The 288,358-nt window shown below is 40.4% G+C and overlaps 1 protein-coding gene across 1 annotated transcript; it reads right to left on the bottom strand.

Annotated features, from left to right (window-relative positions):
- Positions 1-60,663: 60,663 nt before the first annotated feature.
- On the bottom strand, positions 60,664-176,436 carry LOC126174839 (polyadenylate-binding protein 2). Its single transcript, XM_049921222.1, has 7 exons — positions 176,339-176,436; positions 175,608-175,758; positions 147,534-147,648; positions 105,900-105,967; positions 88,145-88,339; positions 69,259-69,386; positions 60,664-63,441 (listed from the first exon to the last, which is right to left on the bottom strand). Exons 2-7 carry the CDS (start codon positions 175,749-175,751, stop codon positions 63,402-63,404), a joined length of 690 nt encoding a protein of 229 aa, XP_049777179.1. The 5' UTR covers positions 175,752-175,758; positions 176,339-176,436; the 3' UTR covers positions 60,664-63,401.
- Positions 176,437-288,358: the final 111,922 nt, after the last annotated feature.

Raw genomic sequence — 288,358 nt, 5'->3', positions numbered from 1 at the left:
ACAGATGACACATCAAGCTTTGCAGAATTACTGAGCAACATGTCCAAGCACATGTATTTGATCAGTGATGTCATAAGTGCACTGCAAATTACCAGCAGATACGACGCACCTAAAGCTGCACTCTCTTACAGTGTTTCATTAAAACACGCAAACAACTTCTATGTGAAATTTTGTATGAAAAGAAGATTGGCCCATAACACCTTTGCAATTTTGGAGACATCTGCAAGCAACAACGGCCCTCATAGCACATCAGATGTTACACTGTGGTCCATTTGGATGCTACGATTAACTCCCTTACTTCAGTCCTTTTGAAGGAACAGGACATGATTGATATTAAGCTAAATTTGGCAGACAGACATTAGACAGTCGAACTGAGACAACTAGAAGCAATTGCAAGACACAACAATGCCTACACTTTGAATTTCAAATGAGCTGCAGAGATGCATCACCCTGCTCTTCCACTGTAATCAGTAACAGCATGATTGCTGACATGGGTGCAGCCTTATCTTTGCTGGTTTCATATATAGTTCAGCAGCAGAGAGCACAATTGTTAAACTCCTTGTGGGTTCCAAAACTCCAACGGTGGACCACAATAGGTGCACTGGACCGCCAAACGAAATCAAGGTGCCTACACAATGAGAAAAAAATGCCAAACCAGTTTGGCTATTCCTACACGAAATACCCAACTCCTTGTCTCGATCAAATTTCAAAGAAGCAGTTCTTGGCAGATACAGGACAAGCAGTCAGTATTACCCTGGGGAGAGCACCATCAGCAACAGCAGGATCTTCACACACACAAAGGACAGCAGCTAATGACATGCCAGTGCAACAATTGAGAACTATCAAATTAACAGAAGATCTCAGACTGACAACAAAGTGCACATAGTAGTTCATATGGCAGACAAGTGTGAATTGATATTAGGAGCAAATTTCCTTCAGCATTTCCACCTTGTGCCAGACCTAGTGACAAAAGTTCTTAGGCAAACCAATTAAGGTGAAATTGTACTTAGGTATGTCAATTTGAAGGAAGAACTTCACACATGAATCTCCAAACTTTTCCTACAGCAGGCAAGCAAGCCACCTACTATCAGAGCATGAGATATAAAGGAGTCAAGTGTGAAAGAATTCAACTGTCCGAGTAGAATGCAGCACTTAAAACTTCAATACGGACAGCAGAAGAAGAACTATGCAAGGCGCAAGCAGACCTCATGAAACTGAAATGTGAACAGCAATGGCACCACGTACTTCAGCACCAGATGAAATCAAGATGCCTACACAATGAGAAAAAATGCCAAACCAGCCCCATTGTGTGATGCTCATATCAAACAGTCAGTGCAGCATTCAAAGTGTGCAAGGGCCCCCACTGTGTGATGCTCGTATTAAACAAATATTACATGGACAGGGTCTACAGCAGGCAGTCAAACACAATACTGTGCATTATATACACACTACATCTGGAGTGCTGGAGCATTTTAAAATATGGTGCCTAACACCAGATAGACTGTGTGCATCTAAAACTGGACAATGAGCTACTGCATGTGGAAATAGAGCAGACACTGGACAGTTCATGGGTGTCACTCACATTTTTAGTAACGAAAAAGGATGGTTCACACAGACTTTATGGGGCCTATTGGGCTCTAAATGCATGGACAATAAGTGGTAGATATCCAATCACGAATATTCAAGACTTTTCCTATGTGTTGACAGGTATCACCTTTTTGAGTGTAATAGACTGCAAGAAAGCATATTTGTAAGTTCTTATGGTAAGTGGAAATGTGCAAAAATGGCTCCCATCACCTCTTTGAACTCGTAAGAGTTTTTGCTTATGCCGTACAGTTTAAAAAATGGAGCACAAACTTGGCAGTATTTCATTGACAAGTTATTACTCCAATTTACATTTTTATTTTCTTATCTAGATGACATTCTAGTTTTGTCAGCTTCCCCAGATGAATATGAGGAACATCTCTGCAAGGTGTTTAATGTGCTAGAGCAGTGCAACATGATAATAAATTAAGACAATTGTCAGCTACGAAAGCATGAAGTCATTTTCCTAGCCCATCTAGTAAATCAGGCATGTGTGCCTCTCCAAGAATGTACAAAACTTTCGCAAGCTCCACCTAGTTACCAGGAACTGAGGAAATTACAAAGGGCAGCGATCTTCCAAAGGCATTATTTACCTCAGGTAGCAGCACTACTAGTACTGCTCACTGATGCTCTCACAGCAGAAAACAAACTGGGGAAACAACTGCTCAAGTGAACTCAAGCAATGCAAAGCATGTTTAATGACATTAAGCTATGTTTAAATAGGCTGTTACATTAGAACATACCTTACCTGATGCTCATCTCTCATCAAAACTGATTTGAGTGATACAGCTACCGTGCAGTGCTGCAGCAATGCAGAGACAGCAAGCAACAACCACTAATTTTGTTCCTCACAGAATTCATTCACTTTCTGACTATCCACATCCTCTTTTTGCCCAAGGTTAGTTTATCAATGTTTGGAGTAAGTTAGTAACTTGGGTGGCTGATCACTTTTTCACAGTACTTGCCATGCTGAAATAGTGACACACTGCAAGTGACAGGGACAGTCAAATTTAAATAACCAGTTCTGTTAATAATAAAAATGCTCATCTTATTTATCGCTCTTCTTTGTTGTACATTGATGGCTCATTGTGCATTTCCTTTTTGCGGTTTATCTTTCTATAATCATCTAGGAGATGATCGGGTTGATGTTTCAACAATAATATGAATTCTGGTGGACTTTCTTTAGAATTACACATATATTTTCAGTCATTTCCCTTCACGATACAAATAAATAAAATACACATAACTCATTCTCCATCCTCGCACTCCAAACTCATACAACCAACTGCACAAAAGAACAACAAATATACCTCTAACAATATGCAGCAAATATACTGCTATCATATATCAATCTATAAAAGCAAAGCAATCTTTGGAACATACATTTCATAAATAAAATACAGTTAATTGTCTATCTTCTTTTAGGAGACCATGATCATCATTGTAATAACATTATATATTTATAAATGTTGACATTTAAACATTTTTGCAAAGTATGTAGTAGTGGATTTTTGATTTCTATGTCTTCAATGCAGTACCATTCACTTCATATGATCCAAGATTGGTTAGTACATAGCCCTCCAAAATTTTGAAAGCATAAAATGCAAGAAAAATTTTGATACAACATAATAAAATAAAACTGGTTATGCCAACAAATTGTGGAGTATAACAAATCAATATTCAACGGTTATTCATTACACGATATACAGCATTTTGACTCCCTTAGCATCACCACTTCATTCAAATGAGGTCAAGAACAAAATTTAGCTTTACTGAGCTCTTTCCTCACAAATTTTCAAAAACAGTTTTAAAGTATGACCTTTTACCTATCCTGTAGCTCTCAAATTATTACCAAATATCATACATATTCATATCCATATGTTGTTGTTGTAGTCTTCAGTCCTGAGACTGGTTTGATGCAGCTCTCCATGCTACTCTATCCTGTGCAAGTTTCTTCATCTCCCAGTACTTACTGCAACCTACATCCTGAATCTGCTTAGTGTATTCATCTCTTGGTCTCCCTCTACAATTTTTACCCTCCACACTGCCCTCCAAAGCTAAATTTGTGATCCCTTGATGCCTCAGAACATGTCCTACCAACCGGTCCCTTCTTCTTGTCAAGGTGTGCCACAAACTCCTCCCCAATTCTATTCAATACCTCCTCATTAGTTACGTGATCTACCCATCCAAATTTCAGCATTCTTCTGTAGCACCACATTTTGAAAGCTTCTATTCTCTTCTTGTCCAAACTCTTTTTCGTCCATGTTTTACTTCCATACATAGCTACACTCCATACAAATACTTTAAGAAACGACTTCCTGACACTTAAATCTATACTCGATGTTAACAAATTTCTCTTCTTCAGAAACGCTTTCCTTGCCATTGCCAGTCTACATTTTATATCCTCTCTACTTCGACCATCATCAGTTATTTTGCTCCCCAAATAGCAAAACTCCTTTACTACTTTCAGTGTCTCATTTCCTAATCTAATTCCCTCAGAATCACCTGACTTAATTCGACTACATTCCATTATCCTCGTTTTGCTTTTGTTGATGTTCCTCTTATACCCTCCTTTCAAGACACTGTCCACTCTGTTCAACTGCTCTTCCAAGTCCTTTGCTGTCTCTGACAGAATAACAATGTCATCGGCGAACCTCAAAGTTTTTATTTCTTCTCCATGGATTTTAATATCTACTCCGAATTTTTCTTTTGTTTCCTTTACTGCTTGCTCAATATACAGATTGAATAGCATCGGGGAGAGGCTACCACCCTGTCTCACACCCTTCCCAACCACTGCTTCCCTTTCATGTCCCTCGACTCTTATAACTGCCATCTGGTTTCTGTACAAATTGTAAATAGCCTTTCGCTCCCTGTATTTTACCCCTGCCACTTTTAGAATTTGAAAGAGAGTATTACAGTCAACATTGTAAAAAGCTTTCTCTAAGTCTACAAATGCTAGAAATGTAGGTTTGCCTCTCCTTAATCTTTCTTCTAAGATAAGTCATAAGGTCAGTATTGTCTCACGTGTTCCAATATTTCTATGGAATCCAAACTGATCTTCCCCGAGGTTGGCTTCTACGAGTTTTTCCATTCGTCTGTAAAGAATTCGCATTAGTATTTTGCAACTGTGACTTAATAAACTGATAGTTCGGTAATTTTCACATCTGTCAACACCTGCTTTCTTTGGGATTTGAATTATTATATTCTTCTTGAAGTCTGAGGGTATTTCGACTGTCTCATACATCTTGCTCACCAGATGGAAGAGTTTTGTCATTGCTGGCTCTCCGAAGGCCGTCAGTAGTTCTAATGGAATGTTGTCTACTCCCAGGGCCTTGTTTCGACTCGGGTCTTTCAGTGCTCTGTCAAACTCTTCACGCAGTATCATATCTCCCATTTCATCTTCATCTATATCCTCTTCCATTTCCAAAATACTGTCCTCAAGTACCTCGCCCTTATATAGACCCTCTATATACTCCTTCCACCTTTCTGCTTTCTCTTCTTTGCTTAGAACTGGGTTTCCATCTGAGCTCTTGATATTCATTCAAGTGATTCTCTTTTCTCCAAAGGTCTCTTTAATTCTCCTGTAGGCAGTATCTATCTTACCCCTAGTGAGATAAGCCTCTACATCCTTACATTTGTCCTCTAGCCATCCCTGCTTAGCCATTTTGCACTTCTTGTCGATCTCATTTTTGAGACATTTGTATTCCTTTTTGCCTGCTTCATTTACTGCATTTTTATATTTTCTCCTTTGATCAATTAAATCAATATTTCTTCTGTTACCCAAGGATTTTTACTAGCCCTCGTCTTTTTACCTACTTGATCCTCTGCTGCCTTCACTACTACCTCATCCCTCAGAGCTACCCATTCTTCTTCTAATGTATTCCTTTCCCCCATTCCTGTCAATTGTTCCCTTATGCTCTCCCTGAAACTCTGTACAACCCCTGGTTTAGTCTGTTTATCCAGGTCCCATCTCCTCAAATTCCCGCCTGTTTGCAGTTTCTTCAGTTTTAATCTACAGTTCATAACCAATAGATTGTGGTCAGAGTCCACATCTGCCCCTGGAAATGTCTTACAATTTAAAACCTTGTTCCTAAATCTCTGTCTTACCATTATATAATCTATCTGATACCTTCTAGTATCTCCAGGATTCTTCCATGTATACAACCTCCTTTTATGATTTTTGAACCAAGTGTTAACTATGATTAAGTTATGCTCTGTGCAAAATTCTACCAGATGGCTTCCTCTTTTATTTCTTCCCCCCAATCCATATTCACCTACTATGTTTCCTTCTCTCCCTTTTCCTTGTCTCGAATTCCAGTCACCCATGACTATTAAATTTTCATCTCCCTTCACTACCTGAAGAAGGTTAGCATGCTTGTATTTAGTGACTGTCTACCCCAATTTTGGGAGAGATGGACTAATGTCTGGTTTGATAATTGAATCTCCTATTTCTTTCACTGAATTAATAAAAAACTCATTTAGTGTTTGAGGTGGGATATTAATTTTGTCTTTTTTAGTATCTGTGGCAGCACTGTTAATTACTTTCCAAGTGGTTTTGCATTTATTGGTGGAATTATGTATGCTGTTGGCATTGTAGGTTTTTTTGGCTTGCAGGATGGCTTTTTTGTATTCATTCCTGCATTCCACATAGCCTGATTTGGCATAGTCAGACTTCATACTATTGTATATGTTGTACAGTAACAAAACTTGTTTCTTTAGATCTGTCAGCTGTTTAGTGTACCATATATTTTGTCTGTATTGAGATCTGGATTTGTGGCTGCTGTCCATTATTTTGATTTTCTTTATGGGAATACTATGTTTAAATAGGGTCAAGAATTCATTAAAAAATCTATCAAATATTATTTTGGCTGGCAGGTCATTACTTGATGTGTAATGTCCATCGACACTACAATGGCCAAACCAGTCTCTGTCAGCAAGGGAATTATGAAATGTGTTAATTTTATCCTCAGTTACGGGTCTGGTAATCACAACTGTTGGGACAGCTGTTTGCATTGCTCCTATTGAGGGGAATTTTACTTGCATAATTTAGAGATATGGAGTCATGGTCAGAGAATGGGAACACTACAACTTCGCATGTGTTTTCAGTGGTCTTGAAGTTTACAAAGATGTTAGCTAAACATGCTTTGTTTCTTGTGGGCCTGTTATTGACATGATGTAAATTGTATTGTCTTAGTAAGTTTTCCAGATCTGCAACACTACCTTTACATTTAGTAACATCAAAATCAGCATTCAAATCACCTCCTATTGCAATATCATAGTGTAGCCATTTAATATTACTTAATTCACTCAATAGCATGTCCATTTTTTTCTAAAAATATGTTAATGCTTCGCTTTGGTGATCTGTACATGGATACTACTATTAGCTTATGACTATTTATGATTATACCCGTAACTTCAAAGTGCTGTTCATCACACAAGGAATTTAGGTCTAGTTTGGTTATTGTACAATTGAGTGACTGGTTGGAATAAATTGCCACACCACCTCTAATGTGCTCTTTCCTACAGTAGCTATTTACTATACTAAAATTGTCAAATTTGGTAACTGCAAGTTCATTCTCATTAGCCCAGTGTTCACTCAGACAAAAAATATCAAACTGGTTATCAAGACCAAACTCATTTATGATAAGTTCTTTATCTTTCAGTCCTTGAATGTTAAAGTAACATATTTTAAGATCCATACTCTTATTGCTTAAATACTGAACACTATAGTGATTGGTTCTCAAACCTTTTACAAGGCTTACCTTTTGGATTTCTGCCTCTTGTTGCCTTTTACTAAAAAATTGTTCACTTGGAGTGGTAGAACATCTACTGTTGTATGTCTACTCTTCCCTCCTTGTGTCAATATTGTAGATGAGGCTGCTACTACAGGAATTGATGGAACTGCTGTTATGGTGTGTGGAGGCACTGTTGTGGCATCTGGTGACTGAAGAGATAAGGTTGTTGCCTCTTCTTCTGCTGCTGTTGAATCTTGCTGATGGAGTTTGATAGGTACTGCTGTTGCTGCTGTTGTTGTAGGCATTGTTGTGGCAACTGGTGACAGTGGATATTTGGATGTTGCTTCATCTTCTGCTGCTGTTGAATCCTGTAGATGAAGTGTGGTAGGTACTGCTGCTGCAGCATTTGTTATGTGTGTAGGTACAATTGCTGCTTCCACCTCTACTGCTGCAATAGAAGTAACCATTTCTTCAGGCTCTGCTTGCGTCAAGCAAGAAACTGGAAGAGCAGCAATTACTTCTTGGGTGTCAGATGCTTTCAGTATCATGCTGATGTTTTGGCACAGAATCTTCTTGCCCCTGTTATGAAGGTGCATGCCATGTCTTGTGTAACAGTCTCTTTGCAAGGAGTCCATACTGATAAAATATGAATTTTGGTAGGCACTGCAAATCTTTGAGTATTGCCCGTTTGCTTTTATGATTTCCACGTTCACACATGACCATTCCGAAAGGTCATGCCTATGTGGAATTCCGACTACAAAAACTGATTTATATTCTGTTGAATTTAGTATTGCCTTAAGGTTTTGTGTTGCACTGTGGAGATCGTTTTTATATACATTATTGACTCCAGCTATGATGACAATATGATGATCATTTTCAGTAAGTCCGACGTGGAGGGAATGGTTGGAGCATCGTGAGCCACAACAGTGAGTGGTGTGGTCGTGGACTGAAGGGGGGTTGAAGAAGGCTCAATATGAGCAGGCTTAAATCTGTTGAGAGAGACTGTAAGAGCTGAATCTTTCATCTGGATGTCATAGGTGTTGGCTGAGCACCGGAGAACTCGGTACGGGCCGGTATATGGAGGTTGGAGGGGAGCACAGACAGTGTCATCTCAGAGCATGACGTACTCGCAATTGTCCAGAGATTTCGGGATGTGAACCTTAGGGCGGGAATGGCTGGCGGGCAGAGGGATATGGAGGTTGATGAAGTGGCGTCTGACGCGGTCCACGAAGGAAGGTAAGCCAGACTGAGGGAGAGAAGTGGAAGGGCTCACAAGTTTGCCAGGGAGAACAATGTTCTGGCCGTATACAAACTCGGCTATTGTGCCTTTGAGGTCTTCCTTATAGATCACACGAATGCCGAGTAGCACAAGGGGCGGGGCCTCCATCCATAGAGAGTCGTGGCATTGAAGAGCTGCCTTGAACATGCGGTGCCAGCACTCGACTAGCCTGTTACTTTGCGGGTGATATGCTGTGGTATGGATGCACCGGATGCCGCAAATGTTACAAATCCCTTTGAACAGGGCTGACTCACATTGTCTGCCCTGGTCAGTCGTGATGATAGCTGGATATCCGAAACGTGATACCCATGACTTCATGAAGGTCAAGCAACAGTTTCTGCCATAATATTGGGGAGAGGGACAGCCTCGACCCAGCGAGTTGTTCGGTTGATAGACGAGAGCAAATAATGAAAGCCGTTAGACGGGGGGGAGAGTGCCGACAATGTCAATATGAATATGCTGGAAACGCCCAGGAGGGATCGCAAAGGCACCGAGGGGGGCTAAAGTGTGCTTGTGTACTTTGCAGCATTGGCACGCGATGCAGGAGTGTGCCCATTGCTGGCAGTCCTTGTTTACATTTCTCCACACAAAGCGCTCCGCTATGAGGCAGGGGGACGCACGAACACTGGGATGGGCTAAATTATGCAATGCGTTGAAGACAGCTCGATGGAGCGTGGTTGGGATGAGGGGGCGTAGTGTGCCCGTACTGTCGTCGCACCAGATCTCACCAGAAAAGCCAGGGAAAGTGGTACGGACGAAGTGTAGTGAAGAAGTAGAGTCTGAAATCAGGTTTTGTGTTTCCTCGTTGGCAGGTTAGAGATTAGGCAGTTCAGAGAGATCTAACAGCGAATGGACAGCATCGACTCGTGAAAGGAAATCAGCAACTATACTGTCAGCATACTTTATGTGTCTGACATCAGTGGTGAACTGAGATATGAAGTCCATGTATCTGAAGCGGCGAGGAGGCAGGTAAGCTGGTGGGTTTTTAATGGCCGCATCCAGGGGTTTGTGGTCCGTTAAAACATACAAAGGGTGTCCCTCAATGTCAGTCTTAAAATGCTTAATCGCTTCATAGACCGCTAGAAACTCACTGTCAAACACGGAATATTTTCGTTGTGCATTGGTGAGCTTGTGCGAGAAGAACTGCAGAGGTGAAGTTTGGCCGTCGATTGTCTAGCTAATGACAGTGCCAAGAGCAGTATCGCTGACGTCTGTGGTGATGAAAAGTTGCGCATTGTGATGAGGATGCGCGATGGTGCAGGCCTCGGCAAGAAAATTTTTGAGGGCAGTGAAAGAGTCAGTCATAGCAGGGGTCAATGGAACGAGCCTAGATCCAGAAGTGTTGGTGCCAGCCAAGGCGTCCGTCAGTGGAGCCTGAATCTCCACAGCCCATGGTAAATGTCGGCGTTAATAATAAACTGTCCCGAGAAAGTGCCGGGGCTCTTTGAATGACGAAGATCTGGGTAGGTTTAGAATTGCTTGTACTTTCTAAGGGGGTGGTGAAATACCATTGGCAGAGACCCAAAAACGAAGAAAAGTTACAGCGGGTTGATGTAGCTGCAATTTGTCCTGGTTGGTCTAGGTGCCTGCTACCATGAGAGTGTTCATAACAGTTTGCACACATCGAATGTTGTCCTCGACAGAGGAGCTGAACACAATAATGTCATCAAGATATGCAAAGCAGAATTTTAGGTCGAATAGCACTTCATTGATGAAGTGTTGCCAGGTCTGGGTTGTGTTTTTCAGACCGAAGGGCATGAATCGAAACTGAAATAACCTGATCGGGGTGGTGATTGCTGTCTTCTCGATGTCTTCAGGTGCCATGGGGATCTGGTGGTAGGCCCGTTTGCAATAAATGACAGACAACGTGGTCGCACCTGCGAGGGAACTGGTAAAGTCGGCAATGTTGGGTATGGGGTAGGTGTCCATAATTGTTTGTGCGTTTAGTCGACGGTAGTCTCCGTACATGCACCAGGACCCGTCTTTCTTGGGTGTCATATGTATGGGTGTAGACCAGCTACTGGCAGAGGGTGCAGTGATGCCAGAGCTTAGTAGTTCAGAAATCTGATTTTTAAGGTCAGAGAGGTGCTCGGGACAAAGTTGACGTGGTTTACTGGAGATCGGGGGATGTGGCATGAGGCGAAGCTTATGAACCATGCCATTGGTGACGACGGAAATGTTGCCGGCAGCACGGGAGGCTGTTTGTTTACAATGTGTGGTGGGTGGGGCAGGCGAGGCGTGGTTGTGGTGTTCGGAGCCACGCAGTGGATCCGACAAGAGCCGAGGCGGCAAAGTGTCCCAGTAGTCAACGCGACAAGATGGCCGCCAGCCCGAAGCAGTGGCACCGTGGTCAGGTGAGCTTGGTAGAGCCATTGTCCGAGGGGGCGGTGTGGCAGCACGGTCGCTGGCGAAATGCTTGGTGCGAGTGCACTGTTTGTGTTGTCAGTGGCGGTCACACAGCAGCACGCAGGAGCCGAAGTTGCATAGTTTGAGGTGCTGTCTGCGAGGGGCGCGGTAGGAGCCGTCAGTTCGGGAACACGTGATGCTCGTCACACATGAGCACTTGTGTCCGGCCGAGTGTCAAATGCTGCCATGTTAGGAGGGTGTGGCCCTGCGGAACTGTCAGTACATGTTATGGCAGTCTTGATAGCACAGTTGCGAGGGGTAGCGGGAGGTAAACATATGGAGGCTTGATTGCTGGGATTGCAAGCAGATTCAGCTCACTTACTGACCTTGCTTTGTCCTTGCTGTAGTGTCTGTAATTCCTTTGCTGCATCAGACAGCTGGAGCTGTGTTTCGTGGAGCTGGAGGGAGAGCTCGAAGTTTTCCTTGCGTAGGCGAGTGACGTGTTCAAGCTCGACAAGGCACTTGTGCGTGGTTTCTTGTAACGTCGTCAACAGAGACGAGCATGTACGGATGAGATGAGCCCGGACCGATATGTCACGGGCGAGGGGGGGGGGGGGGATTGCTCGACGGAGCACAGGGGAAGTGAGTCTTGGACGGATGATGAAACACGGTGTTTCGCACTAGGTCCGCTCAAAGTTTGTGGTGTTGCAAGAAGTCAGTGCGTAGTATAGGTCTGTCAGGTTGACCCCTGATGTCTCAGAATGTGACCTACCAACGAATCCCTTCTTCTAGTCAGGTTGTACCACAAATTTGTCTTCTCCCCAGTTCTATTCACTTCCTCCTCATTGTGTTAATTAAAATGCAGAAGTCACAAGTTTTCATTCCCCTGCCAAGTTACTGCCTGATCTCCACATCCCAATGTGATGAGAACTTGCATTTTCAAATGGATCCTTTTGAAAAAGAAGTCTATATGAAGAGAGAATAGCTGAAGCAGCTACACCAGCATTGTTGTACATTGTTGGAGAGACAAGGTAAATATCAAGCCGTACACCAAAATTCAAAGGAATTAATCTTCAATCAGTGTTTCAGAACTGCTATGTTTCTTAACCAACATGCATCCATAGATGCATGCATTTCTGTACTTACCATTTCTGATGCAGCTAGACATGCATTACCATAACTACGTCAACTCTGAACAATTCATGTTATCTGTCTCCCTAACCACTACATCTGGCAATCTATACTAGGATATCACCATTGGCAGATAGTCAGTACATTTGTAATAATATGAAATAATTATATAATTTTGTAAATTTTCTATTATACTAATTGTCATCTTTCTCTGTTTCATGAATGGGACAGCATATCGTCACAACGAGGATGGAAATCGCATGATATGCAAAAGATTAAAAATAATCAATTGGAGAATTAATTGCAGAAGGAGCAAAAAAGCCAATGAAAAGGTAGGAAAATTTGTGATCATTGGGTGCATGACTGTGCTTAGCAGTGGCTCTGCTAGTAGTAACTGTGGTACATTCTCATAAAATACATGGAGATTTGGAGAGAAAATTAATTTGAGAGAGAGAAATGTGTGCATAAAAATGAGTTACACTGACAATGTATTTTGATACATGTTAGTGAGGCACCACTGCATAGGTTTTGTAGTGATATGTTCACGATGCCAGACAGAATATTTAACTTTTAAAACTATTCATTTATTTTGTCATTTTGCAAAATTATCAAAAACTGAGTACACAAGATAGTCAGATTGTTGCCAGTACATTGCTGGATAGCCAGGTACAAGATGTCGTTGACATGGATGTGGCAACAAATGAAATTTAAACTGAAAACGTCAGCTGCAGTGATGGTTACCAGTTACATTTTTCAATTAATTGGGTCACAGAAGATGGTAACAGTACCATTTGAAATGATATGACGACGATAATAGATGAGACAGGGTCACAGTTTTCTCCAGTGAGTATTTTCTCCCCTGGTGAAAATGTAACACACGACAGTGCGGATTTGTTAAATCATTCTTTGTCTGCTGTACTTATGCCTACTGAAAATGTGATTCGACAGGGTACATTGCACACACTGGGAAGCCCGATCATGATGCAAATGTTACAACAGGAATGGGGGGAGACACAAACAACATATTGATGAAAAATTTAATTATTTTTCAAAACAACAAAACAAAAATTTAAAAATCTTAATGAGTAAAATCAATGAAAAAAATTAATGATTTTACAAAACAACAGACAGACACACAAAATGATTTACTTGAACAGGAAAAGCAAATTCTTGATGCTTTCAGAACAGACACAACACCACAGTTCAATGGCTTGGAAAAGATTTGCATGCTGACCTTTCAAATCAATCATCGGATAAATTTCTAAGTGTGGAAAAAGACTTAAAAAACAACACTGCTCACTGATTTGTGACAAGATATAAATAATGTAAATCAAAAAGTGTCATCAGGAGGTGAGACACAAAAACAGTTTATGGAAATGGTGAAGGAAGTATCTAAGACTCATATTAAAATACTGCAGGAGCAGTCACAATTATGCCACAATATAAATACACTCAAAGGTGCCGTTGACAGGTTGCAAAAAGCATACAAAGGTCTACCTGAACAGATGCAAGACCTGTCATTGCAACAAGGCACCATAAGTTTAAATACTCAGTTCATGACAAAGGAGCAAGAAAGGATACATAAAGACATTAAGGAAATAAAGGATAGAGCTGAGGCTCGTATACTAGACCAATTCAGTGCCCAGTGCAGAAGGCAGTCCAGGAACATACAGGCTATGCAGATGTGATCGAAGAAGTGATGAAGATACAGAAGGCAGAACTAAGAGCTGAAATAGATCATTGGTTGAAAGGAGTGGAGGAAAAATCGTGGACTAGCACTGTCAGTAACACTGGAAAGAAAAGGGAACATTCAACCCCAAGCTATCAGATGTCAACAGGCAGGACAGGTAATCCAAACATCTATCTGTACTTGAAGCCTAACCTGTCAGGTGAAAGGGATCACAATTATAACACGCAGTAGGTGCTGCTGACTTCCATCCCTGCCATACGATCCGATACATCAAAACAATGTCACACTGGCCTTTCTACTGTGCTTGCAGATGAAGGCTTATTACAACACATGCAGTTTCCAATATTTCTTCCAAAGGTGATCGAACAAACCCAGTCATGTTCAAAAGAGCCTTCTGGAACATTTTGCCAAGGAACTGGACCGAAACATAGAGGGTACATTTTGTGGTAGGTTATACACAGGTCTATTTATAGCCCGCCAAGGTCGAGCCACACCCCGATGACGTCAGTAAACTTGATTCTCAGCGGCCAGCGACAAGTTAAAACTAGTGTCACTGGCCCGTATAGGCATGGTGGAAAAGTTTCACAACTATGAACAGTCTGAAAGGGCATTCCTAGACAAGTTCTGGTCCATTGCAGTTAAAGAGAGGTTGAGGCACAAAGTATTGAAGCTGGCACCATTCAGCAGTAAACAAAGACGGCTCAGAAGATACTTCAGGAAGTATCTAAATAAAACCCGTTACTTGACAAACTCAATATCTCATGTAGATGTGATAAGAATTTTGAAAGGCCAACTATCAGGTAACATACGTGAGAGATTAATCATACTCCTGAGCATGATACTTCCTCTCAGCTCTCAATTCCATTGATCTTATCTATGAAGAGAGACCTGCACAACCACAAAGTGACAGCATGCAGGCAGACGCCACATGAACTAATGAACAACACAGTAGGAATGGCAGTAACAACAAACATGGTTGGCAGCCTTATCCTCCTCAGAGCAATACCAATAGGAACCAATTTGGTAATGGCAGGGGACAAGAACTAAAGTGAGGATATAGAAATAATCAAGCACAGAATTTCAGTTGGTCAGGATTTAATGCCCAGTGAGGCTATTGTCAAAAGCGTACAATGCATCACCAACCAGGGGTAATGACCTGAACAGCAACTGGCATGGGCAGAACACAACCGAGTGACAAAATAATCTGCCGCCGCCTGACTATAATCAGTACATTCAAAATTCCATTTCAAATAGTGGCCAGGGAAATGAAATTTCAAATCCAGAGCCGCTCAAGTACAATAAAAATTACGTTTTTAGCAGCGTCCAGGGACAATGAAATTTCGAATTGATAGCCATGCAAGATACTAACTGGTGAAATGAGATGCATAATATCACATAGTGGACGTTACCCCTAACGAGGTGGTCAATGCTCAGAGTAATTCAGAAAACTCAAACTGGTCCTGATGGGCCCTCATTCTATGACACAGTAACAGGAGTGGGGTGCATGGAACTTATTCAAGGCTGTATTCTTAGATATGACAACTGTGATGATATCAAGGATGACCTGTGTCATGAAGATATTACTAGTTGTGTAGGTTAAAATGAAGACACAGTAAAGGCAGTAATCAGTGCACAAATATTTGGTTTAAGAGTACCCATTACCCATAGTAGTGGTTCATGGTGTGGGTTCCTGTAGTCATGTCCTAGTTCATGAACCACGGGCAATGTATGAGTGGCCAAGTAAGTGGTCCCAACAGTCGGGATACCAATTACTTTGGAATAAGGCTGGGCATCTCAGACATATTCTGAGTCGTGGTCACCTTTGTGCTCATACGGCAAAGACTACCAAATCCTCCGGTTAATCCCTCAGCCATTAGGGGTAAAACCCAATGGGACTCGGGGCAAGTAAGGCTAGCAACCTGCTTCCCTGGTACTTTAAATATGATGCTGGCAACAATCAGAGCAAAATGCCTCGGACCTTTGGAGGTGACGGAGTCCCACCTCTAACTGACAAACCAGGGACTCCTAAGATACGACTTGGCAAACAAATGGTAATGAGATGGGGAGCTATTAATATCAATGGGGGCTACTCTGGGAAGAAGGTAGAGCTGGCAGAGGCTGCAAGTAAGATGAGGCTGGATGTTTTAGCTGTTAGTGACATTCGAGTAAGGGGTGAGAAAGAAGAGGAAGTGGGAGAATACAAGGTCTACCTGTCAGGAGTCAAAGCAGGAATAGCACAATGGGGTGTAGGGCTTTACATCAGGAAAGAAATGGAACCCAGCGTAGTTGCAATAAGGTATGTAAACGAACAACTGATGTGGATAGATTTGACAGTGTCTAGCAAGAAAATTAGGATTGTGTCAGTATATTCACATTGTGAAGGGACAGATCAAGATAAGATGGATAGTTTTTATGAGGCACTCAGTGATGTAGTTGTTAGAGTAAAGGACAAGGACAGTGTTCTGCTCATGGGTGATTTTAACGCCAGGATTGGAAATCGAACAGAAGGGTATGAAAAGGTTATGGGTAAATTTGGAGAGGATATGGAGGCCAACAGGAACGGGAAACAACTCTTGGATTTCTGTGCCAGTATGGGCGTGGTAATCACAAACTCCTTTTTTAAACATAAGAACATTCACCGGTATACTTGGGAAGGCAGGGGAACCAGATCTGTCATTGACTATATAATAACAGATCAGGAATTCAGGAAGGCTGTGAGGGACACACGTGTATTCAGGGGATTCTTTGATGACACTGATCATTATTTAATCTGCAGTGAAATTGGGATTGTGAGGCCGAAAGTGCAGGAGGTCAGGTCCATATGTAGGAGGATAAGAGTGGAGAAACTTCAGGATAGGGAAATCAGGCACAAGTACATAACAGCGTCTCAGAAAGGTACCAGTTATTTGAATGCAGCCAATTACAGTCATTGGAAAAGGAATGGACAAGGTACAGGGACACAATACTAGAAGTGGCTAAAGAATGTCTTGGAACAGTAGTGTGTAAAAGTAGGAAGAAGCAAACAGCTTGGTGGAATGATACAGTCAAGGCAGCCTGTAAAAGGAAAAAGAAGGCGTATCAAAAATGGCTACATACCAGAACCCAGGTAGACAGAGAAAGTTATGTGGAAGAAAGAAACAAAGCCAAACAGATAATTGCAGCATCCAAGAAGAAATCGTGGGAAGACTTTGGAAATAGGTTGGAGACTATGGGTCAAGCTGCTGGAAAACCATTCTGGAGTGTAATTAGCAGTCTTCGAAAGGGAGGTAAGAAGGAAATTACAAGTATTTTGGACAGGTCAGGAAAATTGCTGGTGAATCCTGTGGATGCCTTGGGAAGATGGAGGGAATATTTTGAAGAGTTGCTCAATGTAGGTGAAAATGCAATCAGTAATGTTTCAGATTTCGAGGTAAAATGGGATAGGAATGATGATGGAAATAGGATCACATTTGAGGAAGTGGAAAAAATGGTCAATAGATTGCAGTGCAATAAAGCGGCTTGGGTGGATGAAATTAAGTCGGAACTCATCAAATACAGTGGAATGTCAGGTCTTAAATGGCTACACAGGATAATTGAAATGGCCTGGGAGTCGGGACAAGTTCCATCAGACTGGACAAAAGCAGTAATCACACCAATCTTTAAACATGGAAACAGAAAAGATTGTAACAACTACAGAGGTATCTCTTTAATCAGCGTTGTGGGTAAAATCTTCTCAGGTATTGTTGAAAGGAAAGTGCGAGTATTAGTTGAGGACCAATTGGATGAAAATCAGTGTGGGTTTAGGCCTCTTAGAGGTTGTCAGGACCAGGTCTTTAGCTTACGGCAAATAATGGAGAAGTGTTATGAGTGGAACAGGGAATTGTATCTATGCTTTATAGATCTAGAAAAGGCATATGACCGGGTTCCTAGGAGGAAGTTATTGTCTGTTCTACAAGATTATGGAATACGAGGCAAACTTTTGCAAGCAATTAAATGTCTTTACATGGATAGTCAGGCAGCAGTTAGAGTTGACGGTAAATTGAGTTCATGGTTCAGAGTAGTTTCAGGGGTAAGACAAGGCTGCAACCTGTCTCCACTGTTGTTCATATTATTCATGGATCATATGTTGAAAACAATAGACTGGCTGGGTGAGATTAAGATATGTGAACACAAAATAAGCAGTCTTGCATATGCGGATGACTTAGTTGTGATGGCAGATTCGATTGAAAGTTTGCAAAGTAATATTTCAGAGCTAGATCAGAAATGTAAGGACTATGGTATGAAGATTAGCATCTCCAAAACGAAAGTAATGCCAGTGGGAAAGAAATATGATTGGATTGAGTGCCAAATAGGAGGAACAAAGTTAGAACAGGTGGACGGTTTCAAGTACTTAGGATGCATATTCTCACAGGATGGCAACATAGTGAAAGAACTGGAAGCGAGGTGTAGCAAAGCTAATGTAGTGAGCGCTCAGCTACGATCTACTCTCTTCTGCAAGAAGGAAGTCAGTACCAAGACTAAGTTATCTGTGCACCGTTCAATCTTGCGACCAACTTTGTTGTATGGGAGCGAAAGCTGGGTGGATTCAGGTTACCTTATCAACAAGGTTGAGGTTACGGATATGAAAGTGGCTAGGATGATTGCAGGTACTAGTAGATGGGAACAATGGCAGGAGGGTGTCCACAATGACGAAATCAAAGAAAAACTGGGAATGAACTCTATAGATGTAGCAGTCAGGGCGAACAGGCTTAGATGGTGGGGTCATGTTACACGCATGGGAGAAGCAAGATTACCCAAGAGACTCATGGATTCAGCAGTAGAGGGTAGGAGGAGTCGGGGCAGACCGAGGAGAAGGTACCTGGATTCGGTTAAGAATGATTTTGAAGTAATAGGTTTAACATCAGAAGAGGCATCAATGTTAGCACTGAATAGGGGATCATGGAGGAACTGTATAAGGGGGGCTATGCTCCAGACTGAACGCTGAAAGGCATAATCAGTCTTAAATGATGATGATGATGATGATGATGATGTACCCATAGTACTGGATACTGGAGTTACCACGAATGTAATTTCACTGGATCTGTTTGATCAATTAGAAAAATGAGGACACACATCGATGCTTCCAGTCCAAAATTATAAAATCCAAACTGCTGTAGGAGGCAAGTATAAAAGCATAAAACTGCAGGTATGGATTTGTATTCAAGTTGACAGCTTCTCTTTACAGTGCATTCTTTGTGTAGTTAAAAGGCTAATAGTAAACTGCCTTATTGATATGGACACCTTTAGGAAGACCAAGCACAAATTGATGTTGGTAAGGGAAGTGTCATTTTACTGTGAATGACCAACAAAATTCAGTACATCTAGTCAAGTCAAACACCAGAGAAAGCAAACCAAAACACCCTGCCAATTTTCGAATACAATTCTTCTATCCTACCATCATGTTTGTAAATACATACGGAACTGAGCAGTCACAGGAAGAGGAAACAGGCCCTGAGATCGTGCACGCCAAGGTGAGTCAGCATGTCTTATGGAAGAACAAAAGAAAGAACTGCAGGAGCTTTTAATACGTTATGCTCATGTTTTTGAATGAAGCGGCCCTGGCATAATCAAAGAATACAAATACAGAATGCAAGTGTGGACAAAACCTTCTGCTTTTCATCTTACCCCATTCCATGGGCCAAGGAGGACGCTGTGAGGAGAGAGATAAATAGAATGCTACACTGGGAAATAATACAACCATCCTTATCTCCATATTGGAGCCCCATTTTGGCCATTAGCAAATCAGACAGTAGTGCCCCACCTTGTCTGCTTGACACACAAGGAATAAATAAAATTATTGTGCCTGTCAGGATGTGGCCTGACAACCTGGAACAACATCATCTAAAATTATGTAACGTTAAGTTCCTCACCACAATAGATCTCCGAGCCTCATAGTGAAAAAAAGCACTACATGAAGATAAGCTATAAATACAGTGCCTTTGTATGTGGGGACAGAACCTACATTCTTCCTTTTGGCTTAAACATCAGTGCAGGCAGACTTATTTCTGCTCAGATCGAGTCTTAGGCCTGAACTGTTACATAGAGTCATTGTGTGTGCTGACAATTTACTGATTGCTACCCCCCTGTGGTCAGAACACTTTTGGCTCTTGGCTCAAGCCCTGTATAGGTTTTCAGAATACGGAGTCACAGCCAAACGAATGAAGTCACATTATGGTAAGGAAAGGGTTTAATTAATTAATTAATTCCTTACTTACATACTCCTCAGTTCTGCAGCCCTTGAAGGGCCTTGGCCTGCATCAGAATATCCTGCCATTCTCGCCAGCCCATGGCTTTCCATTTCCATCCTCTGACACCAGCTTTTTCATGTCTTCTTAAATTCCATCCACCCATCTCGCCCCTTCCATTGTTTGCCTCCAGCCTCCCCATCAAAAAACTTCTTTCATGTTCTGTCTTCTCCATTCTGACCATGTATCCTACCCACCGCAGTCTTCTTATTTTATTGGTAGTGACAATATCAGATTCTTCAAAAAGTTGTTATAATTCTGCATTTGTATGTATGCACCAACCTTCTTGATCTTATATTGGGCCATATATTTTATGTAGAACCTTTCTCCCCCAGATGCTAATGATCCTTTCCCCATTTGCAGTCATGGTCCACATCTTGGCACCATACACAACAACTGGTCTTATAATTGTTTTGTAGATGAAGATTCTAGATTTTTGTGATAGAAGCAAGCTTCGAAGTATGGGTAGTGCGGCAAAGTAGTGTCTGTTTCCTGTGGCTATTCTAGCTTTCACCTCACTGCGATGTCATTTGTCTCTGTGATAGTCGATCCTAGGTACTTCTAGTCCCTCACCCTTTCAAACTCCTTGTTGGCTATCCTGAGATTTGGTAGGTTTCGGTGGTTGGCCATTGTCATATATTTGGTCTTTTCAACATTGACTGCCAGGCCAAGTTCCCTTGGAGCTCTCTCCAGTTGTTGATAGGTATCGGTCAGCACAGCAGTGTTTTGTGTGAGTAATACCACATTGTCTGCATAGGCTAGGTACTGCAGTGAAGGATTAAAAATGGTTCTTCCTCTATTTAACCCTATCTAACTTACGATTCTTTCTAGGAAGAGATTTAATAGCAGCGAGGAGATACTGTTACCCTGTCTCAGTCGCTTCTTCACTTCCACTTCTCTGGAGATTTCACCCTGTATTTTTACTTTACAGTTGGTTTGACTGAGGTTCATCATAGTAAGTTTAATGAGCTTCTCAGGTACTCATGTGTCTCCCATTACAGTCCACAATGCCACTCTTGAGATGCTATCATAGGGTTGTTTAAAATTGATGTAAAGCTAGTGTATGTTTATTTGATGTTCATAACATTTTTCAAGTAGTATGTGTAATATGAATATTTGGTCAGCTGATGTTTCCTTAGACACATAATACCACCTCAAGCCTACTTCCAGACCCTAAGAAGCTCGATGCTATCACACACAATCCTGTAATTCAAAATAAGGAACAGTTGAAAGGATATCTTGAATTAGTATCTTTCTTCAGAAAATTTATACCACAGCAGCTTTTAAATAGTGATGCTCTATTGAATCTTCTAAGGAAAACCCAGCCATGCAGGATAGCCACGCAGTCTGAGGTACCTTGCCGCTGTCCGTGCAGCTCCCCCTGCCCCGTCGGAGGTTCGCGTCCTCCCTCGGGCATCGTGCATGGTGGTGTGTGTGTGTGTGTGTGTGTGTGTGTGTGTGTGTGTGTGTGTGTGTGTGTGTGTGTGAGAGAGAGAGAGAGAGAGAGAGAGAGAGAGAGAGAGAGAGAGAGAGAGAGAGACCGATGACCTCGGCAGATAGGATCTTACCACAAATTTCCAAATTTTTATGGAAAACCCACCACTGGTTATGGAGAGAGAGAGAGAGAGAGAGAGAGAGAGAGAGAGACCGATGACTTCGGCAGATAGGATCTTACCACAAATTTCCAAATTTTCATGGAAAACCCACCACTGGTTATGGAACAAGAAATGCCAAATTGATTTTGACAACATTAAAGAAGGTCTTTTGACTGCCAACATTTTGCATCATCCTGACATGACTCATGATTTTTGACTGTGTACAGACGCAACCTACCAAAGGCTGGGTGCTTATTTATTCCAGGCCACTGACATGAATTGGGGAGCTAACCCCCCAAGGTAATTACTTTTGCCAGTAGGGTCCTATCTGAAGCTGAACGAGCACATTCTGTGAACAAATTGAAAATTCGGGCATTCAAAAAGTTCAAATATTACCAGTGGGGAAAGCATACTGAGGTGTATTGTGACCATCAGTCTTTGTTCTTCCTTCTCACTTGTAAACTCTTACACAGAAGGATCACTAGGTGGTGTTTGTATTTACAGAAATTTGATTTTGAAATTGTGTACATCAAAATGTAACTGCTGATGCCTTATTGAGGCTTCCACAGGGTGTAAACGAATTCTTGGAATTTGTGGACAACAATTCAGAAATCAGAGTTTTGTTGCTGAAAGATAAAATAGAATAGCCATAATACATTAGGATGTGTCATGGAGCAACTACAGCAGAAAGATCCCAGATGGCGAAAGGTAAGGCTAAAACTGCTGCACAACAGTGATGACAGTTTACTGTATTATTATTATTATTATATTATTATTTAGTTAGTTAACTAAAAATATTCTTTATTTATTATTATCAATAAATATCCTTTATGTATACTTTTATTTTAATTATTGGTTTAGTTGGTTTAGCTTAGTTCCTTGTTTCCTTTTATCTTTACTCTCCAGAAAACCTGGAAAATATAAATATTTCCCTTTAAATACGACAGGAGAGGAGGAGATGTATTCCACAGCGGCGATCTTGTGGAAATTCCTCGTCGTTATCTGCTCCACCTGAAATCTCTAAAACCTTTACTCGCTACGCAGATAGTTAGACACAACTTTGTGCTATGTCCAAACCTCACCTCCAAGCAATCTGAGTCTCGTAATATCTGTAGCTTCATAATTAACTAATTTTGGCATGGAGATATACACACCTTGAATACTTGATGTTAGTTATTGGATTTTATTTTGTGCAATAAAAACTATTTGAACATTTACTCTATACCATAATGGCGCCTCACAACAATACAATCTCTCTCCTCCTCTCACAAGTCTGATCTCTCCTTTTACTTCACAAAGAGCCCTTAAAATAAAATCTTTGGTTCGGTAAGACACAGAGATGCGTTTGTAGCATGGAACATCCTATTCTTGCAGCCGGTATGTGCCTTTCGCCACAATATCAATTCCTCGCACCCAAATTAGAGTTTTGCATCCAATGTCATATGATAATAGGTTGAAATTTTTTTATGTTTACCAAGGTGTACTGTTTCACCAACACTAACCAGACTAGAGCCAGTGGTGTGCTTGTTTACAAGAGGATCATGTTAACTACTTTATATTACACATTCACAATATTTGGGAACACTACCGTGTCTCCAAATGCCTTAGTATGAAAAGCACTTACTCTTACTATCCAAATTTAAGATGAAAATTTCTGCAGGTAATATGGCATATAAATAAGTTGAAACTCCCAATACTGCCCAAAAGACCCTTGGAGATAGTTTTGCCGCATTCCTACTGTGCATTAGGTTCGCGACTATCTATTGCGTTCTTATTGCGGAAGAAGTACATCTATGTTTATCATGTTTTAATTGAAGATCACTCGGGAAAGAACACATAACATAGGCAGTGATTACACAATAATAACCAATGGAACGTTACAGAAAATTTGGGTAGAACTCCCCAGAAACATTCTGTGATATCAACAACAGAAGTCATGGAACACTCGCACACCGCGGCAAGGAGTAAGTACATATTGGCGCTCCTCGCGGCCGGTATGTGAACCTTGTTGACACTCGCATTCTGTCAGCGGATCGTGGCTGTCAGCTGTGTGACCACCTTGGTCGCCACACAGCCCCCCACAGGAGAGTGGAACGCCATTGTTGTTGGTAACTGCCTCAGGTACTGTTCTTGAATCTGGCCAGAAAGTGCACACAATGTCCACATGAAGTTGTACGTTGTGTCTGCATCAAAGGAGCTGCATGAGGTGCTGGATTACCAGCTTGCGAAATTGCCAGTCGGTGGAGGGAACTGTACGCATCTAAAGTTTATTCCAAGACAAAAGCAGGTTTAACTCGGTCGATTGACAATGTGTTCCTTTTTCCATTCACCATTATGTCCATCATTTTGTCCCATCTTGTTATGCGGTGTGGTGCAGTGTAAGGTGGCGTGAGCACTGGTTTAATGCCGTCTTTGTATAACATGACGTAGATGCAATGTTTTAACTCTTTATGTACAAACGTATGTGGTGTCCCATGTTGCAATGCCGGATGCAGTCGAATGCGTGAAATCCGATCACGCAATTGGATTATAAACTGGGACAACTGTGATAAGTCTCCCTGATGAGGCACCTGGATTAATAAACTTGCCTGGTAGCTGCAGGGATTCCCCATAGACCAACTCAGCAGGCGATGCATCAAGGTCCAGCTTAGTGATGATGCGGATGCCGAGTAGCACTAAAGGAAGAGCCGTGGTCCACTTCGATTCGTCACACATTAGGGCAGCTTTGAGGGACCGGTGCCACCGTTCAACCATGCCATTGCTGGCTGGATGCTAACTCGTTGTTATGTTATGTGATGTGATGTGATGTGCCGCAAAACTTGCTCAGCTGAGTAAACAATTCAGACTCGAACTGGCATCCTCTATCAATTGTTATATGTAATGGACAGCCAAAACGAGCGACCCAGTTGGACATAAATGCAGCAGCCAGCGTTTCAGCAGAAATGTTGTCAATTGGAATAGCTTCTGTCCAGCCCTCTGAGGGTGGGAAAGGTCCCATGACGTCCAAGTGGACCTGGGTGAACCTCTTGGTCGTATCTGGGAATTTGCCTACTGGCATGTGAACATGAAGTGAAATTTTGCTGCGTTGACAATGCATGTGCAAGGCCACTGACGGTAATCTTTTTGTATCCATGGCCACACGTAACAACCAAATACGAGCCTTGTCATCGCCTTTACCCCTGGATGACATAAATTGTGGAGGTTATTAAATAATTGCTTACACAGGTCTGCCGGGATGAATGGGTGTGCTTTGTTATTGGAGGTGTGTCATCCTTCAGGCAATTTTCAAGTTCTTGATCTGATTGTTGTGCTTGGGCCAGCCGTACAAGGTAGATAGTCTCCGTGATTGCACTGACGCGCGACAAACAGTCTGCCACTACATAGTTCAACCCAGAGATGTGTTTAATGTCAATGGAAAATTGAGCAATAAATTCCAACTGATTAAACTGCCTTGGCAAGCGAGCATTTGTTGTTATTCTGTTGGAAGGCGAATGTCAGTGGTTTATAGTCCATATAAATTGTAAATATTCTCGCCTCCAGCTGTGTTCGGAAATATTTCATGGAAGCTTAGATGGTCAACAATTCCCGGTCATAAGCGCTCCATTGTTGCTGGGCGGGTGATAATTTCTGAGAGAAAAAAGTGAGGGGCTGCCAGGCTTCGTCCACATATTGCTGCAATGCTGTGCCGATGGCCACCTGGCTAGCATCAACCACAAGCACAAGAGGTGCGTCTAAAGCAGGGTGAGCAAGAAGCATTGCCTGAGCTATGCCTTTTTTCGCGCTTTTGAAAGCATCTATCATTGTCTGTGACCACTGCATAGTTGCTTTGTCTTTTGTTTTCGGACCAGCCAGCGCTTCTTTAAGTGGTTCTTTAAGTTCTGCTGCCTGTGGCAGGTGGCAGCAATAGAAATTGAGGATTCCAAGGAATCTATGTAATTATTTGCCTGTCTCTTGGTGAGGAATATTTACAAAATGGCTTTAACTTTCTCTGGCAAAGGGCGTGATCCCGCAGAAGAAATTAGGTGACCCAAGAACGTTATCTCAGGTTGTCCAAACACACACGTAGTGACATTCAAAACAATGCCATACTTGTCAAAGGGCTCAAAAACTTCAATGAGATGCTGTTCATGTTCCTCTGGCGTCACTGAGAAGACAAGTACGTCGTCTCGGTAGGCAAAACAACATGGTAACCCTCGTAATACAGAATCAATTAATCGTTGCCATGTTTGTGCAGCGTTTCTCATGCCAAATGTCATAAATAAGCTTTCAAACAAGCCAAAAGGCTTTGTAATGACTGTCTTCAGGTTATCTTTCTCAGCAACTGAAATTTGTGTGTATGCTTTGGCACAATCCAACACACTAAACACCTGTTTGCCACAGAATGTGTGATGGTAGTCTTTTAGGAGAGGCATTGGACAGTGGGCTAGAATTGTTCTCATGTTTAACGCTCGGTAGTTGCTGCACAGCCACGACATGCCTTTCTTTTTAGGCACCAAATGCGAGGGTGGCGACCATGCCGCACTAGATGGGCAGATAATGCCCTCAGCCAGCATAGCATCAAACTCTGCCTTAGCGATCGCATGCCGGTCGGGAGCTAATTGTCTGGGTCTGCATGAAATCGGGGGCCAGCTGTCATATTAATGTACTGTACTGTATCATGGCGTACCTTTAATGAGGCCTCATGAGAGCAGGGAACCGCGCTAGCAGCTTAGAGTACTGTCCTCCACAGCCTGGGATCACCTTGGCGTCATAAGTTGCAGTGTGGTGTCAGAATCCAGCGGTGGACAGCCCTGTGACTGTGTCCAGCAGCCGAGTGTTGGCGACGTCAGGCATCAGGCAGTAATGTGCCAAGAGGTCTGGGCCAATGATAGGCTCCATCACATCTGCGGCTATGAAGTTCTACAAAAAGAACATCTCAGTCCGAGGTCTAGTTCCAAATGCTGTACTCCATAAGTCGTGATAGCAGAATTATTAGTGGCTGACAGTTGAAATTCGGTGGCCAGACAGTATTTATGTAGCATATCGCGTGGTAGAATGCTGAAGTCAGATACGGTGTCGATCAAAAACTTTCGGCCTGTCTTGCTGTCCGTTACGAATAGACATACAGAAGATCTGCCCCGTGCATTTACTTCCGTCTGATGTTTGTTGCTGGTATATGCACAACGCAGATTACATTTGCGTGCCTGTTCTCCATATCGCTGGTGATACCATCATATGTTAGTAGACAGTGCATCACCAGAAGCGTGCGTGCGCGATGAACAGCAGCTTCAGGATCTCCGTGTTTTTATTGGAGATCACTAAGGAAAGAAAACATGACATTGGCAGTGATTACACAATAATAACCAATGGAACGTTACAGAAAACTTGGGTAGAGCTCCCCAGAAACGTTCTGTGAAATCAACAACGGAACAATTATTACGTAGCTTATCACTTAAAAGTCATGGATCACTCGCACTCCGTGGCAAGGAGTAAGTACAGGTTTGCACTCCTCGCAACCAGCACATGAACCTCGTTGACACTTGTGTTCCATCAGTTGATTGTGGCTGCCAGCCACACGACCACCTTAATTGCCACAGTTCCATTGGACAATAGGGAAAAACTTTTACCCAAGGTCCCTAGAAAGCAAATTCACATGAGGAGAAAATATGTCGGACACTGTTTAGCTTTCAAGAAAACACGGGACACAGAAAACAAGTGTATGATACAAAATTAGGACACACTGTAGAGTACCATGTAGGACAAGTTATCCTCACGACTCCCACAAAATCGACAAAGTATGGTAAATTGAATCATATGTGGCAGCTGCTGTACACAGAGCCATTCGTAATATCCAAAATCCTTCACCCAGCAGGACCCTGTAAGTCAGTATATGTAAACAGAGGTAAGGAGAAAGAGCTCTACCCACACAAAGATTTACATGAATTTATGCGCTAAACAGAATTTGATGCTGATCAAGCATGGCTTGGAGCAATGTATGCAAGTGTATATAAGAGATGACATACGGTCTATTTGAATATACTTATTACAACTGATGTTTAGTATTAAGGAAACCTTTCATTTTTCCCATTTTGTATGTGTTGCCTTATTAGGATGTAAGTTTTTGTTGTATAAGATTTTCATTGTATGTTAACAAGCCAGAACATCTCACAAAACATTACCCTCGCCAAGTGTGAGAAATTATTCAGTTTGACACAGTACTGTTTAAACACACAGTAGGCGTGCAATTGAGATGCAGCACATGGAAGTGTCGAAGCAGAGTGAGGACAGTAGCTAGCTTTAAGATTGACAACCTCAACGCATTTGCACAGCACAGTGTAATGAATCGCCACCAGACAACGATCGTAGTTAGCAAATATATATATATATATATATATATATATATATATATATATATATATATATATATATATGGTTATAATAGAAGGAAACATTCCACGAAGGAAAAATATATCTAAAACAAAGTAGATGTGACTTACCAAATGAAAGTGCTGGCAGGTCGACAGTTTATATGTCTGCTTGTGTTTGTATATGTGTGGATGGATATGTGTGTGTGTGCGAGTGTATACCCGTCCTTTTTTCCCCCTAAGGTAAGTCTTTCCGCTCCCGGGACTGGAATGACTCCTTACCCTCTCCCTTAAAACCCACATCCTTTCGTCTTTCCCTCTCCTTCCCTCTTTCCTGATGAGGCAACAGTTTGTTGCGAAAGCTTGAATTTTGTGTGTATGTTTGTGTTCGTATGTGTGTCTGTCGACCTGCCAGCACTTTCATTTGGTAAGTCACATCTACTTTGTTTTAGATATATATATATATATATATATATATATATATATATATATATATATATATATATAATAGAGGGAAACATTCCACGTGGGAAAAATATCTGCTTGTGTCTTGTATGTATGGATGGATATGTGTGTGTGTGCGAGTGTATACCTGTCCTTTTTTCCCCCTAAGGTAAGTCTTTCCGCTCCCGGGATTGGAATGACTCCTTACCCTCTCCCTTAAAACCCATATCCTTTCGTCTTTCCCTCTCCTTCCCTCTTTCCTGATGAGGCAACAGTTTGTTGCGAAAGCTTGAGTTTTGTGTGTATGTTTGTGTTTATTTGTGTGTCTATCGACCTGCCAGCGCTTTTGTTGGGTAAGTCTCATCATCTTAAATATATATATATATATATATATATATATATATATATATATATATACACTTAAAAACAAAGATGATGTGACTTACCAAATGAAAGTGCTGGCAGGTCGACAGACACACAAACGAACACAAACATACACACAAAATTCAAGCTTTCGCAACAAACTGTGGCCTCATCAGGAAAGAGGGAAGGAGAGGGAAAGACGAAAGGATGTGGGTTTTAAGGGAGAGGGTAAGGAGTCATTCCAGTCCCGGGAGCGGAAAGACTTACCTTAGGGGGAAAAAAGGACGGGTATACACTCGCACACACACACACATATCCATCCACACATCCATCCACACATATAATATGTCTGCTTGTGTCTGTATATGTGTGGATGGATATGTGTGTGTGTGCGAGTGTATACCCGTCCTTTTTTCCCCCTAAGGTAAGTCTTTCTGCTCCCGGGACTGGAATGACTCCTTACCCTCTCCCTTAAAACCCACATCCTTTCGTCTTTCCCTCTCCTTCTCTCTTTCCTGATGAGGCAACAGTTTGTTGCGAAAGCTTGAATTTTGTGTGTATGTTTGTGTTCGTTTGTGTGTCTGTCGACCTGCCAGCACTTTCATTTGGTAAGTCACATCATCTTTGTTTTTAAGTATATTTTTCCTTCGTGGAATGTTTCCTTCTATTATAACCATATCATTAATTTGAACCCAACAATTACGTTTGTTATTGTCGCCTTTGCATTTCGAAATCTTTCCTGTCGTCTTATTTCTCTTTTTTCTCTTTATTTTCTCTTTCTGTTTTTACCAGTAGTTTCACTTTGTATTCACCTTCCCCTTTTACCGTAATCTACTATACAATTTTATCCCGCCTATATATGCTCAACAATACGTAACCCACTTCCCAACCATAACAAAAAAATTTTATTTTCCGCTTTCAACACTACCGCTGCTATAAAATCCACCGTTTCTAGTTCAATAACAGCTGCTTTCACGTATTTAACAACCATTCTGGCTAGTTCTAATAACTTTATATTTATTTCCACTTCCGTTTTTCGCACATCACTGATCATTTTAGCCGCTCCCCACAGGTTTTAACGTCATTATTTCTACAATTGTTAGCCCCATTTTCGTAATCTTCCACCACAACACCACTCCTTTAATACGTTTTTTCGAAGTTTTCTCGAAATTTTCCCGAATTTCTCCGTCCTTTGACGTGATTTAGCGGCAACACAACCACCTAACCTTTTTCCACATCGCTGTCTACCAACCCAAGTTCACCACAGGATCAACTTAACCAACACTTTTTCGCCTTTTTTCATACCAGATCAAACTTTATCTCTCCCCATTATTTCTATCTTTCTTTTTCATTTCAACCTCATGTTAAACTTTCCACCTTCTAATACCATGTCACCCTCACAACACCCCCACAACGACCCCATTAAGTTTTATTTACATTCCCTCCGCAAACATGCCTTCACCCTAGCCAGATTACGCTCACATATTTTATTTTCTCAGGCTTGTCTGACATTTGGCATTACCCCCAAAGGCCTCACACTTAAAGTTCCCATCTCTGGCTGCAACCCTTCTTTCCATCAGTCCCTATACCAGTTCCAAACTGAACAATCCATTGCCCTCACCCACCTAATCCTTCACCTACACATCAACTCAGCCAATGAACACACCCGTCAACTCCTATCCTTAATAAAAGTCCTCAATCTTTCCTCTCCCACATCCACACCGGCTATTCAGAGCATCCTCCTACAGGCCAACCGCCAATTAGAACAGCATGCCACCCTTCACCTCAAAAAACTAAAATATGTCTGCTTGTGTCTGTATATGTGTGGATGGATATGTGTGTGTGTGCGAGTGTATACCCGTCCTTTTTTCCCCCTAAGGTAAGTCTTTCCGCTCCCGGGACTGGAATGACTCCTTACCCTCTCCCTTAAAACCCACATCCTTTCGTCTTTCCCTCTCCTTCCCTCTTTCCTGATGAGGCCACAGTTTGTTGCGAAAGCTTGAATTTTGTGTGTATGTTTGTGTTCGTTTGTGTGTCTGTCGACCTGCCAGCACTTTCATTTGGTAAGTCACATCATCTTTGTTTTTAAGTATATTTTTCCTTCGTGGAATGTTTCCTTCTATTATAACCATATCATATATATATATTTTTTTTTTCCCACGTGGAATGTTTCCCTCTATTATATTCATATATATATATATATATATATATATATATATATATATATATATATATGGTTATAATAGAAGGAAACATTCCACGAAGGAAAAATATACCTAAAAACAAAGATGATGTGACTTACCAAATGAAAGTGCTGGCAGGTCGACAGACACACAAACAAACACAAACATACACACAAAATTCAAGCTTTCGCAACAAACTGTTGCCTCATCAGGAAAGAGGGAAGGAGAGGGAAAGACGAAAGGATGTGGGTTTTAAGGGAGAGGGTAAGGAGACATTCCAGTCCCGGGAGCGGAAAGACTTACCTTAGGGGGAAAAAAGGACGGGTATACACTCGCACACACACATACAGAGGACGGAGTAAATGTTATCTACAGAATATGATACTATGTACAAACTATTTACATTGATACAAGTGGCTATTTACGCACTATACAAAAGGGGATACCTACATGAGGAACAAAGGAGTATAAAATAAGTTTTGAATATACTACGAGAGATAGGATAGTGCTCCACCTACGACACCCTTTTCTTTCCATGTGCAAAAAGGTAAGTCAAAACGACAGCCGCAGTACAAACACGTGCGCTCTTACAACTCATAAAAAATGGATAAAGAATGAACTGCATACTGATAGAAAATAAAATATACTGAATATATGAATACTGAAAGTGTGAAACATTAGCAGCCAGCAAGAAACCATGCACTTAGTTTTAAGTTAGATCATTAGGTACTGTGATGTTTCAGGGATGATTTTGCATGATAAATCATCACGATGTGGAACGAGTCATTTTACATTCATTCATATTGCAAATTAATTTATACTCTAAATATCACCATATAATTACCCCCCCCCCCCCCTCCCGAAATGAAAACAAGATATACAGATTGAGTCACCAATTCCTACCCACCACCTTTTACACATCACAAACACAGCAATTCTTCAACGGAATAGAAGGAGAAACTTTTTCAATTTATTCTCAAATTTTACCTTGCTGTTTGTTAGACATGTTATACCACTAAGTAAGTGGTCAAAAATTTTTGATGCACCAGTATGCACCCCTTTCTGTGCTAAAAGCAATCTTAATGTTGAGTAATGTGTGTCATATTTTCTTCTAGGTTTGTAATTATCTACTTCATTGTTCCTTTTGAACTGTAGAGGTTATTTATAACAAACTTCATGATGGAATAAATATACTGTGAAGCAGTAGGCTGAATGTCCAACTCCGTAAACAGATTACAAGATGATTGCGGGTGAGCACCAAATAATATTCATACAGCACGTTTTTGGGCAATGAAGACCACCTTTCTTAAAAATGACTTACCCCAGAACATTATTCCACATGAAATTACTGAATGAAGATAGAAAAGTATGTCAATTTACTAATTTCTCTCTCCCCAAAATTTGCTATGATTCTAAGTGCAAATGTGGCTGAACTAAGTTGTTTTAGGAGTTGGACACCTACGAATAGCCCTAGAGGAGCAGAACTGAATACGACATGTCTCTGTGAAATTCGGGGAAGGGGGGACTATTCGCAGAAATCCCGTCAATGGTACTTTTTAGAACATTGTTCGCCATTTCTTCCTTTTCTCTATGTATACAGGGAGTGATTACAATACTGGTGTCATCTGCAACAAGAACTAATTCTGCTTGCTTAGATGGTATATCATTTACATATATGAGAAACAGTAGTGAACCTAAAATTAAGTCTCAGGGAACCCCATACGCGATTTCTCCCCGGTCAGAATTATGTCCCTGGATTCTGTTAGGTGAATTTATACTAAGTACAACTTTCTGCGTCCTCCTGGTTAGATACGATATGATCACTGATTGCTATACCATAAATCCCATAAAATTTCAATTTATCTAGGAGTATACTGTGGTTCACACAATCAAATGCCTTGGATAGGTCACAGAAAATACCTACCAGTGCTATTTTGTTATTTAATGCTTGTAATATCTGGTGTGTAAACATGTAAATGGTATTCCCAGTAGAGAAACCCTTCTGAAATCTGTGATTTGCTGAGGATGTTATTGCTGTCAAGGTAAATGGGGTCAGCAGTGAAAAAAGGTCTGTAGTTACTGACGTCTCTCTTATACCCTTTCTTAACACTTTCGCTGCAGAATCGGTGCAAGCGAGCAACTTGCGAGATCCCTAGATCCCTCCTTTGTATTTTCGCTCAGCAAATCTGTGTTACTATTTGTTTCATCTACTACAAGTTGCTAAAATTCATCTGTTACCAATAAACTGAAGGCACCCATAGGAGAATTGCCAGCAGGATGAATTTGCAAAACTACTTCCTTCGTAAATGGGTGGTACTGCATATTATGTGGTTCTTTATGCCAGTACTCACCTGGATTATCTCCGTGTGACAGGTAGGGTTCTTTTTCGTTGTCTATTTCCACACAATCGTCGTGATCCGTATCATCAGATTCGGAACTGACACGAAACAGATTCAAAAGCTGTGCTTCCATGCTATCATCACTCTGCAATTCTTCTGCAGCCTCTAAATGACAATCTCCGTGGTATGCCTTGTCCTCACTACACAAAAAAATCACTGTCGTCTAGTACACTAAGTCACTGTTCCTCTGTCAATTTAACGCTTTTTCTGCTCCTTTTCACATTGGAAGGTCCAGATGTCGGATCATTAGCCACCATTACGAACAATATACGTTCAATAACTGACCACACAAAACAAAGGTTTACACGCTTTGATGCTAGCTTAGACGCTGCAACTAGACTGAGTAATCCCACAGTGAGTGCGGACACTTATAAGCGTCAGCCACACTGGCTCGTGGCTTCTTGTGATGCTTATAAGCATCAGCCACAGCGAAAGTGTTAAAGATGGGTTTAACAATGGCATATTTTAGTCTCTCTGGAAAAATACCTTGAATTATTGATGCATTACATATTTTGGACAATACCAGACTTATTATATGGGAACAAATCTTTAGTACTCTATTGGAAACACCATCAAAACTAGAAGAGATTTTATTCTTGGGAGATGATATGACCCCACTTAATTTCAGAAGTAGAAGTTGGTGGGACATTCATATGACGCAATTTTATGAGAGTTACTTCAGCATATTTCTGTGATCTTTCTCTGGAACTGTTGGTTCTTATGCTTTCCACTATGTTTAAGAAATGATTATTAAATTTGTTTGCTACCTGCGACATCATTTATAACCCTTCCATTCAATTCAATAGTAATGTTATCCTCTTCTGTGGTTGGTTGTCCTGTCTCCTCCTTCACTCTATTCCATATTGCCTAACTCTGTTGTCCAACTTACTGATTTCTGATATTATGTGGATGTTTCTTGATTTTTTTAATAACATTTCTTAGTAATTTTGAGTAGTTTTTGTAGAGCGCAACTACTGCAGGGTCTCTACTTGTTCGTGCCAAAAGATACAATTCCCTTTTCCTTTCACAAGATACTTTAATCCCCTTTGTGATCCATGGTTTTTTTTTATATATAGCTGTTTAATGTCCCGTCTGATTAGCTTATGTGGAAAGCTATTTTCAAGTTAGTATGTAAGTGCCCTTCCAGCAAATGATGCAGAATCATGTCCTGTGTAAACTAGGGAACACAATTGTCAGGTATTTGGTATAGAAGCATAAAGGACGTACCGAAAATAAAGTATATGTATAAAAACATGTGTAAGTGGGAATGTGTGTATGAAAAAAGCTACATTACGCAATATGTATATAAAGGTTGAACTTAGGTTTTGTGCTACCAAATGATAAGGGGTCAGACCAAGCATTACAAGACCATGTGATTGAGGAGAGTGCCAAACAAGTTATTTGTAAATCAACACAAGTTGTCTCTACATTGTTTAACACTTTTTCATTGGCACAATTCTCATAAAGCTATATCCATGCACAACAGAATGCACAACAGTGATATCATGTAGTAACAGGAACCATATGTCACCGAAACTGAAGAACACTGTTTACAGTCGATGACGACACTTGCATAACACAGTATTGTGCTGTCAGACTGTATCAGTAGACAGTAAATACAAAATAAGGGATTAACACCAGTAGATTGTCATGAAATGATGTGCTCAGTTGTTCTTTTGTGATAACTGAAGGATTGCAGTAATCAAATAAAAATGAATGCTTCTTCCTTTTCGTAACATTTCCTGTATACCAGCAGACACATCCTAGTAGGCTTGTCACAGGCTTAGCTAAGCATAGTTACGTAGGCTTATAACAATTTACTGTTGTGAATATTTCTTTCCTCAGCATCTGTAACCAAGGATACTTGTGTCGGGTGCAGTGTAAGAGCACAAAACTCATGCACATAACTTGATACTGCTTTATGGAAATATTTTGTCACTGCTGGAAAATGAGATTGAAAAGAATGGCAACATGTGTAACGTTAAAGTAAGATGAGACTATGAATACAGATTGTTCACAAACGAACGTTAAAAATGCAATGCCCAAGAGCAAAATGTGATAAAAATGATAACATAAAAACTGAAAAGTGTTATGCTACAAAATCACAAGAAATGTATGTAATATTAACTGTTTTGTATGTATTATGCCTATATAGTGTTTATGTAAACTTTCGTACAATATTTCTGTAAGGAAACGTTAATGCCACATGTAAATGTATATGTATGGAGTAAGAAATACACAAACCCAGTATGTCAATGTATTTTAAAACATAAACACTTAAGTTATAGTAACAATGATGAAATGTAAAAAAAATAAAATAAAATAAAATAATTATGTATATCACACAGTGTAACGCTGAATATATTTCCTGGGACTGCATATGCAAGCTAATAACCGCAAATGTGCTACGACATTTTGTGAAGGTCTGAAACCCGTAATTCCGTGTGTTCCCGTTAAAATGTGTGCCAGTGCTGGGCAGTAACATCTACATCTACACAGATACTCCACGGCGTGTGGCGGAGGGTACCGTAAGGCGCGTGGCGGAGGGTACCCTGTACCACTACTAGTCATTTCTTGTTCCACTCACAAATACAGCAAGGGAAAAACAGCTCTCTATATGCCTCTATATGAGCCCCAATCCTCATAGCTTATCTTCATGGTTGTGTTACGTGCAATGTATGTTTGTGGCAGTAGAACTGTTCAGCAGTCAAGCTTCAAAGTTCTCTAAATTTTCTCAACAGTGTTTCTTGAAAAGAACGTCGCCTTCCCTCCAGGGATTCCCATTTTGATTTCCCAAAGCATCTCCATAACATTTACGTGTTGTTCAAAAATACCAGCAACAAATCTAACTGCTTCGATGTCTTCATTCTATCCGCTCTGGTGTGGACCCAAAACACTCGAGCAGTACTTAAGAATAGGTTGCACTAGCATCCTATATGCGGTCTCCTTTGAAGGTGAACCACTCTTTCCTAAAAATTCTCCATATAAACTGAAGTCGACAGTTCACCTTCCCTACCACAGTACTCACATGCTTGTTCCATCTCTTATTGCTTTGTAACGTTATGCCCAGATATTTAAGTGACTTGACTAGGTCAAGCAGGACACTAGTAATGTTTTGCAAAGATTACAGGTTTGTTCTTCCCACTCACCCACATTAACTTACATGTTTTCACAATTTAGGGCTTGCTGCCATTCATCACAGCAGTTAGTAATTTTGACTAAGTCATCTTGTATCCTTCTACAGTAACTCAACTTCAATTCCTTATTGTACACCACAGCGTCACCAGCAAACAACTGCAGATTGCTGCCAATCCTGTCAGTCAAATAATTTATGAATATAGAGAACAGTCCAGACGATACCTCTGACTGCAATAAGTACTCTCCATTGAGGACAACCTACTGAGTTCTATTACTTAAGATGTCTTTGAGCTGCTGTGAACTTATTCCATATGCTCATCCCTCCTTTAACAGTCTGCAGTGGGGCAGCTAACAGGAAATGAAATTCCATATATTTTCAGATGTTGTTGTTGTTGTTGTTGTTGTCTTCAGTCCTGAGACTGGTTCGATGCAGCTCTCCATGCTAATCTATCCTGTGCAAGCTCCTTCATCTCCCAGTACCCACTGAAACCTACATCCTTCTGAATCTGCTTAGTGTATTCATCTTTTGGTCTCCCTCTACGATTTTTATCCTCCATGCTGCCCTCCAATGCTAAATTTGTGATCCCTTGATGCCTCAGGACATGTCCTACCAACCGATCCCTTCTTCTAGTCAAGTTATGCCACAAACTTCTCTTCTCCCCAATCCTATTCAATACCTTCTCACTAGTTACGTGATCTACCCACCTAATCTTCAACATTCTTCTGTAGCACCACATTTCGAAAGCTTCTATTCTCTTCTTGTCCAAACTATTTATTGTCCATGTTTCACTTCCATACATGGCTACACTCCATACAAATACTTTCAGAAATGACTTCCTGACACTTAAATCTATACTCGATGTACACAAATTTCTCTTCTTCAGAAACACTTTCCTTGCCATTGTCAGTCTACATTTTATATCCTCTCTACTTCGACCATCATCAGTTATTTTGCTCCCCAAATAGCAAAACTCCTTTACTACTTTCTACATCTACATCTACATTTATACTCCGCAAGCCACCCAACGATGTGTGGCGGAGGGCACTTTACGTGCCACTGTCATTCCCTCCGTTTCCTGTTCCAGTCGCGTATGGTTCGCGGGAAGAACGACTGTCTGAAAGCCTCTGTGCGTGCTCGAATCTCTCTAATTTTACATTCGTGATCTCCTCGGGAGGTATAAGTAGGGGGAAGCAATATATTCGATACCTCATCCAGAAACGCACCCTCTCGAAACCTGGCGAGCAAGCTACACCGCGATGCAGAGCGCCTCTCTTGCAGAGTCTGCCACTTGAGTTTCTTAAACATCTCCGTAACGCTATCACGGTTACCAAATAACCCTGTGACGAAACGCGCCGCTCTTCTTTGGATCTTCTCTATCTCCTCCGTCAACCCGATCTGGTACGGATCCCACACTGATGAGCAATACTCAAGTATAGGTCGAACGAGTGTTTTGTAAGCCACCTCCTTTGTTGATGGACTACATTTTCTAAGGACTCTCCCAATGAATCTCAACCTGGTACCCGCCTTACCAACAATTAATTTTATATGATCATTCCACTTCAAATCGTTCCGCACGCATACACCCAGATATTTTACAGAAGTAACTGCCACCAGTGTTTGTTCCGCTATCATATAATCATACAATAAAGGATCCTTCTTTCTATGTATTCGCAATACATTACATTTGTCTATGTTAAGGGTCAGTTGCCACTCCCTGCACCAAGTGCCTATCCGCTGCAGATCTTCCTGCATTTCGCTACAATTTTCTAATGCTGCAAATTCTCTGTATACTACAGCATCATCCGCGAAAAGCCGCATGGAACTTCCGACACTATCTACTAGGTCATTTATATATATTGTGAAAAGCAATGGTCCCATAACACTCCCCTGTGGCACGCCAGAGGTTACTTTAATGCCTGTAGACGTCTCTCCGTTGATAACAACATGCTGTGTTCTGTTTGCTAAAAACTCTTCAATCCAGCCACACAGCTGGTCGGATATTCCGTAGGCTCTTACTTTGTTTATCAGGCGACAGTGCAGAACTGTATCGAACGCCTTCCGGAAGTCAAGAAAAATAGCATCTACCTGGGAGCCTGTATCTAATATTTTCTGGGTCTCATGAACAAATAAAGCGAGTTGGGTCTCACACGATCGCTGTTTCCAGAATCCAAATTGATTTCTACATAGTAGATTCTGAGTTTCCAAAAACGACATGATACTCGAGCAAAACACATGTTCTAAAATTCTACAACAGATCGACGTCAGAGATATAGGTCTATAGTTTTGCGCATCTGCTCGATGACCCTTCTTGAAGACTGGGACTACCTGTGCTCTTTTCCAATCATTTGGAACCTTCTGTTCCTCTAGAGACTTACGGTACACGGCTGTTAGAAGGGGGGCAAGTTCTTTCGCGTACTCTGTGTAGAATCGAATTGGTATCCCGTCAGGTCCAGTGGACTTTCCTCTGTTGAGTGATTCCAGTTGCTTTTCTATTCCTTGGACACTTATTTCGATGTCAGCCATTTTTTCGTTGGTGCGAGGATTTAGAGAAGGAACTGCAGTGCGGTCTTCCTCTGTGAAACAGCTTTGGAAAAAGGTGTTTAGTATTTCAGCTTTACGCTTGTCATCCTCTGTTTCAATGCCATCATCATCCTGGAGTGTCTGGACATGATGTTTCGAGCCACTTACTGATTTAACGTAAGACCAGAACTTCCTAGGATTTTCTGTCAAGTCGGTACCTAGTATTTTACTTTCGAATTCACTGAACGCTTCACGCATAGCCCTCCTTACGCTAACTTTGACATCGTTTAGCTTCTGTTTGTCTGAGAGGTTTTGGCTGCGTTTAAACTTGGAGTGAAGCTCTCTTTGCTTTCGCAGTAGTTTCCTAACTTTGTTGTTGTACCACGGTGGGTTTAACCCGTCCCTCACAGTTTTACTCGGCACGTACCTGTCTAAAACGCATTTTATGATTGCCTTGAACTTTTTCCATAAACACTCAACATTGTCAGTGTCGGAACAGAAATTTTCGTTTTGATCTGTTAGGTAGTCTGAAATCTGCGTTCTATTACTCTTGCTAAACAGATAAACCTTCCTCCCTTTTTTTATATTCCTATTAACTTCCATATTCAGGGACGCTGCAATGGCCTTATGATCACCGATTCCCTGTTCTGCACTTACAGAGTCGAAAAGTTCGGGTCTGTTTGTTATCAGTAGGTCCAAGATGTTATCTCCACGAGTCGGTTCTCTGTTTAATTGCTTGAGGTAATTTTCGGTGTCTCATTTCCTAATCTAATTCCCTCGGCATCACCCGACTTAATTCGACTACATTCCATTATCCTCGTTTTGCTTTTGTTGATGTTCATCTTACATCCTCCTTTCAAGACACTGTCCATTCCATTCAACTGCTCTTCCAAGTCCTTTGCTGTCTCTGACAGAATTACAATGTCATCTGTGAACCTCAAAGTTTTTATTTCTTCTCCATGGATTTTAATATCTACTCCAAATTTCTCTTTCGTTTCCTTTACTGCTTGCTCAATATACAGATTGAATAACATTGGGGAGAGGCTACCACCCTGTCTCACTCCCTTCCCAACCACTGCTTCCCTTTCATGTCCCTCGACTCTTTACAACTGCCATCTGGTTTCTGTACAAATTGTAAATAGCTTTTCGCTCCCTGTATTTTACCCCTGCCACCTTTAGCATTTGAAAGAGAGTATTACAGTCAACATTGTAAAAAGCTTTCTCTAAGTCTATAAATGCTAGCAATATAGGTTTGCCTTTCCTTAATCTTTCTTCTAAGATAAGTCGTAAGGTCAGTATTGCCTCACGTGTTCCAACATTTCTATGGAATCCAAACTGATCTTCCCTGAGGTCGGCTTCTACTAGTTTTTCCATTCGTCTGTAAAGAATTCGCATTAGTACTTTGGAGCTGTGACTTATTAAACTGATAGTTCGGTAATTTTCACATCTGTCAGCACCTGCTTTCTTTGGGACTGGAATTATTATATTCTTCTTGAAGTCTGAGGGTATTTCGCCTGTCTCATACATCTTGCTCACCAGATGGTAGAGTTTTGTCAGGACTGGCTCTCCCAAGGCTGTCAGTTGTTCTAATGAAATGTTGTCTACTCCAGGTGCCATGTTTCGACTCGGGTCTTTCAGTGCTCTGTCAAACTCTTCATGCAGTATCATATCTCCCATTTCATCTTCATCTACATCCTCTTCCATTTCCATAATATTGTCCTCAAGAACATTGTCCTTGTATAGACCCTCTATATATTCCTTCCACATTTCTGCTTTCCCTCCTTTGCTTAGAACTGGGTTTCCATCAAAGCTCTTGATATTCATGCAAGTGGTTCTCCTTTCTCCAAAGGTCTCTCTAATTTTCCTGTAGGCAGTATGTACCTTACCCCTAGTGAGATAAGCCTCTACATCCTTACATTTGTCGTCTAGCCGTATCCTGCTTAGCCATTTTGCACTGCCTGTCGATATCGTTTTTGAGACATTTGTTTCCTTTTTGCTCGCTTCATTTACTGCATTTTTATATTTTCTCCTTTCATCAATTAAATTGAGTATATCTTCTGTTACCCAAGGATTTCTAATAGCCCTCGTCTTTTTACCTACTTGATCCTCTGCTGCCTTCACTATTTCATTCCTCAAAGCTACCCATTCTTCTTCTACTGTATTTCTGTCCCCCATTCCTGTCAATTGTTCCCTTATGCTCTCCCTGAAACTCTGTACCACCTCTGGTTCTTTCAGTTTATCCAGGTCCCATCTCCTTAAATCCCCACCTTTTTGCAGTTTCTTCAGTTTTAATCTACGGTTCATAACCAATAATTGTGGTCAGAGTCCACATCTGCCCCTGGAAATGTCTTACAATTTAAAACCTTGTTCCTAAATCTCTGCCTTACCATTATATAATGTATCTGAAACCTTCTAGTATCTCCAGGGTTCTTCCATGTATACAACCTTCTTTCATGATTCTCGAACCAAGTGTTAGCTATGATTAAGTTATGCTCTGCGCAAAATTCTACCAGGCGGCTTCCTCTTGCACTTCTTAACCCCAATCCATATTCACCTACTATGTTTCCTTCTCTTCCTTTTCCTACTGTCAAATTCCAGTCACCCATGACTATTAAATTTTCGTCTACCTTCACTACCTGAATAATTTCATTTATCTCATCATACATTTCATCTATTTCTTCATCACCTGCAGAGATAGTTGGCATATAAACTTGTACTACTGTAGTGGGCATGGGCTTTGTGTCTATCTTGGCCAAAATAATGCATTCACTATGCTGTTTGTAGCAGCTTACCCGCACTCAAATTTTTTTATTCGTTATTAAACCTATTCCTGTATTACCCCTATTTGATTTTGTATTTATAACCCTGTATTCACCTGACCAAAAGTCTTGTTCCTCCTGCCACCGAACTTCACTAGTTCACACTATATCTAACTTCAACCTATGCATTTCCCTTCTTAAATTTTCTAACCTACCTGCCCGATTAAGGGATCTGACATTCAACGCTCCGATCCCTAGAACGCGTTTTCTTTCTCCTGATAACAATGACTCCTGTCAAATGATGCCCCCTCTGCACAACACTTTCACCTAGGCAGCATTGGAAGCTTTCCTTAATTCGGCATAACGTATTCCCTGGGACATTGCCGACAGCAGTTCTGATGCGATCCTTCAACTCAGGAAGTGGCGGCACAACATATTCGGAACACTTCTTGCTTCAGGCAGCCCCAAAGGAAAAAGTCTGTACATGAAAGGTCAGGTGAGCGAGGCGGCCAGGAAACGTCACCAAAACAGGAAATTACTCTACCGGGAAATGTCTGTTGCAAGAAATCCATGCAAATTCTGGCTGTGTGTGAGATCGCTCTGCCTTGTTGAAACCATAATTGTTGCACATCCACATCGACCATACCTTATTGGGGAAGAACGAAGTCTTGCAGCATCTTTAGGTAGTGTTCACTGGTGACAGTTACAGCCACAACGCTGTCTTCCTCAAAGAAGTAAGGGCCAATAATCCCGAAGGAAGCCACTCCACACCACAGAGTGACACGAGAACTGTGCAAGGGCACGATGTGCAGTTCTTGCAGGTTTAGATTACCCCAATAATGTGTATTCTGTTTATTCACTGAACCACTTGAATCTAAATGAGCTTCATCTGAAATCAGGATGGTGTGCAACATTTGTATATTATGGCGAAGGAGATCACGCATGGTTAAGCAGAATGTTTCATGTGAAACCCTATCGCGAGGCCCAATTCCCTCAACAATCTGCAGCATATATGGGTGAAATTGGAGATTGTGCAATATTCTCCTGAATGAGCAATCAGATATGCACAGTTTTCACATGACGATGAGCAGATCTTTTTGGGCTATGCAATAGTGCAGCACAAACATTTTCCACAGCTTCTGGTGTCCGTACAGTTCTTTCACTTCCTGGTTTGCCATTGACAACAGAACCTGTTGTTCGAAATGCACATACTCCCCTCACAATGGTCCATCCATCTGGAACTTTCCCATGATGTCCCAAGTTGAACAGATGCTGGGTAGCAATAACAGAGTCATTATTGTTGAAATAACTTTCAATAGCAAAGGCACGATGCTGTGCTCTCTACCAGTCCATATCACTGTCACACTCGAAATGGCAACTCATCAGTACACAAATGCGGCATGAGCTGGTGCCCATTCCTGCAGTAAGTCATTGTACTATGCAAGTCAAATTATGATATGAATGCTTCCGCACCCTGTACTTCCAATACTTAAATCTGTATTTGATAACAAATTTCATTTCTTCAGAAACGCTTTCATGGTCATTGTCAGTCTGCATTTTATGTCCTCTCTCTTCAGCCATTATCAGCTTTTTATTGCTCAAATAATAAAACTGATTTACTACTTTCAGTGTCTCATTTCCTAATCTAATTCCCTCAGCATCACTTGATTTAATTCACATACTTTCCCTTGTTTGTTTTGCTTTAGAACACAAAAACAAATACGATCATGCAAACCCATGTCAGAACTGTGGAACGCGAAGACAAAGAAAGGAGTTAAGAAGAACTACACGTTAATCACAATTGATGGAAGAAAGGACAGCTAGAAAGAGGGATCTGTAGAAAGGTCTATAAAATATGCCATTGAGAAACAAAGGTCCTGAACTAAAAGTTAAATGGCCTCCATCATATTGCTATAATGGATAAAAAGTAAAATGCAGACGACAGCCTGCATGTCATTCACTAAAGCGGCAGATATCTCAGGCGGCAAACAGAAACGAGAACATAAGTGGTTAAAAAACGGGCATTCCATCAGAAAATGGCTGACCGTCAAAGGATGGTGACCACTTAACAAATTACTATGGCTAAAAAAAGCAGTGCCCGATACACAACCTAGCTAAAATGATCTCCTCACGGCAAGAGGGCTGAGGAGGTCATCGAAGCCGCTGGGAGAGGCTCCAGAACCCGGAACTTGTTCCCATGAAGGGAGGACCAGGGGTATGCCAAAGTGACATCACCTGCTGACAGTCGGCAACGCAGACATCATTGGAGGGAAAGTAAGAATTAGCGGCTGAAGTACGAGGTCTGCAACCTTAGCAGCAGTGTCAGCGGCCCCATTTCTTGCCAGATTAATGTGACCAGGAATTCACATAGACACCACAGTGGCTCCATCACAAGTGAGCAAGTGACAGCCTTCCTGGAACTGTTGCACTAAGACATGGACGGTGTACAGCACACAGAGGCTTCGAAGGGCACAGAGTGTCTGAGCAGATGACCCAATTGAAAAGCCTTTGTCGCCAGGTGTACTGCATGGCCTGATACACGGTGAAGAGCTCTATCGCAAATACTGAGCTGTGTTCCGGAAGCCGATACCGAAAAATGTCGGTGCCAATGTCAACGGCACACCCCACACAATCAGTGTACACAAAGGTACTATCGTGAAGTTCTGTGCGATGGTCATGAAACTGAAGGCAATAGAGCGAGGCTGGAATAGTATCCTCAGGAAGAAAATGAAGGCCAAGGTGAACATGGGCCACATGAAGCCAAGGTGGCGAAGGGTTCACACCCACTGGGAAAGTTGCAGGCAACATGAAGCTGCCAGAGCAAGAGCCGAAAGCAAACTCCAGCAGGTAACACAGAAGAGGGACACACCCCATACCAGCAATTAAAGGAAACATCAAAAGAGGAGGAATGAGATGGATGGCCATGCACGGCAGACCAACAGCATCAATATCTGCTGAGCAGAAAGTCACGGCAGTAGCACAGCAGTAGTTCTGCAGATTCTGCATACATACTCTCAACAGAGCTAGTGTAAAAGGTGCCACTGGCCAAACGGATGCCATGATGGTGGATAGTATAGAGACAGCATAAGAGGGACGGACAGGCAGACTCATAAACAAAACACTCATAGCCCAGTTTTGAATCGGCAAGGGACCGGTACAAATGGAGGGTGGTTTGATCTGCTTCCCAGGAGTACCATTGAGGACACACGTAGTACATTGAGGGACCGCATACAGTGGGCTGCCAGGTAAGACATGGGAGAACCAGGGAAGTTTCCTATCAAGCATGAGCCCCATAAATTTCGTAGTTTCAATGAATGGAAGAGCAACAGGCCCAATATGTAAATATCATGGGAGTACCACTTGTGCCGCCAGAAATTCATACAAATGGTTTTGCCAGTGGAAAAACAAAAGCCATTGTCGACGCTTCATGAGTGAAGATGATCGAGACATTGCTGAAAACGCAGCTCAATGAGACAAGTCTGTGGGAAAACTGCAATAGATGACAAAATCTTCAATGAAAAGGGAGCTGGAGATGCCCGGTGGGAGACAAGGTCATTATAGGGTTAATGGCGATAGCAAACAGGATGATACTCAGGACAGAACCCTGAGTCACACCATTTTCCTGGATAAAGGTGTCTGACAAGGCAGAGCCCAAAGTACACTGAAAACTCAGTCTTTTAATAATTCCCAAGGAAACTGGTCATGCAGCCACTGAAGAGTTGTGTGCAGAGTGTATGAAGGACACCAGTCCTCCAGTAGGTATATGCTTTCTCCAAATTGAAAAACATGGCAACAGTCTGCAATTTCTGCATTCATAACACGGGTGGACAATGTGACGAGATGGTAGATGGTCAACTGCATAATGGTGTGCTCAAAATCCATATTGTGCAATGGTTAGTAAACTGTGAGACTCAAACCACCATACCAACCGAGCATGAATCACCTTGCAAACACAGCTGGCGATAGAAATGGGGCAGTAGCTGGAAGGTAGGTGTTTGTCCTTACCAGGCTTAGGTATGGGTATGTCAGTGCTTCACACCAGTGTCTGGGAAAAGTGCCCTCTGTCCAGATATGATTGTACATAGGAAGAAGAAAGTGCTTGCCCAGAAGAGAAAGATGCTGCAACAAATGAATGTGAACATCATCTGGCCCTGGGGCAGAGGATCGGCATGACGTGAGAGCATGATCTAGCTCCCTCATAGTAAAGGCGACATTGTAGCACTCATGATTCTGAGAAGATAAGGGTCTCACCTGAGCCTCCTCCGCTCATTTGTGATGGAGGAAGGCAGTGTGATAATGGGAGAAGCTTGAAATCTCCACAAAATGGTGGCCCAAGGTGCTGGAAGTAGCAATAGGTTCCACGGTGATATTGTTTGCTAACGTCAGGCTGGAAATTGGGGAATGGATCTTGGTTCCACAGAACCGGTGCAGGTTGATCCACATGATAGAAGGAGTGGCACTGTTAAAAATTAGTGAATGAAATCCAGCTAGCTTTTTTGCTATCCCGAAGAACTTTACCACATTGTGCATGGAACTGTTTATAATGAATCAGGGTGTATACGTGGACGAGGAAAAAAAAATTCCCGGATTTCCCGGTTAAAAATACACTTTCTCCCGGATGAAAATACACTTTTTCCGTGTTAAATAACAGTATACCTTTCCTTGGAACTGTAAATCGTATCAATCCTTTCAATGGTTGTGGTTTTATACAATGGTGTAGAATTTCCCGTCACTTTAGAAAACGAAACTCAGGGGAAAAAACACGCTTTGGAGAGATGTCTGATGTGCAGCAACATGTACACTACATTTTTTCGTATTACGAAAGTATAAATTCGAATTCCACCAAATACCGCATGTTACTTTCTGAAGGATTGAAATCGAGACTGCAATGCGCTTTTGTAAGCCAGTCGTAGCTCTCATGTCATGTCAAGCGATCTCGCCAGCCGATGACAGCGAATTTCAGAGCATAGGACATGTTATGTAGTCGGCCAATAGCAACATCACTGTTAAGTAGCGCGAACACACAAATAGGAAAAGGTAATCGTTTAAATTAATATACATAGTGTCGCCACAAGAAAAGCTTTCACGTATAATATTGGTCTCTAAGATTAATAAGCTGCAAGAGAAGCTAAGCTTTCACACATAATGTCGATCTTTTTTGCGCGTGTTACTCTTTAAGATACATCACACAAATGTGCCCGTAAAATTTTTAACAACAACATAAATGTCTGATCTCTGATGTCTGGGCTCCAAAACATTCTAAATGGTCGTCCTCAAAGAATTAATTTTTGAAGGAGAGTCAAAAGCTCTGTGATTTAAGGAATTCATAGGACATTCGCGCACAGAGTTCATCTTGCGTAAAAGTAAATTTACTTTGAAAATAACGCTTTTCAAACAACCATTCCGGTTATTTTCCCGCGACCTGTTAGAAAGAGATTCGTTTCGGCAGTTGCCAGAGAGCACCAGATAACAGGCGTGGCCGCGCCGTAAGTTCGTACATGTAAAACATTAAAAGATCTTACATTATGTCATACAAGAAACAAGACATTAGGGGATACTCCAAGAGCATGGGAATTTTGTGAACCATACTAAAATGCATAATTCGGCTTGAAGTGCACATTCGTATGTCCAGATTCAGATGTAAATTTTCTTTTAGTACCAGCACTGTATTATTTCATGTTTGGTTCTTTATTATGCCATAACGCCATACGTGCTAGAAGATGAAAACGTAAACTTGAAATGCAACGAACAGTTGAAATTAGCCAATAGTGTGGAATTAAACACTTCGTTTCAAATAAACTGACTGCCTCAGCAGAAAAGATTAATAAAGGTCAAAATTTCTTTAACAAACCGACAAAAATAACTTAATTGTTCTGCAAGGCGATTAACGCTTTACTGTCAGAAAGGTGGAAACAAAATAAAATCTGAAACTAATAACATTTTTAGCCTTCCGTAATTATGTGAATGTAGTTTAATGCACTTGATAGCTCCCGACCACAGAAATCCGTTTTGTTTTCTTATGAGATCAAAGCAATAAACGAAGAGGAAACAGCAAAATCACTTAACGTAAACACGGGTCACGTGGAGACTACCACCTCCCCACTACAACTCAGACTGCTCCGTGCATCAGGTCCGGATATACGATATTTCCGAACCGGGGCAATATTAGATAGTGGCGCTCCCGTTCCCTCGAGTGTTTGAGATAGGACGCCAAAAATTTAAAAAATCTGCTTTTCAAAAATATGTTCATCTTGTAGCGCACATCTTTCTGAAAAGTCTGAAACATAAAACGTGTGTTCGACGAAACGTAAGACATGTTATTTGATCTCAAGTGTGCCATAGTGCAGTGTCACGCCTCTTCACACAGCGTTCTTCTATCGCACGTATTTCGCTCTGTGGAATTCAAACGTGTAATATTTTGTAATAGGTGCCATCAAACTATGTTCATGCCAATGGAAATTAAAATGTTCTGTGGTACCTCTCCTGCTCCCAGTCGGCCGTTTTGACATTCTGCCCCTCTTTAAAAAAAATATCAATTAATACTGGATGGGATTATTTGCAGCCGGCAGAACAAGAGCTCTTCAGAAAATTTGCAGTCCTTACTGCCTATTCGCTAATAATTTGCTGTTTTGTGTGACAAAAATATAGAATACATAAAACGAGTAAAGACAAGAGACAAGCAAGACAGTACACATTTCTTCATTCCTTACAAGTCCTAGCTTTTTTTTCTCTCTAATCCTGCCACAGCTTTATATGGCGTACTTTCTGGGAAAGAATCTATTACCTTATCAAAGTTCGTCACCGTTTTGCTACATGAAAAAACTAAATGTCGTCGTCTAATGCTATAAAAGCTGTTAATACAAATTGTACCCAAGACTGATGTGGTTTCTCGAGCTGATTACGTGTATTTTGTAAAAGCAGATAGGGCTGCCTAATATTGCAGCAGTTGTTACACACACCGAATACATGAGACTGGTTTGGCACAAAAGGTCATTTTTATAGCATGACGGAATATAATTCACGAAGTACCAATATCAAATGTCTATTAGGCCTACTACAAGCAAAAAGTTTTATGTGAGGAGATAGTTTCACATTTTATTCATACACTCTAGCGTCTGAAGCATGAGATCGAAAAGTAGTAGTACGAAATTTTTATATAAATTTGGAATCGTCATATTCTTCTGTAATTTGTGTGAGTCTCCCGTTTCTTCTCCTTCCCCGATCTAACAAACAATCTTGTCATCACTAATTCTGTAACTATCCTTGCCAGTGTCAAAACTTACTCGCTGGTTAACTAACCCTGCCACAGTCACCGGTTTAGTTATACCGCATTTATTCTCCGGCTAGGCCCTATTATACGTTCGTACAACGGGTTTTCCAGCTACTCCCAGAATAGAACTTTAGCGGCTGCTAGTCAGGTACTGTATAACTGGCCCTTACTAGTGTAGCGGTCTGGCCAAAAATTTTCTGTCAAAATTTCATTTTCTTGGATACACGGAGAAGACAATACGTAATCTTTGTTGCCTGTTATTCTTGTTAGTCGTTTATTTCCACTCTGTTAGTCTGAATCTATGGAATTCGCTGGTAATTATAACAACGCTGATCATTTGCAAACACAGTCAAACACGTAAACAGCGATTGGCATTCACGCGTTCGGCTTTATTCCGCTCAGCTCGTGTAGATCCGTCCCCTTTTGTCTGCAGGAAAGTTTATTTCTAGATGCGAGGGGGATTCCCCTGGCAGACACATCACATACACTATGCACGTATTCAAAAATCAACTTATGATTCATTCAGAAATCGACTTAGAATTTGTTGAAAAATGTTCAAAACCCAACAGGGATGCGTTCAAAATCATATGAGTAATCGATAGACCAACGTGCGCTGGATGCTAGACACTTTGTGAAACAAGGTCTTTTTCCTCAATAATATGAATCTGTTGCCTCCTCCCTGCCCACCCCCCTGAAACTGCCGCCTGGGGCAGATACCGGTTTGCCCCCGCCCCCTAGTTCCGGGCCTGTTGCGCATACGTGGATCTGGCAGCTTAGGCGCACCAGTATAATTTTCCACGTAGCATCTGGCTGCTTGCTGCTATTGCTTATACAGCTAACTACACTTCTGTAGCCAGAAGCGGGAGAAGGTACTGGTCATTCGAGATGCGCATGAACTCGTTCGCAACCGCTCAAAGGAATCTAATGTAAACAGTTATGATATCCCGCTCATCGGAGGCAATTTGTTGTTGTGAAACATGAGTATTGGTTCTTGCCAGTCAAAGTTATAAAAATTTAACTGAAAATTAAAACAATGAAAAATTCCCGGAATTGTAAAAAAATCCTGGGTTTTTTCCGGTTTTCTCCCTGATGAAAAAAATTCCCGGGTTTTCCCCCGAATCTCCTAGTTGTCCCGGGTCGTATACACCCTGTGAATGCAGTTTGAAACCGTAGGATGACCATTAAAAACGTGGAGAGCACGATCCCATGTACAAATTGCGTTGCGACATGCCTCAGTTCACCAAGGGACGGGACGCAGCTTGGTAAAGAGGACATGCAAGTAAAGCAACATTCTGCAGCAATAAGGATAACATTTGCAATATATACCAGATGGCCTTATTAAGCTGCCCTGTGGGTGTGCACGCAGGTGGGGGTAGGAGTCAGCAAACAGAAAATGTGTCAGAAAGAACATAGGTGCGCGAGGAGTCTGAAAAGAATGTGGGTGCTCCCGTGTTAAGGCAGAGGAGGTTAAGTTGATGAGAAGGTCTGCCAAAAGGGCACCTCTCTGACAGGTTCTGCGAGAACCCCAAAGGGAATGGTGTGGATTGAAGTCACCAAGCAACAGGAAGGGGGCAAAGTAGCTGCCCAGTAAGGCAGAGGAAGTCTGCCCCGATGACATCAAATGATAGAGGGATACAAATGGTAAAAAGGGAAAAGGCCAAGTAAGGAAGGAAAAGGCAAACTGCAACAGCTTGAAGGCAGGTAGTCAGAAAGGAAAAGGGTTGATTATGATCATCATCCCATATGAGCAGCATGACTCCCCATGACAGGGAATGTGGTCCTTCGGGGGTGGGAGGTAAATATGGACTGGGAAGAGATGCCAAGAGCTCAAAGTAGTTGTGACGATGCAATTTTGTTTTCTGGAGGTAGAGGATAAGTGGGTGCTGCGATTCTAACAAGGGAACCTCGCCATCGCACCCCCCTCAGATTTAATTATAAGTTGGCACAGTGGATAGGCCTTGAGAAACTGAACACAGATCAATTGAGAAAACAGGAAGAAGTTGTGTGGAACTATGAAAAAATAGGCAAAATATACAACCGGGTAGTCCATGCGCAAAATAGGCAACATCAAGGTGGTATGAGCTCAGGAGTGCCGTGGTCCCGTGATTTGTGTGAGTAGCTGCGGAACGAGAGGTCCTTTGTTCAAGTCTTCCCTCGAGTGAAAAATTTAATATTTTATTTTCAGGCAATTATTATCTGTCCGACCGTTGCGAGATAACTGCACCGTAGTATGGGGACGCTACACCTAAACAAACATCGAAACAGTGTTTTGGGAGTGATTATCGCATCCACAAGAAAACCTAAATCGGGCAAGGTACAAGAATCTTTTTATCCATTCGCCAAGTGTACAAGTTAGGTGGGTCGACAGCATATTCCTGTCATGTGACGCACATGTCGTCACCAGTGGCATATAGCGTATATCAGACGTGTTTTCCTGTGGAGCAATCGGTTGACCTATGACCTTGTGATCAAATGTTGTCGGTTCCCATTGGAGAGGCACGTCCTTCCGTCTACTAATTGCACGGTTTTGCGGTGCGGTCGCAAAACAAAGACACTAAACCTATTACAGTGAACAGACATCAATGAACGAATGGACAGATAATAACTTTGCGAAAATAAAGTAAGTAAACTTTCCGCTCGAGGGAAGTCTTGAAGCAAGGACCTCTCGTTCCGCAGCTGCTCACGCTAACCACGGGACCACGGCGCTCCCGAGCTCACACTATCCTTGATGTTGCCTATCTGTGTATGGACTACTCAGTTTGTATATTTTGCTTATGTTTTCATAGTTCCACACAACTTCTTCCTATTTTCTCGATTGAACTGTGTTCAGTTTTTCTAGGCCTATCCACTGTCCAACTTATAACTAAATCTGAGAGGGGTGGGATGGGGAGGTTCCCTTGTAAGAGCAGCCATGAATCCTCTCTTTGATTGAAGGCCATGAACATTCCACTGAAGGAGAGTCATAACTAGGAAAAGAGGAGAAAAAAAATGAAGGGTTGCCACCTCGGCGGTTGCCGAGTGCCCACCTTCAAAGACTCACTGCTATAGAGCACAGAGGCTGGAGGATCCTGCTCCATGAGATCTACAGAGATCAGCATTCTACTACCCTGGTCAGTTTGCAGAGTCCACGGCAGAAAAATGGTTGGCAGTTTGCACCAGCGACATGTAGGTCAGCCGGTGAGGGTATCACATGGCGACACTATCAAAGATGATCTCTCAGTCTGCAAAGGAGAGGACTGTTTGCCTTTGTTTGACTTCTTGGAACCTTTCCAGTTGGCAGAGGAAGAGTCATATTTGTTGGCTAGAGGGACATAGTAAGTCTTTGTGGGAACATTCCTTCTGTATTTTGTGGCTTGCCAGTTGTGTAGCAGGTGAGTTCGCCGTGGGAGGCGAATGTTTGGTGGCTTGTTGCACAGCTGGACGAAGAGACTGCGATGCCACCATGACACTGGGTGATTTCACAACCACAGTGCTGAAATTGAGGTTGCATGTCTGCGTTGGAATGTCCTCCACAGAGCAAGATATAGCGAGAACAGTACTGTTAAGTGCCATGTGGTAGAACACAGGGTTTGTGACTAGCCAATAATTTGCAAGCAACCAGCTAAGGTACTTTTTCCTTTACCCGGATTTAATTCTTGGGAGGCAGTGGCATGGTCACCATTGCAGTTTGACACAGCAGGGAGCAGGAGGCGGACGATCGCCCTCGTGAGCATCCCTACCAGAATTTACGCATTTGGCCGGGTGTTGACAGGACTATCTAGAGTGGTTGTAACGATGACAGTGCATCGGGTTTGGAATGTACGGTAATACTGTTATAGCTTCCTAGCCTGCTTTGATCTTCGACAGAAGTACCACTCTTATCAGAAGTGAGAAAAAGAGTGTGTGTGAGCACTAAGGATGCATCTACTTTTTTAATCACCTGGTGGACAGCAACGATACCCAGCTCCAACCCAGTGTAAATAACCCCACGGAAAGAATTCAGAGTTCTCTGGGCCTCAACACGAACACAATAGCCGTGGAGAAGCAATGCAGCAAGCAATTGTCACAATTGAGAATCAGATGTAGTTTCAAAAGCAAAGTGCCACTGCATAAACGAGAACAGGATTTCACAGGGCCAGAAATTGCATCAACCCCTTTCTGACTAAGAAAAGGATGTACTGTTGCAAAAGACTGACTGTCTTCAGTGAGTGAAACCACGAGGAATCATGGTGCAGCTGTGAGGGCCTTTGAATCAGGAGCTTCATTCCATTTACTTTAGGTAGAAATAGACTGAGAAGATGAAGATTAGCTCACTGCAAGAAATCCACCCCCAACTGCCAGTGTCTTCAACGGTGCGCTCATTTCAACTGGGGTCTCCCCCGCCTCAGAGGGTGGGAGGAGGGGGGGCAGGGCGCGGGGGTGCACTCACCCACCTTAAGTGATGCTTCACACCTCTGGTCACACCTCTCGAACACCTGACAAGAGGGACCAATCAACAATTTGGGAAGGTAGCAGCTCAGGCAATTACCCCTCCCTGGGCCTGGCACATACCAGGGGTACATGTGACCCCACATGTCGACCCAGGGCTGGGAATTATGCGTTACTCAGTCATCTGTCAGGCATGAACAAGTGGGCCGGCCTTTAGGAGCCCAAAGGGAGGAAAAAGAAAAAGAGGAGCCTCAAACACCGAAGCGGAGGAAGGACAGGAGAAGGTGAATTAAGAAAGGAAAAAAGGAGCCAAAAAACAGTGGTGAAACTGTTCTTATGACCACTACCTAAAATGCAGAACACATGCAGTAAAACACCCCAGACATGTTCCCCAAGGGAGAGGAAAAAGAAGAGCAATAGGACAGACATACAGCATGGAAGGGTAAAGATGCGGCAAAGGGTTTGCCCCATGGTAGTCAAGCACAAACCTGCCATACAGCAGCAAGCCCCTTGGGGGCTCCCTTATCCTTGTTTTGCTTTTGTTGTGTTCATCTTACATCCTCCTTTAAGACATTACACTGTCCATTCCACTCAGCTGCTCTTCGAAGTCCTTTGCTGTCTCTGGAAAAATTACAATATCATCGGCAAACCTGAAAGTTTATTTTTCTTCTCCCTGGATTTTAATTCCTCTCCCAAATTTTTCTCTGGTTTCCTCTACAGCTCGCAAAATGTAGACACTAAATGATGTCAGCGAGGCTACAACCCTGTTTCACTGCTTCTCAACCACAATTCCCCTTTCACTACCCTCAACTCTTACCACTGCCATCTGGTTACTTTACAAGTTGTAAATAGCCTTTCACTCTCCATATTTTACTCCTGCTATCTTCAGATCTTCAAAGAGTATGCCAGTCAACATTGTTAAAAGCTTTCTCTAAGTCTATATATGCCATAAACGTAGGTTTGCCTTTCCTTAACCCATCTGCTAGGATAACGCATAGGGTCTGAACTGCCCCATATTTAATTGGAGTTTGAAGTGAGATCTCGTTTTTATATTCAGAGGTGGAGCCCCTCCACGCCAACACTGCCATGATGGCCAACTCAAAAGGTCTACTGCCATCTCTGCATAAGGGTTAGTTTTCACTAATGTGAGGTGTCGCAGGATGTGGATACTGTGATGTTTGCACACGTCTGGTTAAGGTTAACCATTAATATGCGCTCATCTGGAGACAGATTGGGACGAAAGGGCAGAGAGAGAAAAGTGCCAAGGCAAGCGCCTAGTGGAAAAAACCTTTGCGATAGGTCGGGTAGTAAGAGCAGTTGCGGAATCTTGCCGACTGCAATACGTCATGCAAGGATGAGTTGAGTTAGCAGTGGGGTATCATGCAAACAGATACCATGTCAAGCCATATGTTCATCATAAGACATCAGTCTGTGACGGTGCTGCTGCACACTGTGCTGCAGTTCAGGTTGTGAGAGCCCCCTGCTGCGCTGCGTCGGTGGTAACTTGGTGCAGGGGAAGGCCCAGGTCGCCCATCGGTGTCTGGTGGACGAGTGTCAAAGCCAAGCGCACGGAGACGAGTAGTCGCATAGCGGCACTACTCCTCACTCGTTGGTGCTGACAGGCTCAGTGAGGGCTGTGTCTCCCCCATGTAGCGACAACATAGCCCATACCCCTGAGCGTTCTGACTGCTGTGGTAGCCCACTCGCCAAAGTGGAGCTGCTCGGAAGTGACGGGCTTCAGTGTTGTTGTGGCGCCTCCCGTCTTCTTCGGTGTGTCTGATGTGTCCTTCCACCAACTGCTCCGTAAGGGGAGCGGCAACAGTTCTCTTTTCTTCATCTGTGGCGTCCACACGGATGTCGTGAGCCATCTTCAAGTGCAATTGCCACAGTTGGCTGCATGCCTCCTTCATCTCTACAGTCAGTGTGGCTTTAAAAGTTGCCGTACCTGTGTCCATGGCAGCTTTGAAGGCCGCAATTGCCTCCTCGCTGTAGCCGCCAGTGTGGCATGCATCTCCTGCACTTGCAGCACCTGCTGTGCTACCGCCGATGGCCGGTCCCCTGCGCTACTCTCCATTCCCCATTCCCAGTAGGTTGCGGTGTCTAAGGCTTCTCTCTGTCTGCCTTCTTCTTCTTCTGCCCATTTCTGCGAATTCTGTGGCACGACAACTTTGCTGTGTCGTAATAACGATGAATGACAATTTGCTCAGCGTCACGCCACAGTCTGAGAATGGTTTTGCAGCTTTTCTTCTAGTTCAGCACAGGTAGCGCACTGCAGCAGTGCTGCGCACACCTCCGCTGTTCAAGCGCAACTCCGGAGCTAAAATGTTGTTTGGTCTGACCAACTGCAACACCACTTCGTAGTGAGCAACAGCAACTTGCTCTTCACCTGACTGCAACACCAGCACAGCATGGTCTCCTGAACTGAAATGGAGTTTGGCACAACGTATCTCATTGCCAGAGTCCAGCACCAGTATGACAGAAGCTACATTTTCTAAGCGATCTTTTCCCACATTTCCCTTCACTCCCCTGAAACATTACCTCTAAAATAAAAAAAAAATCTGTTCATATCGGCTCAACATTGCAAGTGGTTTAGAAAGCTCAATAAAATCTCTGTTTACAAGCTGCATCACTTCGTATAAAACACTCAAGCTCGTCATTACTGTCTCCAGTACTGTTATCAGAATTAATATCACCGCTGTGGTTGGTTTAGGAAGCCGGCGGTAGATCGCAGTAGTCTCTCAGTAGTGAAAGGTCACTGGCCTGCCGGTAGAGGTAGGTCTCTCAGGCCCTGTGCTGACATCTAGCAACCTCACGTGATTCCAAATTCTGCTATTCACCGCTAGATGAATCATTTTCGTAGCAGCAGGGGACTTCAGTTAATTTTACATCAGCCAATTTGTACAAAATATCAATAAAGTATACACGTAAACCATCTTGAATCTGTGTTTGTATTAGTGAAAACTGTATCGAAATCCCTACAATATTTCCAGAGAGTAGCCTGACCATACAGACAAACTGCGACAGGGGACTTAAATTCAATATCTCTATCTCTCTCTCTCTCTCTCTCTCTCTCTCTCTCTCTCTCTCTCTCTCTCACACACACACACACACACACACACACACACACACACACACACACACAGTTTGGAAGGATGGACAAGGCCATTGTTAGTTCTCCTGAGTCAAACTATATCACAACTGCTGTAATGGTTTGGTTAGCTTGCGCTGTGGCACAGGGGTAAGGTGAGTGTGCCTCTGACGAATGTCTGTGGGTGTGGCCAGGTCCTCACACGCTCCTGTAAAAATTTAGAAGCCCCCAGGAATATGACATTAGATCTGCCCAGTAGCGAGCACAAACTGTAGATTTACATTGTTCAAGTTTATGCAGCACAAACTATTAGTTACAGGAAAGCACTGTGTGTCAAGTTAGGAGGAAGTAAAGAGAATTCTGTTGATATGGAGATAGTTTTGCTCATAGTTCAAAACTAATTTGAGCTATGTTAATTTTGATTACAGCAGTCAAAACATCAAGCAAATTTCTGTAAGATGAAGGTCCCATACTTGTCTGTTCTGTTATTAGTAATGGTAAGAGCATTAAGCATTTTTACTACTGCTGATACAATCTGCAAATGTTTAAAATTAGTTCGGTACCCTTCTGCATATAGAATTTAATATATGAATTCTGTTTGGACTTTTTTTTATTAGGCATCTAATGAGACATTTGGATTTTTAATTGCATTTGTATATAAAAAGTTGTAAAAGAGGCTGGTGATAGCGCAAAGTCATTAAGTGACACAGGCATGGATTTTCTGTAGAGGGGCATTCCACGAGCTTAAAAGGGCGGCAGCAGCAACCTTTCTCTGTTTTACTGTTTGGCATGGTTTGGTGGAAGCAACACCTATCAAAATCCAAGCAATGATCCGGCAAAACACTTTCACTGAGAAATTTTCATTGTTAGTCGTGTCACTTTGAAATTTTTTCCATCAGTTCAGTGGGGACTCGAGATATTTTGCAGTGGTTAGTACTCCTGTTCTATTTTTGGCAACTGTTCAGCAGAATTTGCAATTTGTGAGTGACGCTGATTGAATCACTTGCAAGGAATTATTTTTTAACTCAGTTCACCAGTGGAGGGCCTTGATTATTTTCGTCACTGAATGGCTCTTAAGATTAATGCGTTGTGTATCAGATTACCATCTATTTGTGTTGGTGTGGAATTTTACTTCAATTAATTTTAGCTGTGAGTAGCAATTGTGTTTTCCCACTGTTTTACTTATATAGTGTGTTAACTAACCATTATATTAGGTTTTGAACTAAATTACAATTCGCTTAATTACACTGACTACTTCAATAGTTTATGAAATTTTGTGTGATATTAAGGACAATAAACTTTTTAACACTGTTGTTATGGTACCAGTGTATTATTTCAATTTGCCATACCTCCTATTAACCTAATGTTATTTTAAATCTGATTAGTGAACCTAATGTTATTTTAAATCTGATTAGTACAACAATGAACTTCATTATTTTATTTAAAGTGACAATTAACTGGAGTCAAACAACCATCCCTTAAGACAAAGTTTTATCGAGCAATATAACTCAATTACTATTGTCACAAACATAACGTTGTAGGGAACCCATTATTTATTCTTGGATTGCAGATATGAAGGGATTACAAAGTGCTTGGTGCGCAGTAATGGTGATCTTACCTTGTGGTGAACAGACGTGGTCGACAGGAACCTTGACAATGACTATGACTATGCCTGTGCCAGTTGTACCCAGCAGTCCAACATCAGGCCACTGTTACATCCGAATGCCCCACATATCTGGATGCTGCACGATTTGACCAACCGGCCAAATGGAGACCCACAATGAGGCCTCTTTCAAACACTGTCATCTGATGATAATGCTGTCTCACAGAAAGATGCTTCATCTCTGTGGCCTTCACAGTGACTATTCAACACCTGACACTGTTCACATCCATCATATACCCTGCTAGGACCAGTAACAACAGTGATATAGTCTGGTAGCTGTTCTACCTGCCACAGAGAATTCTTTAATCATCTACATACCTGCTGATAAAGTGTACTAAGTTACACTGACATCTGACTGTCTTCAGTGTGCTTTGCGTATTTTGTTAGGCAGTGTATGTACATGGTTTAATTTTTATTTTTTAGTGACCTTTGTTTTTGAATGTTTTCAGTCCTTATATCACGTCAACCTGCTTCTGTCAATATAGTTATTATAAAGATGCATTGCATGCAGACAGGATCAGCAATTCGGAGTGTTCTTGAATTCTACTTTGATCCATAAAATCATTCACAAAAGTAGCCTTCACTGTCATTTGAAATAAATCAATTGATAGTTTGATTCATTAAAAACTTTGTAATTCTAACATAGGACTTAGTTGACACTATAAGAATGTTGTCAAAAGTCACCATAACAAAAGAAGCTACTTTTCTATTAAAATAACTTTGTGATTGACACACTGCAATGGCAAAAGGGGGGGTTCTGATATAAAGTTTGGTTACAACACTTACAATGGCCACATTGATGCGAAACAATTTTTTTTTATTTTGCACTGAATAATAAAAAACAAACTATATACAAAGTTTCTGTTTGTCGTTCAAACCTTCAAATGACCTCATAGGATACCATATATTTCTGCAGCCCTGGAATACAAAAAAGATTCACAGACCATATTTAAAGGAGTTGTGAATTTCTGACACTGCGGAATGGAGAGACAGTTCTGTGTTAACAACTAAACATTACCAGTAAATTAAAATATTTAAATGGGCCGGACATCTTAACTGAACTGAAGTTAACATTACTTGCAATATTTTCTATCGTAACATTTGCCTTTACCATCTCTATTAATATTTGATTATTTGTGACTACGAGTACAGTGTCAGAATGGAATTTAAGTTAGGATACAAGAAGTCCATTTTTGTAGTACTCTTCTGGCTAAACCACTCGGACACACCTCAAGAACTTGCTTTAACTTGGCACTGACTTGCACATTTCTTTACAACTCTGTATAGATTCTACAGTGATGGGACGGGTCCAGGCTAGATGAACATTACTTGGTCTGACAGTTTTCTCAGTGGGAAGATCATAACTGCCGTAAGACATCCACCATTCTTTTTAATAATAATTTATTTAGATGTGGAAAGAGGCAGAAATGATAGTGTGACATATCAGCATACCTACTAATATCATGAATTAAGGGCTTTCCTTTGCAAGGATTATCTTCGTGGTATGTATAGCACATCTGAAATAAACCACCAATATCTTAATTGTTGAACACGAAGACGTAGATTCATAAGCCTTCAACAGGTTAGAACGAATTTCTGTTGATTGCCCAAAATGAAGAATTTTATATCAGTATGGTATTGCAGTTTACACATTTGAACAAAGCACACACAATACAATGACTAAATAGCTATGGAAACAAATTATTTCACAGTAGAGCTGGCATTTAACTACTGCTGTTGTGAAGCACATTGGTATGAACACACTGCTTGTGCCAGGCTGAGAAGTTCTTAGCATATATTCACAGACATAATTTGGAAGTAATGGTGAGGAGTTACAAACATGTTCATGTGGCTCACAGCAAGTAAATGTGTTGGATTGAGTCACACATCGGCACAGGGTTTTAACTTGTCCCAAATAAGAAATACAGCATATACCTCATAAGGAGCAAAGGAATTTCATTTGATGTGTAAATTTTGTTTTGGCCTTTTAAACTTTATGCCCTAAAATCCAAAATGAAGATTGATTAGCTTTGTACAATTCCCCCCACCCACTTTACCTTATACTAACTTATACCAATAGTTCAACCAATAGTCACTATTTTCTCTCTAGTAACTCACTGATAACACAGGTAGCCCTAAACAATACTCACTTAAATAATTGGTTCTTTTCCTTTTTTTTCTATTACATTATTAATACCATTACACAATAACTTACTACTCAACTCTTAAATGTTGAGCAGAAAACAATAGAAATAATGATTTGTCAACTCATACACAGGAGAGTATATTCTCGTGTATGGAAACATCATCATCTTATGGAAATGGCACAGCACACTTACCACAACAGAAATAACAACACAGCACAAAATTTGTCATCTAAAATATCATCTTGAAACCATAAATCATTTTATAAAAGTTTTTTGTATAACACAGTCAGAAACCTAGGCTGAACAATACAAAGTTATTTATTAATGGAGACTTTATTAAGATACTTTAAACTTACACCAGTTCAATTTACATTTTTAGAAAAAGTCCCACGACTATATTCTATTTTTTTCTGCACGGCAGCCACTATTTGTCCTTCTCTCAATAAAAAGTATTCTTCTTCTTCTTCTTCTCCATGTCCTTCTCCTCGTTCCTGGAAAACAATAAGACGACCACACACGGACACACACCCATTATATGCCTATGCGACCACACCATGCATGCACGCGCACACGCACACACTTATTCACAGTCTGCTCTCTGGATTAGGGTGTAGATCAACCACATTTCAATGATGAACACAAGCTACAACAGAAGTAATGATAAATATTAAAGAGGCTGAGCCTTGTTCTACATCCAATCTCATTTTCTAAACTTATTCCAAAAATGTACCAAACAGGTTATTTCATGTACTGCTCCACTCACATATCTGAACATTACACTACAAAATTACATAACTAACTTTTGATTACTTAGTTCCTCAATGCCAACAACAGAATGGAAATATGGGCAGTAACTGTATTTAACAGCACAAAGAGATCTTACAATCTTTTGAAGATAGACAACAATGTATGAATAATAATGTATGTACTGCTTTGGAACTTAAATGCCCAATGTTTGGTATTGTCTACAAAACGTTAAATGATTTTATCCATATTAACTGGTGAACCTTTACATATACACATACACATTGCAATTGGCAAGAAATGCAAACATTTCCAAACTAACTTAGCACTCGATACTCAAGAAAACTGTAAATAACATGTGAGAGAGATCATGAAAATAATTATTTTCTATACTGTTAATGCCATAAAAAGTAATTCCTCCTCTTAAAGACAAAATAAGTGAAAATATATTTCCTGTCAACAGACCTAAGTTTTCAAAAATAAAAAAAAAAAATAAATAAAAGTACATAACAATCTAGTGCTTTTGTTATGATAGTACATAATGGCAATCGGGCTCAAAGAAACAAACAACTGTAAAAATTTTGAGATGTAACTAGTTCTGTTACTACTAGCATCTCTAAGAGAGAAACAAAGAAAGAAACTTTTTACTCTGTCAAAACATTTCTTTTGGAACAAAGTAAAACAGATACTGTCTCATGTTGGACAATTCTCTCTGAAATAAGCATAATGGAACTGGTATGTATACTGCAACTCTTAACCACTTTCAATAATGTGTTATATTCATAGGATATTTATAGAGAAATTTGTGTCCTTCATTTCCAAACAAGATTAAATGTGAACCCAATAATAATAGGCAGTATGAGTTGCTGTCAATGTAATGAATCTTTGATTTAATATATATTTGTATACCCAGCAGAAAAAGATGTTAATATCAAATTTCATCCAGACATTTCAGTTTTCATTTGTGAAACAACCCTTTGGCAAGTACCGAATTTATACTGAACCACACTACATGTTATCAGAAGGGGAAAAAGAAAGAAGCTGTAGGTCCTAACAATGAAGCTAATACAAATTATATAGCACTTTTTTGTACACATAATTCATAGTAAAGCGTACAACACAATTTTTTTCTTGATCATGAAATGTTTTTAAACTGCTTTTACTCAATTTACATTTCTTTTGCTTATTGTACATCATACTAATTTTTCATTCTACAAAACTTTAAAAATTAGTTTTGTGATCTACAAATAAATAATTTATTAGCAGACTGAAGTGTAAAACATAAAAGAATATGTAAGACATAGAAACAAGAAACAATCAAAGCAGACTTTTTTTACATTATGTTCAGATATTCTGTGAGATTTATGTACAGAATGAATTTCTTCAAAGTATTACCCATGTCAAATATTCCACACTGATGCTTCCTCAGTTAAAAAGTGGTTACATAATGCATAAGTAAAAATTAACTAATCTTGTCATAGCAGTAAAAAAATTGTGCCTCCCTTACAGGCGGAGAGTCACACTGTTTTCACTCATGAGTGCTTCCAAAGAGTTAAGTCACCAAACTCAATACATAACTAGACAATATTCTCATTAAGATCTTAATATAATCAAAAGTTATTGGGGAACATTCATATTTCTTCTTACAAGTTTTGTATCACCACTAGCGTGACTAACACTATGGTAATGAAAGACGTATGTTCTAGTGAAAAATTTGGTTTGTACAATTCTTTTGTGTGCAAGTAGTGTAATGTTAAGATATAAGTGAATTCAGTACTTAGTCACAAACAAATATATTCAATTAATCTCGCACACAACTAGCAAATGAGAACCTCTCATAAACATGAAGTTTATAAATTCCTTGTTAAAAAGAGCAAGTACATCTCACGAATGTCAGCAGGGGGCATAATTAAGTAACCCTCCATATCAAAATTGCTCATACACTGAGCCTCAGGCACTTGTGCACACATGCACACACGCACACGCACGCACGCACGCACGCACACACACACACACACACACACACACACACGCACGCACGCACGCACGCACGCACACCTCTCTATGCAAACTTTAAACAAAGCAAAATAATGTCTTAAAAACTTTCTGTTAAACACATGCAAACAGTAGCCACTAAAGTACAAAATAAAGAAGTGATTTCATTTCCTTGGGAGGGAGGGGATGGGCTGATACATACATACATACATACAGTATTTCAACAGAGTATCCATCAAAATGGATGTCCCAAGAATTTATATAAAATGAGCGAATCTGCACTCAGATGGCATCGTTGTCTTCAATTTTCAGCTTAGTAAGGCATATAGTATGCTGATCTTCCACGGTAGCCCCTGTAGGAAAAATGAGAGGAAATCAATATAGTTCTTTTACAAATGGAGAGCTGCATCAAACCAGTCTCAGGACTGAAGACCACAACAACAACAACAACAACAACAAGAGAAATCCAATCAGAACTACATGAAAGCCTTGCAAAATTGGAGTAGATACAACCTGCCTGCTACCAACTACACTGCTCAAAACAGTTTTGCACCATCCTCACGATTGCATATATATAATAGAGGGAAACATTCCATGTGGGGAAAAATATATCTAAAAACATATCTAAAAGTAAGTCTCATCATCTTTGTGTGTATATATATATTCCTGACGAGGCAACCGTTGGTTGCGAAAGCTAGAGTTTTGTGTGTATGTTTGTGTTTATTTGTGTGTCTATCGACCTGCCAGCGCTTTTGTTGGGTAAGTCTCATCATCTTTCTTTTTAAATATATTTTTCCCACGTGGAATGTTTCCCTCTATTATATATATATATATATATATATATATATATATATATATATATATATATATATATATATCTAAAAAAAAGATGATGAAACTTACCAAACAAAAGCGCTGGCAGATCAATAGACACACAAACAAACACAAACATACACACAAAATTCTAGCTTTCGCAACCAACGGTTGCCTCGTCAGGAAAGAGGGAAGGAGAGGGAAAGACAAAAGGATTTGGGTTTTAAGGGAGAGGGTAAGGAGTCATTCCAATCCCGGGAGCGGAAAGACTTACCTTAGGGGGAAAAAAGGACAGGTATACACTCGCACACACACACATATCCATCCGCATATACACAGACACAAGCAGACATTGCTGCTTGTGTCTGTGTATATGCGGATGGATGTGTGTGTGTCCTTTTTTCCCCCTAAGGTAAGTCTTTCCGCTCCTGGGACTGGAATGACTCCTTACCCTCTCCCTTAAAACCCACATCCTTTTGTCTTTCCTTCTCCTTCCCTCTTTCCTGACGAGGCAACCGTTGGTTGCGAAAGCTAGAATTTTGTGTGTATGTTTGTGTGTCTATCGACCTGCCAGCGCTTTTGTTTGGTAAGTCTCATCATCTTTCTTTTTAAATATATTTTTCCCACGTGGAATGTTTCCCTCTATTATATATATATATGGTTATAGTAGAAGGAAACATTCCACATATCTGTCGACCTTACACGGGTGGCTATATTTTTAGTAAACTAATATGTTCAGAAGAGTAGTGAGCAAGTAGAGCAAGTATTTTCAATCTAACACACAACTCCCCCCCCCCCCCCCTCTCACACTCACACACACACACACACACACACACACACACACACACACACACACACACACGTGTGAAATTTGCGGAGGTTGAGGCCTGGCGGATAACGAGAAGAGAGGATATACTGAAGGGCAAGTTCCCATCTCCGGAGTTCTGACAGGTTGGTGTTAGTGGGAAGTATCCAGATCACCCGGACGAAGTAACACTGTGCCAACATTGAAGATCTGCCTCATAGTGGTCACCCGTGGTCAACAGCAGCATCTAATGACTGCTACTAGCAAATTTTCATTTGCAGGACACAGAGATTAATGTTAACAGAACTGTAAACTGGGTTTCTGGAGGTAATTGGGAGGACTGCATTGATGCAAACAGTACACAATCGTATCCACACAATTAATTTGGCCTCTAGGCATCTATTACAATCAACAGTATGTTGCTCAGCACCATAATACATGAAGAATGTGGGAAAGATAAACCTGGAATGGAACCTGGATCAATGGCATCAGGTTCTCTTCAAAACAAGTGTAATATCTGTCTGATACCTATTGAACATTTCGGAGTGTGGAGGCAAGGGGATGTCCATTAATTACATGAGCTCAAAATGCGGGAGGGGAGTAATGCTAACCTCAAGTCAACTTTTTAATTCAGAGAATATATATGCTGTTATAACAGATAACATTTTGTTTTATAAATTAACCCTGAGCATAGACAATATTAAAGTGCACATCGATCTTTAGGACACCTCTCAACTGAATGCTTACACATTTGCATGCTCTGGTTACCACGATTCGAAACCAGTGCTACACAAGCATGAGATTTCGTTTGGGCAGGTCCCTGTCACACTGGGTGAAATCACTATGTGGCAGCAAGTGAGCAAGTTGTGATATTCAGCAAAGATTATGAAGCCGATGTTACTGTATTGAAAGCAAATTTGTATCCTAACTTTTACAATGCATACATAAAGCATGCAGACAAGTCAAAACAAATGTGCCAGCAAGAAGTTAATCATCGTTGGAACGAAAGTAAGCTGATGTTCACTGACAAGAATTATCTTAGTGATTATATGAATCAAGAGATTGAAAAGCTACATGGCTCAAAGGAAGGTAGAAACAATCTTGTCTTTCATCTGCAAAGAATGTAAAGGTACAATGATGTATACAATGTATCAATAAAAGATTTTTTTTTAGATGACTAATAGTAGCACAAGGTATACTCTGCCACACACTGCACAGTGGCTCACAGAGTATTTACATACATGTAGGTTACTGACTCATGATTAAACACTGAGCTCATGCAACCTCTGTGAGCTTTTTAAAGAGTAAGTCAAAGGTCAAGTAAACAAATACGTTATTTTTATAAAAATTTTCTGGTCAAAATTATACTGCTACCAACTGATAAAAGTTACAATAAATCATTTTTTTAAACCCAAATAATGATTTTTGCATGGGCATGAATCTTATTTTCTGGTTTACTCAAAAATTATTGTTGTTCATAGTGATGTCACAAAATCTTGTTTAATACCCTGAAGACATCAGTTTCTTTCATTTTTTAATCTCGTCAGTTCATTAAGTCACACAACTGTATAGCTAACTTTTATACAATTTAATACAATGTTTTAATTTCAAAAATGTTCTGAAATGCTATTTCTGCAAGTTAGATACTACAAAATTATCCCTGCACCATAGATTCAGTGTAGGCATCTAAAAATCCTAAATATGGCCCAGGTACCATGTGTAGAAAACAGAGTGCTGAACAGTTTCTCCTCAGAGGCACAAGGTAGCTGAATATCATGATATGTGCATTAATATTTCCAAAAAGGAGAAACGGTTTCTGGGACTGTATTTGGACTGTATTTTAAGTCAGTGTTGTTGACTCATTTATTTCCTTCAGTAAACAGTGTTGTAAGTATTTGAGCTTAATGATAATTATACAAAGGGCAATCAAAAGTTTTCTCTTTGAGTGCATTGCTGCAGCATATATGCAAGTACCGCAGCTCTGCTGCAGGTATATAAGGACTTACATGTAGGCAAGAGATTAGTGTGGCATTCGAGTCTTTCTGACATGCATGCAGTAATTGCAGAAACTTTAACTATGATGATGTTATAAATTTGTGTGTTGTAATTCTTTTCTTGGCTGCCTGAGGATGCACACTATTAGACATCCCTCAGAGAATGAAGAATGTGTGTGTGGTAGCATGTCTGTCAAAAACCATCATTGTGGAATGGTCCACAACAAAGGGTGCCGTTACTTCATAACAATGCACGTCCCAATATTGTGAATGTCTTAATGCAGAAGTTCACCAGCTCTGTTATATACTTCTCCAATGTGAAAGGTATGATGAGCAATTACATTCCTACTACTAAATGTCTCAAGCCCTGGAACTTTTTGAACCTTGTTACTATTATAACATACTACTGCATTAGTTAACCAACCATTACCACCCAGTGCAGCATCATTTTTGGTAAAGGTGAAATTCACTACACATTCACAAAACACAGAGGAACCCTACAACATAATTTGGCCACCAACTGCATTAGCTATAGTAGTCTCCAAATCGATAGCCTTGTACACAGTGCTATGGGAACATCATCTGTATCTCCTGTAACAGGGAATGTTCTGTGTGAGCAATACTGTTGCACGAGCAGCTGCACGAAGACTGAAGTCTTCTTTGACGAAATTATTACTTATACAGGCATGTGACACGTTATTGCTAACCTCAAGGCACTTGAGCCCCCACCCTATAGTCGGGATCTCTCCCAGTGTGATTATCATGCCTTTAGTCCTTAAAAACGGCCTTGATGGATGAACGATTCTTGTTGGACGAGGATGCACAGTGGGCAGTATGGGCTACTTCACACAACAGAACACAGTGTTTTACTGAACATGTATCTTCAACCTGGTGCATTGATGGCATTATTGCCTCAACGCTCACTGTTATTTTGCCTGATTGACATGCTGATTCTGGCCTGTATGGTTCTTAATGGAAAGTTTTTTCATTGCCCTTATACATCTATCACACCTTTGCACAATATTTATAGGCATCTCATTACTTCCAGCTCTTGTACTCCCCTTTTCCTCAAGGAAAATTTTGCAACCTCTACTCCATGTCTGATGGATGCCTGAGCAGCTTATTCACAACATGGGCCTGAGCTTCGTGCTTCTGACTTGTGTATAGCAGTTTCATACTTCCGTGTACTGCTTTCCCTCTGTGATCCAATGTCTTAGGGCCATATACCTTGCAGGAGAGCTTCTGTGAAGTTTGGAAGGTAGGAGATGAGGTACTGGCGGAATTAAAGCTGTGAGGACAGGGCGTGAGTCGTGCTTGGGTAGCTCAGTCTGTAGAGCACTTGCCCGCGAAAGGCAAAGGTTCGAGTCTCGGTCCGGCACACAGTTTTAATCTGCCAGGAAGTTTCATATCAGCGTACACTCCACTGCAGAGTGAAAATTTCATTCCTGATACTAACTTTTGGTTACATGATAAATTCAACAAATCTGAAGGCTGTCAATTCAACTAAACATTTAGGGATTACAACTACAAATAACTTAAATTAGAACAATCATGTACATAATGCTGTGGGGAGAGCAAACCAAATACTGCCATTTATTGGCAGAACACTAAGAAAATACAGCAGGGATACGAAAGAGACCGCTTACACTACACTTGCCCAATCTCTTCTGGAGTATTGCATTACAATGTGGAATCAGCAACAATTGGGATTGACAGAGGATACTGAGAAAGTCCTAAGAAGGGCAACTCATTTTGTACTATCGCAAAATAGGGGAAAGTGTGCCGTGGATATGATTAGCAAATTGGGCTGGCAATCGTTGAAACAAACATGTTTTTCACTGCGGCAGGATCTTCTCATGAAATTGCGATCCCCAACTTTCTCCTCAAGAGTGTGAAAAAATTTTGTTGACGCCCACTTACGTACGGTGAAATGATCATTGTAGCAGAAACTAGAGCCCACACACAAAGATTTAAATGATCACTTTTCCCACGCACAGTTTGAGGATGGAATGGCAGAGAAATAGCTTGAAGGTAGTTCAATAAACCCTCTTGCAGGCAATTAATTGTGAACTGCAGAGTAATCACATGTAGATTTCAGAATACAGTTTACACCTGGACTGCAAAAAGCCATCTGCGTTTGCAAAAAGAAACGTGATTTTAAAAGCGATCATCAGTGAATATATGTTTTTACCCTGTCATCTATCCTCAGAAATATGTGTAATGGAAATTAATTTGACTTTATCATATTTGCATAACGTTCACAAACAGTATAAATTATTATTCTCACTAATAGTGTATTTTTCACTTCTACATTTAAATAGAGAGAATATGTAACAGTGACCAATAGAAGTTGAACAAATAACACACTATATTATACAATTCACAAAATTAAGCTACAGAGGAAAATACAGTCCTAAAATAAAACCTATAGGCACTAACCTTGGTGTATGTAACAGGGACCAACAGAAGTTGAACAATTAACACACTATATTATACAATTCACAAAATTAAGCTACAGAGGAAAATAAAGTCCTAAAATAAAACCTATAGGCACTAACCTTGGTCTCCTAGTTGGTCTGTAGCCATAATAAGATGACCCTCTACCTCTGCTTCCTCGGTACCCTCTGCCTCGAGGAGGACGATTTGTCATACTTAAACCAGGGCGATTTGTTCTCTTTGGCATTACCTGAAATAGTAAAGAGAATAGCACAATATTTCTGAATCAAAGAACAAAACTATGCAAATAAATTATAACAGCAAATGTAACAGCATGTATTTCAAGTGATTCTTTTTACAGTTCACAGCAATAATGTGCATCAACAAGACTAGACTTTATAAAAATCTGACAAATTATAGAAGGTCATACACAAAAGAATGATGCAGCACCTTAGGCGACTACTGCAGCACTCAAGAGCGGCAAATATTGGAGAGAGAGAGAGAGAGAGAGAGAGAGAGAGAGAGAGAGAGAGAGAGTGTGCGCTTTTTTTTCCTCCTTTCTTTCCAATTTAATCATTCAGTATCTTAGCTCAAATGAAACGGCATGAAACAAATGGTAATGTAACCTATTTGATATAGTGCAGAATGTCTCATTTAATGATAAACACTGAATACAACATCCGATCAAAGTTGCTACAGCAAAACTGGTACATCAATTCAGCCTTTAAGATATGCTACGAAAAAAAATGAAGATCTGGAAGCCTTTGACCAATCTTGTGAAATAGTGATTAGGACCACCTACTTGAACAATGTAAAGTACAGGCTGGAATATCAACAACATTATTAAACAGATTGTTACTCACTGTAATGGTTGAGTTGGCAGAACAAAAAGACTGTTACATATTGAGCTTTTGGCCAAAGCCTTCAGAAAGGAAAAGGCTCACACACTTTCACACAAGCAGGCAAGCTTCCAGCCATAGTGCAAATGTGTCATGTTTAATGGTAGCGGCAATCCACAGTGGGATGAGGAGAGTGAGGGATAGCAGGGTATGAGTGAGTAGGGAGGAGGGAAGAAGTCAGCACTGCCTGGTAAGAGGGTGCAGGAAATAGACGGCAGGACAAGGCTGCCAGACACAGCATTGGGAGGCTGTGTGGAAGGGAGGACGCTGGGGGAATGGGGAGCAGAAAAGGAGAGGAGCAGAGAGGGGGAAAGACTGATGAATACATTGGCAGATGGCAGTGCACAATGAGGATGAGGGGACATAAACTGGGAGGAGGTGATAGGACAGGGGGCAGTGACTACTGAATGGAACATCCTACACAAAGATCCTTCCCACCCATCCTAAAGCAGGGTTTTGTCACCTACCCAACCGCCATGACATCCTAGACCATCCCTATGCCACTCCCAATCCCAACCCCTTGCCACAGGGATCATATGCTTGTTGAAGTCCAGGTGCAAGACTAGTCCAGTCCATCCACCCAGCACTTCCTATTCCAGTCTTGTTACAAGCTTATACTATCCAGTCAGAGGCTGGGCTACCTGTGAAAGCAGCCACGTCATACACCAGCTCCACTGCAATCACTGCACCGCTTTTTCTAATGGTATGACTACCAACAGTTTCTCCATCAGGATGAACAGCCAATGTCAAACAGGAGCCAAGAGTAGTAGATCACCCTGTGGTGCAATGTGCAGCTGATTTAAATGGTTGCTTTGCAATTTGGGCCATCTGGTTCCTCCCCTAAACCACCAGTTTTTATGAACTGCGCAGATGGGAGTTATCTTCAGCCCACATTCTCCGCTTCCAAAATTATCTCTGCCTCTCTGGATAGTATGGTCCTAATTTCGGGATGTGTTTGTGGAAAAACTGAAACCCCTAGCAAACGATATGGTTGTTTTGTCAGTCTGGGACAGTAACCTACTGTCTCCAAACCCTCCACCCAACAGTTTCCACCTCCTCTGTCCTGTCACCTACTCCCAATTCATGTTCCATCACCCTCAGCATATGCTCTTCTCTGCCAAGGCACCCACTGCTCTTTTCCTCTTCCCTGCTCCTCTCCTTTTGTGATCCCCATCCCCCCACAGCTTCCCTATGCTTTGACTGGCAGTCTTATCCTGTCATCATCTAGTTCCTCCACACTAGCAGGCAAAGCTGACTTCTCTCCTCTCACCCATAACCTGCTATCACTCCCCCTACCCTGTCCCATTCGACAGGAACAGTCGCATTCTGGCTGGAGATAGTGATAATGTGTGTGTGAGGTGTCTAACTTGGGTGAATGTGTGTACTTTTTCCTTCCTGAAGGAGACTTTTGCCAAAAAGCTCAATGTGTAACAGTCTTTTTCATTGTGCCTGTCTACAGCTCAATGTGTCATCTTCATGGTGTGTAGCCATCCCTCCTTTTCATAAGACTGCTAACTGAATGATGTTATCACCGTAGTTACTATTCAGTGTGAGAACAGCTTGTCTCTAATGGCGTTCAAGGGAGAGCACGACAGTTGGCTTTTTCATAACCACATTTTTGCTGTATCTTTTTAAGTGGTTGCTTGCTTCTGCAGATAGTGGTAAACATATTCTCTGACCACCCCCAGGAACCAGCTGCAAAGGAGCACCCATAAAGGGGCACCCATTCACCGCCCATCATCCCAGACTGACAAAACAACCAAATCCTTTGCTAGGGGTTTCAATCTTTTCACAATCACACCCCGAAATGAGGACCATACTATCCATAACCATTCCCACTCCTCCCAAGAATGTATTCTAGACATCATCCAATCTAAATAATATCCTAGTCCATATTTAAACACAACTACACCAACAAACCACTGTCACATGAGTCATAGCCCTGTGGAAGACCCACATGCAATACGTGTCCAATACACCCACCAAGGATACATCCTATTCTGTTCTGCCACAGGTTTATCCTATTCTACCAGAAGCACTGTCATAGTGAAAACAGCAACCACATGTCCACATGAATAAATAGCCCTGCCACGCTGTGACTTAAGAGCACAATGGCAGAGCATAGTGTTGAGCACAACATGCTTTACTCCAATGGTTTCTTCATAACCTGTGCCATCTGCACCCCCCCTCCCTCCCCCAATGTCTCCCCCCCCCCCCCCCCCCGACCCTCCAACCAGCTTTTTTGAATTACCTGTATGGAGATGTCCTTGAAATAAATCCTCCAACACCAAAACCCTCCTAGCCTCAAACCTCTGCTAGCCCCCACCCCTAACTTCATTTTTCTTATTATCACACACTTACCGTATTTACTCGAATCTAAGCCGCACTTTTCCGGTTTTTGTAATCCAAAACCTGCAGCTTAGAATCAAGTGCAAAGCAAGCGGAAGTTCTGAAAAATGTTGGTAGGTGCCGCCACAACTAACTTCTGCCGTCGAATATATGTAGCGCTACACAGGCATAGCAGATGGCACAGCAACCTTTACAGAGATAAATACTGGCACCAAAACCTCTGCATCAGTAAATAAATTTAAAAAAAAGGTGGAAGACGAGCTTTTTTTTCTCCGCCCCAAGTTTCAACCACTGCATTATCATACATTATCCAACGGAGTAAATACAAATTCCGTATTGTTCATCTTCGAATGTAGCAGAATTTCAATGTACTACGAAAATCCGACTGGCAAGACTGTTAGGGATGTTTGTCAATATGGCCAACTCTACATTCTGAATTTTTTCCTATCTGTGAGAAGTGATGGTTGTTAATAGGAACCTGATGTAATGTGAATCACATGCAGTATTCTCTTCACCATAAGAATAATACGAATATAAACATTTTGCCATGTATTCTTTCGTGTTTGCTGCTATCTCATTTAAATCCTGTCTGCCTAATAAACTACGAAACTAGAGTGAGACAACAGCAAACGCGGAAGAATATACGTATCGTGTCATGTTTATATTCATATTATTCTTATGCCTAATAGTGATACAGTCAGAAATAAAGCACGGCAACTGACTAGATTTTTAAATCTTAGATGACTAATTTCTGTGCAGAATTTGGTGTACTAAAGAAGCGGCCGCAAAGATTTTCAAATGGAGAAAAATTTTCGCCTAACTCTCGTTCAGAACATGTTCTATCATACGCAGTCTATTATTTGGTTCTTGTTGATCATTATCAAAGAAAGCAGCAGTGTAAGTAACAACAAATAGCAGTCTCTTGCCATTGTTTCGCTAATGTGACGATTCCTCTTTTTTTTTTTTTTTTTTTTTTTAATTGTAAGCGGCGGTAGCGTGCACAAAAGCAAGCCATGCCACGAGCGGCGACAGGTCGTAAACACGCACTATCAGAATGCGACAAACAATGCACAACGCAGTACAGTAATGCATTTTCAGCTTAGAGCGACGTAAACACCTATAACAAAGAAAATGGCACTTATCAGATCAAAGCAAAATAAGCAGTCGATTCAAACCAGACGAAGCACGTGAAAAAGGAAGAGTGCCCGATAAATACGGACGAAGCGCCTGACGCATAGCAATGGCTACCTGGTAAAGCTTAACTGCTAAGCTTACGACTCGAACCAAACTACTGTAACTGTATCGTCTTTCATTCGACCTAAATTGTGTCTCATATTACAATGGACCAACTTTGTTTCGATTTGGAGGTGCGGCCTAAAACTTTTCTCTCCCCTTGAATTTCGAATCTCAAATTTCAGGTGCGGCTTAGATTCGGGAATTTTTTTTCCCTTTATTTCGAGTCTCATTTTTCAGGTGCGGCTTAGATTCGAGTGCATCTTAGATTCGAGTAAATACGGTATTCATCCACCACAGACTTTCAATTACCACACTTATTCTCATATTGTCATGTAAGTGCAATGTGACTTGACCTCTTCCAAGTTAATTTTATATGAGTTGTTCTTCCCTTTATAATGGCATTTCCACGTGAAACAAACATAAAAAATGTTGGGCTATAAACACATATCAAGAATGCTTGAGGAATTTAATGCAGAACTACACAACCCCTTTTACATTTACAATTGGCCAATTTGTCACTGTAGCCTGTGACTTTCCAAACCATACGTTAAGAAAAAACCACGTTACAGAAAAATTCTAGCATCTTCATGACAACGTTGATCAGAACTTTTGTTGTTACGAAAGTGTTCACTTTCCAAAATACTAGGATACTATCGGTTGATGTTGTGTAGTAATTACTAATAATTTTACTGTACTTCAATTGTGTACACAAAATGTTTTATACAGCTATGATGTCATGTCGGTATAGACCCTGCATGAGCTGCTGTCAGAGCATAAGAAATATGACAACTGCTGCTAATAGTTTTTTTTCCCTTATGTAACTTACAAGTTATGTTTGTATAACCACTTAAAACTAACTCTTTGTAAACATCTGGTATAAAACCAATTTCAGGCAAAATTCAATCACCGAGTTAATTATACGATGGATATGTACAGACTGTCCAGTGTCATTTGAACTTGCAGCCATAAATTATGAAAAAAAATTGTTCAAAAAACATAATTTCACTTTTAAAACCTTTTTTCTCATCCTGTTTAACGCTTTCACTGTTACAAATGTGCTCTTTGCATTCTGTGCAGAGGGCAACTTTCTTTATAGCTGTACTGCTCACAAAACACTGGTGCCAGTGCTAAGAGAGGCATTCCGGCCAAAACACTTGCCACTTGATTTTTTAAAAAAATTACTACATGAAAAAGTTTGATTTCTGGTACCACAGCTACAGCCCACATGATGTCTAAAGGCAAGAACAGCTGATGCAGATTTGTGGAGACAAGTGCAATTTTTCTCCGAATAACAATTATCTAACGAAAGGGCACTGACACATATTGCAATAATTATTTATTTGATTTGGACTGTATTATAAGTAAAAATGTAATATATAACAAAATTAACCGCAAATACAAACTGAAATTATATTTGATTGACAACTGGTGCTACCCCACAGAGCGTTTTAAAATTGTGCATAATGGGTGTATTTGACTGTTGTTAAATGTGAATTACATGGGGGAAAAAAAAGAATTACGGGTAGAAAAGACTAACGTAAAAGACTATCATGTAGTAGTATGTTGCCATTTTTCACTGTCAATGGTCATGATGAGTGTATACAAAGTTGTACAACATTACAGTGAGAGACCGCATTTATTATTCATTGAACAAACATCTAACATCATCTGCGAAAAACTCGAGGTATTGCTGAGTGAAAACATCAAAAACCACCGATATCTCGACAGGTAACCTTCCCTGTTATTTTAAGGCATTTTCCAATCTGTACCCTGAAAGTAACAGAGGTTTACGTGCCAAAATATTGGAGTTTTTGATGGATTTATTTGGTTGCATTTTGTGATTTATTGAAGCATACAACAGGATAGGAAACGCTTAGTTTCTCTTTGGGCCATACACTGAACATTATAGTCTGCATCCTTCATAGGATACAAATTCCTAATCAATAAAGACTAAGAAGTTCTACATACTATGTATGCGATTGATATGTTGACAAAAATTTCTTAAATCACAAGTCTTTAAAACATCATAATACTGTTGTCATTACTATCCAATTCTGTGTCCAAACCATTGATAGTAAATTTACGACAACAGGCTCAAGATGTATCTATCTTCACCTCCTTATCAAAAGTCTTTTTCCTGTGTACTGGACAGTGTACTGACACTGTGTGTGTGTGTGTGTGTGTGTGTGTGTGTGTGTGTGTGTGTACGCGCGCTCCTGTCTATATATTCCCAATGGTGTGAAAAATAACTAAATAAATGGCATAAGGGAGTTTTGAATGCGGTATAACAACTTACCTGCAACACCATTGCTGTTTCAGGCTGCTCTTCATTGCACTTCTTGTTTGTGGACTGTTCACTATTTCTGTTTTGCTTCAACTCCCCCCTCCTCGGAGTTGGAGGTGGGAGGTATTACAGCTGTTAAACAGGGCCAGTGGGATGTTACCTGCACCTAAGTCTTGGCTCACAATCGTGTATCGGCCTAGCATTGACCATTTCGTTGCGTTGTGTCCCCAATGCATTAGTCAAAAGGCGGCTCCAAAGCTACTCTCACTTCTGACAATGGTTCCCAGTCCCTGTCCCAAGCATTTCATGATTTCTGTGTGCAGTCCAGCATTCACCAAGTTCATTCCTCTACCTTTCACACTCAATCTAACTGGGAGGTCGAGCACATGGTTCACACCTTAAAGAACCAAATGAAAAAAATATTTGCAGGACTTTCCCATCGACGAGAGATTACAGTTTTTTCTAACAGCCTAACGGACAACTCCTACTGGTTCCCGTGGCCCTGTCAAGTTTCTCCACAGCACTAGCTGTAGACCCTGCTTCACCTCCTCCTCCTCCGGATTCTTGCCCACCATTGTGTTTCGCTGCGCCATGGTTCTCGCCAGGGACAGCAGTCTGGGTGCTTGGTTTTGATCAGCACCTTTGCTAATTACTGGCTATCATTGCACATCAGAATGGTCACCGTATCCACACCTACAGCCTGGAGACCAAGACGTCTGGCACCATCAAAATTAGCTCAGAGTCCGAATGGGCACTCAATCCCTATCCCATTCGCATCACCACCTACGCCAGTGTGCGGCTCCCTGGGTGCCAACTACCCACCAGTGTTCCAGCCTCATCTTTTATCTGCACCAGTACCTCCGCTCAATGAGAATTTGACTTCACAGCCTCCAGCGGCAGCTCCAGTGCCCCTCCAGCTGGTGGACACACCCCTCACAAGTTCGATGTCTCTCACGTGGCATTAGCTTGTGGCGGAGTCGCCTCCACTTTCAACACTGCTGCTAGATGTTGCAATGGATCCCACCTTGGACTGCCCATTGCTGGTCCTGTTGTATCATGCACTGACAGGGGGACACCTGAGCACTCCTCGAACCACCACATTTTCCAGTATTCTAAGGTCGCCGCTGGTGGGAGTTTCTCTCCTCTCACCTCCAAGGTTTCTACGGATGTGGGTGCCATCACCATATCACAGCTATTGACAACTTGCCCAATGAAACACTGGTGCTGCATCCCCCAAGGGCAAACAGGTGTAGTGACCCTGCATAGATTCCACACACACGATTTGGGTGTGCAGTTGTAAGATGCAGCACAGAAGTCAGAGGGCACTAGCAGTGGCAGAGGCCGCCATTCTGATGTGCACGCAGCCGACAGTTTACAGAGTCACAACCAGCCAGCCTCTCTCTCTGTCATATGATGACATTCGGCCTATGTTTATTGGCCTAGTGGTTGAGCCACTGTGGCAAGTGTCTTACAGTACAAGTATCCTAGATGCAATAAAGTACTGTGTCTGTTATCTGCTTGTTCTTGTGATCAACAGAGAAAAGGGAACATCACTGAACATAATAAATTACAGATCACTAGTATTAAATTAAAAGTAATTTAGAGACTCAGGGCAATGACTTGAAAATATGATTAAAAGCTACCAACCAGAAATCATGTCAGTGATTTCCACAAAGAAAAGTTAGAAATTAATAATAAAATAACAGAATTATAATGTAATATTTTAAATGTAACAAGGGAGTCATATATTTAGTTTTAAAATCATTAACTACATACTAAATATAAATAAAATTCAGACACTAATAAAAGTTTTAATATTTGAAAACAGTACAGATGTAAGTGAGAGATACCTTTCATATTCCCCTTTACAACCTTAGAGGCATATACTGATCACCTGTTTGAATACAATATTCAGCTATATATTACTATATTAGCTGACATACCTTTGTTGTCAGATAACATCTGCAATCAATTTATTTGGGAAAAATTGATCTCCAGCTTCAGCTGACCTTGTGGAACATTCGTGAGACAGATTTATTTGTTGCCAATTCAGAAATAATTGCTTGGATTTTTGTTGCCCAGTGGAATTTAATGTCTATTTATCTGATGTTTCTGATGTTTTTGTACAATAATGTACTAAAATTAAATGGGAAGATTAATTATGAAAAGAACATAGTGAGATTTACTTGTATTTTTAGGTTTAAGGTCTGTTTTTAGTTTATGTCACAATCAACAATGAAATTTTTATGGAGGTGGTGCTGCACAGCTTTAATGAATGTTAAGAACTGCATTATGCAATATGCGGCTGTAATGATACATTTTATTAAAGACGATCGATTTCAGTCTAGGATCAGACCATCATCGGGTCTAAAAACTGTCTCTGCTATGCGTTTGCGTAATTGGAATAATTATCAGTAGTACACTGTTTGTCACTGATATTTGATGTGTATACATAAAAATATGTCCATTTAACCTCATAGAATTTTTTATCAACAAATGGACAATGTTACATATCTACAGCTGATGTCAGTGATGGAAAAATATACATCTGTTCAACTGTTATCCCAATTACATAAATGCATGGCTGAAATGGTTTTTAGTCCCTATGATGATCTGACCACACACCGAAATCGATCGCCTCTAATAAAATATATCCCATTACAGCTGTGTACTGCATAATGCAGTTCTTAGGAAGCGACAATGAATTTAAATACCTACGAAAGAGATCACACATTATCAGTGGCAGCCTGTTATCATGGGCCAACATGCTACAGCACACGGTAAATATCAACTAAAATTATGCCATTTCTATTTGAATGTGAGACGGAAATCGCACTAAAATTACATCATTTCTCTTCAGATGTAGGGTGGTATGCAAATGAAATGGACGAAAACATGTTTTGTAGCACTCTCTCCGTGGTAACTAGAAATCAACATTGGGTGCCAAAAAGATGGTCAGCTGTGCTACACTTGACTTAGAGAAGGGACGCAATTGTTTTCAGCTGTGCATGCTCTCATGTGGTGTCACTCTGAATGCTATGTTGCTCACAGCACCATATCAATATTTTTCTTTGAAATTATGTGTAATTTACTGTGCAAGCATAGAGTATGAGGCATTTTCGAGAAGCAGCTGCTGTACTGGTTCTGTGGGCAAGTAGTCAGGCTTACTCACTGGGAATCCATTGGATCTGGTTTGATTCCCGACGCTACCAGCGTATGATTCCCACCTCTACCAGAATATAATTTTTTTCCATTTTATTTTATCCCTCATGACACACAATTATTCAAAAATTTACATGTATTTAAACAGTTCTATCTATTTATGTAAAATTAATATATTTAATTTAGTTATGATTTCTACCCTGTAAGCCAAATGGCTATAGACAGTAAAATAAAAAAATAAAATAAAATAAAATAAAACACTAAATGAGTTACACGCAAATTTAGCCTGAAAGTTTTTCTCACACTGTGTACCACAGCAATGAATTTATTAAATGAAGGTGGCATTTTCAACTTTTGTTGAATTAATTTTATTTTTTAATAGTTTTTTTCCCCGATTCATTTTGGTCATAAATACTGTCTTGTTAGTTTGACTGTTTGACATGTATGAAGGTATTATAATTTGTTTTAGTTAACAATGGAGTCAAACCAACAAGACAGCATTTGTGCACCAAAATGAATAATAATACCTTCACAAATGTAAAACAGGCAAACTGAAAAGTTAGTATTTATGGACCAAAATTAATAGAAAAAAAACAAATTTAATGACATTGGCTTTCAATATCCAAGGCACAGTTTTCTACTGCTGAACCATACCACCACTTGAGAATGGCCTACAAACAAACTATCAGTGAATCAATAAATTTCACATAGCAAAATCCCATCTTCGTTTAGTATGAAAGTTTCTTGTAGATGATCTGCTGAAAGGCATTTTTCCAGTAGACCTCTGTTGGAAAAAATGAGATTTAAAGAGTTAGGCAGATTTTCTCCAAATGGAAATCTAGCATGAGGGCATTGGATGGGACTTGCTGATTTGGCTCCAACACATGAGTAGGAGGAGGTAGACGGCAGTTTCAAATTCCTGGAATGTGTTGCTCATGTCGAGTGTAGGAAAATGTAAAACCCTCTACAGATTTACGCACAGAGTGTAAGTTATTTTTGAGCGGTTGTGCTCGCAATGGTGCAGCAGCTAAATGCAGACTTGCAAATTGGTGGCCCAAGTTTGATTCCCACCGATTCCTTTCTTTTTACTCCTAACTATGTTAAACAATTAATTATAAAATTTAAATATATTTAAACAGTTCAATTTTTACGCACAAAATTAATATATCAAACTTTGTTATTATTATTACACTAAGTCAGAAGACTGTAAGCCACTAAATTGAAGCATTCTCGTAAAATTTGCACAAGTCGCCACAGCGTACTATAGAGCTTAGGGGCATTCACCAATATGCAACAGCAAATAAAGCTTCAACAACCTACTTCGAATAAATGTTTTGTTGTGAAAACTTGCAGTCATGTAAATTGCAACCTCAGCAATTGTGAAGCTTTTCCATCGTCCTATTCATCTTACTCATTAAGGTTGACATAACACAGTTCAGTGGAGATCACCAGTGTGCAGCTGCAAATGCAGATTTGGGCCATGTATGTCACATATACTGAACACATCTCGTCCTCCCTTCTACCCGCCTATCTTTCTCACCCCTCTCTCTCTGTCCACCTCCTCCTCTTCCGTCTCACTATCCATTTCTTCCTCCTTCACCCATCTCTCTGCTTAACAGTGCCCGTCTGTTCAATGACAGCCTGGAGCACATTCCACCTTCCTCAATGTTGACCTCCACCTCAAATATGACTACATCAGTACCTCCGCCCATATCAAGCCTAATAACTACTACCAATACCTCCACTTCGACAACTGTCAACCATTCCATAACAAAAAGTTCTACATCTACATGATTACTCTGCAATTCACATTTAAGGGCTTGGCAGAGGGTTCATCGAACCACAATCATACTATCTCTCTACCATTCCACTCCCGAACAGCGCGCGGGAAAAACGAACACCCAAACCTTTCTGTTCGAGCTCCGATTTCTCTTATTTTATTTTGATGATCATTCCTACCTATGTAGGTTGGGCTCAACAAAATATTTTCGCATTCGGAAGAGAAAATTGGTGACTGAAATTTCATAAATGGATCTCGCCGCAACGATAAACGTCTTTGCTTTAATGACTTCCATCCCAACTCGCGTATCATATCTGCCACAATCTCTCCCCTATTAAGTGATAATACAAAACGAGCTGCCCTTTTTTGCACCCTTTCGATGTCCTCCGTCAATCCCACCTGGTAAGGATCCCACACCGTGCAGCAATATTCTAACAGAGGACGAACGAGTGTAATATAAGCTGTCTCTTTAGTGGACTTGTTGCATCTTCTAAGCATCCTGCCAATGAAACGCAACCTTTGGCTTGCCTTCCCCACAATATTATCTATGTGGTCTTTCCAACTGAAGTTGTTCGTAATTTTAAAACCCAGGTACTTAGTTGAATTGACAGCCTTGAGAATTGTACTATTTATCGAGTAATCGAATTCCAACGGATTTCTTTTGGAACTCATGTGGATCACCTCACACTTTTCGTTATTTAGCGTCAACTGCCACCTGCCACACCATACAGCAATCTCTTCTAAATCGCTTTGCAACTGATACTGGTCTTCAGATGACCTTACTAGACGGTAAAATACAGCATCACCTGCTAACAACCTAAGAACTGCTCAGATTGTCGCCCAGGTCATTTATATAGATCAGGAACAGCAGAGGTCCCAGGACGCTTCCCTGGGTAACACCTGATATCACTTCAGTTTTACTCGATGATTTGCCATCTATTACTACAAACTGCGATCTTCCTGACAGGAAATCACGAATCCAGTCGCACAACTGAGATGATACCCCATAGGCCCGCAGCTTGATTAGAAGTCGCTTGTGAGGAACGGTGTCAAAAGCTTTCCGGAAATCTAGAAATACGGAATCGACTTGAGATCCCCTGTCGATAGCGGCCATTACTTCGTGCGAATAAAGAGCTAGCTGCGTTGCACAAGAACAATGTTTTCTGAAACCATGCTGATTATGTATCAATAGATCGTTCCTTTCGAGGCGATTCATAATGTTTGAATACAGTATATGCTCCAAAACCCTACTGCAAACAGACGTCAATGATATAGGTCTGTAGTTAGATGGATTACTCCTACTACCCTTCTTAAACACTGGTGCGACCTGCGCAATTTTCCAATCTGTAGGTACAGATCTATCGGTGAGCGAGCGGTTGTATATGATTGCTAAGTAGGGAGCTATTGTATCAGCGTAATCTGAAAGGAACCTAATCGGTATACAATCTGGACCTGAAGACTTGCCCGTATCAAGTGATTTGATTTGCTTTGCAACCCCTAAGGTATCTACTTCTAAGAAACTCATGCTAGCAGCTGTTCGTGTTTCAAATTCTGGAATATTCCATTCGTTTTCCCTGGTGAAGGAATTTCGGAAAACTGTGTTCAATAACTCTGCTTTAGCGGCACAGTCGTCGGTAACAGTACCATCGGCACTGCGCAGCGAAGGTATTGACTGCGTCTTGCCGCTTGTGTACTTTACATACGACCAGAATTTCTTCGGATTTTCTACCAAACTTCGAGACAAAGTTCCTTCGATACAGCTCAGCGACCCACCGCTGTCACATCTGCAATTAAATATATCATGGGTTTCACTAAGGTCTTCAAAGACCGTACTTGCCCTCCAACCCTTACACACAAACATGCTTTGTGTCTCCAATCATCCCCACCTCCCAAAGTCTCAACGCCCGGCCACACAGGAGCATTTCCCTTGTGACTAAGCATCACCCAGGAAGATACATCTATTACGTATATGCTAGTAATGGTTTAAATAACGGTATAAACAGCCAGTTTCCCAGGCCCAGTGTTCTGCTAATTGGACTGTCTACCAAAGTCTCAACGTCCGGCCACACAGGAGCATTTCCCTTGTGACTAAGCATCACCCAGGAAGATACATCTATTATGTATATGCTAGTAATGGTTTAAATAACAGTATAAACAGCCAGTTTCCCAGGCCCAGTGTTCTGCTAATTGGCCTGTCTATGAAGTGTTAAGGCATATTTGAACTCGTGGACATGCCTCTACTGGTGTACGAGTATGTAAGTAGACCCACAGATTGTTTTCTTGGCACAAAGGTAACTTGCAGTGTGGAGTCAGGAACATAAAGGTTAAATTTTTGTTTCATTTTCGTAAGATAAAAATTTTGATTACATCACTTACAAATGGCTTTGGCTCATGTTTTCGGTTAAGTTTTAGTATATTAAAATTCTGATGTGCTGTAGATTGCTCAAAAATGACACAACTTTGCTTAAAATAATTCATTCTAAAATAAAGGGTAATGGGTATAAAAAATTCTGTAATTTTTGTGACCAGATTAGTTTACTGCAACTACATTATTTTAAAACAAACAAGATCTATGTAATTCCAGTTACCATTGTTTCTGTATTGAGAAGCAGAGGAGGCAAGTTAATTGTTGATATTGTCTCATCCAGTATGGAAACTAATCTTTACTGGCTCTCTTCTAAAAAAATATAGTTAAAAAGAAGAAGAAAAATAAAGAGGAGGAGGAAGAAGAATAAGAGTAGTAGTAGTAGTAGTAGTAGGAGGAGGAGGAGGAGGAGGAGGAGGAGGAGAGACAGCATGATTGTCAGTTCAGCATACCTGACTAACAAGGGAAGGTCCCAGTGATGATTAACTTTTTGAAAGCATCTATAGAGAGATGTAAGTTAAGATCCCAGGTATCATCCTGCAGCCATTCACCCTGGTGGGGCTGCATTTGCAAAAAATCTACAACAAAATTTGGAGTTTTATGTGACGTTCAACAGTATTAAACAAGGAACATTGTACTGACTGATTGTGTGGTGTAACGGATAGAGTAAGGCCTTCACATGTAGAAGGTTATGAGTTCAAATCTTGTCAGGTATTTCAAATATTTATCAAAATGACTGATCATTATTTTTATTCAATTAATGAAAGCTATTTTTTATTCCTATTCCTTTCTCACATCATTTTAATCATCATACCACTTCTTGATATGCTCAATTTTAATTAATAATACATGCCAACAATGGCTGCCTTGGCCAAAATGACATTATTGCAATGGTGAGAGGGGGGAGAGGGGGGAGAGGGGGGAGAGGGGGGAGAGGGGGGAGAGGGGGGAGAGGGGGGAGAGGGGGGAGAGGGGGGAGAGGGGGGAGAGGGGGGAGAGGGGGGAGAGGGGGGAGAGGGGGGAGAGGGGGGAGAGGGGGGAGAGGGGGGAGAGGGGGGAGAGGGGGGAGAGGGGGGAGAGGGGGGAGAGGGGGGAGAGGGGGGAGAGGGGGGAGAGGGGGGAGAGGGGGGAGAGGGGGGAGAGGGGGGAGAGGGGGAGAGGGGGAGAATAAAAGAAATCTCTATTAGAATGTACATAAATTAACAGAAGCAGTAGAGTAGCACAAAGTTCAAGTACACCATTGGATAGGAAATTTAACACTGCAATTGCTTGTTGGAAGGTCTCACTGATATGACCAATATTTTGAAAGTTATTACAATACAAATACCAACAAGTTTAGTATTTTTAGGGTTTCATACCTCAACTGGTAGAAACAGAAATCTTATAGGATCACTTTTCCTGTATGTTCTTCTGACCAACAGACCAACTGTTAAGATCCCTTTTTTCTCAAGAACAGATGGATGTACCATTTTGAAATTTATAGCACACATCAAGGTCTACAGTACCTTGTTGGCATGAAACATTTTAAGCTTCTATGTCAATGCAATAGAAAGACATGACCATTTATGTCATGCATTTTGATAATCATAAATTCACTCATCAAAACCTATAGGGTACTTCCTTTGACCTACAAGCAATAAATTTTACAAGAAATAATGTTTCACACAAAAAATGCCTCCCCCCCCTCCCCTACTTCACCCATTTTACAGATGAGGCTATTTGTACTAGGGAAGCAGTATTTCACTTCAGTAATACTCACCAGTGGGCTTGTGAAAGTCCCTGTTACATTAAAAAGTATGATCACCAGTAAAGTTTTTCAATGAATGTCTGGGATTGGATTCTCAATATACTGTATTTCCACAATTAAATAGACTTTTACAAGAGAAATTGTCCACATTGTGTGAAGATGTTTCTCCTCCACATACACTTAAAGCTGTTGTTTCAACAGAATGCTGCTCTGCTGAATTCCACTCTGGTAGTCAGCTGACATTGGAATAGAGTGATCGGGCACAAGTAAGTTGGGTGCAATGGTCCCTAAAAGAGGCTTTGGATTCCCATCTCACTTGATTTAACACCACTGGGTATATTTTTTATGGGGATTTATGAAAGTCTGCATTTACCTGACACTAGCCAATACCCTTGAAAAGTCGAGAGCAAGACTTTTTGAGGCAATGATAACAAATGAGTGATGAAAATGAAATGCAGTGTGGCTAGAGACTCCAGTCAGGTAGACCGGTCACCTGGTGCAAGTCTTTTTAGTTGACGCCACTTCAGCAACTTGCACGTCTGGGATGAGATGATGATGAATGCAACAATACACGCAGTCCCTGAGTGGAGAAAATCTACAACCCAGCCAGGAATCGAACCCAGGCCCCTTAGCATGGCATTCTGTTTCACTGTCTAGAGTAATATTGTGCCCTGCCCATGACGTAATATCATACTATTTTCCTTTCCTATCAAAATATCAAGAGTTAAAGATATTTAACCACTGAGTCAATGAACTGCACTGCAAGTCAGTGAATATGTACGCCCAGAATAGTGACAGCGGCATAGCTTCATCATCTGTATTTTGTTCTATATAAGAATGCACGCTCGTGTTTTCTTTCTCTTCTGTAGTCGTGCAACTTTCCGACAGCATCTCACGCTATCAGACTCTTTATTTTCTCCCATTTTGTTCAAATGAACTGAAATTTTATTTCTGTAAGGAATTTGTTTAATTGTGACATTATTATTGGCAATTGCAATTACTGATATGACTATGAATACTTTTTCTTTCGCTCACGAGTCGGGCTATGATTAATGTAATTTCTACGTATTTCACCGGAATACGGCAAAAATTCTTTGTTACATCCAAAACTGTGATATTAATGCACAAGATGTCAGATGTCGGCATAAAAAGCTTTCTTTGTTAAAAAATAATTGCTTGGTTTGGCATTTCTGCTTTCATTTCATAATAACAATCATCAATCCCCAAATTTATAAATGTTACAGATTTTGCTTTACTACATTTTTTCTTATGTTGCCAAAGCGGTACCCATGAAATCAAATTAAACTATTCTGAATTTTCTCACCTGGCGAGAAGACAGTAATTTCCCCAATATTATAGAAACCCAAATGAAACGTTTTTCAGTACGCCATGAGTCTACCGACCTTCCCTTCAAACAATAAAAAAAGGTAAAAAAGAGTAGAAGTTACTTTTTTTATGTAGTCGATAATATTGTGCACATTTTTGGACAAAAAATAGTTTTCATTATAGAGACTAATAAAGTGGATTTTGTGTGTGTGTGTGTGGGGGGGGGGGGGGGGGTAGTTAAATATTTGGGTTCATTTTACTTTTCATTTAGTAGATTTCCATTTAATTAATTATTTATGAATTACAATTATTATCATACCACTCAGCTATTGAAGCGGACAAATTTGTCATATTACAGTACATTTAGCATAGCTGATTTAGGAATGAAGTTTTACAGGGCAAAAAATCCCACAAAATCAGCATGTAACAATCAGGCAAGGGCGGAAATTTAAAGGTTGTCTAGCTTCGACAGTTCAGTTGAAACCATTACTTTCATTTAATGTAATTACTAATCATGCTCACCAACTGCAGCAAGTTTGTATAAATGCACATTTCAGTTTTTATTGCACTGGGGTAAATACAAGAGGTCTTCATGGTAATTTATGCAGCAGGTGCAACCGTCTATAAAATGCCACACTGTATAATGAACTTGCGTTGAGAGAGTCACAATTTCTTAAATCCATCGCCATGGCCTCTGGCCTGCTGAAGATCACCGCAGTCCTGGGTTCATGCATAAACCATGAAAATAAGCTGCATTATGCCACACAAAAACAGGCCCGGACTTTGAGTTCATCGGTGAGACTAGACCCGATGGGCAGGACCTGCACATTAGTGGGAACCGAATGGCTTCATATCGGCAGGCCCGACCCATTACAGATACCCGTGGTAACAGTCTGTGGTTTCAGCCCGTTGTGAAAATTCACTCATGTGCCCAGCCATTCTTGAGCCACAGACAGCATGTTGTTGAAATGAGACCACGGTGATCAATCCATGCAACAGATAACTTGTTCAAATACTCTTGAGAATCAACAATAATGAGGATAGGTAGCAACTCTTTGTAATGACGATTGCTGAGCTGCAGACAGGCACGTAGAAGAGACAATCATACTCTCACAATTAAATTTTCAGCCATCACTTTTGTCAGCAAACGAGAGCATGCACACATTCACACAATCACTCAGACACAATTCGTGCGCACATGACCGCCATCTCTGGCCGCTGCGTCTCCAGTCTCTGAGAATCAGATCCAAACAGACCACTCCTCATGCCTCCCTGACCGTTGTCGGCAGCTGCTAGTTTAATGGCAAGAAGTGGTGGCAGCACTGACGGCAAGCTGAGGGGAGTGGTAGGAAGGGGAGAAGCAGTAGTAATGAGGAAGAAGGAAAGCAGCAAACGCACTAAGCTACACCCTGCCGGCAACTATCCACGACATCTCAGTAAACAAACCATTTCATCTACCGAGACAAAAACGAAATTTTTCCAGGTTTTTTTCCCTCCCATTTATCTGATATTTCTTGATGTGTTTGAAATTCCCTTATATTTCTTGATTTCCAGAACCAGTGGCAACACACACAATACAATAGCAGCTGACAACTTGTCAAATTTACGCCAGGAATTACATAGCCGCAATCTAATCTAAAGATTGCTGAAATAATCAGCCAACAACCTGTCACCAACAATGTGCCAGATTAAATGTTTTCTTACTAACAAAAATAAATTACTAAAGTATAAGGCTATGACCATGAAAATAAAAATTATCTTCCAGTACATTAATGAATGACAATCACAATTTATGAAATTGTATTTATCATCTTAATAGCCATCTAGTTTTATACAACAGTAAATAAGTGGAATGCTTACCTTTATCTGCCGTCCTCTAAAGAGAGATTCATCCATTGCCATTGCAGTTTGTACCGATTCACGTTCAGCAAATTCTATGTATGCAAATCCTTTGGGATGTCCATCAAACTTATTGCACAGTATTGTTACTCTGTTAATTGAGCCACAGCCATGAAAATGCTGCTCTAACTCCTCGGCAGTTGCTCCATAGTCAACCTTAAATTATGAAATATAATGTACTTTAAAATGCAACTAATATTTTCAAATAATGTATGTATATAATACATTTTATATCGATATCTACATTTTATAGCAATATTTTCAGACAATGCCATCTTAGTGCCAGCAATAGCTTCTTGACTTTATAATGATATGATTTTATAATAAATCTTTATCTACATACCAACTTACGTCAGTAATATTCATTAATATGTTGTTGCACTGTCGTAAAGCAAAGAACATGGCACTGATGATCACACACAACACTAACAAAACCAAAACACACATTGGTTCATTTCATTTAAAATCGCCCAAAATAAAGAAAACTCATTGCCATCATGTCACAGATATTTGTGAAAATTTGGTGTAAGAAAGTACATAAATAGAAAGCGATAAAATAATTTTTTTTTAGATCAAAATTGTAGTCAGGGGGCCATTTTGAAATGTCTAGCATTTCCTCCATCTGGCGTCAGTATGAAAGGTAGGTTGAAAGTTTTTAACTACTATAACTCCCTTATTTATAAATCAATTTTATACAATTTGGTGTCATTAGAAAGATAAAAGGACCAACTATATGACTAAACTATAAAAATGCTGCAACTGTGCATATAAATATGTACTAATCTGTAATTAAAGTCATTTTTCAAATTTTTTTTACAAACTTCATGAATTTCTTTCATCAAAATCACAAGCTTCACCATTTTAAGTTTTATATCAAAGAATTCCTATTGTCATACGTAACAACATAAAAAATTAGAAGGGTGTTGGTTCTGTTTAATCATTTAAAACAGAAAGAACATACATAATAATATACATGTTTCATTTTGTGACTCTTACCTAGTGGTCACAAATGATCAGTTCTCATAAAACACATTCATAAAATTCTAAAAAGCATTCATTCTTTCAAACAAGTTTACAATGGACAATATTATGTCTGATTCAAAGTATATAAACGACCAGTACTTGTGCTTGCACTAGGAGCAGGCAAAGTCATTAAAATGTTTTCATAAGGAATCCAGCAAACATCAATGTGAAGTGGCCATGAATAACTTGAGAAAGGGCCACTTGGACACATGAACTTGACTTTTGCATCTCTGTGTTCTTCACTTATCTTTAGAATTTTTCCAAGCCCCCCGCTGGTTATTGTAGATAGCTGCGACAAATGTTTCTTCTTTAATTGTGTTAGAGGCAGTGGTTTTGAATTCCAAGAGGAACTTGAATGAATTTAGTGGGTGATGAAACACACTTTATCGGCAACTTGTTTTCATTCAGTGGTTTGAAAAAAATGATTCACTCTTGTCCCAGGAATGGTAGAACCAATCTCATATCATTTTTATAACATGTTTGTGAACTATGTTATCTCCTCTGTTCTAACAAATGGTTTCTATTTCTGGAACATGAGTTTTGGCAAATGTAAACAGATCTTTTGGACTTAAAATGTGACTGTCATATGGATGCTGTAAACTTGCTCTTGTTGCTAAACATTTAATAGTACCACCAACTCCATCACATGCATTTTTGCCATGACTAGTGGCAAAAAAATTCCATTCTGCAGTTACTCCATGACCTTGCTCGTGATGGCACAAATTTAAGAAGTTCTTAAAGTTTTTATATTGTGCAGAACTGCCATCACTGAAGTACGTAACATGCTGGATGTGTGGTAATTTTTCCAGTATACAAGTGAGAGCAGTTTTCTGGAAAACACAGAATGTGTTTGTATCATGCTGCAAACAGTCACTTATACAACACAATGACATTGACTTAATGCAGCCATCTGTTTTAAAGTACACCACAAAATGATGAAGTTTGACTTCAATGATCTGCCAGTGAAATCCTTGTGCAGCATCCGGAAGCAAACAGGTATAGTTCTCTGCAAAATCCACTATGATCATCTTTGTTTGATTTGAAGTAGTGACTCAGATTTTGATACATGATGGTGATGTGTTCAGTTTTGAAGTTTTTGCACGAGATAAACAAATTCTTCGGTCATCTTCATTTATGTCTCCAGTGAAGGTCGATCAGTTTGCATCCATTGTTTGAATACAACATTTTCACAATCTTGTAAGGACTCCAGCTCCATTAAAAACTTACGCACTTCATATTCATCAGGACACCTGTAGTCCCCCAGAATTTTATAAAAGTCTGGAGTCACTTGTGTTCCAGCCGCTTCTAACACATGCTATTTTGTAGTGGGTTGTAGCATAAACAGATACACGCTCCGCAGAAAATTATTTGTGCAGGCTAACCGAGAAAGAAGAGCAAAACCGGGCTAACAAGTGACGTGCTCGGTTGCAACAAACAGAAAAGAAAAACTTCCGGCCCAGAATTCCGTGGACGAATTTCATGTACGAAAAACATTGGTGATTGTTTCGTGTTGTGGAGAGACAACGGAAGGAAAAAAAAAAATAATAATTATTATTATTAATAGTGACTTGGTCTCGAGCAGATGGACATGTATATTAGTATTGTATTGTTGAGAAAAAATGTTATTTAATTTGGTTGAATTCAGTCGTGTGCGAATTCCCTAAGAAAGTGCGGGCTTACTGTTTAATGTGGCAGTGAAATGGTGTATTGAATTTTGAATATAGAATTTGTTAAAAGCAACTGGATTTTGAGAGTGTCTTTATTTGGACTAGATAATAGGATTTTGGAATAGTAAATGAATTTTCACCTTCTTCAAAATATAGAATCTTTGGAGAAGAGTTTGATGCAAGGAGAAGACGCCAGAGCTGTGGGGAAGCTGAGCCTGTATCTGGCATTCAAGTAAGTTCACACTGATAGTTCAAGGAGCGCGGCTCTAAGTTTTAGAGAAGAACCATGGATCTTGCCGTAGGTGGAGAGGCTTGCGTGCCTCAACGATACAGATAGCCATACTGTAGGTGCAACCACAACGGCGGGGGCGGGCGGGTGTATCTGCGGAGAGGCCAGACAAACGTGTGGTTCTTGAAGAGGGGCAGCAGCCTTTTCAGTAGCTGCAGGGGCAACAGTCTGGATGATTGACTGATCTGGCCTGTAACACTAACCAAAACGGCCTTGCTGTGCTGGTACTGTGAATGGCTGAAAGCAAGGGGAAACTACAGTTGTATTTTATGCCGAGGGCATGCAGCTTTACTGTATGGTTAAATGATGATTGCGTCCTCTTGGGTAAAATATTCCGGAGGTAAAATAGTCCCCCATTTGGATCTCCGGGCGAAGACTACTCAAGAGGACGTCGTTATCAGGAGAAAGAAAGCTGGCGTTCTACGGATCGGAGTGTGGAATGTCAGATCCCTTAATCGGGCAGGTAGGTTAGAAAATTTAAAAAGGGAAATGGATAGGTTAAAGTTAGATATAGTGGGAATTAGTGAAGTTTGGTGGCAGGAGGAACAAGACTTTTGGTAAGGTGAATACAGGGTTATAAAAACAAAATCAAATAGGAGTAATGCAGGAGTAGGTTTAATAATGAATAAAAAAATAGGAGTGTGGGTAAGCTACTACAAACCGCATAGTGAAAGCATTATTGTAGGCAAGATAGACACAAAGCCCACGCCTACTACAGTAGTACAGGTTTATATGCCAACTTGCTCTGCAGATGATGAAGAAATTGAAGAAATGTATGTTGAGATAAAAGAAATTATTCAGATAGTGAAGGGAGACGAAAATCTAATAGTCATGGGTGACTGGAATTCGACAGTAGGAAAAGGAAGAGAAGGAAACATAGTAGGTGAAAATGGATTGGGACTAAGAAATGCAAGAGGAAGCCGCCTGGTAGAATTTTGCACAGAGGATAACTTAATCATAGCTAACACTTGGTTCAAGAATCATGAAAGAAGGTTGTATACATGGAAGAACCCTGGAGATACTAGAAGGTTACAGATAGATTATATAATGGTAAGACATGAACTGTAGATTAAAACTGAAAACCTTCAAAACTGTGGGAATTTAAGGAGATGGGACCTGGATAAACTGACTAAACCAGAGGTTGTACAGAGTTTCAGGGACAGCATAACAGAACAATTGACAGGAATGGGGGAAAGAAATACAGTAGAAGAAGAATGGGTAGCTTTGAGGAATGAAATAGTGAAGGCAGCAGAGGATCAAGTAGGTAAAAAGATGAGGGCTTGGGTAACCGAAGAGATACTGAATTTAATTGATGAAAGGAGAAAATATAAAAATGCAGTAAATGAAGCAGGCAAAAAGGAATACGAACGTCTCAAAAATGAGATCGGCAGGAACTGCAAAATGGCTAAGCAGGGATGGATAGAGGACAAATTTAAGGATGTAGAGGCTTATCTCATCAGGGGTAGGATAGATACTGCCTACAGGAAAATTAGAGAGACCTTTGGAGAAAAGAGAACCACTTGTATGAATATCAAGAGCTCAGATGGAAACCCAGTTCTAAGCAAAGAAGAGAAAGCAGAAAGGTGGAAGGAGTATATAGAGGGTCTATACAAGGGTGATGTACTTGAGGACAATATTATGGAAATGGAAGAGGAGGTAGATGAAGATGAAATGGGAGATACAATATTGCGTGAAGAGTTTGACAGAGCACTGAAAGACCTAAGTCGAAACAAGGACCCAGGAGTAGAAAACATTCCATTAGAACTACTGACAGCCTTGGGAGAGCCAGTCCTGAAAAAACTCTACCATCTGGTGAGCAAGATGTACGAGACAGGCGAAATTCCCACAGACTTCAAGAAGAATATAATAATTCCAATCTCAAAGAAAGCAGGTGTTGACATATGTGAAAATTACCGAACTATCAGTTTAATAAGTCACAGCTGCAAAATACTAACGTGAATTCTTTACAGACGAATCGAAAAACTAGTAGAAGCAAACCTACGTTTCTAACATTTGTAGACTTAGAGAAAGCTTTTGACAATGTTGACTGGAATACTCTCTTTCAAATTCTGAAGGTGGCAGGGGTAAAATATAGGGAGCAAAAGGCTATTTACAATTTGTACAGAAAGGACATGAAAGGGAAGCAGTGGTTGGGAAGGGAGTGAGACAGGGTTGTAGCCTCTCCCCGACGCTATTCAATCTGAATATTGAGCAAGCAGTAAACGAAACAAAAGAAAAATTTGGAGTATGTATTAAAATCCAGGGAGAAGAAATAAAAACGTTGAGGTTCACCGATGACATTGTAATTATGTCAGAGACAGCAAAGGACTTAGAAGAGCAGTTGAATGGAATGGACAGTGTCTTGAAAGGAGGATGTAAGATGAACATCAACAAAACGAAAATGAGGATAATGGAATGTAGTTAAATTAAGTTGGGTGATGCTGCGGGAATTACATTAGGAAATGAGACACTTAAAGTAGTAAAGGAGTTTTGCTATTTGGGGAGCAGAATAACTGATGGTCGATGTACAGAGGATATAAAATGTAGACTGGCAATGGCAAGGAAAGTGTTTCCGAACAAGAGAAATTTGTTAACATCGAGTATAGATTTAAGTGTCAGGAAGTCGTTTCTGAAAGTATTTGTATGGAGTGTAGCCATGTATGGAAGTGAAACATGGACAATAAATAGTTTGGACAAGAAGAGAATAGAAGCTTTCGAAATGCGGTCCTGCAGAAGAATGCTGAAGATTAGATGGGTTGATCACATAACTAATGAGGAGGTATTGAATAGAATTGGGGAGAAGAGGAGTTTGTGGCACAACTTGGCTAGAAGAAGGGATCGGTTGGTAGGACATGTTGTGAGGCATCAAGGGATCACGAATTTAGTACTGGAGGGCAGCGTGGAGGGTAAAAATCGTTGAGGGAGACCAAGAGATGAATACAGTAAGCAGATTCAGAAGGATGTAGGCTGCAGTAGGTACTGGGAGATGAAGGAGCCTGCACAGGATAGATGAGCACAGATAGCTGCATCAAATCAGTCTCAGGACTGAAGATCACAACAACACAACAGGGCACCGCATAACGTGGCGACCGTGACAGGACCTGTGAAGCAGGTGGAAGATTAACGAAATCAAGTTGAAAAGATTGACGAGTGTTGCCATAGCAACGAGTAACAGCGAACAAGATTCGAAGATATTTATCGAATAGTGTCCTGTTGGCTAATGGTGATAGAAGCAAGTAAATCGGGTAGAACGAACACCACAGTCAATCCATTAATTCACAAACACCGCCGCCGCTGCCGGTAGCAGATCGTCAAGTCACACCGGGTGAGTGAACTTTGACGTTTGTTCAATTGTGCAGTGTAAGACTTTTGAGTAGGGGGTACTGTTAATGTTGACTCGACTGAAGTCTCATAAGAATAAAATGGAAGGGCATAATCAACAATCAGAACAGCATGTTGGGGCTATGGGGATAGGAAACCCAGGACCTGATTTAGGTGAATTAATGAAGTTTATCAAAACTCAGTTTGAGTCACAGAACACAAGGCAAGATGAACTGAAGGCAGAATTAAATTCTGAACCAGATTTACAGAACTCAGAATTAGAGTCTAAATTAGATTTACAGAACTCTCAAATGCAACACCTCAAGTTAGACTTGATGGAAGAATTGTCTGCTCTCTAAGTGAAAGAGTCAATATTTTGTTTAAAGGCTTAGAGGAGAGACAGGAGAAAATTTTACGGGAAATAGCCCAGAAATTAGGGTATGATGTTGACTGTAAATGTAGTAGCCTAGAAACCAGAGTCAATGAAAATTTTGATTCCTTGAAAGATGTCTGTGAGGTCACATTTGATGTGGTTAAACAGGAATTATGTAACATTAAAACAAATGTACATAAACTAGATAAATTGCTCCCATTAGTTCAGACGCAAATTTCAGGAGTTAACTCACGTTTAGAAACTGTAGAACAAAATCTCAAAGAAAAGTTAACTACAACTGTGTTGTTCAATCTAACCGGTATAGAGGAACAGGTGAATGAGCTAATAGAACTAAAAGTGGAAGAAAAATTAAGCGTTGACATTCCTTCGCCTATAATGGCCTCCGAATTAGATCATACTAAAAAAGACTTAGATAAACTAAGAAGGGAATTCAAAATTATTCAGGAGAAACTTGAAAAGAGTAGAGTGTCTCAAAATCTTATTCTAAATAAAGAAATAATTAACAATTTGCAATGGGGATTGAATTCAGGCTTTTCCCGACAGTTCCCTAGGTTTAAACCAGACAGGGAGGTACACCCCACTCATTTCCTAAAATGATTTAATCAGGCTGTGCCTAAAAGTTGGGAAGAGGCTAAGAAAATAGAATATGCGATAGGTTATCTGGAGGGTGAAGCTTCAGAATGGGGCACAGTAAACATAGAGAACTTCATGTCCTGGGAAGACTTTCAAAGAAAATTTAAAGAAAATTTAAAGAAAAATATTGGTCTTCCAGTGCACAAGAGAAGTTAATTTCAGATATATGGGACCTGAAATACTACAGCAACGCTTGGGGTTCAATGTGTAAGTATTTCGACTGGCACTTGACGAGGGCCAAGTATTTAGACAAAGCAATAGAGGAGAAAGGAATGTATAATGTTAAAGATATAAAGAGATATGTACAAAACCCCCAGGGACGTTGACATTCTGTGTTAACGGGCGGAGTGACGTCCACTGGTTCCCGAGTTGGATTCAGTGTTGCTTCTACTTTAGTTTTCCTGCACCAGATTCCCTTCACTTCTTCAACTATTCTGTCATCTATTCTCATACTATATATCTATAACTGGTCGTTTTCACGTCAGCCTTAAACGACTGTACTGACAACTGGGTTCAGGGTTATCTAATTTTTGAGTTCTGAAAAGGTAAAACCTGTAGATGTAATCTACGAGGGCTAGGTCCTCCCACAGACTTGACATAAATTTATCAACTTTGAAACTGAATTTAGATCTGGAGATATTCCGCTGAGGAAGCGTGCTGAAAACAGAAGGGTAATCTCATATGTGAGTTCTGCAAGGGTAAAACCCGGGGAGTGTGTTCCCGAGAGTGTTATCTGGTAGTCTCTGTACTTCTAGATAGAACATTATAAACGCCAGTGTTGAGGGGAACGGCATAATTCAGTGTTACATGATGTTTAAATTTTTATAAAATGTTTTGTACCTTTTGTAAAGTATGATGTGATGGGGGAGGGTTTGTACTCAATTTTGTAAAAGGGGTGGGTAGTGTAGGCATAGACACGACCAACACTACATGAACACCACACCCTTCATACAGCCCTCGCAAACAAGTGTGACTGGTTCTTCATCATTTGCCATTCCATAGGAGTTGCTAAGATCTTTTCTTCGGGGACTTCTGAGGTGACGGTGAGAATGTCCGTTCCGTAGGAGAACATCATACCTCCTCTGGATTCTCACTTAAGTACTGGCGAAGTGGGGATCCTGGGGAAGGGGGGAAGGGAAGGGTTTCCTGTCTTTGGGGGCTATCTTCTGTCTCTCTTCGATCTTTAGAATACCAACTATCTTTCCCTTTATCCACGTTCATATACTTCTATCGCTGAAGTCATCCTCTTTTCCATGATTTATATAAATCTTTAACTAAGAACCTTAGCTGGCCGAAGAACCAGGACACACGATCACACTTTATCACTCAGACAATTGACGACAAACGCACAAGAAACACCAGATAAGAAGTGACAACCGTCACATGTAAGAGGGGGAAGTAATGCTAGTCAAGGACCAGAGCACTTGGGTTATGAGGATGGCGGTTGCACTTCTCAGACGGAATGATGCATTTAGAGTAAATTAAAATAAACTGTTCCTAGATGTGGTAGTACCTTGTAGAATAAGTGGAGCTAAGGGAAGATAAAAAGTTAAGGCAGAGAAGGAAAACACTACCAGAACCTGTATCAACAGATGGAGTTCATAAGTTTATGAGGGTAAGAATAGGATTGTACATCCCAAATAGCCTGATAAGAAACAATAGAGTAATAAAAAATAGGTTGAGAATAATTAAGTGTTAAAGCTATGGAAGCAATCTGCAAGAAAAAGGAATCAAGCAGAACATGTATATTTTACCAGGTAATTTTAAAGAGGATTGTATGAAGAGGTATATGCCAGAGGAGTGACTATGAACACTGTTGAGAGAGGATAAGAAGGGCGCACCAGATATTGTTGAAATGAGAGAAAGTGACAGGTAGGTAGACCCAGAGGAGGCTGACCTATACTGTGCAGGCAGGGGCACCAGAAGGGAATTGACCTGTACCATAGTTTTTAAGTAAGTGGAAGCGGCGTACCTACCTGTATGTGAGGACAGGATCATACCTTATGTCATTGATAGATACTGTACCCGCAGGAAATGGGAGGTATCGTAATTCTAATTTATTGTGGAAAAGTTTCCCCTGGTAACTTTGAATTCTTTTTTTCCTTATCTAGAGACGAAGCATTCTGAAAGAACAGGAGGTTACTGTTGCAACCATAGAGTAAAGAAGGTTTATTTGATGAGAACAACACCTGAAATTTGTGACTGGCTAAGGGGAGGGATTTAATTTGCACAATCCTAAAATAGCCTCGAAGGAAGGCTTATATTTGATTAACTGGTCAAGATTTGTTGTATCTTAAATTGCTTGTACTACTAAGTCCATTGGTAAAATGACTGACTATCTGAGGGAACGATAGCAATGAGACAAATTTATTTTTTATTTCTGTGCTAAAGGTTTTGTGTGAATAATAGGTGCAAAAGATATTATATGTTGTATATAAAATAACGAGTGTTCGAGCTAAGGGGAGGGATATGTAGTGCCCCCAGAATTTTACGAAAGTCTGGAGTCACTTGTGTTCCACCCGCTTCGAATACACGTTGTTTTGTAGTGGGTTTTAGCATAAAAAGATACACACTGCCGCAGAACGTTATTTGTGCATGCCAACTGAGAAAGAAGAGCAAAATCAGGCCAACAAGTGACGCGCTCGGTTGCAGCAAAGAGAAAAGAAAAACTTCTGGCCCAGAATTCCGTGGACGAATTTCATGCACGAAAAACATTGGTGATTGTTTTGTGTTTTCGAGGGAGAACGGAAGAAAAAAAAATTATTATTAATAGCGTGCACTCATCTTTTCCAGGTTGCACACAAGTTTCTGTAGAAGTTCGGTGTACGGTTCTTTCACACGTGCAGCATGCATTAACTGTATTACGTTTTGGTGATACATACACACACATACATTATGCATTCCATGACTGTTTACAGTAACACATTCTTTTGGCCTAAGTTCACAAAATTTAGTAAAACCAATTTTATATTCAGGGTATTTTTCTCTGAAATCTAAGTATACATCTTTAAGATTATGTAAAATTATTCTTTTTGTCGTTTACACTTTTTTGCCATTTTCTGAAGGGACAGACAGACAGTCTTTTTTGTTAGCACAAATGCGACTTGTATCATCTTCATCTTCACAGTAAAAATTCTGCACACGTTTTTCCACATTCTTACCTATTCTGTTTCCCACTTTATAACTCCCTTTTGACAAAATACCATCTAGCAATGTTCAGTAGTGTTAAAAAACATTTGGATTTGTTCTTTACTCCATGAAGCTGGTGCTAAGGTAAGTATTTGTAGTTTTTCTTTAACAGAGCTTCTGCTGAATATCTCTTCACGTTTTTGCATTAAAATATTACAGTCTGTACGTTCAGTACTGCCAGTTTCTTCAGACATTTTTCACCGGAACATGTAGCACTTGTAATGGTGTTCGCTGGAATTTTAAAGCTAAGCGACGAGACTTTGATCAAATGTATTCTGGACACCTGTCTTGCGCTCTCTTGGTAACCTTAAATGGTGAAATTTCAACTAATTCACAACTTTCATTAAGTTTTTGAAGAGCTGTAGATGGATCTGGTGTACATCCTTGATCTCCAACTTCACATTCATCCATCCCTGGAAGGTTATCCCCCGTATGATATAAAATGTCCTTACGACACGTTATGCACAGCTTGGTACCTGGGATAAGTCCAAGGGTTTTATATTTCCTTGCCATGGTTAAAGAAATAGGTTTCATAGATTTGTTAGCAGTCTTTTTACCACGCTTCTTAAAAGGGTCATAGCAAAGTCTGTGTCTGTCTTCAAAAGTTCCCAAATACAGCCTTTTGTGAGAACAAACACACTCAATATTTTCACAGGTGCTTCTTAGCTTCAATAATTCAGTATCAGCTTGATTCAGGCTTCACATATCTATTAAGTCAAGCTCTTCACTGCTACTACTATTCTTCTAACACAGGACATAAAACGTACCGAACATTTGTTTTCCATTGTGATTTTTAATCAACTGTGTATGTTGCAGAAAAGAACTGGATGGTTTGAAACCTTTTCTTGTTCTCTAATTACTCAAGAATGTACTATGAAGAATCTGTAAGGGGGAAATGAGAAAGAGTTAATGAGCACTTTATTAAGTGATCTCTAATATTCACATTATGGAACCAGACAGAACGGCTGCTTATGTAAGAAGCACAAAATCAAGACAAAGTCCTTCAGATATATAAAGTGCACAGACACACAAAAACCTAACACACACAGCCTGTGTTGCATGTGAGTGTTGCTGCTACGCTGAATTTTACATTGTTGTTTCATGTATTATTGAATTTGAAGCAATTAATTATTACAGCATTATTGAAAAAGTATAAAATCTGACAATAGAGGACAAACACCCTTCTGATTTTTTTTATGTTGAAAAGTATGGCAGTAGGAAATATTTAAACAAAAATTCAGATGTTGAAACTTGTGATGCTGCTGAAAAAAAATTTCCTGAAATTTGCAAAAAAAATCAGTGAGAAATTACATTAATTACAAATTTTCAAACATTTGTTGCTTAGACACAGCACTTTAATAATTTTTATATTATAGCTCTATTCTTTTACTTTCCAATGACACCAAATTGAATAAAATTGATTCATAAATAAAAACGTTATAGTGGTTATAAACTTACAAGGCACTTTGTTTCTCAAAGCCAGTTGGCAGAAGGGGGCCCACATTTCAAAATGGTCTATTCACAATTTTGGTCAAAAAATTCCAGAAAAAAAAATAATTTAACACTAACTCATTATGTACATTCTTACACTACATTTCCAGAAAAATCTGTCACAAGGGCAACGGCCACCGGGTGATTTCACATTAAATTACCCCATTATTAAACTGTGAACACAAAAAATAGGGTCAATGCTGAAGCCTGCTAATAAATATTAAAGATGAAGATCACTCTGAACATTATGAGAATCTCTGGGTTCCAATCCATTATTACACTACACTTTAAGAAATATCTGGAACAGTGACATTCTACATAATCCATAGCTGTAAGTTTCAACAACATGTGACAATTGGAGGTGCCTGAACTGCTATGCTTTGTACAGTATACTGTTACTAGTAAACACTCCTGGGAAAGATGAGCTTTTCAAATACAATCATTTCTTGTGACTACAAAGTCGGTTTGAGTGTGGCTCCGATCTTCAGCAATTAGGTATGAGATTCCTCTCACTGCCTGTCAGTTGTTTCAACAAATTCTGACTTTAAAGACAGAATGACGTGTGCACAACGTTTGATGTTGCATAGAGCCAGTGTGGTTTCACCCAGAAGAGAAGGTGATCACACAAGTTATTGTCCACTACCAAACATGCAGGCGAGTAAGCAGGAACAACAAGGAGCGATTTGATTTTTGGCGACAGAGGGAGTTGGAGGCCATGAAATGTATCAACGGATGAAGGCTCTGTACGGTGAGTACAGTCCGAGTCATTCAAGTGTTGTGGAATATCGCAAACAATTTCTTGAGAGGCGTAAGTCACTGGAAGACGACAGGCTATCATCACACCAGAAATGGTTGCTGAAATGAATGCTATAGTCTTTGATAACCGCAGAACCACAGTGGACGAGATTCATCGGTTACTGGGTATTAGTCTGGGCACTGCCCACACAATAATGCATTATGTGCATAAGTGAAGGGGGGGGCAGTAGCAAGCGGCGGGGGGGGGGGTGGGGGTGGGTAGCGAGCGGCGGGGGGGGGGGGGTGGGTGGGTAGCGAGCGGCGGGAGGGTGTAGCATGCGGGGGCGGGCGGTGAGCCAAGCGGCGCGGGCGGGCAGTGAGCCAAGCGGCGAGGGGGGGGGGTTCGGCGATCCAAGCGGGGTGGGGGGCGAGCCAAGCGGCGGGGTGGGGGGGGGCGAGCCAAGCGGGGTGGGGGGGGGCGAGCCAAGCGGGGGGGGGGGGGGGCGAGCCAAGCGGCGGGGGGGGGGGGGCGAGCCAAGCGGCGGGGGGGGGGGGGGGCGAGCCAAGCGGCGGGGTGGGGGAGGCGAGCCAAGCGGCGGGGTGGGGGGGGCGAGCCAAGAGGCGGGGTGGGGGGGGCGAGCCAAGAGGCGGGGTGGGGGGGGCGAGCCAAGCGGCGGGGTGGGGGGGCATGTGAAGCGGCGGGGGGGTGGGGGGGCATGCCAAGCGGCGGGGGGGTGGGGGGGGCATGCCAAGCGGCGGGGGGGTGGGGGGGGCATGCCAAGCGGCGGGGGGTGGGGGGGCATGCCAAGCGGCGGGGGGGGGTGGGGGGGCATGCCAAGCGGCGGGGGGGGGGGGGGGGTGGGGGGGCATGCCAAGCGGCGGGGGGGTGGGGGGGCATGCCAAGCGGCGGGGGGGTGGGGGGGCATGCCAAGCGGCGGGGGGGGTGGGGGGGCATGCCAAGCGGCGGGGGGGTGGGGGGGCATGCCAAGCGGCGGGGGGTGGGGGGGCATGCCAAGCGGCGGGGGGTGGGGGGGCATGCCAAGCGGCGGGGGGGTGGGGGGGCATGCCAAGCGGCGGGGGGGTGGGGGGGCATGCCAAGCGGCGGGGGGGTGGGGGGGCATGCCAAGCGGCGGGGGGGGTGGGGGGGCATGCCAAGCGGCGGGCGGGGGGGCATGCAAAGGGGGGGGGGCATGCAAAGGGGGGGGGGCATGCAAAGGGGGGGGGCATGCAAAGGTGGGGGGGCATGCAAAGGGGGGGGGGCATGCAAAGGGGGGGGGGGCATGCAAAGGGGGGGGGGCATGCAAAGGGGGGGGGCATGCAAAGGGGGGGGGCATGCAAAGGGGGGGGCATGCAAAGGGGGGGGCATGCAAAGGGGGGGGGGCATGCAAAGGGGGGGGGCATGCAAAGGGGGGGGCATGCAAAGGGGGGGGGCATGCAAAGGGGGGGAGGGCATGCAAAGGGGGGGGGGGGCATGCAAAGGGGGGGGGGCATGCAAAGGGGGGGGGGCATGCAAAGGGGGGGGCATGCAAAGGGGGGGACACGCAAAGGGGGGGGCACGCAAAGGGGGGGGCACGCAAAGGGGGGGGCACGCAAAGGGGGGGGCACGCAAAGGGGGGGGCACGCAAAGGGGGGGGCACGCAAAGGGGGGGGCACGCAAAGGGGGGGTGCATGCAAAGGGGGGGGCACGCAAAGGGGGGGTGCATGCAAAGGGGGGGGGGGTGCATGCAAAGGGGGGGGTGCATGCAAAGGGGGGGTGCATACAAAGGGGGGGTGCATACAAAGGGGGGGTGCATACAAAGGGGGGGTGCATACAAAGGGGGGGTGCATACAAAGGGGGGGTGCATACAAAGGGGGGGTGCATACAAAGGGGGGGTGCATACAAAGGGGGGGTGCATACAAAGGGGGGGTGCATACAAAGGGGGGGGGCTGCAAAGGGGGGGGCTGCAAAGGGGGGGGACATGCAAAGGGGGGGGGACATGCAAAGGGGGGGCACGCAAAGGGGGGGGGGACATGCAAAGGGGGGGCACGCAAAGGGGGGGGGCACGCAAAGGGGGGGGCACGCAAAGGGGGGGGCACGCAAAGGGGGGGGCACGCAAAGGGGGGGGCATGCAAAGGGGGGGTGCATGCAAAGGGGGGGGGGTGCATGCAAAGGGGGGGGGGTGCATACAAAGGGGGGGTGCATACAAAGGGGGGGTGCATACAAAGGGGGGGGCTGCAAAGGGGGGGGGCTGCAAAGGGGGGGCTGCAAAGGGGGGGGCTGCAAAGGGGGGGGGACATGCAAAGGGGGGGGAGACATGCAAAGGGGGGGGGGGACATGCAAAGGGGGGCATGCCAAGCGGCGGGGCGAGGGGGGGGAAGCCAAGCGGCGGGCGAGGGGGGGGGGGAAGCCAAGCTGCGGGCGAGGGGGGGGAAGCCAAGCGGCGGGGCGAGGGGGGGAAGCCAAGCCGCGGGCGAGGGGGGGGGGGAAGCCAAGCGGCAGGGGGGGGCGTGGGAATGTCAAGCGGTGGGGGGGCATGCCAAGCGGCGGGAGGGGGGCATGCCAAGCGGCGGGGCGAGGGGGGGCATGCCAAGCGGCGGGGCGAGGGGGGGGGCATGCCAAGCGGCGGGGCGAGGGGGGGGGCATGCCAAGCGGCGGGGCGAGGGGGGGGCATGCCAAGCGGCGGGGCGAGGGGGGGGCATGCCAAGCGGCGGGGCGAGGGGGGGGCATGCCAAGCGGCGGGGCGAAGGGGGGGCACGCCAAGCGGCGGGGCGAGGGGGGGCACGCAAAGCGGCGGGGCGAGGGGGGGCACGCAAAGCGGCGGGGCGAGGGGGGGCACGCCAAGCGGCGGGGCGAGGGGGGGGAAGCCAAGCGGCAGGGGGGGGGAAGCCAAGCGGCAGGGGGGGGCGTGGGAATGTCAAGCGGCGGGGGGGGCATGCCAAGCGGCGAGGGGGGGGGCATGCCAAGCGGCGGGGCGAGGGGGGGGAGCATGCCAAGCGGCGGGGCGGGGGGGGAAGCCAAGCGGTTGGGCGGGGGGGGGAAGCCAAGCGGTTGGGCGGGGGGGGGAAGCCAAGCGGTTGGGCGGGGGGGGAAGCCAAGCGGCGGGGCGGGGGGGGAGCCAAGTGAAGGGGCGGGGGGGGAGCCAAGTGAAGGGGCGGGGGGGGAGCCAAGTGAAGGGGCGGGGGGGGAGCCAAGTGAAGGGGCGGGGGGGAAGCCAAGTGAAGGGGCGGGGGGGAAGCCAAGTGAAGGGGCGGGGGGGAAGCCAAGTGAAGGGGCGGGGGGGGGGAGCCAAGTGAAGGGGCGGGGGGGGAGCCAAGTGAAGGGGCGGGGGGGGGGGAGCCAAGTGAAGGGGCGGGGGGGGGGGAGCCAAGTGAAGGGGCGGGGGGGGGGAGCCAAGTGAAGGGGCGGGGGGGGGAGCCAAGTGAAGGGGCGGGGGGGGGGAGCCAAGTGAAGGGGCGGGGGGGGAGCCAAGTGAAGGGGCGGGAGCCAAGTGAAGGGGCGGGAGGGGGGAGCCAAGTGAAGGGGCGGGGGGTGAGCCAAGTGAAGGGGCGGGGGGTGAGCCAAGTGAAGGGGCGGGGGGTGAGCCAAGTGAAGGGGCGGGGGGTAAGCCAAGTGAAGGGGCGGGGGGTAAGCCAAGTGAAGGGGCGGGGGGTAAGCCAAGTGAAGGGGCGGGGGGTAAGCCAAGTGAAGGGGCGGGGGGTAAGCCAAGTGAAGGGGCGGGGGGTAAGCCAAGTGAAGGGGCGGGGGGTAAGCCAAGTGAAGGGGCGGGGGGTAAGCCAAGTGAAGGGGCGGGGGGTAAGCCAAGTGAAGGGGCGGGGGGTAAGCCAAGTGAAGGGGCGGGGGGTAAGCCAAGTGAAGGGGCGGGGGGTAAGCCAAGTGAAGGGGCGGGGGGGAAGCCAAGTGAAGGGGCGGGGGGGAAGCCAAGTGAAGGGGCGGGGGGGAAGCCAAGTGAAGGGGCGGGGGGGAAGCCAAGTGAAGGGGCGGGGGGGAAGCCAAGTGAAGGGGCGGGGGGGAAGCCAAGTGAAGGGGCGGGGGGGAAGCCAAGTGAAGGGGCGGGGGGGAAGCCAAGTGAAGGGGCGGGGGGGAAGCCAAGTGAAGGGGCGGGGGGGGAAGCCAAGTGAAGGGGCGGGGGGGAAGCCAAGTGAAGGGGCGGGGGGGAAGCCAAGTGAAGGGGCGGGGGGGAAGCCAAGTGAAGGGGCGGGGGGGAAGCCAAGTGAAGGGGCGGGGGGGAAGCCAAGTGAAGGGGCGGGGGGGGAAGCCAAGTTAAGGCGGCGGGGAAAGAAAGTGAAGGCGGCGGGGAAAGAAAGTGAAGGCGGCGGGGAAAGAAAGTGAAGGCGGCGGGGAAAGAAAGTGAAGGCGGCGGGGAAAGAAAGTGAAGGCGGCGGGGAAAGAAAGTGAAGGCGGCGGGGAAAGAAAGTGAAGGCGGCGGGGAAAGAAAGTGAAGGCGGCGGGGAAAGAAAGTGAAGGCGGCGGGGAAAGAAAGTGAAGGCGGCGGGGAAAGAAAGTGAAGGCGGCGGGGAAAGAAAGTGAAGGCGGCGGGGAAAGAAAGTGAAGGCGGCGGGGAAAGAAAGTGAAGGCGGCGGGGAAAGAAAGTGAAGCGGAAATGTTTAAGGATAAAACATTTGGGGCTGACACCATTAGACAGAATAATCTAATTTGGACAAGACTGGGTAACAAAAGCCCCCACAACTCTCTTAAAGGAACCATTCCAGCACTGACCTGAAGTACTTCAGGAAACCATGGAGCCTTCATGATAACAGCCAGACAGGTATCTGAGAGCCACCACTCTAAAAGACCAGTGGCTAACAACTATGACATTTCAACAGGTCTGGGGTCTAACGAGGACAAATTCGTGCCAGTGTGGGTTCATAAAGATGCCTGTGAGCTTGGTCAGCAATGATAAGCACACCAAGAAAGAATCATTTCAAAAGCCTGATATCTAATTAACTAAAATTTAAGAAAGATCACTAATAGTACTGACTTTAAGTAATACTCACATTTCCAACATATATGGAGCGGTTGTCCACCTCCATCTTTTCTTCTAACGACATGTTTAACGGGCTTGCTGCAAATACAATTAATAATTTGACATTTGCAGGAAACTAAGGATGAGCTGGACATTTTAACAGAAAAATTACGGAACACAAAATGAAGAAAAGACAATTACAAATCAAGTGTTTATTATTTTCCTGTAAACCAAAACCTTGTGGAAGAAGGCACATAACAACAATATAAAAACTTTACAATTTTATGTTGGAATTTATGCTTTTGCACTGTGTAGTTACTTAAGATACACCTGGTACCAGAAATTCTAACTGACCGTGTAAAAGGTGAGGTGCATTGTGTGATAGCATGCCTTTCTATGTGGCACTATAGTATATGGGCTGCATATACAGTATGTGACCAAAAGTATCCGGACCCCCCCCCAAAAAAAAAAATACATTTTTTGTATTAGGTGCATTGTGCTTCCACCTACTGTCATGTACTCCATATCAGCGACCTCAGTAGTCATTAGACATCGTGAGAGGAGATTGGGGTGCTTTGTGGAACTCGTGGACTTCAAATGTGGTTAGGTGATTGGGTGTCACTTGTGTCATATGTCTGTACGGGAGATTACCACACTCTTCTACATCCATAGGGCCACTGTTTCCAATGTGATAATGAAGTGTAAACACGAAGGGACATACCATCACACAGGAATTCCAAACTGCATCAGGATCCACTGCACGTAATATGACAGTTAGGCAGGAGGTGGAAAAACTTTGATTTCATGGTCGAGCAGCTCCTCATAAGCCACATGTCAGGCCAGTAAATGCCAAACGACGCATTGCTTGATGTAAGAAGTGTAAACATTGGATGACTGAACACTGCAAAAACATTGTGTACAGTGACAAATCACAGTACACAATGTTGCGATACGATAGCAGGGTGTGGGTATGGCGAATGCCCGGTGAACGTACCTGTCAGCGTGTGGGGTGCCAAAAGCAAAATTTGGAGGCGGTGGTGTTACGGTGGGGTCGTGATTTTCATGGAGATGGCTTGCACTCTTTGTTTTGCATGACTTTATCACAGCACTGGCCTCAACTGATGTTTTAAGCATCTTCTTGCTTCCCACAGTTGAAGCAATTTGGGGATGGCAATTGCATCTTTCAACATGATTGAGCACCTGTTCATTATGCACAGCCTGTGGCGGAGTGGTTACACAACAATAACTTCCCTGTAATGGACTGGCCTGCACACAGTCCTGACCTGAATCCTATAGAACACCTTTGGGATGTTTTGGAATGCTGACTTCGTGCCAGGCCTCATCGACAGACATCAATACCTCTCTTCAGTGCAGCACTCCGTGAATAACTGGCTACCATTCCCAAGAAACCTTCCAGTACCTGATTGAATGAATGCCTGGGGGTTGGGACACACACACACACACACACACACACACACACACACACACACACACACACAGGGGATAAATACATGGGGAAAAATATATGCTAGCTGTTTTCCTTTTGTCTGGCTTCAGTGGCAAATTGGGGATTTCGATTTTAATTTTTTTATTTGTTTGCTTAATTCACTGTTGAAAGGGCATGTTTACCCACAAATATTTTTCATTACATATCTTAAATTTCAATAATAGGAGTTTTATAGTAATGGAACTTTTTATGTGTATCACTTAAATAGCTAGTCCAAACTGTAAACTGAACAAAAATGTAGAGTACTTATCACATTCAACATCTTTTACAGTTTCTACGTAAATCGTGTCTACAACTACAAAAGAAATGTACGTAAGACATGAAATACAGAAAAAGTAATGTATGGTGTTGCATTGATTATGACCTCACTAAATTACTATTCTTGAGTGATGTACAGCACAAGATTTTACTGCTATGCAATGTGTGTATTTGTGAAATTATTGTTTCTAACATTTCTTAGTTTTTAGTGTATTATAAGAACTTTTTCCTGGATTTTAAGTACAAAAATTTTCCACTTGGTTGTTAGACCCACAATGAACTTATGTGCTTTCATACAAAATCTGCAGTTAATAACTTATACAAACAAAGTTGTACTCAAAAGTTTGAAATATATCTTTCCAGCTTAATATGACATTTTCATAACACTAATAACTTAATATGACATTTTCATAACACTAATAAACTTCTCATAAACAAATTATAATTCATATAAAAAATACAGGGTGTAAATATGGTCAGGGAACACTTTAATTAGTTACTGCACACGAGTCAAACATTGTACAGTATCATACATAAGTCATTTTGAAGAGAAACCCTGAAAGTGTTTTTCACCTATACTGCCACACCGTAGTTTGGTAATTAGCCGATATTCAGCAATAGTCGCAAACATAGCGAGTTCAGGTGTGGAGCGAGCTTTCCATGTGTTGCAGTTCGACAAAAACAAGTGTGTTACAGCCATGTTGCAGCAATGGATGATGCCTCAGATGCAATCGGACTCTCCATCTTTCAGCAGGATGGATCTCTACCCCGTTTTCATCATGAAGTTTGTGGGTACCTTAACACGGAGCTGCCACATCGATGGATCAGCCATGCTACAGAAGGGGACAGTTGTTTCATGAAATGGCCTCCCCAACCACCAGATCTCACTCCGTGTGACTTTTCTGTGGGGACACATTAAAGATCTGGTGTATGTACCGCCTCTACCACGTGTACAGCAGAGCTCCAGGAGAGAATACAGGAAGCGACTGTCACAGTCAACGATGCCATGCTAGGACAGGTATGGCAAGAATTTGACTACCGTATTGACATCTGCCGGGTCACCCACGGTTCGCATATTGAATGTTTGTAAAAAAAAGCTTTCAGAGTTTCTCTTCAAAATGCAATATGTATGACACCTGTACAATGTTTAGTTCTTCTGCAATAAATAATTGCAAGTGTTCCTGGACTTTACGTACACCCTGTATATTCCACAGTATTTGGATTATTCCTAGCACTTCAGCATTTCACACTCTCAAACTACACCAGACAGAGGCTTTAATATGAATAGCCCCCCTATTTTCGTAAGTAGGACTTGCAATATATATTTTCAACAAAAAGCATAATATATAAGAGCAAAACCTGAATTGTAGCAATAAGAAGATTATAAATCTATGACAATAACGACTACATCAACTAAATTAAATTCTAATTATGCTGGTTCATCACATCAAACAATTCCTGGTTTAATGTAACTGGATAGGAGATAAAAATCTATTCACCGTACAGTGGCAGGAGAACGCACGCCTATATAAGGTCAAGGAAACTTGCAAGCTTTTGGATCCAGTGACTCCTCCTGGCAGAAGGGTTGAAGGGAAAGGAAGAGAGAGAAACAAAAAACAACTTAAGATGTTAGGAACTTGGGAGAGTCTGGAAAAATCAGCCAGAATTCTGGGTCAGGGGCAACTTACTGGATGGGATGAGAAAGGAAGACTGACTGTTGGGGACTGCACCGGATAAGACTTGCAAACCTGACAGAGTAGAATTGGAAGGTAGGGTAACAGGCAAGGCAGAGATTACTGAAAAAACATTATGCAAGAGTTATTAAGAGCAGAAAGCTAAGTAGGGAGAACAGACAGGTCAGAATATGAAATATATGGAAAACTAACAGGTAGTGAAGAAAGGAATAGCTGCTAAAAATAATGCTGATACCCAAGCAATTAATGTAACTTATCACCAGGTGGGTGGTGAAAACAAGAACAGAATTTGGTGGCCATTTGCTGACAAATTGCTCCTTGGCTTCTGCCTAAGGTTCTTTGGCTGACATTCAGTTGATAATTTTTCTGATGTTTCACCAGCACGAAAAGGCTTCACCCTCCATTGCTGGTGGTGGACTGGAGTCGAGATCACAGCCACAGATTATATGTACCTCACGTGCCAACGTCCAAGAGTTTTTTTGTGGTCATTTCTGGTGCGGTTCTCCCCTTGCTACCTGCAAGGGTCTTTTCTGCAGCACAGGAATCCAGGGTCCATTCATCTTGAGGCTTTCTTCTTTTTGTTAAAGCTATACTCATTTGTGTATTTCTATAACTTCCCTGAACAAGTGAGGGTAATAAATGTTCTCCACAGCAAGAACTTCCATGTCAGTGAAATTCACTATGTGGCTGGTCTCTCAAAGCGCGTGCATCACTGTGGCCATTTTCTCTACCTCCCCAGCGTGCAATGCCGCTTACGTCCAGTGATCCTGGTGTCGACTGATCTTACAGTCATTCCAACATAGACTTGGCCACGTGTACATGGCACTCAGTACATTCCTGATATTTTAAGTGGGTCCCTCTTCTACCTTGCCAATCTCAGACACTCTTTGATCTTCTTCGTCAGTTTATAAATAATCTTTACACCATGTTTGCACAACATGCAGCTGGTTCTCTCCATCACTCTGGGGACGAATGGCCAAAAAGCCATACCTGACACTTCTTTTTCCAATGTGTCACTTCATAGAGTGATTCTGTGGTATTTCTCATGTACCTGGTGGAGTGGCCATTGCCCCTCAGAATGCTTTCCAGGTGTTGCATCTCACATCTGATGTGCTGCCGTTCATATATTCGTCTTGTTCCCATTACAAGCATGTTAATCATGCCTCTTTTCTGGTTCGGGTGATGATCTGATTGTTTCTGTAGGTCCATGCATGTCGGTTTTCTACACACAGTGTTCCACATTTTCACCATCCCTTGTGACCATCACATCCAAAAAGGGTAGCTCCTGGTCCTTCATTTATCTTCATGGTAAATTTTGTGTTTGCATGAAGACTGTTCTGGTGTCTTAGGAAGTCACCAAGTTGTTACCCACCATGGCTCCACAGAAGCTATTTAATGTGGATGGCAACTTCTATGAACAGCTGGAAGGTTTCACCATGCTTGACCCACTTCATGGAACATTTCAAAGCACAGGTGCTGGACTTGGCACCTTGTAAACCTATGCTGTGGCAAGGATACACTGACAATACTTCCATTGTGTGGAGTCATTGCGAGGAACAGCTCGGTGACTTCCGAAGACGACAGAACAGTATCCATGCCAACACAAAATTTACCATGGAGCAGAAAAGCACCAACAGCTACCATTTCTAGAGATGCTGGGGACATGGGATGGTGAAAACCTGGGACACTGTGTGTATCAAAAACTGACACACACAGACCGATATCTGCACAAAATATACCACCACCTGAGGCAGAATGGAAGCACATTTAACACACTCTTAACACGAGCACAACAAATATGTGAGCCGCAATACCTCAGATGCAAGATGCAACACCTGGAAAGCATTCTGAGGAGCAGTGGATTCTCCAACAATTACATAAGAACAGTCACGGAACCAAACACTCAATGAAGTGACACACCAGAAAAAAAATGTCAGGTATGACCTCTCTGACATACATTCCCACAGTGAATGACAAAATCGGCACAAACCGGGCCGAAAGACTATTTATAAACTGACGAAGAAGATCAGAGAGTGTCTCAGATTGGCAAAGGAGAAAAGGGACTCACTCACAAAGTCAGGAATATACCGAATACAATGTACATGTGGGAAAGTCTATGCTGGAAGGAAGGAAGGAAAGTCTATGCTGGAAGGAAGGAAGGAAAGTCTATGCTGGAAGGAAGGAAGGAAAGTCTATGCTGGAAGGAAGGAAGGAAGGAAAGTCTATGCTGGAAGGAAGGAAGGAAGGAAAGTCTATGCTGGAAGGAAGGAAGGAAGGAAAGTCTATGCTGGAAGGAAGGAAGGAAGGAAAGTCTATGCTGGAAGGAAGGAAGGAAGGAAAGTCTATGCTGGAAGGAAGGAAGGAAGGAAAGTCTATGCTGGAAGGAAGGAAGGAAGGAAAGTCTATGCTGGAAGGAAGGAAGGAAGGAAAGTCTATGCTGGAAGGAAGGAAGGAAAGACTATGCTGGAAGGAAAGTCTAAGCGGGAAGAAAGTCTATGCTGGAATGACAGTACAGTCATTCAACACTAGGATCACTGAACATAATTAGTTATTTAGTTTGAGGCAGGTAGAAAAATCGGCAATGAAGCAGGTGCTGTGTGAGGCAAACTTCATTGTTAATTTTATTTTTATTTATTTGCACGTTAAGTTCCGTATGACCAAATTGAGGAGCAAATCTCAAAGGTCATAGAACATGTCCGTACACGAAATTACAACATAAAAGTAATAACAGATTAAAAAAAAAAAAAAATCAATTCGTAAGTTTAAGTAAACTCATTCAACACTACAACAAAAATCAGTTTCATTTTTAAAGAACTCTTCAATGGCATAGAAGGAGTGGCCCATGAGGAAACTCTTAAGTTTGGATTTGAAAGTGCGTGGATTACTGCTAATATTTTTCAATTTGAGTGGTAGCTTATTGAAAATGGATGCAGCAGTATACTGCACACCTTTTTGCACAAGAGTAAAGGAAGTCCAATCCAAAGACAGGTTTGATTTCTGCTGAGCATTAACTGAGTGAAAGCTACTTATTCTTGGGAATAAGTTAATATTGTTAAAGGAAATCACAGAAAGAATTTTTTTTTTGAGAGGCCAATGTCAAAATAACCAGACTCAGGAACAGAGGTTGACAAAAGATTCGTGAACTTACACCACTTATTGCCTGAACCACCTGTTTCTGAGCCAAAAATATCCTTTTAGAATGGGGAGAGTTACGCCAAAACATAATACATACAACATAAGTGAATTAAAATAAGCAAAGTAGACTAATTTTCGTGTTCAACAATCACTCACTTCAGATACCGTTCAAATAGTAGAATTGGCAGCATTAAGTCTCTGAACAGGATCCTGAACATGAGCTTTCCATGACAGTTTACTATCTACCTGAACACCTAGAAATTTGAACTGTTCAGTTTCACTAATCATATAATTACATAATCTACATGCCATGAACTTTGGCTCAGTGTCAAATAGTGCAGTTCATGACCTATGTTGTACACAACATTCTTTACTACCAAGCTAGTGCCATCAGCAAACAAGTATTTTAGAGTTACTCGTAATACTAGAGGGCATGTCATTTATATAAATTAGGAACAGAAGTAGCCCGAACACTGATTCCTGCCCCCCCCCCCCCCCTCCAACCCACTTGACCATACCCCGCATCACAACCATTCTCAACATTCTGAATAATGACCTTTTGCTGTCTGTTGCTAAAGTAAGATGTTAACCAGTTGTGAGCTACTCCCCATATTCCATAGTGGTCCAACTTCTGGAGCAATATTTTGTGATCAACACAATCAAATGCCTTAGGTGAATCAAAAAATATGCCTAGCATTTGAAACCTTTTGTTTAATCCATCAAGTACCTCACAGAGAAAAGAGAATATAGCATATTCAGTTATTAAACAACTTCTAAAGCCGAACTCTATATTTGATAGCAAATTTTGTGATATAAAATGAACAATTATCCTTACATACACAGCCTTTTCAATAACTTTTGCAAACAATGATGGTATAGAAATAGGTCTAAAATTATCTACATTATCCCTTTCTCCCTTTTTATAAAGAGGCTTTACTACTGAGTACTTTAATTGTTCAGGAAACTGACCATTCCTTAAGAAAAATTACAAATATGGCTAAATACAGGGCTAACATGTGCAGCACAGTACTTTAATATTCTGCTAGACACTCCATCATAACCATGAGAGTCCTTAGTCTTCAGTGATTTAATTACTGACTCAATTTCCCTCTTGTCTGTATCACAGAGGACTATTTCAGACATCAATCTCGGAAAGGCATTAGCCAAGAAAGTTATACGATTTCCTGCAGAAACTAATTTTTTATTTAATTCACCAGCAATGCTCAGAAAATGATTGTTAAATACTGTAAATATACTCCTGGAAATGGAAAAAAGAACACATTGACACCGGTGTGTCAGACCCACCATACTTGCTCCGGACACTGCGAGAGGGCTGTACAAGCAATGATCACACGCACGGCACAGCGGACACACCAGGAACCGCGGTGTTGGCCGTCGAATGGCGCTAGCTGCGCAGCATTTGTGCACCGCCGCCGTCAGTGTCAGCCAGTTTGCCGTGGCATACGGAGCTCCATCGCAGTCTTTAACACTGGTAGCATGCCGCGACAGCGTGGACGTGAACCGTATGTGCAGTTGACGGACTTTGAGCGAGGGCGTATAGTGGGCATGCGGGAGGCCGGGTGGACGTACCGCCGAATTGCTCAACACGTGGGGTGTGAGGTCTCCACAGTACATCGATGTTGTCGCCAGTGGTCGGTGGAAGGTGCACGTGCCCGTCGACCTGGGACCGGACCGCAGCGACGCACGGATGCACGCCAAGACCGTAGGATCCTACGCAGTGCCGTAGGGGACCGCACCGCCACTTCCCAGCAAATTAGGGACACTGTTGCTCCTGGGGTATCGGCGAGGACCATTCGCAACCGTCTCCATGAAGCTGGGCTACGGTCCCGCACACCGTTAGGCCGTCTTCCGCTCATGCCCCAACATCGTGCAGCCCGCCTCCAGTGGTGTCGCGAAGGGCGTGAATGGAGGGACGAACGGAGATGTGTCGTCTTCAGCGATGAGAGTCGCTTCTGCCTTGGTGCCAATGATGGTTGTATGCGTGTTTGGCGCCGTGCAGGTGAGCGCCACAATCAGGAGAGCATACGACCGAGGCACACAGGGCCAACACCCGGTATCATGGTGTGGGGAGCGATCTCCTACACTGGCCGTACACCACTGGTGATCGTCGAGGGGACACTGAATAGTGCACGGTACATCCAAACCGTCATCGAACCCATCGTTCTACCATTCCTAGACCGGCAAGGGAACTTGCTGTTCCAACAGGACAATGCACGTCCGCATATATCCCGTGCCACCCAACGTGCTCTAGAAGGTGGAAGTCAACTACCCTGGCCAGCAAGATCTCCGGATCTGTCCCCCATTGAGCATGTTTGGGACTGGATGAAGTGTCGTCTCACGCGGTCTGCACGACCAGCACGAACGCTGGTCCAACTGAGGCGCCAGGTGGAAATGGCATGGCAAGCCGTTCCACAGGACTACATCCAGCATCTCTACGATCGTCTCCATGGGAGAATAGCAGCCTGCATTGCTGCGAAAGGTGGATATACACTGTACTAGTGCCGACATTGTGCATGCTCTGTTGCCTGTGTCTATGTGCCTGTGGTTCTGTCAGTGTGATCATGTGATGTATCTGACCCCAGGAATGTGTCAATAAAGTTTCCCCTTCCTGGGACAATGAATTCACGGTGTTCTTATTTCAATTTCCAGGAGTGTACATCTGAATCAGGAACAGAAATATTTTTACTATGAACTGACTTCATATCTTCGACCTTGTGTTGCTGACCAAACACTTCCTTCACAACTGACCAGATGGTTTTAATTTTATCCTATGAATTAGCTATTCTATTAGCATAAAACATATTCTTTGCCTTCCTAATAACCCTTTTAAGAACCTTACAATAATGTTTGTAATGGGCTACTGTAGCTTGATTGTGACTACTTCTAACATTTTGATATAATTCCCGCTTTATTCTACATGATATCCCTATCCCACTGGTCAGCCACCTGAGCTTCCTTCTACTGCTAGTACCCTGTTTAGAACATTATAATGGAAAGCAACTCTCAAAGAGCATGAGAAGTATGTTAAGGAAAGCATCATATTTATCATCTACGTTATCGGCACTATGAACATTCTGCCACTTGTTCCTTGACACGGTTTAAAACACTCTATTGCTGTTGTATTAACTTTCCTACATAGTTTGTAATTACATGAGACATTTATTTGAGTACAAAAGCCTTTTAGTCTTAAAATTTGTGCATCATGATCTGAAAGGCCAATCACGCTTTTACTAATAGAATGCCTGTCTAGTAATGAAGAATGAATAAAAATGTTGTTCACGGCTGTGCTACTGGTTCTCCTGCACCCTATTTGGAAAAATACAGTCTGCATCATATCATATGAATTTATGCGATCTACCAACATTCTTTTTCTTGCACCATCATACACAAAACTTATATTTAAGTCACCACTTATAACTAATTTCTGATACTTCCTACAAAGTGAATCACGAGCCCTGTCTAAATGCTCTGAAGTTGAGAGTTAGGGGACCTACAAAGAATGAAAATTAGAATTTTAGTTTCACTAAATTCAACTGCCTCTGCACAACATGCAATTATCTGTTCAGTGCAGTGCATGATACATCTATGGACTCAAATGGAATACTGTTTTTTATGTACATGGCTACTCCCCCACCCCACAAGGAACTCCTTGAAAAACAGCCAGCCAATCTGTATCTTGGTAAAGGAGGCCTCTGAATTGTCAAATTAAGTGGTGCTCTAGCATACCAATAATTTTAGCATCAACATCTATAAGCAGTTCACTTTATCTATAATACCTCTTATATTCTGATGAAATATGCTAATTCCTTCTCTACATGGCATGGAAACATGATGTCCTCTTGAAGGTGAGCCCTTAGACTGACTTCCTTTAAGCAGGTATACCTATCTAAAAATGTGCACTTCTGACACCAACTACTACACGAATTTTTCCTGGAATGATACCACCACCACCCACTACACTGTCACCTTGTAGCTTTGCCAGTCTCCCCTTCCCATACCTACTGAGGAGCAGGCCATGCTTAGTGGAACCCCATCTAGTAATAGACCCAAATGGCACCACTGAAATGTGACCCATGCCCTCTGGCATCAGCACCACCTCCAGCCCTATGTTAATGCACCTAACAGTCGCATTAACATGAGGCTGATCATGACGACGAAACAGTTGTACGAAATGCACATTAGTGCCACCAGTTTGAGTAGCTGTCTTTACCAGGTCACCACCTACATCATATTCCCTGTCCCTGCTCCACCCATTATCATTACCTGATCCTCCTTTGTAAAATTACTACATAACTCCACCGTGTTGTCAGTCATCTGAGCCAGCCCTGCACTAGGCTTCACAGTGCTGGTGACCTTTTACTCAATCCCCAACACTTCCGGCAACTGCTGGCCCACACCTCTACTGTGTGAACTACCTAGCAGCAGAACCTTATTCTTTCTGTTTGACTTTACAACTAACCTAGGCCTCCTAACTGCTGAGGACTGCTGCATGTTACAAGAGGCTCCTCTCCACTCAACTCTGACAGTTGGTCAAATCTATTGCATATACACAAAGTATAACTGTCCGAATACCACCTCGTCCTAGCTGCCTTCTTGCCAACTGCCAGTTCCCATTCGCCACCACCTTTCAACCTCCTCAACCTATCTAGTTCCTCCTTAGTGTGTTTTAACTGCACCTGAAGGTCACAGATCTTACACTCCTGCTCCTCCATCAACTTATTTCTACTACCGATTCTGCATTCCCAGGAGAGGATCTCACTAGAATGCCCACTGGCTTCCCCACTGCACTCTTCCCACTCAAAATACTTTGAACAAATCCCACAGTGTAACCTACTACTCACAAACCTACGACAGAACCCACACATCTCACTAATGGTAAAATTTTACAGGTACTGAAGTTCACAAACATGGAAGTTCTTTCTGTAGAGAAAAGTTACTACACAAAATTGTTTAGGGAAACTATAGAAATACACAATCATGACAATAGCTTCAACAAGGAAGCCTCAAGGTTTGTTTGCTTGTTTTGTTTTGCTTTAAGGCGCAAAAAACAACTGGGGTCATACACGTCCAGGTCAGAACTATAGAACACGAATGCAGAGAGGATTTAAACTACTATGTGTCGGTCCCAATTGACAGAAGGGAAGGAGGAATGTGGAAAAAGGGCTTAAAAAAGACACCATACAGAAACAGAGGTTCAAAACCAACTTAAATGGCCTCGCCATATTGCTTTGGAGGATAAAAAGTAAAAGGCAGTCAACAGCCCATGCGTCATTCCCTAAAACGGCTGATAAATCAGACTGCAAACACAAGCTGCAACATAAAGTGTTAAAAAAAGGGCAGTCCATCAGGAAGTGACAGACAATTAAAATTTGGGCACAATATGCACAAAGTGGTGGGGCAGCACCACTTAGCAAATGATGATGGCTAAAAAGACAGTGCCCAATACGAAACCAAGTTAAAATAATCTCCTGCCGGCAGAAGGGCCGAGAGATTGTCATCCAAGGCACTGGGAGAGACTTAATAAGCCAAAGATTATTCCCTTGGAGGAAGGACCATTGGCAATGCCAAAGGGACACCACCTCCTGACAGACAGCAATGCAGAGATCAGAGGGAATATAGGTACTCGTGGGCTGAGATACGAGGACTGCAGCCCTGGCAGCAGTTGTCAGCAGCCTGGCTTCTAAGCAGACTGACAAGACTGGGAACCCACAGAAACATGACACTGGCTCCACCAACAGTGAGCAAGTGACAGGTTTCCTGGATCTGCTGCACTGAGGGACGGGCAGTGTACAGTACACATAAGCCTTTGAAGGGCACTGAATGAGTCTGAGCAGAGGATACAATTAAAAAGCCTGTGATGCCTGATGTACTCCGTGGCCTGAGGCACGGCAAAGGGCTCGGCTGTAAATACTGAGGAGTGTGCCGGAAGCCGATATGTTAACACAGGGTGCCAATGACGAAGGCACACCTGATGCCAAGGTCAGTCCGAGAGCCATCAGTGTACGCAAAGGTACTATAGCAAGTTCCATGCGAAGGTCTTGAAACTGAAGGCGATAGACCGAAGCTGGAGTAGTGTCCTTAGGAAGTGAATGAAGGCCAAGATTAACACGGGCCGCTTCACGAAGCCATGGTGGTGAAGGGTTCACAAAGTCGCATGCAGTGCGAAGTCAAGCCGCTGTAAGAAGTGCCAAAAGCGTACTCCAGGAGGTAATAGAGAAGAGGGATGAGCCCCATACTCATTATCAAATAAATCATCAAAGAAGGAGGCATAGGATGGGTGGCCACACATGGCAGACAAATGGCATGCAAACTTGCTGAGGAGAAAGTCACGGCAATAGGACAGTGGTAGTTCAGCAACTTCAGCATACAGACTCTCAACCGGGCTAATGTAAAAGGCACCCGTGGGCAAACGGATGCCACGATGGTGGATAGTGTTAAAGTGGCATTACACAGATGGCCGGGCAGACGCATGAACGAACCACCCATAGTCGAGTTTCGAACAAACAAGGGACCAGTATAAATGGAGGAGGGGGGTTTGATTGGCACTCTAGGAAGTACCATTGAGGACACATACGACATTGAGAGACCGTGTACAGTGGGGGTTGCCAGGTATGGTACATGGGAGGACAGAGAGAGTTTCCTATGGAGCATGACCCCCAGGAATTTCATAGTTTCTATGAATGGAAGGGCAACAGGCCCAAGATGGAGAGATAGTGGGAGAAACCATTTACGCAACCAGAAATTCACACAAACTGTTTTGTCAGTGGAAAAGCGAAAGCCATTGTCGATGCTACATGAATAATGACGATCAAGACAGCGCTGAAGACGCCGCTCAGTGAGACATGACTGTTGTTGTTGTTGTGGTCTTCAGTCCTGAGACTGGTTTGATGCAGCTCTCCATGCTACCCTATTGTGTGCAAGCTGCTTCATCTCCCAACACTTACTGCAACCCGCCTCCTCCTGAATCTGCTTAGTGTATTCATCTCTAGGTCTCCATCTACGATTTTTACCCTCCAATGCTAAATTTGTCATCCCTTGATGCCTCAGAACATGTCCTACCAACCGATCCCTTCTTCTAGTCAAGTTGTGCCACAAGCTCCTCTTCTCCCCAATTCTATTCAATACCTCCTCATTAGTTATGTAATCTACCCATCTAATCTTAAGCATTCTTCTGTAGCACCACTTTTCAAAAGCTTCTTTTCTCTTCTTGTCCAAACTACTTATCGTCCTTGTTTCACTTCCATACACGGCTACACTCCATACAAATACTTTCAGAAACGACTTCCTGACATTTAAATCTATACTCAATGTTAACAAATTTCTCTTCTTCAGAAATGCTTTCCTTGTCATTGCCAGTCTACATTTTATATCCTCTCTACTTCGACCATCATCAGTTATTTTGCTCCCCAAATAGCAAAACTCCTATACTACTTTAAGTATCTCATTTCCTAATCTAATTCCCTCAGCATCACCTGACTTAATTCGACTACATTCCATTATCCTCGTTTTGCTTTTGTTGATGTTCATCTTACATCCTCCTTTCAAGACACTGTCCATTCCATTCAACTGCTCCTCCAAGTCCTTTGCTGTCTCTGACATAATTACAATGTCATCGGCGAACCTCAAAGTTTTTATTTCTTCTCCCTGGATTTTAATACATACTCCAAATTTTTCTTTTGTTTCGTTTACTGCTTGCTCAATATTCAGATTGAATAGCATCGGGGAGAGGCTACAACCCTGTCTCACTCCCTTCCCAACCACTGTTTCATAACCCTTCCCAATCATCTGCAGAGCTAGCTGGCATATAAACTTGTACTACTGTAGTAGGTGTGGGCTTCGTGTCTATCTTGGCCACAATAATGCGTTCACTATGCTGTTTGTAATAGCTTACACGCACTATTTTTTTGTTCATTATTAAACCTACTCCTGCATTACCCCTATTTGATTTTGTATTTATAACCCTGTATTCACCTGACCAGAAGTCTTGTTCCTCCTGCCACAGAACTTCACTAATTCCCACTATATCTAACTTTAACCTAACCATTTCCCTTTTTAAATTTTCTGATCTACCTGCCAGATTAAGGGATCTGACATTCCACACTCCGATCCGTAGAACGCCAGTTATCTTTTTCCTGATAACGACGTCGTCCTGAGTAGTCCCCGCCCGGAGATCCGAATGGGGGACTATTTCACCTCTGGAATATTTTACCCAAGAGGACGTCATCATCATTTATCCATACAGTAAAGCTGCATGCCCTCGGGAAAAATTACAGGCATAGTTTCCCCTTGCTTTCAGCCGTTCGCAGTACCAGCACAGCAAGGCAAGGTCAGTCAATCATCCAGACTCTTGCCCCTGCAACTACTGAAAAGGCTGCTGCCCCTCTTCAGGAACCATACATTTGTCTTGCCTCTCAAAAGATACCCCTCCGTTGTGGTTGCACCTACGGTACGGCCATCTGAATCGCTGAGGCACGCAAGCCTCGCCACCAACGGCAAGGTCCATGGTTCATGGGGAAGGGACATGACTGCAGTAGATGGCAAAATCATCAACAAAAAGGGAGCCAGAGATGCCCGGCAGCAGACAGGCCATTATAGGGTTAATGGCAATAGCAAATAGCTCAGGACAGAATCCTGAGGCACATCATTTTCCTAGGTAAAGCTGTCTGACAAGGCAGAACCAACACGCACCTTGAAAACTCGGTCTTGTAAAAATGCTTGAAGAAAACAGGGCAGGTGCCCACAGAAGCCCCATGTACAAAGAGTACGGATGATACCAACACGTGTCGTAAGCCTTCTCCAAATCAAAAAATACACCCACAGTCTGGGATTTCTACAGAAAACCATTCAGAAGATGGGTGGACAAAGTAACAAGATGGTCAACTGCAGAACACTGCACTTGAAATCCACACTGTGCATTCATTAGTAAATGGTGAGACTTGAGCCACCACGCCAGCCAGGCATGAATCATACGTTCCATCACCTTCCAAACAACTGGTAGGAGAGATGGGGCAGTAGCTAGAAGGAAGCCTTTTGTCCTTACCAGGCTTAGGTATGGGTATGATGGTGGCTTCATGCCAGCATCAAGGAAATGTGTCCTCTGCCCAAATGCGGTTGTATGCATTAAGCAGAAAGTGCTTGCCCAAAAGAGAAAGGTGCTGCAACATCTGAATGTGGATAGCGTCTGGCCCTGGGGCGGAGGACTGGCATGAGCTGAGAACATGATCTAGCTCCCTCATAGTGAAGGCGGAAGTGTTGCACTCATGATTCTGATAAGATAAGGGTATCGCTCGAGCCACTTCCGCTCATTTCCAATGGAGGAAGGCAGGGTTATAGTGGGAAGAGCTCGAAATTTCTGCAAAATGGCGGTCCAAGGTATTGGAGATAGCAATAGGGCCCATGATGACATCATCAGCTAGTCAGGCCAGAAACTGGAGAATGGGTCTCAGTTCCAGGGAGCTGTCGGAAGTTGGCCCCCATCACAGAGGAAGGTGTAGAGCAGGGCTTCCCAACGTGTGGTCCACAGACCCCTTAGGGGTCCGCCGGCTCTTTCTAGTGGGTCCGTGGCTACCTTTCACCAAATCATGTAAAATAATGAGTAAAATTATTGAATAAAAATGTGAAAATCAAATTCGTCACTATTTTATTTTCATGTGAAAAATGTGTACTGTTCTTCAGGTCGTATTCCCAAGCAGCCTTTGTGGTTCCTAAGTGAGAACGCATACACAGTTCAGTGCCGGAGAATGCCGCTTCTCTGATCGACTGTTTCCATCAATACGGGGGTCGTTTGTGCGCCGGCTCATGGCGCTGGATGCACTGAAACCTTATACGCATGTGCGGAGCGAGCTTTGTCGACCAATCACATCGCTCGCTGGCACGTATGCGGTCCAGGCATCATTAAATGTTAATCTTGCTTTATCAGTTCACTACCTATTTCATAAATCAATTTTTGAGCAGTTTATTACTTCTAACATGGATCTGTGGCTGAAGGATTGAAGAAGGGTGCAGTTTCTCCATCGCTTTCACAACAAGGGGAGTTTACAGTTGAAATGAAGGAGGAGGGAGGACAACCAGAAATGAAGGAGGAGGGAGGATGACCAAAGGAAGCTCCACAGCCGGATTTATTATGTGAAAACTCTGCAAGTACTCCACTGGTTGCAATATCCTGTGGAAGTGGATTAACCAAGAAGCATAAGTGCAACAAAAACTATTTAGAAAGGCTACAGCCATCGATTTTTTTTTCAAAAGGAAGAGTGCTGAACTAGCTGCTTCTCAGCTTTGCATGAAAACTCATGCAAAAACAATTAATGAAATTCATTAAAAAGCTTCTTTCTTGGTTAGTTATCGAGTGGCAAAAACAGGCAAAGCTCATACCATTGCAGAAAATCTCGTAAAGCCATGTGTTAATGATATTGTTTCTTGCACGCTAGACAAAAAGACAGTAGAGCTTGTATCTTCGGTGCCATTATCAAACAATACTGTCAAGAGATGCATTGTTGGCATGTCAATTGATGTGAAAGACACTCTTGTTTCTCGCATCCAACACAATTCATTTTCTCTGTAGATAGATGAATCCACTGAAGTTGCAGGATTAGCGATTTTATTGGCTTTTGTCCGTAATGAATATTCTGGATGTTTTGAGGAGGACCTCTTATTTTGCAGACCACTACCTGCCAGGACAACAGGTGCTGAAATATTCCGTCTATTGGATGATATTTTATGGACTAACGAAGTTTCATGGTCTAATTGCATAGATGTGTGCACAGATGGTGCAAAAGCTATGACGGGTCCTACAGTCGGAGCAATAACGAAAATAAAAGAAAACACCAAGAATTGCAGCAGTAGTCATTGTGCTCTGCACAGATAGGCTTTAGCTACGAAACAAATGCCTGTTTCGTTCAAGAAAGTTTTAGACGAATCCATTCAAATCATCAACTACATAAAATCTAGGCCGCTGAAGTCAAGACTCTTCACAATACTGTGTGAAGATATGGGAAGCCTTCTTTGTTCCCTGCTTCTCCACACAGAAGTGAGGAGGCTCTCATGTGGGAATGCACTCTCAGTTGTACGAATTAAGATTGGAAGTCTTAGCTTTCCTTTTGGAGCATAACACCAAATTCGCAGATCTTATTAAAGACGAAAATTAGCAGTGTTTACTTGCCTATTTGTCAAATATTTTCTCCAAAATGAACGAAATGAATATTTCACTCCAAGGGCAAAGTGAAACAAAGGTCACTGCTATCGACAGAGTTTGAGCATTCAAGAGGAAAATCAGTTTTTGGGCAGAGAGCGTCAAGGAGGGGGAGGTCGAGTGTTTTCCTCTTCTCAAGGAGTTTTTGAAAAACAAAACATAGGTGCTTGGGAAGAATTTGTTTCATCAAATCCTGGAAAATCTCCGAAGCTTGATGTCATTGTTGGAGCATTATTTCACAACAGCTGAAGATGAGAAGTTGCAGAAATACGAATGGGTGGTCAACCAATTCACTGTATCCAAAAAGCCGAACATTCTGTCATCAAATGAATATGAGTTTTTGATAGAAATTGCCACAGACCCTATCTTGAAATCAAGTTTTGACATTGACAGTTACTCACACTTTTGGATCTGTTTGGATAACAAGAAATACTACCCCCTTGTTGAAAAGGCAAAACGTGTACTACTTCCGCTTGCCACAACATACATGTGTGAATCTGGATTCTCGATCTATGCTGCCCACAAAACTAAGTACCGAAGCTGTCTAGATGCAGAACCAGAGATCTGTGTCCAGTTGTCAAGAATTGAACTCATCCTTTCAAAATAGTGTCAGCAGAAGCACCCTCGACCATCACATTAGGATTCCATTATTATTCCTACAGACTCATCTATAGTAAAGAAGAAAGCATTTTTCTTTGTAGATGCTCAGTGAACGTACTTGAACTATAACTCTGTAGGAATTTTGTTTCTGTCTTCTATCATTTACAAAATTATTAATTGAATTATGTTGGCATTGATATTATTGTTACGAATATTAAAACGATTTCAGAGCCAATTTCTTTTCTTTATAATATATTCCGTCCTCTCCATTCAAAATACGGCCTGCCTATACTTCAATTACCATTACTTGCTATTACTCTGGCACTATATTGTGGCAACTGGTTGCGAGCGTAAACAAATGAGGACTTTTCACATGCCACCTTGTAAAAGGTAAAACTCCTCTGCCAGTATTGTTTCCTTTGAGGAAAAAAGTCTTACGTTCTGTGAAATGCTTTGTCTTCTTATATAGAAATAAGAGTGTCTGTTTGTTTGTTTTCCCTAATTTGTTTACAGTTGAGGCTGAATGCCACGATATAGTGTCCAAGTAGTAGTTGAAGTTGTCAGCTGTGGCTAAACTGTTGCCACACCACCTGCCAGTTGCACGCTACCAACTGACAGTACACTGTTGCAACGCTGCCTGCTAGCCGCTGGCTATGGACTGACAGCTGCCGTTCAGTAGATACACAAAGATGTAAAAATAACTAGACTTTCCGAGCTGTTTACATGGGCACGAAAATCGATTGTGGAACTGGAAAACGGCTTTATAAAAGCAGATTTCCAGAATCGATTTTGAAGTGTTTACCCAACCAACCGAGAGCAGAACTCGGACTTCGGCTTACGAAATCCGGTTTTGAGAACTGGGTGAACGTATTCCCACACATTGCACAACAGATGTCGCAATAGTCCTTTGAAGACAATTCCTTGGCCTCTTTTCTTTCATGATGTGTTTGTATCCCGTCTCATGGGTCTGCCTCTTTTCTCCACAGCCGCGCAGAATGGCTGCGCAGTCTAAGACGCCATGTCGTCGTGAATTGCACGGCCGCTCCCGCCGGAGGTTCGAGTCCTCCCTCGGGCAAGTGTGTGCGTGTGCATGTTGTCCTTAGCGGAAGTTAAACTTACGTTAATAGTAAGACTAGGGACTGATGACATCAGCAGTTAAGTCCCATAGACTTACATACATTTGAACATTTTTCTTCGGATTTCACCAAAACCCACACACACACACACACACACACACACACACACACACACACACACACACTACTGTTATGAAATAGTGCTCCTTACACAACAGTAGCCAAACAGTGGAAGTGAACAGACCACAAATGGCAGCTTGCCAAAAGCGAACAGTTTGGACATGACGTTGATTGCTCTTTGAGGAAGGCAGCTCCAACATGTGAAACGTCAATTACCAAGTAATTTTAATCAGGCTATAGTGTGTTGAACAAAGGGAGTAAATCCACTAGTAAGTGACTGGATACAGTGGGAATTCAAATTGGATCGTTAATTTCAAGTTGTTTTCATTCATCTCTAAACCAAAGACTATTGATATTTCAGACGGGGGAGGGGGGTCATTGAGAACATGGCACTTGCATTAAGAAGCTTTCAGTTCCCATGGGTTTCGCTCTGAAATTTAAAGTTACTATGCTCTTGACTGACTAGGGGTCCGCCAGCTGGAAAGGTTAGGAAGCCCTGGTGTAGAGCTGTTAGAAGAACTAGTGAATGAAATCCAGCTAGCTCTTTTGCTATCCCGAAGAGTGTGATGACACTTTATGTGCATCTGTTTATAATGCAAGCAGTTTGCCTGTGTAGGGTGCGGTTAGAAACGCAGAGAGCACGTCTCCATGTGCAAATTGCGTTGCGGCATGCCTCAGTCCAAGCCTCAAGGAGAATGGATCTTTGATTTCCATGCTGCATAGAAAAACTGTTGCAGGTAGCAAAGGGAGATCTGCAGCACAAATAACCATAGAAAGCCTTTGGATGTTGGCACACCGGGTACATATAATCTGTGCCCATGAGCTCGACTCCAATCTACCACTAACACTGGAGTGTGAAGCTTTGGCAATGTCAGACACTCGTTCTGGTGAAACACCAGAAAAATTATCAAACAAATGTCAGCTGAAGAACCAGAGACAGAAGCAAACAAGAAATTTGTCGACTAAGAATGTGCTGTAATACCTGTTCCCACCTGCAGTCTTCAGATGCTAGTGTTTGGGGGATGAATCCAGATACTGTTCGCAGTAAAACAGGCGAAGAGGTCACAACTGTCATACTGTAGAGCATGCTGTGCAACAGGATAATGTTTGTTGCCTGTGCACAACCTTTGTGTATTGTCATCCGTCCTGACTGGTAGCTTCTGTGCCTTTTCACACGTGGCCTTCCCTTTGATAGTGCATGTTTTGGCAGTTAAAGGGCTCGTATAGGTGGTTGGAGGATGGTGCATAGGACAATCCATACAGTGGGTATTATCACAGGGGTGGGAAGCCATACAGTATGGAAATGGCTGCAGGAGCAGCATAGGATCTGACCACAATATTGCAGAGATTACTACATTCAAGACCAGGGTAACTGCTGTAAGGAATCTGATTCTGAACAAATATACTTGTCTCAAAAGCTAAGGCTGCATCAGAGGTAATGTTTGACGTAAAAAGGGTGAAAACAGTTTAAATGTAAGTACCACTGCTTGTCAGTAGGTTTAATACGAACAGAAGTATATATCTGACAGGGAGGGCGACGTCAAAATCAAGGAGAGAAGCATAGGATCATGTGAAATTTAATTGAGAGAATGTATTTTGAGTTCCCAAAAATTTTAACTGGTCAGCCTCACCATGTGTCCACATGGCAAAGGTATCATCAATGTATCTGAACCAAGCCAGGGGCTGAGATCTTAATGGATCCCAGAAATACCTCATCCACGTGATCCATGGAAAGATTGGCATAGGAAGGAGCCATTCTGGTTCCCACTGCCATGCCCCTGATCTGGTCATATGTCTGCCTCTTGAAGGTAAAGTAGTAGCTCATACGTATAAAGTTGATTAAGGTGAGCAGGAAGGAGATCATAGGTTTTTAATCGCATGGGTACTGGTTGAGGTAATATTCAGTAGCAGACTGACCATGTACATAGGGGATGTTTATGTCGAGGAAGATAGCATCAATGGTGACAAGCAAGGTGCATGACAGGAATGAGATGGTCACAGATTTCAAACAATATAGGAAATGGTTGATGTCTTAATATAGGTGTCTGTCAACTAGGGCATATATATGTTCAATGGGTGCTTTGAAGTCAGCAACCATGGGAGAGCTGGGGTGATTGGGTTGTGGATCTTAGGAAGAGGTTAAAAGATGGGGGTGAGTGGTTTGGGTGTGGTAAGAAGTTCTATGGATTAAGGTGTTAGTCCTTGTGAGGGACTATAGGTAAATTTGTATCATAAGAGACAGACAGCTGCTGTATACAGAGGTGTCAGAGAGATGGCATGGACACTTGTTTACATACTCCTGTCTGTCAAGTGTCACCATGGTAGATCTCTTGTCCATCAGGATGATGATGATCGATTCACAGTTTTTAGCGAATGAGCAGCCCTGAGTTCTGCAGAGGACAGATTAGGGTCATGCTGTAGGGGCCTGTGAGAAGGTTGTTAGGAATTCTTGGAAGGCTTGTAAGGAGTGATTTTAATGTGGTGGTGGTGGTGCTGGTGGTGGAGGAGGAGGAGGAGGAGGATGATGAGGAGGATCAAGTTGGGATCATGGTCAGATCTGTTCAAGCCAGTGGAGGACGAGGAGGAGGATCAAGTTAAGATCATGGTCAGATCTGTTCAAGCCAGGGTCCAGTGTCACATTTGCTGTTTGCAAAGTGATACTCCGAGTTGACATTACGTGTGAAGGAAAATGGAGCCTTTACCAAAGAAGCATGATGAAATGCAGGTCTAGGGCTGAAACTGAGACTCTTGGATAATAGAGAATTCAGGAGAGAAAGTGTTGAGAGGTTGAGAACACTGTACTGATGTGGCTGGTTCTTGTGCTCATAAGCTGTAATTGCTATATGAGGCAATGGTGAAGGCTGGGGACTGTTAAGAAGGATGGCCAAGCTCAATTTGTAGGAAGGGAGTGATGGTTGATGGTGTGGCTGTTTAGAGAGCTGGAGAGGAACAGAAAGGTAAATGTCACTCTTGAGGTAGTTTACAAGAAGATATCATAGCCTTTTGAGGCCTATTATTGCAGTTAAGTTGGCTTATTGGACAGCACCATCAAAAGAAATGTGAGGGGCAGGTAAGCACACTATTTTATAAAAGAAAAAGCTCATGGAGTGTAAATTGGCAGATGAGGCATATAGGTCACACATTATGTGGGCAAGTGCAAGAGACTGCTGTATTTGGAACTGCAAAAGGGGCTCATGTAGAGAAATATCACATCCAGAAACAGTGACTTTCAATGTTGGGCCTTTGAGGGTACTGTATTTACTCGAATCTAAGCCGCACCTGAAAAAATGAGACTAGGGAAAAAAAGAAAAAAAAAAATCCAGAATCTAAGCCGCACCTGAAATTTGAGACTCGAAATTCAAGGGGAGAAAAGTTTTAGGCCGCACCTCCAAACAGAAACAAAGTTGGTCCATTGTAATATGAGACCCAATTTAGGTCGAATGAAAGACGATACAGCTACAGTAGTTTGGTTCGAGTCATAAGCTTGGCAGGTAAGCTTTACCAGGTAGCCACTGCTATGCGTCAGGCGCTCCGTCTGTATTTATATGGGTACCCTTCGTTTTTCACGTGCTTCGTCTCGTTTGAATCGATTGCCTATTTTGCTTTGATCTGATAAGCTCCATTTTCTTTGTTATAGGTGTTTACACCACTCTAAGCTGAAAATGCATTACTGTACTGTGTCATGCATTGTTTGTCGCATTCTGATAATGAGTGTTTACGGCCTGTCACCGCTCGCGGCATGGCTTGCTAACAGTTTAAAAAACAAAAGAGGAATCGTCTCATTAGCGAAACAATGGCAAGAGACTGCTATTTGTTGTTACTTACACTGCTGCTTTCTTTGATAATGATCAACAAGAACCAAATAATAGACTGCGTATGATAGAACATGTTCTGAATGAGAGTTAGGCGAAAATTTTTCTCCATTTGAAAATCTTTGCGGCCGCTTCTTTAGGACATCAAATTCTGCACAGAAATTAGAGTCATCTAAGATTTAAAAATCTAGTCAGTTGCCGTGCTTTATTTCTGACTGTATCACTATTAGGCATAAGAATAATGCGAATATAAACAAAGCACGGTATGTATATTCTTCCGCTTTTGCTGTTGTCTCACTCTAGTTTAGTAGTTTATTAGGCAGACAGGATTTAAATGAGATAGCAGCAAACACGAAAGAATACATGGCAAAATGTTTATATTCGTATTCTTTCTTATGGTGCAGAGAATACTGCATGTGATTCACATTTCTTCAGTTTCCTATTAGCAACCACCTCTTCTCACAGGTAGGAAAAAATTCAGAACGTAGAGTTGGCCATATTGACAAACATCCCAAACAGTCTCGCCAGTCGGATTTTCGTAGTACATTGAAATTCTGCTACATTGGAAGGTGAACAATACGGAATTTGTATTTACTTCGTTGGATAATGTATGAAAATGCAGTGGTCGAAACTCAGGGCAGAGAAAAAAGCTCGTCTTCCACCTTTTTTTTAAATTTATTTACTGACGCAGAGGTTTTGGCGCCAGTATTTATCTTTGTGTCTACAAAGCATGCCTGTGTAGCACTACATATATTCAACGGCAGAAGTTAGTTGTGGCAGCACCTACCAACATTTTCAGAACTTCCGCTTGCTTTGCACTCTATTCTAAGCCGCAGGCAGTTTTTTGGATTACAAAAACCGGAAAATAAGTGCGGCTTAGATTCGAGTAAATACGGTAACTCCCAGGGACAAGCAAGTTTCAAGAAACAGAATGTGGGACCTTAGTTTTGATAAGTGCAAAATCATGTTTTCTAAAGGTCTAAATATGTGACATGATTCATCATGGCAAGAGGTGGAGAGCTGCAAAAAAAGGGAGCAGAAAGGGGGGGGGGGGGGGCAAGCAGGAGGAGGGGGGACCAGAAAAATTCGTAGTATGAAAATCATGAGAAAAGGCAAGGGTAAACAAGAGGAAATGAGTGGGTGAGAAATTATTGCCAGAAAAGTTAACTATAAGACACAACAAAATTATGACAGAATAAATTACAAGAATAAACTGTGATTGGGAAAGTTCGTGGGAAAGTGGAAACAGTCAAAGGTTTAAAAATAGGGCAAACAGAGAAAACAAACTCCGATGTTTGGGAAATCAAATATAAAGCAAGAGACGGCAGTAAAAGCTGATCAGTGCAATTTGGTGAAAAACAAATGCTAAAAACATGAATGAACCATGTACAAGCAAGGTAAGAGGCAAGTGAGAAGAGAAAGTTATGTGAAATTTGTAATCAGAAAAAGAGAATCAGAAAAGGCTCTGCAGTCTAGTGAATCATAAACAATGTGTTATACTCAAATCTGTGAACAACAACGGACTCACGTAAGTGCTTGGAAATCAGTACTAGAAAAGGTACAGCAGCAAGACGTTGTTTAACATAGGTGGTACAAATAAATAAATGAGTGAAGATGACAATCTGAGCACAACAGACAACGAAGGCTAGCAAATTGGCATAGTATTAGGTAAATAGGAATGATAGTCACACAGGCTAATATCTCAACGAAAATACCATTTCCATTTTTGACAGTATAATGTTGGTCAGTAGATTTTGTCTATACAGTTAGATTATATTTTTAAAAATTGATTTTTGGTTTGCATTTTGACCCCAAAAACCACATTTGACTAAAACAGGTAAGAGGCTCCTTTGCCACAGTCACACAATGAAGCCAACTCAGAAAGCTAAACAGCTCTTTAAGATCATGAAATACATATTTGTGTTTTCAGGAAGCAAAGAAGGAAGGTTAGGATCTGAAGTCCCACCAATGAGATCATTCAAAGCGGAGTCACAGTTCAGAATGGTCAAGGATGGGGAATAAAATCGGCTGTGTCCTTTTCAAAGGAACCACCTTAACTTTTGCATTAGCCAAATGTGACAGAAACCACAAAAATATTAAATGTGGATCTGAATTACACTGTTTTATCACACTGGATGTCATCATCAGATGAAGTGATTTTTTTTCCATTATTGTAAACATATACTTGGAATAACTGTCAGCATAATAAAGTTGGAATTTTAAACCTCCACAGGTTGTATTGTCAATGGAATTAACTAGAGTACTCTGCACCAAAAACGTAAAACTTGTGTCAGAGCCCACAATAGTATGCAATATAAGTGAGCATGATCAAAAGTGTGCTATCACACAATAAAAGGACATCACCATATAATAAATCACATTACCACATTATGAGAATTTACAATTTAAGTCATAACAACAAATGAGTAACCCAGACACACAAGCTGCTAAATGCATTGTTGGCCAATTCTGAGTTGAGCACACTACCATAAAGATTTTTTTCAGCACGTACACAATGGAATAGGTTTCAGGGTGCAAAACCTGCTATAAACTGTTGAAAATGATTTTAGAAAATCGTGTTCAGTTGAAAAAGCCACTAACTGCACATTGCCTTCAGGTGAAAAGCCCTCTAAATATCCAATGTTTGCAAAAACCGCTAGTTCAACATGCATGGCAGTCGCCATGCCATGTTCAGATGCAAAGCGCACTAACTGACATCAGACTTATCAATCTAGCCATTCAAAGCTATCTTTCAGTTTATTACGAATAGAAGGAATATTTTCTTATTCAGAGTTAGGTTCGCTGCACTGTAGCGAAGGTACACGACAATGAAGTTCTCACTGCTAATGCATTGTTGAAATATCTGTCGGTAAGCACAGTTCAGCTGATCAGTAGGATGTTTGTTGACTTATTTGAGTGAGTGTTTTGAAGAAAATAAGTTATTTTCTAGACAGTTTAAATGCAGAAGATGGTACAAATGAAGTGGGAATAATTGAAATAGCAGAAATTCTGCTAGAAGTTGAACCCATCATTATAGCTGCAAATGACCAGAACAAGACTGATCAGTGGAAAAGAAACAGGAAAGTAAGAACATGAAAAGTGTTATTGAAGCAATGTTATACAATGAAACTGTTTTGCCACTTACTGTTATGACATATGCAGAAAAATTAGTGAAAGTTACTGGCTTTCTATATCTTGAAGGAAAAAATTGTGGTCACAGAAAGCAAAAACAAGATGCTTTGTCTACTTCATGGAGAGCCCTTCTACCTTCTACGTATTTGAAGCTAGGGAGGGAGGGAGGGAATCCTGAAGAGGCGATAAATTTCAGCAATGGGAACAGTCCAACTTCAATTGCAGCTGGTGTAGGACTTTCAGAAGCGAAATTCTGAGACGTCATAAAGCTTTTGTAGCTCCACTTTGGTGAAGAACGCCACACTAAAATTCTAACACCGAAGTGTTAGAAGAGCAGGAAGGCACTCCTATAGTCGCTCCTGCCACTGCCAGGCATTAGAAGTAGCCAGAAGTGATTGAGTTTCTGCAATATCTTATGATGCCGAAAACGCAATGGTGTATTTTTTAAAAATACCCTAATGTTGAACATTCATTTTTGTTCTCTTTTTTACATTAAGTGAGTTTTTCCTAGTAAAATAATGTCACCTTTGTATTTTTATATGCTAATTCTCTTTGAAATAAAACATATGCTATTTATATTTGGGTCATTCCATGTCACATCAACGCAGTTAATTAACATTTTCAACCTGACCATCTCAGATTTCTCTCAAATTAGGTGCATTCAATGACCCAGGTAAGAAAATACCAATTTGCAGGTGTGTGTTACAACTGTGAAGAAAGTTATAGGTCTGTAAAGTTTGGAATTAGTGAGAAATTTACATGTGTGTCACTATATAAATGACTGTAATTCTGGCTCTAATGCAGTTACAGCAATGAAAATGGTACCATTGGAAAGCTAACAAATAGACCTTTACATTGATATGCTACATGGCAAGTTTCTGCACAAGGACTTAAAAGCACTTTAGTTCAAAAAGGGGTCCACTACACAGGAACACTCATCTTCAATAATTTGCCAGCAAACATAAAAAATTTATGTTACAAATAAAGATCAGTTTAAAAGGAGCCTGAAAGACTTACAAGTGGCCAACTCTTTCTACTCCATTGACGAATTTTTTAATACAAACAAATGATGTATTGTATATATTCATACTATTAGTATTGTTATTTCAGCTTAAAAAAAAAAAAAAGATATTGACACGTTCCACATTCACGAGGATCTCTTCGGCACGTATCTATGGAAAGAAAAACTAATTTAACCTAATCTTCATACTAAAGGTCACTGACCTTGACCTTCAATCGTGAATATCTCAAAACACCCCATCTTCAATTTTTTTGAAAAAAATATATTTAATTGCTCCAGCATGTTACTATAAATGTAAATATCGAGACAGCACGCCAAAAACATCATGCACAAAAAATTATTTTGTCAGCATCAATACGCTACTGAAATGAAGGAGGTAACACACATATACGAAACACAAATTATGATAAATTACAATCCATAAGTAATATTGTACAAAAATATGGTTTATATTATTATAGTGGCATTATGAATTATTTACATTACATTATTTACATTACAGTTGTAATGAAAGGCAATGAAAAGTTATTAGATCTCTCTTCACAATTCTCCAACTAAATTGTTAATGTTCACCGAATCTGATGCAGGGAGATTGTACGCCCTTCCAGTTCGTGTCACTGGATCCACTCTTGTGATAATGTTCTGTTTTCTGGTGACAAGTGTGTGGTTTGGCAGGAAACACAAATGATGGAGATGGTCTATGTGGATGCAAGAAGTTGACCTTTACTTCATCAGTTTTTTCACATGTTTGTAAGACATATGCAACCCACCAATGACTGTCATACATACAGGCAACAAAACCATGTATATTTGTTAACAGCATTTCATTCACCATAGCAATCACTGACTCCGCTCTACTCACTAAAGAAGCACAATATGTCTGTCTTTACTAAACCTTTGTTAACAGGTATTACACAATGAAGCTTATGGGTAGCTGGAATCATTCTTGTATTTTTGAAACGCTTTTTCAGCTTGGCCGTATCTTCATAGTGATAGGAAACCGATGTATAATGGAAGACACATGAAGGAACATTTTCCTTGCACCACTCAAACAACTGTCGTGATGTCAAAATATTATTTTCGTAAGGTCGCTTGAGGCTGGCAAGTCTTGCTAATCTCTTTACAGTCCCTGCTACCCCAATCACCAGGTCCTTAACCATGCGCTGTAGCAAAAAAATGCCATTCTGCTGTAACATAAAAATCTTCTTGGTGGTAGTACACATTCATAAAGTTCTTTCTGTTTTTGTACTGGGCAGCACATCCACCCGGAAAGTAATAAATGTGCTTTGGATTTGAAAACTAACATTTTAAGAAATTGATGAAATTTGTCTGGAAAGAATAAACACACACTGTATCATGCTGAAGGCAGTCAGATATTTCCACGTATGATACATGTCATATTTCATTAGTGCTCGAGTCTCTGTAGTAAGCTACAAATGGGTGAATTGCAGTCTGTGAATTATTCCAGTGGAATCCTTGCACCTCATCCTGAATGGTGAAGGAGTAATTTTCTGCAAAGTCACAAAGAAAAAGAAACTCATTTAGTGTGAGGCCTTTTTTAGTGGTTTTTCAGAAATGTGACTGCTGCCGGGAGATAAATGAGTGCGGTAGGAGCTGTTGTAGCCTTGATGCAAACACCTCAGTGAAATCATGTGTTGACTTTGTTATAGCCTCTAGAACAAACCTTCCTGTAGTTAACCAACACTTACATGCAATTTAGTCAAAGCAGTTCTTACCAAACAGATCATACAGATAATCAGTTGGTCTTGCCACACCTGGACGATAGGGTTAGGAACCTAAGAAACTTGCTGGTAGTGCAGGATTACATGTAACAAATGCTACACAGTGCTTGTATAATGGTAATGTGTATTCTTCACTCTTTGTTAGTGTTTTAAGTTTACAGCCTTCAATCATTAACTTTAAATTTTAGTGCAACACACACACACACACACACACACACACACACACACACACACCATGGGTTCCACTGGCATTGGAAAGAACACAGTGCTTTGTCCACAACTCACAAAATTTAGAAAATCCAATATTTATATCTAGGTATTTATCTTTGAAATATGCAAACAGTTCCTTAAGGTTGTGCAACACTTGCTGCTTTTGTTTATGTACTGTAATTCCATTTTCTTTCGGAGACAGAAAGTCTTCTTCCTGGCATCATACGGCTCACATCAATCACAGTAAAAAATCACGCACACACTGAACAGTTTTTTCACATAATGTCTTACCTGGCTTTGGATTTGGTGTCACTAATATACCATGTTCTGGTACAAACTGTTTTGCTCTCCGTATCATGTAATCTGAAGCAGAAAATTCTTTCACAGTTTTCTTTATACTCCAACTCTTTGGAAGTACAGTTAGAATTTGTGATTTGTGTTTTGTCGCACATACGGTCTGAACTGTGAAACTTATCTTTCCGTTGGGTTATAATTTCACTTTCTGCATTTTCACTCTTCTTTTTCCAGTTGTGCCACACAAGTATGCTCCAACACAGAGGCTTGTTTTTCTTCTTTCTTCAGTTTTTGCTTTGGATTCTTTTTCTCACTCTTCAGCCACTTTTTCTTCATGGGAGATTCACCTAAATACTGAAGGCTACAATAAAAAGCATTGAATGCCAGAACTGATGCTACATCATCTTCACTTGAATCATCTCTGGAAGTACCTGGCACAACTGAGGCGACATCTGCGGTGATTGTTGGGTTTTGCGATATTTTTTTTTCTTCATTTACAGCAATTTTTTCCACCTAACAATACATTAGGATATTTGTTTATTATCCACTCCTGAACATTCCTTAAATTCTTCTGCACTCTTGCATGACCTCCTTCCCTCGATGGCTTGCAACAATACAATTTTGACTTGAAATCAATTTTTTACTAAATTTTACTTTACGACACATTTGCAAGGCACTTTGTTAAACAAGCCACAGCCATAAAACGTATGAAACAAAATTGGCATAATATATAGAGATCAGTGGACTAATGGTAACTAGCTGAAATAAGAGTTTCTGTGGTTGGCTGTTCAGTAAAACAGGCTAATGTTGATGGGTTGAAATAAAAGCATCTCAGTAACTGAATTAGAACCAGAATTACAGTCATTTATGTTGTGACATATGCATGTAAATTTATCAGAAATTCCAAACTTCCCAGACTTGTGACTTTCTTCACAGTTGTAATACAGATCTGTGAATTGGTATTTTTCCATCTCTTACCTGGGTCACTGAATGCACCAATCTGAAAGAAATCCGAGAGAGTCAGGTTGAGAGATGCGTTGAGTTGACATGGAATGACCCATTTGCCACAATTAAATTCGACCTTTCTGTCATTCCTAACATATCACTGAAATTAACACCATGTAATTAATCATGTTTTTATTTATTTTTAGAAAAGAAATGAAATTTTTAACTAATAGTTTGGATAGGATGAGTTTTTCCACAATTATCTCAGTTTCGCTTATCATGCAGTTAGCAGCTTTTGGATCTGAGCTACTCAAATGTATCTAGCACAACAGTTATCTAGCTTATCACTTAAGATTCTATGAACATAGTGGTATTACTCATCTACTAGCCAAAGATAAGCCTGAATGACAAGACATTCATGTTTATTGATTTTATTTTATTGCCGTCTGGTGTACATACCATGATACCGGGCCGCATTACATTAGCAGCACTCCTGAAGATTATTTTGAATTATTTTGTTAGTTCATACAGACCACATGGCAGCTTATAATTGTATGTGCAAGTTAGAATATCTTAAAAAGTCAAACTCATTAACAAATAATACTGTATACTACATGTCAAAGCTCTGCCTCCTCTAACAATACCTTTTTTTAAATAGAGGTAATCGATACCATGTATAATCTCCAATCTCGCATAGGTTAAAATTATCTCAGCTGTTTCATTAAAAGAATTGATATGATTTTGCATGCGATGTATTATATTTCAGACTAAAATGTATAAAAAAGAAATTAATGTGTTACAATCAACATGTACTAACAGTTAAAATTACTCTTAAAACATTTGAAATTACAAAATTTGTGGTTTACTTAAAATTCACATTATTAATTGCACAATCTAACACTAATTATTAAATTCATTTCTGGATTAATTTATGAAATAATCATATTTTAGCAATGATTCATCTTTTGTTTTGTAAACTCTTTTGCATATTATGAGTACAGCAGAATGTAATAGTGGTGGGCATGCCTCTGATGGAAACATATTTTGCTAAACTTGTCAACAACAATGGCAAAAGCTGTTTTCAGGTTGTTGGTGTAATGGTTCCAGGATTCCGGACTGGAGCAGATTCGTTTGCCACGGAGACCTAGGCTGTAGGGAAGGGACCGTTTGATGTGGAATGGGTGGCAGCTGTCATAATGGAGGTACTGTTGCTTGTTGGTGGGTTTGATGTGGACGGACGTGTGAAGCTGGCCATTGGACAGGTGGAGGTCAACGTCAAGGAAAGTGGCATGGGATTTAGAGTAGGACCAGGTGAATCTGATGGAACCAAAGGAGTTGAGGTTGGAGAGGAAATTCTGGAGTTCTTCTTCACTGTGAGTCCAGATCATGAAAATGTCATCAATAAATCTGTACCAAACTTTGGGTTGGCAGGCCTGGGTAACCAAGAAGGCTTCCTCTAAGCGACCCATGAATAGGTTGGCGTACGAGGGGGCCATCCTGGTACCCATGGCTGTTCCCTTTAATTGTTGGTATGTCTGGCCTTCAAAAGTGAAGAAGTTGTGGGTCAGGATGAAGCTGGCTAAGGTAATGAGGAAAGAGGTTTTAGGTAGGGCGGCAGGTGATCGGCGTGAAAGGAAGTGCTCCATCGCAGCGAGGCCCTGGACATGCGGAATATTTGTGTATAAGGAAGTGGCATCAATGGTTACAAGGATGGTTTCCGGGGGTAACAGACTGGGTAGGGATTCCAGGCGTTCGAGAAAGTGGTTGGTGTCTTTGATGAAAGATGGGAGACTGCATGTAATGGGTTGAATGTGTTGATCTACGTAGGCAGAGATGCGTTCTGTGGGGGCTTGGTAACCAGCTACAATGGGACGGCCGGGATGATTGGGTTTGTGAATTTTGGGAAGAAGGTAGAAGGTAGGGGTGCGGGGTGTTGGTGGGGTCAGGAGGTTGATGGAGTCAGGTGAAAGGTTATGTAGGGGGCCTAAGGTTCTGAGGATTCCTTGAAGCTCCGCCTGGACATCAGGAATGGGATTACCATGGCAAACTTTGTAAGTAGTGTTGTCTGAAAGCTGACGCAGTCCCTCAGCCACATACTCCCGACGATCAAGTACCACAGTCGTGGAACCCTTGACCGCCGGAAGAATGACGATGGATTGGTCAGCCTTCAGATCACGGATAGCCTGGGCTTCAGCAGTGGTGATGTTGGGAGTAGGATTAAGGTTTTTTAAGAAGGATTGGGAGGCAAGGCTGGAAGTCAGAAATTCCTGGAAGGTTAGGAGAGGGTGATTTTGAGGAAGAGGAGGTGGGTCCCGCTGTGACGGAGGACGGAACTGTTCCAGGCATGGTTCAATTTGGATAGTATCTTGGGGAGTTGGATCATTAGGAGTAGGATTAGGATAATTTTTCTTTGTGGCAAAGTGATATTTCCAGCAGAGAGTACGGGTGTAGGACAGTAAATCTTTGACTAGGGCTGTTTGGTTAAATCTGGGAGTGGGGCTGAAGGTGAGGCCTTTGGATAGGACAGAGGTTTCGGATTGGGAGAGAGGTTTGGAGGAGAGGTTAACTACTGGATTGGGGTGTTGTGGTTCCAGATTGTGTTGATTGGAATTTTGAGGTTTTGGAGGGAGTGGAGCTGGAAGTGGGAGATTGAGTAGATGGGAGAGACTGGGTTTGTGTGCAATGAGAGGAGGTTGAGGTTTGCTGGAAAGGTTGTGAAGGGTGAGTGAGTTGCCTTTCCGGCGGTGGGAAACCAGGAGATTGGATAGTTTTTTAAGGTGGAGGGTGGCATGCTGTTCTAATTTGCGGTTGGCCTGTAGGAGGATGCTCTGAACAACCGGTGTGGATGTGGGAGAGGAAAGATTGAGGACTTTTATTAGGGACAGGAGTTGATGGGTGTGTTGATTGGCTGAGTGGATGTGTAAGTGAAGGATTAGGTGGGTGAGGGCAATGGATTGTTCGGTTTGGAACTGGTATAGGGACTGATGGAAAGAAGGGTTGCAGCCAGAGATGGGAACTTTAAGTGTGAGGCCTTTGGGGGTGATGCCAAATGTCAGACAAGCCTGAGAAAATAAAATATGGGAGTGTAATCTGGCTAGGGCGAAGGCATGTTTGCGGAGGGAATGTAAATAAAACTTAATGGGGTCGTTGTGGAGGTGTTGTGAGGGTGACATGGTACTATAAGGTGGAAAGTGGAACACGAGGCTGAAATGAAAATGAAAATAAATATAAAAATATATGGGGAGAGATAAAGGTAAAACTAGAAAGCAAATGGAGATCTGGTGTGAAAAAAGGCGAAAAAGGGTTGGTTAGAGCTGGGCTATGTTGATCCTGTGGTGAACTTGTGTAGGTAGATAATGATGTGCATAAAGGTTAGGTGGTTGTGTTGCCGCCAAAACACGTTAAAGGGTGGAGAAATACGGGAAAATTTCGAAAAAACTACGTGAGGATGTATTAAAAGGGTGGTTTGGTGGTGGCAGATTATGGAAATGAAGCTAACAATTGTCTGATGAAGAAATAATGGCGTTAAAACCTGTGGGAAGCGGCTAAAAATGATCGATGATGTGAGAAAAACGGAAATGGAAATAAAGCAAAAGATATTAAAACTAGCCGAAAAGGTTGTTTAATATCTGAAAGGAACTGTTTGTGAACTGGAAACGATGGATTTTATAGCAGCGGTAGTGTTGAAAGCGGAAAAAAAATTTTGGTTATGGTTTGGAAGTGGGTTACGTATTATTACGTATTATTGAGTATATATCGGCGGGATAAAATTGTATACTGGATTACTGTAAAAAAGGAGAAAGTGAATAGAAAGTAAAACTGCTGGCAAAAACAGAAGGAGGAAATAAGATGACAGAAAAGACTACGAAATGTAACAGTGACAATAACAATAACAAACGTGATTGTTGGGTTCAAATTAATGATATTAATATAATAGAGGGAAACATTCCACGTGGGAATCCGCCTGGACATCAGGAATGGGATTACCATGGCAAACTTTGTAAGTAGTGTTGTCTGAAAGCTGACGCAGTCCCTCAGCCACATACTCCCGACGATCAAGTACCACAGTCGTGGAACCCTTGTCCGCCGGAAGAATGACGATGGATTGGTCAGCCTTCAGATCACGGATAGCCTGGGCTTCAGCAGTGGTGATGTTGGGAGTAGGATTAAGGTTTTTTAAGAAGGACTGGGAGGCAAGGCTGGAAGTCAGAAATTCCTGGAAGGTTAGGAGAGGGTGATTTTGAGGAAGAGGAGGTGGGTCCCGCTGTGACGGAGGACGGAACTGTTCCAGGCATGGTTCAATTTGGATAGTATCTTGGGGAGTTGGATCATTAGGAGTAGGATTAGGATCATTTTTCTTCGTGGCAAAGTGATATTTCCAGCAGAGAGTACGGGTGTAGGACAGTAAATCTTTGACTAGGGCTGTTTGGTTAAATCCTACAGCCTAGGTCTCCGTGGCAAACGAATCTGCTCCAGTCCGGAATCCTTGAACCATTACACCAACAACCTGAAAACAGCTTTTGCATCCCGTAACTACCCTCCTGACCTGGTACAGAAGCAAATAACCAGAGCCACTTCCTCATCTCCTCAAACCCGGAACCTTCCACAGAAGAACCCCAAAAGTGCCCCACTTGTGACAGGATACTTTCCGGGACTGGATCAGATTCTGAATGTGACTCTCCAGCAGGGATACGACTTCCTCAAATCCTGCCCTGAAATGAGATCCATCCTTCATGAAATCCTCCCCACTCCACCAAGAGTGTCTTTCCGCCGTCCACCTAACCTTCGTAACCTCTTAGTTCATCCCTATGAAATCCCCAAACCACCTTCCCTACCCTCTGGCTCCTACCCCTGTAACCGCCCCCGGTGTAAAACCTGTCCCATGCACCCTCCCACCACCACCTATTCCAGTCCTGTAACCCGGAGGGTGTACACGATCAAAGGCAGAGCCACGTGTGAAAGCACCCACGTGATTTACCAACTGACCTGCCTACACTGTGAAGCGTTCTATGTGGGAATGACCAGCAACAAACTGTCCATTCGCATGAATGGACACAGGCAGACAGTGTTTGTTGGCAATGAGGATCACCCTGTGGCTAAACATGCCTTGGTGCACGGCCAGCACATCTTGGCACAGTGTTACACCGTCCGGGTTATCTGGATACTTCCCACTAACACCAACCTGTCAGAACTCCGGAGATGGGAACTTGCCCTTCAGCATATCCTCTCTTCTCGCTATCCGCCAGGCCTCAATCTCCGCTAATTTCTAATTTCAATCTGCCGCCGCTCATACCTCACCTGTCTTTCAACATCATCTTTGCCTCTGTACTTCCGTCCCGACTGACATCTCTGACGAAACTCTCTGCCTTTACAAATGTCTGCTTGTGTCTGTGTATGTGTGGATGGATATGTGTGTGTGCGAGTGTATACCTGTCCTTTTTTCCCCCCCTAAGGTAAGTCTTTCCGCTCCCGGGATTGGAATGACTCCTTACCCTCTCCCTTAAAACCCATATCCTTTTGTCTTTCCTTCTCCTTCCCTCTTTCCTGACGAGGCAACCGTTGGTTGCGAAAGCTAGGATTTTGTGTGTATGTTTGTGTGTCTATCGACCTGCCAGCGCTTTTGTTTGGTAAGTCTCATCATCTTTCTTTTTAAATATATTTTTCCCACGTGGAATGTTTCCCGTGGGAAAAATATATTTAAAAAGAAAGATGATGAGACTTACCAAACAAAAGCGCTGGCAGGTCGATATATATATATATATATATATATATATATATATATATATATATATATATATATGCATAGGATGATGCTAAGCAAGTACCTACGACATTTGTTTGTATAGTTGGCTTTTGAAAGAGAAATATTTGTAGGTCAGGATATGGTTGCCTAAGAGGATTAGGAAAGAGAGGATGGGGTTGGTATCAGTAGGATGTGGAAAAAGAAAGTTTGGCGGCCCCAAGAGCATAGACATGGGGGATGTTTGCGTACAAAGAAATCACTTTAACAGTGACCAACAAGGAGTGTGCTGGTACTGGGAGAGGAACCATGGAGAGGCACTGAAGGAAGTGAGCAGTGTCTAATGTACAATGGGAGGTTACAGACATGAATTTGGAAGTGAACTACAGCCACCACAACCTGACCCAAAATTATTTCATTTTCAAAGGTCAAATTTGCAAACAAATCCTAGTTACTGCCATGGGTACTCACATGGCAACATTCAATGCCAACCTATTTATTTGCTACCTGGAGGAATCATTCCTATACAGTCAGCACCTAAAATCTCTTGTCTAGTTCAAATTCACTGATGACATTTTCATGATCTGGACTCCAATCACGAACAACCTTTGCTCTTTCATCCAAAATCTCACCTATTCCCAAATCCATTTCATCTGGTTCTTTTCAATTCATCTAGCCACCTTCCTAGATGTTAGTCTCCACCTCACAGTTGGCTCCATAAGTACATCCATCCATCTCTAGTGCACCATCCTCAAAGAGTATTTCCGCTCTGACAACATACTGCACACCACAACACAAATGACTTCAACAGCTGCTTCATTACACGGGGCCAGTTGTATAGACCCTTCCAACAAAAGTTTCTCTCTGAACTACACAAATGAATTCTCTCTTACAAGACATCCTGCATTCTCGCACACCTCTAGGCCTGTATCTCCACTAACCTGTTCCCACTGCCTCACCTTACCTTTTCCCTTCTCTCTACATCACTCCTCCTCCGCCTCCTCCGTCCAGATTAAGCACTGCCTTCTACCATTGCTCTGCATCTGAACCCCCCTCCATGTGGTCTCCCTCTCTGTCTCTCTCTGTCTCCCCTCCCTCCCCCCTTTCTCCTTCTTCACATTCACCTTTATCCTCCACCTCACCCATTTCTTCCTCTTCCTACATCTCTGTTTGCTGTACCTTCTCTACTCCCTTTGTCGTGTTGTGCAGTTGCAGAGTCATCCATTCGAAGACCTGCCTCCCCTACCATCCCTAGCTCCTCCCCACATCCACCATCTCCACTAATCTCCACAATCAGTAATTAGTCTTTCTCTGGCCATACGAATATGCACTTGGGTATCTGCGTTGTTGTGTGTGTGAATGGGGCCATGTTTGTTAGAAAACGTGCTAGTGCTTTAAAGCTAGCATGAATACTGTTTCTGTTACGTGTTTAGGTAGCCCAAGCATTGATCCACTATTGCTGAATGGTTGTCTTTTCCTTACTTCATGTTTTTTGTAGTTCAGAATGTGTAAGAAATATTGCCCACATTGAAATCAATAACGTGTATGAGGCATTGTCAAATTTGGAGTATTTCCACATGCTGCTGCATTCTGACAAACCCAGCCGGCCTTTACTTAAATGTTATCCAACAATTGTCGTCGTCGTCTTCATCGTCTTCAGTCCAAAGTCTGGCTTGATGCAGCTCTCCATGCTATTCTATCCTGTGCAAGCCTCTTCATCTCCGAGTAACTACTGCAACCTTCTAAATCTGCTTAGTGCATTCATCTCTTGGTCTCAGTCTATGATTTTTACCCTCCACACTTCCCGCAAGTACTTAATTGGTGATCCCTTAATGCATCAGACAATGTCCTACCAATGAATCCCTACTTCTAGTCAAGTTGTGCCACAAATTTCTCTTCTCCCCCAATTCTATTCAGTACTTCTTCATTAGTTATGTGATATACCCATCTAATCTTCACAATTCGTCTGTAACACCGCATTTCAAAAGCTTCTATCCTTTTCTTGTCTGAACTGTTTATTGGCCATGATTCACTTCCATACATCGCTATACTCCATACAAATACTTTCAGAAAAGACTTCCTGACACTATGTTAACAAATTTCTCTTCTTCAGAAACACTTTCCTTGCCATTGCCAGCCTACATTTTATATCCTCTTTACTTTGACCATCATCAGTTACTTTGCTCCCCAAATAGCAAAACTCATCTACCATTTCCTAATCAAATTCCCTCAGCATCGCCTGATTTAATTCAACTACATTCCATTATCCTCATTTTGCTTTTTTATATGTCCATCTTATAGCCTCCCTTCAAGACTGTCCATTCCATTCAACTGTTCTTCCAAGTCCTTTGCTTTCTCTGACAGAATTACAATGTCATCAGCAAACCTCAAGGTTTTTATTTCTCCCTGGATTTTAATTCCTACTACAAATTTTTCTTTCCTTTCCTTAACTGCTTGTTCAATGTACAGATTAAATAGCACTGGGGATAGGTTACAACCTTGCCTCACTCCCTTCTCAACAATTGCATTCCTTTCATGCCCCTCAACTCTTCTAACTGCCTTCTGGTTTCTATACAAATTATAAATAGCCTTTTGTTCCCTGTATTTGATTCCTGCCACCTTCGGAATTTGAAAGAGTATTCCAGTAAAGATTTTGAAAAGCTTTCTCCGAGTCTACAAATGCCTTTCTTTAACCAATCTTCTAAGATAAGACTTAGGTTCAGTATTGCCTCACGTTTTCCTACATTTCTACAGAATCCAAACTGATCCTCCCCAAGGTCGGCTTCTACCAGTTTTTCCATTCATCTGTAAAGAATTCGAATTAGTATTTTGGAACCATGACTTATTAAACAGATAGTTTGGTAATTTTCACATTATCTGACAACGGAGTCGTATATCAAAAGAACTACGTTAATCATTAGCACCTGAGTATTTTTCTAGTTACAAAGGAAAGTTGCGTGTTGTGTTGACTAGCTTTAAGAAGTATGCTTTATAGGTTATTTTGTTGTGCATAAACAGAAATTGTCAAAATTTGGTCTTTTTCCAGCAGAAGACTGGGGAGAATTCAATTTTACAACTGATGGCAGAGTAATTTTTTTGCAAAGCCTGACAAAAAAAGCAAACAAACACAGGTTATTTTTATCATTCATTTTATCTAACAGTCTCCTTGCTACTCTTCTTCCCTCGGCTTTTCAAATCAAAATTTAAATTAGTTTACAGACATGTATGTGAGACTCAAAGATGACATTTTACATGATCATGTTCTTATTTTTTAGTTACTGCTATCTTCTTAGTATTCATTTGATTCAATTTTAGGTAAGCTACAATAAAGTCACATTTCCTTCGGCACAAAGCTTCTGCAGCTCACATTACAAGTGCCACTAGGAAGAAGAAGAACAAACAACAGATTCAATCAACAATTTTGTCTTTGACCAGTAGTGCAGTGGATAGCTTTAATGTAGGCTTATGTGAGGCTCTAGCGTCTGTGAAAGTACCATGGAACGTGCTGAACAACCATATTTTTAACAGCTTTCTAGAGCGTATCAGTGGCCGCAACATACCACATGAGTTGACACTGCACAAAAATTATTTGAAACAGGTGTATGAAAAGGCTATTGCTGATATTTAAACAGACACTGGTGACTATTGTAACTGCCTTTCAGTTGACAAGACCACTGACTGTTGTGGCAGGCTTATAGCTAATGTCTTAGTGTGTTTAATACTTTTATATTTATTTATTTTTCAATAAAAGATTTTTGATTAAAGTATTATAAAAAGATAAAACAATGATAGCACAGGTACATACCCAACTAACTGTTTATGCGTTTTTTATTGATGATATAAGGAATTGTTAACTGTATTTTCCACAAATAACTAGAATAACTGTGCCAAAATAACAAAATTTTCTATTTTAACATTATTGTTTGTCATATTTTCCACTAAATGCTAAAATAGTTTGTTTAAACCTACAAAGGACTAGAACAAGAGAATAAACTGCTAAAACCCATTTATAAAAACGCAAAAATCTGGGCCCTGCTGATGAAAAGCAATAAGATGTCAACACATCCTGAAAGCTCTCATAATTTAAAGTAATGGGCCAGTAGATGTCACCTGAATCTCTTTGAAGCTGACATACCAAGGTCTAAAATCTTATCTGGCATCTAGTACTTGCTCAAAGTTTTACAGAAATCTCCTGTTTTTCAGTTGAGTTAGTTGGTTCAGAATACTTAAAGGTAGTTTCGAATAGTTGAATCAATATACTCAAAAATATCCATAATACCTTTTTTTTATTCAGCCTATGAATGACATGTACTTCAGTGACTATTGTTGGGACATCATATCCAACCACATGAGCTGAAAGCTGAAGATAATGGCAGGGGTAGCACAAGGATCCGCACAAAGCGTGCAAGTTGAGCCAAACAGCATGACACGCAGAAGACATCATTACAAAGCACCACAAATAAATAAAGTTCTGCTTGAAGCTAGCACAGTATTATACCTTGATCTGGCAGCACAAATAACTACAGTTCTCCTTAAAGTTGTAAAGCTATTTTAACACTGTTTTCATGATTCCTCATATTGGAGTCTTGTATTACTATCTGGTTTTGGCAGTCCACATTTACAATTAAGGTATCTGAATCATTAGTGGACGGGTGCTTGCTTTTTTAACTTATGTTTTTACCCAGCTGTTCTTTCGAAGCTGCAGTTAAGGAAGAAAATATGAGATGGCTTTACACATATTCATTGCAAACAACAGTTTAATACAAAAACCTGCAAATCATGTTAGAGAGGTTCGTGTGTGTGTGTGTGTGTGTGTGTAGGAGAGAGAGAGAGAGAGAGAGAGAGAGAGATTTCGAGGGGGGGTGGGTTAAAATAAACGTGGGCTTTTTCCAAAGCTAGGAAATTTTCTGTTTCTTATACAAATCTGTCTATTGATCAGAGTCAGATGTAATACGTAGTGCTTTAGAATCTCAACATTTTCTCTTTGTTTACTGATCATGTTAACATGATTCAGCTTTAAAAAAATGAAGGGGATTTTGCTGCTCTTTTTGTTCCTTATTCCATTTGTCAAGAATGAATATTAGTATCACAAGGCATAGGTATTAAAGCAGATGCAATTTACAAATCTACACAAGATATAACTTTATTACCTTGTAGGAAGAATACTTACTCATTCCAGGTGGACTTCCCAAATTCATCTGTTTATCAACCTCTGATTGCAGCTGCTTTAATTTCTCTGCTTCTTCTTCCATTTCTCTCACTCTTGCTTTAATGGCCTCCAATTCCTCAAATAAAAATATAATGTAAGTTCACGCCACCTCTGGATGCCAATACCTTGCATTATAGCCAATTATAAAACGCGTATGTTAATTCACTTTTTAAAAAAATAGTATACAGGAAAGTAGACAAAAACTAAACACAGTTTCATCATAATGCAGTTGTTTTACATATTACACTTCTTTATGAACATAAGAAATGTCTGCGTGAAAATCAAAGACACTGTTACAACATTAACAAGATATTAAGTCTTAAAAGCATCTTCAGGCTGTTTAACCCTCGGGTGTGGGTGCATTGATTTTTGTAACACAAGCAAGTCCATGGTGCACTCTGTACACATTTAAAAGGTAGCTGTCTTCATGTTGCCAAGGTAAACATGAATGAGCAATGCCACAGTTTAATCTTAGTTTAATTAAACAATGATACAATAAACTTACATTATATGAGCTAAAACTTTGTTTAATTAAAAATAAATTACTTTCATTATATCACTCACACGATGCGTACAAGCCTTAAGACAGCACAGTTGCATTAGATCACAGCCAACCACTTATTATATTGCTAATTATCTCTTATCCAGCTACCTCATTATGGTGACTGTGCCGCTAGCTTGGAATCTGGGTCATTTCCTTGCACAGATTGTACACTTTTCTCACCTAGCATGCACTTTATTTTATATTACTGCTGCCCACTTGGACGTATGACAGCATGACTTAGCACTGGATTAGCTGAAGCAATAATGAAGGAATAGGTATGGACTCTCAGCTGTCAAGCAACAATGGAACAGTACAATACTACTCTATTTGTGGTTGACACATTTATACAAAGGCACACCCACTTGAGATTTAAAATACATTTATCAGTATATGAAGACTGTCCTATTTTTGAATATCACTGTTAAAAAAAAACCATTGGTTATTACATGGTACAGACTACCGAAAATTAAAAAAGTACGTGTTGAGGTATAACTCAGTTTCTCTTCACATTTTTGTGCTCTGAAAAGAAGAGATTTGCACACAAGGGAAATTTGCAGCAAGCTGTTTCAAACCTGCCAGAAGACCAATGACAAGAAATAGTACAATGGTGATATAATGGGATCAGATTTACAAAATGGCCCATTAGCTATTTTCATGTTTCTGTTCATGGAATTTGCTGAAGGGTCGCATTTATAAGATCTCTCTTACTAAAATTTCATCAAGTACAGAAGATTCTTCCTTAATTGCACAACTGGATATTTGGAGAGGGGCTGTCTAATAAATTTTATCCACTCCATTACATCACTGATCAGCTGTAACAGAGGAGAAACTAAATAGTAGCACTTTATAATTTTAAAATAAATACAGGGCGATTAAAAAAATGAAGAACTGATTTCAACTGCTTATTGCAGAGAAATAATGAAATAAATACATTACACACACGACTAGATAGCGGAAGGTTCAAAGTTTTATATTTGCACAGACACTGAGTTCAACATGAGCCCAATGCATTGCCTGGGAAACATCAAAATGACAGTCCATTTCAATCCACACATGAATCAAATGGTCACTGTTTATTAAATTGACAGCTTCAACAACTTCATTTCTCAGCTTTTGAATGTACCCCAAGAAAAAAATTGCAAGGTGTGAAGTATGGCGACACGGGAGGCCTAAACCAACGAACAAGATCTTGTTGTCCACCTCTTCCAATCCAACACTGTAGGATGGTGGTATTAAGATAACGACGCACCTCCAGGTGAAAGTGACACAGTAAGCCATCACACACAAAAATAAAATTATTGGAATATTCATGAAGTTGAGGAAATAACCAATTCTGCGGCATGCCCTGTTATGACATTCCTGTTACAAATTCCTCTCAAAAAAAGAAAAGTCTATAAACTTTGTTAGCAGGAACAGCACAAAACATCGAGTTTCGGGATTTCATGTTCAACGACAACACCAGAGTTTGTGACCCCCAAATTCTTACACTATGGCAGTTTACTTTACCCGATAGATGAAACATTGATTCGTCCAAAAAGATGAGCCTTTCAGAAGAAATGTCCTCTGCCATATCCTGGAAAACTGAAATGCAAAATTCACACCCTTTGTTATGATTACCACGATGCAACTGCTGCCGTAACTCCAACTTTCACATGCAGGCATCATTTCAGAACATGCCACGATGTTCCTGGCCTGCCTGTCTGTCTTATTTCCAAGGGCTCCATGTGAATGCATCTCTGATACACTACATTTTCATCACACATGTATGGTCCAACAGTGCTCTTCCCTTTGCACGCACAACTACCTTCCAGGAATTTTGTATGCCACTCGTAAATCTGCTTGAACAGAGGCAACTTCTAACTGAATCAATGGTGAAATGCATGTTCTACTTTAACAATGGATTGACTTTGTGCAAATTCCAACACACAAAATAATTTCTCTTGTGATGATGTCACCACATTGCAACAAACAAATGAACAAACAGACAAACACCAATGTAGCTGTGTCAAAACTTTGAACCTTCCTCTATCCAATGACACGCTCAATGTTTATCCATGTTATATTGTTTGACTGTAATGAACAACTGAAATCTGTTCTTCCTTTCTTTCTTTTCTTTCTTTCCGAGTCACCTGGTAAAATGACAGACTATAAACTTATCTTCCTAAAGCAGAAACACAGCTTCTTTTGGGACTTGGTGATAATAGTAAAGTGAAGGGCAATAACCAATGACAGTTTATTACTTGTACTTCTACATGAAAACACATTCAGATATGATACAAAACATTCGGATACGAGTTTCAGAGGCCAGGAGGCAAAAAATCAGAAGTAGGTAAAAATAAGTGTTAAAATGTATGCAGCAAATTATGAAACAAAAATTACATTCAAATTAATATAAGGACCACCCGTCAACATTTTCAGCAACATCAAAAACAAATCCATGTTACAATAGGATATTTGGGTTTGAAAATATATTCATTGTTACTGAACTGACAATGCCTGTGACACAGCACAGGTAGTAGTGAGAAATGGCACCTGCAACCTAGTTGATATAGACTTAAAATACCATGATTTTGAACAATTATTGGGCAGAGAAATTTATTTTGGGAATGTGGAAGACACACTTAGCCCTTCATTAATACACTCTTCTGGCATACAACAGTAGCAAGACAAGAAAATGATAACGTGTGCAAAATTAAGCATCTGCTGCTTCCTCTCCCAAAGTAATAGAAAGTCAAGCAAAGAGGACTTATGCTGAGTAAGTCTTCAAAAATTTGAAAGAGGGTTTTCTGATGAAAGAAATGTTGGTAAGACATCAGTCGGATATTAATTCCTGCACCTACTTGATACAGGTTCAACAAAAAAAAGGGGACTACAGTTCTGATGACAAAACTGTTGACCCATTCTTTATGAAAACCAGACATCTGCCTGTTTCTCTTGATACGCAACACAATGATTACTGAGAGTATGCAGGAAAGTTTGTGTTAAACCACTGTATCTAGAGCTATTGCAGTTTCATTTCGTACCATTACAATGCACCAGGTTACACAGGTTACAGGTGCCTTACGCACCCTATAGCTTCCATTTTAAAAATTGTTGAAGGGAATCCATTAGGTGTATACAGCAACAAAGTTTTTAATTAGTTCAAAAAAATAAAGTTACGTCTCACTTGGAGCATTCTCGAAAATTGGTACTTCATTGCCGTATACCGAAAAGTTAATATTATGGCATTAAAAGACTCTCACGTGTCAGGAAACCATTACAAATTTCATATAATCATCAGTGCAGCACTAAAGAACTAGTAGGAAGTCACTATTATGTTAGAAATATGACAAAGAACTGTAGTTTTCAATAAGAATACAGATTGTTGTGCAAACGTCTGAAAAACTCCTCACTCTTGGCTGAGTCTTAAACTAAACTTTGTTATGAAAGCTAACATGCTAATCCATTGTCTAATGGTTTTGGTGACCGAGAACAGACACTTATGCCATCTGTTGCCTTATCTAAAAAAGTTAACAATTATGAGAGGAAAAATATTAGCTACTAATGACTCAATGTGCATCAGGAAGGTGACAGAAAATGAGTGTCTGGGAGAGGTCAAACTTCTGTGGGATGTATGTATTACATTTCATAAAATGGACATCATCGACATTCAAGAAATGTTCAAAGCAAACCATTAACTTGCACTGTGAACACAGAATGAAAAATGGCACACCACAGTGATCACAATGGTTTGTACCATAAATACTGAAGGTAAACTCCTTGGGAGTTCCAAACTGTCCAGGACAATTAGCAAGGTATCCGCCCTTAAATAATGCATAGAGAATAATATTGATGTAACAGGCAAAACAGTCTGTCGTGGGGCTTATCATGAAACAGGATATCCTTTAAGGCATAAGTTGCAGACAGTGTGATAATATATTTTATAGGTATGGAAAAAACAAACACCTGGAGGCCGAATTTATTCAGTGGTTTCAGGTGGTATGACGTACAATGTTGCACATTTTTCAGAAGGAATAGTTTGCTGCAAAGGAGTATGGTTTTTATAGACAGACCAGGAATCAAACAAAAGCAAGTTACTTTGACCAACTATTGGCCAAAAGCAGAGCTCTTACAGTAGTTTTAGTTCGCTTAAGCCCATTTCCCACTCTTGCTTGCTGTGACGTAAACATTCCCTACTGCCCCTGCAAGATAACGCACACGAGAAAGAGCTTCTCACAGCACAACAAATAACCTTCCAGCCAATTTACCATCCAGATTAACAGTTGGCATAATTTTATACAAATGCGTTAAGGCACTGATACAGTTGATTTTTATACAGCTCTCTTGGTACGTCGTATTTCCAGCATTCCTCTCATACACATTTCCTCTTCAAATCTCGATTGGTCCGAGTTGAAAACAAATTCCTTACTGTACATGGTGGCAGCCAGTCACGGAATATCTTAGGGAATTGGTTTAAAAAATTTATTTCAAAGGCTCAGTGAAATCTTTACAAGTTTTCTCCCAGAGTAACTTGTGTTGTGCCTACGTGACGCAAGTTACCTGTCTTTGAAAATCGAGGCAGTTCTGTCCAGTTAAAGCTGCTGACAAGAAACGTCCTGAGAGCTCTGCTGAAACTGCTAGCGAATTCACGCCATTGGTTTTAGCCAACAGCGTGTATGGGATACAGGTCACGTGTGTGGACGCTGGAGTATTTCTGTGGTGCGGAACACAGTTGCCTCTCTCTCTTGGAATCCAGACCTCGAGCAGAACAGACGTCTTTTTGGATGGCAGAACCTCATGACCGGCCACCAATGTAAGTTAACATGAACCACTTCCCTTTCAGTTGCCCATTTAATTGTTCGACCACCTGGACTGGCCTAAACCTGGTAACTTCCGACCTTACGCAAACCCCTTGTACACCGTACATTGAAACATATCCTCTTTACTGTACTTAATTTCCTGTTTTGTCATTTAATGGCAGCCCTGGATGCACACTCCCAAATCCTGACTGCTCAAACTCCTGCACACTGTCGCCATAAGGCATATGTAACAACCTTCTCCCCCCTTCCCTGCCTGTATACATTAACATTGGTAACCAGAAGTGGGATCATATACATTAACATTACAAAGTTTCTCTCATCTACAAATTTTTGGGCTGATCCTGCAGCTTGCTATGCATTGTTGTAACGATGCTTTGTTTGAAATTTCATTATCTTACGTATTACAAATCTGTAGCACAGTTTGAAGTTATGCAACCATCCACTAATTCTCTTGAAATTTGCAGTTTGCTTTACATAACATAGTAGGTCACTACCATGCATATCTTGTAAATTGTTTCTAACCTCCTTGAAACATTAACTCTTTGAATATCAGTTTTTATTATGTGCTACACGGTCATATTGCTTCAGTCTCATTCGAAATTTTTTTTACTGTGCTGCAGATGATCTTACATGTATGTAAATATGTTTAGTAATGTTTAGTATAATGTTTAGCACCCACTCCTCAGACAGTGATTGTCCTGTACTACCTTTCACTGGACATGGGATTTGTGGCCACCTGGTTGACAAGGATGACGAATGAAATGGTCTCACCTGTTTCACTATCACTTTCACCTTGTAGGGAAGCAGCCTACTCACGCCGTATAAAATTCACATCAGTCTTTCCATTGTGTGCCAGACAGTCCGCTGTAATTAGCTCTGACGTCATAAATGTTGCACAATACTTTAAAAATCAAGTAAATAACCTGAAACGTTTCTAGCATGTCAGGAGTAATACTAAATCAATGTGTGTTTAATATCGGTTCAATAACTTTAACCATTTTCAAAATTTGGACGTTTTTCTGTAAAAATCATTGGCGCAACAGAAAAGAGCTAGGAACTTAAAAATTTATATTTAGGTTCCTTTTGCATAATAATTCAATAGAAACAGTATTCTGGATCTCACAAATTAAAATTTTAGTTGAAATTCATGATTTTCTGGTTTTTGTCTTAGAAATTAAGGAAGCAAGATAGATTAAGTAGGCTAATAAATGAGACTAGGATGTTTAAATTTAAGTAGAAGGGAGATCCGCTATAATCATAAAGATGTGAGAAGTTTCAATTGAATAACTATAAAACTATAGTGATAGCTTATCTCCAATGGGCAAGTTCAGAGCTCGTCTACCGCGTGTAGTGTAATTAAATTAATTCTCTCGCCCAAAATATTTGACTTAGCCACGTCAAACTTTTATTATGATCACTTACCTGTGTGCTGAATGCACATTTAAATTGAGAGCTTCATCAGCCATCAGCAAAGGAAGCAATGATTTATTCGATAACTTAAAAGTGGTGCATTACTAGCCCAGCAGCTAGTCGGGAGAGCAATTTTGATCAGGCGTTCCCTTAGCCGCCCGCACCACGGCTTTATATATAAGAACGCTGCACGAGAGAAAGGAGGCCCCAGTTCTCTCCAGACGCTGAATAGCACACCACCTGTGCCGGGATTCGCGTCGCGTCGGTATCATTGCTATAAAAAGCCTCGGATGCCATAGTAAGTTACTCGGGATACGCGTAACCATGAAATCGTTTACGAGTGAAGTGTTAATTCTGGGATGACTTTAATGATCTATCTTCAGTTTGCGTAGGTCGTATTTTCACGTGCCGCCATGGGACAGACATTCTACCATTATTTAGCGTGGCGTTTGATGAACATTATCATCAAATTATGGCGAGCATTCACTTAAACATTTGGTTTGAACAGTTATAGTTGGATTGTGTGGATTCTTTTTGGTCTGTTGACTTTCAGAATATAGTGAACATTTTAGAGAGAATCATTTTTTTTTATTATGAATCCCAGACAATCTCCTAATTCCTCAGAGCTATAAGCTGTAGCTATAAATGTATTTCTCAGATGAAGTGGGCACTAGGAATACTAATTACAGGCATCACGTTTTGTTAATCACTTTCTGGTTGCCAATATTGTAGTTAGAGAGCCAGTGTTTAGAACGGCAAAAGACTGCCTAAATAACAACAATTAGTTCCACCCGCTGCCTCACATATGGTTAATCGGCCGGGAAATGCATCTTTTCCACATAACATTCTATTTATATTAACAATTAAATTCCACCCGTCGCCCCACATATGGTGCATCGGCCGGGAAATGCATCTTTTCTATGTTACATTCTACATCATTTACCAACAATAATTCCACCCGCCGCCCCACAACCTGTTAAGCAAGTATCGTCGTCATTGTACTCTTGTACGTTGTCCCCACAGTCTAGCATATCTGGCACCTCACATTCCACCGCCTCATCTTGCAATAATGTTAATATTTCACCTGCCACTTCTTTCTCATTCTGATGAAATGTCAACTTTGGCAACTGCTGTTGTAGACATAATGCAACATCTGCTTTGTTGTTGTTGATGCCACTTCTCTGCTTTGTATCAACACCACTAGCAGTGTAGCATTGTTGTGAGATACTCATCAACTTTGCAATTCAACTATGCTCCGTAGCCTCATGCTGTGCTCACCATTGGATGCCTCTAGTCCACCCTCCCCCCAGTTGCCATTAGCAGCCAATATTGCAACCTCGCCCTCAAGGGGTTCCTTGTAAGTGAAGAGTGGATTGTGCTGCCCTCTGCAGTGAGAGGGAGTATTCTGCACACATTTAACACTGTGTTGGATGCTGTGAAATAAAGAGCTGTGTGTGGTAAAGTTTAGCATGCTTTAATAATCAAACTGAAATAACTAGCAACATTTTGGTTGCTGAAAAGTTGGAAGTACAGGGTGTATACGTGGACAAGGAAAAAAAATTCCCCAGATTTCCCGGTTAAAAATACACTTTCTACCAGATGAAAACATACTTTTCTCCTATTAACTGACAGTATATTTTCTCTCCGAACTGTATAACTTATCAGTCCTTTGAATGATTATGATTTTATACACGGGCGTAGAATTTCCCGGCGCTTTGGAAAACGAAACACAGGGCAATAAACATGTTTTGGAAAAATCTTTGATGTGCAGCAACATGTACGCTGCCTATTTTCGTATTACGAAAGTATAAATTCAAATTCCACCAAACACTGCATGTTACTTTCCGAAGCATTGAAATCGAGATTGCGATACGCTTTTTTAAGCCAGTCATAGCTCATGTCACGTGATCTCGCCAGCCGATGACAGCGGGTATTCAGAGCTTATAGCATGTGATGAAGTCAGCCAATAGCAACATCACTGTTAAGTAGCGCAAACACACTAACAGGAAAAGTTAATGGTTTAAATTAATATACATAGTGCCGTTACACGAAACGCAGAGCTTTTACATATGATGTTGGTCTTTTATGCGCCTATTACAATTTAAGATATATCTCACAAATTTGCCAGCAAAATTTTTAATAACAACATAAATGTCTGATCTTCTGGGCTCGAAATTTATCTAAATGAATCGTCATCAAAGAGCTGATTTTTAAATGACAGTCAAACGCTCTGTGATTTAAGAAATTCATCGTACATTCTCGCACATCGTTCAACTTGTGTAAAAGGAAATTTACTTCGATGGTAACGCTTTTCAAACCACCATTTGGAATATTTTCCTGCGACCTGTTAGAAACAGGTTCGTTTCTGCAATTGTTAGAGCGCGCCAGATGACAGGCGTCACCTAGCTTGCGCAGCAACAATGTCGTAGAGAGCCCGTACGTTCATATGTGTAAAACATTAAAAGATCTTACATTATGTCATACTCCAAGAACATCGGAATTTCATGATCCATACTAAAAAGTGCATATTTAAAGTGCACATTCGTATGTCCAGATTCCCAGAAAAGTAGGCCACGATCCGATATTAAGCTTTTCAATGTGGTTTTCGGGATGTAAATTTTCTTGGAGTACCAGTACTGTGTTATCTCATGTTTGGTTCTTTATTATGGCATAATGCCAAACGTGCTACAAGTTGGAAATGTTTCAAATATTTCTGCCTCAGCGGAAAGGATTACTAAAAGAAAACTTCTTTAGCAAGCCGACAAAAATATTATTGTTCTGCAAAGCAATTAATGCTTGACTGTCAGAAAGGTGGAAATAAAATCTGCAACTAACAACACATTTTAGCCTTCCGTAGTTATGTGAATGTGTTTTAATTCAGTTGATAGCTCCCGGCCACAGAAATCTGTTTTGTTTTCATTTGACGCGAGAGCAGTAAACGAAGAGGAAACAGCAAAATCACTAAATGTAAACACGGGTCACGTGGTGACTATCCACTTCCCCCCTATAGCTCAGACTGCTCTGCACATCAGCCCCAGATCTACGATATTTCCGAACCGGGGCAATACCCTGCCACTCTCTAGAGCGTTTGAGATAGGTCGTCAAAATTTTTAAAAAAGTGAATTTTCAAAAATATGTTCATTTTGTAGCACACATCTTTCTGAACAGTCTGATGCATGAAACATACGTGTTCGAGGAAATGTAAGACATGTTATTTGGTCGTAAGTCTGCCAAAGTGCAGTGCCTCGCCTCCTCACACAGCATTCTTCTATCGACCATATTCTGGACAGTTGAAATTAAAATGTCCTGTGGTGCCTCTCCTGCTCACAGTCAGCCGGTTTGACATCCTGTCCCTCTCTTTTTTTTCCTTTTTTTTTTTAAACAACTCTTCAGAAAATTAGCACTCTTTATTGCCTATCAGCTAACAACTTGGCTGTTTTGTGCGACATAAAATTAAATATAGGATACATAAACCCAGTAAAGACATGAGACAAGCAAGCCAACACACATTTCTTCAATCCTTAACTCCTAGAATTTTTTCTCTCTAATCTTGGTACAGTTTTACATGGCGTGCTTTCCTTTCCGCGAAAGAATCTATTACCTTATCAAAATTCGTCAAACGTTTTACTACATGAAGAATCGAAATGTCGTTCTCAAATACTGAAAAAGCTGTTAATATAAATAGGACCCAAGACTTGTGTGGTTTCCCGATCTGATTACGTCTATGTTGTAACTGCTTGCTAGATAAAACAAAATAGGCATATCTAATACTGCAACAATTGTACACACACCAAATAAACGAGACTGTTTTGGCACAAACGGACTTTTTTGTAACGACAGAATATAATTCACAAAGTACCAATATCAAAAGCCTATTAGGCTTACTACAAGCAAAAGGTTTACGTTAGGAAATAGTTTCACACTTCATTCATACGCTCCAGTTTCTCAAGCACGAGATCGAAAAGTAGTAGTACGAAATAGTCCTCGTTCTAACAAACAGTCTTGTTATCAATGATTCTGTAACTATTCCTGTCAATGTCAAAGCTTATTCGCAGGTTAACTTCACTAACTCTGCCAGAATCACCGGTTTAGTCTCCGGCGATTATTCTACGGTTAGGCATTGTTACATGTTCGTACAACGCAATTTCCGCGCTTCTTCCAGAACAGAACTTCAGCTGCTGCTAGCCAGGGGCTGTACAACTGGCCCTTACTAGTGTAGCGATCTGGCCAAAAATTTTCTGTCAAAATTTCATTCTCTTGGATACACCGAGAAAATAATACGTAATCTTTCTTACCTGTTATTCATTTATTTCCACTCCCATAGTCTGAATCTATGGATTTTGCTAGTAATTATAACAACGCTCATCATTCGCAAACCCAACCACACAATCAGACAGCGGTTGGCATTCATCCGTTCGGCCTTAACTCCGCTCAGCTCGTATAGTCCCTTTTGTCTGTAGGAAAGTTTGTTTCTACATGTGACGAGGATTCCCCTGACAGAGACATCATGTACATTATGCACGCATTCACAGATCAACTTACGATTCATTCGGAAATCAACACTTGGAAAGTGTTCAAAAACCGACAGGGATGCGTTGCAGTCATATGAATAATCAATAGACTAACGTGCGATGGATGCTAGTCGCTTTGTGAAACAAGTTTTTTTTTTTTCCCCCCTCAAGAATATGAATTTGCCCCCCCCCCCCCCCCTCCAGGCCGTCCTAGATCTGGGCCTGCTGTGCATGCATGAATCTGGCAGCTTGGGCGCTCCAGTAAAATTTTTCCCGGTGGCATCTACATGCTTTCCTTGTGTGATTTTGGTTTACTCGTGTTTCGCCCAAGAAAAAAAAATGTTGTTATTCCCGGATTTTCTTACTTCAATAATACGTCTTAAAAACTGTGCTCTAGAAGCAGCAATATCACTATGTTCCATTAAAAACTTTCTTCCGTCATTTGTATGTACATATTTGAATCCAATATTTTTAAGTATTCTATTCATTGAAGTCATGCTATCTTTAAAATTTATGGTTTCAAGCATTTTCACTGTGATTTTTTTTACAGTAGGAAATTCGCCAGTGTTGTACATGTTGAGCACTTCTCGTCTTAGAACATCTTTGTCGAAATTATCTAAACTGGTTACAGTCCTACCACGAGTGCGATATTTCCCTGGCAATCTGAAAAGTGGGCTTCCACAGGTCTCTGTAGATAATTTTCCTTCATTGGCAATCCGCTGGACGGCTCTCAAGCCAACACCTGTTGCTTCTGCAGTGCGTTCCTGAGATCTGGCGACGTTGGTGATAGGTCCACCATTTTCTGCTTCGCGCTTGAAAAAAAAAAAAGCATGTATCCTGTAAATTATGTTCCTCGCCTGTTTATGGAGAGTTTGTCACTTACCACCATCATCAGCCATGACAATTTGGAACAAATGCGATAAAAATTCACCAAATAATAACTACAATCACATTTAACGCTCGCACTCGCCAAGACATTCACAGCAGACCACTCAGAAAACTGCTGAACACTCATTGGCTGTCAGCGGATGCATGACGTCAGGTGCATAGAACGAGCCTTAAATTGGCCGCAGTTGTTCATGGTTCCAACTATACAGACTGTTCATTTTAATTGGAGACATTGAAATATCTGAAAATCTACACATCGGATCAAACAAATTTGTAACTAAAATTTGTTTGTCTCCGAAGGGGACATCCAATGATACCAAAACCGATGAATTTGTGGTCAAATTTGTTATAATTGGATGTTCCCTTCCCAGAGGAACTAATTTTCATTACGATTTCTTTTGGCTCTGTGTGTTGTTTTCGAGAGATTTCAATGTCCCCAGTTAAAATGAACACCCTTTATAACATAAACAGTGTTTATAAATTGGGAAATATTCCATCTTTAGCGATTCTAATAAAACTTTTTTTTATACCAGAGTCATTTCGCTTTTTTCTAAAACGTTCTGATTAAAACAAAATTGGCGAAGTACACAAAACTGAATTGTGGATGTAATAAAACATAGAAACTAAAATATATTGTCAGTGAGGCGCAGTGCGCAAACAATTTGTCTTTGTCGCAACGGACAGCAAATACTTGCCAAAACATAGATCAGTCAACGAAAACATCGAATATGTTGTTGCCAAAGCAGCGAAGCAAAGAATTGCCTGAAACGTCATGTAGCTTGGCAACGTACGAGCCGAAATTCTGTTCTTAATAACACTTTTAATACTGTCGCAAAAGATATATCTCAATATGAATAGTAAAACAGCGACTGCAAAATTGAAGATATAGAAACAAAACAGATAACATGAATATTGTAAGTGTGCCTTTTCCTTGTTTTTAATTGCTGTGAAAAGAAATACTGGAGAACAAAATTAGAAAAACCGAAAACTTATTATGATTATAATGAAGAGAAAGCACTAGAAATTTCAAAAAATTACATTCAAATGAATAAAATTCATGAAGTAAGACACGTTGATATTGTTTTTCAACAAAGAAAATATTAAGCACCAAACAAGGTTTGAAATCAGAACCTTTTCCTTAGCAGCCAATCACGTTAACCATTACACTAACGCAGCTCATCATTCAACAAAACTCCTGAAGGACTTTAAAATATCATGCAAAATACCGACAAACACTGTTGGTATGACTATGAATTACTCACGTTTCGTCGAAGTACAACAGGAAATAAACAATTACCGCTATTCTTTATTGCGAAAAAGCGGTCTGTGAGAATGATACAAACACCTTTCCTTGCTATCGCCTGAATGAGGAGGCTTATTACTTGTTTGGTTTAATTAATTAATAGAATGTGAAGCAATTGGTATAAAGAATGCTTTTTCCAAACTTTCTATAAAAGAAAGTCTGCTATCAAGACATTGCTATTGTTCAATTACTTTATTTATGACTAAACGTTTCTAAAACTGAAGACACTCGTCCGTGCTCTGCACTGCAGTCGAGCTCTGGCAATGTCGTTCTCTGTTCATTGGCTGACTGTGTTTTGTGATGTCAGATGCGCAGAATGAACCTAAACTCGGCCACCGTCGTAAATGATGCACACTATAGGCGCTGTGGAGGTTGGGTGAGCGAAGGAAGCCACTTTAGAAAGGGTGGGAAGAATCTCTGACAGAATGTATCTAATTTATGGCATGATGATAGCAGCCCTGACAACGCATGTGGTTCGGTCTGGAGTGGTTTCAGGTGAGGAAGGGGTCGGCACTCCTTGGTAGATGGTTCTTGTGTGTGGTGGGAGGACTGTGGATGTGTGGGAATATGAAATGGGTAACATGTCTGGACTAGATGTGGGGGATAGTACCTGTCTGTGAAGGCCGTTGTGAAACCTTCAGCATACTGGCTAAGGTAGTTCCGGTCACTGCAGATTCGCCACCCCAGGTGGCCAGGATGTACAGGAGGGATTTCTTGGTGTGCTGCCGAAATGCAGGTACTGTTGATGGGTTTAATATGGACAGATGTGGCTGGAGCCATCGGAGAGGAGGAGGTCAACACTCAAGAAGGTGGCACACAGGGTTGAGGAGGACCAGGTGAAACAGATAGGCGAAGTGTTGACGTGAAGGAATGAGGAAGGGTGTCTGTCTTCAGTCCAGATCATGAGATATCATCACTGTACATGAACAAGACAAGGGGTTTGGGGTTTTTTGAGGCTAGCATGGTTTCTTCTAGATGGCCCAGAAACATAAGGGTGCCATGCAGGTGCCTGTGGCTGTGCCTTGAATATTTGTTTGTACATTTTGCGGTCAAAGGAGCAGTAGTGATTTAGGGTAAAGTTAGTAAGGTGCATGAGGAAAGGGGTAGTGATTTGGAAAGTAAAGGATGTAGTGTTCAATAGCAGCAAGACCATGAGCACGAGGGATGTTGGTCAACAGTGGAGAGTAGGAACCCAGGAGTTAAAAGGGTGGGGATGGTACAGAGTTGGTGAAGGAAGTAGTAGTTATCTTTGACGTGGGAGGCTAGATTTCTGGCAATAGGTTCGAGGCATTGATCAACGAAGGCCGAATTATTTCCATGGGGGCACAATGGGGCATCCAAGACTGTTGTATTTGTGGATTTTGGGGAGCAAGCAGAAGGTGTGTGTGCGCTAACAGGGGTTAGGATGGCAATGGAATCAGGTGAGAGGTTCTGGCAAGGGCCTAAGGCTTTAAGCAGGGATTGAAAGTTATGTTGGACTTCTGGTATGGCACCACTCTGACAGTTTATAAGTGGAGAAGCCAGATAACTGGTAGAGGCACTCTACCATATAGTTACTGCAATTCATAACAACACTGGTGGAACATTTGTCTTCTTTCTGCTGAAAGGTTGGTGTTCTTGGGAAGCGACCTGTGGGTGGACAGTGAGGCCATATGAGAGGAGAGGAATTCCTGGAAGATGACAATGGGGTGGGTAGGTGGGAGAGGAGGATCATGGTTGGATGGTAGTATGAACTGGGAGAGGCAAAGGTGTTTCCACTCTAGGGATCAAGAGAAGCAGAGTATATCTTTGACAAGTCGAACATGGTTACATTTGGGTGTAGGGCTGAAAGGGAGGCCTTTCGATAGGACAAACTTCTGTGAGCTGAGGATTTTGGTGGAATGATTAACAACAATGTTCTGGGACTGTTTTAGTTCTGGATTTGGTGTAGTGTTGAGTGGGAGTTTAGGGGGATGTGGCAAGCTGAGAAGATGAGCTAGGCAGGGTCTGGGTGCTACGATAGTACCTTCCTAAGAACACTAATCTTACAAGAGGAGAAAGGAGAGCCATATACAGCCTAAAAACACATCCTGACTTAATCATCCTGACTTAATCATCCTACCTGCAGACAAAGGTTCCACCACTGACATTCTGAATCGCAGTGTCTACCTGGTGGAAGGCCTGTGTCAATTGTACGACTCCTCCACCTGTACCGTATGTACACATTGACAAGAAGAAAATCTCAGAATTTTCCCACATTTTGCAATTGTTATTGTACAATTTCATAATCTATGAAAGAATTAAAATAAATATGAAAAACTAACCTTGAAGTTTGGTCTTTTTTAGCTTGTTACCCTTCACGATACACCAAACACAAAAGTGCCAGTAACGTTTTAAATAATAGCATAAATGGCTGCTCTTCTGGACCAGAATTTTTTTCTAAGTTGTTGTTCCTCAAAGTGTTAAGTTCTGAATGAGAGTTAAAATCTCTGATTTAAGAAATTCATCACACGTTCTCACATGTAACATAATTCATCTTGCGTAAAAAGAAATCTAATTTGACAGTAACACTTCTCAAACCACCATTTGCAATATTTTCCCACAACCTGTTAGAAATGTAAACAGTTGTTACGCCATGCTCGTTGAAAGCAGTTTTTTGTTACAAATTATTGCACAGTCCTCATACTAAAGCCTTTGCCACATTTTGTTGTCGACAGACATTTTTGTGTACACTGTTTTGTTGAGAATGGTGCATTTTCTTTGGCACTTCAGTTTTATTTTGGTGTTGTCCTCTCGTTTATGTTTTATTGCTGCAATATTATTCTGCAGTAGTACGTTTACGTAAAATTCTTTGTTAGAGCATCAGTTTTTACCAGTAAGAATCACAAAAATTTAACTGAAACAATGAAAAATCCCCAGAATTCTAAAAGATACCTGGGTTTATCTTAGCCTTTTCCCACATGAAAATATTTTCTTGGATTTCCTGGGGCACGCACTGCTATAAATTCTGGCAGGCTGATGCCATCCCAGAAGCCCATCAATCTCAAATCTCAGTTTAAAGCCTTAGGCTCCTGGCAAAACCTCTCCCCTGAATCCATTTTCCCCCCTCACCCTTATGATACGCACCACACTCAACTACTACATGCTCCCAAAAACTACAAATTTAAAAAAAATTGCAGGATGCCCCATTGTAGTGGGTTATTGTGCACCCACTAAAAGCATTTCAAACCCTCACTGACCAACAACCTCAAACCTATAGCCAGAAATCTAGCCTCCCACATCGAAGATACCCACCACTTCCCACCCCCTTATCTCCTGGATTCCTACACATCACTGCTGACTTCACTTACCTAAACACTAACATTCCTCATACCCATGGTCTTGCTGCTATTCAGTACTAACTCACCCAACATCCTTCACACTCCGAACAAACTACCTCATTCCTTGCAACCTTACTAACTTTATCCAAACTCAAAACTACTACTCCTTTCAAGGTAAGGTATATAAACACATCCATGGCACAGCCATGGGCACCTGCATAGCACCTTCCAATGCCAAACTGTTTTTGGGTCATCTACAGAAAAGCTCCCTAGACCCTCAAAACTCCTGGTCTCGTTTTGGTTCCTTGATTATATCTTAATGATTTGGACTTGGAGCCAGGACACCCTATCCTCACTCCTTTACAACCTTAATATCTCTCCCATTCATTTCAATTTGCCTTCTTCAACCAAGCATGTCACCTTCCTGGACACTGACCACATCCTCTGACAGCTCCATCCACACCTTTGTCCAAATAAACCAACCAACCACCAAAAGTACCTCCATTCCAACAGCACACCAAGAAAACCCTCTCATTCAGACTGGCTCTGCTGTAAATATTGAGCAGGGTACTGGAAGCCGATACCATAAAATGTCTGCGCCAATGATGAAGGCACACCCGACACCATGGTGAGTTCGAGAGCCATCAGTGTACACAAAGGTACTATTGCGAAGGTCATGAAACTGAAGGCAATAGAGCAAGGCTTCCCTCAGGAAGCGAATGCAGGCCAAGGTGAGCAACGGGTCACCACACAAAGTCAAGGTGGTGAAGGGTTCACACCCACCAACAAAGTTGCAGGGAGCATGAAATTAATCTACTGGAGAAAGCGCCAAAAACAAACTCCAGGAGGTAACAGAAGAGGGACGTGGCCCATATAGATAATCAGAGGAGTCATCGAAGGAGGAGGCATAGGATGGCTGGCCACACTTGGTAGACATAACGGCACGCATATCTGCTGAGGAGAAAGTCATGGCGATAGGACAGCAGTACTTCGGCAGCTTCTGCATACAGACTCTCAACCAGGCTAGTGTAAAAGGCACTAGTGGCCCCAACAGATGCCACGATCGTGGGTGGTATTGAGACAGAGTAAGAGGGACAGATGTGCAGATGCATAAACAAAACACTAATAGCCTAGTTTTGAATGGACAAGGGTCTGGTACAAACAGAAGAGGGTGGTTTGATTTGCTCCCCATGGAGTACCACAGAGGACACAAAGGACGCTGAGGGACCGCAAACAGTGGGCTACCAGGTCAGAAACATGACAGAACCAAGAAAGCTTCCTATAAAGCATGAGCCCCAAGAATTTCGTAGTTTCAATGAATGGAAGAGCAACAGGCCCAAGATGTAAAGATGGTGGAAGAAACTCATACAAACAGTTGCCAGAAACTCATACAAACAGTTGTCAGTGGAAAAACAAAAGCCACTGTCAGTGTTCCACCAGAAAAGACGATCAACACATCACTGAAGATGCTGCTCAATGAGACAGATCCATGCAGAACTGCAACAGATGGCAAAATCGACAACAAAAAGGGAGCCGGAGATGCCTGGCAAGAGAAATGCCATTATAAGATTAAAGGCGATAGCAAAGAAGACGACACTCAGGACAGAACCCTGAGGCACAATATTTTCCTGGATAAAGTTGTCCGAAAAGATAGAACTCACACGTACCTTGAAAACTCAGTCTTTTAAAAATTCCTTAAGGAAACAGGGCAGGTGGCCACGGAAGCCCCATACGTAGAGAGTACAGAAGATATCAGGTCTCCAGCAAGTGTCGCAGGCTTTCTCCAAACTGAAAAACATGGCCACAGTCTGGGGTTTCAACAGAAAACCATTCATGACTTGGATGGAGAAAGTGACGAGATGGTCAACTGCAGAACGGTGTGCTCTAAATCCACATTGTGCAGTGGTTAGTAACCTGCGAGACTCTAGCCACCATAGGCCAGCTGGCATCAATCAATCATATGTGGATCATTCCAAGTCAAACCATCCAGAAATTTTAGGAAATAACACCCACATCACGCAAATCCTTGAAATTTTGGGTAGTGGAAGTTTACCTAGATATATTCACATTTCCAAAATGTAAATGTCACAGGTTAATTACTTTTTCACTTATGATAAAAAAAAGTTGTAAAGATTCAGGAATTTAGGCTTTCAGGCTTTCATAGATGAGTTCATTTGTAATTTAAAGATGCAATAGTTCCTACAGATTTTGCAGTGGAAGCTGGATTTTTCCCCCCCAGTAAAGAGGACAGTTTATATTTTTATTTGAAAAAAGAGACAGCATTGGTCGTATATTTTTTACTATTGCAAAATCGATTTTCTGTCACTGAGTGACCATCTTCACTCAGTGACAGAAAATCGATTTTGCAATAGTAAAAAATACACGACCAATGCTGTCTCTTTTTTCAAGTATACCTGTTACCTGGTCGTAGTGCACAAGACAACATGGAGTCGCCAATCAATTATATTTTTATAGTCATGCTTCTTGTAGTGAATATCCATTAGCTACATCTCAGAAATAACTGTAAATAATTTCTTTAAAACAAAATCCATGCATGGACATTATAATTTTTTAAGGTATTGCCCCCTCACAGATACCTTTGAAACATTTGCAATATTATTATGGATATTCTGTTATGTCACACAAAAATAATCAGTTTGTAGAAATAATGGGCAGTGTGAAAAACAACATTAATGTAAAAGAAATACTAAAGTTGCTAATTCATGTCTACCATGTCACCACTAAATTGTTGAAGTTGGCTACACTGGATTTCCCTAGGAACAAATCATATCTGAGAACAGTTTTATTGCCACTACACATATTGCATCATCCACTTCCTTTGTTTTGAGCTCTTGTGCTGAGTTGTATCCAGACTCAATTATTGGTTAAAAATTCAACTGTTGCAGTATGTAAGTCCCCTAATGTTACAGTAATAATGTGAAATACTTTTGTAATGAAACAATGGGATAAAATGATTTTTCATTAATTACTTTTTAGGTTACACCAATCATCTTTTGAATTATTTATGACAAATATTGGTTTTATGAAGCAGTATGGAAAGTACAAGTAGGCAGTGTCTTCTTGGACAATATCTGCAAGATATGTGATGATGTCTTGAACTTGTGTGAATGAACTGACCAGTGAAGAACAAGAACTTTTATTATGGTGAAGCAACAGTCATTTGTACTGTTATTTAAATGTGTGTGTGTGTGTGTGTGTGTGTGTGTGTGTGTGTGTGTGTGTGTGTGTGTGTGTGTTTGCGTTAAACACAAAGACAGGTACCTGCACAGATTCTCTCTGCATAAGAAAATTTGCTGTGATACCTTCAAGCACCATAAATTATCGGTTTCATCTGGATTGCATGAAATTAGTTTAGAAAAGGCAAAGACCTTCAAAATGGGAGGTTTTAGCGTTATTCCTGGAGAGTAAATGTACCCAACCTGTATCAAACTTATTAATGAAAAACAAGCAAGTGATGACCCATCACCAGACTAGACAGGGTGTTACAAAAAGGTACAGCCAAACTTTCAGGAAACATTCCTCACACACAAAGAAAAGATGTTATGTGGACATGTGTCTGAAAACAATTAATTTACATGTTAGAGCTCATTTTGGTTTCGTCAGTATGTACTGTACTTCCTCAATTCACCACCAACATGTGTGGGCTAACGAGAATCCGCACACAATTGTGCAATCACGTCATCAACACAGATTTTCTGTGAACGTTTGGGCAGGCATTTTTGGTGATGTCTTGATTGGGTCCCATGTTCTTACACCTACGCTCAATGGAGCACGTTATCATGATTTCATACGGGATACTCTACCTGTGCTGCTACAGCATGTGCCTTTACAAGTACGACACAACATGTGGTCCATGCACAATGGAGCTCCTGCACATTTCAGTCGAAGTGTTCGTACGCTTCTCAACAACAGATTCGGTGAGCGATGGATTGGTAGAGGCGGACCAATTCCATGGCCTCCACACTCTCCTGACCTCAACCCTCTTGACTCATTTATGGGGGCATTTGATAGCTCTTGTCTACATAACCCCAGTACCAAATGTAGAGACTCTTCGTGCTCATATTGTGGACGGCTGTGATACAATATGCCATTCTCCAGGGCTGCATCAGCGCATCAGGGATTCCATGCGACAGAGGGTGGATGCACGTATCCTCGCTAACTGAGGACATTTTGAACATTTCCTGTAACAAAGTGTTTGCAGTCACGCTGGTATGTTCTGTTGCTGTGTGTTTCCATTCTATGATTAATGTGATTTGAAGAGAAGTAATAAAATGAGCTCTAACATGGAAAGTAAGCGTTTCCGGACACATGTCCACATAACATTTTCTTTCTTTGTGTGTGAGGAATGTTTCCTGAAAGTTTGGCCGTACCTTTTTGTAACACCCTGTATAAATGACAGTAATGTGAAACTGCAGACTCAAAAAAATCGATGCTCAATACTAACTTAACTAACTTAGAAGTATCTCTTGCAAAGCTACATTCAGTTGCTCGGCATAGTCGGTATGCAGCAGCCAATCGAAAATTGGATCAGCAGCTGGGGCTCTGAAAACTAAAATTTCACATACATATCAAGTTCAGCCAGTTGCTGATGCAAGCACTATCCCTGACAGTGATTTAAGAGAACTGGAAGAAAAGGCAAAACATCATGATGAACTCATCGACACAATCAAACACAAAATTGAATATGCAAATAATCTGAAAAAATTCACTTACTCTTGTGCCGCCAACTTGGTCTAGACAGAAAGTCAATTCCAAATTCCAGGTTTCTGAATATTTGGTACGACAAGCAAGAGCTCTTAATGGAGAAGGGTATTTTATCGATGGCTGAGCAGAAAAGAGGAAAGACACTGTCACATGACACAGTGCAAAAAGTAGAGTGTTTTTATTTGTATGACAAAAAAAAAAAAAAAAATAATAATGCCTGGGAAAAAAGAAAGTGAGCACCAGCAAAATACCTATGAGCAAAAGCATCTTGTTTTAAGCAATTGTATTCTCTCTGTAAAAAAGTATCCTGAAGACAAAATAGGATTCTCAAAATTTGCTTCTCTTCCACCAAAACATTCGAGCAGCCTAGTGTAAATAAGAGCACGGGAAGAATTCAAAGTACTATGGGTCTCGAACAGGATAGCTGTGGAGAAGCAAATCAGCAAGCAGTTGTTGTGCTTGAGAATCAGAAGTAGTCTCCAAAATCAAAGTGCCATTCCATAAACGAGAGCAGGATTTCACAGGGCCAAAAACTGTATCAACATCTTTCTGAATAAGAGACGAATTTACCATTGCGAAGGACTGACCATCTTCGGTACGTGAAACCATGAGGAACCGTGGTGCAGCTGGGAGGGTCTTTGAATTGAGAGCTTCATTCCGTTCATGTTTGGTAGACGTGGACGGCCAAGATAATGAATGACTCATTGTGAAGAAATGCCCATGACTGCCAGTGCCTCCGATGGCACGTTTCTTCCAACTGGGAGGGAGGGGTGCCTCCACAATGGAGTGCACCCGCCTTAGGTGACTGTTCACACCTCCTGAACATCTGACAGAGGGACCATTTGGCAATTTGGGAAGGTAGCAGCTCAGGTAATCAACCCCCCCCCCTGGGCCAGTCCTGTACCAGAGGGTACATGTGAACCTTACCTATTGACCCAGGGCTGGAAATTACACATTACCTAGTCACCTGTTACGCATCAGATGCATGGGGCCGTCATTCAGGTGCACAATGGGAGGAAGAAGAAAAGGCAGGAGCCTCAAACAGCGAAAAGGAGAAAGGATAGGAGAAGGTGAAGAAAGAAAGAAAAAAAAGGAATGAAAAACAGTGATAGGACTGTTCTTATGTCAGTTATGAACAGTACAGAACACTCCCACAAACATCCCAGACATGTTCCCCAAGAAAGGGGAACAAGAAAAAGGATAGACATGCAGCACATGCTGCAAAGGCTGGGACCCTGTGGTAGCCAAGCATAAACACACCAAAGAGCAGCGAGCCCCCTGGCGGCTATGGGATTGTGTTGCTGTGGATGACCCAGGTGCAAGACCTACCCAATCCATCTAATAATACTATTTTCTATTCCATTCTTGTTGCTGGCTTATCCTACACCCATCAGAGGCCAGCCTGTGCGTGAAAGCAGTCACATTATATACCAGCTCTACTCCAATTACTGCACTACCAGCCAAACATCCACCAGGACCATTGGCTACCAGCAAACTGGCCAAGAGCAAACTGGACCACCCGGTGGCAAAGCATGCTGCTGAACACAAGAAGCTTGATTTGAATGGCTGCTTCACAACCCAGGCCATTTGGTTCCTCCCCTCCACCACCAGCTGTTTTTAACTGTGCAGACGGGAGTTGTTTTTACCATATGTTCTCCACTCTCAAAATTATCCCAGCCTAAATATACAGTAACCTACTGTTCCCTCACCCTCCAACCAACAGTTTCCACCTCCTCTTACCTACAACGCCTCCCAATTCACATCCCCTCATTCCCATTCTGTGCCACTCTCTGCCAATACACTTACCAGTCTTTTTCCTTTTTCTGCCCCCTCTCCTTTTCCACTCCCTTCGCCCCCACCCTCCCCACAGCTTCATGCACTGCACCTGACAGCCTTGTTTTGCTACCATCTAGTCCCAGCATGCTCCGCCAGGCAGCTGACTCCCCCCCCCCCCCCCCTGCTTGCATTAGGTGCACACCAATGTATTCTGGCCAGAGCAGTCAGAGACTGTGGGCATGTGTGTGTGTGTGTGTGTGTGTGTGTGTGTGTGTGTGTGTGTGAATCTATCCTTTGCATCTATTGTTAGTATTTAGTACAGTTAGACTTTCTGGCAATATATGGGGCCCTGTGGTAGCCAAGCACCCTATGGGACTACATAACAACCTAGTAAAACTGCTTGCAACAGGACAGCTATAACAAAATTAAATTTTTTTCCAGGTTGAGTTGTATTTGGTATACCATTCCAAACTTTACTTTGCTTTCAAATACACTGAGTAAAATCTCAAGTTTTCTATTTTCTTAAAGAATAAGTTTGTTTATAATTATTAAATAGTTTATTGTAGAAAGCAAACTTTGGTGCCCTTCTTACAAAAGTTAATAAACTGAACACTAATGGAGCTGAAAAATGTATAGGTGTTTATATCTTTAGTAGTTGTTGTCAAGTATTGTTTTTTTTTTTAAATCATTGTTAATGCACTATGTGGAAAGAGTGCAGGCACGAGTCACTGAACAGTATGATATGGCTGTAATGAAAGAAGCATTACAGTAATGGCTTTCATCAGCCATCTTAAAAACTGGTGTGGATGGAATGCTGTAATAGGCATTTTCAACAGCTTATTGGTCCAAGAAAGATATCCAGTCCATTGCAGACAAAGATGCATCTAAGTGAACTTTTGTTCCTAATCACATAGCTGACTGCATATTTGTCAGTACAAATGTCCCAGAAATTACTCAATGGTACCGGAACAAGTATTGGATTCGAAAAACCATGTAGACCATTTTCATTTTCAAGGAGGCCCGCAGACACATACAAATAATTTTAGGCCTATATAATATTAATCTGTTGTGCAATTACAGAACATGCTTTGTGCTCATTTGTTATGACCTTACACAAACACGAAATTCTGCTTAACAGAAATTGCCATGGATTCTGCAAAGTTCTTCTGAAACTCAGTTAGGGGCTTAAAATGAAGTTGCAAAAAAGTTGATGCTCTGTACCTGAAGTTACAGGAGGTACTCATCATGATACACAAAAATGAAAGTGTCATATCAGAAGCTCCGTGATGCGTTAGTGGGTGGTGATGTGTACAGGGTGTAACTGAATTCAATTTATAGATGTTTAGGTTTTTGGTGAGAACCAAGATGGTCAAGTCTGGCATAGGAACTCACATGGAAAAATAATGTTTTCCCAATACAAGCAAAGTACCACAACATGTTCCAATCTTCCGAATTTTCAGCACTACTTATACAGTACCCATCTACATCTACATTTGTACTCCGCAAGCCACCCAACGGTATGTGGCGGAGGGCACTTTACGTGCCACTGTCATTACCTCCCTTTTCTGTTCCAGTCGCGTATGGTTCGCGGGAAGAACGACTGTCTGAAAGCCTCCATGCGCACTCGAATCTCTCTAATTTTACATTTGTGATCTCCTCGGGAGGTATAAGTAGGAGGAAGCAATATATTCGATACCTCATCCAGAAACGCACCCTCTCGAAACATGGCGAGCAAGCTACACCGCGATGCAGAGCGCGCCTCTCTGTGTCGAAACATCAATCATTAATGTACAGAATGCAAGCTGTACGTACATTTCACTTTCAGTGTATTTCTGTTGATCGTAATTAAAGACATGTTCCAGCATGATGGTGCACCACCAACAGTGGATACACAGTGGTGGCTCGAATGCTGTGGGGTCACATGAAATCTTTGAGTTACTAGACCCCTGTAGTATCCAAGGAAGACCTATTGGCACATATTATGGCTGCAGTGGATACTGGAGGACCAGAGATTGGTCATCGTGTATACCAAAACTCGATACAGAGGTACCGTATCAGTGTTGGTAGTAGTTGTCACATTGAGGTCTACTTTTTAAGTGGACTCAGAAGAGAAGCAGCACGAGTTGGATAAGAATCTGTGTCATGACATTTTGTGTGTAGCAGGAACATCTATGTTTCTGGACACAAGTTGCTAAGATAAACTTAACTGTTTCTGTCTCCACTGCAAGCTCTCAAAGTCTGTATAGGGAATTTAGTTACCCAGTATTTGAAAAAGTCACAATGTTTTAAAACCAACACTACAAAGTCTATGCAGCCAGAAATATTACCCCAAAACAATCATATTTTTCAACTACATAATAAAAAAATGGTTTCACACTGTTCATGTCTTTGCTGGGGAAATAACTGAGCTCCGTCCCTGCTAATATATCTCTTTCACCTATGCCTACCAGCAAATTTCTTTTTATTATTATTTCTCTCTGCTCCTATGCCACTTAGTTCTGAAGGTCAATGACCACAAAGTTGACTCAGATACTACTATGTATCTACATACAGAATGTGCGATTTTTCTACCTGGGTATTTTCTGCCCAACACCATATTCATGACCTCTTCCTCAATTCTTTGTTACCCCACCACTTTCCCCTTTCTTTCATTGACAACTTCCACACCTGCTGACCCCATGAGCGCTGCTCACTACAGCCAGTCCACAATTCTGGCACCATGTGGCAGCGTATCTGACAATAAAGGCAATTTAAAGAACTGAGCTGCAAATTTAAAGACCATTCACCAATTGACTCTTCAGTAGAACTGCACACTAAGTTGTCAATCATTGCCTAGTTTTCATAAACCCCCAAAATTCCCTATTATTGTACTAGAAGTTGATAACAGCTTCAAATATGTGATTTCTATTTAGTAACTGTGTCGAAACATCCATTTATAATCAAACTTCTCTCAAAGTGACACAAATGCAATATGAGCATATTGGGAGGAGACTGCAGAATACAAATTTCTGATCAGGGTATGATAGTACTGACCCCCCCCCCCGGGGGGGGGGGGGGGGGGGGGGGGGGTGACAAGACCAATTTCCAACATTAACTTGAGGTCTATACCTATATCAGAATAAAGTGTGTGACGCTTGCTTGCACAGCAGCTATGAACACAGCAACAACCTGCTGTCTCCACCACCAGTTAACATTCATGCATGCAGCCAATAACTTAACATTTGTTATTAATTTACATTGTTTCCCCGTGCGGGTTGACCGAAGCGTCCAATCCCACCCGTTGGCTTTGACCCGTGACGTAAGGCTGCTGTTGTGCGTGACGTCACAATGGCGCGGAATTTAGTGTTTGTAGGTGTCATTTTGATGCAATCGGTGGTGCTCTCTGGTGGTGTGTTCAGTGATGTTTTTGGTTTAGTTTGCGACTGTGGCGTCGTGTGTGAATTTTGGTAAATTGCTTTTTTTATGTGTTTGGTAGGTATGGATATGACTGACAGGGTCAACTATTCGGATTTTTGGAAGAAGTCGTGAAGTGTTCAGTATGTCGTGAAGAAATGAGGCTAACTTAAAAAGTTCCAGCGTCTCGGACTGGGGACGGCTGTATGTGGAGATGTCATAAGGATAACAGGTCAAGGGAAGTGTTCGATCCCAATTTATGGGATCAGGAGCTGCTATTGAGCTATATAGGTCAAGGGAAGTGTCCGATTCCAGATGATACTGTGTTTAGTGGTATTTGGGGAGTTTTGTGATGTCTGTGTTTTTCGTCGTTTTTTGTTGTTTTGTATGGGGGTGGGTGTCTAAATTTGTTTATATTTAATTTGTCCCCACCCAAAAACCTCCTATTTCCCGCGCTTGTCCCATTAGTGTCATTAGGCTTTTTGTGGAACATGTGTGTTTGTTTTTCAATGTATTTTCGTCCTCAAAATGTGTAGTACATAACGACTTTATATGCGCCATTTTGGAATTGTGGTTTATGGTCGTTTTCGCCATATTTGTGATGTCATGGGTCAAAGCAGGCGGGCGGAATCGGACGCTTCCATATTTCCCTCGGTGCAGTGCATTTATTGCACAGAATATGAAGTCAGAAACTAGTTGTGAAACTGTGCAGAAAAGATTTAAGACCATACCAACCCCACTACCAAATCCAATATTGCACGTTAACACGCAGCACTTGAAAGTACCTAGAACAGAAAGACCCAGCTGTTGCTGCCAGTCAGAGTGTGTGCACACATAAACATGTACCAACAACATTGTCCCCGGCATGATCGACTGTTAATCACTGTTAATTTCACTGAGAGGTGGTGAAGGGAGAAACACTATGGCATGCATCAAATTTTCACCTACAATGAAAAACATTACAATAGTTTGAAAAATTTTAATCCCAAGCAATAACTGGGCTGCATCAGAAATAGAATTGCAATCTATCTATGAATTGAGACAATAAGTTGGACATGCTTAAGACACCCTAAAGCCATGGAGCAGCCTTGTTACACAGAAATGTAAATTTTTTTACACCTTCACACAGAAGTTTATAAAATGGTGGTGGGGTGGCCCAACTACTAAAAATTTAGTTACTTAAATGTGGGTAACAGTATAACAACAACTGTCAGTGAGCAACACAAATACAAATCAAAACCATGAAACATGGGATAAGAATGAGCTTGATCCAACAGTACAAATAGACAGGGAATTTGGTTTCGATGTGAGATTTCTAAGAAGTCTAATTTTATGTTAATTTATTTCCTGCTTTCTCCTCCAAAGTCTGAAGCGTGCTACAGCTTACCTGGTCTTCAACAGCAGAGCTAGGAACACCTGATGCATCACCTTCAGTTACATCAGCAGTGTCAACTTCTTGTCCATTTTCGAGAGCGTCCAAAGTCTCCAATTGATCTTCAGAACTTAAACCAAGTTCTTCGGATTCTGCCATTTCAGACCTGTGAAGACAAGACCACACTGCTCATTACCTAGTTCACTACAAACTACAATACATGCTTGATCAAAATAAACTGCTTCACATGGTACAGCTGAGTCCAATAGAGCTACGTAGTAATTCTATAACAATACTAAAAAGAAAGTCCTAAGACTTTAACCTAAAATAGGTTTGTTTTTGTTCTAGCATCTAACTCTCACAGAGCTGAATGGCAGCGTGGTTTGCGAATTCGTACGTAGAACGATATTATCTAATAAAAATATCTGTTCAATTAAGTTACTATTACAACAAATGGAAAAAAATTATTCTTCCCATACGTGTCAACACAATTTAACCTTAAAAACAAACTGCAGCGTAAGTATATATTGTACTCCAGTACACCGACGAATAATAATACAAAATTATGTTTCTCACACAATTCAATAATTCATACTTGGGTTTTCGTTGCATGTAATACACAGACATGACAAATAATTCAAGTTTGTAAATGGCAAACATATATACAAATGAACTAATACCATAAAAAGCAATCCGAATAAATCATATCAATAAGTATCTGGAGAAAAACAATGTGTCTAACAAACCAAAATTATGAAGAATATGGATTTCTGGCCAAGTATACAAACGCCTTTTACAAATTATGCCGGTTCTCTTCAACCATTACTTTGGACCAAAGTTTCTATAGCTAAATGTCAAAGACATCATTTCACAATACACAGGGTAACTGACACAAACAATTATATATATTTTAAGAAAATCACTTCTCCCAGATTGACGAACATACGGATAAATAACAGACTTTTTTTATTGAGGTAATAAGTAAAAACGTGCGCACCGCAGCTTGTAATATACCATGACCTGCAAGTCAAAAGTATTTTACACGAATAAACGGAATACGTATACCCATGTTTCCAAACAAGACTTACAAATATTTCGTTTAATTAATAGAATGTACAATGTTTTCACCTAGAGCCCACAGAATAATAAACCAAAAGTGTTTCACTAATTTATTTTCTTATTTATACGCTGTGCAAGCGTCAGGTTTATTCAGTTGTAGTGAACGTAAATAAGTTTTCGCTTTCAGATACCTAGCCCCTCTTATAGAATATCCTATTTTCCCACAAGTTTTGCTGGAGAACTTCTGTGAAGTCTGAATGGTAGGAGATGAGATACTGCCAGAAATAAAGCTATGACGACGGATCGCGAATCGTACTTGGTTATCTCAAATGCTTCAGTCCAACTCCAACTATCGTGGTGCGCTGTGGTCTTGAAGACGGAGCGGCCTTATTTAGAGCGAGAACTCTCGCAGTTACCTTCCATGGCACAGCTTCGTAATTGTAATTCCAGTGAAAATCTGTTGTTCACAGGAAACAAAGTTGAGGTTTCGTTTTGAGAGGAATAGTGTATGACCATCTCTGTTCTGCTTTTCGAACTGGCTGATAAACGAAATAAAATTGAATGACGAGGAGTTTTTTGCTGTTCAGATGGATAACATTACAAAAAGCATATTCGTTAAGTGTATCAATGATGAAGTTTTTGAAAGAATCGCACAAACTACGAACGCTACTTGAAAAATTTTGGTCATACGACGGTTCAGTGATTGCGATTACTTATTGTGGTTTAGGTTTCTGGCCTTCCAGAATCTACAGTTTGGCCTTTGATGTTCCAGCTGATAAAATAGGAAACACACTGAAGATTTATGGCACTGGTTACGATTCAAGGAGGATCCATGATCAGAGAAATGTTTATTTGGTAAACTAACAGGAAACAGGGTGATCAGCATGGATTTGCAGAAGCATATCTGTTTATTTGTGACCTCAGAGTCTCTGCAGCACCCGAAAATCAGCCCCATACGTGTTTAGTCTGCAGCTCCGCAGAGCATTTGAAGAATTCTTGTGACCAAAGAATGCCTTTGCAACTATAGTGACACAGGCCATAAGCAGAGAAATGTGTACAAAACGATTTTGTTCAGTTGAAATGAAATCGTAGTTGGGAATCCATTCAAGAGAATCGAGTGGAGTGGGAAGAAGAAATAAATAATGGAGTGAAAAGAATAATGCAGTGAAAACAAATGAAGTGGGAAGAGGGAGCACATCTGAGCCAACTATACCACAAAATGGCAAATTTAATATGGTCCAATTGGTTGAAGTGAAATGTATATATTAATCTCTAAGGAGCAGCACACCTCTGTTTTTTGTTGCTGTCCTAAAACACACTACCGGAAAAAAAATTACAACACCAAGAAGGAATTGTGCAGCGTAAATGAAATTGATTGATATGTTGCTACATCTGTAAGATGTCATTTATTCAAATTCCGCGCCAGTCACATAAGGGTGGCGCTAGTAGCCTCACCATTATGATGCAGATCAGATTTGTTTTAAATATATGCTGTAATGGTCGTGAGCGTAAGTTACCTTTGACATTCGACATGTTGGGTTGTATTTCTTAAGAATGCTTTTAAGGCGACAAAGACGCCATTATCAACACCTCACTAAGTATGTACGAGGTCGTGTAAGAGCCTACAAGGAAATGGCTGTATCTTCTCCGATATTGCAGAAAGATTTGGCAGGAATGTAGCCACTGCACATGAATGCTGACAGTGGTGGTCACGAGAATGTATGGTTGCAAAAAGACCGCCCTCTGGACATCTATTTGACACTACCAAGAGGGAAGACTATTGTGTTCAGAATATGGCTGCAGGGCTTCATATTTCACCTGCAGCAGCAATTGCAGCAGCAGTTAGCACCATAGTGACGCAACGAACGTTACAAATCGGTTATTTCGATGACATATCCGAGCCAGTCGCCCTGTGGCATGCATTCCACTGATCCCAAACCATTGCCTTTAGCGACTTCAGTGGTGCAAACCAAGTGCTCATTGGAGGGCAGTTTGGAGGTCAGTTGTGTTTCCTTATGAAATCTGGATCTGCCTCAGTGCCTGTGATGGCCGTGGGTTGGTTAGGAGGAGGCCAGTTGGGGGCCTGCAACCAACCTATCTGTGTGCTAAACACTCTGACCCTACACCTCGAGTAATGGTCTGGTGTACGATTTTGTACAACAGCATAAGTACTGACGTGGTTATCCCAAGCATTCAGATAGCAAATTTGTATGTCAATTTGTATGCATTCCAGCAGATGTATACCAACAGGATAACGCTCACCTACATACCACTGTTGTAACCCAACATTCTCTACAGAATGTTGACATGTTGCCTTGGGCTGCTCAATCACAAGATCTGCCTGCAGTCGACTACATATGGGACATCATCGTTGTTGTTGTTGTTTTTGGGGAAGGAGACCAGACAGCGAGGTCATCGGTCTCATCGGATTAGGGAAGGACGGGGAAGGAAGTCGGCCGTGCCCTTTCAAAGGAACCATCCCGGCATTTACCTGGAGCGATTTAGGGAAATCACGGAAAACCTAAATCAGGATGGCCGGACGTGGGATTGAACCGTCGTCCTCCCGAATGCGAGTCCAGGGACATCATCGAATAACAACTCTAGCACCATCCAAAAACAGCATTAACTGTCCCTATATTGAGTGACCAAGTGCAATGGCCATCAAGCTCTGTCCCACGAACTGGCATCTGGCACCTGTGCAACAGAACGCATGCTTGTTTTCGTGCTTGTATTCAACATTCTGATTACACTGTTTATTAACATACCAGAATTTGACGTTTACAATGACATGTATCAGAGTTACAGTAATCTGTATGTTAATGACAGAAATATGTTACCTAGAAAAATCTATTCCCAAAATTTCATTGCTCTACATTAATTAGTTTTTGGTGTTGCGATTTTTTTCTGTTAGTATATAAGTGTCTTGTAGTAGCAACAACATTGTGCATATGCTTTATATTGTGCTCCTTTTCCTTAAAGTTTCTGCATAGGGTTATGTTCCCAGTCCATGGTTCAACAAATAAATTGGGTACTGCAGTTTTGCATTTCGTGTCGCTAGAATGACTTTAGCATGTGTTATAGGGTCTGTGCAGTTAGAGCTGTGTGTAAATGAATAACTGCTGCACATTCTCATAGGAATTTTTGCAGCTATAAGACTGAACTGTTTCACAGGGCTGCAGTGGATTTCCATGGTATTGAGAAACTGTGTAGGAATCAAAATTGGATCATGTGGAAGTTTTCAGTATGAAATTTATTATTTGCATTGGACAGCGCTATGGTGTGTGTATTGTTGATGTAGAAGATCATGGGGCTTTTCCAAAGGATGCGACGTCACCACAACCAGGTGAGTTTAATGCAGCGCTAAAAACATGGGATAAACCTGATTGTGCAGTGAGCCAGATCATTGTACACAAAAAGTCGAGAGACAAAAACAAGCTGAAATGTTCGGTTGTGATGGATTTGGACATGGATAAAAATGAGTCAAAATGACAAACACAAAAATTTCCAGGCTTCCATTGGCGAAGTAATGAGTGCATAACTGGACGGAGGCTCATGGATAATTGAGTTGTATATGTCGTTTACTAAGTTTCCAAATCCATTACAGATATGCATGGACAATGATCTGGCTATGACTGAGTTAAGAAAAGGGAGTATTTAGTTCGATGCTTTTGTTGATGGAGAATGGAAGTTATGTTTTGTATACACATGAAGGGCAAAGAAATTTCTTTTCTGTGTCATCTACTATGGACATAGGATTAGATATTAATTCATTTAAGGACAAGTGTGAGTTCCGAAAAAATGGCGTTGTAAAAGAGTGTGGCGTATCCAGTGGCATCAGAACAACCATCATGCCCTACAATTCGTGAAGCAACGTTTTGTTGAAGAATTTGGCAAGAATTTTGTGAAGCATGTGTTAGTGGGAAGTAGTATCAGAGCAATTTTCATTCATGAAAGCAGCTTCTTACAAAGCCTGGAGATGTGATTGATTCTGATTTGTATGGACTTAGGCAGTGTGAATCATTGGAAGGAGCTGCATATTTTCTCTGCTTTACTTGTGATATTTCAAGATTACTCATGGTACATTTACTCTCACTGAGGTCTGTGTCTGCAGAGAATATTGTTGAAAAGGTGAGCACTATCAAGAATTTTTGTGGTCGACTACCAACAGAATTTCAGTGTGATGGCAAACAAGAATTTGGTAATATTGATGTTAAAGATTTGATGAAATTAAGTGGTAAACGACTCATCATTATTATTTCTTATGCTACAGAGCAGAACAGATGTGTAGGGGGGTACCAACACAACTGTTGTGAAACTAGTTCTAACCATGTTGCTAGCTCAGGGTCTACTTATGTTTTAGCGTGCAGAAGAGGTAAACTCGGCTACTTATCTGTTAAACAGAACTGGTACAAATAGTGTGAATGGCACAACACCATACGAGATAGTCACTGGAAAAAACTTCATACTTTTATTCATATTCCAAAGGAAAAGAAGTGGGATCCAAAAGGAAAACAAGAAATCTTTATTGATGGCATTGATGGCTTTCGAGTGTGGACTAATCAGAAAAATGGACTATTCGGATTAAGGATGTTGTTTTTGAACCCAAGAAAACTGGAGAAACAGTGGTATTACATCCAAGTGAAATGGGCGTTGAAATGTCTAAAGAGTCATGAAGACGATGCAAGTGTGTTTAAAGAACCTGCAGAGGCATGTTACAGTGAAAGAAATTGAGAAATAGGTAACAACTGAAGAAACCAAAGCGTCTTATTAAAATGATGCTAGCTGAAGTAAATGAGCCTAAGGATTATACTAACTGTAGACTATGAGCACTGGAAAATGGAATTCTGTGGTAATTTCCTATAGGACAAAACTGCTGAGGTCATCGATCCCTAGGCTTACACACTAATTAATCTAAATTAAATTAAATTACACTAAGTGTAGGGAAGCAGCCTACTCACGCCGTATAAAATTCACATCAGTCTTTTCATTGTGTGTCAGCCAGTCCGCTGTAACTAGCTCTTACTTCATAAATGTTGCACAATACTTTAAAAATCAAGTAAATAACCTGAAACGTTTCTAGCATGTCAGGAGTAATACTAAATCAATATGTGTTGAATATCAGTTCAATAACTTTAACCATTTTCGAAATTTGGACGATTTTCTGTAAAAATCATTGGCGCAACAAAAGTGCTAGAAACTTAAAAATTTATGTTTAGATTCCTTTTGCACTATAATTTAGTGGAAACAGTATTCTGGATCTCATAAATTAAAATGTTAGTTGACATTCATGATTTTCTGGTTTTTGTTTTAAAAATTAAGGAAGCAAGACAGATTAAGTAGGCGAATAAATAAGGCTAGGATATTTAAATTTACTTAGAAGGGAGATCCGCTATAATCATAAAGATGTGAGAAGTTTCAACAGAACAACTATAAAACTATAGCTATAGTGTATCTCCAATGAGCAAGTTCAGAGCTTGTCAACTGCGTGTAGTGTAATTAAATTAATTCTCTCGCCCAAAATATTTGACTTAGCCACGTCAGACTTTTATTATGATTACTTACCTGTGTGCTGATTGCACATTTAAACTGAGAGCTTCATCGGCCATCAGCAAAGGAAGCAGTGATTTATTCGATAACTTACAGTGGTGCATTACTAGCCCAGCGGCTAGTCGGGAGAGCGGATTTGATCAGGCATTCCCTTAGCCGTCCGCACCGCGGCTTTATATATAAGAACGCTGCGTGAGAGAAAAAGGCCCCAGTTCTCTCCAGACGCTGATTAGCGCACCACCTGTGCCGGGAGTCGCGGCGCGTCGGTATCGTTGCTATAAACAGCCTTGGATGCCATAATAAGTTACTCGGGACATGCGTAATCATGAAATCGTTTTCGAGTGAAGTGTCAATTCTGGGATGACTTTAATGATCTATCTTCAGTTTGCATATGTCATATTTTCACGTGCCGCCACAGGACAGACATTGTATCATTATTTACCGTGGCGTTTGATGAACATTATCATCAAATTATGGCGAGCATTCACTTAAACATTTAATTTGAACAGTTATAGTTGCATCAGCGCATTAGACTCTGAACTGCTCTGTTAGTTGGATTGTGTGGATTCTTTTTGGTCTGTGACTTTCAGAATATAGTTAACATTTTAGAGAAAATGGTTTTTGATTATGAATCCCAGGCAATCTCCTAATTCTTCAGAGCTACAAGCTGTAGCTATAAATGTATATCTGAGATGAAGTGGGCACTAGGAATTCTAACTACAGGCTTCACGTATTGCTAATCACTTTCTGGTTGCCAATATTGTAGTTAGAGAGCCAGTGTTGAGAGCGGCATTAAATAAATAAGTGCAAAACATTTATTCTACTAATCCACCCACCGCCCCACATATGGCGCATCGACTGGGAAATAAACTGAGTAAAAGTGAAAGTGATTTTTAAATATTTGGATTTGTGAGTGAAATGCAACACGCAACTGAGTAATAGAACAGTGATAGTGTTACGTGTGTATGTGGACGACGCAACTGGATTAACAACGCATCTGGATTGACGGAGTTGGCACTGAGTCTAGCGGCGCTGCCAGCATTGCGAGACGCCAGTGTCTCCTCACCGCAGTCGTCCGCCAGAGCAACCGGAGCCGCGCCTGCAGTTGCGGGCCTCGCAAACACACAGCAGCTGTCGAACTGCCATCTGCAGTTTAACGCGCCGCATCGCATCAGTAATCCTGGTACGCCGCGCTGGCAACGCCATACGTCGTGCCGAAGGAACTAAGTTAAGTGAAAAGCTGTTAAAAATTTTACTAACTTGCACTAAAAGACTGTTGGCGATGGAACCGCCAGAAGAAACTGAGGTTAAACTTAAATCAGAACCTATGTCTGTTGAGGGAACTGTAAATCCAGACAACGGTTCAAGTGTAAATATGTATGAAAATAGTAATGTTAAAGTGAAATATGAAGTATTGTCTCCTGACAGTAGTGTGAAAAGGGGCAATGATTCAATAACAGAGACTCCTGTAGTAAAGCAAAAATCAGAAATATTTAATTTATTGTACGATAGTTTATCTGATGAGTTAAGAACGAAACAGTCATCAGAGGTAGTAGAGTTTAAAAAGGATAAGTTAGATATGACTGATCAATCAGAAGTTTCATTTAGTTTTGATGATTCTGGTGTTGGAGCTAGTTTTTCGTCACCTAAGTGTGATAAAAAGCCAGCTAGTGAGCAACCCAAAGATACTAGGGCTATTGATTTAAATGTTATATTACAAGCAATAGCTACTAGTAATAGTGAATTAAATTCTGAAATAACTGAGGTCAAAAGCAGTAATGCTGAATTAAAATATGAGATTGTGGCCAGCCAAACCAATTTTAATAAACAGTTTGAGGCAATGGACAATAAATTAGAATCCAATAAAGCTGAATTAGAAACCTCCTTCAAGACTGGCTGCAATAAGTTGAAAGAGGATCTGGACAGTTTAAATTATAAGATTGATTACAACCATGAGAATATTAAGAAAAAGGTTGCTCAACAGTTATCTGAGATGTATAAAACAGTAAAATCCGAAGTTGCTGAGGTTCGTAAAGACTTCCAAATGGAAGATACGAAGCTGAAGCACAAGTTAACAGAAAAGATCGAGGCGGAATCTGAACTGTGCTCAGATAGGTTTAAAGATGTTAATATAAAAGTAAACATATGTCAAGTAGAAGTAGATGCAATCAAAACTGATACTACTCATATTGTGCAAAGAGTAGATAATGTTGAAATGAGAGTAGAAAATATTAGTACTAATATTGCTAACATTGAGAGTAAAGTAGCTTCAGTAACTTCTGGTAATGGTAGTTGTAGCTGCAAACGCCGCATTTACCGGCTGTCGGCAGTTCTTGCGGTTCGATCCAGATAAAAATATCCGCCCGCTAGATTCCTGGAACGATTTTGAAGATGTGATTCCACCAACTTGGTCTGAACGAGAGAAAATCTCATTTATTAGAAACCATTTAGCAGGTGACGCCATGCGTTGGTCAGCTGATGTTATGGTGAAGTGTAAAACATTAGCGGAATTTAAAACAGCTTTCATAAATGAGTATTGGTCTAGCAATGAGCAAAATGAAGTGTTGAGAGAATTTTGGAGTGGAAAACGCTTCAATGTAGGCAAGGAACCTATTAAAGAGTTTGCCAGGTCATGGATCTCTCGTTTGTCACATTTGGCAGAAAAGCTTATACCTGAAATGATAATACTAGGTCTTGAAGCCAGACTGTCATGGTATTGGCAAACTAGAATTATATCTGCCCCTAGAGACAACCTGGATCGTTTTATTGAATATTTGGAACGTGTAGAGCGTGTGGCTGCCAATGAGTCGCAAGCACGTAATAACAGAAATGCTAATAACACTAGTAGTAATTTTAAGAACGAGCAGAATAGCAATGTAAACATCAGAACAGTAGGTGTTCGCCATCCTAAGAGAGGTAGGAATTGGAGAAATAATTATCAGAACAAACAATGGCATCCAAATGATAGTAATTTTGTTCTGAACAAAATTATGCAGGTAAACAACAGTGCGGAAAGCAATGCTGTGCCAGTTAACTATAATGGAAATAAAGGAAACAGTAGTAGGTCGAGGCAGGAAAACTAGTTCCCGTCTATGAGGACACTGGCGCTCACCAGGCGGTTATTTTTCCTAAGCCAGTAGTTACAGTAATTGGTAAGACAGATCAGAATACTCAGACAGAACATGTGGATGAGGGGTCGGTAGCATCTAAGGATAAAGCAGAAATATTATATCACTCACAGTATTCGATAGATACCGTGTTAGAGACGCTTTCTAAGTGGGAAGAGAAAGAGAAGGCGCAGCAATGTAATGGTAGGGAAGAGCTACAAAATACTGAATTGTCAGGTGAAGAAGCAGAAGAAATTCATGCTTATATTTACGATGAGGATGATGTGCTCTTATCTAAAGTGCCTGTGCAGGATGTTGATACTGTAGTAATAGATTTAGGACAGGAGGTAAGTGAGAATGTAGAGGATAGCCTGTTGGGGGTCGATGAACCTAGTAGCTGTGACCAGTTGTCACTTGAGAAGGAACCCAACGATAATAGTGAAAGTGGTTTAGCTGTAACTAGTGTTATGCCCGGTCTGGAGGCGCACAATCGCTCAGACTACAGTAATTTGGGTCATGTTCAGCAAACTAAATGTAATGAAGTCGCGCGGTGTTTCGATTTGAAATTAATAGACCGACTGGAAAAGGCAGCTGAAAATGTAATTCAGGAAACCCCTACACACTTTGAACTAAATGAAATGAAGACAGATGTCGATCACTTTAGTTGGAGACAAATCCAAAAGGAACTATTGGATGAGTTTGAGGAACCACCTGTACAAACTAGAATAAGCCACCCTATAATAATAGTGAATATGTTGGGTATCAATGTACATTGTCTCTTACACAGTGGAAGTGAGGTGAGTGCGATATCGCAGTCCTTCTATGATGCATTACCTGGTAAAGACAACCTTATAGTAATGAGGGTATCAGGACTAAGAATAATTGGTGCTACTGACAAGGTGTCAAAAACGGTAAAACAAGAAGCTTTGCTGCCCTTTAACATTAATGGTAATTTAATTGATCATCCATGCTTAATTGTAAATAATCTCAGTATTGAGGTTTTAATTGGCATAGATTTCTTGTCAAAATATCAGAGTGTTGTTGACTTTAAAAGAAGCCAGTTAAAATTGGTCTTGCCGATAACCGGAGTAATTACGGTACCTTTTATTGATAAACATGTAGTAACTAATGATGAAACTTGGGAGCTACCTATGCGAGTTCTGAAAAATAGGAGATATTGGACGAAGGTGTTACTCTTAGTAAATACCAGGGACCTTTCAGGATCATAAACCACATGCCAATGCATATAGGCTAGAGTACCCTAAGAGTAAAAAGCTATTAGGTCTCAGGAACGTGATCGACCTAAAGAAGTTCATAGGTATTGAATGAATTCTGTAGGGAGGAGGTTGTTCTGTAACCTCTATACAGTGTGGCAGCTGTGCAGTCCCAGCTGTGTGTGATTTTCTTTCCTTTTCAGGTCTCACTCACTCTTCATCTTTCCTATCCACCAAAATTTCGGCTCTTACTCTCAAATACTAAAATCTTTCGGTATGACTATCAAGCCATGAGTTCTGTCATCATTCTATCCACTGATTAGTGAAGAAAATACCTAATGTGACAAACCTAACAGTGACATAAACAATAGAGAAGTATGATGTAATTAAGATACAAATGTATTTGAGTAACAAGTATGTATAGAACCCTGGTAATATTATAAGTACAAAGTTGTTGTTTTATCGGAAATGGTCCACCAACAGTAATTTAAAAAGATATACAAATTCGTGTAAAAGCAGGATCTGAAGTGGCAGTGAAACCTATTGTATGCTGTAGAGCTAACTAATTAATAGTAAAAGAGATTGCTTAGTGTTATGAAAAATATGCAGGTAAGTTGTAAAAATGAACTCACCTTGTGTAGCAAGGAATGGCAGTGTAATAGAATTGAACAGTGTTTGTAGTTGAGACGTGAAGGACACGTCCTTGAAATATTTATAAGGTTGGAGCTGGCCGTTATTTGGTGTAGTGTGTGACAGAACGCACCTACATGTATTGAGGTTATGAGTTGGAGGCGTGAATGCGACCATAGGTACCCTTATGTTAGATGAGACAGAGCAGCTCATGGTGTCCTACAGGTTTAAGGAATTTAGCATTACACTCGGCCATAATTACTTAATGTACTTTAGTGGTAGGTCGAGAGAGACTACCTGTGGTTTCAGCATACAATCAAGTGGAAATGAGTTGCCACGTGAGCAAACTGATCAGCTGCAATACACTATAGATATGAAATAAATGTGCTATCCTATGCGTTAAATGTTAATGGAGTGAGTGTTAAATAAGTTCATACACTAGCAATATAACTGAGTAACATAATGGCAGACGTGAAACATTATATATAGCTCATCATAAATATACTTCAATGAAGTAAGTACATAATTGCAGATGTGGAACTGACACAGCAGCAGAAGACCAATAAGTGGATTTCGTAGTCAAGTAAACGTAGTGTGTTTTGAACACTCAGAACTGTACTATTACCACAAGTTACTCACATGTACAAAGAAGCTGAGAAGACAACTACTAATCAAATATACTCACACTATCTCTAAGAATAAGGTAATCGAAGATGAGTCAGCTAAGTAAATAAAATACAAATGTATCAAGAATGTACCAAGCATTGGTTCAGTGTTCCGGTCCAGAAATAATAAATTGAAATTAAATAGGATTAATGATTGTATGCCTTGAGCATAAAATTTTCTCTAGTACGTGACTAACGGCGTTTTGAGCCATTTGTTTACCGATTTTATGACAGTTAAGTAACCACGAGAGTATAATTGAAAAAGTTCTGTTAACTTTGTTCCAGTAACATATTGAAAGATAAAATGTATATATCCCCATTTCATTGTGACCCAACCTTAGATATTAAGTGAACAGAGTCTAAGGCACTCTTTTTGTTTGTTCTACAGGACAAACCAGATAATCGCAGCTCGGTAGCTGCGTGATAGCGTGGAGTGACTTGGACACAACTAATGGTGACCCCTCCCCTTTCCCCATGTAATTTAGAGTGAACGTAAAGGACGCACACCATAGCAACTTCTCCTCCTCTACCCTTGTGAATGGAAGTGTAGAACACCAGCCAAAGCGGCTACAACCACGAGTGTAAAAATGAAATTGTCATGATTTGTGAAATTTTCTTTCAGGTTTAGAAAAGACTGCTAAGATATAATTATCTTTTATGTATCATGAATAACTGTGTTATTTTCTTTGAATTTGTGTATGTAAAAATGTATTTAATGGATTTAAGATTTTCATAATTTTACATGTTTTATGTGTTTGTCTGTCTAAGGCAATATGTATGCCAAAGTGTTTAATTGATTTTGCATAAATTTTGAGTTATGATGTTGCTTAAGAGGCAGTGAGTAATACTAAATCAATATGTGTTGAATATCAGTTCAATAACTTTAACCATTTTCGAAATTTGGACGTTTTTCTGTAAAAATCATTGGCACAACAAAAGTGCTAGAAACTTAAAAATTTATGTTTAGATTCCTTTTGCACTATAATTTAGTGGAAACAGTATTCTGGATCTCATAAATTAAAATGTTAGTTGACATTCATGATTTTCTGGTTTTTGTCTTAAAAATTAAAGAAGCAAGACAGATTAAGTAGGCGAATAAATAAGGCTAGGATGCTTAAATTTACTTAGAAGGGAGATCCGCTATAATCATAAAGATGTGAGAAGTTTCAACAGAACAACTATAAAACTATAGCTATAGCGTATCTCCAAAGAGCAAGTTCAGAGCTTGTCAACTGCGTGTAGTGTAATTAAATTAATTCTCTCGCCCAAAATATTTGACTTAGCCACGTCAGACTTTTATTATGATTACTTACCTGCCATCAGCAAAGGAAGCAGTGATTTATTCGATAACTTACAGTGGTGCATTACTAGCCCAGCGGCTAGTCGGGAGAGCGGATTTGATCAGGCGTTCCCTTAGCCGTCCGCACCGCGGCTTTATATATAAGAACGCTGCGCGAGAGAAAAAGGCCCCAGTTCTCTCCAGACGCTGATTAGTGCACCACCTGTGCCGGGAGTCACGTTGCGTCGGTATCATTGCTATAAACAGGCTTGGATGCCATAATAAGTTACTCGGGATATGCATAACCATGAAATCGTTTTCGAGTGAAGTGTTAATTTTGGGATGACTTTAATGATCTATCTTCAGTTTGCATATGTCATATTTTCACGTGCCGCCACAGGACAGACATTCTACCATTATTTACCGTGGCGTTTGATGAACATTATCATCAAATTATGGCGAGCATTCACTTAAACATTTAATTTGAACAGTTATAGTTGCATCAGCGCATTAGACTCTGAACTGCTCTGTTAGTTGGATTGTGTGGATTCTTTTTGGTCTGTGACTTTCAGAATATAGTGAACATTTTAGAGAAAATGGTTTTTGATTATGAATCCCAGACAATCTCCTAATTCTTCAGAGCTATAAGCTGTAGCTATAAATGTATTTCTCAGATGAAGTGGGCACTAGGAATTCTAACTACAGGCTTCACGTATTGCTAATCACTTTTTGGTTGCCAATATTGTAGTTAGAGAGCCAGTGTTGAGAGCAGCATTAAATAAATAAATACAAAACATTTATTCTACTAATCCACCCGCCACCCCACATAAGGACAACATACCCACCCATGCCCCAGGGAGAACTCGAACCTCCGATGGGGGAAGCTATGAGCACTGGAGAAGAGCAATGGAGGAAGAAATGACTTCATTCAAGAAAAATGCGATGTGGACTTTGCAACCTCTGAACTAGATCATAAGCTTATTATAAAGCATTGGGTTTGTAGAATTAAATCTAAAGATTACGGTGAAATTAATTGCTGTAAAGTAAGACTAGTTGTTTGTGGCTTTGGTCAACAAGAAGGTATTGATTATAACAGAAGGTTTAATCCCATTGTTAGGTACAACACAGTTAGTGTAATTTTAAGTGTTGCTGCTAGTGAGCATTTTCAGGTGGCAGAGATCAATGTAAAATCTACCTTTTTGAATGGCTTCGAAAATGAGGAGATATAAGCTCGTATGGAACAGGCAGAGGTAAATAGCGATGGGACTGATACGGGGTGCTAGTTTCATAAAAGTTTATATAGACTAAAACAACCTCCAGCGTGCTGGAATCAAAGGGTCAAGGATGTCCTAATGAGTCTTGGGCTTGTGGAAAGTAAGGTATATGGACACCTATTCTATCGAGAAGACTGGAATGACAAGCTGATGGTAGTTTTCTGTGTGATTAGATGGATTAATATCTGCAAGTGAGTAGAAAGATGTTTAAGTTTTCCTTGAGAAAACTCAAGATGGCCAGCTAGCCATTAAGCATGTCCTGGGCAATAAGCAAGCTGGGGATATTCTCACCAGACCAGTTCTACATGTCCCATTTGAGTGTTTAAAATCTTTGATTTGAATATGTTAAGTGCCTTATTTTGCAATATAAACATTTAAGAAAGTATTGAAGTGAAATTTTTATGTTAATCTATATGTTGTGAAGCATATCACTGTGTTTTGCTGCTGTCTTGAAATATATGTGTATGTGCTTTATATTGCTCCCCTTTTTCTTGAAGTTTCTGCAATATAATAGCACCAACAAAATTGAAATGAGCAGACACAAACGAAACTGAAAGCGAGTAGCGTAGAACAAACTGAAGACACTAACCAAGGAATCCACAAAGAGGACATCACAGGTCCCTTGATCACGAAAACAGTGAGTCGTCAATGAGTATAGAAAAGGGAAAGGAAATTGTGAAAACAATGAGTGAGGGACAAATTATTAACAGACGAAAAGTTACAAAGAAATTGGTGCAAATGCAAGTGCAACTATGAATCAGTGTGCAGACTGCGAAATGAAGGAACTCCCTGTGAATAGTGTCACAGGAGACCACATTATGATACAACCAGTAAAGTCGACCTCATCAGTCGGCGTTAGGCGAAAACCTAGAAGCAGACAACAAATATCGTCAACACAGAAACAAGGAAAGACTTTGAGGAAGGAAGCCACCACCACTCCAGGTTTAGTAAAAAGAAACATGACGTTGGGAACAAAGATAAAGTAGAGTTATCAGTCGAAGGTGTGTATGCCCAAGAGCATAAGGAAGTGGGACAAAAACCAGCAATATGAATCCTGGTCAGATGAACCTACTGACTCATCAGGAGATTTTAAACTTTAATTTTCTATCATTCCCAAACACACTAGGATTTAATGAAGCAGATCTGCACTACTGCCACAACAAATATAAATTACTTAACAAGTAAATTAGAAATATCATTACTTCCTTAATTTCCTTATTGCTATGCTGTAGACGTAGAACTCCTACAAGAAATTTGTACAGAGGAAATACAGGTGAAAGGCTACGCATCTTACTTGAATATTGCCATAACTGGTTGTAATGGGACAGGTATGCTATTGAGAGAAGGAATTCCATTTTTGGAAACAGAACAATTGGATTCAAGTCATAGATTATCTGAACTTCTTTTTGAGCAAGGAATACTTCAGCAAGCACGTTGAATAGAATATATGTGACATGACAATTAAAAACAAATAGAAACAAATATAGTTATTTCAAAGATAGCACTTCTCGACTTCTGACAACTGCTATCACATGACATTATATCAAGAAGAAAACACAGCAAATAAAAAAAAGAGGGATATGGAAGCTTAATGTCAGTATGCTCTTGAATGAAGAATCACAACACGAATTTCATGGTGTATGGCAGAACTGTACAAAGCAAGTGCATAAATATCCTAATGCATTGGATCGATGGGTAAAACTGACAAAGCCAAGTTTTACAACGTTTTTCATTCGCTTTTCAAGTTGCAAAAAGAGAGAACAAGACAACATCTTAAACTTCTACTATTCGTGTCTGTATTGTTTATATAGCAGATGTACAGACCTGTTGAGTGGTAGACAAAATATTAATGACGTTATGAGTAAAGTTTCACATATCACATCGGAACATCTTGATGGTCTGAAGCTAAGAGCCAAGGTCATCAGTGAAATCGAGCAAGAACAAACATAGCTGTAGTCTTCTAAAGAAGAAATCAAAAAATAGTAAAAGAAATACAAATGGCGGAAGGCAAAATTGTGATAGATCATAAAGGCATTCTACAAGAAGTTCATAAATATTTTCGAAACCTCTACTGAGAGGATGTTACCAATGATATGGCATCTTATTATCTTTTGAGACATGTAACAGACAAATTTGATGGAGAAGATAATCAGTCACGATGCAGCCCCTTCATCAAGGCAGAAATTGTTGATTTGATAAGAGATGCAGCAAAAGGTAAATCACCAGGTTCAGAAGGAGTACCCTTGAGTTCTATACGAAATTATGGGAGGCTTATGATTGATATCAGGAACTGTATTTGGACACACTACGATATTGACTAGTGATGCTCTTTCCAAAAAAGATACAGGTGAAACGTTTATCTAACTTCAATCCTATCTCGCTTTTGAATTGTAATTATAAGATATTAAGAAGAGCACTGAAGATCAGATTGAAACAGGTCATGAAGAAAATCTTATCACAACCAGATTAGCATTTTGCCAGGAAAATTTGAAGTACAGCCTGTTACAGTTATATAAACTGATAGGGGCAACATCTAGAACAAAAGTGAGTTCATTCATATTATCATTTGACTTCTTGAAAGCGCCTAACAAATACCTTTATAGCATAATGACCACTTAACAGTCACCTCCCATTACACACAAGCCACATAACAAACAAATTGTAAAAAAATGATTTGCTTAAGGGTCAGTGTTTCGCATAACGAGTAACGACGATTTAGTTTCATATCACCAGCTGTTCGGGCGGTGGAGGAAAGGGTCAACAATATGAACACCTTTCATTGATGGCAGCGGAATATCAACAACATCTTTAGTACATACTGCAGTCTGGGTTTAGCACTCTTTCTGCTACCATCTTGGTGCAGCATGCGATCACACATTCCTCTAAACTTGTGTTCACACAGTGTTTATCTTGTGTGCAAATCTTAATAACCTTGGTAGAAATGTGCTCTAAGAAAGCTGCAAGAAGACGACCATGAGAGAAATAAAAAGACTTAGAAATGAAACGTAACATCACCGAAAAACTTGAACATGGTGTGAACATTGCTGATTTAGCACTCATATACAATCGGCCTACATCAACTATTTGCACTGTCCTCAAGAACAAGGACGAAATTAAGGAAACAGGTTCACCAAAGGGAGTCACAAAGTTATCTGAGCAACGGTTTCGTATTCAGGATGATATCGATACGTTTCTCCTAATATGGATAAATGAAAAGCAATTGCAAAGTGACATTGTTAACGAGAACATCATTTGTGAGAAGGCGAGAATGATTTTCGCCAACCTCGTTAAGAAGACGCCAGGATCATTAGCGGCTGAAGAAGCGTTTAAGGGAAGCCACAGTTGGTTCGAGAAGTTTAAGAGAAGAACGGGCATCCATGGCGTAATGAGGCACGGTGAAGCAGTCAGCTCCGACACAAAGGCAGCAAAGAACTTCATCTGTAATTTCTAGATGCTCGTAGATTCTGAGGGTTATCTGCCGAAATGGGTTTTTAATTGAGACGAGACGGGTGTATTCTGGGAAAAGACGCTGAAGCATACCTTTATAACAGCAGAGGAGAATACATTGCTGGGTCACAAGTCAATGAAAGACCACCTCACCCTGCTATTATGCGCCATTTCATGCAGCGGTTTGAAGACTAAACTGTTGCTTGTTTACCATTCAAAAGTCCACGAGCCTTCAAAAAATGTAAAGTCCAGAAGAGAAGGTTACATATGATGTGGAGGTCCAAAAACAAGGCTTGGGTGACACATGACCTTTTTGTGATCGGATCGATGAAGTGTTTGGTCCTTTTGTGAAAAAATATTTGCTTGAGATGAATCTGCCACTCCATGCATTGCTTGTAATGGACGTTATGGACAACGCCCCTGCCCATTCTCCAAGCCTACAAGACCACCTCCTTGAAAAATTTCAATTCATTAAGATCCAGTTTCTGCCTCCCAACACCACTCTGTTACTCCAGCATATGGAAGATTATTTATAACTTTAAGAAGTTCTACACTAAACCGCTCTTCGAACATTGCTTTGTTTTGACTGAAACTACCAATCTCACTCCTACAGAGTTTTGGAAATATCACTTCAACATCGTTGCTGGCGTCAAGATGATCGAAAAGGCGTGAGAAGGGGTTACCAAGATAACTCTCACCCTTCCTTGGAAGAAGCTTTGGGCAGAGTGCGTTATCGAATGTGACTTTGAGGCGTTTGAGTCAGTACTTGTGGAGCCTGTAGTCAACAAGATTGTGTGTTTGGCCAAGAGCAAGGGACTAGAAGTAGATAACAATGATATTGTCGCAGAAAAAGCTGAACAGTACTGTCGTGTAGTGGTTATGATACTAAACTGTTGTATGGAGGATCATGAGTTCAAAACTCATCTGGACTGTTCAATTTTAATTTCTATATCCGGTTCGAGTATATTCTAGAAGTAACACAAATATCGAGAATCATTGTACTGGGAATGTTCAGAAGCTGTATAAATACGGTATGAGTTCTGGCCGGTTGCAGCTCTCTCCGCACTCTTGTATGTGCAAGTGCTGAATAAACCTTCGTTAAGTGAAGTTAGTGTTCGTCATTCATCTACTTACAATTTCTTCTACGTGACATTATTCTGGTGGAGACGCTTGGTATTGGAACTTGTGATAGCGCACATTATTGACGACACAGTGGCTCCCACCAGGCCATGACAGAGCCGCCGTTTACGTGGCGAGAAACCCGAGTTCGAGCCATATTCAACAGATCGCAATCTACCGGAGACAGAAGAAGAAGAGGACGTTACGATGATAGCAAATGTGTGCCACCACATGAGACATCCTTCCGGGTTCTCTGGTGACGATGGCCAAGATCCAAACAAGTAGCTGAAGGTATATGAGCGTATAGCCAAATTTGACAACTGGGATGACACCGTGTGTTTGGATAAAGTATTTTTCTACTTGGAGGGCACTGCCAAGCAATGGTATGAGAACAACGAGGAGAAGTTCACAAGCTGGGAAGTATTCCAGGCGAAACTGCGCAAGTATTTCGACGACACACAACGACAGAAGTGCAAGGCTGAAGATAAATTAAAGCGCAGGACACAGCGTCCAGGAGAAACTACAGCATCCTACATTAAAGACGTCTTGGAGCTGTGTAACATAGTGGATCCTAGAATGAAGGAGGAAGATAAGGTTGCACATCTCTTGAAGGCTGTTGCTGAGGACATGTATCAAGCCCTACTCACGAAGGAGGTTTCGACAGCAGACGACTGCATAAAATGGCGCCAGTATATCGAGACAATCCATCAAAAAAGAATTACACGCAAAAAGTTTGATCGGCTTCCAAACGTCGTATCGATGTCTGTGATGGAGGACGAAACATATTTCACAAGTGTTCTTCGTCAGATAGTGAGAGAGGAAGTTCAGAAGGCATTTGGATTGCACGGCCAGCAAACAACCGAGACGCTTCAAGAGCTCATAAAGTAGGAAGTGGAACAGACATTGAACTCAATCTCTCGTCCTTCATTTCCCTTTAAAATGGCGAAAAAGTTGAGACCCAGGCGAAGTTACGGTCCTGCAATGCCGCATGAGGAACCTGTTTGGGCACCAAGGAAGACTGACGTTTGGAGGACCCAGGATAACCATCCAGTATGTTTCCACTGTGGACGACTGGGACATGTGGTTCTCTATTGTCGAGAAAGGCGGCGGATATTTGATGACGTCCGCGCAGAAAACAGCAGACCGATCTTAGCCGACGGCAACTCTGGGACGACGAAGATGAACAAGAAGATGTCTGTGCAGGACAATGTACGTCACCATCGCTGCAAGCTAGCCGCTGGACAGGACGCTCCCCAACACGCCGATGAAGGTCTCCATCGCCGTTTAGAAGCTGCAGCCGATCACCTAGCCGCCGCAACCCGGAAGGATTCGTCCTTCCTTGGACATGAGGCCACCAAAGAGAAAAATCCTCCTCCATCGATCACTACAAAAATGATAGGAAACTACGTCGATATCTTCATGGATGGCCGACTAGCCCAAGCTCTTGTGGATTCTGGAGCATCCTATTCAGTCATTTCGGAGAAGTACCGTCGCCAGTTGCAGAAAACCGTATTCGTCGATAGCAAAACATCTCTGCTGAAGGTGGCTAATGGGAAATATGTAAAACTTACAGGAAGATGTAGCATTCGTGTGGGTATAACTGGCCATACACAGCCCTTAGAATTCATCATCTTACAAGAGTGTAGTCATGACGTCATTCTCAGGTGGGACTTTTTGAAAGCTTCTCAGGCAATTATAGACTGTGGTCGCTCGAAGATTACGCTAGACGAGATGAGATACTGTGGACAGGAAGATGTGCATCTGAGTGTGTGGAGACTATGTATGCTGGATGAAGTGATCATTCCTGCAGTCAGCACTAGAAAGGTAAGTGTCATGTGTCATGTCATGCATCGCCCCATGGATCTTGTAGTGGAATGTAAGAGAAGCATACCACTGAAGAATAACTTGGCCATCCCAGCCTCTGTCGTCTCGTTTCAGAACGGATTCGGTGGATTCTGGATAGTTAACTGTCACCGAGAACTGCAGATCCTTCCAAGATGCATGTGCATATCAAAGGCTGAGCCGTTAATTGAAGAACAGCTGAGCATTGTAGAAACCTCCCATGTCGAGTCTGAGGGCGAAATTAGCGCTACCACTACGAGACAAGATCTCCTAGCTCGACTATCACCAGATCTCACTAAGGAACAACAGAAGAAGCTACTTGCCATTCTCTGAATGCTTCAATCCACAGGTTAAGAGCAAATTAGACAACTCGACAGTCAAGCACCGGATTAGTACTGGAGACCATCAACCAATAAGCGAGAGAGCATACCGTCTGTCAGCAATGGAACATCGAATAATGCGTGACGAGGTAGAGAAAATGATGAAGAATGACATTATTCAGTCTTCACAAAGTCCAAGGTCGTCACCAGTGGTCCTCGTCAGGAAGAAGAATGGCAGTTGGCGCTTTTGTGTTGATTACAGGAAGCTTAATAAGAGAACTAAAAAGGACGTTTACGCTCTTCCACGTACTGATGACACACTAGATTGTCTGAAGGGGGCTAAGTTTTTCTCAACCATGGACATGTACTCGGGATACTGGCAAATCGAAGTGGATGAGGCTAATCGTGATGAACCTGCATTCATCATCAATCAGGGCCTGTATGAGTTTATGGTAATGCCGTCTGGTTTATGTAATGCACAAGCAACTTTTGAACGTCATCTGAATAGGACGATGTGTCTTTGTTATTTAGATGGCATTATAGTGTTTTCAGAGACATTTGATGAACATATAAAAAGACTGAGGGCCGGTCTTAACTGTCTCCAACAAGGCGGACTGAAACTTAATCCAAGAGAGTGTCTCTTTGGAGCAAAAGAAATCAGAATACTTGGACACCTTGTGACAAACGAAGGTGTGTGGCCCGACCGAGAAAAGGTGAGATCTATAAAGGAATTCCCTATTTCTAAAAGTATTAGAGATGTGAGAAGCTTCCTTCGATTATGTTCTTAATACTGTAGTTTTATCAAAGACTTTTGTATCCAAGCCAGGCCACTCCAAGAGTTGTAAAAAGCTGATGTTGCTCAACAAGGTTCTTTCGATGTTCTGCGAAAATCTCTGACGACTGATGAGAGAGCACCCCTCAAACTACACACAGATGCCAGAGCGTATGTAATCGGTGCCATTCTGGTGCAAATTTTGGATGGAAAAGAGAAGGTTATAGCCTATGCTTCTAGGACACTTACAAAAGCCGAGAGAAACTACTCAACTACAGAAAGAGAATGTCTTGCTATGATCTGGGCCATGTGCTAATTTTGACAGTATCTCTAAAAAAGTCCATTCACAGTTGTTACAGACCACCATTCACTTTGCTGGCTGACAGGTCTTAAGGATCCAGGTGGGCACTACGTCTTCAAGAGTATGACATTACCTTAGTGAACAAAAGTTGAAGAAAACACCAAGATGCCGACTGTCTCTCAAGAGACCCTGTGCAAGATCATCAAGACTTTGATGAAGGTAGTGACTGTCTCGCTGCACTCCAGGATCTCTCTGCTGAGCAGAAGAAGGACGCGAAGATATCTCAAATTATGCTTGCCTTAAATCGGTCAGAGGATGCGAAAGGCAATTTAAGGTAGTTAATGGAATACTTTGCAAGAAAAACTTGAACCGTTTGGAAAGAGGCGGCTACCAGTGATTCCTAGACACATGCGCTTAGATGTTCTACAGAAATTCCATGACACACCTGAGGCCGGACATTTAGGATTTGTTAAGACATACGATAGAATCAGCAGGAGATTTTTCTGGCCAGGTTTATTTAGGAGTGTCCGTCACTATGTGTCGCACTCTAGAGAATGCCAGAGGAGAGAGGCAGTTCCTCAGAAACCACCTGGCCGACTCATACCAATTCCACCAGCCGATACGCGTTTCCAGCGTGTTGGGACTGACCTCCCAACGTCTGCTAATGGCAATAGATGGATTATTGTTTGCACTGATTATCTGACATGCTATGACATTACAAAAGCCGTGAAAACAGCTGAAGCATCTGAGGTAGCCAAATTCATCGTGGAAGACATTGTATTAAAACACGGTGCCCCAAGGTCGTTAATTACGGATCGAGGGAAAGTTTTCAATCGAATATTGTGACAGGGATAAATTGTCGATGAAACATTACTCTTCATATGACGACTGCCTACCATCCGCAAACTAGCGGGCTTACTGAACGCCTTAATAAGACCTTGGCCGACATGCTACGAATGTTCGTCAATTTTGAGCAGAGCAACTGGGATGAGGTGCTACCTTTCGTGACGTTTGCCTACAACACCGCCAAACAAGACACCACAGGATTTACGCCATTTTTCCTAGTGTATGGGCGTGAGGCGAATACGACGATGGACACTGTGTTCCCGTTACATCCTGATGACGTGGACGACGACTACATCGGCCAGGTGTTAACCAGAACTGAGGAAGCTCGGCAGTTAGCTCGACTCTGCACGCTGCAGGCTCAAGAAAACGAACGCCTGAGGTATGACAAGAGCCACCGCCCTGTTGTCTACCAGCCTGGTGACCTCGTCTGAATCTTCCTCCTTTTCGGAAGGTTAGTCTCTCTGAGATTCTCCTCAGGCGTTCCTTTGGACCTTATAAGGTTGTTAGACAGCTGTCTGATGTTACCTATGAAGTTGAAGATTTCGACCCCGACGCAAGATGACGAAAGATCAGAGATACGGTCCAGGTCCTTCAAATAAAGCCCTACAAGTATCCTGCCACCCATGGTAAATTCGAAGAACCAGCGACAGGCAACAAGAGGAAAGGAGGCGAATAGCGTAGCGGCAGAAGAAGTTCTAAGAAGATCACCGCCAGGGCGAGCATCAGTCATCGGGAGTCAGAGTATGCATGACCGATGATTCGTTCCCGGACTAGGACGACGTAACACCGAGACGCTGTTCTCTTAAGGAGGGAGAATTATAGCAAGCAGGAGAAGTAGAGTAGTACCGTTGTGTAGTGGTTATGCTACTAAACTGTTGCATGGAGGATCATGAGTTCAAAACTCACCTGGATTGTACAATTTTAATTTCTATATTCGGTTCGAGTACATTCTAGAAGTATCCACAAATATCAAGAATCATTGTACTGGAATGTTCTGTAGCTGTATACACTCCTGGAAATTGAAATAAGAACACCGTGAATTCATTGTCCCAGGAAGGGGAAACTTTATTGACACATTCCTGGAGTCAGATACATCACATGATCACACTGACAGAACCACAGGCACATAGACACAGGCAACAGAGCATGCACAATGTCGGCACTAGTACAGTGTATATCCACCTTTCGCAGCAATGCAGGCTGCTATTCTCCCATGGAGACGATCGTAGAGATGCTGGATGTAGTCCTGTGGAACGGCTTGCCATGCCATTTCCACCTGGCGCCTCAGTTGGACCAGCGTTCGTGCTGGACGTGCAGACCGCGTGAGACGACGCTCCATCCAGTCCCAAACATGCTCAATGGGGGATAGATCCGGAGATCTTGCTGGCCAGGGTAGTTGACTTACACCTTCTAGAGCACATTGGGTGGCACGGGATACATGCGGATGTGCATTGTCCTGTTGGAACAGCAAGTTCCCTTGCCGGTCTAGGAATGGTAGAACGATGGGTTCGATGACGGTTTGGATGTACCGTGCACTTTCAGTTCCTTCGTTTTTTCCTTTAGTCCAGAAGAAGCAGTTTACTTTATTCATATGTTCGATATTTACATATCAGAACAATTTCAAACTAAATTATTATGTCAAGAAAATAAACTGGTGACCATGAAAACAGGAAGGTACTCAGTTATGGGACAAATCTAAGATGAAGGAATTCATTGTCATAGCAAAAGGAGCCAACGGCAAAGAAGGCGAAATTGGTGAACATAATGAATGGGTTGTAGGGGAGGATGGGAGGCCCTTTCAAAAAAAAGTTGGCAGGGCACTTGCCCACGAAAGGCGGAGGTTCCGCTTTCGAGTCTCGATGTGGCACACAGTTTTAAACTGCTAGGAAGTTTCATACACATCTGTGGTTTATCTTCTGTATTAGACGTCAGTGATGATGGGATGTATGCCTGAATAACTATCTGGTGAATAGATACTTTTAAAGTGAATGTCATAATTGTAATAACACGTAAATAACAAATGAGGAACTTACTAACTCTGGTCAATGCACAGAGGTATAGTGCTGCTCTATGGTGATATGTTTTGAAATATTTGAATAAATAACCTTGCGAAGTCAAATCAGGTACAAGTGCAGAGATATTATCGAATTTTTCTCTGAAACTTGTAGATGCATTTCAGTTTTCTTTCAGAAATTAGATATGCACTTATACCAGATGTCCCTCCTAAGCATCATCATGCGTATTTTCTGTTACGATTGACACATATTTTCCGCTTTTCAAATCATTTCGTTTGTTATGGGAAACAAATCAATGCTTTCTGATGATTACTGGCTATCGCATAAAACACATGATAGGCAAAATCGCAATTGCAAATACCTGCCAGAACATACGAGAGAATGTGCCTGATGACTCTCAAGAAAGGCACCCTGTGTAATTTAAAGAAATTGCAGTCAGTAGGTAGAAGTTCAGAGATTAAGGTTAACATTTCCCTGATACTTCTGTCACACTTTATGCAGTTATGTTCTTTTCCATATTTTGCATTTGCATGCATACATACAATATATATAATTATATTATGTAAGTTGTTGTTGTTGTTGTCTTCAGTCCTGAGACTGGTTTGATGCAGCTCTCCATGCTACTCTATCCTGTGCAAGCTTCTTCATCTCCCAGTAACTACTGCAACCTACATCCTTCTGAATCTGTGTATTCATCTCTTGGTCTCCCCCTACGATTTTTACCCTCCACACTGCCTTCCAATACTAAATTGGTGATCCCTTGATGCCTCAGAACATGTCCTACCAACCGGTCCCTTCTTCTGGTCAAGTTGTGCCACAAACTTCTCTTCTCCCCAATCCTATTCAATACTTCCTCATTAGTTATGTGATCTACCCATCTAATCTTCAGCATTCTTCTGTAGCACCACATTTCAAAAGCTTCTATTCTCTTCTTGTCCAAACTATTTACCGTCCATGTTTCACTTCCATACATGGCTACACTCCATACAAATACTTTCAGAAATGACTTCCTGACACTTAAATCTATACTCGATGTTAACAAATTTCTCTTCTTCAGAAACGCTTTCATTGCCATTGCCAGTCTACATTTTATGTCCTCTCTACTTCGACCATCATCAGTTATTTTGCTTCCCAAATAGCAAACCTCCTTTACTACTTTAAGTGTCTCATTTCCTAATCTAATACCCTCAGCATCACCCGACTTAATTCGACTACATTCCATTATCCTCGTTTTGCTTTTGTTGATGTTCATCTTATATCCTCCCTTCAAGACACCATCCATTCCGTTCAGCTGCTCTTCCAAGTCCTTTGCTGTCTCTGACAGAATTACAATGTCATCGGCGAACCTCAAAGTTTTTATTTCTTCTCCATGGATTTTAATACCTACTCCAAATTTTTCTTTTGTTTCCTTTACTGCTTGCTCAATATACAGATTGAATAACATTGGCGAGAGGTTGCAACCCTGTCTCACTCCCTTCCCAACCGCTGCTTCCCTCTCATGCCCCTCGACTCTTATAACTGCCATCTGGTTTCTGTACAAATTGTAAATAGCCTTTCGCTCCCTGTATTTTACCCCTGCCACCTTTAGAATTTGAAAGAGAGTATTCCAGTCAACATTGTCAAAAGCTTTCTCTAAGTCTACAAATGCTAGAAACGTAGGTTTGCCTTTCCTTAATCTTTCTTCTAAGATAAGTCGTAAGGTCAGTATTGCCTCACGTGTTCCAGTATTTCTACGGAATCCAAACTGATCTTCCCCGAGGTCGGCTTCTACCAGTTTTTCCATTCGTCTGTAAAGAATTCGTGTTAGTATTTTGCAGCTGTGGCTTATTAAACTGATTGTTCGGTAATTTTCACATCTGTCAACACCTGCTTTCTTTGGGATTGGAACGATTATATTCTTCTTGAAGTCTGAGGGTATTTCGCCCGTTTCATACATCTTGCTCACCAGATGGTAGAGTTTTGTCAGGACTGGCTCTCCCAAGGCCGTCAGTAGTTCTACTGGAATGTTGTCTACTCCGGGGGCCTTGTTTCGACTCAGGTCTTTCAGTGCTCTGTCAAACTCTTCACGCAGTATCGTATCTCCCATTTCATCTTCATCTACATCCTCTTCCATTTCCATAATATTGTCCTCAAGTACATCGCCCTTGTATAGACCCTCTATATACTGCTTCCACCTTTCTGCTTTCCCTTCTTTGCTTAGAACTGGGTTTCCATCTGAGCTCTTGATGTTCATACAAGTGGTTCTCTTATCTCCAAAGGTCTCTTTAATTTTCCTGTAGGCAGTATCTATCTTACCCCTAGTGAGATAAGCCTCTACATCTTTACATTTGTCCTCTAGCCATCCCTGCTTAGCCATTCTGCACTTCCTGTCGATCTCATTTTTGAGACGTTTGTATTCCTTTTTGCCTGCTTCATTTACTGCATTTTTATATTTTCTCCTTTCATCAATTAAATTCAATATTTCTTCTGTTACCCAAGGATTTCTACTAGCCCTCCTCTTTTTACCTACTTGATCCTCTGCTGCCTTCACTACTTCATCCCTCAAAGCTACCCATTCTTCTTCTACTGTATTTCTTTCCCCCATTCCTGTCAATTGTTCCTTTATGCTCTCCCTGAAACTCTCTACAACCTCTGGTTCTTTCAGTTTATCCAGGTCTCATCTCCTTAAATTCCCACCTTTTTGCAGTTTCTTCAGATTTAATCTACAGGTCATAACCAATAGATTGTGGTCAGAGTCCACATCTGCCCCTGGAAATGTCTTACAATTTAAAACCTGGTTCCTAAATCTCTGTCTTACCATTATATAATCTATCTGATACCTTTTAGTATCTCCAGGGTTCTTCCATGTATACAACCTTCTATCATGATTCTTAAACCAAGTGTTAGCTATGATTAAGTTGTGCTCTGTGCAAAATTCTACCAGGCGGCTTCCTCTTTCATTTCTTAGCCCCAATCCATATTCACCTACTACGTTTCCTTCTCTCCCTTTTCCTACACTCGAATTCCAGTCACCCATGACTATTAAATTTTCGTCTCCATTCACTATCTGAATAATTTCTTTTATTTCATCATACATTTCTTCAATTTCTTCGTCATCTGCAGAGCTAGTTGACATATAAACTTGTACTACTGTAGTAGGTGTGGGCTTCGTATCTATCTTGGCCACAATAATGCGTTCACTATGCTGTTTGTAGTAGCTTACCCACATTCCTATTTTCCTATTCATTACTAAACCTACTCCTGCATTACCCCTATTTGACTTTGTGTTTATAACCCTGTAGTCACCTGACCAGAAGTCTTGTTCCTCCTGCCACCGAACTTCACTAATTCCCACTATATCTAACTTTAACCTATCCATTTCCCTTTTTAAATTTTCTAACCAACCTGCCAGATTAAGGGATTTGACATTCCACGCTCCGATCCGTAGAATGCCAGTTTTCTTTCTCCTGATAACGACATCCTCTTGAGTAGTCCCCGCCCGGAGATCCGAATGGGGGACTATTTTCCCTCCGGAATATTTTACCCAAGAAGACGCCATCATCATTTAATCATACAGTAAAGCTGCATGCCCTCGGGAAAAATTACGGCCGTAGTTTCCCCTTGCTTTCAGCTGTTAGCAGTACCAGCACAGCAAGGGCGTTTTGGTTATTGTTACAAGGCCAGATCAGTCAATCATCCAGACTGTTGCCCCTGCAACTACTGAAAAGGCTGCTGCCCCTCTTCAGGAACCACACGTTTGTCTGGCCTCTCAACAGATACCCCTCCATTGTGGTTGTACCTACGGTACGGCTATCTGTATCGCTGAGGCACGCAAGCCTCCCCACCAACGGCAAGGTCCATGGTTCATGGGGGGGGGGATTATGTAAGAAGGTACTATATTACATATTGTACAACAAGATGACCGTTATCATCCAACAACTGTTACTTACCTTCTGTCTCATATTGTGCAAACAAGGATTGTGTATGGTAATGCCTTCGTACTTAACAATAATTATGAAGCAGAAGTAATAATTGATGAATGTGTGTTTCTTTTCAGATATTACTTTGTCTCAGTTTAAACCTGTATGTAAAACAGAAATACATTTCAAGAATATTAGTTTTTAAAATGGTTGCTTAAATCAGAAAAACTAGAAGTTGTGGATGAGTGTTTAGTAGAAACAGGTTTTAAAATAGCTAAAGGAACGTACAACAGGTGTAATCTATTTACAAAGATCGAGGACTATGTGCATGAAATAACAGAAAAGGAAATAATTATTGTATGTACACAGAGACTGCCAAATAGGTCTTTACTCTTTTTCAGAAAACCATGTAGTGGTAAATAAATTGACTGAACTGTTCTCGATGACTTAAATGTAAACAGCAGATTAGATTAGATTAGTACTTGTTCCATAGATCATGAATACAACACTTCGTAACGATATGGAACGTGACAGGTTAATGAAAGGCCTTATACAAATATTACATTACACAAAATATTACATGACACTTAATATTTTAATGTTTTTTTGTGGGGGTTGGGGAAATTACCCACTTACTATATCTAAAAATTCATCTAATGAGTAGATGAAGTTGCCATTAAGAAATTATTTTAATTTCATTTTAAATGCTATATGGCTATCTCTCAGACTTTTGATGCTATTAGGTAAGTGATCAAAGACATCTGTGGCAGCATAATGTACCCCCTTCTGAGCCAAAGTTAGATTTAACCTTGAGTAGTGAAGATCATCCTTTCTCCTAGTGTTGTAGCCATGTACACTGCTATTACTTTTGAATTCGTTCAGATTGTTAATAACAAATTTCATAAGTGAATATATATATTGTGAGGCTACAGTGAAAATCTCTAGCTCTTTATATAAGTGTCTGCAGGATGATCTTGGATGAGCTCCAGCAATTATTCTGATTACACGCTTTTGTGCAATGAACACTCATTTACTCAATGATGAGTTACCCCAGAATATGATGCCATACGAAAGCAGAGAATGAAAATATGCATGGTAAGCTAATTTACTGAGATGTATATTGCCAAAATTTGTAATGACGCTAATAGCATAAGTAGCTGAACTCAAACGTTTCATCAGATCCTCAGCGTGATTTTTCCAGTTCAACCCCTCATCAATGCATACACCTAGAAATTTTGAATATTCTACCTTAGCTACCGATTTCTGATCGAAGTCTATATTTATTAATGGTGTCAAAAAATGGTTCAAATGGCTCTGAGCACTATGGGACTTAATATCTGTGGTCATCAGTCCCCTAGAACTTAGAACTACTTAAACCTAACTAACCGAAGGATATCACACACATCCATGCCCGAGGCAGGAGTTGAACCTGCGACCATAGCGGTCACGTGGTTCCAGACTGAAGTGCCTAGAACTGCACGGCCACACTGGCTGGCCTAATGGTGTCATTCCATTTACTGTGTGGAACTGTATATACTGTGTTTTGTCAAAGTTTAATGAGAGCCCATTTGCAGAGAACCACTTAATGATTTTCTGAAAAACATCGTTTACAATTTCACCAGTTAATTCTTGTCTGTTGGGTGTGATAGCTATACTTGTTTCATCGGCAAAAAGCACCAGCTTTGCATCTTCGTGAATATAGAGTGGCAAGTTATTAATATATATTAAGAACAGCAGAGGACCCAAGACCGACCCTTGCAGCACCCTTACTAAGGTTTCAGTTAGTTAAGTAAAGCCTTAAAACAATTTCTTTATAGTTAAAAATTAAAGTAATCAATCTGCTCTGTAAAGTACACAAACTGTTAATAACCATTTATATGACAGTAACAGTGGAATTTTCAAATGTTGATTAAGTCTTACTATCATCTGAACTGTTATTAACAGTGTCTGTAATTTGAAGATTAAATTTATTACTTTAATTTTTATTTTTAAAGAAATTATTTAATGTTTCTATTTGGTGAATTTCTGTCAAATTATTATCATGTTATTTCCAGAGGAGTAAATTGTATAATATATATTTGCATTTTATTTCTCTGTTTAGTGTTTTTCTGTCACTTTATTGTTTTCTTGTTTCTTGAGGAGATAATAATGTGAGAGAGCACTCTAAATAGAGAAACAAAATAATTTATTTGAAGGTAAAAATAAAAATACAGAACTTAATCCCCAAATTAAAGACATTGTTAATAAATGGTTAGATGACAATACCAGTTAATTTATATTTTAAAAATTCCTCAGAGGCTTCTTTGCAATTTCTAAAAAAGTCTGAAAGAAATTCGATTAAATCCATGCATGTACATCCAAACGAAGTTTTCAGTGTCATTAACAGTCACAAAATAACTTGTGACATGTTAAATTAAATCAGTTGAAAAATAATCAAATGGGGTTGAGCTAACTTTTGCAATAGTCAGACTTGCTCCTACCAAGAATCTCTTTGAAGTGGTATTTCCTAAATTAAATAAGTATGTTTTTAACAAACGACAGTAAAATAGAATTAGCAATGAACCCCATTTCTGCTATAGTTTCAAACATTTTCAAAGACATGACATACTATAAGAAACGTATAAATACTACAAACACTTTGACTCAGAAGTGACTATACTCAACTGTAGATACCGCTGTAAAAGTCTCGGTATGGCATTTCAAACATCCACAGTGGGGTTTCACTAGGCATGGCCTACATCTAAACAGGACTGGGAAGGGAAGATTGGTACAGTTGATTCATGAAAGTATATAAGGTGGATCTTGGGCCACACATGGCCAAATACCTGTTGTCATAGGTACGAAAACTATGTCTTTTTTAGGATAAATCCAGACAGTAGGTTCCCCTGCCTAAAGAGTACCTCTAGCACTTAAAAAAATGCTGAAACAATCACTTACAAGACAGATTTTAACATCTCAAATATCACATATACCAGATGTCACAACGAAAAATAAACCATTTGAAAGAGTAATATGCAGCATTTCACAGACTTAACAATCCCCCAACGAAACATGCAATCAATAAAAAATAAAATACAACTATTAGAAGTTGACCTCCAATCTTTGAACTGCACAGTATTTTGTATTACTGAGCACTCGTGTAGAGACACAGAAATCTAAAATGTATTATTATCATTGTATGCAAAGGCAAACTCTTACTGCAGAACTACTTCAAGGGGCAGAGGATCTCGCATTTATATCAGAAGAGAAACACAGTTCAAATAAAGACATGACCTCAGTACCGTAAGCGAAGACAAACACTTCGAAATATCAGCTACTGAATTAACAGGACTTCATGTCAAGAATAAATTAGTCATTTTGTGTATGTATGGATCGCCCAGCGGTGGTGTGGATACTTTTTTCAATAAGTTAACAGAAGTTCTAGATAAACCTCAAGTGCAAAGGTCAACATGGGGACATTAACATCAACACTAACATCATAAATGAATCCAGCAGCACCTTCATAAACATCCTTCAAAATTTTGGCATGTCCCTATTGGTCAGTAGTGCAACAAGCGTTACCACAACTTCATCAGTAATTGACCATGTTGCCACAAATATGGACAGGGAAAAATGTGATGTAGCTGTAAAAGATCTCAGACTATCAGACCATCTCTGTCAAATAACAACAGTAAAGTCAGGCATCGAATCATTTCCTAAACTACAACCCTACAAAAAAATCAACATAAAATATTTTTCAAAGGAACTAGAAAAACAAAGCTGCGATGAAGTTTATAAGGAAACTATGGTGAATATGAAATTCTCTAAATTCTTCAGAGTGTTTAAATTGAAGTTTGAAAAGGCATTTCCAAAAGTATGCATGTCTGTATCTCACAAAAACAGATGGTTAACAGCAGGTATTAAGAAGTCCTCCCAAACTCTTAAACACCTCAGTTCTATGAAAAAGATTCACAATGATCCAGAATTCCTAAATTTCTATCATAGACACAAAAAGATCTATAGGAAGGTGCTGATTGCTGCAAAATAGTCATTTAATGACAAAATAATATATAATGGAGAGAATAAAAGCAAAGCAGTCTGGGATGTTGTAAAAAAGGAAACAGGGAGAGGCAAACAAATGCAGAATAACATACTGCTAAGGGAGGGGGATAATGTAATAAATGATTCACAGCACTTAGAAAAGTACATAAACGAGCATTTTTCAAGTATTGCAGAGAATTTACAGCAAAAATTCCCCCAAACAAATATAACACCTGTAAATAATGTTTCACTAACTGAAGTTACTTCCAACCACAGACAATGAAGTCAGTAAAACTATTCAGAAACTAAAAAATAAAAAGTTAGTAGGCTTAGATGAAGTACCAGTGTGTGTACTGAAACAATGCATATCGATTATATAAGGCCCCTTAACAAATATAATAAATGAATCCTTCACTTCAGGGACATTTCCAGAGCAGTTAAAACAGGCGAGAGTTGTACCTTTGCTTAAGAAAGGTAATGCAGAAGACATAGAAAATTACCAGCCCATTTCCCTGCTGTCAGCATTCTCAAAAATAATAGAAGCAATTATGAAAGACAGTTTAATGAATTACCTGAATAAACACAATCTTTTAAGCGAATCACAGTTTGGTTTCTGAAGTGGCAAAAATACGGAGACAGCCATAGTAGAATTCACAAAAGTTGTACTTGATGCTCTTGATAAAGATAAATGTGTGACAGGCATATTTTTGGATCTTTCTAAGGTGTTTGATACAGTCGACCACAAAATTCTATTAAACAAATTAGAAGCATTAGAAATAAGAGGGGAAGCTAATGACTGGTTTCGATCATACCTAACAGATAGGGTACAAAGAGTAGAGATAACACATACTTCAAATAAATCTAAACATTTAGTAAAACACTTATCAGAACCAAAATTCATTAATATAGGGGTAATCAATGACTTTCCCAGTAGTGTTACTCATGGTGAGAAGATCCTCTCCACTTATGACAGCAATACTATAGTCACTGATAAAACAAGAGACCTACTTTCCGAGAAAGCAAACGAAATTCTCAAGGAAGTTTATGACTGGTCAATAAACAATGAAGTGACATTGAACGTAAAGAAAACTAATGCCCTGAATTTAAGTGTGAAGAGGAAAAATGACAATGTTAAATTAAATGTAGATGGCATCTCTATAGACTGTGTAACGAACTCAAAATTTCTAGGAATGAACATTGATTCTCAGTTGAAGTGGTGCGAACAAACAAAGGTACTTGCAAACAGAATGTCATCAGCATGCTATGCCCTTAGAATCCTATCATCAGTGTGTAACATGCAATGTCTTTTAGTTACATATTATTCATATGTACACTCAATTCTTAGCTATGGCATTCTGTTTTGGGGAACAAATGCACAAAATATGAACACAATTCTCAAATTCCAGAAAAGAGCCATAAGAATAATAACCAAAAATACTAGTCGAGCTCATTATAAAGATCTGTTCAGAACACTGGGGATTTTGACTGCTCCATGTGAATACATTTACCAGTCAGTAGTACACATCAAAAATAACATTGGTAGTTACTGCACAAACAGCTCTGTCATGACCATGCAACAAGAGATAGAGTCAACTTACATTTACCAAGAAAAAATAAACATAAAACTCAAAACAGAATTTTCTACCAAGGAATAAAACTGTACAATAAATTACCAAAAGAGATTAAAGAAATTGCAAAAATACACTTATTTAAAAAGGCAGCTAAAAAGTACCTGTTACACAATACATAGCTAAAGCAGAGTAGGGGTTTCATAAAAAATATTATACAAATAAATAATAATAATAATTATTATTATTATAAAATATACAACATTCCACATAACACCTTCACTTCATGTTTTTTTTTTCCTTTCTAGAAATACTTACCCCCAAGCTATGTATTGTGCCATATATAGCACAATACTAACACTTCTTCCTTTTTCTGAGCTCAATATCTCACTCATTATGGAGGGATGCTGACTCAGTTTTTCAGGATGGCAAATGGGAAGTTGCGGTACAGAAAATGGCCCAGAGATCACCAGCATGTGTGTGTGTGTGTGTGTGTGTGTGTGTGTGTGTGTGTGTGTGTGTGTGTAGCGAGTGAAGTGTTATGCAACAATATGTGTCCAAAGTGTGCAGTGACTGATAGTGAGATATGAGTGAACAATGTGGAATTACATTATTTAATAAGTTATTTGTAAAAAAAGTATTGTATACCAGGAGTAAATCTACTGATTGTCTCTAACTAGAAGTCTGTTAATATATGTGTGTACGAATTAGCTTATTTCAAACTTATCTAAATTTGTAAATACACTCCTGGAAATGGAAAAAAGAACACATTGACACCGGTGTGTCAGACCCACCATACTTGCTCCGGACACTGCGAGAGGGCTGTACAAACAATGATCACACGCACGGCACAGTGGACACACCAGGAACCGCGGTGTTGGCCGTCGAATGGCGCTAGCTGCGCAGCATTTGTGCACCGCCGCCGTCAGTGTCAGCCAGTTTGCCGTGGCATACGGAGCTCCATCGCAGTCTTTAACACTGGTAGCATGCCGCGACAGCGTGGACGTGAACAGTATGTGCAGTTGACGGACTTTGAGCGAGGGCGTATAGTGGGCATGCGGGAGGCCGGGTGGACGTACCGCCGAATTGCTCAACACGTGGGGCGTGAGGTCTCCACAGTACATCGATGTTGTCGCCAGTGGTCGGCGGAAGGTGCACGTGCCCGTCGACCTGGGACCGGACCGCAGCGACGCACGGATGCACGCGAAGACCGTAGGATCCTACGCAGTGCCGTAGGGGACCGCACCGCCACTTCCCAGCAAATTAGGGACACTGTTGCTCCTGGGGTATCGGCGAGGACCATTCGCAACCGTCTCCATGAAGCTGGGCTACGGTCCCGCACACCGTTAGGCCGTCTTCCGCTCACGCCCCAACATCGTGCATCCCGCCTCCAGTGGTGTCGCGACAGGCGTGAATGGAGGGACGAATGGAGACGTGTCGTCTTCAGCGATGAGAGTCGCTTCTGCCTTGGTGCCCATGATGGTGGTATGCGTGTTTGGCGCCGTGCAGGTGAGCGCCACAATCAGGACTGCATACGACCGAGGCACATAGGGCCAACACCCGGCATCATGGTGTGGGGAGCGATCTCCTACACTGGCCGTACACCACTGGTGATCGTCGAGGGGACACTGAATAGTGCACAGTACATCCAAACCGTCATCGAAACCATCGTTCTACCATTCCTAGACCGGCAAGGGAACTTGCTGTTCCAACAGGACAATGCACGTCCGCATGTATCCCGTGCCACCCAACGTGCTCTAGAAGGTGTAAGTCAACTACCCTGGCCAGCAAGATCTCCGGATCTGTCCCCCATTGAGCATGTTTGGGACTGGATGAAGCGTCGTCTCACGCGGTCTGCACGTCCAGCACGAACGCTGGTCCAACTGAGGCGCCAGGTGGAAATGGCATGGCAAGCCGTTCCACAGGACTACATCCAGCATCTCTACGATCGTCTCCATGGGAGAATAGCAGCCTGCATTGCTGCGAAAGGTGGATATACACTGTACTAGTGCCGACATTGTGCATGCTCTGTTGCCTGTGTCTATGTGCCTGTGGTTCTGTCAGTGTGATCATGTGATGTATCTGACTCCAGGAATGTGTCAATAAAGTTTCCCCTTTCTGGGACAATGAATTCACGGTGTTCTTATTTCTATTTCCAGGAGTGTACTTTGACATGTCCTATATCCTTGCAAAAAGAGATCTAGAGATGATAAAGCTACTACTACTACTCCTACTACTACTACTAAAACATGTTTCACCCATAAAAACAGGACTGTGCCTAGCAAAGAACTGCATATTGTGGACAACCTTACTTTCTACAAAATGTAGCGAACCCAGCAATGCTTCACAGTAGCAAAATATGAATGGGAATTGGATAGTAGAAGTACAACAGGGATACAAGCACACTTTTGATATCAAATTGAGATGCTAATTAATTAAATTGTGAGAGATGATTGATTTATTATCTTAACCTACTGTTCCACCATGTGGTTTATGAAATCTGAGGGTTGATTTATGACCCCCTGAGAAGAATATGTACTTCCTTCACACTCCCCCTCACCCTCCACCTCCCCTCAGGATATCTCCAACTTTTCCCAGTCGCCCTTGCTGATACAAGCACACTTTCAATTTAATTGACTAATTAACTAAATCAATAAACTAACTAGGCCCTTCCCCTCTGGTAAATCCCCCAACCTCCCCACCCCTCCCTAACCTGGTAATTGGCAGGAAAAGGACTATGTGCTGGAGACAAAGGATCCACAACAGGAAATTCAAATCAGTGTCAATAACATATCAAAGGATGTATAGTTTATCAATGAAATTCAGTCTGCAGGTGTTGGATCTCTCTGTTATGCAATGCAGAAAGTTCATCATTCTCTGCTGTCTGTGAAGATGCAGATCTTGTAAAATACATCGAAAAGAAGTAATTAAGTAGACCACTTCTATTTTCAATCGTGCAAGGAATAAAGACATAAAATCGATGTAAACATAACTCACCACATACAATTGCAATGTTAAAAAATTCTCCAATCCTGTCTTCGCACCAACTGCAGGGGAGACGTGCCATCTGGGACATTGCACGCCCATGTGATAACCACTTCGCCAGGCTGCACAAGGTGGCAGTGTCCGAGAGGCTGCGCTACGCCTGCTTGGGCCCCACCATCACTGTCAGCCCCATACCATCAGCTGTATCATGGTATTAACACCCCAATACGCTACTTACAATGCTTGGGACAATTCAAATCAAACTGTACTATAGTGTCTCAGAATACTGTGCTCATTTTTTTACGACTGTCTGGCAACTAGGTCTTGCCCACAACTGCAGTCTCCTTTGTTGATGGCAGTCTCTTTAGCCACATCAAGGAGCTACTTCTGGTTGCAGCACCTGCACAATCTGCTCCCAGACACACACCTTTCATACCAGATCAGTGGAAGCAGCTGCTCTATGTGCTCGACCTGCTGTGCAGATACTGACTGGGTTAGTTCACAATACCACTGGCAGACAACGCTAGGAGAAGCGACTCCCCACCCCTCCTCCCTCCAATATCTTCTTCTCTTCCCTTTCACCCCTCTGGGTACCTCTAGCTAGACAAAGCATCAGGTGGTGGCAACCCTTTGATACAGGTGGTGGCAACTCTTTGTTATTGATTCCTGGGAAACTACTTTCAAAATATACGCTCTCTCTGTCTGTCTCTCTCTCTCTCTGTCCCTCTCCCTCTCTCTGTCTCTACTTTCTGCCCAATGAGCATCTGTCATGCACCACACTAAACACTTCTTTGCTCTGAACAAAGTAATGGATACCTGGTAAATCCCCAGCTGTTATCTTGGAAATATTCCCGCATTCTGTCAGATTAATTGACTAATTAAAAAACTAAGTCGATACCCTTTGTGTACTGGAAGTTTTTCCTTGCATCCTATTGCCAGATACTAGGACTGGTACATGTGGCGAGATTCGATACCATAACTGCCCTGTTTCCAAACCCTTCTGACTTTTTTTCCCTCTGTCTCCTGTTGACAGTTAGTGGCACAGTTAGGCAATTGAATCTGACAGGTGGTCCATTACGCTGGACATAGCTGAGAATTTCAATGAGGGGTGGATTGATGTGTGTGCTCACTGTAGCACTGTTTGAACCAATAAAACCGATCAATCAGGGGTTTGAATTCTCGACTGGAATTGGTGCTATATAAAACGATAGTTGGAATTTCGAATTTCGGAGTGAATTTATACTATCACTGTTGTGGAGCTCCTGAAACTGCAGGTCTGCTAAGTGTGTTTTATAAAGCTCTGTAGATTTCTTAGGTTTGTTCTCTCAGCTCCACCAGGTGCAAGAAGGAGGAGGAAAGGGTCTACTGCATGATAAGATAGTAACACCAAGAAATACCACTACAAGACAAAGGGCAATGTGTTGAGAAACACTAAACCACAATTCTAATAGTTGTCATGGCTAATTGTTTGAGATCCATGAAAACACCCATACATACAGCACACCATCCCCTCCCCCCATATGTTCACACATAGTGCACACGTCCCCTCGTACACTGCTAGCACCAACTGTCAGACGTCAGAGAAAACTGCTACTGTCACCACAGTCACAGTCGTGTATGCAGACGGTTCAGTGCATACTGAGTATTAGTTCACCACTCAGCTATCCAGAGAGCACTGTGAGGGCCGCCGCTGGGACTTGTCCCCACAGCTGCGGGCAAGAACCGACCAGGAAGCCAGCTGGAACATTTCTTTGTATCCGCCACTAGCGACAGCTTTAAGCCTTAAAAGTCAATTCGTTCCAGTCAAGGCTACCTCTGTCAGGCACCCGAACAGCCAGCAGAGTCGTCTTCAGAAACCAGCCACATATTCATCACTGTAATTACAATTAAATATTACGATTGCAGACCCAACCTAGTGAAAATCGACGATGAGTGAAATATTGGAAATACCTTCTCGTGATAACTGTTACTCTGGGGCGAATCTCACATTAAAATATCAATATATGTATCCCCTTATGAATGGACATTATTTTCCACTTTAAATCTTTCATCCACATTACAATTATCGATACGCTGAAATCGAAATTTTCCACGTGAAATACATACCCCCCTGAATGAAATTTTCACTCTGCAGCAGAGTTTGCACTGATATGAAACTTCCTGGCAGATTAAAACTGTGTACCGGACCGAGACTCGAACATGAAACCTTTGCAGTTCGCGGGCAAGTGCTCTACAAATTGAGCTACCCAAGCACGACTAATGAGCCGTCCTCACAGCGCCAATTCCGCCAGTACCTCGTCTCCTACCTTCCAAACCAAGAGGCGAGGTACTGGCAAAATTGGGGCTGTGAGGACGGGTCGTGAGTCATGCTCGGGTGGCTCAGTTGGTAGAACACTTGCCTGTGAAATGCAATGGTCCCGTGTTCGAGTCTCGGTCTAGCAGACAGTTTTAATCTGCCAGGAAGTTTCATATCAGCGCACACTCCGCTACAGAGTGAAAATATCATTCTGGTAATATCCCCTAGGCTGTGGCTAAGTCATGTCTCCGCAATAACCTTTCCTCCAGGAGTGCTAGTTCTGCAAGGTATACAGGAGAGCTTCTGCAAACTTTGGAACGTAGGAGACGAGGTACTGGCGGAATAGGGGCTGTGAGGACGGGTCGTGAGTCGTGCTTGGGTATCGCAGTTGGTAGAGCACTTGCCTACGAAATGCAAAGGTCCCATGTTCGAGTCTCAGTCTGGCACACAGTTTTAATATGACAGGAAGTTTCACATACCCTCCTTGTGACCGGACATAGTCAATTCCTTTGCAGATGTTGGAACACTGATCACAGTAACTTCACACCTCAACATATACGTTACAAGCCTACCTATCACAGTGAATCTATCACTCATTCACTAGTAAGTACAATACTTTTATAATACTTCAACAGAACTGAATGCTGGTGACAATCCACCATGGATGGACAAGCCTCTTTTTTTTCTTCAAGTGGTACCGAAGTGTCTTAGGAAGAGAGACATAATCATATTATAAGGAGCAGCTATTAAAAACACGAACGCGACGACTATGATACTGCCACCCTGCTTAAAAAGCAGTCTTGGTTCTACAGACATACATATGTATCACAAATGATAATTATGTGAGAAACTATACATACCTTTTAAATTGAAGTATGGTATTGCTTCCGAATGGAGTAGTCTCCATCACAAGTACCGCGCCATTGATTATAGATGTTGATCGCGAATAGGGGGGGAGGGGGTTCTATTAATAGATCGAAAGTTTGGGTGCACGTCACCAGAGGTGAAAGCTCATAATAAAATCACCCTTCTCATCGAATTTAGAAATTGATTCAGCTCTAAGGAACGTGGTATGAAGCTGATATTTGCAACTCCCTCCTGCCACTGCTAGATTTTTGCCATGACAACAAATAATATTTGTAATATGTTCTAACTTGATGTCATGTAGATGGAGTAACAGAGGCTCTGCCATATATCTACAGGGTTATAGGCGAGGAAGGATGATCTCATACAGTAGATGGTGTGCTATGTGAGGAACACTTAAAAACACGCAGTGCTAGATTGAAGTCGTAAGAAATGTACAAAATTCTATGACCAATACACCAGCATATCAAATCTATAGTGCTACGCTTTCTGGTAGAAATTCTGTAAGCAATTTGGAATCAAGTATCTCCATTCAACCACATACTTGTGTTCGATCCTATGGAGATGTTTTTTAATAATTACAGCCACTGGTGAATCATAATCATGACACTCCCATACCTCAAAACGAGTCACCTTTTTCGAACCTATCTGCTAAGGACCCCATCAGCAAACCTTCAGTGTGGTTTTAGACAGCCTCTCTGTCTTGTAAATGTTCCTCAGTCTCTGTCCCGTCCTTCCTGCAGCTTTGTCTATGTGATGGTACCAGTTTGAGTCAGAACTGAGGATAAATAGGAGAGCGCTATATCTACCATAGCCATAGCTAGAGAGGAGGTGCAAAAAGTATATTCCTTAACCGAAACACTTTATAAATTCAGTAAGACTTTATTACGATTTGCCATCTGCAACCTACGTGGATGGAGTCACAAAGTGTTCTCGTATTCGTGGGCTAGTCAGAGATTCAAAGCTCTAGCACTCATCTATCTGTTTCTAAAGTAGCTACCCCTTTGTTGAACCTAAAGGCTAAGGGCCCTGAAGAAACTCAACATGGCGTCTCTCTATGCATCTTGTAACTCTTCCTCTGTCAACCAAACCTCCCTGCGACACTGTCTTCATTTTAATTTGAAACTGACCTGTAGTAGTAGGGTAGTATACCCGCTACATTCGACATCTCGTGGAGGAACAGAACGAGCTGAGTTGTATGCAATCATTATACTTCGATATTTTGTTTCGCAAAGTGTATAACATCTGTTCCCAAATTATACTGTCTGGCGCTAGTGATATAGACCAGTTTTCTCATACCAATACTGTAATTGCCATTCTGCACACACTGTTCCGTACCAATATTCTTATGTCACCCATCCAATTACCCACAAACTCTCTAGATGCCTTAATGGGAGGAGTTTAGCACTCCTTATCGGTGTATAGCAACCAGATGCATTTGAGAATATTGTTTTTATGTAACTGAGATTAATAATAAGAAGAAGAGACATTTGAGTTATACATGACGAGGTTTGAAACATTTTACATAAATCACTTGTGCTATCAGTTACATAGTATTATTGTAGTGTCTGGATTCCATACCAAGAAGGTACTGGTAAGAAAGAAATGATCGTAGAACATAAACATAATTGCACACCAGTGGTGTTTGATGTATGAAATTACACAACACGCTGAACTAACTGCGAAAACAGAAGATTACAATGAGTTTAGAACGATTGTTGTTCAGAGATTTAAACGAAAAACGCGATCGGATTTTACAGAGAGCAGCTTCACAGTTTGTGAATGCGGCAAGACGAATCTATCGAGCAGTTTGCCGACAGAATTCGAAACATCAACGCTCAAACGTACGAGTTAGTAGAAGATGAAAATGAAAATCGCATTCAGTTGTTCGAAGCCGACCAGAGAGCCTTGGACACATTCATTGATGGGCTGCACGGAGAGGAAGTAAGCAAAACTGTTCCATTGGCGCGATGTAAAACGTTTCAGGAAGCAGTAGAACCAGCTGTTGGTTTCGTTGAAGCATTAAGACGACCGAATGAGATGCAGAAACAAGAACGCAGAGTTTTCTACACAACAGTACAATGTTACAGATACAATAAGCTGGGTCACAAGCGTAAGGATTCTAAAGAGAATCGAGTCTGCTATCATTGCGGTATGCGGGGTCATGTTTCGAGAGATTGTCGCAACAAGAAGAAAGGTAATGCGAACAGCAGAGAATCTGCCAGATCTTTAAACAAGTACGGGGACGTATGGGCCACCACTCCGTCCGCCCCTTACCAGAGACAGTGATTCCTGTTAGTTCCAGGGAAAATCAGACCGAAAATGACTTCATGATAGGTGCTGTATATCGTGGGAGAAACATCAATCTACTTATTGACACAGGAGCACAGACCTCATTAATGTTGTGTTGAATAGATAAACGGGATAAATTGAAACCGCCGCTATTAAAAGTGCGAGGGTTAACGGAGGAAAGCTACGTAACTATGGGGAAGTTGACGTAGAATTAATTCTTGGCCAATGCCAAGATGAGGGTGAAAATAAAGATAAAGATAAATACAGAGCAAGGGTGCAAGAAGTTTCAAATAACGAAATGCGTTATGACGGTGTACTTGGATTTTATTTCTTGTCCGCTAACGAGGCAGAGATATTTGTGATATTTGTTGCAGAAAGGAAGATCAGACTAGGCCGTAGTAACTACAACCTAGGAAATGGTTCTTCAGATCGTACTCAAAGGAGCGGCAATACTGACGTCGTGGGAATGGACCGCCCAAACAATGCATCAGTTCAAACCGACCGAGTCGATGTTCAAATTGATCAGCCTCAGCAAATTCCCAAGGGAGCAGGAAAAATGAAGTTAAGTCACCCCGATTCAAGGAAGGAACTTTGTTATTAATTGAGCGATCCGAGAAAAGTGAGTTACTGGATAAAATACATTCTTATGTTGCTAGAAGTGTAGGTGTCTCTACAATGGTGAGGCAGAATGTCGCAAAAGTCCCGGTTACAATAACGAGGAAGTTGTTTTGCCACGAGGAACGATAGTTGCTGAAGTGTTGAACGTAAGCAAAAGTGACGTAATACAGATTCCAGATGAAGTAACAAATGCTGCAGTTATAAACACAGATTTTTGTAACAGCACCACAAAATTATAACGAGGAGACGAAGTTAATAATGAAGTGAAGCGCAAGATTTGGAAGAAGACAGAACATTTGACAGCTGATGAACAGAAGATTTTAGCGCCTATTTTGTTGGAGTATGCAGATTTATTCCGAGAACGTGCAAATTTACCTGTCACTCATTTAGTTCAGCATCGTATTCATACAGGGAATGCAGCCCCAATCACACAGAAATCTTACCGAACACCATTCAGTCAAAGAGAGTTGGTAGAAGACATGGTTTAAAGAACAATTAGAAGCCGGAATTATAAAACCAAGAGATCCTTCAGACCCACCGTGGTGTTCGCCTGTTGTAATTGTAAAGAATAAATCAATTTCTGGAGAACCACAGATCCGTTTTTGTGTTTATTATCGATCTTTGAATGCTGTGACCACATTCGACATTTACCCCTTACCGCATTTAATGGAAACCTTGGATTACTTGGGCAGATGTCGTATTTTTTCAGTATGTGGTTTAACAAGTGGTTATCACCAGTTAACAGTGCATCCAGATGATCAAGCAAAAACTTCATTTGTAACAGCAGCACGAATATACAAGTATCTTCGTATGCCATTTGGACTTCGTAACGCTCCAGCTACATTTCAATGCCTGATGTATTCAGTTTTACGAGGGCTCACCCCAACACAAGCACTTGTTTACCTTGATGATGTAATAATTTTTGGTGAAAACATGAAGAAGCATACTGAGAGACTACAAGCTGTTTTTGAGTGTATAAGAAGCGCAAACCTGTCTTTATCAATAGATAAATGTCATTTTGCACAAAGTTAACTATCTTGGTCATGTTATAACCAGTGAAGGTGTTCGACCTGATCCAAAATTAACTGAAGATGTAAAGAATTTTCCTGAATCACAGAATTTGAAAGAACTATAATCATTCTTGGGATTGTCAAATTTCTACAGACGATTTATAGCCGGTTATGCGAAATAGCACGTCCAATGACACAGCTACTGAAGAAAGGAGTCATATTTAATTGGTCAACAGAATGCAAAAAGGCAATGGAAGAACTTAAAACTGCTCTAACTACAGCCCCAGTGTTAGCCTATAAGGATTTCAGTAAACATTTTATTCTTTCAACAGATGCATCCTATTTTGCCATAGGTGCAATCTTGCCTCAAGAAGTTGACAGTCATGAACATCCAATCTCATTTGCTTCCAGACAATTAAACAAAGCAGAATGTAATTATCCTACTACTGAGAAGGAGCTTTGTGCTTTGGATTTTGGTGTAACACATAACAGATGTTTCTTAACAGGAAGAGAATTTACAGTTATTACAGATCTTGCCACACTTAAATGGTTATTGAGATTAGAGGATCCAAGTTCCAGATTAACAAGATGGGCATTAAGACCGTGTGAGTGCCAATTGAAGGTTATTCACCAACCTGGTAAACAACATGTGAATGCTGAAGCATTAGTTGAAAAGTCAATTTTTGTGTTACAATAAGTCGAGAAGAAGTGTTAAAGGCAGCTCAAGAAGAATGTAAATTATGGAAAAATGATCAATGTTTTGTTGAAATAGATGGATTATTGTACAAAATCTCTAGTAAAGGAAACCGCCTAGTTATCCCAGAAAGCATGAAAGAGCAAATCATGAAAGAACAACACGATTCTTTATTATCAGGACATTGCAGTAAAAAAGCAACAAACATTAAAATAGCTCAAATGTTTTGGTGGCCAAGCCACAAAGCTGACGTTTTCGAGTTTTTTTCACAATGTGATTCCTATAACAGACGGAATAATGTAGAAAAAAGTAGAGCACCATTGCAGGAACTGCCAGAAACAAGTAACCATTTGAACGAGTAGGACTAGATGTCATAAGACCGTAGCCTAAAACTAAAGATGGAAACAAATACATATTGACAATGTTTGATCATTTCTCTACATACCTTCTCATGATACTAATACCTGATCAGAGCGCTGAGACTATAGCTAAAGTTTTTGTAAAAGAATGGATTCTTCAGTTTGGATCACCATTAACTATAATTAGTGATCAAGCAACGAATTTTATGAGTGAAATACTTAAACAAACTTGTAAGCTCATGCAAATAACTCAGTTAAGGACTACACCGGCACAGCCTGAAGGAAATGGAAGAGTCGAACGAGTCCACAGAACAATTATTAAAATGGTTAGCCATTATGTGAGCAGCAAACACAACAATTGGAGGTCTGTTTACCATACTTGGTAAGTTGTTACAACGCCAAAATGCACAGCTCAACTGGCCTAAGTCCATATTAGATGGTCTACGGAAGAAGAATGCATTCACTCTTGGCCTTTTCATGATCAACTGCCAGAATCAGTCATGAACATGTAAGGGATCTAGCATGCAAGCTAAAGGAAGCACGGAGGGGAGTGAAACAGCGAAATCATCAATCCTTTCTTCAGCAAGCAAGACAACACGACCGCCAAGCGGCAATGCCACAGTATCGAGTTGGAGATCTAGGTATCTGAGCTACGTGGTGTTAAAGAAGAGTTCAATCAAAAAATTTAGAAAGGTTTTGAAAGGACCATATCCAATCTTGGAGGTGTCACCAGCACTCTTAAGCTCCAACTGCCCTTTAGTTCGATTGTCGTTCATGTCAATCGTGTAAAGCCATTTGTGGGTAGATTTCCTGTAGTATCGCAAGACGACGATGACCAACCGAGAGGCAGACCTGCTGTTCTCAAGCCCAGGAAGCGAGAATCGCGAAATCGCAGTCCAGACTTCGAGGCCGAGGCATCGCCACGTTCTGGGCGATCTTGTTCCACACACCCCTACAATCTGCGTAAACTTGTGTAGTGTGTGAGAGTGCAATATGTGTTTTTATTTCAGCCATGTGCTTATTTGAATGTGTTGTGAAAATTTAGTATCGAAGCTATTGCAAGAGTGCACAAATGAAACTAAACTTTTTATTCCACGGATTACCACAAGAAACTCATTTATTTTATGTTAATTGTTAACTCTAGTATTTAGAACTAATTAACCATGTTCATTTTTATTCTAATGTTTGCTGTGATAGCGTATTCTACTACTGCTGTAGTAATAATACCACAGAGTGCAGGTGTTTTGTTTAAACCATGATCAGACATGGTAGTTTCAACAAGTAATGCAAAACTTGTCTTCAAGTACAACCTGAGTGAAATCCAGCAACAGTTCAGTTCTTTAAAGAAACAAATTGATCTAATTCGTTCTGTTAAGAGTAATGATACAATTTTGGAAACGGGTACATCTTAATATAATAACTGGATCACAGCCAAAATGGAGTAGAGTCTACATTTGCTAATTATGAACAAGAGATTTGCTGCTTTTAAAGCTTTTCCCACACAAAACTTTAATTAGGCATAAACATGTCTGGTTTGATTTTGGATGGAGTATCCTTTGTACTGTATTTAGTACTTTAACTAGTCGAGATCTTCTGGAAGTTAAAGGCAAAATATTAGGTCTCGAACAACAGTCCAGTACAGATTCAACTAACCTCTCTAATGAAATTACCGTATTAAAGAATATGCAAACAACCATTATTAAACACACAGTTTTCATTGAACAAATTGTAAAGCAATTTATCTCGCATTTCCATGTAATTCCTAATGTAACGAACATAAATATCCAAGAACTATTCCAAGGATTAAATGCTGTGAGTGCACAGATTTAAACACTCTTTTGTTACTGATAGTTTATCAAATGCTAGAATTGATGCCCTTAACTTAAGAACAGCCTTATAAAGTAGTTTGAGCAGCGTGATACTACATCCAGAACAATTTTTATACATCCTACTATCAATTGATCGAAAGCTAGATGCAACATATACTGTGATTTACCCTGCTAACTCTTACAGTTTATATGATTACTATAAGTTAACCACCACACATTCTTTAATGATTGAAGATGAGTTAACTGTTATTGTTTCTACACCCATTGCTAGATTTTGAAATGTATAACATTTATACTTATGCTGTGAAATGGAGACAGGCAGGTATTCATGTTAAGTACATACTGAATGATTATCTACTGATAAGGAAGGATCAAAGATATTTTGTGTCCCTAAATAAAAATGATTTGCATATGTGTAAAAATAGTCATAAGTTAATTTGCCCTGAATTGGCAGTATCCTTAGATAGTAGAGTGTACAGCTGTGAGAAAGAATTGATTATGAATCATCTCCAAAGAGACGATTGCCATAGAACTTTAACGAATCTTTATCATCCATTTCATAAACGATGTTCTGAAGGTATAATTTTCTCATTTAAGTCCGCCCTTGATGTCACATTTAGATATAAAAATTATGATACACCTGAGCTACCCTTTACACTCAGATTGAATAATAGTAGATTAATCTTGAATACTATACATAGTGATTTACCATGTGCTATTTGATATGCCTAGTGTATTGCCAACTACATTTCATGCAACTGGACATTTACCATTAAGGAGAATGTTATCTGTTTGTTACAATGATTCATACATATTAACACATGGAAAGCATCCCTTATCATGTTTTTCTGAAGACAATAATTTAATTAAGTATATACATCAAAATTTGATTTCTTCCAATAATGAGTTAAACTTCATTGAAGCAGAAAATAGAATTAAGTCCTTCGATTCATCCAGTAATGTTAATGCCTATTTGATTGTCAGCATTGTGTTTTATTGCTTTTATTAATTTGTCAACAGCATGTATGAAATTGTCATCCTGAAGGCACACTTCTCTGTACCAAATGTTACTGTGTCTGCAAATGAAATACATGGTGCAATGCCTTCTGATGCCATAAATGGCGAAATAGATTCATAACGCCCAGGAGGTCGTTTCGAGCCATCTATGGTTGCTCTTTTTGCCTGAGGAGAGTGATGTAATGGTCTACAGGTTCCACGCAGCCGTTCGGTATGTTGCAAGCGCTCGACAGCCGACCTGTTTGGAATGCTGACATTTTGCTTGGTGAGTACACGTGTGTCTGGCCGCTTTGCAACGCAGCAGTAAGCTGCTGGCCGCCATCCACAGTGCGCCATATTAACTAGAGCAGTCTCGGGCGCGAATATGTCTATTTCGTAGCTCACCATGAAGCCTTTCAATACGACTGCAATTAGGATGTGAGACATAGTGATGATGGGTGCGTGTAGCATGCATGTTTTATAATCAGCCTTTGTTAATATAACTGTTTAAACTTACTTCTTGTGTGCGCATACTGCCGCACCTCAAGCACCCACTGCTTACAAATCCTGACAGATATTTCGTCTAATTATCATCCGGGGCAACAACAGAAACTACTCCCTTATGGAAAGGTTCAGAAGCGGAATTAAAATCCAAGGTTAAAGGATATCAATGATATGATTCACTGATGACATTGCTATCCTGAGTGAAAGTGAAGAAGAATTACATGATCTGCTGAATGGAATGAACAGTCTAGTGAGTGTAGAGTATGGATTGAGTAAATCGAAGAAAAAGGAAGGTAAAGGGAAGTAGTAGAAATGAGAACAGCGAGAAACTTAATATCAGGATTGATGGTCACGAACTATATGAAGTTAAGGAATTCTGCTACCTAGGCAGTAAAACAACCAATGATGGACAGAGCTAGGAGTACACCAAAAGCATACTTGCAATGGCAATGAGGGCATTCCTAGCAAAGATAAGTCTACTGATATCAAATATCGGCCTTGATTTGAGGAAGAAATTTCTGAGAATGTATGTCTGGAGTACAGATATGTATTGTAGTGAAACATCGACTGTAGGAAAACCGGAACAGAAAAGAATCGAAGCATCTGAGATGTGGTGCTACAGATGAATGTTGAAAATTATGTGGACTGGTAAGGTAAGGAATGAGGAGGTCCTGTGCATAATTGGAGAGGAAAGGAATATGTGGAACACACTGATAAGCAGAAGGGACAGGACAATACAACATCTGTTAAGACACGAGGGAATGACTTCCATGGTACTAGAGGAAGCTGTAGAAGGCAAAAACTGTAGATGGAGACAGAGATTGGTATACATCCAGTAAATAATAGACCACGTAGGTTGCAAGTGCTACTCTGAGATGAAGAGGTTAACACAGGAGAGGAATTCGTGGCAGGCCGCATAAAACCAGTCAGAAGACTGTTGCCCCTCCCCCCCCCCAAAAAAAGAGCTACAAATCTCTCTGCCATTCAACTGACAATTCGTAACCAGTTAGCTTCAATCAATCATGTATTCTCTAATCTGTAGCTCCGACTATGCTATGAATTAGTATGTCACCATAATCGAGATTATTCACATCCGATCCTTGTCTCTACATTTAATTCTCATAACAGAAGCTTCATTCAAGCAATCTACATTGAAGCGTCTAACATGTTAGACTGTGGCTGTGGTCGGCAACGCCTATATAAGACAATAAGTGTCTGGCACAGCTGTTAGATCTGTTAGTGCTGCTAATATGGCAGGTTATCACGATTTAAGTGAGTTTCAACGTGGTTTTATAGTTGGTGCATGAGTGATGACATACAGCATCTCCAAAGTAGCGATGAAGTGAAGATTTTCCCATACAACCATTCCATGAGTGTACTGTGAGTATTAGGAACCGGTAAAACATCAAATCTCTGATAACGCAGTGGCTGAAAAAGATTCTGCAAGAACGGGACCAACGAAAACTGAAGAAAATTTATCAATGTGACAGAAGTGCAACCCTTCTGCAAATTGCTGCAGATTTCAATGCAGGGCCATCAGTTAGTGTCAGCATGAGAACCGTTTAACAAAGCATCGTTGATATGGGCTTTCGAAGCCAAAAGCCCACTCATGTAGCCAGTATGACTGCACAAGTCTCATTTGAAATTGTATCGAGCAGATAGATGTATACGGATATGGAGGTAATCTCATGAATCCATGGATCCTGCATGTCAGCAGGGGACTGTTGAAGCTGGTGGAGACTCTGTAATGGTGTGGGGCATGTGCGGTAGCAATGATATGGGATACTTGATATGCCTAGAGACGACTCTGACAGGTGACATGTATGTAAGCATCCTGTCTGATCAACAGCATCCATTCATGTCCATTGGGCAAGTCTAGCAGGACACTGCGACACCCCACAAGCTCAGCATTGCTACAGAGTGGCACCAGGAACACTCTTCTGAGTTTAAACAGTTCTGCTGGCCACCAACCCCCCCCCCCCAGTCTGAACATTATTGAGCATAGCTGGGATGCCTTGCAACATGCTTTTCAAAAGAGATCTCCACCCCCTTGTAATCTTACAGGTTTATGGGCAGCCCTGCAGGATTCATCGTGTTAGTTTCTTCCAGCATACTTCAGACATTAGTCGACTCCACGCCACACTGTGTTGTGGCACTTCTGCGTGCTCGTGGGGGCTCTACATGATATTAGGCAGGTGTACCAGTTTCTTCGGCTCTTCAGTGTATATCGACTTGACATTTCAAAATGTCAGCTGTCGGCAGGTCTGTGTAAAGGCTTTCTTCAACAGTTGACTGATGTTACATATGTCAATAGAACTGCCTACAGTTCTAGTCACCAGGCGGCGCTGTCACGCTTTCGGCCTTTCTGATGACGTCATGGAGCAATTCCTCGGGGCCCACGAGACGGATGTCATACTGCATACGATATGTAATAGATTCTATAAACTGTATAGCACACTATTATGGCGATAACCCGATAGCAGTTGGGAATAATGGCTTCTTCACATCCAGGATGGAGTAAACACGTAATTGAGGGTGAATTCACCACTGAACGTTTAAATATCATGATAGCTGCGATGAGTGAAAATGCATTGCTGGCTATAGACGAGACTATTACTGAAACTGTTAGTGTCAACAGGAAATCCTATTACGTTAGTTTTGAAAAACTAGAGGCTATGCCTAGTGACATGGCCACTATGAAAAAACAACAGTATAGCTTATCTAATCAGGTTACGCAGTTAACTAAACAGGTCAATAATCAAAGGAGTTAAAAACCGAGGATGCAAGTCACATGACCAACAAGTTGTAACCTGATCTACAAATCCTAAATAACGAGATTTCAGACTTGAAAACCACGATCAGAGGTATTCCTGAGTCTATAAAAGAACTGACAGAAAACCTTAGTACTTTGTAACTAGACCAAGAAACTTTCAAATCCATCCTTCATCAAGTAGAAACCTGAGGAGAGCATCTCCATGCTGATCACGAAATAAAATTAGAGGGATTTCTAAAGGAAAAGAACACACAATTACAGAGTGATTAGAATCAGAATTACAGAAAGCTACGCAAACTATAACCAATGTGTATTCCGAAAAGAACACTTGTGCACAGACAGTTAAAGATGAATCAGGATTTAGATTTAAAAAACTTTGACACAAGATTTACCTAAATGGCAATAGAACATTCAGACCCATGTTAATGATTAGATAGGAAGCAAAGAGGAAGAATTAAACACGGTAAAAACAGGTTGGGGATGACACATTACAAGCGGCACAGATAGCTCAGGCTGATGTTTGTCATAGTCCAGCATCAAATGAAAATACACTCCTGGAAATTGAAATAAGAACACCGTGAATTCATTGTCCCAGGAAGGGGAAACTTTATTGACACATTCCTGGGGTCAGATACATCACATGATCACACTGACAGAACCACAGGCACATAGACACAGGCAACAGAGCATGCACAATGTCGGCACTAGTACAGTGTATATCCACCTTTCGCAGCAATGCAGGCTGCTATTCTCCCATGGAGACGATCGTAGAGATGCTGGATGTAGTCCTGTGGAACGGCTTGCCATGCCATTTCCACCTGGCGCCTCAGTTGGACCAGCGTTCGTGCTGGACGTGCAGACCGCGTGAGACGACGCTTCATCTAGTCCCAAACATGCTCAATGGGGGACAGATCCGGCGATCTTGCTGGCCAGGGTAGTTGACTTACACCTTCTAGAGCACGTTGGGTGGCACGGGATACATGCGGACGTGCATTGTCCTGTTGGAACAGCAAGTTCCCTTGCCGGTCTAGGAATGGTAGAACGATGGGTTCGATGACGGTTTGGATGTACCGTGCACTATTCAGTGTCCCCTCGACGATCACCAGTGGTGTACGGCCAGTGTAGGAGATCACTCCCCACACCATGATGCCAGGTGTTGGCCCTGTGTGCCTCGGTCGTATGCAGTCCTGATTGTGGCGCTCACCTGCACGGCGCCAAACACGCATACGACCATCATTGGCACCAAGGCAGAAGCGACTCTCATCGCTGAAGACGACACGTCTCCATTCGTCCCTCCATTCACGCCTGTCGCGACACCACTGGAGGCGGGCTGCACGATGTTGGGGCGTGAGCGGAAGACGGCCTAACGGTGTGCGGGACCGTAGCCCAGCTTCATGGAGACGGTTGCGAATGGTCCTCGCCGATACCCCAGGAGCAACAGTGTCCCTAATTTGCTGGGAAGCGGCGGTGCGGTCCCCTACGGCACTGCGTAGGATCCTACGGTCTTGGCGTGCATCCGTGCGTCGCTGCGGTCCGGTCCCAGGTCGACGGGCACGTGCACCTTCCGCCGACCACTTTCGACAACATCGATGTACTGTGGAGACCTCACGCCCCACGTGTTGAGCAATTCGGCGGTACGTCCACCCGGCCTCCCGCATGCCCACTATACGCCCTCGCTCAAAGTCCGTCAACTGCACATACTGTTCACGTCCACGCTGTCGCGGCATGCTACCAGTGTTAAAGACTGCGATGGAGCTCCGTATGCCACGGCAAACTGGCTGACACTGACGGCGGCGGTGCACAAATGCTGCGCAGCTAGCGCCATTCGACGGCCAACACCGCGGTTCCTGGTGTGTCCGCTGTGCCGTGCGTGTGATCATTGCTTGTACAGCCCTCTCGCAGTGTCCAGAGCAAGTATGGTGGGTCTGACACACCGGTGTCAATGTGTTCTTTTTTCCATTTCCAGGTGTGTATTTAAGTTGATAAAATGCATTTTGGCAGTCAGTTGCAACAAAACCAGAAGTAGATGTACAGGAGCAGAGCCCATTCCTACTTCCTTTTTTTGGAAGAAAGTCTCCTCAGACAAATGCAATTTTAAGTTTTCATACTGGAGAAGAAAAATGTAAAACCTCTTATTTTTGTGAAGTCTTTTAGAGGTGTTTTGCCCAAATAACGGGCTGACCATAAAAAGATACAATAAATCACACGTTTTGTGCAGGGTGAAGCCGTCCTCTGAGCAACTGCTGGATATTGTTGCATGTATGAACACTTTGAGAAGTCCTTTCTGTCGATATATTGGTCTAAATGTATTGAGGAGAGGTTGAGGAAAGAACTGTTTAGTCAGGCGCTATACAATGTTAAAAAAGGAAACTTAAGAAAGTACTCTGAGAAGTATTTCAATAAAGCTCGCTTCTGGGATGAACCAGTATCCCACAAAAGTGTATTACGTATTTTAAAAATAATTGCCAATCAGCATTAGAGAAAAGCCTAGTCCGAGTCTTTGAATCAAACTTAGAGTATTTCTTGTCTGTGATAGATTAAAATGATTTAATAAACGAAAACGTTAGAAATAACAATAACAACTATCGAAATGGCAATGACATGAGTCGTCGCGCCAGCAGTATGGCAACAATCGTGGGAGAGGAGCTGACGATTGCGCTACAGCGTTGCCAGTGTGACGGATTTCCTGTCAAATTTGACGAAATTTCATGTTGTGTGATGTTAAAAACTTAGTTTGACGGTTGACAGATTTTTTGGTGGATATTATTAAAACTGGGCCTTTCTTGACAGATTTTTCTGGTTTCATTTAATTTTTAAAAAAATATTTTCTTTGATAAAACTATTACGAATGCAAATCTTTGTGCACCTGCAACACAGTGCCTTGGATGTACTGCACTAAAACTCAGTGCATTGCAAACATGGGATGTATTTCAATTTGTTCATTTAAATTAAATACATGTGTTGTATTGAGCAATGTGCATGGCTGTTTTTTAACTAACACGTCAAACATCTTGCATGACTGGTAAACACAGCAAAACAAACATCATGCGCTAGCAAATGGCTCTAATTTCTGTTGTAAGCAAAGATACAGTAGTAAGTAAGAGTCCTATACTCACAAACTGTACATAGGGAGGAGAAGCAGGAATCCTGAAACGCCTCCCTGGAAGGGTCTGAGTGGAGGTGGTTTGTGATTGCCCTCCTCCGAGCTCTTATGAAGTGTCAGGCGTGTTTTTGTAGATAGGTAATGACTGATGAGTGCTGCTACTGTGTGGTGTCGTGTTTGTGTTCTTATTTTATGGATGGGAAGGGAGATGCTGAAACTCAGTGCTGGCACATAGTAGAATTCTCTCGAAAAACATCAAGGGGCCACTGAGCTTAACATCCCCATCTGACCAACGAATCACCATCGACAGTGTCACATGTCCTCTCTTCGTGAGAGATTGTGGAGAGGTTTGGAATTTAATCCAGGACATTGGTGCAAAAACTGGCGATCAGGAAGCTTAAACATCCTTTTCATCTCTGAAATAGTCTGGTCATGTTTCACTATGTTTTTGGTCATATTTCACTATGTGAGCATTAATGCTATTTTATAAGTAACTATGATAAATTAGTGGCTAGTTACTGTTATTCAGTAGGTACCCACTTTTTGTAGTGAAAGAAGACAGATCATATGAGCACTATAGTTTTAGGATAGGTCCATTACAGGGGATCTGAGTCAATTGACACAGCACAAATAAGTAATCAGATGCATTTGATCAGGAGCATGGAGTATTTGAAGGAATGAAAGAATTGTTCTTCCACAAGGAATATTATTTAATTAATGGTCAAGTAAGCAGGTGTGTAAGAATTTTGTGAAACGTATGTGATGCTGTCTGATCGAAACAAAAAAGAGTAATATTATCTTCATTGGCAAAAGAATGTATATAAGTATATATACTCTAGCCCGAAGCCTTGATTATAAACTCTCAAGCACCATTTATTCACAATCTATGTGTGAAAATATTCTCACTTTTCATGTCATGATAGCAAGAGTAAAGAACTTCTGGGAAATTTATGATTCACTCTTCAATAAAAAGATGTACGCTGGTATGAATGCAATGCACACTTTATTTTCACAACTAATACACATTAATTCAACTCGTGAATAGCCTCCACAGTATAATGCAAACAAAAAAACCGAACACGGCTATCAAAGAACAAAGGTACAAAGATAACATACACTTTTACAAAAGATCTTTAAACTTTAATGTTAATACTGTTTTGACTAGTGTTGGTATTATTGTCTGATGATTCCTCATCAGCCCCCTTAATTTTTGTGTTTTGAAGGACTGAACTTGGAAAAACAAATTTTCTTTGATTTGAATCGAGGCACTTCACATTAAATCGCTGAGATCTGTGAGAAAAACCAGAAGCCCCCAGAACGTGTGAAAGCAATAAGAAATCTTACTTCCAGCTTGTGAAAAAATTACCAGTGGATTTGCAGGAGGGGAGGAGAAGGTGAGTGAGACTGACTGAGCCCGCATCTCGTGGTCGTGCGGTAGCGTTCTCGCTTCCCACGCCCGGGCTCCCGGGTTTGAATTCCGGTGGGGTCAGGGATTTTCTCTGCCTCGTGATGGCTGGGTGTTGTGTGATGTCCTTAGGTTAGTTAGGTTTAAGTAGTTCTAAGTTCTAGGGGACTGATGACCTAAGATGTTAAGTCCCATAGTTAAAAAAAAAAAAGACTGACTGAGGCACTTATGGCACCTGCAGTGTAACTGTAGAACTTGAGTACTTCTCCTTATAAGTCATGTTCAGTCTCTAGATCGGCACAGTATCTCAACGCCCATTTACATCCAGAAAAATGTCCAAACAGTATAACACATTAAAGGGATCTTACATAATGGGGAAAGCAGAGGCTTGACAGCCCACCTTCTTCCTCAGCCAGACAAAAGGGTATGTACGTAAATCTTTGTAAATGACATACAGGGTTTTGTGGCTAAAAGAACTGCAAACGCAATTGCAACTTCTATAAGAAGAGTTCAAAGTCTCCAATATGAAAGTCAGCAAAAAATAAATTCACCTGGGACCGTTAACGTCTCTCAGTAGACAAGCTGGACCGTGGAGCAACTGACATCCTCTTTTACAATGGTGCGAAGATGTAGAAGAACTAAAGGTAAGGCATCAGACCAAGAAACAGAATGGCATGTCAGGGCTGACTTCAAAGTGCAGTGCAGGTGCTCGACCATCACGGTACTGGTTGGATGGTAGCTCATAGTACAAATGTGAGTACACCCACACAGACACATAATTTCGTCAAACAAAAGGCAGTCAAATTGCCTACTTCTGTCAGTAGTAATACACTGAGGGATGCCAAATTGTGAAAAGCAAGAATTAATCAGACTCTGTGCGATGCAAGCAGAAATATTTGCAACCAAAACAGCCTCAGACCACCATGTGAATCTATCTATTACTGTCATAAGTAGGGCATGGGGGAGGGGGGGAACATTATCCAATTGCATATGTGACGATCTCCTGAAGGGGAGGAGGAAAGAAGAGATAGGAATAGAAATATGGCGAGTAATTTTTGAAGATTGACATTTGTGACAACACTTCGCCCACTGCTGACAATCTCTATGGAGACGAGCCTGGACAACCTTTCCAGCCACTGGTTTAGTGCTGCCTTTGATACTGAAGTGAGACAAGCTGTGAAAAATGACAAAAACTGGGTAACGCTATTTAGCAGGAAATGTGGGTGAACGTTATTGCAGGACGTGTCTCACCATACATTTCGGCGAGAACTTGCAGAGGTAGGAGTTCAAGTTGCAAACCAATTGATGATGGACCCTGTTGACACTGAAGAAGGAAGATATCTGAGTCTTGACCATCAGTGGGGCTATCCCAGTCAATGGCTGCAACTGATTTGCAATCTCAAGACAAACACATGACATTGTCCTGGAGCTGTGTCAGGTGTCTGTTGTTAGGGAGTTAGGTATGAAGAAGTTAACAGGGTGTATACACAGACAAGAAAAAAAATTCCCAGATTTCCCAGTTAAAAATACACTTTCTCGCGGGTGAAAACACACTTTTTCCATCTTATATGACAGTATGTTTTCCATCGGAACTCCAAAACCTATCAATCCTTTGAATGGTAATGGTTTATATAGAATTGCCCGGCACTTTACAAAACGAAACTCAGGGAAAAAGACACGTTTTGGAGATACCTTTGATGTGCAGCAACATGTATGCTGCGTATTTTCGTATTATGAAAGTATACATTGGAATTACACCAAACACAGCATGTTACTTTCCGAATAATTGAAATCGAGATTGCGATGCGCTTTTGTAAGCCAGTCAAAGCTCATGTCATGTGATCTCGGCAGCCAATGACAGCAGATATTCAGAGCATAGGACAAATGATGTAGTCAGCCAACAGCAACATCACTGTTAAGTAGCACGAACACACAAACAGGCAAAATTAATAGTTTAAATTAATAAACATAGTGTTGCTGCAAGAAAAGCAAAGTTTTCAGATATAATATTGGTCTCTAAGGTTAATAAGCTGCAGGAAAAGCTAAACTATCACATATAATAGTGATCTTTTTTGAACGTGTTACACTTTAAGATATATCACACAAATGTGCCAGTAAAATTTTTAATAATGACATAAATGTCTGATATTCAGGGTTCGAAATTATTCTAAATGGCTCATCATCAACGAGTTGATTTTTAAATGAGAGTCAAAAGCTCTATGATTTAATATATTTATGGTACATTCTCGCACATAGTTCAACTATTGTAAAAGGATGTTTACTTTGAAAGTAACGCTTTCCAAACCACCATTCGCAATATTTTCCAGTGACCTGTTAGAAATAACTTCGTTTCAGCAGTTACCAGAGAGCATAGCTAACAGGCGACACTGCGATTGCACAGCTACCATGACGTAGGAAGTCCGTATGTAGGTACATGTACAACATTGAAAGATCATACATTATGTCATAAAAGAAACAAGACATCAGAGGATACTACAAGAGCATCGGAATTTCGTGAACCATACTAAAATGTGCACATATAAAGTGCATACTTAAAAGTGCACATTCGTATGTCCAGATTCCCAATGAAGTAGACCTGGACCTTTTCAGTGTGGTTTTCGGGACGTAAATTTCCTTGGAGCACCAGTACTGTACTACATCATGTTTGATTCTTTATTATGGCATACTGCCATTCATGCTAGAAGATGAAAACGTGCACTTGAAATGCAGCAAACAGTTATAACTAGCCAGCACTGTAGAATTGAACATTTCGTTTCAAGTACATTAACCACCTCTGAGGAAAAGGTTAATAAAAGTCAAATTTCATTAGCAAACAGACAAAAATAACTTCATTGTTCTGCAAGGCTATTAATGCTTGACTGTCAGAAAGGTGGAAATAAAGTAAAACCTGAAACTAATGACATATTTTAGCCTTCCATAATTCTGTGAATGTATTTTAATTCACTTAACAGCCCATGGCCACAGATGTCCGTTTTGTTTTCATTTGACATGAGAGTAAACGAAGGGGAAACAGCAAAATCACTAAATGTAAACAAGGGTCACATGGAGACAACTCACTATAACTCAAGACTGCTCTGTGCATCAGTCCCGGATCTACGATATTTCTAACTGGGTCAATACTGAAAAAAATCGAATTTTCAAAAATATGTTCCTCTTGTAGCGCACATCTTTCTGAAAAGTCTGAAACATAAGACATACATGTTCGAGAAAATGTCAGACATGTTATTTGGTCTTAAGTGTGCCAAAGTGCAATGCCATGCCTCTTCATACAGCATTCTTCTATTGCATGTCACTGTATTTCATTCCGTGGAATTGAAATGTGTATAGTTTGTAATGGATGGCAGCAAACTATATTCAGGACAATGGAAATCGAAATGTCCTATGGTGCCTCTCCTGCTCCCAGTCGGCCAGTTTGACAGCCTTTCCTCTTAAAAAAAAAAATCTCGCAATTAATAGGGCATGGGATTATTTGTAATCGGGGGAACAAGAACTCTTGAGAAAATATGCACTCTTTATTGCCTATTAGCTAATAATTTGCTGTGTTGTGTGAAATAAAATTAAATATAGGATACATAAAACCAACAAAGTCGAGAGGCAAGCAAGGAAGTACACATTTCTTTCATCCTTAGATCCTAGCATGTTTTTCTCTCTAATCTTGCTACAGCTTTACATGGGGTGCTTTCCTTTCTGCAAAAGAATCTATTACCTCATCAAAGTTCATCAAACGTTTTGCTACATGAAAAACTGAAATGTCATTATCTAAAACTGGGAAAGCTGTTACCAGTAATACAAATAATGCCAAAGATTACTGTGGTTTTCGATGTGATCACGTCTATTTTGTCTCTGTCTGCTAGACAAAACAAAATAGACCTTTCTAATATTGCAGCAATTTTGTAACACACACCAAATAAACGAGACTGTATTGGCACAAATGTTCATTTTTATAACACGAAAGAATATAATTAATGAAGTACCAATATCAAATACCTATTAGGCCTACTACAAGCATAAAGCTTTATGTTAGGAAATAGTTTCAAATTTCATTCATTCACACCAGTTTCTCAAGCAAGAGATCGAAAAGTAGTACTACGAAGTTTTTATGTAACTTTGGAATCGTCTTATTCTTCCATAATTTATGTGATGTCCTTGTTTCTTCTCCTTCCTCGTTCTAACAGACAATCTTGTCATCACCAATTCTGTAGCTATTCCTGCCATTGCCAAAATCTGGTCGCCAATAAACTTCACTAACCCTGCCAGAATCACCTGTTTAGTTATCCAGCGATTATTCTCTGGTTAGGCGTTGTTATATGTTCGCACAACATGTTTTCTGCATTACATCCAGAATAGAACTTAAGCGGCTGCTAGCTGGGGACTGTACAACTGGTCCTTACTAGTGTAGCAATCTGGTCAAAAATTTTCTGTCAAAATTTCTTTCTCTGGATACACCGAGAAGGTAATATGTAATCTTTTCTCACCTGTTATTCGGGGGGACAAGAAAGGAGCGTCCAAGAAGAGTATGTGAATGCAATACACATACTCGGGCGTCCCCTGGGCGGTTGTATACCGGCTGATCCTTTCACTCCAGAAGCAACATGTCAATCCTACAGAAAAGGACCTTATCAGGCCCAGCACTGACGATTATCTCTGTAAATATTGAAGGCCTGTCTGCATGCAAAGAACGTCTACTACAAGACCTCTGTCAGAAAGAGAAATGTGACGTCCTGTGTCTACAAGAAACTCACAGAGATAGCACACTCAAAAGACCCAAGATAAACGGCATGCGACTAGTAGCTGAAAGGCCACACCGACAGTATGGCAGCACAATCTTTACCAGGCCAAACATACAGATCCTTTCAAGCAGTATAAACGACATCAATGATACTGAAGTGCTAACCATTGAACTTAGTGACTGCACTGTTACATCAGTGTACAAACCACCAACTGTGGACTTTTCCAGCTCCAACGTAAACAATTTTAATAAAGACAGAATTAATTTTGTAATCGGTGATTTCAACAGCCACAGTACGCAATGGGGCTACCAAGAAGACGACGACAATGGCATGGCTGTGATCTGTTGGGCCGAGCTAAACAACCTAAAACTGATACATGACAATAAACTGCCTGCTTCCTACAACAGTGGCAGATGGGGGAGAGGTTATAACCCGGACCTCATCTTCGTTAGCCATCAAGTAACGGCCCAATGCTCAAAAGGAGTTTGCTCACCAATACCAAACACCCAGCACCGTCCAATAATGTGCCAGATCACATCTGTTGTTAAACCCCATAGCGTACCTTTTCGCCGTAGGTACAATTTTAAGAAAGCATAATGGTCAACCTTTCAAAACCTCATGGAAGATTCTGTAAACAACCTACCGCCTGAACCAAGATTCTATGACAATTTCGTGAAGGCTGTGCAGTGGTGTTCCAAGCAATCGATCCCTAGAGGATGCAGAAGCAATTATGTTGAAGGACTTACGCCAGAATTAGAGGACCAGTTGCAGCAATACCTGACACTGTTTGACGCAAACCCTCTATCCGCGGAAACTATCACTGCGGGCGAGCAGCTAACCGAGTCACTAGCTAAAACCAGGAAAGAGAAATGGCTGAGGACAATAGAGGAATTAGACATGAAAAGGAGCAGTCAGAAAGCCTGGACACTCCTTAAACGTCTCAACAATGACCCGACTTTCTCTCCAGGACATGCTCCCGTCACAGCCGACCAAATAGCCCACCAGCTTCTCAAGAATGGGAAACCCGACACCAAAATCAGGAAGTCGGAGACCAAAATAGACAGGATTGAACACCAAGAAAATTCAACTCTGACCACCCATCTCACAATGGCAGATCTGGACAAAGCCATAGCGAAATGCAAGCTAAGGCAGGCCCCAGGCCTGGACGAGATTTTTGTTGATCAGATTAAACACTTTGGTCCCAACGTTAAACAATGGCTACTGAAACTGTTTAACAATTGCATGGAAACATGTCAGATTCCCACAATCTGGAGGAAGACTAAAGTTATTGCCATTTTAAAACCAGGCAAAAATGCTGATGACCCCAGAAATTTCCGACCCATATCACTTCTCTGCCATATCTTTAAAATCTTTGAAAGAATACTCCAGGATCGCCTCTCCAGTGCCATAGAACCCTACCTAATCCCCAAACAAGCAGGTTTCCGCCCAGGGAAAAGCACTACATCTCAGGTAATTAACCTCACGCAGCTGATTGAAGACGGTTATGAGAACCGGAAAATAACCGGTGTCGCCTTTATAGACTTGACAGCCGCATATGACACCGTCAACTTACGTCTGCTAATAAAGAAGCTGTATGCCATTACCAGGGACTTTAAATTCACATCCACAGTTAGAAGTCTGTTAGAGAACCGTAGGTTCTCTGTGGAATTCCAAGGGATGCATAGCAGGTGGCGGGCCCAGAAAAATGATCTCCCTCAGGGCAGCGTACTGGCACCCTTACTTTTTAACATATACACCAACGATCAACCACTGCCAGCTGGTATGGAAAACTATATCTACGCCGATGACCGTGCTATGGCCGTACAGGGTGACTTCTTTGAGGATGTTGAGACAAAGCTCACGGATGCGCTAGACATGCTCTGTCAGTACTACGCCGACAATCAACTCAAGCCGAACCCTAGCAAAACACAAGTTTGCGCCTTCCATCTCCGTAACAAGCAGGCATCCCATAAGCTGCGTGTCTTCTGGAAGGACACACTCCTCAAACACTGCGTTAACCCCAAATACCTAAGAGTAACCCTAGACAGGGCTCTGACGTATAAACAGCACTGTATTAACACCAAAATGAAGGTGAGCGGCAGAAATAATATTCTTCGGAAAATAACGAACTCCTCCTGGGGCGCAAAGCCAGAGGTAGTGAGGACCACAGCACTAGCAGTTTGCTTCCCAGCAGGCGAATATGCAAGCAGTGTCTGGTACAACTCTACTCACGCTAAACAGGACGACATTGCTCTGAACGAGACCTGCAGGCTCGTCACTGGATGTCTGAAACCGACGCCAACAGACAAGCTCTACCATCTTGCTGGGATTGCACCTCCTGCAGTGCGAAGAGAAGCGGCAGCCTATAGTGAAAGAGCGAGGGCTGAGATGGCAGAGAGCCACCTCCTCCACAAAACTCAGCCATCCACCAAACGCTTGAAATCTAGACGCAGTTTTCTCAGAGCAACCGAAGATTTTAGCGACCAACCTGGATCTAGGGTGGAGAGATGGAAGCGGTCGGGAGAAGGGCACTGGATGGAACCAAAGGAAGAATTGGCACCAGGCTACGATGAGGACTGGGTGGTCTGGAGATCACTAAACAGGCTACGCACCAACACTGCACGGTCAAGAGATAACCTTCTGAAGTGGGGATATTCTACAACATCTAATCTCTGCGACTGTGGAGAGGTGCAGACGACCCAGCACATGTATAGCTGCCCTGAATGTCCTTCACACTGCACTTTAGAGGATCTGATGTTGGCAACCCCAAATGCTGTCGACGTAGCCCGCTTATGGGCCAAATGCCTATAACATTTTGTTTCTGTGCACACATATTTGTATATATATATATATATATATATATATATATATATATATATATATATTTATATGTATATTTTTTCATATGCCTGTAATTAATTTTTTTCTGTGTGCTATTCATTTTTTTATATTCCTGTATCCATGGTGCTTCTGACATGAATAAAAAAACCTGTTATTCCTGTTAGTCGTTTATTTCCATTCTGGTAGTCTGAATCTATTGATTTTGCTAGTAATTATAACAACGCTGATCATTCGCAAACCCAGTCAACCACATAATCAGACAGCTATTGGCATTCATCCATTCGCCTTTAGTCCACTCAGCTCATATAGCCCCATCTCCTTTTGTCCATGGGAAGTTTATTTCTAGATGTAACGAGGATTATTCTGACAGAGACATCACGTACACTATGCACGCATTCAAAAATCAACCTACGATTCATTCAGAAATCAACTTAAAATGTGTTCAAAATGCTCAAAAACCAACACGGACGCATTTCAAAATCATATGAATAATCGATGGACCAACACACGCTACATGCTAGGTGCTTTGTGAAACAAGTTTTTTTCCTCAAGAATATGAATTTGGCGCCCACTTTTCCTGGTAACATCTGGCTACTTGCACAGCCAACAGCCACATTCCTGTAGCCAGAAGTGGGAGAATATACTACTCAAACACGACTCAACTGTGCATGCGCATGAGCCTGCTCGTTACTGCAAAACCGATCTTAAGTAAAGAGTTGTGTCTTTACGCTCATCGGAGGCAATTTGTTGTTATGAAGCATTGTATAGTCTTCCTAATCCTTTGACACATTTTACTGTTGGCAGACGCTTGCATGGGCAATATGTGTCGTTGTTGTATATGGCACATTTCCTTTACAATTTATTTTCGTTTTTTTCTGTCGTTTATGGTTTATTGTTAAAGTATTATTCTGCAGTAGCGGGATACAGTAATATCCTTTGTTAGAGTATCGGTTCTTACCAAACAAAATTACAAAAATTTAACAGAAAACTAAAACAATGAAAAATTTCCGGAATTCTAAAAAATTCCCGGGTTTTTCCCAGATCGTATACACCCTGGTTAAATTTATCAGTAGCAAAGTCAATATTTACACGCCGTTTCCTTAAGAAATTACTCCCAAATATAACATTGATGCTGAGATTTTTCGTCACTAAGAAACTGCATTTCAACTACTGTCCTGCTAATTCAACATTTAACAGTACTTCTTGTTTAATGCTCTTTGACAGCTTAAGATTCCTGAGACATGCATCACTAATATACCCTCTGTGTTTCTGATAGACTCCAAAAATGCTTCTGATATGACATTTAACTCACTACCACTGTGCAGTAAAGAATTAATAGGTATACCTTATACATTGGCTGTTATTACAGTGTGCTGCATCTCCTTTGTACTTACCATGTCATGTTTTTCATTCAACAAATCCTCATTAATCCTCTCTCAAGAAAAACTATCATCCTATATGCGAAAGTAATTTTCATAGTACAATCCTTCTCGTCCTCACTACTACTTTCACTAAGCCATAACTCTTAGTTAACACTCTCCTCACTTATTCTCTCTTTACTTAGCACATTACATACCATCATCATCAAAAATAAATTTAAGTGCTTTTTCCTCGTCACTGCTAGATTCATTACTACTAACACTACTGTCAGAATCAGAACTCCTGTCACTTTCACTTCCTTCAAATACTTGGTTAATCAACAGATCCCTGTCTTCACTAACTGACCATAAACCAAACTTTTAAATTCTTTAAGTTCTCTTAAAAACTGGGTACACACTGTGGCACTTGGGCACCCATCTACATCTACGAGTTGTGGCTAGAAAAAAACCGGACTAGTACTGGTGAAACAATAAAACGAATGCAATAAGGCTGAAAGTCGCGTGGCCTGTCACGTGACTCTCGCTCCGCCTACTACTCGAGTTTCATCTGCCTCCTGCACTCAGTCTGCCCGTGGCGTCTGTTTTAAGTAGTTGACGTTTTGTCTGTGCGTCGGAAAATGTTGAGTGTACAGAAAGAACAGCGTGTTAACATCAAATTTTGTTTCAAACTAGGAAAATCTGCAAGTGAAACGTTTGTAATGTTACAACAAGTGTATGGCGATGATTGTTTATCGCGAACACAAGTGTTTGAGTGGTTTAAACGATTTAAAGATGGCCGCGAAGACACCAGTGATGACACTCGCACTGGCAGACCATTGTCAGCAAAAACTGATGCAAACGTTGAAAAAATCGGTAAACTTGTTCGACAAGATCGCTGCTCTGCTCTGATTATTAAACGGCACACCTGTGGATGACATATCTGCTCTGAGGAGAACTCTCTTGGCCTGTATGCTGAAGGGCTCACAAAGGCATTCGCAGACAGCTACATTCTCCCAATCTAGTCCACAAACAAATTACCCATGGGTCATTCCATGTCAAATCAACGAATTGTACAACATGATTTGAACCATGACCTCTCAGATTTGGATGAATTTTTTTCAGGTAATGTACCCACTAACACTAGTTTAAATTTGAGATTTCAAATTTCACTGGTGTTTGTTTTTTGAGTTTCAAGGGTTTAAAAATAAAAAAAACCTCTGTTTTTGATCAATCGATGTTTTAAAATTCTGTAGCTCAAAAACTATGCAACCTAGAGAGCTCAAACTTGCACCATTGTTTTCCTCTAAAAATTCCCTTCAATTTGATATGTAATATGACTATGCTACCTAAATCTGAAAATTTTAAACTATTCCAAAAAAAACATTTTTTGAAATTTCCAAAATATGTACCCTCGGATTTCTTTACGAAAATTATATGTGTTGTCCAGTCGAACTGACTACATGCATGCAAAATTTCAAGATGGGATCTCAATGGGTTCTTGTATAAAATAATATTTTACTACCGCAATACACACTAGTGAGGTGAAAAGCAGACTATTTCTAGGCTATGAATACTAAGGTAGGCCTATGTAATTCTGACAGACTTAAATTATTATGTTGGCTTTTTTATGCAACATTACCCTCTTATTGTTTGTTAATCCATTAAATGATACAGTGTTGTTTTAATTATATGTTCATGTTTCTTTTAACTATGCATCATAAGGAAGTGAACACATTTTAAGTGGTAATATACATGGTACAAGCTAAAATTTTGAATAAATCCACTCACCTTCATCCTTAGTTGTAGATGGCAGAGATTATCTTCTTTTTGGTTTTCCAGTGTTATTTGTAATCATTTACAAGTTCCTTATACAAGAAATTGGCATATGAACACATTTTAATTGGTAATATACACTCCTGGAAATGGAAAAAAGAACACATTGACACCGGTGTGTCAGACCCACCATACTTGCTCCGGACACTGTGAGAGGGCTGTGCAAGCAATGATCACACGCACAGCACAGCGGACACACCAGGAACCGCGGTGTTGGCCGTCGAATGGCACTAGCTGCGCAGCATTTGTGCACCGCCGCCGTCAGTGTCAGCCAGTTTGCCGTGGCATACGGAGCTCCATCGCAGTCTTTAACACTGGTAGCATGCCGCGACAGCGTGGACGTGAACCGTATGTGCAGTTGACGGACTTTGAGCGAGGGCGTATAGTGGGCATGCGGGAGGCCGGGTGGACGTACTGCCGAATTGCTCAACACGTGGGGCGTGAGTTCTCCACAGTACATTGATGTTGTCGCCAGTGGTCGGCGGAAGGTGCACGTGCCCGTCGACCTGGGACCGGACCGCAGCGACGCACGGATGCACGCCAAGACCGTAGGATCCTACGCAGTGCCGTAGGGGACCGCACCGCCGCTTCCCAGCAAATTAGGGACACTGTTGCTCCTGGGGTATCGGCGAGGACCATTCGCAACCGTCTCCATGAAGCTGGGCTACGGTCCCGCACACCGTTAGGCCGTCTTCCGCTCACGCCCCAACATCGTGCAGCCCGCCTCCAGTGGTGTCGCGACAGGCGTGAATGGAGGGACGAATGGAGACGTGTCGTCTTCAGCGATGAGAGTCGCTTCTGCCTTGGTGCCAATGATGGTCGTATGCGTGTTTGGCGCCGTGCAGGTGAGCGCCACAATCAGGACTGCATACGACCGAGGCACACAGGGCCAACACCTGGCATCATGGTGTGGGGAGCGATCTCCTACACTGGCCGTACACCACTGGTGATCGTCGAGGGGACACTGAATAGTGCACGGTACATCCAAACCGTCATCGAACCCATCGTTCTACCATTCCTAGACCGGCAAGGGAACTTGCTGTTCCAACAGGACAATGCACGTTCGCATGTATCCCGTGCCACCCAACGTGCTCTAGAAGGTGTAAGTCAACTACCCTGGCCAGCAAGATCTCCGGATCTGTCCCCCATTGAGCATGTTTGGGACTGGATGAAGCGTCGTCTCCTGCGGTCTGCACGTCCTGCACGAACGCTGGTCCAACTGAGGCGCCAGGTGGAAATGGCATGGCAAGCCGTTCCACAGGACTACATCCAGCATCTCTACGATCGTCTCCATGGGAGAATAGCAGCCTGCATTGCTGCGAAAGGTGGATATACACTGTACTAGTGCCGACATTGTGCATGCTCTGTTGACTGTGTCTATGTGCCTGTGGTTCTGTCAGTGTGATCATGTGATGTATCTGACCCCAGGAATGTGTCAATAAAGTTTCCCCTTCCTGGGACAATGAATTCACGGTGTTCTTATTTCAATTTCCAGGAGTGTACATGCTACAAGTTAAAATTTTGAATAAAGCCACTCACCTTCATCCTTAGTTGCAAGTGGCAGATGATATCTTTTTCTTGGTTTTCCAGTGTTATTTGTAATCATTTACAAGTTCCTTATATCAGAAATTGGCATATAAGTAATTTCACTTGGGAAAAAGATAAACTTGTTGATATCTGCATGGGTAGAACTGCATTTCTAATACCAATTGGTATTTACAAAGTTAATACACATGGTATTTATACAACTTAGTGTTTAATGAGGGAAGGTGTAACACAATTTAAACGTGCTTTTTTTATGATCTTTTAAGACATTTTTCCACAGCAAGAGAAGACAACTTCATTTCTGTAGCACTTATAGTGTAGATTCTTCCCGTAGCTGTTGTTGGATTTGCTGTTTGTAAAAGAGTATTTCCTGGTACATCTAATATATATCTCTTGGCTGTGGATAGTAAAAAGACTGTGCTGGATCCTTTGGGGTAAAAAAATTGTTCAGTACATGTCATTGTATTTTTCTTCAATGCATCCTAGCCACCAAGAGTCGTCATATGCTACTGTCACAAAACCAGCAGTAATATTTTCCATATGTGATGGTGTTATTTGGTTCAGTGTTGTCACATATTCAAGAGACTCATCCAGACTAAAATGATAAGGCTTGACAGTAATTTGACTCTCTGTGCAGGGTTTATATGAGTGAAACTTTTGTGTTCCCACAATCTCTTTTGATTCACTAAACCGAGGAAGTAAGTATCCTTTGGTCAGTTCATAGTTCTCTGTTGTGCAATATTCAAAGTCAATGATTTTTATGTTTTCCATGGCAAATACATAAAGTGATTTGGGTATTAAGATTTGTTGGTTATATGGCCTTTGTAAGCTGGCTTTAGCACTATCTGCTTAACAGTTCCGCCAAGGCCATCGCATGCGCTCTTGCCATGGGATGTTGCAAAGAACTCCCACTCTGCCTCAACTTCAAAATCAGTTTTACACAAACAGAAATTAAGGAAGTTTTTCTTATTTTTATATTGCAAAGCGCTGCCATCAGAAAAGTAAGTAATCTTTTTAAGTTCAAAAGGCAAGTGTTGCTTTATGATTTCTAGCAGTTTTTCTGGAATACATAGAAAGCGACTGCATTATGTTTCAGGCAATCCGATATGAAGACATACTGCAGATGTTTTAGTTTTCCCTCCCATTTATGATATATGATGAAAGGATGCAGTGTAGCTTCCCCATTACATCAAGGTGGCCGTAAGTGAGGTAGTGGCCAAACCGTCATCGAACCCATCGTTCTACCATTCCTAGACCGGCAAGGGAACTTGCTGTTCCAACAAGAGACTGTATGAAAATCTTTTGTTTTTTCATAATAAAAAGTGAATGTCGTACAAAATAATAAGATCCTTCAGTTATTATTTTTTATATATTTTATTCTTGCATTAAAATATCATTTAATGAATTAACAAACAATAAGCAGGTAATGTTACATAAAAAGGCTAACATAATAATTTAAGTTTGTTAGAATTACATAGGCCTGCCTTAGTATTTGATGAAAAATATTATTTAAAGGCAAGAAAACGTTTTATTAGCTTTGTAATTACACCCTGGATACGGAAAAACACATGTACTGTAAGAAAAACACAGAAGTTACACACAAGCCAAGAATAAAGATATTGACAGCAGAGTCATGGAGCAGCACATAAATATAGACGTCAAGGAATTTTTTCTTTTCTTTTAACACTTCCTCCAAAAGAAAAAAATCATGAAATTATTGCTTTGTCTCTTGCATGCCAATTTCTGAACATAGAAAATTAAATCGAACTCGTTCAAGAGGTTTCGTCAAAATATCTGCCAACTGGTTGTGTACATCAATGTGGCCCAAGAAAATCTCACCGTTCAGATATCTTTCACGAACATAGAAATGTTTAGAACGTCGATGATATTCTGGATTTTTTGCCAACTTCAATGCACTAGCATTGTCAATGTAAAGAACTGGAGGCTGCCCCGACATTACCACTAATTCTGATAGCAGACGACGTAACCAAACTAACTCTTTTGCTCCTTCACTAGCTGCAATTATTTCCGCCTCGGTTGTGGATGTGACCACTACTTTCTGAAACTGACTTGTCCATGACACTGCAACATCTGAGTACTTTGCAAGAATTCCAGTTGTTGAGCGCCTTGTCCGGTTATCACCTGCGAAATCTGCATCAGCGTAAATCTGTAACTCTTCTTTTTTATTATATACAATTCCAAACTTTAAGGTCCCTTTCAAATACCGGAAAATGCGCTTTACTCTATTCCAGTCTTCAGTGGTTGGTTTCTCCATAGCTCGAGCAGCTTTATTGACTGCAAAAGTGATGTCTGGACGAGTTACTGTTGAAAGGTACATGAGACAACCAATCGCTTCACGGTAGGGTACAGATGACGAAACTTCTTCGTTTTGATTATTGTCCTCACGCCCAATAGGAGTTGAGATTGTATTGCATTCTGCCATTCGAAATCTTTGCAGAATTTCTTCTGTGTATTTCTCTTGACTTATCATTATTGCTCCATCTTCATATTGCTTTATTTTTATGCCAAGAAAATTGTCAAGACTGCCAGTTGTTATTTCGAATTCATGTTGTAAAACATCCATAAAAACAGCAATTTCTTTCTTGTTGCTGCCGACAATCAGGCCATCATCAACGTAGATTGCCACATAAAGGCTATTTCCATTTTGTCTACGATAAAATAGGCATGGGTCTGCATCACTGTTTGAAAAACCAGCTTTCTTCATGAACTCAACAAAACGTTTGTTCCAGCAACGTGGCGCTTGCTTCAACCCATAAAGACTTTTTTTTAAGAAACATACTCGGCCTGTACCATCTTCGAAACCTTCTGGTTGTTCCATATATACTTCATCTTCAAGTATTCCATTCAAAAAAGCTGTCTTTACATCGAATTGTTCTAGCAGCATTTTCTTTGAAGCAGCTACAGCCAACAGAGTTCGTATGGTGTCATAACATGCCACAGGGCTAAAGGCGTCGTCATAATCAATTCCTGCTTTCTGAATACAGCCTTTTGCAACCAATCTGGCTTTAAAGCGAGTACCTCCATTGGCTGCGACCTTTCGCCGTAGAACCCAGCGGTTTTGCAATACTTTGGCATTCTTTGGACGGTCAACCAGCACCCAGGTATTGTTTTCCTTAAGTGATTGAAGTTCTTCACTAATAGCTTGCACCCATTCTTCCTTCTCGTTTGAAAATTTAAATTAATATTTCTGAAAAACAGTTTGGATCTTTGTATCCAAGTGCATCAACTTTTGTTGCCATACAAAATTCAGCACTTTCCATCCAGGTTGGTTTTCTTCGTTGTCTTTTATTCTTCTGTTTCTCTTCATTAGAAGATTCAGCAGCTTCTGCTTTTAGAAATTCTGCTAATTCTTTATTTTCTTCAGATTCACTCGACTCTTGACTTTCTCTAGAATCAAGAGTGCCAATTTTTTCTTGAGTTTGGCTTCCTCCAGAAGTGTACAGCCTAGGAGATTTACATTGGTCATCTTTAGATGAATTCGGATCATTAAATTCTTCCCGAGGGACTTCAAATTCAACATGATCACTATGTAAATCACAAACAATTTCTGGCTTAAATTTTACATCGTGACTCAACACCACTTTTCTTTTAGATGGAATCCAAACTCTGAACCCATCTTTGTCATTAACATATCCAACAAGTCGTCCAAAAACTGCCTTATCATCAAACTTGGAACGGAATTGTTTGTTAATGTGAACATAGCAGCCTGTGCCAAAAATTCTGAGATGATCAAGTCGTCCTACTGGTCGATTAAACCATAGTTCATAAGGGGTTTTATTTTCAACTGAAGATTTTCCAGTACGATTTATTAGGTAGACTGCTGTGTTACATGCCTCTGCCCACAACCCTTTAGGTAATTTACTCGGATTTAGCATTGACCGGGCAGCTTCAACAATGGTCCTATTTTCCCGTTCAGCCACACCATTTTGTTCAGGAATGTAAGGAGGAGGAATCAGTAGCTCTATTCCCCTGTCTGCAAGCAGTTCACTGACATTCTTATTGTTAAATTCTTTGCCACCATCACATCTAAATTGTTTGACAACATGTCCATTAGTTCGTGCTTCATTTAAGAACTGCTTAAGCACAGTACACACTTCACTTTTGTGTCTTAAAAAGAAAATTCGACGAAATTTACTAAAATCGTCTTTGAAACATACATAATAATGCTTGCCTCCAAAAGATTTCGTGCTCATTGGTCCATTTACATCCTTGTGGATTAATTCACCAGTACTGGTAGCGCGTATTGTTCGTGTTTTGAATGGCAGCCTATGCATCTTTCCAACCGCACAGCCGTCACAAAATTCACTCTTGGCATCTTCCACATTAATGTTCATTCCTTTTAAAATATTCTTCACATGTGGTTTATTCTGATGACCAAACCTTTCATGGTACACTTGCAATGTTTCGGATGAAGTCATCAAGCTTATACGATTCATTTTTGCATTTCTAACAACACGCATGTTCAACACATAAAGTCCATTTTTCACATAACCTGTCATAACAATATTGCCACTGACTTGTTTTCGAACACACACATTATTATTGTTTTGAATCATGTTCACACTTTTACTTATAAAATACTTTATTAAAATATACACATGTTAACTTTACAATAGACGCACGAAGACTATCTAATGCACCTCATCACTCACACATATATACACAAACATAGCTGTCACCACAATCGATACTTCTCGAACATACACGATATAACTTATTCTACAACGATGTTCTGGAACTTTCTCATACCCGATATAAATGTATTACATAATTCCAACACGCCTCCTTACATTTATATCCCGATGTTTAACATATTCCTAATTTTAATGAATTTTTCTTTACATAACGACTTTGTGAATATATCTGCAACATTTTCATTTGAATCTACTTTAACAATATCAGTAATTCCCTGTAAATAATACTCATTCACAAAATGGTAATGCACTTCTATATATTTTGAATTCTTTGTAAAATTATCAAACTTCGCTATATTTAATGCTCTTGAATTATCTTCATATATGACAATAGGTTTTTCAAATTTAACATTAAAAATGTCTAAAATACCATGTACAAGTTTCACCTCGCTTACAGCTTCAGACAATGCTACATATTATGCGAAAGTTGAAGCCTTTGTGACACTCGCTTGTTTTCTTGACTTCCAAAATACAACATTACCAAATAATCTAATTACATAACCAGAAGTTGACTTTCTATCCACACTATCACCTGCCCAATCTGAATCCACAAAACAATCTAATATCTCAGCACTTTCATTCCTACAATAGTTTAATTTCAAATATTTAGTTAAATATAAATATTTCAAAATTCTCAAAGCATATTTAAAATGAGTACTACTGTAACAACTTTGGAATCTGCTCAAGTAATTCACACTATAGCTAATATCTGGTCTAGTACCCAAACTTATGTACAAGAGTGCACCTATCAAGTTTCTATATCTAACGTCATTACAATCTTCATACGCTGGTTCTAACTTTAAATTTACTTCCATTGGAGCTTTGTACAAGATCGAATCTTCAATTTTATATTTCGCAGCTAACGAATCAATGTATTTTTCTTGACTCAAACTCATAACTCTTGTTTCATAATCATAATTAATATCGATGCCAAGATATCTTTTTACCTCACCTAAATCTTTCATATTAAATCGCTTTGACAATAAGTTCTTAATCTTAACAATTTTTTCTTTTCTCACACAGCAAATGAGCAAATCGTCGACAAAAATAATCAAATAAATCAAGACATCTCCATCTCGCAATACATAAAGACAATAATCATATTTACTCCTTTTAAAACCTAAACATCTTAAAAACTCATCAAGACAATTGTACCAAGCTCGTGAGCTTTACCGCAAACCATACAATGCTTTATACAATTTACAGACTCTATCCGTACCATCATCATATCCTCTTGGCTGCTTTACATAAACTTCAGATAAAACTTTACAATTTAGAAACGCAGTCTCTACGTCCATTTGTTCTATAACCAAACCTTCTTGACAGCAGTATGACAACAAAATCTTTAATGTTTGCATATTGGTTAGTGGAGAATAAATATACTCAACGATTTCTTTTTGTTGAAACCCCCTGACAACTAATCTTGCTTTGTAAACACTTTCTGATTTCTTTGTGAAAACCCACCTAACATCAATGGCTTCTTTATCAACTGGTTTATCTACTAATTCCCATGTTTTGTTTTTGTTCAAACAATCAATTTCCTAATTCATCGCTTTTTCCCAATAATTTGATTCGGCGCTGTTAATCGCCCCCTCAAAGCTTTCCAGACTATTTGCACTGCAAAAGTTTACACAAATAAAATTGCTATAAACATAATCATTTAATATTTTTGGTTTTCTTTCTCTAGATGATCTCCTCAACTCAAGTACTTTCTCTGATTCATGATTATCAGAAAGCTTTTCATTTTTCTCAATTTCCTTCTGTTTTTCTATTAGTTCAGTTTCATTTTCTATACTTTCGTGTTCAGAATCACTAGAATATTCACTTACTGAATCATAATCTTTAAACCCAATACATTTAACACCACTTTCAACAATGTCCACATGTCGAGCAACAACTATCTTATTATTTATTAGCACTCTGTAGCCTACTTCACAATAACCCATTAAAACCCCCAAATCGGCTTTCCTATCCCATTTCGACTTTCTCAGTTGCTCAGGTACTCTTACAAAAACTCTACTCCCATACAACTTCAAATGATTAACATTAGGTCTTTTCCCCAGTAATATCTCATAAGGAGTTTTCTTTTCAATGGTATTAGCTAAAGTTCTGTTTTTGAGGTACGCTGCTGCACAAACCACTTTAGGCCAAAATCTCGTGTCTACTAGCGCTTCGGCTAGCAGACAGCGTGACATGTCCATGATGGATCTGTTATACCTTTCAGCAGTACCATTAAGCTCATGCACATAAGGTGGACAAGCATTCAATACAATTCCTTTTTGTCTCACAAATTCATAGACATTTTCATTTAAATATTCCTTCCCATTGTCACATCTTATCTTTTTAACAGTTTTCCCAGTAAGATTCTCAACTTCATTAATATACTCTACAAAACATTTGTATACTTGATCTTTAGATTTTATGGTGTAAACACGAGCTGCCTTACTGTAATCATCAATGAAAGAAAGAAAATATCTTTCCCCATGCATTCCAGTAGTTGAGTGAGGCCCATTTAGATCTGTGTGAACAATTTCTAAGATTTCTTTTGCTTTGGTTCTATTATTTTTAAAAGGAACATTATGCATTTTGTTTTCGATACAGATTTTACATTTCATAAATTCTGATTCTAGTTCTGAAGGAACCCCATCTAACAATTGATGTTTACATAAAGTATTTAGATAATTGAAACTAACATGTCCCAAAATGCGGTGCCATTTTTCCTTTGCTGTCATATTATTGTCTTTACTCATAACATTAACATTAACTTCTCCTTTATTAATAGTACTACTCATTTTATACAACCGACCCTCTTTCCATGCAATCGCAATCAATCCATTGGCTTTATCAAAAATTTTAGCATTATTCCCTACCGATACAATTTTGTGATTATCTGTAATTTTAGCATAACTGATCAAGTTTTTTTCTATGTCTTTTACAAAGAAAACATTTCGCATATTAATTGGAACCATTTGATCATAGACAGGAAAATTACTAATTACATTACCAACTTTAGTAGCTTGCAAAATTTTTCCATCAGCAATTTTTACATTTATAGGTTGTTTTAAAGTTATACTCTTAGAAAAATATTCCTCATTATTAATAACATGATCAGTACAGCCACTGTCTAATAACCAATTGATTTGAATTTGATTGTTGTTACTTGACTCTACTGTTTTATTTTGACCTATTATAGAATTAACCTCTGTTATAAAACTACTCATACCATGATCACTCTGATGGTAACCTTGCTTGCTGTGATACCGACCGCTGCTAAAACCATGCTGCTCTCCTCAACCACGTTGCCTGCTGCCATAACCTCCATGCTGCATGTTGCTGTAATTTCCACGCTGTACATTGCTATAGCCTCCACGCTGCATATTTCCATTACCTCTGTCGGTGCTTTGAAAATGTATTCCACGATGCCATGTGCCTCTGTTACTTGTTCTTCCCTGGTTACAATCACGTTTGAAGTGGCCTACTTTGCCGCATCGATAACATACTTGCTCCTGATTTCTTGAATTCAATTTTTTTCTGTGTGAAATGCATTTGATTTTACCTCTTCATTTCCAGTTTTTGCATTCAATAATTGAATCTTACTTTTAACGTATTCAACTGTCTGGTCCTCTTCCTTCAAGACGCCCACTAAGTCCCCAATATAGCTTATTGACTCTGGTAACGTTCGCAGCATATAATTTAACTTCTCCTTTTCCGTTACTTTAGCGCCTGCAGATTTCAGCTCATTTACAGTTTTTTCAAATGCACTGAAAAATGTCCCCGTATCACTGTAATCACTTAACCTCAATTTGTCCAACTTGTTTCTGCATAATATTTGAAGGGCTGTAGACTCTTTCGAATATAATTCATCAAATTTCTTCATAATCTCGAAAGCACTTTCTCTGTCACTCACGAATTCTAGTTGCTTATTTGTGATTGCACCATAAATATAGTTGATAGCCTTCAAGTCCTCTTCATCCCACGTTTCGTTGTCTGAACTCACTTTTGCCCTCGTAGTCACTGTATGGCATTTCTTCATTTTTAGGTACATGATTATCCGCTGCTTCCAGTTCCCATAGTCCTCGCCATCAAATACAGGAATAGTTATATCAGCCATGTCGAACTTTCTGAATAACATGCGACGGCCACAATATAATATTTAACTTCTACTTTTCTTTTCAACAACCACGCTCTGCTACCATATTTTGAATCATGTTCACACCACTTTTACTTATAAAATACTTTATTAAAATACACACATGTTAACTTTACAATAGACGCACGAAGACTATCTATTGCGCCTCATCACTCACACATATATACACAAACATAGCTGTCACCACAATCGATACTTCTCGATCATACTCGATATAACTTATTCTAGAACGATGCTCTGGAACTTTCTCATATCCGTTATAAATGCATTACATAATTCCAACAATTATAACTAAAATTAGTACTGTAGTCTCTGCAGGCAATGGCTCTCACAGAGAACAGATTAGTACTTGCATCAGGGACGTACAAAACATCGTCCATTCTAGCATTGTTCCATTTATTGTTTCGTCGGATTTGGATGTAAACTGTTCCTTGACCGTACGCACACATTTTGACATCTTGTTTTCCCAATGAAATTACTTGAGGAACATCAAATTCACTATACGAAACAAAATACTGTTTGTTGGGAGTTGAATTTCCTTTCAAGATGGCGGCGCATATGGATGTAGTGGCAAATCGCTCCGTGAATATCGGTAAATTACCATCAGTGAAGTGTATGCTATGTGCAAAAAAAGTGATAAAAGGTGTTAAAATATGTCTAGTGGCACATAAATGGTATCATTCTTGTTGTTTCGTGGAAGCAAATCTCGGTCAACATAGGCCTACATGTGACTGTGGAACTGAGTGCAACGGTCTTGAAACTGCATTTGAAATGTGCAACGCTGGACTCGAAATAAGTGTGAGGGAAGAACTGCAAAGTGACTTAAGTAAAGCTAGACAATATGCAGAAATGCTGAAAAGTTTGATCGACTATATGGACCTTCCCACAGATACGCAAACAGGCAAACGAGAGCGTGTATATACTAGGCCTAAGAAAATCTCTCGACCTGTCTAAAATACCAATGTTTTTCGTGCTCCTCTAATGAATAAATACGATGTTCTAAGTGCAGACAGCTCAGAATCACGGACAAAAAATCTCAGTGTAACAGGTAACTGCTCGGAAAGATCTGTTGAACAAAAAAGTGCCAGCAGAAACACGTTACTATCAAATACTATTAAACGAAAAAATCGTGTGAGAGCAACTTGTAATAAAACTGAACATGAGACAAAAAAGGAAACAGAGAAGAAGAAGGAAGAAATATACATATTATCGACGAGTCATGGCAAGGGACTGGCTACAATCATGTCTGATATGCAGTCCGAATATAAAGTGATCGGAATTTCGAAACCTGGTGCTCATCTACGAGAAGTGCTGAAAAACTGTGAAAGTTCCGTGAAAAACGACGTCAGCTGTGTCATAATCGGAGGGGGAAACGATGTCTATAAAAATGAAAGCAGCCTTGCTGTAAGAACACTGAAAGAATCGCTAGGAAAAATTTCACAGGCGAAGGTATTTGTTGTAAACATTCCCTACAGACACGACTTAACGGAAGACTCTTGTGTAAACAAAGAAATCATCGCGACAAATCGGAAATTCAGGAAGATTTGTAGCGGTTTTGTGCACACAACTTTCATTGAAGCAACGAGTTCAGTAAGAGAGCATTTTACTAGACATGGACTGCACAGAAACAACCTAGGCAAGAAAGTGCTGGCCAAAGAAATTCTCCAGGTGATAAAGACAGCAGGAGTGGATGCCTGTGTAAAAATAGCACCTGCAACAGGTTTTCTGCCAATGACAACAGAAAAGAAAAGTGCACCAACAGCATATGAGGAAGAAACATCTGCAGGTACACCCTACGATGAAAAAATTACAACTGTGCAAACATGTAAAGCGTCACAGTCACTAGCGGCATTATCAGTAGCAGCAGCGGAAAAGGAAGTAACAGTAGCATCAACAGCAGAAGTTTCACCAGCAACAGTAACTATAGTGCCTCTAAAAGGAGAAATGAGAATTGCAGCAGGAGAAGCACCATCAAGTGTTACGGGTAGACGGAAAACAGCACCTCCTATCCGTCTAAATGATTTTTTAGTGGAAGGCAGCAAGATGAAGAAGCTCATGAGATAAGTAGTGTAACAAATTTCATAACACCTCACCAAAACGTTCAGTCTAAAATAAACAACAATTATGATCTTAAAATTTGCTATCTGAATGTTCAAGGACTAATAGATAAAGAATTTATTGTAAACAGTTTTGGACTAGATAACAAATTTGATATTTTCTGTCTGAGTGAACATTGGGTTACTGAGAGTGTACTTCCAGTTGTCAAACTTGATAACTATAATGTAGCAAATAGTTACTATAGAAAACTGCATATAAGAGGTGTTGTGGCAATATATATGTTAATCAGTCATTCAGCTGCTCCATTGTTAAGTTGGACCTAGATTATTTATGTGAGGAACAGAACTTTGAAGCCACTGGTATAGTTATGGACAGTCTTAAGTTAGTAATAGTATCCCTTTACAGGTCACCTAAGGGTATCATCAATGTATTTCTAGAAAAATTGGACATGCTGTTAGATGTACTAAGAGGGACCAGATGGTTGCATTATGACATAGTAATTGGTGGAGATCTGAATGCAGATTTTGATATAAGAACACATAAACGTACTGTGACTGAGTTGAAAAACCTTCTAAGACAGTGCAATTTGCACTCAATCAATAACAGGCCCACAAGAGATAAAGCATGTCTTGACAATATTTTTGTCAACTTTAAAACTACAGAAGAAACATGTGCTGTTACAGCGTTTCCATTTTCAGATCATGACTCTGTATCTTTAAACTATACAAGTAGGTTCTGTATTGATAATAGTAATTTTCCTAAGCCTGTCCCAAAAGTTATAATCACAAGGCCTGTCACAGATGACAAAATTGTTCAGCTCTGTAAGTCCCTTGCTGAGAGAGACTGGTTCAACCAATGTCATGGTGACACAAGTTATAGTCTTAGTGCTGATTTGTCAGGGAAACTATTATTTGAGAGAATTTTTAAAGCATTTCTGGCACAATTTAATGACAACATCCCCATAAAGAAATGCAAATTAACTGACAAAGGCTTTACAAACAGGGCTACAAACAGACAAAATTCATGGTTCACTAAACAATTATCAAATATGAAAAACCAAGTTATGGTGTTGCACAATATATGTAGCAATCAGAAAACAGAACATGCCAGATTAGCCTATATAAAATGCAGGAATGAGTATAAAAAAGCCATCGTGGAAGCCAAAAAAGCACATCATTTCCATACCATTGATAATTCCACAAATAAGTGCAAATCTGCATGGAAATTAATAAATGGTGTTGCTAAAGATGTGAGAAGCAAAAAAATTAATATAAGTCCCCAAAAATTCAATGATTTCTTTATTAAATCTGTTGAAAATGTAGGAAATACTATAATCAAACCTGATATCAGTTCATCAGAGTTACTTTCTAAAAATGTTTGCAGAACACCAACAGACACAGGTACGTTTATGTTCTCTGTGGTCTCACCTAGTCATGTCCTAAGCATTGTAAAACGGATGAAATCTTCAGACAGTGTAGATATATATGACATATCCTGTAATTTACTAAAGAAAGTAATAGACTATATTGTGTACCCCTTAACATTCTGTATAAATAAATGCATATCTGAAGGATATTTTCCCGAAGAACTCAAAGTGGCTAGGGTAATTCCAATATATAAAAAGGGAGATATGGACTCACCTTCCAGTTACAGACCAATCTCCATAGTCCCAGCTTTTTCTAAAATACTGGAATGTGTAATTTACCAACAGCTATCTGTCTATTTTGAAAAATTAGGAATAATTAGTGAATCTCAGTATGGTTTTAGGAAAAAGTTGTCTACTGTGGATGCTATAGACTTTGTAGTCAAATACTTACATCAAGTGTTTGAGGATAAGGGCTATGCTCAACTCACATTTTGTGATCTAAGCAAAGCTTTTGACTGTGTAAAGCATAAGCCACTCCTAGAAAAACTGGAATTCTATGGCATTAGACGTAACAGCCTTAAATTAATAAAATCATATCTTCAGAATCGTAAGCAAGTTGTTTGTGTAGGGAGAGAAATGTCGAGTATAGAGCAAGTCAAGGTAGGTGTTCCGCAGGGATCTGTGCTGGGCCCCTTTTTGTTCCTGATAATGATAAATGATCTGCCGTCGTTTATCAAGTCCACCACTGTGTTGTATGCAGATGATACAACATTTCTTCATGCTAGTGAGGATTTCAATAGCCTTAAAACTTGTGCAGAAAAGACAATTGACCAAGCATCCTATTGGTTCAAGGCAAATGGATTTCTCCTGAATGAAAACAAAACACAGCAGATGGTCTGTAGTCTTAGAGACAAGCTTCTGTCAGATGATCCAAGTTATGTCAAATTTTTGGGGGTATACATTGATGATAAATTATCTTGGGGTCAACATGTACAATATATTAGTGCTAAATTGTCAAGAGTTATTTACCTGTTAAGGCGACTTATGGATAGTGTTCCTGAAAAATATGTTAGAACATCCTACTTTTCCTTCTTTCAAAGTATAATAACATATGGAATTATTTTGTGGGGGAACTCTAGCTGTGTACATGACATATTAATACTGCAAAAAAAAAGCTATTAGGATAATTACTGGTTCTGCATATAAGACACACTGCAAACCATTGTTCTGTGAACAGAAAATCATGACTGTTATAAACTTGTACATATACTATGTTCTAATTTATATGAAGAAGAAATTACCAGAAACAAAAACCAGAGAAAATGTACACAGCCACAATACAAGAAGGAATAGGTGCCTCTATATTCCCTACCACAGATTGTCAAAGTCACTCAACAGCTACGAAATCATGGGGTACAAATTATTTAATAATCTTCCTCAATCTGTTCAAGAATTACCTGAACAATTATTCAAACAAACAATTCATGACTGGCTAGTCCTCCACCCATTCTATGACACAAGAGAATTTATCAACTGTAATATAATACTATAATGTTAACAAGAAACCTGTTGTTTCTTTCAAACTATTAATTGTATTTTAGTGTGTATATGATGTTGTCTATTGCTGTAATGGCCGAATGACAATAAAATTATTATTATTATTATTATTATTATTATTATTATTATTATTATAACTCTGTGATTGTGGTAGTGGCTGAGTGTCAGCCAACTGCCTTTCTTTCTTGACACCTATGTGCCCACCATAATAACTGATTCTTTAGGCACCACACAGCTTTCCCAGCTGCAGTATGATGCACAGGAAGGAGAAAACTGTTGCCCTATCCACCATCCCCGCTGATGTGCTTCCCACAGCTGCTGACAATGACAACAATAAAAGTAATCTGAATGTATGTTTTGCTCCATTTGCATTACATGTGCTGCTCTTGCTCATTTTAAGTAGCTATGTGGAATGAGTATATAATGAGCGAACCTGCACCACCATAGCTGTCTGTCAACCAAGAGGTTATTTTAATCAAAATTTAGTAGGAAAGATAATAATTGTTTATCACTAAGTCTTCCAAAGGTTCACAAAAGTGTTCAACAATGGCCAAATAGCCACAAAAGATTTTTTTTATTATTGTCCCACTAATATAATCCGAGAGGTGCTTTAATAAAGACTTTACAGAAATTACTGTCAGCCACCTTTTGTGTTATTTTCCCATCTTTATTTACCAAGACCAGTTTTTAATCACCTTCATCAGATGGTACATATTTATTGCATGTTTGCAGCTTTGTTGGAGTTGTGCAGCTGTGGCCAGGTGTGAACTGTACATACTTCTAACCACATTCGGTGCATATATGTTTCTTTCTGTTGCCATAACTACAGGAGCCACAAGAATGCTGCAAATATGCAATAAATATGTACCATCTGATGATAAATTGCTTGTTAATTTAAAACCAGTCATGGTAAATAGAAACTGAAGAATGAAACCAAAGACAACTGGCTGCTGTAAACCTTTACAAAAATATAAATCTGAACTGAAATTGCTGCTTCTGGCAACTTCTGCTCCAAAGTAGGATATTTAACAAAAACCTTGTGGTATAAAAAGACCGCAATGACTGCTTGTGCTATTTAAAAGTAGATGTAAACATTCTGTAACACTAACAAGAGCAGTGACAGAGACCAATATGTTCATCATCATTACTTTTCAGCCAGTAAGCTAGCTGGCAATCTGTAAATAGCCAGTATGTAGCCATAAACAAAGACACACAGTGAAAAAGCAAAGTAATCTACACCATTTTGATAGAAACAGACCAATCGTCCTTGGAACACAGCATTATTTTTAACTAATCAAAACACACACAAAATATATCCGAAGAACAAAATCAGTTTATATAAAATGACCTACTACTCAATTATAAAATGGTGGATTGGCGTAAAGTCATGATTCCACCTGCCTGTTTTGACCAGTAATGCCATCAACATGGTGTACACTATTTCAAACACATACAATATGGTGACCACAACATCACTCATCATACCTGCGAACAAACATAATTAGCTGGTGAAGTATTTAACTCCAGCAATAGAATGAAACTAACAGGACAACCAAATGAAGAGGAAAAAATAAACAAACAACAATAAAAATATTGACATCACTGCAAAACAAATATTCACCCAAAAATCAAGCACACAAAACCCTCAATCCTTAATAATAAAATTACAAAAATGAAAACTATTGGCATTGTAAATTTCACGTCACCCATATATATCTCAAATGAAGACCTCAATAACAGTAAACTATATAGAACTCAAAAACTCAACACAATTTTCACATGAGCTACACAGCTCCAACAAAGCCCTTGATACCAGGAACCAACCACTCTAAAACATGGTGTTGCAAATTTCACTTCACCCACAAAGCTCAAGCAAAGCCCTAGATACAACACTTTCACTTACTCTATCTAAACCAAAGTTCACAGTACAACAAGCCAAACCATGTTCACATGACTAATATCAGAAATGTATCCTAAACAATGGTGGTACATCATTACCCATGATACCTTCCAGTAACATTCCAACAATTAATGAACACTACCAAGGAAATCCCAAAAATTCATGAAAACTTTCACCACCACCAATTTCAATGTACACAAACAACTTCATCCATTGCAACAAGCAATGAGCTACTCATAATATCTGTATCTTCTTCACAACAGAAGAAAAAAGAAAAATATTAAATCTCCAACCACAAGAAACACACGGCACTAATATTTCCAAACATATAAATGAAACCACCAGCTAAAATATGCAAATTCAAAGTAACTCACCAGAAAGCCAGCACAAATTCTTTCAATACCAACATGAAACATTCAGTTCATGTCAAACTACACACTAACAAACATACAGCACAACAGAGAGCCACCAAATACTACAACACAATCTACAAAGACTCAAAAACATCAAGGCTCACCATGACATTATGGGTCAAAGCAGATGGGTGTAGCATCAGCACCTGACCTTGAGCGAATAACCTCACGTTAGCCTCAGGTAGGAAATAGCGATGAGGCAATGACTGCCAATTGACAACAAAACAGGACTAAATTATCAAGAATGAAAACTAATTACTGTTGGAACATTTGTTCAGAGTTTGCGTCTTTTTGGTACAACACAAGAAGGTTAGTACTGCCTGCTTTGCCCTTTAGAGATCCTTCTCACTGAACTGGCCCACAAACAGAATACTTTTATTCAATCAGTCCTACAGCATTTCGTTTTTAAGCAGCGCAACCAAGATCCAAAAATTGTCCATTCTAACATTGAAATTCAGTACTTACATCCTAAACCATTTACTTCCTAGTGGTCCTTATGATTAATAATGAAGAGTGAATTTACTAGACACTTATTTGATTTACGAATTTTCTGAATGTTAGGAGAGACATTCATATGAACCGTATTTTTGCAAATGGGAATTTCCCACGGTATCTCCAGGTTTGCTGCATTTCTCTTCATGTTTTCGGCGAGTTTCATCACCAAGTCCAACAACTCCATTAATCAACATCTCAACATGTTTAAACGAGAGTTACATTTGAACAAGCCTTCCAACAGCCACTACAACAGTACTTAGTTGCATAAAACACAGCTATGAAATTAAATCTGCCGTTTGATACGTTCATGAGTGCAACACTACACGTGCAGCTTGAGTACATACGTCACAGTACTAAATAAATCCTATACATTTATATTCTATAGGAAAATACGATATTCTAACCATAATCATTTTAACCGATCAGCTTGTTTGCCTCCCGGAATGCGAATGTATATTATGTTTCCTGTTTTCTCTCCAACAATTTTGTGTCCCGCTTTTCGTCTCTTAGAAATCACAAAGCCTATTACACAGTTAGGGTCGAGGCCACAGTTATGGCCACATTAAGGGCAATTCGAGATACATCACATTTCTAGTATAGGAAGAAAGTATACAAATTACTTCAAAAAATCGTATCTATTGCTTCAAAGTCTACACATTACAACCATGTAAAAACAAATATTTTAAGTTGTATAACAAAAGCAGAAAAAAACATTGAAAAAAAATTGCGCATTTCCCCAGTTTTGGCCATGTTAACCCTACCTGTGGCCAGTTGTTTCCCCACTTATGGCCACTTCATATTATAATAAAACTATGGCTAAAATAATTGTCAGTCCATGTGCCAGAAAGTAATTTGTGCTTTATACAAGTATATAAGACAACAAACATACATCAAATAGGTAAAAGGTACAGAAACGGAATGAACAGAGAAAAAAAAATCATTAGGCAAAGTATTGTCCCAGTAATTATTAAATCAACTTCCAGACAAGTTTATTTCTCACAAGTATCAATGGAACCAGGGAACTTTGTTTTTAATGAACGTCCATCTTGCATCAAGACTGGATCTGGCAGTTTCCCTATAATATCTTCACCCGTTATAGTCAAAACATCATTTTCAATGTATTCGAAACAAGTTTTCTGAACATTAGAACTTTTTAGGCACTGAATTTCATATTCAGAGTCAGAAAGCACTTTCAAAATTACAGATACATACTTAAAAATTGCAGGTCTTGTTCTTCTATTTCCTGTTAAACTAAATTTTACCAAAATAAACTCCCTACTTTCAAATTCTCACTCGAAGATAGTTTCACACTTTCTGGTATTTCATCTTCATCTCCTTCTATGTAGTCATCTAAACTGCTTCCACTGACCGTCCATTCTTCTTCCTCGGAAGAACTTGTTGGCCTATCACTTAACTCTTGTCTGTTTCTTGTCTTCCGCTTTTTATGTGAGATAATGCCAAGTGCTGCTCTTTGGACTTTAAGTCCTTCATAGCTTTTCTCTTCCTTTTTTCCTGCTCCTTCTCCTGCTTCTCTTTTTCCTTCAGTTCATGATATTCCACCCACTTGTCACTAGTCACAACAGTGGGTGTATGTTCTTTCTCTCACTTTGTGCCTCGTTGTTTGTGTTCTGGCCAAGTGATGACACTTTCAAAAACTGTCGCTAATGACTTTGGTGGTATCATTTGGATACGCACTGAAGATGGACTGTGGTTGGATGTTGGAGTACCTGCAGGAATAAGACTGTTGGTGGGTGTTGAAGGAATATCTGAATTCTGTAAAATGCTGCTGCGTGTTGAAGATATGTCTATATTATAAACATTTTGAATGGATGAAGGATTAAGTCTGTCTGTGTTTTGTGAAACATTCTCTGTTTGATTATCTTCAGAGGGAGGCGCTATGATATCTGCCAGAATGTCATCAGTGTTACCACTAGCACCATGCATTTCAACCTCATCAGCTATTTTTCTCCAGAACTTGAAAAGAAATAATGCTTCTTGATTTCCTTCCCACTCATTATTCCTTCTTTTGGTTGCTCTGAACTCATCTAGAAGGACAGGATCAATCTGCTTTTCTATATATGAGAAATGTCTCTGAAGTTCCTCACTTGTCTGAACTGTGGTTGACGTTTGTATACTATGAACAACTATCTTGCTGTAATCTACATTGTTCACATTGCCCTGAAACCAGCACGAATATTTGCCACCATTTTAGGTTATGTAATAATTTGTGACAGAACAGAAGGCACATCAGATTTTGAAATTTCAGTGCCATTATTTTCAAAACGCCATTTCTGAACAATCTTCTTCCACATGTTTTTCATAGGTCCAAAGACAGCTACATCTAATGGTTGCAAGATGTATGTAGAATTGGGATGGAGAGCAACTAGAATGATCTGATTTTCCCTACAATATCTGCTCAAATGAAGTGTCAAATGAGAGCAGTGCGCATCTAAAAATATTACTACAGGCCGGGGAATTTCAGCTTCTTTCAAGAACGGATCAAATACATTTGTTATATACTCAAAAAAAACTTTCACCTGTCATCCACCCATTTTCTGTTTTTCCAATGCCCCAGTTTGGAGGAGCTGCTTTCACCAGTGATACTGGAATCCTTGCATATTTGAACAGTGTTAAGGGAGGAGCAAATTTTCCAGCAGCATTCACTGCAAACAATGTAGTAACATTAACTTTGTCAGAGTTACATGACTCATCATAAACATGATGGCCACGAGGACCTATGATTAATTCCCCTTTAGGAGCAAAAAAAAAAGAAGTTTCATCCATATTAAAAATTCTATTTGGGTCATTTAACACATCCATATCATTTAAAGTGATGTATACTTCGTGAAACCAGTTTCTTATTTTCTCTTCTGTAACAGAACCTCTAGCCCTATTGACATATTCTGCATGTTTTTGCGACAGAACCTTGTGTCTCTTAAGAAATCCATAATACCACTTTTTTCCAAGTCGATTGTTACTAAATGTAGCCTTACAACTTTCCATATCTGCACTCTCACTACGTTTTTGCACAGATGCACAGAGATTTTCTTTAGTAATTGTAAATCCCATGCTAGAACCATCCAAAACCCAGTCGACCAATTTTTTTTCAATTTGTTCACCTAAGACAGAATGTAGACCACAGTGCCCTAAAAATATTCTTTTGGAGATACACCAGATATTTTGTTTCTTAATGTTGTCCTTGGAACTTTGTACAACTTGTTTGCAGTAGCAACCTTCATTCCCTCATCAATAGCCTTTAGAGCATCTTTGACTTTGCTGGGAGAGTACTGAAACTTCTTATTCTTTGGTTGACTCATTTTTCCTATAAATAATGCACAAAGATGGAGTTAAAGAATGTTGCATATTTGAATAGTGCCTATTGCATATTTTGTATCTTACAAGCATATGTAAATTAGTATGATATGCCAAGACAATACTAACAATAAGGTATATATTGATATAAAAATACCAAAAATATTTTAATAAGACTATTTAAATAAAATTAGCCTAGTGTAATGTAGGACAGAACACTAATATTGATGTTTTTGTATCAGTTTTTAGAAGTGGCCAAAACAGGATACATATATGTCTCTACTTGCGGCCACATGCATGGCCATAACACGGAACCAGGGCTAAATATGGATCTGTTAATGGCCACATACGTTTGATAGCATGTTTTTAGGCTGAGCGACATAAAACCTAAAAGAAATGAAAATATAATGTCTTATCTTACCTCTGAACAGATTAAGTTTCTTATGATGTTTTATTTAAACATGTAAAATACAAAAAAACAGATCATGTGTTGCTTAAAGAAAACTTCTGCAAAACCCAGCTTTTGCAACACTGGTCATTTCACAAAATGGTGTCTCCAAACAAAAACAGACAAAATAATGATTATGTAGACAAATGAAAAGAACCTTTCACAAAGTTTATAATAAACTATAGTAGAACTGGCTGGTATTCCAGAGAAGCTTAAAAATTAACCTTAGACATCAAGGTGGCCATAAGTGGGGTAGTGGCCAAAACTAGAGCCTTCACCCTACTACTACGAAAGTTCCACGCAGCTTCTACCACCTCTACGAAAATAATAACAATCACAGATCTTTCTGCTCGCCAAAAATTTCGTCTTCAAAGATAATACTCGCAACACATTCAACTGGATGTGGTAACTTCGGTGCACTACGTCACTTCCCGTGTTTCGCTGTCGCTAGAGTCTAGTCATTTGTCACACATGGTTTGATCACACTTAGCACAAAAGCAGAGAATAAGTTGGCAGAAGACCGCAGTATTTCGTAACCTGTAGCCTACTAATCCGTAAATAAACACTAATGTAAACAAACTTTTAAACTTAATTCCGAAAGTTTTAACTACCTAAACTCTGTATGACCACCACGAAATAATTTGACTTTGAAGCGATAACTCTAGTCAAAAAGGAAAATCTACACTCGCGCGAAATTTACACCTAAATAACGTAAACAAAACTAGCGACTACCGGCCTTTTACGAAATACTTCCTTTTCGATCTTAATACGGTCGGAAAAGCGAAACCTTCAATAGATAGCCTAGAGAAGAAGTACATATACTAGTCTAAAATGTAATATTAACTAAATTAGCTCTTATTTCTACATTAATCACTTAACTTAGCGAGAGCTTCGTATACGCGCATCTGCCTAGCTCCCGAGATGATATTCCTCTTTGTTCCTATATATTGCCTTTCGATCCATAGCCACTCATTTTGAATCAATTTATACACACCCAGTTTTTGCTCACTAACTAGCGACTACCGGCCTTTTACGAAATACTTCCTTTTCGATCTTAATACGGTCAGAAAAGCGAAACCTTCAATAGATAGCCTAGAGAAGAAGTACATATACTAGTCTAAAATGTAATATTAACTAAATTAGCTCTTATTTCTACATTAATCACTTAACTTAGCGAGAGATTCGTATACGCGCATCTGCCTAGCTCCCGAGATGATATTCCTCTTTCTTCCTATATATTGCCTTTCGATCCATAGCCACTCATTTTGAATCAATTTATACACACCCAGTTTTTGCTCACTAACGATTTTATCGAAGGTATCCCCCACTGTTGTAGCTGTCATCTCAATTCATCATCTGCAAGGCTGTTGTAAGTTGCGATTATCTCATTGAGGCATGTTGTTTACCCGGTCGGCTATGTCCATCCTTCCATACAATCCATTTGCTGATTGCTGCCTTGGCTGCTGTGATACTCTGTTACTGCGCCCATGAAACCCATGCACTGATTGACTGTTGCACCTCCCTATTTAATGGCGGCTACATCAAATTTGATATTTCAAAATAATTGAATTTAACACTTCCGTAATATTATTTGTTCTGTCAACAAAATTCTGATGCCACATGTATCAGACACTCACTTCATTAAATTCACTATATTGTAAACCATTCTTGGGTTCACTGTTCAACTGACACATGTTGATCAACGTTTTTAGTGAGCTCTTCTCTGTTGCTCCCAACACAACACTCCTCACCTTAAGAGCACCGCATGTGACATACCTGATCATAAATCACTTGTAGTTCCTCAGAGGCAGCAATCATGGTAAAAAAACTGGCTGCAAATATGGGTGGTTACAGTACTGTCTACATTCAATAATTTGGTTGACACCTACATTTGGTTTCACAGGTTTTACTTCCATAAATGTCAGACATACACTCACTGAATTACTTACCGTCAGTTCATGTGTTAGTTACGTAGAAAAGCCTCATTTACTAGATATGCACATACTGCACCTTCTAATTGTACGAGAACAGTCACTGTGCAGGTCAGTCTCATGCAGGTTATAAAATAAATAAAATAAAAAATATTATTTAAATATTAATTATTCTATCTGTATGATGGTGATTGTGATTGTAATAAATATTTGCTTATCTGGAACGTGGACGTTTAATTATTCGGTATCAGACGCTTGACAATGGCTTTCTCATAAAGGCAATGTTACTCGTAGTTGACCGTGAAATAAAACTGAAATAATCGGACTTCGTAAATAAATCGTTTCCAAAGACTGCTGCGGTAGGTGCGGACTCATAATCTAAATCTCAATATTTCAATAATTTGCCAGCCATGCCAATACGTCGTACAGAGGTGATTGTCTACTAAACATAAAAAAATTACACAGTTAGTTAAATCAGATATATTCTATGAATAAGCCTACAGTTCATAATCCTACTTACTTTTATAAATATAAATTCTTTACAGAATCGAGTGCTTAGTCTGGTTGCAACTCGCAGTATTCTTCTATAACATGAAATATGGCGGTGTGCCAGACAATAGAATAAAATACGTGCTTCTCGCACCACTTCTACCAGAGCTCTCCCCTTTCTTAATCAAACATAAGAGTAACGTAATTGTGCTTTTGTTTTATCAGCGACACAGCGCTGCAGTTGTGTGCCATAGGCTTTATTTATTTGTCACTGATTATTTATTTAATTAATATTTCGCGTTTCCGAGGAAACTCACGCTCGGCATGCAAATGTGCCTTTATAAGGTGTCCAACACGTGCAGCTCTTTTATATTAAAATTTATAAATAATTGCTCTTAATTGTCACACTACACTGTCCATCTTCTTATTCACAACAACACATCATTGCACCATTACATTTTTATGGTTCTGACTGATGTATGTTCCACTCTTTAAATCTCATTATTTCATATTAAGTTAAACACATCATTGCACAAGCACATTATGGCTGTTTTGACTGACAGAAATTCCACACTTAAAATCTCTGAACAGATTAACATAAAAATGGCTTCAGGCCTAGTGGTTTTATAGCTTTGCAAAAATGGCTACTGAAGTTTCACATTGTCAAATACATAATAATAATAATAACATAATTTTGATAATTTGTAATTATAATTTTACATCTAAAATTAATTGAATAGTGCAGAAAAATTGGCTTTGGTCTGCACTTTATGTTATACTAAGAGTGTCAAATAAGCCTTCTGGATGATAAAACTGCAAAAGCTACAAGAGTATTTTAAGGATTTATATGGTTATTTTCCTAAATTTATCAGTAATATAGTTATTACAACTGTTTTCATGTCAACAATGTGATTGGAATAGGAAATAATTACAGCTAGTAAACTGAACTGAGCTTTAGCAAACTAATTTTTTGAAATGGTTCGAATTAATTAGGAAATTATTCTGACTAATGTAACTTAGAAAAGTTGGCCCTGGTCTTATGCTGGGAATTACAAAATTGCAGCTTTGTTATGGCACATTTCTTACTAACACTAATGATAATTAAGAAATCAAAAAAGGAAAAAGTTATTTAAGGAGGCAAATAACAAAACAAAATGGGAATGGATTCAAACCTGCTTTGCTACAACGTGTGTTCTGCATGGAGAACGATGGAATAGCCTACACTGTTGGCTCAACACAGAAGGCATGGTCAATGCGGAAATGCTTGTGTACTTATGTGACTATCCAGCATCACACAACATGTGGCCCTATGGGGTAGAGTGAGCAGGAGAGTGTGGCATTCTAACTAGACACTGTTGCACTAAATCAGGCATTATAGAGAAATAATATAAGAAATCAACACCCAAGGTAGCACTGCTAACATCCACCACAGTGACGGTCCATGAAGGGAGAAAGTTATCAACCAAATCCACAGTCAAATTTATCCTTCCAAATGCAGCAGTTGTTGAAAGCTGTGAGAATAGGTACTGGTGTGGTGGAAGGGTGCACAGCTTGTGATTTTGGTTACACACTTGTCTCTCACCCTGTATCAGTTAGGAAAAGGTCACTGGTCAGTCTGTCTTTCATAAAAAGTATAGCTAAACCTGCCACTGCAGAAACTGTGTAGTTTCACATTGGTTGTAAGCATTTTCGCTAGTAGAGATGAGTGTGTGCACCTGTTGGCATTCGTCTTTGGAGTTTGTGCGAGGGTTCAGTTAGTTTATAAATTAACTCTTCCCTGGGCTTCAGCTCCGAGAAGTGTGTGAACCTCCAACTCATTCAGAAATTCTTCTTATGTCTGTAGAAGGATTCTACTTATATCAAAGCCAGAACTCATCAACTCTGATTTGTTTGAAGCCTATTATTATGCCTTTGACTACAAGCATGATACGAGGTTAATCAGTTAGGTGCATCTCATTTTTAACAAACTCCAAAACCTCGAAAACAAAAAATAAGAGTGTCCATACATCAATATTTACATTATTAATATTCTGGTCATTGGTATTCATCAGGGAATGTCATGGTTTGTGCAGATGATTCTTTGCCATTTCCCATCACTCCACACATCATAATGCCAATCTCTGCTTTAATGTTACTGAGACAACAGAAAGCTGATGTGAAATTCTTCAGACAAAAATAACAAAACACATGAAACAAGACACACTCCGTACCAGTCTTCTCACAAACTAATTAAACTTTCAACCTCTGTATGATTTTTCCAGATAAACAAATCAGCTGGCAAAGCTTGTTCATTTATATTCAAAATTGGTATGAGATTTCACCCTCAGTCATTGAAACTATTTATTTTCAAAAACTGTGGCCACAAAACATCTGGGATATCTTGTACCCTCACACCTGCAACATCATCTTGCAACCATACCGAAATGTCGGTGAAACCAACACCTGTGCAGCCTTGGCCTTCATGTGTAGGTGCACACGCTACCTCTTCCTGCTTCAGAAATCTAGCATTGAGGTGAGTCAATTCATTAACTAAGTTGCTCAAAGATGGCTCCAGATCCAAACTGTGAGATGGTGGGATTGTAATGCACAATTGGAGGCCACCTGAAGCAACTTCTGCTGCTATGCATGGTTTGGGGCTGCCTGCCACTACCTCTAATGCCATTGCAGTCACATTAACATGAGCAACAGCAATACCATCAGCTTTGCATGCAAGTTTGTCTACAGGCAGATCTGTGAAGGCTGATAAAATAGCCCAAACATGCTGAGAGAAATGATGTAGCCAAAACAGTTTGAGATATTTTTCTGACAGTAGGCCCTGCCCAGCCAACAAGCACAGCCAGGGAGCACTTGCAAGGGAAAACTACTGGCACTACCTTCACTATCAGTGATCTTAACGCAACTGTGATTCTGGCAGTAAGACAAAACATTGCATAGTTGTTTCCCTTGGAACTGCAAAAGATTGTTGATGGAATATGTCCACTAATTGCTCACTAACACTAAGTCCATTGCACAAAAACTACTGTAAATTGTAACATGTCCAACATAATGCCATGGAAGTGCAAGATGGGTTCTACTTGTGTTAACCACAATTGAGTATTTGTAGGCCAAAAGAAAGGAATCTTGACATTCCTGTTGCCAAGTGATTGTAATTGCTTGCAGTTGCCACAGGTGTTGTACATGAATCTTGCTTTTGAGTTTGAGGTTCTTCTTTTACAGAAGTGGAGTTGCTGTAAGCCATATTGTCAAGGTTTGTAACAATACACTTGCAGAAGATAATTGTCCAGCTCAGGGTCACCAATGTGGAAAAATTATGACTTCCCCTTCAACGAAAGGATGTACACTGGACATGAATACACTGTACACTTTAATACATATTAACACAACACATGTATGAACTCCACAGTACAAGGCAAACATAGAACCAAATGCAAGTATCAAAGAACAAGGAAAACTTACACTTCTACAAAACATTCTTAAACATTAACATCCCCATTGTTTTGACTTGTGTCAGTCTTATTACCGGACATCATCACAATTACTGTGGAAACAAATTTACTTATGAAATGTGATATGATGATTTATCTGGGGATTTATTTATTTTGTGTATAAGTAACCACCTCATGTTAATTAATGAAAGCTGTGAAACGTAATAGTTACCAAATTTCAGTATAAACTACTTGTATTAGAAATATAATAAAATGTAAAGAGACTTCAGTCACAAAAGTCAATAGGAATCAAGTGGACTCTTCCTAGAAGAATAAAACAATAGAAGTCTGTGCTATGAACTTAAAATTACCGTATCCTAATAAAAATCCTGGCCACAAAATGGTTTGATGAAGTAATACAGATACACCTTGGATGGTGTAATCTTACCCTCCCACACATCATCATTAAATTGTCTTTAGTGTTTTCATTGGTTTCAAAAGCTTGAAGAGTTGTAAGATATACAAAAGAAAAACTTTTTACTTATCTTCACTTTCTCTTCTTGTTGGCTCCAAGTCTTGCATCTAGGGATACACTCTTGCATCTGAAATTTTGATTTAACATTGTGGGTTTCTGATGACTAAATAACTAATGAAGATTTACCTGTATATTTCTTGAATTTTATTCTTTGTCACATTATTAAATATCACACCGTTCTTGCAATTTCCACTTAATATTCCAAATTATATTGCTAGTAGATCATATAAAAATGTTTTGTCTCTATCAGACACATACCCACTACTACTTACATTCTGCGGTATTCACAACATTCCAATGAGCTTAAAAAGCAAAAGAGTTTACAAACTTCCTTGAAAAAAGAAGAATCCTCGTCAAAATACATCACTACTTTGTAAATGAGACCAGAAATAAATTTTATAATTATCGTCAGATTGTGCAATTAGTAATAGGAATTTTAAGTAAGCCAGACATTTCATAGTTTCAAATATTTCCAAAAGAAGAATAATTTTAACCACACATACGGAGTGTAACATTATCTTTTTATACACTTTATCCTGAAGTATAAAACATCCTATACAAAATCAAATGAAATTCCTTCAGTGAAACAACCGAGAAGGTTCACCTATACAAGAATCGATACTATACATGGTATTGGTTATTTCTATAAAAGAAAGGTTATTTTGGAAAAGGGTGTCCCATTCCATTGGGTAATCTAATCTTCAACTCTATGTATGGTAAGTGATAAAAAATCTACCAACTAGTGTTAATTAGTAAATAATTGAATGATGCTTGGTGTGTTACACAGTGCTTCTGACTAAAATTTTGAAGAAAGTGTGGAATTTTGAATAGCACAAGGTAATTAGACTATTTTTATTTTGCCCTTTCAAGAACTGTTGTAAATGTGTTTAACCTATTTGTAGTTAGTGAGTAGTCTCATACCTGAATAGTTATTGAGACATTATCTAATATGTGAATAAGTAAGAGAACAAAATTATTATTTTAGAATGACAGCTGGAGATAACCAGATAAATAAGAAGTGTACATTTATACTTATATGTCAGAATTATTTCCATGGATAAATAAGTAAATGAGAAGTGCTATAGATAGTGATGTAAGCTGGGTATATTCCCAGTGGGAGGGAACTTATAAAATGGGAATATTGCCATGAATATTTCTTTGGCCCGGGAAGATTCTCAAAAATTGGGAATTTATGAAAATTTTTAGCTTTTGAATGGTTTAACACTTATTAACAGTAAAGAACATCAAAACTAGGTTAACTAAGTAAATTCATACATTTTAATCCAAGATTTACCATTCCATGCATTAATTTCCTTGCAAATTCCAAGCAGAACATCATTTATGGTAAGTCTGGTGGAGAAAATAATTTAAAATATTTGCTAGGCGTACTATTTTTAGGCAAGTTGAAACCCCACATTTCTCTGAATGAAACCTAAACTTAGAAAATATTTCTCTAGAATTGTTAATATTTTACCATGTTCTATGTCAATAAAATCACTTGTATTTTCAAGTAAATCATAAATCTCGACTGGTATATTCGCATAATACTCCCTTGAAATGTCATTTTCAATGAATAATGTTTACAAAATTTGCACGAGTTTATTTTAAACTTTATAGTCTAAAATACCTCTAACGCCAACGGAAAACCTGACAAACTGAATAAACAAACTTCCCTGTGTATTTTAGTGACTTTAGTTACTAGATGGCATATCAATATTTATAAACTTGGTTTTTCTAAAGGTTGATTATTTCAACATTGGCAGTTCTAGGAAACGTAAGAGCCATAAATGTCAAGGCTTCACAGTTCTAGGGCTAATTCTTTGATACTTAAAACATTGAAAACCAAAAAATGTGTTTATTTCTAACAAGGATGTTAAGTCCAGATCCATATAAGATTTAACCATATAATTAATGCTTTTAACTATTAACAGTTTTGGAACTGTCTTGCTAATTAATCATAAATTCCCAGGAATTTATGAATTTTGGGAATAATGCCGGCAATATTCCCTGGGAATATTTCTTCACTTTTAAATTCCCGGGAATTTTACAACACTAGCTAAAGAGTTCTGTGTACAAGTCTCACATAAATAAATTTTACTTCTTTCATCTTTCCATAAGCTCCATGCTTAGAGTTTCCATTGTTTGTCTCCTTTAATGAGACAAATTTTTGCACACCTTAGTGCTTGTAATGGTTTCATTTGTGTATTAGCAATTTATTTGTTTCACTTTCCAGTGAATGAATGAGTGATATTGTCTTGCTAAGTATAGCTGATGAGGACACTAAATGCACTAAACTGTGATCCTGTCTGAAGGGAAGTAAAGCACAAAATGTTAATACTCTGACCACTCAGCTGATCTCTCCGCACAGAGAAAGAAAGTTGTACATGTATAAAATTTTGTAACATAATGTAAAAGCAGCAGATAAATAGTAGTCCATCACTCATGAGCAAGACCTAAATGCATATAAATGTTCTATAAGTAAGGCAAGAGGGAGACAATAAATTTGTTTTATTTAGTTTTGGCAACTTATTGTGTTACATGCATCTGAGACTGTTTGAGATGGATAAAAACTGAAAGAGTGATAAGTGGTGGTGCAAAATAATTGTGTCACACTCTGAATAAACTATGTGACAATGAAATTACATTGCATTTATCAGTGGTAGATCATTGTAGAAGCGAGCAGCAATTGCAGTCACAAAAGAAGTCTTTGTTTCATCCAGTGAATAATACCCACAACTGTGAATTGTTGATGATACACATGTCTTGAATATTCACTAAATCAATGGGATGTGTGTACGCATCAGTAGTGTGATATCATGTGTAATTTGGCTGCCGGGTGTGTGATGTAATACTCAGTTGTTGTCAGTGTTGTGAGTCAGATGCCTATATTCTTAACTTTCAACAGACAAATACGAGGTGTTTCAAAATACAATACTATGCACAAGGGCACTTTAAGTTACGCCTGTGTGTAGTGATCCCTAGACTGAACATTCACCAATAAAGATGATCTAAGAACTATCCCCAGTATTCTGTAAATAAGCTGTGCTAAAGTAAGACTGGAATAGCCATGCAAGTATATAGCAGCTTCAAATTTATACTTATGAGAATTCCTTGTAAATAAATGTTGATGCAGATTATAATGATTAATGTTAAATGAAAAGAAAACAAATTTACCTACCCTCTAAAATAAACTTTCCTTGTCAAGCATGTATTTTATACGTATCTAATCTAATCTATGTGTCTTTTATGTAACTCACTGAATGTGGACATCATCATGATCTCCATGCAACCCTGTCTCGAAAGGCCTTGAGATATTCTGTCCACTAATTTTGAATAATCTTCCTGGATGGTTCTGGCTTCGATGATGGGTCCTGGGACATCATGTAGTCATGTCTGGTGCCCTTTGATTCATTGATTGATTTCTTTATTAATCCATGTAACAATTTACATTGTGTGGATTTCGTCAGCAAAATCATATACAATACAATATATCTACAATTATACACACAAAATTTGTATTTACATACATTTTTGAGGTATCTTAAATTAGTTTTATATCCTTGCGTAATTTGTAATTTTCTTATAGTACTGTACAATTTTTATTTCATATTATAATTATTTCCTCATGTATTACAATGCAGGCTACTTTAATTACACTACATGTTTTAATTCAGATAGTCCATTACTGTGTAATAACTTTTATTTAATAAAAAAAATTTAGTTTTGTTTTGAACTGTCCGATTGTGTCAATATCTTTTATTTTTTGGGGTAATTTATTATATAATTTAGCAGCATTGTACAACAAGCTCTGCTGAGTTTTAACTTTATTTTTCCTCTCTAGATGCAGATTGTATTGGTTTCTAGTTTCATAGCTGTGTACTAAAGAATTTTTCATATAGCAGTCAATATTTTTTTTTACATACATAACACTTTGAAAAATGTATTCACAGGGGACAGTTACGATTTCCAGCTTTTGGAAATGTTCAAGGCAGTGAGCCCTACTGCCACTCTTGGTTATTATACGAATTGCTCTTTTCTGTAATTTGAAAACTATTTGAATATTTTTACTGTTGACTCCCCAAAATATTATTCCATAGGTAATAACAGAGTGGATATAAGAAAAATATACAGATCTGACACATGTAGTATCACAAACTGCAGTCAGAATTCTCAGAGCATAGCATGCTGTAGCGATTCTGTTACTAAGTATTTTAATATGTTCTTCCCACTTTAACTGACTGTCAACATGCATACCAATAAATTTTGTGTAGTCTACACATTCTATAGTTTCATTGTTTAACTTAAAGTTGTTATAGTGTGTTTTTTTGCAGACATAGAAGTTAACAGCATTTGTTTTTTTTAAGATTTAGTGTTAGTTTATTATTGGATGCCCACTCATGTACTCTGTTTGGTGTTTGTTTGGCTTTTTCTTTTAGTGCATCTGGTGATTTGTCACTGATTAGAACATTTGAGTCATCTGCAAACAATATTGTTTGTCCATGCTTGATGCTCTGTGGGAAGTCGTTTATGTAAATGAGGAATAGTACTGGGCCAAGGACACTACCCTGTGGGACACCTATATTTACATAATTTGAGTCTGAAGTATACTTTACAATATAGTTTGAGCAACTTGAAATATGTGAGATTTCAGTTATCTGTCTTCTATTTTTTAGGTATGACTGGAACCATTTGTTCACAAGTCCCCTTATTCCAAGTTCATCTAACTTATTTAACAATATGCTGTGGTCTACTGTATCAAACGCTTTAGTTAGATCAAGAAATATACCAGTTGTGTAGTTCCCTTTATCTAATGCTTCTAGAATGTGTTTTGTGAGGTGTGCTGTTGCTGATTCTGTGCTTTTCCCTGATCGAAATCCAAACTGGTCAACAGACAGTAAGTTGTATTTATTTAAATAATTCATTAGCCTATCTTTCATAATAGTTTCTAATATTTTTGCAAAGCATGATAGTAGAGAAATTGGCCTATAATTTTCAGTTATTCCTGCTTCACCTTTTTTGAAGAGAGGTAGTAATTTCGCATATTTTAAATAGTCTGGAAAGTAGCCCTGCTTGAAAGATTGATTTATAATATCAACTAAAGGTGGAAGTAGGCTCTTGATACAGTCCTTAATTATAAAAATGGGGACTTCATCCAGACCAGCTGAGTTTTTGTTTCTCAGATTGCTGACTGCTTTATAGACTTCTTCCTGTGTTGAAGGGAATAACACCATTGAGTGTGGTACACCATTATTTGGCTTTTTGACCTGAGGGGCTGTTAGAAAAATTTCCTGTAATTTTATTCCTATGCCACTAAAATAATCATTTATATAGTTTGCCAAATATATTGGGTCTTTTATTAGAGACCCTTCCTCTTTGATTTTCAAGTTTGACAGATTCGTTTTCCTGGTACCAGTTTCCTGCTTCACAATCTTCCATACTGCCTTATTTTTGTTTTCAGCAGAGTGCACTATTTTGGAGTTATGAGCTCTCTTTGCTGCAAGCAATATTTTCCTATATGTTTTCCTATATCTTTTATAAAAGAGTGAGAAAGCAGGATTAGTTTGGCTGTGTTTAATAGAGCTCAGGTACTTTAGTGTTTCAGATGATTTTTTGATTCCTTTTGTGACCCACTTGCTTTTTCCTGCTGTTGATAATGGACATAATACTTTCGGAAATGTTTCTTCAAAATTTAATTTGAACAATGTCATGAAATTTTTGAATTTTTCATTTGCATCTACCTCTGAGTATACTGAGTCCCATGTTTGTCCTGCTATCTGTTTGGCAAACTCATGTCTATTTTTTTTAGAAAAAGTTCGTCTGTAAATATGCATTTTCTTTGTTTCTTCTGGAGCCACTTTTATATTAATGAAATTTGAGCTGAGTGATCAGATAATCCTAGCTCTGCTACCACCACCTCACAGTTATCTTTGCCTAAATCTGTTAATACCTGATCAACAGCTGTCTTTGAGTATTTTGTTATTCTGGTTGCACTATTAACCATTGGAACTAAATTGAAACTTTGAGCAAGACTTTGTAATGAGTCCCATGTAGAATCAGGATTCAGTTTATCCACATTTAGGTCTCCACATATGAGAATGTGGTTCTTTGGAATGGATATCTTGTTAAGAACATGATTAAGTTTGGAGTAAAAGATATTGAAGTCTCCACTAGGAGATCTGTATATACATAAGATAATCAAATTCCTACACCTATATTGGTCCCTGATTTCAACTGCTGCCAGTTCAAAATGTTGCTCTTCACTGATTATACATAAATCGCTTCTGGTCTTATACTGATAATTTTGTTTTACATAAATACAACACCCTCCACACTTCATAGAAGTCCTACAGTATGCACACGCTAAATTATAAGACTGCAAGACTAACTGATTAATTTCAGCCTCATTGCACCAATGCTCAGTGAGACAAACAACTGAGCACTCTGTAGACTCCAGCTCCACTTCTAGCTGTTGGGTCTTATTTGCTAGGAACATATATTTTGGTGAACAACTGTTAAGTAACTTTTTCCAGCACTATTTGCATTCCCACTTTTTTTCGTTTTAATGTCGTTCTGTTTTGGTTCAACTGCTTCCTTATTATGATTACACTCACGTTTTTTGTTTGCATATGGTATTCTTGGATAGTCACCCCCTGCAGACCGTATTAGTTTCCCTTATTTTTTATAATTTTACATAAATCCAGGAGCATTTTACTGAAAGTCATTGCACCTAGTCTGTTTAGGTGCAGGCCATCCCTACCCAGACATTTGTCGTCGAGAAATTTATTTGGGTCAACAAATACAACACCAAGTTCGTCGCACTGTTCCCTAATGCCAGTGTTTATTTTGTTTGTATACGCGTTACTCACCGATCTTCTTTGTAGAATTCCGTTGATAACAATTCTGGAGCTTATAAACAAACCTTTGGCTGACCGAATTACATTACGAATATCATTTATGATTTCTTCTTGTCTGCTGCTTCTAATAGAGTTTGTCCCTACGTGAATTATCACGCCTTTAAAATTTGTGTTGGAATCGTTGTTTTGGTTGGATTTTTCCGTGTTCCTAATGTTGTTGAAATGTTTCACAATCTGCTGTGGTCGGATTCCAGGGCGAACATCGACTTTACAGTTCGGAACCACTACATTTTTTAACATGGAGTCGCCGATGACACTTTTGTCGATCTGTTTTGCTGGATTTCTTTCACATTTATCTTTTTTCTTATACGTCACAGTTTTCCACTTATATTTGCTTACAGATTTACCGCACGAATCGTTTTCCGCCACTGTTTTCACTGGGATTTGCATATGCGAGTTTACATAGGTTTGTTTACTTCCCAATAACGGAGTTTGCACGCTGGAGTTTATTGAATTTCCACATGTTTCGCTTTCTGCCACTGTTTTTGCCGGAATATGCACATGTAATTTTCACGGTTTTGTTTTTTGCTCGCGAACGGAGTTTGCACAAAAGAGTCCTCACATTTGTTTGTTTTGTTCTGTAATGGGTTTCCACATACGCAGCCTGCACAACTGGTCCACTGCCTACAATGCCCATGCCACTAGTTCTAAATTTTAATGAATAATATGACTAACCAAATATGGTCCAAACGTTTTAAAGAAAAATTAACAATGCAACTGAATCATTTTCATTTTGGTGTTATGTGCTAAATAATCAGAAGAACTAAGTGCATGTACAATTATTCTTTGTGGTTATTACCTTACTGCTGTGACTTTGAAACTATTGAACTTTTAACACAATGAGAAACAGTTTTAACTTTTATTATATGTAACTCTATGATAGGTGGATCTGATGATGAAAATTATGAAGGACTTAACTTTCAACACCAAACAGATACTTATTTGAACTTTTAATCTATCTAAGATACTAGATGTATATTATTTAAGAGATTTGGAATTGGTGGAGGACACTTATTGATTTTGATTTCATCAAGTAAATATAATTATTTCTTTGCCTCAGTCAAGGGTGCAATATAAAGACACAATAGTATTTTTTCTTTACCTTGTTTTCTAAATGAAATTTTATTTTATTTTTAGAGCAGATATAATATTATGACAGTCAAATACATTATTTATAATACACACATCAAAAAAGTTTTGTGTCACCCTGGTTCCCAGAGCTCCTGAATGTAAACATTGACTGTGGATATTGTATCACAGACAAAGTCCCTTTGACTTTTCAGAGGTGTCACTAAACCCACCCAAAGATGTAAACAACCATGTATGAGCAGCATCTATTAGACGGAGGGGGTTCGACAGCTGATCAGTTCCAGTCAATCCACCAGGAAGGAGGTACACGGCTCGGGTTGTCTGTAGTTTAACCATACCTAGAAGGTCTATATTGCAGTTCCCCAAGGGCTACTACTGCAGTGGATGACCACTACCTACGGATTATGGCTCGGAGGAACCCTGACAGCAACACCACCATGTTGAATAATGCTTTTTGTGCAGCCACAGGGCGTCATGTTACAACTCAAAGTGTGCGCAATAGGCTGCATGATGCACAACTTCACTCCCAACATCCATAGCGAGGTCCATATTTGCAACCATGACACCATGCAGCTCAGTACAGGTGGGCCCAACAACATTCCAAATGGACCGCTCAGGATTGGCATCATGTTCTCTTTACTGATGAGTGTCACATATGCCTTCAACCAGACAATTGTCGGAGACATGTTTGGAGGTAACCCGGTCAGGCTGAACACCTTAGACACGTCCAGCGAGTGCAGCAAGGTGGAGGTTCCCTGCTGTTTTGGGGTGGAATTATGTGGGGCTGATGTATGCCACTGGTGGTCGTGGAAGGCGCCATAACTGCTGTACAACATGTGAATGCTATCCTCCGACTGATAGTGCAACCATACCGGCAGCATATTGGTGAGGCATTAGTCTTCATGGACGAAAATTTACACCCCCATTGTGCACATGTTACGAATGACTTCCTTCACGATAATGACATTGCTCAACTAGAGTGGCCAGCATGTTCTCCAGACATGAACCCTATCGAACGTGCCTCGGATAGACTGAAAAGGGCTGTTTATGGACGACGTGACCCACCAACCACTCTGAGGGATCTACGCTGAATCACTGTTGAGGAATGGAACAATCTTGACCACCAGTGCCTTGATGAACTTGTGGATAGCATGCCACGATGAATACTGGCATGCATCAATGCAAGAGGACGTGCTGCTGGGTATTAGAGGTACCAGTGTGTACAGCAATCTGGACCACCACATCTGAAGGTCTCGCTGTATGGTGGCACAACATGCAATGTGTGGTTTTCATGAGCAATAAAAAGGGCAGAAATGATGTTTATTTTGATCTCTATTCCAATTTTCTGTACAGGTTCCAGAACTCACGGAACCAAGGTGATACAAAACTTTTTTTTTATGTGTGTAAAAAAATAACTTATGGCTTTAAAAAGTAAAATCATAAAAATGGTATCAATTGAACTTCAGAGGAATAGAGTAACTGACAGAACAATCTTTGTAAAATTAGTATTCATCTTTTGTCTGACATCCTTCATCTGTCACTTCCCTCTTCACATTTCCTCCTCGTGGCCTTGTACTGTTAAGAGGTACAAATTAATTTACCTTTCTTAAAGTGAAAATAGTCATTTTTTTGTCCAAACATTGTGTTATCATCTTTCATTTATACTAATGTAACCCTTTGTATGTCATTAACAGTTTTTGTTCTACATGGCAGCCAACATGAAAGTTCGACATGTTTCTCCATGGAAAAAGAGTTCATTTTTCTGTTAAAAAGAAGGTGTGTGCAAATTGTAAAGACAAAATCATGAAGTTAAATGAATGTGTGTTCAGTTTACAATTTATAATCAGTGCTCAGTTTGGAAAAAGTGAGCCGCATACTCAACAAGTTCCGCAAACAATCAAGCCTGCTAGCAAAAACTGGATTACAGTCACTTTCGAAAACAGAACGCAAGAACTGTAAAATCATGTAAAGGGTAAAAGTACCGGTGACACAATCTTTGTGCAGGAGAACCCTTTTGAAGTGCTTTCAACTGTAGACTGTGATATCTCAGCAAGATGCGTCAAACCACATGGAAAGAAAAAGGACATCAGAAACAAAGAATGACAGAGTCAACCGTGATTGTAGTCACCGACAGATGAGAGAGATACCTAACATACCGGTACCAGTATCTGAAGGAGTGGTAGAATATGGGGTACCAGCAGAAATGTCAGGAACATCAAGCAGAATTGAAGAGGAAACAATTTCTTCAGATGAGAAAGCCTACAAACCTGGTGTAAACTCATGTGCACCTGAAATCTCCAAGGATGAAGCTGTCAGCACATTCAACACACTTAATGCTTCATGCTCACTTGTAACTAGGACTGCAACCACACCAACAGCCAAGAACCATTCAATTAGATTCAGAAACTCATCAGCTGCTCTGCAGACATCTCAAAGGAAGAGCCTCAGGATAAAAAGAGCTGCTGTGCGTAGTGACTATTTTTTATGGGATCTTCGCAATTTGAAGAAGAAGAAAAGGCAGAATCTTTACAGTGTCAGCAACAAGAAAGTACAAAGGTAAATAGTGCAGCAAATCCACTACATGAAACTTTAACAGTTGTATACCAAAATGTGCAAGGACTAGAAAGTAAATTAGCTGAAATAGAAGTTCTATTAACTGACTATCTAAAAGACATTAACATACTATGCATAAGTGAACACTGGGTAAAAGAAATGCAAGCGTCTAGCATAATTATTCCAAATTTTGAAATGATTAGCAAATTTTGTAGAATCAACCATAAAGGGGGTGGGACATGTATTTATGTTAGGACAGGGGTAGAATCAAGAGAAATTAAATGTAAACTAAAATGCATAGAAAAAGATTTTGAATACAGTATATGTGAACTAACCAAATTAAAAATTACTATTGTGTGTTTGTACCGATCACCACTGGGCAACTTTGCCATTTTTATGGAAAACCTTGAGGGACTGCTGAATGAACTTAAACATAATGTAATTGTTCTTGGTGATTTTAATGTTAACTTTAAGAATGATTGTAGTAGACAGCAGGAACTGTGCAATTTGTTTTTGTGTCATAATATGATGGCAACTGTAAATGAAGTTACCAGATGCGGAAATATGTCTGAAACTATAATAGATCAAGTATTTATAAACAAGGACAAGTGTGAATATAACACTGAAGTAATTGACACTGGTTTCTCGGATCACAAGGGTATCAAATTGAGTTTAAATATCACATCTTACAAGGACCCTGTTATCAATAATAATTACAGGGAAAGGAGATTTATAAATGATGACAGCATAAGAATTTTTAATTACATTCTGGAAAATAACAACTGGGGGACTGAATCAAGTGGTGATGTCAACACTATGTTTGACTCATTCCTTGAAAGCTACAAACACTGCTTCGATGTTGCCTTTCCTATAAAAAGAGTCAAAAATAAACATAAAACCAAAACATGGGTTACACAGGGGATTAGAAAATCATCAGACACTCTCAGAAAGTTAAATAAATCAGCCAGGAAGAATGTAGTACTGAAAGCACATGTGAAATGTTATAGAAGCCTGTACAAGAAAGTAATAATTGCAGCTAAGAAGCTTGATAATGATACCTATATTGAGAAAGGTAACAACAAAATGAAGTCAACTTGGGAGGTAATAAATAAAAATATAGGTAGACACAAAAGAAAAGATACCAGCTTTGTCATTAAAAGTGGGGGTAAAACTGTTAAGGACCCACTTCAGATTGCCAACATATTTAATGAACATTTCACAAATATAGCCATAAATTTAATTAAAAGTAAATGCAATTCCAATAGCAAGGTAAAAATCCCCATGAATGACATGACAATGTTCCTTTATCCAGTAACTGATTCAGAGGTACTAAATGCTATAAATAAGTTAAAAAATAAAATGTCATGTGGGTGTGATGAGATTCCTGACAAAGTCATTAAGCAAAGTGCAAGAAACATAGCCTCGCATCTCACTGAAATTATAAATGAATCTTTTAAGACAGGGGTGTTTCCATCAAAACTTAAAATGTCTACTATAAAGCCACTTTACAAGAATGGTGATAAATATGATGTTAGTAACTTTAGGCCTTTATCAATGTTGTCAGGTTTCTCAAAAATAATAGAAAGGATAATGTATCAGAGACTATACAAATTTCTTATTAAGAATAGAATATTGGTTAATGCGCAAAATGGTTTCCGTAAAAATAAATCAACTGAAACAGCTGTCTTCAATTTTTTGCAACTTGTTCTAAATTCCATAAACAGAAAAGAATTAAATTGTGGATTGTTTTTAGACTTATCAAAGGCCTTTGATGTCATCGACCATAAGTTACTGCTTAGGAAGTTATATGCCTATGGGATACGTGGAGTTGCCCACAAATGGTTTGAATCATATCTGTCAGACAGGTATCAGAAGGTGGAGATAAGCCAGGCAGATAGGACATATTCATCAAGATTCGAGAGAGTTTTGTATGGAGTACCCCAGGGATCTGTATTAGGGCCATTACTGTTTTTAATATTTATCAATGACCTACCAAGTCAACTATCTGAAGCAGAGGCAGTACTGTTCGCTGATGATACAAGTTTGTTTGTTAAAGCAAATAGTGAAGCTGACTTACAGGAAAATGTCACATTAGCAACAGACGAAGCAGACAGATGGTTTAATGAAAACAGACTCATTGTGAATGCCAAAAAAACAACGTGGATCAGCTTCAGACATATTACAAATAAAATAAAAACTAACCTTACAGTAGAACTGGGTAAGTGTAAGATTGAACAAGCATCATACACTAAATTCTTGGGAGTATGGTTTGATGAACACTTAAGATGGGAAAAGCATGTAATATCATTGAACAAAAAATTAAGTCAAACATGTTATATGCTTAGAATGCTTAAAAGCTCATGTAATATTAAAACAGTGTTATGTGTTTATTTCTCATTCATGCACAGTTTATTAAGATACGGCGTACAGTTTTGGGGGAACACCAGTCTAACAAAACACTCATTTAGACTACAAAAGAAGGCAGTCAGAATAATAAAAGGTATAGGATATAGAGACTCTTGTAGGCAAGCTTTCAAAGAATTAAAAATCATGACACTACCATCTTTATACATATATGAAAGCATATGTTTCTTAAAAGAACACGAGGAATTTTCTACATTAAACAGAGAATTTCACAACTACGAAACAAGGAATAGGAATGATTTCCACAGAGAAATTCATAAAACAGCTATGTATCACAAAAGTGTACTATACCAACCCAAAATCCTCTACAGTGCTCTCCCCAAAGAACTAAAAATAATACCAAAACTGTACATATTTAAAAGAGAATTAAAAAACATGTTATTGAGCAATAGCTTTTACAGTATTGAAGAGTTTATGAATCGTTGACAATAAAAGCGCAGTTAATATTTCCCTGGCATGATAAATATGTGTAATTGCTCACATTTAAATACTTGCCATTTCTATGAAATTGTGAAACGGTGTTAATGTAAGAATGTAAATAATCTTTGATGTGAGAATCCCTAGCTTTTTCTTTTTTTTTTTTTGTACGTTGTTATCCTACTTGTATATTTTTATGTTAATGTTCTAAAAGTTCTATTAAAATTGTAATGTCTAAGTGACAAGTAAATTCAATTACAAATTTTCATGTATATGTATTTTAAACTGTAATGTTTATTGACAAGTCCTATGTCATTTCGATGATGTACTACAAGGACGCTAATAAATTGAATTGAATTGAATCAAAATCAAGTATTCTTCAGGTTGGATTATCGACTAAAATGGACAAAAAAGACAAAACAAACAGTGCAACCACACAACATCCAAGTACCAGCAGGAATAAAGAACAGTTATCATCAACCAGAAAAAACATGTAAAATAAACCCATTTGCAAATAGTCAGGGACAGAACATAGCACCTGAATTTCAGTCTAAAAGCAGTCACAAAATAACTAGCATAGTGAAACCAGGCACGAAATTTCAGGCAGTGTTTTCTATGAACCATGGAATGAAAACAACAACAAAAAACAACAACTTCTTCGTGTTCTTAGCAGGAACAAATGGTGTAGCAAAGAAGAAAAGAATGACCTCACTTAAAAGAAGGCTACATGAACTGAGGAGTTCAAACGTGATCATCTTCTCTGTTCCACATCAACATGATTTGCCAATCTGATCACGTGTTAATAAAGAAATGCAAAGTGCAAATAAACAGATCCTAAATATATGCACAAGATTAAAAAATGTTACATTTGTGGACATGAACTGTGAGCGAAGGACTTAGTTATAAAACAGATCCAAGAAATAGTGAACAGCAAATTGAATGTGCAGTGTTGTGCTACAGAGGCCATCCCTCACAAGGACAAAAATAACGAACTCTTATGAGAATCAACCACGAAATGCCAGGTCAGTAAAACAATACATTGGCAGGACAACAGCAATGTTTCTTTAAGATGATAAAACCTTCCACCAGCGCAACACCAGATGCAAGTGTATGTGTTTCATATGTGCCTCAAGCAGACATCAGTCCACATGAGAATAATTTATCACTTTTGCATTATAATGTACAGGGTTCAGGAAACAAAATAGATGCTTTTGAATCATTTATCAAAGGACTATCTCCACATGTAGTAATAGTTACAGAACACCAGAAAACAGTGAACAAGATTTAATATTGCAAATTAGAAGGCTACAACCTAGCTACGTTCTACTGCAGAACACACAGTAATGGTGGTGGTGTTGCCACCTTCTCAAAAAAATGTAAGTTCATAACCACCATGGAAAAAGTGCTATGGGAGAATAATTTCTGTGTTGACAAAGATTTCGAAATTGAATTTCTTAAAATCACATTTTGCACTGTTCCGTTCTATGTCACAGGTGTATATAGATCCCCCTGTGGAAACTTTGATGCTTTTCTGAAATCACTTGATGGAGTTTTAAGTAAATTAATGTCAGGCTGTAGAACTGCAAATCTTGTTATACGGGGAGATCTGAAAATCAACACTTTACATGATGGTCAGGAAAGCAAACATTTTATAGATTGTATCCTGTCTTATGGGGCTAAAGATATTCTTGGACTAGTACCCACCAGAATAGCTAACACACACAGTAGTTCAACTGATCGTGTAATCACAAACTATGACCACATAATCTCAACAAACGTAATAAATGGTCACCTCTCAGATCATTTAGGCCAAACACTAGTGCTAAAATGTAATACCAAATTCAAACCAAGAAAAATGTACGAGCACAGGCAAATATTATCTGCATACAACATTGCTACAGTAAGGCACAGTTTAAGACAGGTATCATAAGACACAGTTATGAGAATAAATGGAACATGTTCACAGAAATTATAACTGTCCACTTAAATAGAGCCATGCCATTAAAAAAAAGTGAGTATCCAGAAAAATCAAGCTTCAAATTCAAAACATCTGCCATTAGATTTTAAAACAAAAGATCTGAAAGAAAAAATGGAAAACATATATAGCTTACACAGACTGACTAACTCAAGAGTTACATAAAGAGCTCTACAAGCAGTACTAATATAAGTATCACAAAGAAGTCAGGAGATTAAAATCAGAAGGAATCAGGCAACAGATAATGCTTGAAAGACTTGCTGGTCAATTGTAAATAAAATCAGAAACAATGAAACAGTAACTAAAATTAATAGTGTACAATTAACTGTGAATAATGAAGATATCTCGGATCCTCTTCTAGTCAGCAATATTTTTAATAATTACTTCACTGATACTGTATCTATGAAACAAGATATACAGCAGTCATTTGAGCCCTGTAACAAACAGACCTGCAGTACATTACCTGTGGGAAGTACATATGACATTATGTAGCTTATTGATAACTTCAGAAACAAAAAAATCAGCATGATTAAATGAAATTTCTCCACATCATTGAAGAAATGTAAACATGAACTAATGAGAAACCACTCGATCATCTAATAAACTGTGTTCTCGAAGATGGTGTGCCCACTGACAAGTTGAAATTGTCCGTAGTGACAGCGGTACACAAAAAGGGGGAAACAAAGCATGTACAGAACTACAGACCCATTGCCCTAATCTGAACTTTCAGCAAACACATAGAGAAAATAATATTAAAAAAAAATTGGAGCATTACAACAATGCTGACATATTGCTGCACTAGTATTAGTCTTTGTCTTAGGAAAGGGCAATTTTGTTAAAAAATTCAGTAAAGGTGCAGTTGGGCGATGAAGTCTGGGGCTACTGGCAGTGTGTGGTAATAGTCGGCAGACAGTAGGCCAGGGAGAGTAAAAATGCTGCAGAGCCACAGCGGCGATTTGCACATACGATTTGTTTGGAGTGGTGAAACAGTGAGGCTGGGAACTGCAGCGTTGTTTTAAGTTATTGCGATGTACGAGGCGAGGCAGTAGACCAGAGCCGGGACTGCCAATGTGTAAGTGGCTGACGTATGGGAATTTACCCCTGCCGTAGTTTCTGTCTCTCTCTGACACTATGTCAGAAGAGAGGGGAAAAGCAGTATAAATAGTCAGACAATTTTAGCTTGAGGGATGTGCCAGATCAGTCGAGAGTTGGGTAGGACCTATACTGGTCTATGCTTATAGAGGCCAGTCTGGCTGCGATGCTGTAAATATTCTGTGTATCCTGTACTTTGTTTCTATGTACTTGTTCGGGCTGTATTCTGCCTCAGGGGACACAATACCAGGTTGGGGCGGAACAGCAGCAGGGTACTTGGAGATTGCACAGTCTGCCTGAAGGAGGGCAATGACAGCAGCCTGCAGTGGGTCCAGGACGGGCCACATTCACTTCCCACCTGGCGTACTGGGGTCCAGGTGAGGCATATGCTGTGGGAGGTGCATCAGTGCTGAAGCAGCGTTAGGGATGATGGTGAGTGTTGCCATCTGGCAAGCACCACTAGCGGCAAGTTGCGGCACCGCATCCAGGAGGGCCCGGGTTCGAGTCCGGCCCTATCCTGGGAGCAGT

Source organism: Schistocerca cancellata, chromosome 3 (assembly GCF_023864275.1).
Source record: "Schistocerca cancellata isolate TAMUIC-IGC-003103 chromosome 3, iqSchCanc2.1, whole genome shotgun sequence".
In the NCBI taxonomy this organism is placed as follows: Eukaryota; Metazoa; Arthropoda; class Insecta; order Orthoptera; family Acrididae; genus Schistocerca; species Schistocerca cancellata.
Note: the sequence above shows the minus strand (reverse complement) of the source record. Positions and strands in the feature narration are given on the sequence as shown.

Bases quoted from the DNA above. Each gene is read 5' to 3' on its own strand.
- LOC126174839 (XM_049921222.1), bottom strand. From the start codon at position 175,751: ATGGCAGAATCCGAAGAACTTGGTTTAAGTTCTGAAGATCAATTGGAG. The intron at 88,340-105,899 runs GTGAGTATTACT...TCATAATTTAAG, and splicing joins GCTCCATATATGTTGGAAAT to GTTGACTATGGAGCAACTGC. The intron at 69,387-88,144 runs GTAAGCATTCCA...TTACTATTTCAG, and splicing joins TTAGAGGACGGCAGATAAAG to GTAATGCCAAAGAGAACAAA.